Here is a 241,920-nt window from a genome sequence, read left to right as displayed (position 1 = left end):
CGCACGGATGCACGCCAAGACCGTAGGATCCTACGCAGTGCCGTAGGGGACCGCACCGCCACTTCCCAGCAAATTAGGGACACTGTTGCTCCTGGGGTATCGGCGAGGACCATTCGCAACCGTCTCCATGAAGCTGGGCTACGGTCCCGCACACCGTTAGGCCGTCTTCCGCTCACGCCCCAACATCGTGCAGCCCGCCTCCAGTGGTGTCGTGACAGGCGTGAATGGAGGGACGAATGGAGACGTGTCGTCTTCAGCGATGAGAGTCGCTTCTGCCTTGGTGCCAATGATGGTCGTATGCGTGTTTGGCGCCGTGCAGGTGAGCGCCACAATCAGGACTGCATACGACCGAGGCACACAGGGCCAACACCCGGCATCATGGTGTGGGGAGCGATCTCCTACACTGGCCGTACACCTCTGGTGATCGTCGAGGGGACATTGAATAGTGCACGGTACATCCAAACCGTCATCGAACCCATCGTTCTACCATTCCTAGACCGGCAAGGGAACTTGCTGTTCCAACAGGACAATGCACGTCCGCATGTATCCCGTGACACCCAACGTGCTCTAGAAGCTGTAAGTCAACTACCCTGGCCAGCAAGATCTCCGGATCTGTCCCCCATTGAGCATGTTTGGGACTGGATGAAGCGTCGTCTCACGCGGTCTGCACGTCCAGCACGAACGCTGGTCCAACTGAGGCGCCAGGTGGAAATGGCATGGCAAGCCGTTCCACAGGACTACATCCAGCATCTCTACGATCGTCTCCATGGGAGAATAGCAGCCTGCATTGCTGCGAAAGGTGGATATACACTGTACTAGTGCCGACATTGTGCATGCTCTGTTGCCTGTGTCTATGTGCCTGTGGTTCTGTCAGTGTTATCATGTGATGTATCTGACCCCAGGAATGTGTCAATAAAGTTTCCCCTTCCTGGGACAAGGAATTCACGGTGTTCTTATTTCAATTTCCAGGAGTGTATATCCTCCTTTCAAGACACTGTCCATTCCGTTCAGCTGCTCTTCCAAGTCGTTGTCTGTCTCTGACAGAATTACAATGTCATCAGCGAACCTCGAAGTTTTTATTTCTTCTCCATGGATTTTAATACCTACTCACGTGCACATCACGTTTTTTAACGTGCACTGATAGCACACACTGATGCGATCAAGCAGCGATATACATTATGATGGTACTTATGGAACAGGCTGTTCGAGTTTCTCATTCACTTCTGAGGCATACGAAACATAATCTTACAATTTTGCAGAAAAGATGGAAATCTTTGCTTTCGAAGATGGCGATAACTGAGTCCTTTCAAGACACTGTCCATTCCGTTCAGCTGCTCTTCCAAGTCCTTTGCTGTCTCTGACAGAATTAAAATGTTGTCAGAGAACCTCAAAGTTTTTATTTCTTCTCCGTGGATTTTAATACGTACTCCGAATTATTCTTTTGTTTCCACTATTGCTTCCTCAATATACAGACTGAATAACATCGGGGATAGGCCCTGTTTGACTCCCTTCCCAATCACTGCTTCCCTTACATGCCACTTGACTCTTTATAACTGCCATCTGGTTTTTGTACAAATTGTAAATAGCCATTCACTCTCTGTATTTTACCCCTGCCACCTTCAGAATTTGAAAGAGAGTATTCCAGTCAAATAGAAATATTAATCCTTAACGGTGGTCAGAAAATGTCTGAAACGCTTGTAGTGATGTTGTAGGGTAAGTTGTACTGAGACATAAATGCTAAGAAAAAAATTCGATACGTTGCGCCGTTTCCGAGTTATTTAGCATTGAAGTTAGCCAATCAGATCGTCGCGCGCGTAAATTCAAGTTTCAGCTAAGGAGTCAAAGCACTCGTTGGGCAACACCGCCCCTGGCAGGCCGCTTGAATGGGAGTGCGCGACGCCCCGATTGGCTAAATTCTATGCTAAAAAACTCGGAAACGGAGAAACATATCGAATTTCTTTCTTAACATATATGTCTCAGTACAACCTGCCCTGTAACATCCTTGCAAGCATTTCACACATTTTCTGACCACCCTATATATCTCTGTATTTTACCCCTGCCACCTTCAGAATTTGAAAGAGAGTATTCCAGTCAAATAGAAATATTAATCCTAAAAAGGTACGGCCAAACATTCAGGAAACATTCCTCACACACAAGAAAAGAAAATATGTTATGTGGACATGTGTCAGGAAACTCTTACTTTCCATGTTAGAGCTTCTTATTACTTCTCTTCAAATCACATTAATCATGGAATGGAAACACACAGCAACCAAACGTACCAGCGTGACTTCAAACACTTTGTTATAGGAAATGTTCAAAATGTCTTCCGTTAGCGAGGATACACGCAGCCACCCTCCGTCGCATGGAATCCCTGATGCGCTGATGCAGTCCTGGAAAATGGCGTATTGTACCACAGCCGTCCACAATACGAGCACGAAGAGTCTCTACATTTGGTACCGGGGCTGCGTAGACGAGAGCTTTCAAATGCCCCCATAAATGAAAATCAAGAGGGTTTAGGTCAGGAGAGCGTGGAGGCCACGGAATTGGTCCGCCTCTACCAATCCGTCGGTCACCGAATCCGTTGTTGAGAAGCGAACTCGACTGAAATGTGCAGGAGCTCCATCGTGCATGAACCACATGTTGTGTCGTACTTGTAAAGGCACATGTTCTAGCAGCACAGTTAGAGTATCCCGTATGAAATCATGATAACGTGCTCCGTTGAGTGTAGGTGGAAGAACGTGGGGCCCAATCGAGACATCACTAACAATGCCTGCCCAAACGTTCACAGAAAATCTGTGTCGATGACGTGATTGCACAATTGCGTGTAGATGCTCGTCAGCCCACTTATGTTGATTGTGAAAATTTACAGTTTAATCACGTTGGAATGAAGCCTCATCCGTAAAGAGAACATTTGCACTGAAATGAGAATTGACACATTGTTGGATGAACCATTCGCAGAAGTGTACCCGTGGAGGCCAATCAGCTGCTGATAGTTCCTGCACACGCTGTACATGGTACGGAAACAACTGGTTCTCCCGTAGCACTCTCCATACATTGACGTGGTCAATGTTACCTTGTACAGCAGCAACTTCTCTGACGCTGACATTAGGGTTATCGTCAACTGCACGAAGAATTACCTCGTCCATCGCAGGTGTCCTCGTCATTCTAGGTCTTCCCCAGTGGCGAGTCATAGGCTGGAATATTCCGCACTCCCTAAGACGCCCATCAATTGCTTCGAACGTCTTCCTGTAGGGACACTTTCGTTCTGGAAATCTGTCTCGGTACAAACGTACCGCGCCACGGCTATTGCCCCGTGCTAATCCGTACATCAAATGGGCATCTGCCAACTCCGCATTTGTAAACATTGCACTGACTGCAAAACCACGTTCGTGATGAACACTAACCCGTTAATGCTACTTACTGATGTGCTTGATGCTAGTACTGTAGAGCAATGAGTCACATGTCAACACAAGCACCGAAGTCAACATTACCCTCCTTCAATTGGGCCAACTGGCGGTGAGTCGAGGAAGTAAGTACATACTGACGAAACTAAAATGAGCTCTGACATGGAAATTAAGCGTTTCCGGACACATGTCCACATAACATCTTATCATTATTTGTGAGCGAGGAATGTTTCCTGAAAGTTTGGCCGTACCTTTTTGTAACACTCTGTATACAGGGTGAGTCAGCTAACGTTACCGCTGGATATATTTCGTAAACCACATCAAATACTGACGAATCGATTCCAAAGACCGAACGTGAGGAGAGGAGCCAGTGTAATTGATTAATACAAACTATAAAAAAATGCAAGGAAGTATGTTTTTTAACACAAACCTACGTTTATTTAAATGGAACCCCGTTAGTTTTGTTAGCACATCTGAACATATAAACAAATACATAATCAGTGCCTTTTGTTGCATTGTAAAATGTTAATTACATCCGGAGAAATTGTATCCTAAAGTTGACGCTTGAGTACCACTCCTCCGCTGTTCGATCGTGTGTATCGGAGAGCACCGAATTACGTACGGATCCAAAGCGGACGGTGGTGGACCTTAGGTACAGAAGAGACTGGAACAGCACATTACGTCCACATGCGAACTCCTTTTTATTGGTCTTTTCGAATCGATTCGTCAGTATTTGATGTGGTTTACGAAATATATCCAGCAGTAATGTTAGGTGACTCTTGGAACACGCAACTAATTAACTGACTAACTGAGATTAATACAGTCTTCATCACTGTATATCTAATATGCACTGTAAGGCAACCCCATTTGTCCTGGTAGGGTAATGACATATGGCAATAACTGTGGAACTCCAGCAATAATTTCAGCTGAACTTGATGCACAAAGCAATTTCAACTCAACTTGGTAAGTATGTGACTTACTGTACAGATAAAAATTTTGGAAGAAGAGGAACCTAACGCCTTTAGGCGTTATATGCGTGTTTGGTGGCATGACGAGCAAAATGAATGGAAAACGGACAATGTTAGTGTCTAATACATAGTCTTCGTTGTCTTTAGGTAGATTGGTGAGAGTCTTGTCGACATTGAAAACCCAGGGGTGAGGGCGGAGGTAGGAACGATGGACACGTAAGTCATAATTATGGAATGAGCATTATCATCAACCAAAAATCGCAAGGGTAGTCCTTAGACTATTGTGAAGTGATCGGAAGTTGTCATGTTTCACCCACTGTCACATTTTCTTACATAGAGAGGGGAAACTTAAGTTTTGTAACTATCAAGTTTCATGGTACCTTAATACTACAATGAATTTGAAAAAAATTGAATAATATACTGTACTCGTACTTTAAAAAATACATTTTACATTACAGATAGATTTAATTCCTTCTTCTAATAATTTCCGGGTATGCAGCCGGATCCCGTCGACATTCTGCCACGATATTTCGGCCCAGAGACGTCCGGCCATCATCAGGTGAGTACACAACTACTGAAGAGCCCAGGTGCAGTCGCGGTATTTATACCGATTCTCGTGCACGTGTTGACATGCGCGGCACAGCCGAGTTGTACGTGCTGCCCTCGGTGGTGAAAGTAAAAGATCATCTAGTCATTGAGTATCGAATGACGCTGTCTATTCCGCTGTGAATGTATAATTTTAATAACAGGATTCCAAGTTTTATCCAATTGAAAGCCGTTGTCACGATTTATAAGATTATCGGCAAGACGTATTTCCACTGATTCCTTGATTACGGAATCCCAAAATCCGGAAACCGGAGCTAAAATTTTTGTTCCATTGTATTCCATTGAATGTCCCATTGAAATACAGTGCTCTGCTACTGCCGATTTTGACGGTTGCCGCAGACGGGTGTATCTTTCATGTTCTGTACATCGTTCATGGACAGTTCTTGTCGTCTGGCCAATATATGCAGAGCCACATTCACAGGGAATTTTGTAGACGCCTGCTTTCTTCAGTTGTAAATCGTCTTTAACGGATCCAACCAGGGCCCGGTTCTTTGCTGGTGGACGGAAGATAACCTTGATTTTATTCTTCTTCAGTAGTCGGACTATTTTCGACGACACATTCCCGGCGTATGGAAGAAACGCAGTTGATTTAAAGTCGTCATCAGCGTCTTCAGTGTCGCTGTACTTAGAATAAGCTGGGAAGGAAAGTATAGCGAAAATTGGGGAAAGAATTAAAGTTTGCACTTTTTAAAGAAATTGTAAATAGCAGGGAAAAGCCGATTTCAGGACAATTTGTTAGTGTGGGTTACCTACATTCATGGACAAGCATGCATTTAGAGGCCAACCTATTGTTCTCTTTTGATTGACAGGTCTTTAAAATATTGTTCTGGTAAGTGAATTATAATCCCCTGGGGATAATCCTTCCTTTTGATTTATAGGTCCTTATACAATTGTTACCCCAACCCTCCCCCTCCCACCCCCCTCCTTCCCAACTCATCAGGAAACCTCCCAAAACAGGCGTGAAAAAGACTCAGTTGATCGGTGATTTGGAGGGAAATCTATTGCAGTGTGTGGAATATTGTTTACGCAGTTTAGACAGTGTGTGAAATATTGTTTATTTAAACAATTTTTGGGATTCAAGATGGTGTGTGGCATATAGGTTACTTATTTAGTTAAAGAATTTGTCAGGAAATCGATCGCAATACGGAATATATAAACAAGTGCAACGCTTTTTTATTCTGATTGCGCTTGGAAACGCTGAGTAGTCTTAGTTTATATTTGCTGCCAGAGTCAGGTAAATGGTTCAAATGGCTCTGAGCACTATGAGACTTAACATCTGAGGTCATCAGTCCCCTAGAACCTAGAACTACTTAAACCTAACTGACCTAGGGACATCACACACATCCATGCTCAAGGCAAGATTCGAACCTGCGGCCATAGCATTCGTGCAGTTCCGGACTGAAGCGCCTAGAACTGCTCGGCCACCCCGGCTGGCTAGATTCAGGTATTTATGGCTCTTATTATCTATTTTCCTCACTTTTTGAAGTACTCTGGTGTCTAAGCGCAGACGGAAAAATCAGAAACATTACATATCTAAAAGTTCATGACAAATTTCGAAACCCAGCGTCATATTCTGCAGATGCAATCTCGGTGGCAAACTAATTTGTACAGATCGAGAACCATACAGCAGTCATATTGCACTGACGGTTAAACCCTGCAAAAGTGGTCTACAGAGCATGAATGGAATGAAGTGCGGTGTAGTATCCACTGTTTGGGGGCTCCCGTGTCTCTCTCTATCGTCAGGGTACCACAACGAAGGTCAAAATCGCCCAATGCCATAATTACAGACCACATTACTAAATACCACTAACTACGGGCCACATGTCGGCCTCTTTCGATTTCGCAGCCCCCAAACAAAGCATCAAATGGGAAATTCCAGACTCACTTCCTGTCTCTGTCTTTCTCAAGAGACCACTCCCTGATTGTCCGTGTGGACCAACATCTCAAAACATGCAGACAGAGGGTTCATCTCCCCTCAGAAAACAGTGTTCCTATTGGGTAATGCTAGAGGCAAAGAAAGAGCTAATGCGATTCTGATATCAAAAATTGAGTGAAATAAGCCTTTCGCACTACCCTTTCCAATTAATTGTTTAACAATTTACAGGACTCAAATAGATCGCTTGAAACACTCACCTCCACCTTAAAATTGTCCTTCTTTGTAATAATACATATTTTCAACGTTTGAGTATCGCACACAGACATTATGCAAATCAAGTAATGAAATTTCCACCACAAATGTGTCATAGCGCTAAATACATCTGAGGTCTTGTGTGCAACCAACGTTTGAGAGCACGAACACCCTTCTCCTCCACAATGCTCCACTAAACATATCTGGTGAAAAAAGAAAAATCCTAAAGATCACACAGACTAGTGTCCGTGAGGTGCTCACCATTCACTGTTTGCAGCAAAGCCCCCAACTGCACCTGAAGGCATGTGTGCACACAGTACAACTGTCGGAAACAATAAACTGACCAATCGGCAATTTAATGTCGCGACTGGGTTTTTAAAAGTACTGTAGAATTCCTAAACTGGTTCTCTCCACTACATTCGGAGGAAGGAAGGGAGGTGATAGAATAAAAACAGCGAATACCTCTGGAAGACAGAGTCCACTGCGATGTATTGAGAAGTGCTAAACGCGACATACTTGACCACAATCCACTCTGTATCAATAAGCTGTCTTGGTCACATGTCAAAGACATCTGAAAACACTCGCCCATCCCACGCACTCACTTCCCAGACGTCCACACGCACCCTGCCAAACCCTCAAACTCCACCATCACCAACGTTCACAGACCAGAGAAACTACACCAATGGTCGCGGCCGCAGTCGTGCATGCCAGAGTGTACCACCCCCAGCCATGAAGGGCATCCAGGGATGATTGGAGTGGTAGGAATTCGGATGTTACCAAAACGTCTAGTGCAAATGTCCATGTTTTTTAATCTTCTCTCACGCAACACACTCAAGTGTCCATTCATACAGCACACTGGTCACTTCGCGAGCCCTCACCCTCATGGACAAGATCACACAGGCTGGCCCACTCTTTGTACACATCAAAGGCTGAGATAATCTGTTACGTCTGGTTTCTGAGTGCTCATGACCGCCCTTTCAGGCAGCAGCGTTGCACTGCGAAATAAGCAGCAGCTTGGACGTATTCAGTAGTTCTGAACATTTCCACCCCAACGCGAAATGTAGATTCCTCCAGTTTATACGAGAAATCGGACAATGCATGTGCTACCTTCTCACTTCGCTAAGTGCCTTTACTTGTGAGAATACTGTAGAGGACTATGACATAGGGTGTATTCCCCATAAGTATTCTTTCATCAGGTAGAAAAATATCTTTCCTTATCTGTCATGTGGTGCATCACAGGACTAGAATATTAAACTCATTTTTGGCTCATGACGGAGTGCTAAGATCTACCACTGTCACAGGACGCCTCCTCACTTTCGAACTCTCTCTTAAGGTAACGAGATGTTTCGCCACATCCGAAGGACAGTCACATATTCTGAAGACAAATATTGGACTGCAAGGAACATACAGGAGCATACATAGACTCAGACCACAATTTAATGATAATGAAATGTAGGTTGAAGTCCCCCCCCCCCCCCCCCATTGAACCGTGGACCTTGCCGTTGGTGGGGAGACTTGCGTGCCTCAACGATACAGATAGCCGTACCATAGGTGCAACCACAACGGAGGGGTATCTGTTGAGAGGCCAGACAAACGTGTGGTTCCTGAAGAGGGGCAGCAGCCTTTTCAGTAGTTGCAGGGGCAACAGTCTGGATGATTGACTGACCTGGCCCTGTAACACTAACCAAAAAGGCCTTGCTGTTGTGGTACTGCGAACGGCTAAAAGCAAGGGGAAACTACAGCCGTAATTTTTCAAGAGGGCATGCAGCTTTACTGTATGATTAAATGATGATAGCGTCCTCTTGGGTAAAATATTCCGGAGGTAAAATAGTCCCCCATTCGGATCTCCGGGCGGGGACTACTCAAGAGGGCGTCGTTATCAGGAGAAAGGAAACTGGCGTTCTACAGATCGGAGTGTGGAATGTCAGATCCCTTAATCGGGCAGGTAGGTTAGAAAATTTAAAAAGGGAAATGGATAGGTTAAAGATAGATATAGTGGAAATTAGTGAAGTTCGATGGCAGAAAGAACAAGACTTCTGGTCAGGTGAATACAGGGTTATAAATACAAAATCAAATAGAGGTAATGCAGGAGTAGTTTTAATAATGAATAAAAAATTAGGAGTGCAGGTAAGCTACTACAAACAGCATAGTGATCGCATTATTGCGGCCCACGCCTACTACAGTAGTACAAGTCTATATGCCAACTAGCTCTGCAGATGACGAAGAAATTGAAGAAATGTATGATGGAATAAAAGAAAATATTCAGATAGTGAAGGGAGACGAAAATTTAATAGTCATGGGTGACTGGAATTCGGCGGTAGGAAAAGGGAGAGAAGTAAACGTAGTAGGTGAATATGGATTGGGGGTAAGAAACGAAAGAGGAAGCCGCCTGGTAGAATTTTGCACAGAGCACAACTTAATCATAGCTAACACTTGGTTCAAGAGTCGTGAAAGAAAGTTGTATACATGGAAGAACCCTGGAGATACTAGAAGGTTTCGGATAGATTATATAATTGTAAGACAGAGATTGAGTAGCCAGATTTTAAATTGTAAAACATTTCCAGGGGCAGATGTGGACTCTGACCACAATCTATTGGTTACGAACTATAGATTAAAACTGAAGAAACTACAAAAAGGTGGTAATTTAAGGAGATGGGACCTGGATAAACTGACTAAAGCCGAGGTTGTACAGAGTTTCAGGGAGAGCATAAGGGAACAATTGACAAGGAGGGGGAAAGAAATAACAGTAGAGGAAGAATGGGTAGCTTTGAGGACTGAAATAGTGAAGGCAACAGAGGATCAAGTAGGTAAAAAGACGAGGGCTAGCAGAAATCCTTGGGTAACAGAAGAAATATTGAATTTAATTGATGACACGAGAAAATACACTCCTGGAAATTGAAATAAGAACACCGTGAATTCATTGTCCCAGGAAGGGGAAACTTTATTGACACATTCCTGGGGTCAGATACATCACATGATCACACTGACAGAACCACAGGCACATAGACACAGGCAACAGAGCATGCACAATGTCGGCACTAGTACAGTGTATATCCAACTTTCGCAGCAATGCAGGCTGCTATTCTCCCATGGAGACGATCGTAGACATGCTGGATGTAGTCCTGTGGAACGGCTTGCCATGCCATTTCCACCTGGCGCCTCAGTTGGACCAGCGTTCGTGCTGGACGTGCAGACCGCGTGAGACGACGCTTCATCCAGTCCCAAACATGCTCAATGGGGGACAGATCCGGAGATCTTGCTGGCCAGGGTAGTTGATTTACACCTTCTAGAGCACGTTGGGTGGCACGGGATACATGCGGACGTGCATTGTCCTGTTGGAACAGCAAGTTCCCTTGCCGGTCTAGGAATGGTAGAACGATGGGTTCGATGACGGTTTGGATGTACCGTCTCCATTCGTCCCTCCATTCACGCCTGTCGCGACACCACTGGAGGCGGGCTGCACGATGTTGGGGCGTGAGCGGAAGACGGCCTAACGGTGTGCGGGACCGTAGCCCAGCTTCATGAAGACGGTTGCGAATGGTCCTCGCCGATACCCTAGGAGCAACAGTGTCCCTAATTTGCTGTGAAGTGGCGGTGCGGTTCCCTATGGCACTGCGTAGGATCCTATGGTCTTGGCGTGCATCCGTGCGTCGCTGCGGTCCGGTCCCAGGTCGACGGGCACGTCACCTTCCGCCGAACACTGGCGACAACGTCGATGTACTGTGGAGACCTCACGCCCCACGTGTTGAGCAATTCGGCGGTACGTCCACCCGGCCTCCCGCATGCCCGTCAACTGCACATACGGTTCACGTCCACGCTGTCGCGGCATACTACCAGTGTTAAAGACTGCGATGGAGCTCCGTATGCCACGGCAAACTGGCTGTCACTGACGGCGGCGGTGCACAAATGCTGCGCAGCTAGCGCCATTCGACGGCCAACACCGCGGTTCCTGGTGTGACCGCTGTGCTGTGCGTGTGATCATTGCTTGTACAGCCCTCTCGCAGTGTCCGGAGCAAGTATGGTGGGTCTGACACACCGGTGTCAATGTGTTCTTTTTTCCATTTCCAGGAGTGTACAAAAATGCAGTAAATGAAGTAGGCAAAAAGGAATACAAACGTCTCAAAAATGAGATTGACAGGAAGTGCAAAACGGCTAAGCAGGGATGGCCAGAGGACAAATGTAAGGATGTAGAGGCTTACCTCACTAGGGGTAAGATATATACAGCCTACAGGAAAATTAAAGAGACCTTTGGAGATAAGAGAACCACTTGTATGAATATCAAGAGCTCAGATGGAAACACAGTTCTAACCAAAGAAGGAAAAGCAGAAAGATGGAAGAAGTATATAGAGGGTCTATACAAGGGCGATGTACTTCAGGACAATATTATTGAAATTGAAGAGGATGTAGATTAAGATGAAATGGGAGATATGATACTGTGTGAAATTGTTTGACAGAACACTGAAAGACCTGAGTCGAAACAAGGCCCCGGGAGTAGACAACATTCCATTAGAACTACTGACAGCCTTGGGAGAGCCAGTCCTGACAAAACTCTACCATCTGGTGAGCAAGATGTATGAGACAGGCGAAATACCCTCAGACTTCAAGAAGAATATAATAATTCCAATCCCAAAGAAAGCAGGTGTTGACAGATGTGAAAATTACCGAACTATCAGTTTAATAAGCCACGGCTGCAAAATACTAACACGAATTCTTTACAGACGAATGGAAAAACTGGTAGAAGCCGACCTCGGGGAAGATCAGTTTGGATTCCGTAGAAATGTTGGAACATGTGAGGCAATACTGACCCTACGACTTATCTTAGAAGAAAGATTAAGGAAAGGCAAACCTACGTTTCTAGAATTTGTAGACTTAGAGAAAGCTTTTGACAATGTTGACTGGAATAATCTCTTTCAAATTCTGATGGTGGCAGGGGTAAAATATAGGGAGCGAAATGTTATTTACAATTTGTACAGAAACCAGGTGGCAGTTATAAGAGTCGAGGGACATGAAAGAGAAGCAGTGGTTGGGAAGGGAGTGAGACAGGGTTGTAGCCAATCCCCAATGATATTGAATCTGTATGTTGAGCAAGCAGTGAAGTAAACAAAAGAAAAATCCGGAGTAGGTATTAAAATCCATGGAGGAGAAATAAAAACTTTGAGGTTCGCCGATGACATTGTAATTCTGTCAGAGACGGCAAAGGACTTGGAAGAGCAGTTGAGCGGGATGGACAGTGTCTTGAAAGGAGGGTATAAGATGAACATCAACAAAAACAAAACGAGGATAATCGAATGTAGTCGAATTAAGTCGAGTGATGCTGGGGAATTAGATTAGGAAATGAGACACTTAAAGTAATAAAGGAATTTTGCTATTTGGGGAGCAAAATAATTGATGATGGTCGAAGTAGAGAGGATATAAAATGTAGACTGGAAATGGCAAGGAAAGCGTTTCTGAAGAAGAGAAATTTGTTAACATCGAGTGTAGATTTAAGTGTTAGGAAGTCATTTCTGAAAGTATTTGTATGGAGTGTAGCCATGTATGGAAGTGAAACATGGACGATAAATAGTTTAGACAAGAAGATAATAGCAGCCTTCGAAATGTGGTGCTACAGAAGAATGCTGAAGATTTGATGGGAAGATCACATAACTAATGACGAGGTATTGAATAGAACTGAAGAGAAGAGAAGTTTGTGGCACAACTTGACTAGAAGAAGGGATCGGTTCGTAGGACATGTTCTGAGGCATCAAGGGATCACCAATTTAGTACTGGATGGCAATGTGGACGGTAAAAATCGTACAGGGAGACCAAGAGATGAATACACTAAGCAGATTCAGAAGGATGCAGGGTGCAGTAGGTACTAGGAGATGAAGAAGCTTGCACAGGATAGAGTAGCTGCATCAAACCAGTCTCAGGACTGAAGACCACAACAACAACAGCAGGTTGAAGTTCAAGAGAATAGTCAGGAAGAAACAATGTGCAAAGAAGTGGGATACGGAAATACTAAGGAATGAAGAGATACGCTTGAATTTCTCTGACGCTAGAGATACTGGAATAACGAATAGTTCTGTGAGCAGTTCGGTTGAAGAGGAATGGACATTTCTAAAAAGGGCAATAACGGAAGCTAGAAAGAAAAGCATAGGTACAAGTACGGTAACTGTGAAGAAACTATTGGAAGAGAAGAAATAGGCGGGCTACGCCGAAAGTAAGGTCCGATGGGGTGCGAAATGGAAACCACGGTGAAAATCCGATGAAGCTTTGCACAGATGTGTTGGGCAGTGTCTCTAGTACGCCCGTCGACCACGTCAGGTGGCTCTTTTCAGTTATGAGCGCCCAATGAACTGTAAAGATGCTTAGAGCAATAGTATCTCCCATCAAGTATGAGGGCCTGGTCTGAGATTTCGCGTGATGTCATGGAGCCCACATAACGTAACTGTCATACGTTTTCTTTTGCATGATAATTCTCTGCCCACTGTGAAGGAGCAATGAAGATGCCCCTACAGCGTTTTCAGTGGCAAGTGTTTGACAACCCACAATAGAGCCCGTAATTGGCTCTCCCTGAGTTTCATCTCTACTTACAGGAACGGCTAGCTATGAAGACAACGTTCTGGCACAGAGAACGAGCTCCAGACCAGCTTAGAGAATTAGCAGGAAGCACAGGCAGCTTGCTTCTATGACGAGGGTATTGGAAAGTTGGTACAACGTACCGACAAGTGTCTAAATCGGAGCGGCACCTATGTAGAGAAGTATCTAGAAGGTGTAGCTAACTGTTGCAAATAAAAAATTTTTGATTTTCACGGTGGTTTCAATTTTGCGACCCATCGGAGCTGATTTCCGAATAGGCCATGTACTTCAGTTGATCGACATAATAAGGAAGTACAAACATGTTGAGAGAAATTCAGGAATACAGAGACAGAGATCACTTAGGAATGAAGTAGACAGAAAGAACGGGGGAGCTAAGGCGAAAAGGCTGCTTGAAAAATGTGAATAGATCGAAAAAGAAATGATTGTCTGAAGGACTGAGTCAGCCTACAGAAAAGCCAAAACAATCTTCGTCTAAATTAAAAGCAAGGACGGTAACATTAAGAGTGCAGTGGGAATTCCTCTGTTAAATGCAGAAGAGAGAGCAGATAAGTGGGGTTACTGCGTCGAAGGCCTGATGGAGTTATAGAAGAGGAAACAAGAGTCGATAGGTGAGAGATAGGGCAATGCAGTATTAGAATAGAATTTAAAAGAGCTTTCGAAGACTGAAGGTCAAATAACGGAGAAGAGAGAGACAATACCATATTCCATCGGAATTTCTAAAGTCATTGGGAAAGTGGTAACAAAACGACTATACACATTGGTATGTAGAATTTCTGATATACCATCAAACAATACACCGTTAGACTTTGGGAAAAACATCATCCACACGATTCCGAAGACAGGAAAAGTGAATAAGTGCGAGAATTGTCACACTATCAGCTTAACAGCTCATGCACCCAAGTAGCTGATAAGAATAATATACAAAAGAACAAGACCCGTTGATACGATTTGTCGACCTGCAAAAAGATTTCTATAGTATAATATGGTGCAAAAGTTTGAAATTCTGAGGAAAGTAGGGATAAGCTACAGGTTGGTTGGCTGGTTGGTCATCGGTCTCATCGGATTAGGGAAGGATGGGGAAGGAAGTCGGCCGTGCTCTTTCAGAGGAACCATCCCAGGATTTGCCTAGAGTGATTTAGGGAAATCACGGAAAACCTAAGTCAGGATGGCCGGACGCGGGATTGAACCGTCGTCCTTCCGAATGCGAGTCCAGTATCTAACCACTGCGCCACCTCGCTTGGTGCTACAGTGGAAGAGAATTGGTATATAATATGTGCAAGAACCACGAGGGAACAAAAAGAATGAGAGACAAGAACGAAGTGCTCCGATTAAAAATGGTGTGAGACAGGGATGTAGTCTTCCGCTCCTACTGTTCAGTCTATACATCCAAGAAACAATGACAGAAATATAAGAAAGATTTAAGCGCGAGATAAAGGTTCAGGGTGAAAAGATATAAATATAAGACTGGCTGATCGCATTTATATCCTCAGTAAAACTTAAGACTAATTACAGGGTCTGTTGAATGGTATGAACAGTATAATGGTTGCGGAATATGGATTGAGAATAAATCGAAGAAAGAACGAAAGGAATGAAAGTAGCAGCAATGAGAACAGCGAGAAACTTAACATCAGAATTGATAGTGAGGAAGCAGATGAAGTTAAGGAATTCTGCTACCTAGGCAGCAAAATAACCAATGACGGACGGAGCAAGGAGAATATTAGAAGCAGACTAGCACCGGCAAAAAGGGGGTTCTTGGACAACAGACATCTACTGGTGTCAAACGTAGGCTTTAACTTGTGGAAGAACTTTTCGAGAATGTACGTTTGGAGCACAACATTGTAAACTAGTGAATTATCGACTGTAAGGTAAGGAATGATGAGATGCTCCTCGGAATCGGCGGGGAACGAAATATATGGAAAACACTGACAAGGACAGGATGATAGGACATCTGTCAGGACATAAGTGAATGACTTTCATAGTACTAGAGGGAGCTGTAGAGGGTAAAAACAGTAGAGGAAGACAGAGATTACACTACATCCAGCAAATAATTGAGGACGTAGGTTGTGAGTGCTACTCTCAGATGAAAAGGTTGGCACAGGAGAGGAATTCGTGGCCGGCCCTGTCAAACCAATAGGAAGTCTGACGACTCAACAAAAAAAGAAAGAAACTGATATAATCAAAGAGGAATTGAATTAAGGGGAAAAAAATAATCTCACCGAGTAGCTGCAGAGCGTGTGGTCGCTGCATATGCGGCAGTATTCGTCCTGGCTTGCGGTTCTTGAGACCAGCGCCACAAGGAACACTGCCGCAGTAGGAACGGCGCACTTCCTGTAACACGAATGAAGCACACTGATAGTTGCCTCCCACATTCACAGCTTCCGATAGTAAATCTCTCTCGCGTGTTCTTAAATAACAGACGCTCTTTAAAGATATACGAGGAGGAGTTGGAAAGTAAGTTTCCCCTGTCGACTGTGGGCAGAGTAGTGTGATATGGGCGAAAGACGACACGGCAGGTGAACGCGCAGGTGCAAGACACCGATACACCATTGGGTAGAGGTCGACCGCGATCGAGCAGATGGCGCTGTTGCAGTGCCTGCGCGAAGCAGAGGCCAGCCGCTCGGTCCCGGTGATATGGAGAGAGTCGTGGTCAAAGGCAGAAGTGAGAGCTGTTATCCGCTATGAATGGGCACGTGGAGTGTCGGGCACAGAAATTCATAACCGCCTTGTTGAGGTGTGTGTCGAGGCAAATGGTGCGGAGATGGTGCCAGCAATTCAATGATGGACGTCAGCAAGTGCAGGACATGCCGAGACTGGACGGACGCGCACGGCCACTGCAGATGCAAACGTCAGGAAGGTGGATGAAATGATTAATGCGAACCGGCGTATCACCATCGTTGGAGTAGTGGCAGAACTTGGAATCGGACATGAGGGACCTCACAAGATCATCCACGACATTCTACGATACAGGAAGGTGTCAGCACGATGGGTGTCCCGCCAACTGACCCCGACACACATGGAACAACGCATGGCGTTCAGCCTGGAATAGCTAGTGCGTTACCATGAATCTGGCAGTGACCTTCTGTTTCGGATCTTGACGGGGGATGAAATGTGGGTCCACCATTACACGCCCGAATTGTCATCACCTGTCCGAAAGAAGCTCAAAAGCACACCGTCTGCAGGTAAAGTGCTACTCACCGTTTTCTGGGACGCCAAAGGAGTTTTGCTGCTGGACTTTCTGGAGGATGCAACCATAAATGCTGCGCAGTACTGAGCCACTCCATCGAAATTGAAAGAGGTGATTCGGGAAAAGCGGCCCGCCCTTCTCAGATCTGGCGTTCTGCTGTTGGATGACAAGGCGAGACCACACATGGCGACGGCAACGCAAAACCATGTTGCAACTCTTGCTTGGGACCGCCTACACCATCTGTCTTACAGTCCCGATCTCGCACCAAGTGACTTCAATTTGTTTCCTGCTTTGAAGAAGACTCTCGGCGGAAGGCGCTTTGGCAGCAATGTTGACGTCGAGCAAGCCGTTCAACGGTTGTTCCATATGCAGCGCCTTGATTTTTTCCTGGAAGGCTTTTTGAAGCTTATAAATCGGTATGACAAATGTCTCAATGTACCTGGAAATTATGTAGAAAATTAAACACAGGTCTTTTCATTAATGTCTCATTCTCTTTTTTTTTCTACTTTCACACACAACTCTGACCACAGTCGACTGGGGAAACTTATTTTCCAACTCCCCCACGTATATTTGAAAGGTTGATAGTCTTTCAACATGATCTATAGGACCCCTGAGTAAGCACTTTGACGATATCCGGCGATAAGCGAGAGCTTCTTACAAGGGAAACTCCCCACTGTATCCCCCTCAGCTTTAGTGGTAAGACGGCTCAGTGGATAGCTCTTCAAAAACTGAACACAGATGAAGCACTGAAACAGGAAGAAGGTGTACTGAACTGTGAAAAAAAAGAAAAAAATAGAAACAATGGAAGCCCAAGCTCCAAATGTGCAACACCGAGCAAATTGCAAGACACGCGGCGTCGTGGTTGTGTGGTCACGGTGTTGGACTTCAACACCGGGGATCCCTGCTCGAATCTCTCTCCTGCCCCATTTTTTCACGAAATTATGAATTTTCCGTTCAGCCGTTGACGTATTTGTTCTTCTTTTTTAGTTTTAGCAACTGTCATACTATACATTGGTTATAGAATGTGAGTCATATAGTGAGAATATATTACAGTCGTAAGCAAATGTATGAACAGTGAGAGCAGGCCAGACGCCGCATAGACCTCTCACAAAAATGAAAACAACAAAATAAACGGGTGTGAATTATGTTACAACAGAGGAATTCAACGGTCAAAATTTCCAAAACTGATCCCTAGAGTAATAACATGTGGCACTTGCGAAGAACAACTAGGATGTACGTACGTCTGAAGGTGCCTTCCTTAAACCTCATGGCGGTGCGCAACATAACCATGTCGATGCGTGAGAAACAGCGTGCTGTAATCGAGTTTCTAAGTGCAGAGAGCGAGCCACCCGTTTAGATCCATGGAATAATTAAAGCTTTGTACAGAGATGACTGTTTAGACGTCAGTACTATCCGATGCTGGGCTTTTTGTGCTCACTGTGACCGATCATCTTCGACAAAATCCTCATCTGGCGCCATCCGATTTTCATCTGCTTCCAAAACTTAAAGGACTCCTTCGAGGCCTTCGCTTTGACAGTGATGAAGCGGTGCACCGAGGGGTGAGGTTGAGGCTCCCTGAACAAAATCAAACGTTCTACAGTGACGATATTAACAAACCGGTCTCTCGTTGGGAGAAATATGTTAGTCGGCAGGGTGAGTACGTTGAGAAATAAATATGTAGACATGGAGAGTAAAGATGTAGAATGTTAATAAAGTTTGTTTTATCTAAAAAGCTTTAAGAATTTTCACATAAAAATTTTGGAGGCATAACTTTTCAGCACACCGTCATATATATTTTACCGACGTTTTGCGCGTCAGTTCAGTCGTTAGTTTGTATACTGATGTTTGTTGGCTGTTGATTTGGGGGGAGGGGACCAAACAACGAGGCCACCGGTCCCACTGGGTTAGAGAAGGAAGTCGGCTGTGCCCTTCCAAAGGAACCATCCCGGCATTTGCCTGAAGCGATTTAGGGAAATAAGGGAAAGCGTGAATCAGGATGGCCGGACGCGGGTACGAACCGTCTTCCTCCCGAACGCGAGTCTAGTGTGCTAACTACTGCGCCACCTCGCTCGGTATACTGATGAAGTGCAACTCACAGGAATTTCCTTTTTTACTTCCATAATGTGGAAACTGCGCGTCATCAGTCCGGAAGTTGACAGAGACACCGGATGGCTTACTTTTTATTTTAGGAAATATCTTTATTCCAGGATCGTTACCAAATGCAACTATTCCGGCACTAAACTTTTTTACTGCTTGTATTGTAGCTATGAATAACTGTTACTCATCTTTCACATCTGAGTTTTATTTTTGCTTTTAACCAGATACGTGTCACCCAGTTGGGTTAGGCATCTTACAGTGGTCTACAAAGGAAACATAGGAAATAGATTTTTTTAAACTGTAAACATCTTGCTTTGATATATGAAGTGTCTGACACTAGCACTTTTAGTTTAACTTAATACTAAAATTATTTACAAGTAAAGGATGCTGTCTACCCACTTAATATTGTGCCTTAGGTTTCATATATGAAGACCTCAACTGTAAACAGTAGTAAGGAGCAGTCGACGAGAAACAGAGTAACTACGTGGAAAACATAGTAAGTGATGTGTTTTATTCATATTACTTGATAGTCGTACGATAAAGTGAGAAATGGCAGACCTATCTTTAATTTCAAGTTCTCACTAATGGTAACTTTGTCATATTGTGTGTACGTAAACAGTGGAAAGTGCCAAAAACATGACTGTTAATAGTAGCAAAAATGTAAGTCAATGCGGCTGAGTATAAGAAACAGTCCCGTAACTTTCGGATACAGCATTGACAGTGTCCTGCTTGATACAGTCACGCCGTTTAAATATCTGGGCGTAACGTTGCGAAGCGATATGACATGGAATGATCATTTGAGAATTCTAGCGAAAGGGGGAAACTTCAGTCTACAGGGCGAATTTTCGAAATGTGTGGTTCATCTGTAAAGGAGATAGCATACAGAACGCTAGTGCGACATATTCTCGGGTTTGGGACTGAAGGAAGACATCGAACCAATTCAGAAGAGGGCTCCTAGGTTTGTTGCCCGTAGGTTGGAACGACACGCAAATAAACACAAATGGGATCCCATGAGGACTAGCGATGTTCTTTTAGAGGAACTACGAGGCTTACCACAAAAGTAAGGTCTCTTATTTTCTTGTAAGCACATAGACCTGTTTATTTCTGCAATGGATTATATCAGCTTGCACATTTAGCTATTTTTCGACATAATCACCATTTGTGTCGATGCTTTTTTTGTAGACGCTGTGGCAGTTTTTGTATGCCCATGTCATACCAGTTCACCGCCATGCTGTTCAGATAATTATGAATTGGCGTGATTGTTGCTTGGTCTCAGGTGTAAAGTGGAATGCCCAGGTTTCGTCACCCGTGACAATTGAGTCCAGAAAGTTGTCCTGTTCGGTTGCAAGGCGATGAAGAAACGCGCGGGATGCATCAGCTCGTTGCCGCATGAGGTCCTCAGACAGCATTCGTGGCACCCACCTTGCGCACTCCTTCCGGTAGTTCAATGTTTCCGTTAAAATACTGTGAGTGGTGCTTCGGGAAACCTCAGGAACCAACGTGCAGAGATCATCCAGGGTGATCCGCCGATCTTCACGCATGCTTTACTCGACCTTCAACACTGTCTCCTCAGAAATTGACCGTCTCCCGCTCCTTTGTTCGTCGTGAATTTCGGTCCGACCAGCTGCAAACTCTCTACAAAACTTACGAATATTTTTGACATCCATGCACGACTCACCATGCACTTCCATCAATTGGCGATGGATTTCAATCGGCGCAGTTCTCTTTGCGTTCAAAAACCGAATACCTGCGCGCAATTCGCACTTGGCGGTAACATCTAACGGGAGCTTCGCTCTCAGTGGCTGCCAAGCCAAGACAGCGCCTCAGCACGGCGTGCGTGTGTTTACACACAGCGCGTGAACCACTCTTCATAACAGTGTGACCAACTGCCACACAAACAGAGTTCTGTACTAATAAAAAAATAGTTGACCTTGCTTTTGGTGTTACCCTCGTATACTGAGAAAATTTAGAGAACACGCAATTGAAGGTGACTGGAGAACGGTCCTGCTGCTGCCAACATACCTTTCCCGCATGGGCCACGAACCTACTATATGAAACATACTAGCACATACGGGTGCCTATAGATAGTACTTTCCCCTCGCCCTGTTTGTGAGGGGAATACGAAAGGAAATGACTAGTAGTGAGTGATACAGGGTACCCCCCAGCGCGCACTCCGTCACGCACTCTGCGCCTTGTGGAGTGTGTTTGTTGTCGTAGCTGTAGATGTAGATGTACGCTATGTGATCAGAATTATCCGGACACCCCCAAAAACACGTTTTTCATATTACGTGCATTGTACTGCTACCTACTGCTAGGTACTCCATATCAGCAACCTCAGTAGTCTTTAGACATCGTAAAAGAGCGGAATGTGGTGCTCCGCGGAACTCACGGACTTCAAACATGGTCAGGTGACTGAGTGTCACTTGTGTCATACCTCTGTACGCGAGATTTCCACACTCTTAAACATCCGTAGGTCCACTGTTTCCGATGTGATAGTGAAGTGGAAACGTGAAGGGACACGTATAGTTCAAAAGCGTACAGGCTAACCTCGTCTGTTGTCTGACAGAGACCACCGACAGTTGAAGCGGGTCGTAATGTGTAATATACAGACATCTATCCATACCGTCACACAGGAACTCCAAACTGCATTAGGATCCACTGCAAATACTGTGACAGTTAGGCGGGAGGAGAGAAAACTTGGGTTTCATGGTCGAGCGTCTGCTCTTAAGCTACGCATCACGCCGGTAAATTCCAAACGACGCCTCGCTTGGCATAAGGAGCGTAAACATTGGACGATTGAACATTGGAAAACCGTTGTGTGGAGTGACGAATCACGGTACATAATGTGGCGATCTGATGCCAGGGTGTGGGTATGGCGAGTGCCCGATGAACGTCATCTGACAGGGTGTATAGTGACAACAGTAAAATTTGGAGGCGGTGATGTTATGGTGTGGTCACGTTTTTCATGGAGGGAGCTTGCACCCCTTGTTGTTTTGCCTCCATTGCCATTTTAAGCACCTTCTTGCTTCCCACTGATGAAGAGCAATTCGGGGATGGTGATTGCGTCTTTCAACAAGATCGAACACCTGTCCGTAATGAACGGCCTGTGGCGAAGTGTTTATACGACAATAACATCCCTGTAATGACTGACCTGCACAGAGTCCTGACCTGAACCTATAGAACACCTTTGGGATGTTTTGGAACGCCTACTTCGTGCCAGGCCTCACCGACCGACATTGATACCTCTCCTCAGTGCATCACTCCGTGAAGAATGGGCTGCCATTCCTCAAGAAAAACCTTCCAGCACTTCATTGAACGTATGCCTGCGAGAATGGAAGCTGCCATAAAGACTAACAGTGGACCAATACCATACTGAAATCTAGCATTACCGATGGAGGGCGCCACGAACTTTTAAGTCATTTTCAGCCAGCTGTCCGGATACTTTTGATCACATAGTCTAGTAATGCGTGCTCTGGTCGTCCAGGAAAATGCTTCAGAAATAATTGTTAGTCAGGTAAACTTGAATATTTATTTATTTATCAAGTAAACATTTTTATGTCTCTTTCCATGCTTTACGCGAATTTACCTGAGGGAGTAGTGATAGGAACGTTAAGGGCAATCGTTGAAATTGTTAACATGTCTTAGTAAGATGCTTGCTAAAACTGATTTTACATTGTGCTGAATCATGGATAAACTTTTGAGGTTGTTATATTTTATCATCACAAACACTGTTCGTGCAAATCTTGGTATTAAAAACTGAACAATTAGGAAGCATTAATTTGTATTTTTTAACGGTTTCGCAGTAATTTCGCTAATTCGTACAGCAAGTAAACAGTGATAAGAATGCTAAAGCATATTAAGTGCACTCAGTTTGCAAGTAAACAATGTTAAGCACCCACTGTCGAATTATTAAGAATGAAATGCGGGATAGAATATACAGTTTAAAAAATATATCGCTACCGGAAACGTATTAGAAAAGAATGATTTATCTGAATTAAAAAAATCACATAGGATGTACTTGAAATATCTTATTTATTAGATTGTTTTGAAATTTTACCGCAAAATTTCTCAAAAACTCTTATTTATCTCTTACCATTGTCTACAGATCAGGATTTCATATGTCCATTGGCTCTTCCGTAAGCACTCAAACTTCTTCGATGAAGGTTTTCACTTAACTGCATGTCACTTGACCGCACTGCTAGATAAGCTGAAGAGACATGAGAAATGAGACAGGAAAAAAGAGAGGTGGGGGGGGGGGGAGGGATCGTTAGCTTAAGATGCTGCAGTGAGAGGTTTTATAATATGTGTACTCTTGTAATGTGTGTGTGTTTAATTTTTTTTAGTTATATGTTTCTCTTGCGATGTGTGTGTGTGTTTTTATTTCTTTTTGGATATATGTTTTTATTTCAAAGTGAATATTAAGAGCCGGCCGCCGTGGCCGAGCGGTTCTAGGCGCAACAGTCCAGAACCGCATTGCTGCTTCGGTCGCAGGTTCGAATACTGCCTCGGGTATGGATGTGTGTGATGTCCTTAGGTTAGTTAGGTTTAAGTCTAGGGGACTGATGACCTCAGATGTTAAGTCCCATAATGCTTAGAGCCATTTGAATACTAAGAAATATGTTACAGTGAAACGCTATGTATGACAAAACACAATATATTTAGTTCAACGATCAGTTTTTTAATTTACTCTGTAGGCAGAATATGTTTGGTTGAAAACAAAAATAAAATTCAGATGCAAAAGACAAATATTCTTATCTAAACATAAAAACTATTTAAGGAAGAATGGCTGCAAATTATAACAACTAAAAAACTTTTTCTTTGTTGAAAATGAAATATCATTTGTTCTTGTGACAGGTGCACGTGAAAACTGCGTCACGTCACTGCCAGTAGTTTTCGAACTGTTAACTTTTCATCGTACCTGCTACTCTTGCACCGCCTTGTTTTTATTGTTGATTAAGAATTTCGATAAAATTACCCATATGGCAGTCTCTAGTAAGCTCGCAGACCTGCATTTGACACACAATTTGATTCAAGGCTAAACCGAAGCCATTGTATGATATAAAGAAAGGTATATCGGACGAAAAACAGTTTTTGGAGAGTTGTGTGCTATATGCATCCACGGCCAGCCAGTGTTTTCACTCACATGGTTATCCGGACGTCGTCAGCGACAGCGACGGCGGAGAACTTCTTCTGATGACGGGCATAGGTTTCTCTTCGTCACCGCGACGCTGTCGTTTTATATACTTCGCATCCGAAGTCCCTGACAGAAGCCAGCGGTTTTTGCTTTCGGAATGGTAGAAATGTTTGTACCTTCAGCAGGTAAGGTAAACGCATGGCAACAGTCTGTGCGTCTCTATTTACAAATGTGACACTTGTTTGCGCATAGTCGCACACAACAGTGTCCTGCTGCAGTTCAGCACGTTCCGAGTGAATGGGCTAGCAGCACTATATGACAGTTAGTTGCAACTTTTTATTGCCTGTTACCCAATTGTCAGCGTCGCTGGACGCTACATCGGAGGTCTCAGATTCGATTCCCAGAGAGGGTCTCACAATTTTCTGTGATGAATAGGTCCGGAAGAGGTGGAAATTGAGAAGGTGGCCGAAGAAGTGGCGTCAAATGGGAAGACTTTTTTCATCAGGCTGGTAGATACATGATAATTATTTTGTTAACGATGGGCAGAATAGTAAAGCGCTTCAAGACTCTTCAGGTTATTTGTTATCCTTCTACCTTCAGCTTTTTTTTTGCCGTCGTTGTAATGCATTCCAAAATGCTCGGCGGAGGCTTCTCTTTAGCGTACCTAAGTTTTGTTGAATTACAGTCGCGGATGGAAGGCACAGAGATTAACATGAATTTCCTTAAATTTTTGTCATCAGACTATCGATTTTGGTCTATAATGACCGTCTTCAGACCTGTTTTATAAAAATACTGGAGTCACAGTGACATCGTCAACTTATGAAACAGAGAATAACTGCTTAAACACCTACGTGCGAGTCTAAATCTACATACATCTACATTCCCCATTGCCTGGCAGAGGGTATTTTGTACAAAAATGTTAGCAATTTTCTGTCATATTTCTCTCCTCTTCTTTTTAGTTTGTTTTGGGCAGCTGAGGACCACGTTAATTCACATTAACTCCTGGTATTTCTCCTCGTTCATTATTCTTTCATTCTCATGTTTTGCAATCTTCTTTACTCTTCTGTCCATGATGGTTCTGTCCCGCGCCTAATTCAGTCCTCGAAATCTATGACAGACGGAAAGTCATCCTGTGCAAATCTGTGTTTCTTGTATTCCTATTTCTTCCAAATCTTTTTCTCCTATTTCATTCGCAATTTGAGCGATGAGAAAATGACAGTCGGTGCGTTTACTGTACGTGTCCTAATTTCTCTTACCTATTCCCACGATTCCTACGGGGAAGTACGGTGGTTGTAGCAGAGTGGTCTCACGACCATTCTCGAGGACTTGATCCCTAAATTTGCACAACAGCGTTTCACGAGAACAGTGTTTCCAAAGATTCCAATTTAAGTCCCCCGAGCATCTCGTTACATTTTCGTACGCACTGCAATGATCTGTCACCATCCTAACAGCGCTCCTCTGTATTCATTCGATGGTTGTTGTCACGCTTAATTGATTATGAGTCCAAACAATGGAACAATGTCATAGAATTATGAGCAATAGCATGTCGCATTCCATTTCGTTTAAAAATGCACCACAATTACCCAGAATTCTTCCAAAAAATCAAAGTCTTCGATTCACCTCTGTTACTTCTGATGTAACGCCTTTCGATAAAGCTTCTTAGTGCTACGCCTACATAATTATGCAATGTGACATGATAAGATGTTCAGGACTAATCTTGTAGTCGGATACTACTGGCTTCTTTCTCTTTGTTATGGACATTACAGTTAAAAGGGAGATACGATTTAGTGCACCAAGTAGAAATTTCATCTAAGACTTTCTTCATTTTCTTCGTTTAGAGTCGAAAAATTACCGTTGACAACAGCATCGTAAGCGAACAAAGTAACGGTGTTTTTGAACTTATTTGCTGAACCGGTTATGTAGGGGAAGGTGAGGTAAAGTGCCCATGAAGGAAAAACTGTCAGTCCATTGCAGATTTTATGCCCTGTGCAGTGCAGCTGCCTGCTGAGAGGTAGTGAATCTGACAGAGGAAGGTTGTTCTGTTATTTTTAAGTCAACACTTTTCCAGTTTACAGTGCTCTGGTGTAAGGTAAGTGATTTACATTATACTTATTATCTTACTAATCTGTAGAGTAACACTTTTAACAATACCAGTATTTAAATAACGTTCTTTGGCGTAAACATATAGCTGCTTGTTGTTTATTGCGGTTTGATACACCCACTTGTAAGTCACTATTGCTAAGATGGAAAAGCGACCGAAATTTTTATCCGAATAAGAGTTAGCTACTTCCATGTACCAGGCATAACACTACATATTTGTTTGAATTTTAAACATTTTTATATCCAAAGCTATCACCTGCCATTTTTTTAAAACTGACTCTGTTCTGTTATATGTGACAATAGAAAAATCCCATTGGAACCATCTGCTACATCTACATCTACGTGATTACTCTGCTAGTCACAATAAAGTACCTGGCAGAGGGTTCAATGAACAACCTTCATGCTGTCTCTTTACCGTTGCACTCTCGAACGGCACGTGGGTAAAACGAGCACTTAAATTTTTCCGTGCGAGCCCTGATTTCTCTTGTTTTATCGTGATGATAATTTCTCCCTATGTAGGTGGATGCCAACACAATATTTACGCAATTGGAGGAGAAAACTGGTGATTGAAATTTCACGAGAAGACCCCGTTGCAACGAAAAACGCCTTTGTTTTAATGATTGCCACTCCAACTCACGTATCATGTCTGTGACACTATCTCCCCTATTTCGCGGTAATACAAAACGGGATGCCCTTCTTTGTACTTTTTCGATGTCATCCGTCAGTCCCACCTGATGCGGATCCCACACCGCACAGCAGTACTCCAGAATAGGGCGCACAAGTGTAGTGTAAGCAGTCCCTTTGGTAGACCTGTTGCACCTTCTAAGTGTCCTACCAATGAATCGCAGTCTTTGGTTTTCCCTACCACAGTATTATCTACGTGATCGTTCCAATTTAGGTTATTTGTAATTGTAATCCCTAAGTATTTAGTTGAATTTACAGCACTCAGATTTGTGTGACTTATCGCGTAATCGAAATTTGGCTGATTTCATGTGAATAACTTCGCACTTTTCTTTATACAGGGTCAATTGCCACTTTTCGCACCATACAGATATCTCATCTAAACCATTTTGCAATTCGTGTTTGTCATCTGATGACTTTACAAGACGGTAAATGACAGTATCATCTGCAAACAATCTAAGACTGCTACTCAATTGTCTCCTATGTCGTTAATATAGATCAGGAACAACAGAGGGCCGATAACACTTCCTTGGGGTTCAAATGGTTCAAATGGCTCTGAGCACTATGGGACTCAACTTCTGAGGTCATCAGTCCCCTAGAACTTAGAACTACTTAAATCTAACTAACCTAAGGACATCACACACATCCATGCCCGAGGCAGGATTCGAACCTTGCGACCGTAGCGGTCTCGCGGTTCCAGAGTGTAGCGCCTAGAACCGCACGGCCACTTACTTGGGGAACGCCGGATAATACTTCTGTTTTACTCGATGACTTTCCGTCTATTACTACGAACTGTGACTTTTCTGACAGGAAATCACTAATCCAGTCTCACAACCGTGGCGATACTCCGTAGGCACGCAGTTTGATTAGAAGACGCTTGTGAGGAACGGTGTCGAAAGCCTTATGGAAATCTAAAAATACGGAATCAATTTGACATCCCCTGTCGATAGCACTTATTTCTTCATGAGTATAAAGAGCTAATTGTGTTTCACAAGAACGATATTTTCTGAATCCGTGCTGACTGTATGTCAATAAATCGTATTCTTCGAGGTACTTCATAATGCCCAAATACAGCATATGTTCTAAAACCCTACTGCAAATCGACGTCAGTGATATAGGCCTGTAATTCAGCGGATTACTCCTACTTCCCTTTTTGGGTATTGGTGTAACTTGAACAATTTTCCAGTCTTTAGGTACAAATCTTTCGGTGAGCGAGTGGTTGTTTGTAATTGCGAAATATGGAGCTATTTTATCAGCGTACTCTGAGAGGAAACTGACTGGTATGCAATCTGGACCGGAGGCCTTGCCTTTGTTAAGTGATTTAAGCTGCTTTGTTACACCGAGGATATCTACTTCTATGCTACAGCCGGTTGCTATTGCTTAGATACTAGGGCATCAAGATGCGTAGAAAGTATGTCCGGAAATCAGAACAGCAAACATGCGATGCCGTTCCGATGGCACTGGCTACATTATCACCTTATATGAGGAAAAGTGGGAGCCTTTATAAAAATGCATGTAGTTCCTATGCACACAGTCCAGTCACATTAATGTAACCGCCAATGTTCGACGTCGACGTGCAACAATCAGACATAGACGGCCAGTGGCATTACTAGCAATGGAGGATATATTAAAAAGTGTCAAGGGGACGCGAAAACAGCGCTATCGTTGTCGTAATGCGGAAACTGAGCGCTTTATCAGACGTCCAAAAGGGCACGATTGCTGGCTTTGTGGCCAAGGGCGGAAGCATTCCCGAAACGCCTAAGTTTCTAAACCGTTCGCGTGCCGCCGTGGTTAAAGTATATCGTGCATCGCAAAATGCTGCTATCTGCAATCGGCGCCGAGGCAACTCTGTTCCACCACGGGCCATAGATGTAGTGGAATGATCGTATGGCATTTATTGGCCGGGAAATCCGCTTCGGGTTCAGCCGCCGTATTGCAAGTCTTCTTAGTTGATGCCACTTAGGTCGTGCGACTGCTACGGTCGCAGGTTCGAATCCTGCCTCGGGCATAGATGTGTGTGATGTCCTTAGGTTAGTTAGGTTTAAGTAGTTATAAGTTATAGGTGACTGATGACCTCAGATGATAAGTCCCATAGTGCTCGGAGCCATTTGAACTATTTGGCACTTCGATGTCTTGCGTGTCAGTGATGATGGACACACAATACCCAGTCCCCTGCCGGGAATCGAACCCGGGCCCCGTTGCTTGGCAGGCGGTAGCACTACCGCTGGCTACTGAGGCGGACGGGTCATAGATGACAGCGATGAACGATGACAGCGGAGGCAGGTACGGGCAAATAGACGAACAATTGCTGAGAAACTGACCGCCCAGATGACACAAGGGTCTAACAACAGGTTCTACTCAACCATCGTGCAGCGAACGTTGCTGTGTATTGGCCTCTGCAGCATGCATCCCGTTCGTGTAGCCACGCTCACTGCTGCTCATCAGCGACGAAGGCTGGAATTTGCACGCTGGGCTTCCACTGAGTGGTGACAGGAGTCCTACTCAGATGAATCACGTTTCACGCTCCATCGGACAGATGGCCGTTGGCGTATACTGCGTGAAACGTCTGAAAGCAAACACCCTGCACCTATCGTAGGAAAAGTCAAGGTGGAGGAGAGAGCGTTGTGGTCTGGGGATCGTTTTCGTGGCATTCCCTGAGTGATTTCGTCAATCTGGAAGGCACAATGGATCAACAGAAGTATGTATCTATCCTTGGGGACAATGGCCACCTCTACATGCAGTTTAATTCTCCTCGGCACGATGGCTTCTACCAGCAGGACAATGCAACGCGTCACACAGTTCGCAGTGCACGTGCGTGGTTCAAAGAGCAACACGATGAGTTTGCCGCACTCCCCTGGCCACCAAACTCCCCGTACTAAAACCCAGTCGAGAATCTGTGGGAGAACCTCGAGATGCTCAACCTCGAGATGAGAACCATAACGCAGCAGCCGGCCGCTGTGGCCACGCGGTTCTAGGCGCTTCAGTCCGGAACCGCACGACTGCTACGATCGCAGGTTCGAATCCTGCCTCGGGCATGGAAGTGTGTGATGTCCTTAGGTTAGTTAGGTTTAAGTAGTTATAAGTCTAGGGGACTGATGACCTCAGATATTAAGTCCCATGTGCTCAGAGCCATTTGAACCTAGCGCAGCTGGCCACGGCAAGGTTCCGCATCCCTGTCGGTACTTTCCAGAATCTCACTGACTCTCTTCCTGCACATCCCGCAGAGGTCCGTGCAAAAGGCGGTTATTCTGGCTTCTGACAGTTGGTAGCATTAATGTGACTGGACAGTGTAACAATGTGTAAGCGGCAAACATCTACCAATAGTCGTGGTTTGCTGAAAATTCAATTTCCCTTAGAGTGGCCATTATGCCCCATGTTCCCCCTTGGGAACATTAGATGTTCTATTTCACTTCTTTGCGTCACACTCGATCATTCATTAGTTTCTGCCGTCCCGTACACGTACTGCATCCGACTGGTCGAACTTCATCGAACCAATCACATATTTGCGGAGACACTCTAGTCGACTTCATCTTGATTAGCAGTCTATGGTATGGTACAATGTTAGAAATCTAGGAAGCGAGAATCTACCCGTTCACCTGCATCTAGTGTTTGTGAGATGCCATACATGAATAAAGCAAGCTGTTTTTCCACATGAGTGGTTTCTGTTAAAATGTTTGAGCGGAGTGCAAACTATACTCTCTGGAAATTACACAATGGGTTTTTATCCAAAATTTCATAGTTATGTGAAGAGTGGGAAACAGACAAATGAGGAAATGAGGTATCAAATTGTCAAATTGACCAGCGTGAGGAGGTATAGTTAAAAAAATAAAAATAAATAAAATACAAAGAGGTGCTGGAAAGTAATCACGATAAATGAGAAAAACTTAATTAGTGATTCAAGGGAAATTTTGGAAATATTTCACGAAGAACTAGCTAAATAAATATCTGTCATCTCTTCAGTGCCTTGCTATTCTGTGCACTAAAAAGATACACTAACAATACCAGAGAAGGAAAGTTGCTACTCACCATACAGCGGAGATGCTGGGTCGCGATAGGCGCAATAAAAAGATTCACACACTCGTAGCTTTCGACCATTAAGCCTTTGTCAGCAGTAGGCACACATACACACACGCACACACACACTCACGCAAACGCAACTTGCACACTCGTCTGCAGTCTCAGAGAGCTGAAACTACACTCAGCTCTCTGAGACTGCAGACGTGTGTACAAATTGCGTTTGCGTGAGTGTGTGTGTGCTTGTGTGTCTATTGCTGACAAAGACTTAATGACCGAGAGCTATGAGAGTGTACATCTTTTTATTGTGCCTATCGCGACTCAGCGACTGAGCATCTGCGCTGTATGGTGAGTAGCAACTTCTCTGATATTGTTACATTCCATCCTGGATTTTCCATTGTTTGAAAAAGTTACACCAGTGCGACACTTCGTTAACTGTTCACAAATATTTGAAGGAAGCGAAAACATGAGTCTCCAAATGGTTCAAATGGCTCTAAGCACTATGGGACAACATCTGAGGTCATCAGTCCCCTAGACTTATACCAAATTTACCTAAGGACATCACTCACATCCATGATCGAGGCAGGATTCGAGCCTGCGACCAAGGCAGCATCGCGGTTCCGGACTGAAGCGCCTAGAACCGCTCGGCCACAGCAGCCGGCATGAGTCTCCAGATATCACACACTACAGCTATATATTCTTAATAATAATAGAATACTGATCGATGTTTAAATATATTATATTTCATGTTTTCTGAACAAAACATAAAAATAAATAAAAAAATGATGAAAAGATCAGATGTTAGTCAGATACTATCTGAAATGATTTTTCTAAAGGTAAGGAACAAAATAGATTACAGAAATATTTGACGCGTCTTTTAATGATGCTAGAGATCATTTACAGCAAATGAGTGGCGAATTGAGTATTTAAAGTTCCATTTTTAACTTAGAATTTTAAAGAGAACTAGAGGTTATTTGTCTAGTCAACATAAGCCACCAGACAAATCTATTTTTTGAAATTCGAAGATTCTAAGTTAAATACTGAACTTTAAATTCTCAATTGGCACCACATTTGCTGCAAATTGTTTTGAGCATCAATAACAGCCATCTGAAATGTTTCCCTAACCAGTTTGTTTCTTAATTCTAGACAAATCATTTCATAGAACATTGTACCGCTTTTTTTCAATTGTTTTCCTGAATTCGTGCTGATAGGCCTACGTTGAGATATGCTATGCTGTCACATCGACCAAATATCTAGGCGTAACAGTGCGATATGACTCGAAGTGGAACCAGCACTAATACCAATTGTAGGGAAAGTAAGGGGCCAACTATGATTTTCTGCAATAATTCTGGGAAGGTGCAGACCACTTATAAATGCAAACACATATACGACACTTGTGCGATCATCAGTTATTTAATATGCAGCGTCAGTTTTCCAGGTAGAGCATATCATCTACAGGGAATGTCCTCTTCAAGAGACTTCAACACACTTATTCTCGTTACTTATATCATTGTGACCTCATAGATCTACTTATATCATTGTGACCTTATAGATCTGTCTGGCTGTTTGGATTCCAGAATGTTGTCAGGGCGTGTACTGTACGATAGTGAGTGAACAGTGGAGAAACCAGGCTATTACATAAAATATAGTATTTTTTATTTATCTATACACTGTCGTGAATGAAATACATGGTGACTGTTGAGTAGTTCTCACATGATCGGCACAGAAATCTTGATGATTTATGTAAAGTCTACTCGTGACAGACAGTTAACGCTTGCGACATTGTGCAAAATGTAATTTCCCAGGGCACTTCAGTGTACAATGACGATCTGGAGGTTCAAACTCTGTCCCTTACTTTGAAAATTTTACAGTAATCTAATGTCATCTTATTTTAATTTGTAGTCGGATGCTAATACTGAAATAAATACAACATAATATACAGAGTTCCATTATTCCTTTCTCAGAGCGTGCCAAACAATTTCTTGCTAAATCAAGTGACACTTTGCTCACCATTTTTTCACAGAAGTTACTTTCGAATACAAATTTCTCTACAAACGAGGTAATTCATGGCTTTTTTTTTAAATGAATATTATGTTACAGTTTGGTCGTCTGAGTTTCTACGTGATACAGCACATAGTTAACTAGTTAGCTGTTGACATATGCATCCATCTATTAATGAGTAAAGTGTTACATACAAGCGAAATTCGTATCCCACAGTCTTGGCATTTCCTGGGGCCTGCAGTTCGTCGCCATTGCTTTAATCATCACCGTCATTGACCATAAGTCCTCCATTGCAAGATAAAACCTCTCCTACACGTTTACAGGCATCGTACACTTCAGTTATACGCATTTCTGGTAGTCCCTGCGTCTTTAAATGCCATATGCTCATCTTAGCTCACTCCGTCATCTCTGTCTTTTCTTGTATCTTACTATCCAGTTAAGAAATTTCTAGGACCATCTGCTGTCATTCACCCGAATACACGTCGCTTCCGTATCCTTTTTATTACAGTCACAATTCTGTCTTCCTCTGCAATCTGTTCCCTGCTCTACGTCTCTGCTTTCCTCTATCTCTGAGTAGGTACCGACATGTATTTTTTTGTTACTCACTGATCGACCTTTACTTTTTTTGATGGTTTTCGCATTAAAACTCCATGTTTCAGTGCCACAAATAAAAACTTATAATGCAGAATGATTTTTAACTTCCCGCTTCAGATGCGTCGGAAGCTTTGTTCTGAAAACAGTATACATCAATATTAACTCTTCTGTTCATTTCTTCTGCTTTCCATCAATTTCGTTGTCTTCTATTGTCCTAAATACAAAATCTCGTTAACCGGAGCTATGACGACGTTGATAAACTGTAAAATTTTGTTTTGCTATGTGTTGATCATTCGTTATCTCTGTTTTGCCGTAAATGCTTTTCGGTCACACTAATGAGTCTCTATATTCATTGTTGCACTATGGGCAAATTAGTACAATGTCATTAGCAAAATGAAGGCGATTCAGATATGCTCCGTTAACACATACCCTTCGATTTCCCACTTTAACAATCTCAACACTTTATCTACGTCTTTTGAGAATAGCTTACATGATACAGAGTTTTTGCCTGACACCTCTTTCAGTTCTGAACATCTCACTACTTTGATGCGATCTAATGGGAGCTTTAGCATTGCAGTACATTGTCAAATTATATCCATCTGCCTGTGGCCTAAATCAATTCCATTAGTTTAGCGATATACAGAGGCATTTGAATTCTTCGACAAGGCATATTTTATATTCGATTAGGAGCATCCTTCAACCGTTATGTCTCTGCTGTCGTCTCAGTTCCGTTTGCCCTAAAAGGACAGAGAGGAAGACAATGGAAATCGATGAGTTTATTACGATTAGCACCGTTGTCGGTACTGACGATAATTTGCGAGGAAATTACAAAGAGCACATAGCAACATCATTAAATGACGAAATATCACCATTTGGGACCTTATATGACTTATTGCTGGCATTTGATTGTGGCAGTCATTTTATTAGAGATGGTTAAGTTTTAATAGAAAACATAGCTCAGAACACGCCTGATTTAGTTCTTATTTAATATACAGAATGCAAAAAGTTACCTTACGTTGCTCGAATAATACAAACTCATAACGTCGCATCGTCTGCATAGGGAGAAATTACAATGGAAGGCCAATAGGTTTCGAGCATTGGCTCACTGCTGTCGACTTCCCTATTCAAGGGAGACGAAAGCGCTCCATAAGGCACACGTCTGTACCACATTGTTGCCATCCGCCACCAGCGTGACGAAACTCAGACATTCCGTTTTTTCCGCTCTGCAGTCGGTGAAACATGATGATGTCAGTTGACAAGAGGATGAACGAAAGGGTTAAACTGAAAGATCTGTACAGCAGACCTGCTAAAACGTTTAGGCTCGGCTGTTTTTTGCAAGGAGAATAATTGCAAACTTTGGGGGTGTAGAAGTATGTAAACGAATATGTTTTCCATAGGTTTCATTTCATTCATTGACGTCTCATGAGGTGATATTGTCGGGCAACTCCTAGTTTAGGTGAAAAGTAGTCTGTGCACAGAAGAAAGTAATTAGAATCATATACGGGGTTCATGCATCAGGTGGTTATAATTAAAATGCAGCTACTCACATAGGTTGGGGCTGCAATTATCGTATGGCAGCGAAACTTTATACATATTCTAATGCGTTAATGCGGAACCGACTTATGCTCAAGAAAAATTAGTTCAAATTTTGGCCACCAGGTACAAATCTGGCACTGTGAAAGGGAGAAAGACGTATAGAAATGTTTCCATGTGTAATGGATTAGGAACAGGACTGGCACTGTGAAAGGGAGAAAGACGTATAGAAATGTTTCCATGTGTAATGGATTAGGAACAGGACTTGGGCGAAAAAGTCAAACGTAATTACACAATTTGTTTAACATGAGAACCAAAGACGACAAAGAGATGCTGTACAGGGCCAGATTTGCTCCTTGTGGCCAGAATTGGAACAATTTTTTTTCCGAGAGTAAATCGGTGTCGCATTAACGCATTACAGTGTCTAACAAGTTTCGTTGCCATATGATAATTACAGCCCACAGCGGATCTCCATGAGTAGCTGCACTTCAATTGTAACCAACCTTCACATATATCTTGCAGGCGTCTCTTTAAGCAGCTGGGAACATTAACCACAGCCTCGCAGTACATTTATTCACTTCTGAAATTTCTATCAACAATCCATCTGAGTATGAGAAAAAGAGATATTCACAAGTACTAATATGAAGAAAAAAATCTGCATTATCCTTCACGTATCTAACTTTGGCAGATAAAGGGCTGAGAAATGGAGTTACTAAACTTTTTGATAATGTACCCATGGTAATAAAATATCTGACAACACGGCGAACATGTTTTCAAATGCAGATAAAAGGTGTTTCTCTCTAACAAGTCAGTCTATACCAAGAAAAACTCTTGAATAGAAAAAAAATATTTATTTTTACAGAAAAACCTATAAGTGGCTACCATGTAACGAAAAAATATTTTTTCGCCCTTTTTGATGTAAATATGTGTTCTATGTTTGTTACATTGACACGTTCCACATCACGACATTTATTGCGGATATGATCCACGGGACACGGAACTAAGTGAGAAGTCAATAAATGTGGGTTAATGCAAAAGTTTGGAATCGTCTACGTTATTTAGCATAGCTATTTAACCATTATCTGTACGTACTAATAAAGAAATCAGATTGCAATGCAATGACAAATGATGTGTTATGTGTCGTCTCGTAAATAAACACCGATTAGTATTCGCACAGAAAGGCAAACTAAAAAGACAAGCAGCCAGCTGAAAAGTCAGCAAAATAAGAATATATTACGAAACTTTTTTTCTTTCGATTGGGCCCGCGGCATAGTACGTGTCATAAACATTACATTTTAAAAAGGGAAGATCCAGACTAGCTTCAATATGTTTAACATTCTTTACGACAACTGTTTAGACTTTGTTGCCGGTCTCAAGAAATTTGTGCAAATACAACATTGGTGAGACTATTTACATTTATGGTAGTTGCCCATGTGAATAATTATGCACTGGAATGATATATTGGCACATAGTCTAGTTTGATTTGACGCAAATTCCAATATATAACTATTCACATGCGCAACCACTGTAAATGTAGATGGTCTCACCAATGTTTGTATACGCAGGATACCTGAGAATGACAATAAAACCGAAACTGCTGTCGTAAAGAATATTAAACTTACTTCAGCTAGTCTGGACCTTCCCTTTTCAAAACATAAGGAAAAAGTGAGATTTTTGAGAATATGATTTCGGGTCAGATCAACGTTTTATTTGTCACCCGCTACTAGAGTTCAAATTATTTTGAATGTGTACCAAAACAGAACTCAGTGTACGAGTCCCAGACAAAATGATAATTCATATTCACTCCTCTGTCCCAAGATTTCATTCCCGATTCTCAAGTGTTCCGTAGTGGTTTATTTACTTCTATAGCCAGCTTCATTGAAATCTTTTTTTCTGTGCTGCTGGTGGTAATTGTAGAGAATAATCTTCACGTTTTCGAGGGGACACTAATAGTTGTATGCTTTCCAATTTCTTGTGTGTCTGCTTTCTTGCCAATTAGTCACTGCAGCAACCTCCCAGTTGCAGGGATTTATCTTCATTCACGAACACACTTTAAATAATTAAGAAAATTCATTTCCCTTTAGTTTGCCTCCAGCTTCGATCATTTCTGTTGAAATCGTCTCCAGACGCCTCTCCTACTTTCATACTTCGAATGACTTTGTGTACCTCTTCTGTACTTTCTTGAGGCATCCTAGCTATTTCCTTTCTGCTTTCCTAATCCATTTCTTGTACAAACATTTAAAGTATTCATATACATTTTTTCTCTTTGTTCTAATGAAAAGTGGAATCTACATGATATATGTTTCTGGTATTTGTTTCCTATACTCGTTGTTTTGAATTGTTTCTCTGATCAAAATTTCAATGTATCTTCGCAAATCATCTCAGAGAGGTTTCCGAATAGTTTTAACATGTTCAGTTATGTTCCCGTTTGCTTAAAACTATCGCCTACTCTTTGATAGTTGCCTTGCTCCATTTGAACTTTTCTTTTTGCCTTCTTGTTACGTGCAACATCTGTTGCTGCACCCTTCTAAGGCGCAGAAATTGTTGCTGAATTTAATGTAATATTCCTCATTATTCGTAAATAAATTCATGCAATTTACGTGTCTGACTCCCTGCATGACGATTCCGGTTCTTTTTTCCTAGCTGCAGTCATACACGAAATAGTTCTATCTCGTGCTACTAATGTAAGATTATCACAAACAGGTTCGTAAGGAGAGAGACAATAATTCGATCATTCAGCTTACTGGGGCTGCGGTAGGTATCTCGCAAGCATAACACTGCGCAAAAAAATTCATTAGCGCGCGGTTTGCGAAATCTTGTTTTTGATACGTACAGCAGCGAAGCTGTCCATTTGGCAAAAAAAGTCACGCCTCTTCAGAAGGTGCCGACTCTAGCAACCTTCGAGCCGGCTGCTTTCTCTGACGTCACAAAGTAGACGTTCTTCGTTAAAAGAGCAGCCTCTTTACAGTGGGACGTGTTTCGTATATCTCCGTCATTACCTCCGGAATCATAAAAAATAAACAAAACGAAATCATCACCATACAGAAATATATTCTACTTTTTTTTTACCTTCTGTGTAATTGTAGCATCTGGATAATATCGACCGTAATTCATTGCATCGCTTTGAACTGCAGATACACAATCAGAATTAAACTGATGCTGTGCGAATTGTCTGAGATTGTTTAGAATTGTGTCCTGAGAAAAAAAATAGTGCAGTTTTGAAGCACTATTGCAAATATGAAAGTCAATCGTGGAAAAGGCCGTATTTACACAATAATAGTGCAAATTTAGATTAAAGACTTCGATTTACTAAAATTAAAAAAAAAAAAACTTCTTGAAGAAAGGAAAGAACACTGAATGAAACGCTCTTTGTGGATAATAGACGAGAATTGTTTACGTACGTCTAAACGATAAGATTGACCAAAAAGCACATCAATACAGTTATTAACGAGTGAAAGAAAAAAAGAGGATGCTATTATGCTATTTATAGAACTGTAGATAGCGTTGCCAATTTGAAGCGACAAACGATATTCTAAATCAGTAGTCGTCAAACTTTCTTGCTTAAGAGACAGTACTGGTACTGTGGGGGCAACACGTCGGGCGGCTTACCTTACGACTTTATTACTAATTGGTAACCTACGTAATTCAGTTTGTTATGAGCCTCCAATATACTATAGTAAGGGCGCCATAAGTTGGCCGCCAGCCCCCAGGTACTGATCGTTGAAAGTCGGCACCATTCGGACCACTTCTTGTCGACTTGTCACCCTCCGCCACACACCGTCAGGTGGCTTGTGGAGTATGGATGTAGATGTAGACTGTTCTCTGTTTCACATTGCTGCCACCCTAAGCAACTACATAGCTGTGACACTGCTGTCTGCGTGAACAGATTATTAATTGATTAATAATAGTAATTGTACTTGTATCTAAAAAATGGTTCAAATGGCTCGTAGCACTGTGAGACGTAACATCTGAGGTCATCAGTCCCCTAGAACTTAGAACTACTTAAACCTGACTAACCTAAGGATATCACACACATCCATGCCCGAAGCAGTTCGAACCTACGACTGTAGCGGTTCCAGACTGTAGCGCACAGAACCGCTCGGCCACGCGGCCGGCGTTGCCTAACAACAGCTGTAATATACACTGAAGAGCCAAAGAAAATAGTAGACCTGGCTAGTTTCGTGCAGGCCGCCGCGAGCACGCAGAAGTGCCGCAACACGACGTGGCATGGACTCGACTAATGTCTGAAGTAGTGCTGGACCTATAAACGTGTCCACTCATCAACAGTCCAATGTCGGTGTTGACGAGCCCAGGCGAGGCGCGTAGCTTTGTTTCGTGCACTCATACAGTCACGCACGAAACACGAGTGTGTCTTCGGCTCCAAAATCCCACATCGATCATGTTTCGTTGAATGGTTCGCACGCTGACACTTGTTCATAGACCAGCACTGAAACTGGCAGCGATCTGAGGAAGGGTTGCACTTCTGTCACGCTGAACTATTCTCTTCAGTCGTCGTTGCTCCCGTTCTTGAAGGACCTTTTTCCGGCCTAGCGATGTTTGAGATTTGATGTTTTACCAGATTCCTGATATTCATGGTACACTCCTGAAATGATCGTACAGGATAATCCGCACTTCATCGCAACCTCGGAGATGCTGTGTCCCATCGCTCGTGCGCCGACTGTAACACCATCTTCAAACTCACTTAAATCTTGGCAACCTGCCGTTGTAGCAGCAGATCCAAGAACTGCGGCAGACACTTGTCTTACATAGACGTTGCCGACCGCAGCGCCTTATTCTGCCTGTTGACATATCTCTGTATTTGAATATGCATGCCTACACCAATTTCTTTGGCGATTCAGTGTAAATGTGATGAATAGTGAAAGCAGGCGAGATAACACATAGACGTCTAACAGAAATGAATACAACAAAGAAACGGATGTAAACTATGTTACAGCAAAGGAATTCTAGAGTCAAAACTTCCAAAGCGGAATGCAACTTCAAAAACGTTAAAAACATATGTTTCAGCAGAGAACTTGCGTGATTGCGAAATTGTTGCATTCATTTTTTGCTGCTTATGTACAAACCGTTGTGTGTTCATCATTTCCGTGAGAGTGATCACATTCACATATGCACGAATCCTTAAATCGGACGAAGAGGGACATCTCACTCACTTACCAGGCTTACAAATTAGGAGCGTAGATAAGATTCTCCTATCATATGACACACGTGCTGTCACTAAAGCCGTGTGTCACACACGACTTTTCCGTCATAGAATCCAAACACTTTGGAAAATTTTAAGAGTGACTCATAAGGTACTCGTATATCTAATTTTTGGATAGCTGGGAAATGTACAGTTTCATGCTTAATGTGTGTCTGATAATATATTACATTAGGAAGGATGCAGCAAAGGCAAAATAAAGTAACTTTGTCAGACAGCTTATTATATTGTAGCTTGTACCAACAGCAATCCAGTACATTCAATTAATGTTCATTACAAAGATGTCACAGGCCAACAAAAAATGATTTTTGAATGTTTCCTGCATTTCATGAGTCAGTTGTTACTCATTCTGGGCTGAGAAAAACAACGGAAAATTTCCCGTGGCTCTAGATTCTATGATACACACAATGTGGAAGTATTTGATATTAATGGATGAAGAAAAAAAGATACATTTTTAATTACATATGCTAATAACATTGAAAGTGTATTTGAATTTCTTAAAATGGTAGTTACATTTTAAGAGTTCTAAATTGCTGGAAGAATGCTTCACAAATGGATGGGTCTGAAGAGACTCATGTGGTGGCTTCATGATATGTTCATCTTTTAGCTTCCCTCTTGTAACAGAGTTCCAGAGAATCCCTACACAAAGACCAAAAGTAAACTGCAAGCATTGCTTCATTCCAGTGGCTCTGATATCTCTGTTCAGTAACAGAAATGTCCTGATGGAATCTTTCTCCACATTTATCAGTGACAGTTCTGCAATTAGGAGGGATAAAGTCTAGATGGGAGTGGAGAAAATGGATTTTAAGGGACACGTTGCAGCCAAGGTTACCGTATTTTTGCAGGAGTACTGTCACCAAATAACTGTAGTTATCATCACTTTTGCTGCCTAAAAATCCACGAACAACTCCCTTGAAGGCTTCTCAAGCTTCCTTTTCTTTTCACTCCAGAACTTGTAGTAGCCTTTACAAGTTCTTGAATTTGTGGCCCGATAAAAATATCTTCCTTAACTTTTGCTTCACTAAATTTTGGAAATTTCTCTCTTATTTACTTAAAGGCCCACCCTTCTTGGTTTATACCTGTGACAGAATTTTTCATCAAATCCAGGGGTGGCATAAGAACATCTTTTGGGTCCATGAGAGGTTTGCCAATATTTTTCTTGCTATGGTTGAGATTTCTTGCAGGCCGATCTGCTTTAATATAATGCAATTTCCTATCCCTGCTCTCCCACATTCATAAGAAGTAGGAATTTTTTGTGTAACCCAGTTGCATTCCTAAGAGTAAGGTGATGATTTTGAAATCACCACAGATTTTCCAGTTGTGTTCACGATATTTGATTGAATCCCAGAGGGTTCCTTCATGTCTCCTTCATGTGAACTGATGACCAACAGGAATAGAAGGAAGACATTTGCCACTCTGAAGCAACACAGCTTTCAAACTAAGTTTGAAGCAGTCTATGAATAGCCTCCATTCAGTTCTATCACAGTTCAAATTCAAAAATTCTATCAAGCCATTAATGTCATAGCGAACAACAAGATTGTTTTTCTTCTCCAAAAAGGAAGCAGTGCAAATGTGACATTTTCTATACTGTGAGACTAACATTATTTTTGAGAAGATTCCATTGCTGTAGTTGAGACCCAAGAATTTCTGCCTTCTCTTTTGACAGGTGAAAGTCTCTAATGAGATCACTCAATTCTGCTTGACTCAGTCTGTGTAGTTTGTCATCTTTTCCCTCAAAATCTGAGTCACAGGATGTGGAAAGATTGTTTGGTTCTTCTTCTTCTGCCTGTTCTTCTTTTCCACACTGTTCTCATTTTCTACTTCAAACACACAATTCTCATGTGCATTAGGAACTGGTATTCTATCTGAACACAGAATAGGTCAATTATCAGATTGAAGATTTGGGTGCTGAACTGTTTTTCTTTTCTTCATAGACAATCCTGCCTTTATAGGTGGAGTCAAGCAGAAATAGCAATCATCTGTATGGTTTGTAGGGTCCCACCAAACCATAGGCACAGAAGAATCCATAGATCATTTCTTATTTTTCAACCTTTCTCGTAGTGTAACTTAACATATATGGGGCCCAAGAGTTATCCTGGTGCCCTACTCTCATGCCGAAAGAATGATGATACATAGTCTTCATAAGAAGCATCAGATTGCATTTCTGTGGGGCAAATGTTATGTTATAAAATTGTTCATGTTATTTACAAATTTTTGGGGCATTTTTATGAATTTTACACTACAAAAGCTCTCTCAAACCAGAAATTCTGCTTTAATTACAACAGAAACTATATGAAACTCAGTCACAGCAACAGTATATATGTTTACGACTTCCAAACAACTGAAGAGCATTTGTGTTTTGTTATTGTACAGGTGTGTTCCAACTCAAAACAATATTTCCCCCAAACTGAAAATATTGACTATAAAAGTGAACTTCACTTTATATCTAAAGCAAGAGCTAATCTGTCATTTGTATGATGATTTTTTAATTCAGCAGTTGGAAATACATAAGAATTAATTATTTTTGAGCCCAAAACATTTTCATTGTTGGCCAGTGTATTTTGAAAATGGAAATTTTATAAAGAAAGCTGCAATTTTAGAGTTAAAATTGCAGGATCAATTTTTGCAAGTTTTTTAATGCCAGGTGCCGTATTCCCAAATTTGTTACCAAGACAGTTTCATTTTCCACATGAGAACAAAATTGGGAAATGGAATTGTGTTTTAATTGATTTCTACACCAATTATTTTATCTTAGTGGTGTTTTAAGTGAAATAGTCTTTCCACTAAAGGATTTGTAGTTACAAGCCAATCTTTTCAAGTTGAAAAGGCATTTTGCTACAGGTGTTATCATCTTGGGTTCCTATTGATATAAACCTAGTTAGTCCTGTATGCCAAGCACGTCCCTCCCTTCCTCTGTCAATGCATTTCTGTAGAATGTTCTGTGTTTCAGCATCTCTCTCTCTCTCTCTCTCTCTCTCTCTCTCTCTCTCTCTCTCACACACACACACACATACACTAACTTGCATTGATATTTCCAAAGGATGTCTGTATCTCTCTAACAATGAGACATGTTTGTTGCATTATCTGTGTTGTAAGATAAGTTTTCTCCATTTTGAGGTTAGAATTGTCAATGAATAAACTCATTTCATCTTTGTCCCTCACCTTCAATATTTTAAATGTTTACTGCAAAATTTTGCAAATGAATTACATTTCTGAAATAGGAGTTAAGCATAAGAACACTAAAAGAGAATTAACAATAAAGTTATCAACACACTGCATTTAGCAAGAAACTAATGAACAAAACTATAAATGCATAGTTAAAGGTTCTAAGAACAAATTAGGGGAAATTAAAAGATATTAATTTAAAATAAATTAGAAACTCTGACTGTTGATTAATAACTGTCACTTTTCTCCTAACTCACAGTAATAAAATCATGTAATTAATCCTGTTTCTTATGACAACAGCAACTATTTTCTTGTTTCAACTTTTGTATGCCTTTTGGACCATATGACTCCTATAATAATTTCTTTTTGAATTGTTTCAGCATGATTTTCTGCTGTAGGCTAAAATGCATATCTGTCTTCAACAGCAGAATCAATAGAAGAACCTAAGTGTATCAATGCCACATGCTCATGGCACATTGAAGTTACAGACTTTAACAAAGTTGTGTAACAGTTACGTATAATGGTGTTAATTCATGCTGTTTCATTATTTATTAAAAACAAAGATTCCAAGACTTACCAAGCGGGAAAGCGCCGGCAGATAGGCACAATAAATAAAACACACAAACTCACACACACAGAATTTCTAGCTATCGCAACCGGCGGTTGCTTCTTCAGGAAAGAGGGAAGGAGAGGGAAAGACGAAAGGATAAGAGTTTTAAGGGAGAGGGTAAGGAGTCATTCCAATCCCGGGAGCAGAAAGACTTCCCTTAGGGGGAAAAAAGGACAGGTGTACACTCGCACACACACACACATATCCATCCGCACATACACAGACACAAGTGGGCCTCTTAACAACAATTATCATTATGAACACAGGTCTTTTCTTACTGGATTTTTGTAACTGTTAGAATGATAGTTATGAATACAGTCTTGTAAATATTAGCAGATGAACATCAGCTGCTTAGTGTAACCATAAAGTCATATACTTCTTTTAAATGACTGGCACTCTTACTAATTTTATAAAGATAATTAACAGCCAGTGTAAGTACAAAATGAAATGGGAAGATAAGTCTCCCACGTAAGCATGAAGAAATTCCTAAGTGAACTTCAGGAAATAATTATGACAAATGTGCAATAAATTATTAAATGTCTGCTTGTGTCTGTGTATGTGCGGATGGATATGTGTGTGTGTGCGAGTGTACACCTGTCCTTTTTTCCCCCTAAGGGCAGTCTTTCTGCTCCCGGGATTGGAATGACTCCTTACCCTCTCCCTTAAAACCCTTATCCTTTCGTCTTTCCCTCTTTCCTGAAGAAGCAACCGCCGGTTGTGAAAGCTAGAAATTCTGTGTGTGTGTTTGTGTGTTTTATTTATTGTGCCTATCTGCCAGCGCTTTCCCGCTTGGTAAGTCTTGGAATCTTTGTTTTTAATATATTTTTCCTATGTGGAAGTTTCTTTCTATTTTATTTGTTTCATTATTTAGTTTGATAAGATGTGTTTGCCATATATATTTCTTATAGGATCATTGACACTGAGATCAGAAGAATAAAATCAGCAAGAATTCAAAAGCTGATTAGCACAGTCCTTGTCTTGTTCTTGAAGGTTCATTCTATTTCCTGCTGACGTTAATGTAGGTTTACATGAAAGCTCTCAATATTTTGTTGTTTCACATTAACTAATCCTAATTGTGAACATTTACCACATTCACTTTTTGCAGTGATAGAACTATGACTATCCAGGAAAGCTGTTGTGCTCTGATTATACTCAGAACTGAGAGTTGGATGAAACCCAAAGTGGGAAGCCCCAAAATATTTAATGAGGCATGGAATATATTTAAAAAAGTCAGGTTACTCAACATAGGAAAGGAGGATTTTCATTACAACTGACAAAAATATTGTGTCTGCTGTGGTTGAAATTGAGTCTGACTGCAAAGTTATCTGGATATGAGTAAATGACCTCACCTTGACTCAAGTTAATCATTGGATGTTTTGACCAACCACCCAATTCTGCCATAACAGTTCTAGAATCATTTAAAGAAAATCTGAACTCAATAGTGTGGAAGTACCTCAACAACGCAATATTAGTTGGAGGTGACTTCAATGTGTCTAGTATGGATTCATTGCAGGTGGTACAGACAGACAGTCTTGTGAAGCAGTTCTGAACATATTTTCTGAAAACATCTTGAGCAACTAATTCAACAACCCACACACAGTGGAATTATTTTAGACCTTGCACCTGCAGATAGCCCTGACAATAGTGATAGTGTCAGCATAGAAAGTGTCATAGCAATGACAGTCACTAGAGTTAATAAATCCATCAAAAAGGGTAGAAGAGTTTTAATGCTGGAAAGGGCTTATTCGTAGCTGTTAGCATCCTACTTAGGTAATGATATCATTTAGTTCCAAAACGCTGGACACAGATGGACTACGGACTAAGTTTAAAATCTAAATCACACTCTAGAGAAGTGTGTAAGGAGCAAGTAGATTAAGGATGAAAAAGACTAACGGTAGTTTAATAATGAAATTCAGAAAATGCTGAGGAAAAAGAGAATCCTGTATTCTTGTTACAAAAAGAATGCAGGAATATTGACTGGCAAAAGTTGTAGAAATTTGTGTGTCTATAAAATGATCAATACATGGAGCATGTAAGAACTTCCACTGTCACCCCTCAGCAAAAGCTCTTGCTGAGAACTCAAGAAAATACTGGTCCTACATAAAATCACTGAGGGGGTCAAAGGCTTCTATCCAGGCACTTGTCGACCAGTTTGGTGCAGCAATAGAAGACAGAAAAAGAAAGCTGAAGTTTTTAATTTTGCACTAAAAAAAGTCATTCACAAGGAGGATCATACAGCTGTTACAGACATACCACAATTTGATCATTGCACAGACTCCTGTATGGAAAAAATGGAGATAGGCATCCCTGGTGGTGACAAGCAAGTGAAATATTTGAGAACAAATAAGTCCTCAGGCCTGCATGGAATCCCATTTTAGTTTTATAGAAATTACTCTTCAGCATTGCCCTCTTACTTAGCTTGCATTTATCATGAATCTGTCACCGAATGCAAAGTACAAAGTGACTTGAAAAAGTGCAGGTGATTTCTGTGTATAAGAAGCATAAAAGAACTGTTCTAAAAAATTACATCTCAATATCCTTAACATTGGTTTGCTGCAGAATTCGTGAACACATGGTATGTTCAAAAGTAATAAATTCCCTTGGAACATAAAAGTTTCTGTCAGTAAGAATTTAGACAGCACCACTCAAGTGAAACTTAACTTGGCCTTTTCTCACATCATATTATGCAAACCATGGATGAAGGACAACAGGCAGATTACATATTCCTATATTTATTAAGTGTTTGACACAATGCCCTACTGCAGAACTCAACAAAGGTCTAAGCATATGTAATGGATTCCCAGATATGTGAGTAGTTACAAGAGTTCTTAAGCAACGGAACTCAATATTTTGACCTGGACAACAAGTGTTCATCAGACATAAGGGTAACATAAGGGAAGTATGAAGTGTAATGACCTTATCACTCTCTTACCTATAAATATATGCTTCTGCAATAGTCTTAGGTTACTAGTTTTTACTGATAGCTGCAAAACATTGCTGCTACGTCTTACTTTCATCTTTTAGTTTTCCATTAAAGCACAGTGACAGCATACACCACTAGGTCAGAATCACTACTGTCTCACCTTGTGAACTCTCCTTCTGAAAAATAACTTACCAATTGTTATAAATGATCATCAAGTCCTGAAGGAACAAATTTTGGAAAAGTCATCTTGTTTGTTCATCTTAGAAAACCTACAGGATTTGTTGTTTCACGGATGTGATTGATGTTTGTTAAATGAGAATGACATCTACAGACTTTGAATTGAAGCAATAGAAGAAAGGACAATGGGAGAATATGGGCTTGGTACCAGGAATGAGAGAGGAGAAAGACTAATTAAATTCTGGAACAAATTTCAGTTTTTAAGAGGGAATACTCTATTCAATAATCCCAAGATGAGGGGTTGAACTTGGAATAGCCCTGGCGATACAGGAAGATATCGGTTAGGTTGCAATAACTCAGACAGAGATTCTGAAATCAGATACTTGAGTACAAAGTGTACCCAGCAGCAGATATAGACTAGATGTAGACTCAGAGCACAAGGTATTAGTGATGAAGAGTAAGCTGAATGTTAACAGATTGGTTGGGAAGAACCAGTGCACAAAGAAGTGGGATACAGAAGTACTAAGGAATGAAGTGGTTCACTGAAGTTCTCAAAGACTATATATACTACAGTAAGGAATAGCTCAGTAGGCAGAACATTTATAGAGGAATGGACATCTGTCAAAACAGCAATAACAGAACCTGGAAAGAAAAACATAAGTACAAAGAAGGTAAATGTGAAGAAACCATGGGTAACAGAAGAACTACTTCAGTTGATCAATGAAACAAGGCAGTACAAAGACGTTCAGGAATACAGAAATACAAATCACTGAAGAATAGAATAATAAAGAAGGCAAAATTTCTGCATGAGAAATGTGAAGAAATCAAAAAAGAAATGATTGTTGGATGGACTGAATCAGCATATAGAAAAGCCAAAACAATATTCAGGGAAATCAAAAGCAAGAGTGGTAACATTAAGAGTTTAATAATAATAATAATAAATAATAATAATAATATTTATTCAACATTGAATAATCAAATACAATCCCTAGAAATAATACAGTTTCAGGACATCATACAGATTATTCTTCTGAATATGTCAGTTTATAAATTACAAACTAAAGATTTGTTTGTATTAATAAATTTTACATTTTGATGGATTTTACGTCTGGTAGTATACAATCACGATATTACAAATATTTTTTTTATCAACATTATACTAGTTGTAGGTTACTTAAAACTATGAGCTTGACATACTTATGAAACACTTTTCATACAGATATAATACTCATCTAGGGAATAAAAAAGGTTTTCAATTAGAATTCTTTTTAGCTGATCTTTTAATTTGTTAGTAGGAAGGGTTGTGAGACTTTTTGGTAGGGCATTAGCTAGCTTCATCCCAGTATGAAGTGCAGTTTTTTCATATAAAGCTGTTCTGTGGCTATGTACATGCTATCTGAACTTTTGCCTTGTATCATATTGGTGCAGGTCACAGTTGAAATATGGAATTCCACTGTTAAATGCAGAGGAGAGAATGGATAGTTGGAAAGAATACTTTGAAGGCCTCTATGAGAGGGGAGATTTGTCTGATGTGATATAAGAAGGAGTCCATTTAGAAGAGATAGGGGATCCAATGTTAAAATCAAACAGCTGTGGAGGAATTAAGATCCCATAAGGGAGAAGGGATAGATAATATTCTATCAGAACTTCTAAAATGATTGGGGGGAGTGGCAACAAAACAATTATTCATGTTGGTGTGTAGGATGATTAATACTGGTGATGTACTATTTGACTTTCCAAAAATATCATCCACACAATGCCGAAGATTGCAAAAGCTGTTAAGTGTGAGAATTATTGCACAGTCAGCTTAACAGCTCATTCAGCCAAGTTATTGACAAGAATAGTAACAGAAGAATGGGATAGAAAATTGGGGATATATTAGATGTTGATCAGTTTGGCTTTTGGAAAGATAAAGACACCAGAGAGGCAATTATAAAGTTGCATTTGATAATGGGAGCAAGGCTAAAGAAAAATGAAGATATATTGTTGACCTGGAAAAAACAAACTGACATTGTCAAATGGTGCAAAAGTTTGAAATTCTAAGCAAAACAGGTGCATGCTATAGAGAGAGATGGATAATATACAACACGTACTAGAGCCAAGAGGGAATAATAAGAGTAGGAGGCCAAGAATGAAGGTGTAAGACAGGGATGTAGTCTTTTGCCCCTACTGTTCAATCTATACATTAAAGAAGTAATGATAGAAATAAAAGAAAGATTGAAGAGGGGAATTAAAATTCTAAGTGAAAGGATATCAATGATAAGAGTCACTGTTGACATTACTATCCTGAGTGAAAGTGAAGAAGAATTACAGGATGTGCTGAATGGAACGGACAGTCTAATGTGTACAGAATATAGAGTGAATGTAAATTAAAGAAAGATGAAAGTAATGAAAAGTAACAGAAATGAGAACAGTGAGAAACTTAACATCAAGATTGATTGTCATCAAATAGATGAAATTAAGGAATTCTACTAACTAGGCAGCAAAATAACCCATGATAGACAGAGCAAGGAGGACATCAAAAACAGACTAGCAGTGGCGAAAAGTGGAGTCTGTTAGCATTAAACATAGACCTTCATTTGGGACAAAAATTTTTGAGAATGTATGTTAGGAGCCCTCATTGTATGGTAGCAGAACATGGACTGTGGGAAAACCAGAACAGAAGAGAAACAAAGTATTTGAGATGCGGTGCTACAGAAGAATGTTGAAAATTAGGTGTAAGAAAAAGGAATCGGAGTCAGAGAGGGAAGGAATATATGCAGAACACTGACAAGAAAAAGGGACAGGATGATTGGAGTTCTATTAAAATGTTAGGGAACTTCCTTGGTACTAGAGGGAGTTGTAAAGGATAAAAACTGTAGAGGGAGACAGAGGCTGTAATACATTTTGCAAATAATTGAGGATGTTAAGTTCCAAGTGTTACTATGAGATGAAGAGGTTAGCACACAAGAGGAATTCGTGGCTTGCTGCAACAAACCAGTCAGAAGTCTGATGACTTAAAAAAGAAAAAAAGGGGCAATATTAAGGGTAGTCTGACAGTTCTTGCCAGAGAGGCAGTTATCTATAATGCAGCACTATCTGAGAAAAGCATTTCAAACATTAATTTGTACCAAAATACGATTTTGAAGTTGTGCAATGATTGGCAAGTTGCATTTTACAAAACTCAGAAAAATTGTATCCTATGATCATAATAAGACACAACTGGAATCAGTCAAGTTATTCAAATATACCAGGGTGTAATAAGTTTGGGTATAAGAGATGATATAATCACATAGTCTAATAGTGGGTAAAGTGAGAACAAATTTTGGTTAATTATTGGGATACTGGATACTGCAGGCAGTCTACTAAGGATATTGTATACAAAAGATTCATGCAACTCATCCTAGAATATTGTCCATGCATGTGGAAGCAATACTGAGTAGGATAAACAGGGGAATATATGAAGGACATCAAAAAATGAGAAAATCAGAAAAACATTTATTTATTTAGCCATCCATGGACATTTTAAAGGGAACTGGCAATTGCTTGGAGATACATATATACTACCCCATGAAAGCCTACTTGAAAAGTTTCAAGAATCAGTTTCAAGGGCTCAAGGAATATGATACAGTTAACTATGTATCACTCTCACAAGGACTACCAATGCTGGATTAAACTAACTGTATTCTATTGTATTCACCCAGAGATGCATTTAAACAGTCTTTCTTTATGTGCTCCAAATGCAAACTGAATGAGAAGAAACCCAAATATGCAGTACAATAGAAGATAGGCTGTACATATGGATGTAAATATTCTCAGGCAATGTAGTCAAAGTGAACCAAGTATTAATTAATTAAAAGTAATCATCAAGAGCACTAAGTGAAGCAGGTTACTGTGTGTCTTAAAGATAATTAGTTGTTAACAATGAGATTATCTTTCAATGCCCTTTGATTTACAGAACCAAATGGTAGATGTAAAAAATAATGACTTTTCAGATTTTGCATCTTTACTTGGGTTTCTGAATGATATTCTTTATTCTGGAGTAAAGACCTTTAAGACAGTCCTGGCAGATATGAAGCTGTAAGGTATGGATCATTATAATGTAAGGGAGAGTCAAAAGCACACTTCATTTGCTACTACGAACTGAATACAAAGGTTCAATACTTCCTTTAGAAAGATGGAAGCAAGCTTAGGATTCAACGTTCGAGTAATTCAGAGGTAAATGTAAATATCGTGTGACTAGGACCTCCCGTCGGGTACACTTTTCACCAGGTGCAAGTCTTTCGATTTGACACCACTTTGGCAACTTGAGTGGCGATGGGGATGAAATGATGAAGATTAGGACAACACAACACCCAGTCCCTGAGCGGAGAAAATCTCCAACCCAGCTGGGAATCGAACCTGGCCCCCAAGGATTGACATTCTGTCTCACTGACCACTCAGCTACTGGGGACGGGCATTCATAGATCATGGCATAGGAATGTGGCAAACCCTTCACCCAGAGGGAAACCACTGCAGCCAGCTGCAATGGAACTGGCAAGAAAATAATTTCTGAATCAGTAAGGAGAAATGCCATGCCCAAACACTGAATATCAACAGGGTATTAATGGGCCATGGGAAAGGCACCCAAAAACCACTGCACTTTGGGCTAATCACTCATGTGAAGGTAAAAGTGATTCAAAGAAATAATAGTAGCCTTAGCCTGGAGTGAGGTTACCCCAACACCTGAAAACATAGGGGAACTGAAGAAGAAGAAGAACATTATGAGGTCACTGCAGCACAAGATCAGACGTCCTTTTGCTAACAAATCATCCAAGTATTTGCATTATCTGTTTAAGGAAACCAAAGATGCATTGATTTGAATGACCAGATGGAATTTGAATCAGCATCCTTCCAAATTCAAAATCAGAATCTTGTCATTGCCCTACCTTTTAAAATAAGAAGTGGGCCTCTTAACAACAATTATCATGATGAACGCAGTTCTTTTCTTACTGGATTTTTGTAACTGTTAGAATGATAGTTATGAATACAGTCTTGTAAATATTAGCAGATGAACATCAGCTGCTTAGTTTAACCATAAAGTCATATACTTCTTTTAAATTACTGGCTCTCTTACTAATTTTATAAAGATAATTAACAGCCAGTGTAAGTACAAAATGGAATGGGAAGATAAGTCTCCCACATAAGCATGAAGAAATTCCTAATTGAACTTCAGGAAATAATTATGACAAATGTGCAATAAATTATTAAATGAGCAACAAACAAAAATAAATATGTAAATGAAACTGATTTTCCGTACTATAACTAGGTGGATATGAAGAAACTTTCAAATCACTGGTTACCAAATTCTATAATTACTTTCTTACAGTGACAAAAAATATTGCATCCACTAATCAACAACCAAATATAGATGAGATTTACTTGTCAGATAAGGCAATGCACCTTCGGTGTACATGACTTCAAAAAATATTAACTCTCAGTAGATTAAAAAATTCAACAAGTCATTGAAATAATAATTCTGCTGGCTATGTTGGTGTTTCTAGCAGAATATTAAAATCTTCTGCTGATTTGATGGAACTCCCACTAAGCTGTTTTTGGAAGCACTCTGTTATAGACTCACCCAAATGCAACTCATACACATGACTGCACATGTTTGTATGTGTGTGTGTGTGTGTCATCTAGTGTTGATGAAGGCCTTAATGGCCAAAAGCTTTATTTGTGACAGTCTTTTTGTTGTGATTATCTGCGACTCAGCACTTCCACTATCCACTATATGGAGAGTGGCATCTTTCCTTTTCACATATTGTTACATTCCATCTTGGATTTTCTATTGCTTGATTTTTGACTGACTAGGTACATAGTAACTTCCAGCTGCCTCAATAAACCGTTCAGTGTAAAAACTGGAGATATGGAGCAGTGGAAGAACAAAACATGACACTGTGAAAGAGACACACTCTGGTTTAGTGACACGTCGAAACAGCTGGGGTCAGGGTTTATGGTGCACAGTCTAGGTTAGAGAGATCAATTTCTCTAGGGAAGCTGGCCATGGTATTCCAGACGGAAATATTCGCTGTCATGGAGTATGTGGAGAAGTATTTGTGTAGGTGCTACAAAACAGTGAAGCATATCATTAATCACTATCAGCCCCTGCAGTGAGATCAATGACTGTAGCAGATGCCATAAAGCCCTTGTGAGTCTAGAGTAAAGCAACAGTATAAACCTGCTGTGGGTCCCTGGTAATTCAGGGATCAGGAGCACTGGCAATTAAAGGCAAATGAAGATAAATAAAACTGTTTAACTTTTACATCATTAGTATTGATGTGTTTGCAATAATAAGGACCGTGTTGTAAGTCAACAAGTTTCCAAAATTGTCAGGATTGTGGTAAGAAATAAGTTAATGGACGAAACCGGGTTTTAACTAATATTTGCAGCGTTATTATTGAAAAGAAATCAAAGGATAAACTGACAATTTACGATCACGCAAAATTAATGACCATGAAAATTTACTCTTCCTTATGCATATTGAGTATTTACATCTCTGATTAGGACAATATAATTCGTGGTGTTTCTTAGTCAGTGTTCCTTCAAAACAGTTTCTACTTAGGTGATGCAGTCGGCGTCCGAGTCGTTAGTCATGATTATTGAGCGTGTAATCCAATGCCTTGCTGAGTTGCTTCATCGTGGCCGCCTGTTGCAGACATAACAGGAACGCTCGGTTTCCAGAATTAACTCCAGTTTTCATACCTGTATGCAACGACGAATGTAAGAGATGTCTCTTTCCATTAACGCGTGACGTAACCTGGCGTCATAATGTTTGTTACACAGCTTATGCTTTACTATCAGTCCGCACTACGAAGGTAAATCAAGTTAATTTTAAGTATTAGCCCGCGGTTTATACGGAACAATTCGTCCCGCGCACAGTTGTCTGTGTAATAACCTCAATTATGCTGCGATCAGCACACCGTACACTCGAAGTGAAAGGTATTAGTGTTAATAAACGACATGAAAATGCATTACCGTCTTTTCCGTTTCATTTCACAGTTCGTGGTACGGACTAAATAGTTTGTGCTGTTTACAATCGAGAGCGGCATCTTTACTGTTGCACTCAGCGGTCTCCACGGATCAAAGTTTCAAGCTTAATGAATCAAACTGCAGATCCGGCTGACGGGCAACGCAGCACGTAAAGTTACCAATTCTTCAATCGCGGTGTACGTCGAAATTATAACTGTAGGGCTGTTCAAACACTGATACACTGAAGAGCCGAGGATACTGGTACACCTGCCGATTTTCATGTAGGGCCCCTGCGAGCAAAGTGAAGTGCAGCAACACGACGTGGCATGGACTCGATTAATGTCTGAAGTGCTGGAGGAAATTGACACTATGAAGCCTGCAGGGCTGTCCATAAATTCGCAAGAGTACGAGTGGATGAAGATCTCTTCTGAACAGCACGTTGCAAGGCATCCCAGATATGTTCAATAATGTTCATGTCTGGGGTGTTTGGTGGCCAGCGGAAGTGTTTAAACTCAGAAGAGTGTTCCTGGAGCCACTCGAGGAATTATGAATCTGTGGGGTGTCGCAATGTCCTGCTGAAATTGCCCAAGGCCGTCGGAATGCACAATGGACATGAATGGTTGCATGTGATCACACAGGATGCTTACGTACGTGTCAACTATCAAAGTTGTGTCTAGACGTATCAAGGGTGCCATATCACTCCAACTTCACACACCCCACACCATTACGGAGTCCTCATCAGCTTGTACAGTCCCCTGCTGACATGCAGGGTCCATGGATTCATGAGGTTGATTCCATATCTGTACAGGTTCATCTGATCGATAGAATCTGAAACGAGACTCATCCACAGGCAACATGTTTCCAGTCATCAACAGTCAAAATTCGGTGCTGACATGCCCAGGCGAGGCATAAAGCTTTGTGTCGTGCAGTCATCAAAGGTACACAGGTAAACGAGTGAGCCTTCGGCCCAGAAAGCCCATATTGATTGTTTCGTTGAATGGTTCGCACAGTCAGACTGGTTGATGGCCCAGCACTGAAATCTGCAGCAGTTTGCGGAAGGATTGCACTTACGTCACGTTTAACGATTCTCTTCTATCGTCGTTGGTTCTGTTCTTGCAGGATCTTTTTACGTCCACAGCGGTATCAGACATTTGATGTTTTACCAGGTTCGTGATATTCACAGTACACTCGTGAAATAGTCGTACGGGAAAATCCCCACTTCAGTGCTACCTTAGAGATGCTGTGTCCCATCGCTCGTGCGCCGACTGTAATCCCACGTTCAAACTCATTTAAATCTTGATAAACTGCAATTGTAGCAGCAGTAACCTACCTAACTGCGCTAGTCTTAACAGCCATTGCTGACTTCAGCGCCGTATTCTGACTGTTTACACACATCTGTATTTCAATACACATATCTACACCAGTTTCTTTGACGCTCCAGTGTGTTTCCCCACTGGCCACAAAGATTACCATCATCTGACTGGTTTGATGCGGCCCACCACGTATTCTTCTCCTGTGCCAACCTCATCTCAGAGTGGCACTGGCGTGTCAAGTCCTCAATTATGCGCTGAATGTATTCCAATCTCTGTCATCCTCTACAGTTTTCGCTCTCAACAGGTCCATCTAGTATCACGGAGATTATTCTCTGATGTCTTGACAGACGTCCTATCATCCTGTCCTTTCTTCTTGTCAGTGTTTTCCGTACCTCTCCGATTCTACGCTGAACCTCCTAATTTTTTGCCTTTTCAGTCCACTTACCTTCAACATTAGTCTGTAGCACCAAATCTCAAATGCTTCGATTCTCTTCCGTTTCGGTTTTTCCACAGAACATGGTTCACCACCATACCTTGCTGTGTTCCTGATGTAGATCCTCAGAAATTTCTTCCTCAAATTAAGGCCTATGTTTTATGCTACTTGGCTTCTTTTGGCCAGGAATACCCTTTTCGCCAGTGCTAGTCTGCTATTGGTATCCCCCTTGCCCCATCCGTCAAGGGTTATTTTGCGGCCTAGGTAGTAGAATTCGTTAACTTCATTTACTTCGTTACCATTAGTCCTGATGTAAATTTCCTTGCTCTTCTCATTTCTGCTACTTTTCATTACTTTCGTCTTTCTTCAATTTTCTCTCAAACCATGTCCTGTACTCATTAGATTGTTCATTCTATTCAGTAGGTCCCGTAATTTTTCTTCACTTTCACTGAGTAAAGCAATGTCATCAGCAAATATTATTATTATTATTATTCTTTAACGTCGAGTTTTAATTCCACTCTTGAGTAATAGCTTCTTCGAAGTAAAAATTGAACATTAGGGGTGAAAGAGAACTTCTTTCTTGATCTTTCACTCTTATTATTCCCTCTTGCCTCTTGCAAATGGTGTATATTACCCGTCTCTTCCTATAGTTTACCCCTATTTTCCTCAAAATTTCGAATATATTGCACCATTTTACATTGTCGAACGCTTTTTCCAGGCCGACGAATACTATGAACGTGTCTTGATTTTTTTTATTTTTAGAATCGGTTCCATTATCAACTACAACGTCACAACTGCCTCTCTGGCGCCTTTCCCTTTCCTAATACCAAAGTGATAGTCATCTAACGCATCTTCAGGTTTATTTTTCATTCTTTTATGTATTATTCTTGTTAGCAACTTGGATTCATGAGCTGTTAAATTGATAGTGCTACAATTCTCGCACTTGTGGGCTTTACCTATCTTTGGATTTGTGTGGTTGATGTTTTTCCTAAAATTTGGTGAAATGGAAATTTCGTGTGGCTAGGGCCTACCGTCAGGTAGATCGTTTGCCTGGTACAAGTCTTCATCGTCACTCAATTCGCTGAAGTGGGATCAACTTTCGAGTTGATCCCACTTCGGCGAATTGAATGACGATGAGGTTGAAATGATGATGATAAGGACAACACAACACCCAGTCCCTGAGAGAAGAAAATCTCTGATGCAGCCAGGAATCGAACACAGGCCGTTAGGTATGACATTCCATCGCACTGACCACTCAGCTACCAGGGTCGGACAAAATCCGGTGGTGTATCGTTTGATGGCATTCCACACACCATTTCAACTGAGAATCCATTTTCATTCCTACAAATTTGTATTTGTTACACAGATTATAGAGGTGCCATCTACATTTAATTTAACATTGTCATTTTCCCTCTTCAAACTGAAATTCATGGCACTAGTTTTATTTATGTTCAATGTCACTTTATTTCTTATTGACCAATGATAAACTTCCTTGAGAGTTTCATTTGCTTTCTCTGCAAGGAGTTATCCTGTTTTCTCAGTGACTATAACACTGCTGTCACCACCGAAGAGAATTTTTTCACTGTGAGTAACACTACAGGGAAAGTTATCTTCCCCATTTCTCTGTTCGAATCAAATCATATCAGTCAAATTTGGGCTGCACAAACACTTCACAGCGGGATTCTCTGTGGTCTCTCCCATTTGTAAGCCATATTGCTTGTTTCTGTGTCAGCAATATTCTTTTAAGCGGGACACCAGCTGTACAACGCATATTTGATGCCATAGTTGGGAAAGGGGTAAATTGTTACACAGTAAACCGTTTTTAGTGCTTGTCTAGGAACTATCTTTGTGAGCTAACTAAGAAGATATAGGCCACTAATTACTTTTCCACGTTAAAAGTTAATGTGATTTTTCCACCATAGATCTTCATCAACACACATACCTAGAAATTTACAGCTACCTGTTTTTGTTGCTGAGATGTTACACGCATTATTTACTTTGGTATGGTGAGAACTGACTTTTTTAAATGGCAATAACTGAGATTTTGTGATATTAACCTTGGGGCCCTGATCGTTGGACAATTTCTTTGAATCGGTTACCCTAGTAGTAGAAAAAGATTATATTTCTTTATATTATCTAGCACAGAGCAAGACTTTGGTGTGATCAGCACAGCTTATAATGTGGAAGTTAATGGGCTATGCAACATCGTCAATATACAGGGTGAACATTAATGAAACTGACAAACTACAGGGACGGATTCCTGACTGGAAATGAAGCAAAAAAGATCCAATGAACATGTGTACAGAAATGCATCATTGCCACGATAGATGGCAATGACGAGTGACAGTTCCTCTGACCACATGCTGTGTGTTTCTTGTCTGTTGCAGTCTGTGTAACAGACGCAGCGTACTGTAAGCAGCAGAAGGTCGGCTATTCATGTTGGGTACAAGCCGAGATGATGTTGTGTATGGCCCAGCAGATGGAAACGATCGAGAGGCGGCACGGCTGTACCAAAACGAGTAAAACATCACACAATACTTCAAGGCCTTTTTGGGCATTTGTACCATCATGAGTCCTTTCAGCCAGATGAATGTGCAGTGAGGCATCGGACGGTGCATACACCAGATTTGTAGTACAAATTTCCTACTGGTTGTCAGCAAACATGGTGTAAGCCAAAATACGATTATGTATATACTGCATGACAACGGCTACTACCCCTATCATCTGCAGCGAGCGCAAGGATTATCAGCAGCGGTTTTTCCTCTACAGGAAGGATTTTGTCGATGGTTGTTGCACCAGACCATCATAGTTATGGAATATTTGTCATCAGCAATACATGAAGCAACGTGTAACAGCATACATTGCAGTCCACAGAGGCTAGTTTGAACATCCGTTGTGACATGGATGCGATTCAGTTATGTACTGTGCTCCAGCACAAATTGTTGCCATTGCACACACTGTCCATTTTCAGACATATGTTCACAGGATCTTTTTCACCCATTTACAGTCAGGGATCCGCCCCTGCAGTTTGTCGGTTTTATTAATGTTCATCCTATACGTGAGGAACAAAAGGGACCAATAATTGAGCCCTGAGGGACATCTTGAGTTACTATTTCACTAGTGGACTGAAAGTTTACAGTTTTTTATCTAATTTGTATGTCAGTTTAGTGCGTGGCTTACGATTCAGGGATAACATGGTATAAGACACATGGATGGATCCCCTACATCACATGACTTTAGTTTTTCCGGAAGTAATCTACCGATTCATTTACTGTGTCAAACGTTTTTGTCAGGTCTAAAAATATACCTTCAATTTGCTTTCCACTGATCCAACACAGTACTTTTATGGAGGACCTGTGTAACAGCTGCAGTTATGCTTAGTCCATTTTTGAAGTCATGCTGAGAATCTGTGATCGTTTGCATTTTACAAAAAAGGCACAAAGCTATGAAGATGGGAATTATTGATATTAGACTACAGTTATCGACAGTTAATTCTCTGTTTATACACTAATTTCACAACACTCGCTTTTAGAACAGGTGGCTACATGTTATCTGCAATGCCACAGTTAATGATGCAGCTAAGAGGTTCCGAGATTTATTTTAAGTTCATCTCAGTAATTGCAAACTTTTTTTCCTTTTGTATATTATTACTTTGCATACACCCTGCTCATCCACTCCCATAAATTGAAAGTTAGTACATTGCCTGCCTCTATAATATGAGTAGCAGTAGCAGTAGCAGTAGCGACACAGTTATTAAAAATATTACATATAAAATTTGTTTTTTTTTTATATTTTGGAATGTTATCATTATGTTTTCTGCTGGGTGATTCGATGTTCACGTTGGAACCTTTACGACATTTGTTAATTAACCCTCAGAATGCTTTACTTGTATCAGACGGTTCTATTGCTATGCTGTTAATGTGTTTCTTAAGGCTATCAGTGTCAGTTCTGGAAATTTTCTTTTCCTGGTTGTAGTTTTCCTTAGAAGTTTGTAGAAAAGTAACTCTAGAAAACAGGTTTAGATCATGTACACTCTGCCTTAGTCCAGTCGGACTGGGTGGGAGTTTCAGTCTGAGATTATTTCCATTTGAGGCTATATTCAACTATCTTCTGAGTTTCGCTGGCAAGGCAGCAATAGTCATAATGTCTCAACAGGTTGAATAGAACTTGTCATCAAGCCCTTTTACCTGGTGTACAGAATCTCATTTCTTCTCTTCCGATAGTTTATATTTAAAGGCATTAAAATGTGGTCTACTCTGAGTCCATTACAGAAAATAACCTCTGTCACAGCTGGCACAGCTAAATTCATGTACTCTTTCACAAAATAAAGATGCCCACAATAATTAAAATCTAGGCTATAATAACATTTCTGGAAATTATATCATAATCTATACTAGTAGAGACAGTGTCTGTGATATTGTCTGAGCTTACTAAATTTACTATATTTTTTTAAAGAAATTGTTGGAACCTTGACTGTGTGTCTATACGTTTTCCTAATCAACCAATGCCAATAGGGTATGGTCCCAGTACTGCCACAAACTGGTAACAGACTCTAGTTTTGTGGCAGTTCTGTGGCAGTACTGACAGTGGCTGATTAGGGAAAAGGATAGACACAAATCTAAGGTTTCATCAACTTATAAAGGAAAATAAAAGTTTTTGCTCTGTCCTTGGAGTCCAACACTTACAGAATTTACCACATTACTTTAACAGTATTTATTCACTGCTTCTTTAGCTTGACCAGATTAGGGCCTTAAAGCCCTCTATTACACCTAACCAGGAAGAACACACACAAAACACAATGAAATCAACTTGCATTATTAATAAAAATAGTAACTGAAATAATAGTAATAACAGTAACACTTATAATGATGATAATATAATGGAGGAATTAAGAATTTTACTAAATTTATGGATGTCCATCTTATTGCATGGACGAGGGACTTCAGATGGTGATATGTATGAGAAAAAGTGCTATTACAGTTATATTTTGAGAATGTCTTTTTTTGTAGAAACACAGCTAGTTTCAGTGGCACATTTCCTCCAATGTCATGCATGACCACTGCCAAAAGAGTATTTGATTTCCTTGATGCACTTACTGTGGGCTCATTGTTACTAGCGCATGTGGGCTAGCTTTCACCAGGAGCCTATACTTGACACCATGTTGGGTACAGACTCCTCATGAAAGCTAAGCCACGTCTGCCAGTAACAAGGACCCCACAGTAAATGAGGAAAGGCAATTAAATAATCTTTTGGCAATGATGGTAGTAATGTGCTGCCGAAACTAGTTGTGTGATAAAATAAAGACATTCTTAAGATACAGCTGTGGTGGTACTTTTTGTCATATAAGAATTGTGCTAATTAGTTATTACATAAAAAACTCAACAAGAATAACTTGCAGTATTAATAAAAAGTAATATTTGCAATAATACTAAAAGTAAGACTAATACTAATAACAAAATACTGGAGACATTAGGAAAGATATTGATTAGTTTAACACTTGTGAAGCCTTGTTTGGTATTAGAAGAACTGAAAGGATGGTGAAAGAGGATGAAAGTGTCAATGGCTGCTAGGAAAGAAGAGAATTTCAATAGGGAACTCTGTAGAGATGGGGAAGAAAAATGGTGGCAGACATAGGGTTGATGAGACTGAGCTGCAAGAAGAGATAGCTTTTGAGATAAAAGGTGGGCCATTGTGCTCTTCTGGAGTTTGAAAGGATATGGATTTCTTTAACTTTTTGAGGCAGATTGTTTCAAAGTCAGTTTCCCTACACAGAAACTGATTTAGAGCTCCGCAGTGTGACCCAGAGAGGACTTTAAATTATTGAGAACAAATAGGAAGCAGGTTTGTGAAGATGATGCAGTAAAGATAACTTTTGATAATCACTGTACTTATCAGCACTTATCCATGATAATTGTTTATAGGCAGGAGTGACATGGTTGAGATAGCACACATCACAAATGTATAGCACACAAGCACTCATCGCCAGTTCCAGCCAACATGAGCTCTCATATTAAAGTCCTTGGAGAATAAGATCGCCATAATCAAGGAAGGAGAGTGTTAGTGACTCTATGAGTTTCTTTTCAGGCTCAAGTGGAAATCCTTTTTTTATATTTCTGTAATGAATGAAGTGATGCTGACACCTTCTAAGAGTCTGCAGGTGTGTGTTCAGTCTAGTCTAGGTGATGGTCCACAATTACCCCCAAATTGTTTGCAGAAGAAGAACAGGTAGTTTCTATGCTGTTTAGGATTAATGGTGGAAGACATTCTAAGAGACTGCAGGTGTGTGTTCAGTCTACTCCAGGTGATGGTCCAGAATTACCCCCAAATTGTTTGCAGAAGAAGAACATCTAATTTCTATGCTGTTTAGAATTAATGGTGGAAGACATTCTATGAATCGAGGCGTTAAAAAGTCTTGTGTCCACCCAAGATTGCTTGTGTTTTAGATGGATTAAGTTTCAGACCTGTGATTTGTGCCCATTCCGATAAAACAAGTACATCAGCATTTACATTCTGAATGGCTTTGTGCAGATTGGTTGGACTTGCTCTTATGTATAACTGAAAGTCACCAGCATGTAATTGATATTTGTAATTTGAGTTAATATCGACACATCATAAATATATAATTAGAAACATAATGGGCCCATTACTGATCCTTGTTGGACCTTGATACTGAATTCCTCAGTTGTGACCTCTTTGTTCCGATCATTAAATATTGTTGGCGGTATGTAAGGTACGATTGGAGCCATTGTACAGAATTTGAAGAAAAGTTTTGACTTTTGAGTTTAGCAAGTAGAATATCAAAGTTTACTGTGTTGAAAGGTTTGCTGAAAGCTAAAAACCACATAATAGTTGCCTCTTGTTGTCGTGAGTCAGTTTCATAAGATAAGGAATTGTGTTGTGATTTTTCAACAAGCTAGATTGGTATTCATCCAGAAGGTTACCTGATGTTAAGTAACTCATAACCTGATTATGAACTATGTATTATGTAGCGTTAGTATTGGCAGCAGAATGGAAATGGGCCTGTAGTCAAAGACTACTTTGGCAGATTTCTTTTTGGCTAGAGGTCTCGTGAGTCACTTTTTCCAAGCCACTGGGAAGACTCTGGTAGTCAGTGAATGGTCAAAAATATCCATTATTATAGGCATTAATGGATCGATGAGGAAACTGATGATTTGTATTGTAATACTGTCGTGTCCTGCAAATTTAAGTAAAGCATATACAGTTTACAATCGAGATATCTGTGCTCATCGACAACTTTTAAATTAAACCTTTGAATTATAGCCCAAGCCTCCAAAAAAATTTTAAATTGTGATATTTAAAGCACAGTACATAAAGAAATAAACCAGTCCGTAGTTGCTGCCTCTTACTGAAGTTATTCCGAATTTGGTTTGGGAGATGAACAGGTTGGAGTGTATTACTTTTGTCATCCATACAAAGAAGAATTTGGGTTCATGGAATGCCCCTGATACATACAATCAAGATTAGTTTCTTACTTAAGCGCAGAGTGTTCCCTGAAACACAAATACTTTAAAAACAATTCAAATGATTGATTATACACAACCACAACACAGCATTCACAGTACATACTTTCAACAAATATCATATCCCACTAACTGCTCGCCATTGTGAGAACAAAACCAGAAATGTCGTAAAAAATCACAGTTAAGAAAACGATCATAATGCTAGTCTTGCAAGGGGGCGCCAATGTAGGACGAATCCACAAGTCCAACTGCCCTACATACTCGTGCACTCATAAAATAATACTAATGTTTAACATACAAAACGAACCGTGAAAATACGGATTTATGTTACGTACACTTATAATGTGCTCCTGTTGCCTGGACAACCCATAGCTGTCACACGACATCCAACACATGCTTTATCGTCGACGGTGCCTCAAAACTCCGCTCAATGGAAAATATGCATAGCACTCACGCCATTATGTATGGCTGTCATACTTCTTCAACCTGAAGAACTTGCACTTTGTACCACAACCGCTCTGAAATATAAGTAATTCACGTAAAGAACTGCACAGCTGCCACAGGAGAGTGTGTCCTCCATACCGCCCAACGGCCAACAGTAACTCCTTTCAGCACTAAGAATTGTCACCCTGTTCCATCCCAATGCTTCCGAACATAGGTGCCTCATATACCGCTAGTCAACTGCTACAGTAGGGTGAGACAACTGTACCATGCGATTGCCCTGAAGTAACTAAATCTACTCAACGTTCCACACACACACATACACACACACAGACACACAAACTCCAGTCACATGAACCGCTCTACTTATCTGCTTCAGCGATACTCTTGCACAATGGTGTCATCTTTGTAACATTTTACACTGAGCTGACAAAAGTCATGTCACAGCGACATGCACATATACAGATTTCGTTACTATGAGGTACACAAGGTATAATAGCGCAATGCATTAGCAGAACTGTCATTTGTAGCCAGGTGATTCATGTGAAAATGTTTCTGACGTGATTATGGCTGCACGACAGGAACAACAGACTCTAAATACAGAAGGGTAATTGGTGATAGGTATATGACACATTCCATTTCGGAAATCGTTATGGAATTCAGTACTCGAGAATCACAGTGTCAAGTGCCTAGGATACCATATTTCATCCACTATATCTCATTATAGACTATGCAGTACATAAAAATTGAGAGCAGTGGTGTTTGCATTGAGTAGTAATTGCTAACAGACAGGCAACAAAACGTGAAATAACAGCTGAAATCAGTGTTGGATGTTTGACAAATATATCCATTAAGACAGAAGAGTGAAATTGGCATTCATGGGCTATGGTAACAGATGACCAACATGAGCGCCATTGCTAATAGAACGACATTGCCTCCAGTGCCTCTCCTGGGCCCATGACCTGATACAACTCGAAACCAGGCCTGGTCACATGAGTCCTGACTGCAGTTAGTAAGAGCTGATGGTAGTCTTCGAGTGCGATGCAGACCCAGTGAAGCATTGTGCTAGCTGATGGTGGCTCCGTAATGACATGGACTGTGTTTACATGGAATGGACTGGGTCCTCTGTGTGGACAGCTGAGACTATTCAGGAAATTAAATATGAATGCCTGTGCCTACAATCACATGTGAATCACTTTGGGTTTTTCATAGACAAGCTATATTCAGTCTACCACCAGCCACTGCAGAATGCTCGAGAGTTTAAGCAGCATGCAGAGCTACTTGAAATTGAAGTTCTGAAAATAGGCAGGATCCTGGCCACCAGATGGATAGTATGGAGCTTCATAAGTGTGTCAGCAGTCTATAAAACTTTAAAGTTTTGGTTGCGCACTTTACAACTGCAAAAGATGACCTGAGTGGGGAATCAAATGACAGAGGTATGTATGAAGATCTATTGAAGTCCATCACTAAAATCGATTTCGTTCTCGACTTGGCTCTAATACGTGATGTGACTTAAGAATTATCAGAATTAAGTGTGTTACAAATACCTTACAAGTACCTTCAGCTGTAACATTATTTAGCTTATCTATACCAATGAAAATATTTGCAAGCTCTCTCATGCTAGGGAGTTTGTACATAAACAAATTATTAAAGATAATAATTAGCTAACTGTTGTGTTTTCATCAATAATTAATGGTATGTTTGACCTTGTTGAAATATTGTTTCAATCGCTGTGTTTTTTATTTCTAATGCAGAGTGATTAATAACGCTAGTTCATGCATCTCCAGAATGTAAAATGTGGTTCATGTCAACTCTCTTAACATCTTGCAGGTAGGTTTCGTTCTCAAAATCTTTGTTAGATTGATACTTTTTCAGGGCTTATGAAAGCAGAGAAATGTATTTGTTGCCATCTCCTGCATTTTCCAAAGTTTTCTCTTTAGTAAAAAAGTAGAATTTTGGCAGCAGCTTGATGACTGGAACTTTCTTTATACTTGTTTTTTTCGTAAAGAAACGTCCCTTCTTTCCTTGGATCACCTGACGATGACACACATACAGTTTTCCAGCAGGGACACTGACCAATTGTTAGATGGCTTAGAAAATAAATTTATTAAAGAACAACCACTACTTGTGAAAATTTAGTATACTACAGGAGTTACATATACTATAACACTCATGAATGGCAATATGAATGAAATTAATGATCTTCATAAAACTTTTAATAATTTGCATGAACTTAAAGTGTATCTCTGACAGTGAAGAAAATCACAGAATTAACATTTTAGATATGAGACTGTTGAATGATAATAAGATCTATGAATTCAGTGTTTACATTCCAGAAAGTAATGACCACTGATGGCATCATAACCAATCTTCTAGCCATCCACAGAGATAAACACATATTTTTAATGCACTGATTGAACAATTAATTAAGCATCGTCTTTCTGACGAAAACACCATGGTATAAACCAGTGTGTAATGGGGGTAAGTCTTACATTGTACATTGATTACATAACAAAAAATGAATGCTAATGAAAACACAAGACAAAAGCAAATTACCTTAGGAAACATTGAAAGATACTGATGTAAAAAAGACTAGTATTATCGATAACATCAAAGACATAATCGAAACAGTATAATAGTTCCAATGGAGATATCTGTACTAATGCTTCTAATTTTAAATTAGTAACCATTATCTGGTCTATTGCATCCACATAGTATACAAATTCAATGATCTGTTAATAATTTGAACTGTCTATTTTATTCAGTTTTAAACGTTTGTTAAAGTGACTGCCATTTGCATATCTCCTTGTTACTTTACATTTAAATACATTTCGCATCTAGGATTGCACAACACTGGTCTGCATTCAAAAAATTTTTTTGGCTGATTTGTTGGAAGCAGATGTCCTTGAATCAACTTTTTATGCTGATTCCAGAAATAAATACTCTTTTTGTCTGTCACATCAGGTATTTACACGAAAGAAGAAGTAATATTTTGACGATTTTCACTTCTGAGCCCACAAATATGTTCTAACCAAGGTGAGTTTTTAATCAAAACACATTTAAAAAATGAAATACATTTAAATAACACTCCTCAAAACTCCCGTAATTTGTTTTGTGACTGCCTTCTCAATAAGAAGTTACAGTGTTCCATAAATTTTTTGAACTTCTCATCTTTGACTGCCTTTTAGATCCTTCTACAAGATGGTTGTCCCTCTTGGTCATCCAACAATAGTCGGCCATCATAGCTGCTGTCCAGTGCCGCTGACACCTCCTCTCCATCTCCTTAATATCTCCGTGAAAAAGTTCACTCTGATCTTCAATTTTATGTCCCAAATTTTCCGGAAAGTAGCCGATATGTGAGTATAGAATGTGGACTTTCACGCTCAAGCTACAACCCATATTCTTGAATTTTGCACCTTTTTCCAACAGTTGCCTTGTAAATAGGATCTCTGTTATTCCACAGAAAATTCTTAGCAACCGATGCAAAGGCAGTCATACATCTTTTCCTCTTTCCTTCACTGTCATCTCAGAATCTCCATCCTTCATCAATTCTTTGAGAACTGAAAAGAAATTGCAGCTTTCAGTTTGTTGTGCGGTAAAGGGAAAATTCTTGGAAAGGGACCTGTTGCAGGGTCTATCCTTTGGTATAGCCTTTAAATGTTACTTCATCAAGCCCAGTTTTACCTATAGAGGTGGAAGCAATGCTTTTTTTCTTCTACAAGCGGTTCATCTATGATATTTTTAGTTACGCGCACAAAATTTCCCCACTCTGACCAAATTCCACACTCCAATGTCTTTGCTTTAACTGACTGTCCCATTCGCTAAGATATCAAGGCATTTTTGTGAACACAGCTTGTTGTCTCCTATTATATTCTGATAACTTTGAAGCAACCGCTGGTAAGCCAAGTGTGTTACTCATAATGGATACTTGTTAACAGTATCTTTATGTTCTCCTATGTCGCTTTCATTTGAACTGAATGAACCTTAAAAACGGACCCATACACGTTTCCATTATGCACCTAACACGCCTTTCAGGCTCTTCGTTGAGGAGTCTAGAAAAGTCTCCACCGTGAAGGATCATGTTCAGTGCCAAAAAAGTGCATTAACTCGTTAATGTTATTGCAGTAAACCAAGAACTCATTCTGTGGGAATAAATGAACTAATTCTTTATGTCTGTAGCGTGAGAAATGTGTTCCTGGTTCCAGAAGATTCCTCATTTTTAACTGAGAACCAAGTAGTTCCACAGATTCCTTGCGTAACTACAAATCTCGGACGAGAGCATTAAGTTCACTCGGAGAGAACGGTTATGGAGTAAAGTCGCATTCGGACTGGTGGACATCGCTATCGTCTTCGGTAATTGCATCAACTACATTTTCTTCATCTACTTCTGCCAAGTTCTCTACAACAAAAGGAGGAAGCCTTTAATAGGTTCAGCAACGAAACACTGTGTCGAAATTTGGTAGAAAATCTGAAGAAATCCTGTTTTATGTAAAGTACACAGGCGGCAAGCGGCTGCGCATTGCCGATGGTACTGTTACCGACTGTGCCGCTAAAGCGGAGTTACTGAACGCAGTTTTCCGAAATTCCTTCACCAGGGAAGACGAATGGAATATTCCAGAATTTGAAACACGAACAGCTGCTAGCATGAGTTTCTTAGAAGTAGATATCTTAGGGGTTGCGAGGCAACTCAAATCGCTTTATACGGGCAAGTCTTCAGGCCCAGATTGTATACCGATTAGGTTCCTTTCAGATTACGTTGATACAATAGTTAACTACTTAGCAATCATATACAACCGCTCGCTCACCGTAGATCTGTACCTACAGATTGGAAAATTGCGCAGGTCGCACCGGTGTTTAAGAAGGGTAGTAGTAGTAATCCATCGAACTACAGACCTATATCATTGACGTCGGTTTGCAGTAGGGTTTTGGAGCATATACTGTATTCAAACATTGTGAATCACCTCGAAGGGAAAGGTCTATTGATACGTAATCAGCATGGTTTCAGAAAAAATCGTTCTTGTGCAACGCAGCTAGCTCTTTATTCGCACTAAGTAATGGCCGCTATCGACAGGGGATCTTAAGTTGATTCCGTATTTCTAGATTTCCGGAAAGCTTTTGACACCGTTCCTCACATGCGACTTCTAATCAAGCTGCGGGCCTATGGGGTTTCGTCTCAGTTGTGCGACTGGATTCGTGATTTCCTGTCAGGAAGCTCGCAGTTCGTAGTAACAGACGGAAAATCGTCGAGTAAACCTCAAGTGATATCAGGTGTTCCCCATGAAAGCGTCCTGGGACCTCTGCTGTTCCTGATCTATATAAATGACCTGGGTGACAATCTGAGTAATTCTCTTAGGTTGTTCGCAGATGATGCTGTAATTTACCGTCTAGTAAAGTCATTCGAAGACCACTGTCAGTTGCAAAGCGATTTAGAAAAGATTGCTGTATGGTGTGGCAGGTGGCAGTTGACGCTAAATAACGAAAAGTCTGAGGTGATCCACATGAGTTCCAAAAGAAATCCGATATAATCCGATTACTCGATAAATAGTACAATTTTCAAGGCTGTGAATTCAACTAAGTACCTGGGTGTTAAAATTACGAACAACTTCAGTTGGAAAGACCACATAGATAATATTGTGGGGAAGGCGAGTCAAAGGTTGCGTTTCATTGGCAGAACACTTAAAAGATGCAACAAGTCCACTAAAGAGACAGCTTACACTACACTCGTTCGTCCTCTGTTAGAATATTGCTGCGCGGTGTGGGATCCTTACCAGGTGGGATTGACGGAGTACATCGAAAGGGTGCAAAAAAGTGCAGCTCGTTTTGTATTATCACGTAATAGGGGAGATGGAAGCCATTAAAGCAAAGACGTTTTTCGTCGCGGCGAGATCTATTTACGAAATTTCAGTCACCAACTTTCTCTTCCGAATGCGAAAATATTTTGTTGAGCCCAACCTACATAGGTAGGAATGATCATCAAAATAAAATAAGAGAAATCAGAGCTTGAACAGAAAGGTTTAGGTGTTCGTTTTTCCCGCTCGCTGTTCGGGAGTGGAATAGTAGAGAGATAGTATGATTGTGGTACGATGAACCCTCTGCCAAGCACTTAAATGTGAATTGCAGAGTAATCATGTAGATGTAGAAGACGAGCAGTCAGATCTTCTCCATGTGCAAACTGACCTAATGGCTGAATCAATGCTTGGATACACAGTTTATCTCTTATTTTTTGAACTGCATGCCTGAACATTAACTAAGCAGAAGTAACTGTCATTAATGTGGTTTTTAGGCTCCCTCCACACCGTTGTAATCACACATGGCATGCATGTTTTCTTTCCATTTGCCCACAATCTTAACCTTTCCACACAATAACAGCAAACTATCTCTGGCGCCCTTGTCCTTTTTTCACTTTAAAATAAACACGGTAAGCTTTTTACACAAAGTCTGCTTAGCCACTGCATAATTCCCAAAAATGTAACAGAAAATACTTAGATTTCTCACACACTTGCGTGTTGACATTGTTGTAACCATCAACAGTAGGCGAAGTTTTCTATTAATTCTTTCTTAAACATACCAAATAATCACAATATAGCGATGGTGATCCAAGCCTGTGAGATAATAACGCTTTCAGCGTCACGCAATAACAACAGGTGCAACAGCCTAAAGTTCACAGCGCCGTATTGAGAAATTTCCCTCCAAAAATATGTATGACACAGCAATATATCTCTGAAGTCAAACACGCGATAGCAAAAAACTGAAAACAGATTTGGAATCAGCGTAAAAATTTAAGGTAGTATCACATATTAGTTTTCAGTCATCTGATACCATGCAGACTAGGGTAATCTTTGAATCTGATTTTCTATTGATACAGTTCATTTTAGTACTCTGTCTATATGAACAAGCAAATTACATCTGTTATTGTGTAAAATATTCAGTGAATTCACATTAGTCATACACTGTACAGTGACTTTGTTTGCTGTTTTACAGCCCAAGTTGGAAACATTAGTTTCCTCCAGCAAATGATCTTTATTACTGATCTTACAAATGGATTTGGTCTGCTGAAAACCATGAACAACTCTGAATCGATACCATACAGGACATGGAAGATGTAGTGCCTGTTTGTATGACTGAGTTTCAAGGATGCCATGGCTGCGATTGTGGGGCTGCAAAATACAAAGCACCTGACTGAAGAGCGTTTATTATGAAAATTTCCTGGTTGATGCAATGAACTGCATTTGGTGACACCAATATCTGTGGACTAGTTAAGAGAGCTACAGTTATAAAATTTTCGAATGTAAATTTTTTGTGTTACGTATATAAAAAACTAAAATGGGTATGTAAGCCATAAGAACAATAATATTGACACACTGTACACAACACTGCTTTTAATCAGCGAGCGTTTCTGTTACATTTTAAAATTGTTGATTTAATACTCATTAGTCCTGACCAGGTATGTAACAGATGATCTTAGCTATCCATTCACGAAAGTAAGCATTTAGCATCTGCTGCATCGCAATACATTCAGGCAATTCATATGAAGTGTACTTCGTATGTAACTGTTGTTTAAATCAGTGAGTGTATCTGTCATACTGTTAAATATTCTGCCAACTCACATTAGTTGTACCCTGTATGCAGATGTTACTTTAGTCAGTATGTGATGCCTTTGAGCTACCACTTAGTACAATAGTTTCGCTGGTTGTGCCTTTTATCATTAATAACATACTTGAATGTAACTACATCCATAACTACTGTCCAGTTTCATATTTTGGATTTGCCATTCTATTATTTACCTTAGAACCTATATTAGTCGTAGTTTCATAAGGTATGGAGCCAAGGACGTAAATTTCCTTTCATGTTGCCCACTTATTTTGAACTGAAGTTTATTATTTCCCTCCAGGGTCGATGTGAAACAAAATCAAAGCGTATAATAAACGTAGGCGTAGCTTATTACACACAGACGTAAATGTATTGATGTAAGTCAGTACTCATTTGCATTTTTTAAATATCATGTACTTTTAATAAACATAATGTGCTGTTGCATATAACGTATATGACGTTGAACTCTTATGACTGTCCGTTTGCTCCCACTAACATATAACACACAACATGTACAATTATAAAAATACTTGTCACTGGCATTGTACTGTAGTTATCGACGTATGCAGAACTCTGAGTCACTTTTGGTTCAACTTGCGAACAGTAGTCAGCTGGGCAATTGGCATTATGTAGAGTGCCTCGTCTCGTACCGTTATATGCTGACTGTTAATTTTACATGGAGGGGAGATATGTCTGGTACATTTTTAAAATTGACTATGTAATCTATATTACTATTTGACAGTAGGTAACGCTGTATAAATGAAATCTATCTAATTATTTGGTGATATGTATTGACACAGTCTATTGCATTGCTTTCTGTGCCGCACTTTTATTTCCAGTGACAAATCACGGGTTTCATAGAATTTATAGTTCCTTGTAAGATGCAATATTTTGTGTAAGTATGTGACATTTTATTACGAGAATTTTTCGTCAACAAGTGCAACAGTCTGTGGTCTACTAACAGTTAAATTTGTAACACTATTCACGTGTTCCTTACATTGGTGTACAGGATACCAGATGATGGTCTATGTACCGAAACTGGTTGTATGGTGAAGACGTTTTATCAGCAGCTCTCGGCGGTGAATCATTTCGCATTTAAGTTTTCTCATGTTTCTTCATAGTCCCTACGGGAACGACATGTAGTGTGTTGTAGTGTACTCCTAGATTCTTCGCTTAATACTGCTTCTTGAGGCTTTGTAAGAAGGCTTTGAAGGAATAGTTGGCGATTATCTTCAGTCGTCTGCCAGTAAACCTTTTTCATCATCTCTGTGACGCTCTCCCATGGGCGAAACAAAGCTATGAGGACATTTGCTATTCTTATTTGTTTGCGTTCAATATCGCCTGTTAATACTGTTTGGTGTATGTCGTACATACTTGAGTAGAGTCCTGTGAACAAAATGCTTCACAAACTACTTCATTTTCACACTATCCCAACGATACGAAGTCTTTCTCCTATTTTACCTAGCATTAAACGTATGTGATCTTTCTATTCACACCCCTACAAACTCCTACACCCAGGTGTAATCAGAAAGACTCTCTAATGAATGATTGCAAAACTGCAGAAGAAACACTGGAAGCAGTTACTTCCATTAAATAAAAGGAGAAATGCACATGATAAACGGGTATTCATTGGATAAATATATTATACTAGAACTGACATGTGATTACATTTTCACGCAATTTGGGTGCATAGATCCTGAGAAATCAGTACCCAGAACAACCACCTCTGGCTGTAATAACGGCCTTGATAGGCCTGGGCATTGAGTCAAACACACCTTGGATGGTGTGTACAGGTACAGCTGCCCATGCAGCTTCAACATGATGCTACAGCTCATCAAGAGTAGTGACTGGCATATTGTGACGAGCCAGTTGCTCAGTCACCATTGACCAGACGTTGTCAACTGGTGAGAGATCTGGAGAATGTGCTGGCCAGGACAGCAGTCGAACATTTTCTGTATCCAGACAGGCCCGTACAGGACCTGCAACATGCGGTCGTGCGTTAGCCGGCTGAAATGTAGGGTTTCGCAGGGACCGAGTGAAGGGTAGAGCCACAGGTCGTAACACATCTGAAATGTAACGTCTACTGTTCAAAGTGCCATCTATGCGAACAAGAGGTGACCGAGACGTGTAACCAATGGCACCCCATACCACCACGTCGGGTGATACGCCAGTTTGGCGATGACGAATACACGCTTCCAATGTGCGTTCACCGTGATGTCGCCAAACACAGATGTGACCATCATGATGCTGTAAAGAGAACCTGGATTCATCGGAAAAAATGACGTTTTGCCATTCGAGCACCCAGGTTCGTCGTTGAGTACACCATCGCAGGCGCTCCGGTGTGTGATGCAGCATCAAGGGTAACCGCAGCCATGGTCTCCGAGCTAATAGCCCATGCTGCTACAAACGTCGTCGAACTGTTCGTGCAGTTGGTTGCTGTCTTGCAAACGTCTGTTGACTGAGGGCTGCACGAGCCGTTACAGCCATGACGATAAGATGCCTATCATCTCGACTGCTAGTGATACGAGGCCCTTGGGATCGAGCACGGCGTTCCGTATTACCCTCCTGAACCCACCGATTCCATATTCTGCTAACAGTCATTGGATCTCGACCATCGCGAGCAGCAATGTCGCGAAACGATAAGCCGCAATCGCGATAGGCTACAATCCGACCTTTATCAAAGTCGTAAACGTGATGGTACTCATTTCTCCTCCTTACAGGAGGAGTCACAACAACGTTTCACGAGGCAACGCCGGTCAACTGCTGTTTGTGTATGAGAAATCGGTTGGAAACTTTCCTTTTGTCAGCACGTTGTAGGTGTCGCCACCGGCTCGAACATTGTGTGAATGCTCTGAAAAGCTAATCATTTGCATATCACAGCATCTCCTTCCTGTCGGTTAAATTTCGCGTCTGTAGTACGTCATCTTCGTGGTGTAACAATTTTAGTGGCCAGCAGTGTATCTAGGAGTATATGTACAGTGCGATTTGATGTGGAATGACAACATAAAATTAATCGCGCGTAAGGCAGATGCCAGACAGATTCACTGGAAGAATCCTCAAGGAATGTGGGACATCAACAAAGGCAGTACCTTACAAAACACTTGTTGCATCCATACTTGAATATCGCTTATCAGTACAGGATTTGTATCAGTTCATTTCGGTAAGCGCGAAAGACGGAGATGTTCAGCCAACTCCAGTGGCAGACACTGTAAGGGCGGCGTTCTGCATCACATTTTGGTCTACTATTAAAGTGATTAGAGCGTATATTCCTCGAAGAGTCAACCAGTATATTACATTCTCCTACATAAATCTTGCGGAAAGATAGTTAAGATAAAATCAGAGAGATTCGAACCCACACTGAGGCTTATCAGCAATCGCTCTATCTGTGAACCATTCGCGACTGGAACAGGAGAAAGGAAAAGTGACATTGGTACACAAAATATCCTCCGCCACACAACGCGAGGTTGCTTGCGGAGTATAGATGAGATGTAGACGTATTTGGATGAGCTGACTGATTCGATGAGGAGGGTATGGAGGACGAAGCACAAGCTCGGGCTGGCGTAGGACATCGGCCATGTCCTTCTGAAGGGATCGATACCGGCATTTGTAATGTAGGGAAACCGCAGAAAACGTATATACCGATGACCGGGCTAGGGTCTGAAAATCCAGAATGCGAGACGCTGTGTATGAGGGTACGGACGCAGACACAAGATGCGGCGGAGAAAGTACAGTGCCGGCCGACATTTATGGAAAGCAGAGGTGGCCTCATTTATGGGTGCTCTCGAGTGCCCATAGGCGATAAGGATTAACTCGGCGAAAGGTTCTGGCCGTTAAGTACCATCGGCTTCCACAACGCGTCGGCAGCCAATGGCACGCCGGGCCACTCTGTTAGTCGACAGTTCTAGCGCAGCGGGACTCCCGCCACCAATGTCGGCTCAATGGCCAACGGGAACGACATCGCCTGCTGGCAGCTGGTGAGTAAACGAACAGCACTTCAATCGCGCGACAGCCAAGCACCTGCAGTCATGTACAGCTGCATCTACATTTGCGTCTATGTCTATACTCCATAAGATGTGTTACAATGTATGTTGGGGGGTGCTTAAATGGTAGCACCGTGATTCCTTCCATCTAAATCTACATCTATATCTACATCTACATACATACTCCGCAAGCCACCTGACGGTGTGTGGCGGAGGGTACTTTGAGTACCTCTACCGGTTCTACCTTCTATTCCAGTCTCGTATTGTTCGTGGAAAGAAGGATTGTCGGTATGCCTCTGTGTGGGCTCTAATCACTCTGATTTTATCCTCATGGTCTCTTCGCGAGATATACGTTAGAGGGAGCAATATACTGCTTGACTACTCGTTGAAGGCATGTTCTTGAAACTTCAAGAAAAGCCCGTATCGAGCTACTGAGCGTCTTTCCTACAGAGTCTTCCGCTGGAGTTCATCTGTCATCTCCGTAACGCTTTCGCGATTACTAAATGATCCTGTAACAAAGCGCGCTGCTCTCCGTTGGATCTTCTCTATCTCATCTATCAACCCTATCTGGTACGGATTCCACACCGGTGAGTAGTATTCAAACAGTGGGCGAACAAGTGTACTGTAGCCTACTTCCTTTGCTTTCGGATTGCATTTCCTTAGGATTCTTCGAATGAATCGCAGTCTGGCATCTCCTTTACCGCCGATCAACTTTATGTGATCATTCCATTTTAAAGCACTCCTAATTTCTACTCTCAGATAATTTATAGAATTAACGGCTTCCAGTTGCTGACCTGCTATATTGTAGCTAAATGATAAAGGATCTTTCTTTCTATGTGTTCGCAGCACATTACACTTGTCTACATTGAGATTCAATTGCCATTCCTTGCACCATGCGTCAATTCGCTGCAGATCCTCCTGCATTTCAGTACAATTTTCCATTGTTACAACCTCTCGATACACCACAGAATCATCCGCAAAAAGCCTCAGTGAACTTCCGATGTCATCCATAAGGTCATTTGTGTATATTGTGAATAGCAACGGTCCTACGACACTCCCCTGAGGCACACCTGAAATCGCTCTTACTTCGGAAGACTTCTCTCCTTTGTGAATGACATGCTGCGTTCTGTTATCTAGGAACTCTTCAATCCAATCACACAATTGGTCTGATAGTCCATATGCTCTTACTTTGTTCATTAAACGACTGTGGGGAACCGTATCGAACGCCTTACGGAAGTCAAGAAACACGGCATCCACCTGGGAACCCGTGTCTATAGCCCTCTGACTCTCGTGGACGAATAGCGTGAGCTGGGTTTCACACGATCGTCTTTTTCGAAACCCATGCTGATTGCTACAGAGTAGATTTCTAGTCTCCAGAAAAGTCATTATACTCGAATATAATACGTGTTCCAAAATTCTGTCTCATTCGAGAATGATGTATGACACGAACGGCTGGCGATAAACCTTGGTAAGAGCTCCGATTTTAGTGGTCATTTCGCGACTCGTACGTGGTAGAAAGTAATATTGTGAAGCTATTTTGACTATTTTGGTCGACTGACTCAAGAAATATGTGAAGTTTTTTTTTAAAAAAATTATCTCTACCAGTCACAGGCTTAGTTAACTATTGTATTACTTTTTTTAGCGACATGTTTCGAGGGAATACCTCATCTTCGAGCTAAATGACATTACAAAAACATTTTTATAATAAGGTCATACTGACGTTACATAGTCTTTTCATAAATGCTCTGGATATCCTGTATAAGAAGAGAAAACGTAGTAAGAGGCAATGTCACTTTGGCAACTGGACTGATGTTTTCATGAAAATGGTTTGTAACGGTCACTCACTTTGTTCTTCTGGCGTGAAGTCTCGTTGTGATGCGCTGAGGTATATGGACACCCCTGTCTAACGTGGAATAGAGATGGCGGCTATCTCTGGAACAACCGGTATATGGTTAAATCGTTTTTTTCCACGCCAGGTTAACCTAATTGTTAAAATTGCTCAAGATAATCAGTTCCTAAAATAATCGATTTTCGGTTTTATGTTCCTCTTATTTTCTGTAATAAAGGTAGAAATCGAGCAAAGATTGAAAAATTTTGAGTCTCTCAATTTCAACATACATGGAATCAAAATATTAAATTAAACAGACAAATTAAAAGAAATTACGTATTGAATAGCCAAGGAAACTGGTACACCTGCCTAATATTGTATAGGGCCCCCGCCAGCACGTAAAAGTGGTTGGCTCTGAGCACTATGGGACTTAGCTTCTGAGATCATCAGTCCCCTAGAACTTAGAACTACTAAAACCTAACTAACCTAAGGACATCACACACGCACAAGTGCCGCAACACAACAAGGCATGGATTCGAGTACTGTTTGAAGTAGTGCTCAAGGGAACTGCCACCATGAGTCCTGCAGGGCTCTCCATAAATCCGTAAGAGTACTATGAGCTGGAGATCTCTTCTGAAAAGCATGTTGTAAGGCATCCCAGATATGCTCAATAATGTTCATGTCTGGGGAGTTTGGTGACCAGCGGAAGTGTTTAAATTCGGAAGTGTTCCTGGAGCCACTCTGTAGCAATTCTGGACCCGTGGGTGTCCTCCTGGAATTGCCCTAGTCCTTCGGAATACACTACGGTCGCAGGTTCGAATCGTGCCTCGTGCATGAATGTGTGTGATGTTCTTGGGGTAGTTAGGTTTAAGTAGTTCTAAGTTCTAGGGGACTGATGCCCTCATAAGTTAAGTCCCATAGTGCTCAGAGCCATTTTTGAACCTTTGGAATACACAATGTACATGAATGGATGCAGGTGATCAGACGGAATGCTTACGTACGTATCACCTGTCAAGTCGTATCTAGACATATCAAGGGTCTCATATCACTAACTGCACACGGCCCACGCCATTACAGAACCTCCACCAGCTTGAACAGTCCGCTGCTGACATGCAGGGTCCACGGATTCATGAGGCTGTGTCCATATTCGTAAATGTCCATCCCCTCAATTCAACTTGAAACGAGACACGTTCCACCAGGCAACATGTTTCCAGTCATTAACAGACAAATGGCGGTGTTGACAGGCCCAGCCGATGCGTAAAGCCTTGTGTCGTGCAGTTATCAAATTTACGCGAGCCTTCGGCTCTGAAAGCCCATATTGATGATGTTTTGTTGAATGGTTCACATACTGACACTTGTTGATGGCCCGGCATTGAAATATGAAGCAATTTGTAGAAGTGTCGCACTTCTGTCACCTTAAACGATTCTTTTCAGTCGTCTTTGGTTCTGTTCTTCCAGGATGTTTTTCCGGCCGCAGTGATGTCGGACATTTGATGTTTTACCGGATTCGTGATATCCACGGTAAACTAATGAATGGTCGTACGGGAAAATCCCTACTTCATCGCTACCATGTCCCATTGCTCGTGCGGTGACTATAACACCATGTCCAAACTCACTTAAGTCATAATTTGCCATTGTAGCAGCAGTAACCTATCTATCAACGGCGTCAGACACTTGTCTTCTACAGACGTTGCCAACCGCAGTGCCGTAAGCTGCCATTTTACATATCACTGTATTTGAATACGCATGTCTATACTACTTCCATCATTCGCTGCTTTCCCGAAAAGTGATAAGTGGTTAAATACCACAAAAGATAACCTCTCCTACAGATCCTAAGTTTTGAAACTCTGGTCAAAAATCGTGTTGCAATCGGAGATCATATCACTATTGGTGCATTATGAATAGTGAGTGCTAAAGTGTGAAAACTGAGCTTGAAGAGCTCTGTTTTCTTTTATGTTAATTTGTCCATTTTCGAGGGCTACAAGCAGATAACGGCATATCATGTAAATACAGGCGGCAGATGAGCTACTTTGTATTTTTGTTGTATACTATGAATTAATAGTGTTAAGTGTTTGAAGTGTTACTGTTACCATGATTTTTTCCTCTTTTATTGTTTCATAACAGTGGGAAACAAATATTTCATCTTTTAAAGCAAATGAAGCGTTGTACTTCGTTACTACGTAGCTTCCTAAAAATATTTCCAGATTATGGCTAGTTCCATTCATCAGTATAACGGATGTCTGGTGACGACAGCGAGAAACTACGGTATTGATCAGGTTGGAGCAAGTCTTGCACACTGCACGTGCACATGTACCTTAAGCCACGACACATGGCAACGAAAACATTATTGTCTCAGCAATGCTGTACCAATTCTGTGTTTATTGTCGTTTCTGTCGGTATTGTTATTCAGATAGCACCGATCGCTTTCTCGATTTTCGATATTTCGACCCGATGCTAATTCTACGAACACAAATTACTACTTTTTAAAAAGAGGCTTATTTAAAAACGAAAAATTTTAGCAATGCTGTTATGACAAATACATATTTCGGTATTTTACTCGATTATGGGAAAAATTAAAGAGAAAAAAAACACCTCCTCCTACAACCGGGACCAAATAAATACCGAAAAATACCGGTTATTCAGAACATTTACCGGTATCTCCCTTAACCGGTCAGTATTTCCCATCCCTAACATGGAACTGGCCAATTACAAACTGGCATGATAAGTATCTATCATGCTGAAAACACTGAGATTAATAGCTCAAAATATTATGGAAGTTTTTCGTTACCTTCTCATTATACATCTACAACCAATGTGTAGATGATGGTGAAGCAGAGGAGCTGCTAAAAATAGTTCAATAGTCTAAGAAGTATTATATAATTATAAATAATGGTTGGAATGAGCGCAAAGCGCGTTAAAATTAGTGAAAATAATTTTGAATGGCTTTGTATAGATTCTGCCTTTAACAGTCGAATGTCTATTGGTGTAATAGCCAATCATGATGGGTATAAGTGCCCTAAATACTTTCTTAACGTGCGTTTTCCAATTTTCTCCAACACAATACGCTACTTCAATTGGTCGCTTAAGGTAAGTGTCTCATTTCTTTGTAAATTCCTGTTTCCCAAGTCCGATGAGGTTAGAGAGATGAATATGGATAACAACAACGCTCTCTGCCGCCATCTGATGATATCAGTGAATGGTGTTACATGAATGTTTCAATAATAACTGGAAGCCGTCCAAGTTTGTGTTTCTGGTTAGGTGTTAAATGAAATTTTCAATCGTTTCGTCAACGTGAAAAAAAAGAATGTTATGCACGAACAAACAAAAAATTACGGACAGTGATTGCAGACAAACATGCCATTATAAATATTAATTCAAAGAACAATAATTATTACTTGAAGTGGACAATTATAGCAGAGGACAAAGAGCGCTACATCTCTAATTAGATTCCTCATACAAATACACTAAACTTTAAAAAAATTCATTTCTTCATTCACAAGCACTAAACTTAAAAAAAACTTTTCATTTCCTTGTAGTCTCAAGAACATGGAAATGTATGCCTAGAAACATCAAATGGTGAGAAATTTGTGAATGTAGTAGTACACTTGTATCCATGACGAACTTGGAACACAGTTCAAGGACTCATGACTAGTTGACCTTATAGTCACAGCTCTACAGTTGCAGGTGGTAGTGGTGGTGGTGGTGGTGGTGGTAGTGGTGGTGGTTGGAAATCAACAGAACCAAGACAGTATGAGGTGTGCAGTTCAAAAAATGCTGGCAGCGAAATTCAAAAATACAAGATTGTACTGGCAGGAACTTAAAGAAAATAGAAGGTGGATGAAAATTCTAAAAAAAACATAAAATGAAAAAAAGCCAGATACTAGCAATAGCTTGCTTGTGGTATCAGCCCTTACGATGCCATAATCAGTAGTATCCGAATAATCTGAAATTTGCATAATGTTAAAAAATGTAAAGATATTCACAGTACTGCAGTATTTCCATGCCAAAAATTCATAAGCTCCACTCGAATTTTCCATAAATTGGCACCAGGTTCAAAAGCATTTGATTATTTATCAGAGGAACATAAGTACAATACTGGTGCAACTTCATGCTAGAGGTATATATAGTTTATAGGTTAAGTAGCACCTTTGAAAGACCTCAGTTGATATTATGTATGACGAAATATCGAAAAGTAATGCCTCTGAATCTGCTATGTGACAACTCTTCAGCCTTCTTAGATTGTTTTGTCAATGTTCTACATATGTATACATATTTATTTTGTAACATAGTCAATCTGGGATGGACACATTTCTCCCTAGGTGAGATCAGTTTGTTGGCACCATCACTGTATAACGTTTGACTTCGTTAATGGAGTGATAAGCTTATCTATGCTTGCAGGGCCTCAACACTATCAAAGTGAAGTCCTTGTTTAGCTTTTGGAGACAAATGAAAATAAGTTGGTCCTAGTTGGGACTGTATGGAGGATGATGAAAGACAGTGAACCCAAGGGGTTGGATTGTTGTAAGTGTCACAGTGCTTGTCTGTCATCTGGCATTGTCATGTTGAAGGGGAGAGATTTCAGTTGGAGGCACATTTTCAGCAGTTAGGAACTCGATTCATGATCTTTCTCATGTACTGCCAGAGTTCCATAGCATACCGCAATGTTACACACTACAGTTCAGAGCCCTCAGTGATAGAGGGTTGCAGTTTGCATCAGAGAATTGTGAAAGTTGATCAAGTAATATGCATGACATGTAATACTAGAAATGATATTGAGAACAGAATAAGATATGTGGCGTAACGCACAATGGCCCCTCAAATTAAATACTTCCAAATGTAAGCCGTTCTATGATGCTTGTAACGTGTAACAATGTTAATTCAGCATCTAAAATGTCCAGAAGGCACAAGAAATGCAATTTTTGTGGCAAGTGTCACACTTTTATTTCCACACACACACACACACACACACACACACACACACACACACACACACACACACACATTCACGCACAAATCCATTAATAGTACTGACATCCTCATATGCACATCAATGCAATCTCCAAATATGTCATCTTTTTTCATGTTGACACAAATGCATGTTCACTCTCTCAGACAAGTAAAGACTTATTGCTATCTGCATGTGCACATTCAAGGTGTTACAATTTAGATGAGGCTAACTTTTGAATTTTTGCTGTAAGCTACCAATGTGTTAGGCAGTTTGTTACAGTTCTGCTGCAGCAGGACCACATTTTGTTACAATTTTGCTTGAACAAAGGTGATCCATGGGGCAATTTGTTACAATTTTGCTGTACCATGATGATGCATAGTTTTTTTTCATTTTTGCTGTAACAGAGACAATTCGTTAAATTAATGTTGTAACATGTGAGTTATCAGAACTATTCAGTACTATATGGAACTAGTCTTAAATATACAGATCTTGTTGAATGATTTAAGGTAGGCTGTGCTAGATTTGTGTATATGCTTGTCTGGTGTGATGGTAATCACCCTGTAAAATGACCATCATTGTCCCCACTCTGGAAAATGACCTCATTCCTCACAATAAAATCAACCAAACCTTTAGGGTGATAGCAGTTACCCACTACACATAAAAGCTGTCAAGTAGTGGTCAGAATACAGTTTTAAGAATCAGTAACTGACACCCACAGTAGTTGACAGTAGCTGACACCCACTCCATATGTACAATGTCAGCTACGTGTATTACAATACTGTTTGACATTCGGTAGCTGACACCCTCTGTCAGGTTACGGTGTTAGAATATTATTCCAGTTCTGAACACTTATTTTTTGTGTCAGCTGCCACTGATTTGCATGCTTAGTATGCTACTTTGTTACAGCTTTCTGATTGTAACTGGAGATGGGGAAATAAAATGGAATGAAGATTCTCAAGTAGAATGAATATCAAATGCTTCATGCTTTGGAAGCTGTAAAAATTGGGATGCCCATAGAAATTGCTAAAAATTGTACTAAGTTTTCAGAATAACTCTTACGTAAAAAACATGCAGTTCAACGACAGACTGGAGCCTTATGTGTATACTCGTTAAGGAATGTGAAGCTTGTTAGATAAGCAAATCTTGACGTGTCAAAAGAATCGATTTATTGGTAGTAGAAGTCAACTAATAGAAGGTGTCCACAGACTAGTTGTGGAATGGAAAATTGATACTCCACTCATAGATGGGAAACCTGGTAAGAAGTGGATAGAATTATTTTTGAAAATGCACCCAGACTTGACGAAAATATTTCCAGAGGAAGTGACCCCATAAACATGCAGTGTTACTGATAAAAAGCCACATAAGGAGCATGCATCTTATGTTATGACTTCAAGAGCTTACAAAGGGTATCATGAAAAAACAAAGATATATTACTACTACTGCTATTCTGTTTCTTAAAAAATACAGAATGTACGAAAAATGCTAAAAATAATATTGTGGTTCTTTTATTTGTGCACTCGTATATCCATAAATCAGTAACCCATTTTTACAACAAAGTATGTATTTTTATTCGTTTTTGATCTCACCTGTTGGGAAAAGAATAAACCAGACTTACAAATTACTTAAAATACAATGTATGAAACTCACATGTTTTTGCAAACATAGTGATGTATGAAGTATTTTCTTACGCTTTTGCTGTAAAATGGTGATGTTGGGGGATTTGTAGTAGTCGTTACCTTTTTGCTGTAACATGGAATAAATGGTTTCCGTAAAAATAAATCAAGTGAAACAGCTATCTTCAATTTTTTTCAACTTGTTCTAAATTCCATAAACAGAAAGGAATTAAATTGTGGATTGTTTTTAGACTTATCAAAGGCTTTTGATGTCATCAACCATAAGTTACTGCTTAGGAAGTAATATGCCTATGGGATTCATGGAGTTGCCCACAAATGGTTTGAATGATATGTGTCGGACAGGTATCAGAAGGTGGAGATAAGCCATGCAGATAGGACATATTCATAATGATTCGAGAGAGTTTTGTACGGAGTACCCCAGGGATCTGTATTAGGGCCATTACTATTTTTAATATTTATCAACGACCTACCAAGTCAACTATCTGAAGCACAGGCAGTACTGTTTGCTGATGATACAAGTTTGTTTGTTAAAGCAAATAGTGAAGCTGACTTACAAGAAAAAGTCACATTAGCAACTGACGCAGCAGACAGATGGTTTAATGAAAACAGACTCATTGTGAATGCCAAAAAAACAATCTACATCAACTTCAGACTTATTACAAATAAAATAAAAACTAACCTTACAGTAAAACGGGGTAAGTGTAAGATTGAACAAGCATCATACACTAAATTCTTGGGAGTATGGATGGATGAACACTTAAGATGGGAAAAGCATGTATATCGTTGAACAATAAATTAAGTCAAACATGATATATACTTAGAATGCTTAAAAGCTCATGTAATATTAAAACAGAGTTATGTGTGTATTTCTCATTCATGCACAGTTGATTAAGATATGGTGTACAACTTGGGGGGAACATCAGTCTAACAAAACATTCATTTAGACTACTAAAGAAGGAAGTGACAAAAATAAAAGGTATAGGATATAGAGACTCTTGTAGACATACTTTCAAGGAATTAAAAATCATGACACTACCATCCTTATACATATATGAAAGCATATGTTTCTTACAAGAACACAAGTAATTTTCTACATTACACGGAGAGTTTCACAACTACGAAACAAGAAATAGGAATGATTTCCACAGAGAAATTCATACAACAGATATGTATCACAAAAGTGTACTACACCAACCCAAAATCCTCTACAGTGCTCTCCCCAAAGAACTAAAAATAATACAAAAACTGCACATATTTAAAAGAGAATTAAAAAATGCTATTGAGCGATATTTTTTACAGTATTGAAGAGTTTATGAATCGTGGACAATAAAAGCGCAGTTAATATTTCCCTGACATAATAGATATGTGTAATTACTCACATTTAAATACTTGCTGTTTCTATGAAAATGTGAAACAGTGTTAATGCAAGAATAGAAATAATCTTTGATGTGAGAATCACTAGCTTTTTTTTTGTACGTTGTTATCCTACTTTTGTATTTTTATGTTAATGTTTTTATAGTTCTATTAGAAATGTAATGTCTAAGTGACAAGTAAATTCAATTATAAATTTTCATGTACATGTATTTTAAATTGTAATGTTTATTGACAAGTCCTGTCATTTTGATGATGTACTACAAGGACACTAACAAATTAAATTCAATTAAAAATTAATCTGTTACAATTTGGCTACAAAATGGCGATGAATAGGGCAAAGTGTCCCGTAGCTTTCACTCTGAGGTACCAGAAGATGACGAAATTTTTGTATTGCAGGATAAATTTAATACTCTGGCATGAGATGACTACAGTATCTGACTGACTTCAAAAGTGAGTAATTAAAAGAATGGCAACCCTCTTTTCTTACCTTTATAATTGTGTTCAACTACTCTTCAGTATTCCTATTTCATATAAATATCATGTAGTTTCCAATGTGTTATAGCGAGATTTAACATTACCAACAGAACATGACAAATGTTTTGGGCTACAAAGTGAAGTTAATACACTAACTTGGGGGTCACAATAATGTTTGAGTGACTTTGATATCGACTTTGGAACCGGGTTTTTGACAAATTTAGATCTAGTAATAATTAATTTACTTTCATAATTCCAACTGATAAGAGCACTTCAAGCTGTAAGTAACATCAGCAATAGTGTTCATGTGTGTCGGTTTGTTTAGCATGTGGTACAAAGGTCGAATTATACTTATCAACTGATGAAAAATTTGTTTCAGTAGTGGCAGTAAGTAAACCATGTGTGTTTCCATAAGTGATAGAAACAATATAGACTTGGAATTATTTAACCTGAGAGTCCATAGTGCCTGCACAATGTAGTACACATATATTTTTTGTCAGCAACAAGTTCTAATTAAGTTTTTTCAGTAGTGCTAGTGTACACATGATGCATATTTTTTAAAAATGTTATTGAACTGTTAAGTTACTACAGCAGTTGTACTCAAAATCTTCATTGATAATTTTATGTTGGTGCAAGATCGTCTTCCTTCTCTGTCTTGTTCCACGATCATATTTCATTTCTGTCTTGTTCCACCATTATCTTAAGTCCATGTTTTATGTAAACGTTTTATATGCTATACATCATGAAGGTCTCCCTGTGTAGAAATACATCGTTTAAGTCATACAATACAATAAAGATCTCATCAGAACATTTCCTATGTATCTTAAGATTGTGCTCGATTAGTGTGTTTGCTTTTGGTTACTTTGTATTATTTTAAATTGCATATTTAGAAGGATTACGATTAAATTTGGGGATTATTTATTAACTGATTTATTACCGATCGGTGAATGTTGCCGTTTTCCTCGAAAGTTTGTTTTTTACACAACCTCCAGTAGACCTAGATGAAATGTAGCAATAACTAAAACTAGTATGTCAGTAACATAAATTAAATTTTTCTAGTGTTGATGCTTGGTGAGTTGGCAACACACTGAAAAACGTGTAAGAGAGTTGGAGCTCATAGTTCAATCTTTGAACTGTGAGCTACAAAGCTTCAGATCTAAATTCTAGAGCATGTGTTGTATTTTGACATACGTTTTACACGTGAAGATTCCTTTTAACACTGGACTTCAAGATTGCAATTGAGTTACAGATGCATTGTTTCACAAGAAGTGGAAAGTAGCATTCACATGAACATTGTGTTGTGGATGAAGTTGAAGTATTTTTGTAGACGTTTTAAACATTAAAGAAACATTGAGATGCTTGAGATGGATCATAGAACAATTTAGACGTGACAATATTTAATATGAGAGTCCATTCTGTGTTACACAAAGTATAGGCCTAAAACTTTGAGACTGGTTTCTTGAAGACAGTCACGATAATAGCATTATTCAAGTCATTATTTACTTCTCGAGTTTACCAAATTATGAGGATCAGAGTAAAAAGTCTAGTCTTAGGGTACACCTCCATTTTGTATCAATTCCAGAAGAATGTCGTCAGGATCTGGACCCTTTCTTGGTCTTTCGCGTTTGACAACTCCAGGCAAAAAGGAGAGGTCAACAGAAGCCTTTATATGTAGTTTTCTATGACCTGGAAAAAACCTATGACTCAGTGCGTAGATCTGTCATGTGGAAGATCCATGAAACTGGTTCGAGCTCTTCATGACAGCATGTTGGGCAGGTTCGTCACGGTAACTCTACATCGCATTCGTTTCCAATCACTCGGGATTTAAAACAAGGGTGTGTCCTTGCTCCAGCACTGTTCACACTGTACATAAGAGCCTTGCTTTATCAATTATCTGTAAACATCCCAGACATGAAAATTAAATTTCGTTTTGATGGACGTCGCTTCAATCAGACAAGACTTCGTTCGTAAAGACGTAGCCAGGTTGTCTGGGTGACAGAACTGCAGTACGCTAATGACACAGGATCTCCTGCTCTAATGCCGACAGATTTACTACAGTCAGTCAACTTCTTTAAAACTGCAGGTGGTCGTTTTGATATTACCATAAATCCGGGAAAAACAAAGGTTCTACCCGGGAAAAACTCTCCCTAAGTTCAATATCTCTATCCTAGACACAGTAGTGGAGCAGGGTGAACACTTTTCATATCTTGTCTAAACGGTGTACCTGCGAAAAACATGTCGTTAAAAGAACTGGGGCTGCCTATGCAGCATTTGGACTGTTAATACACAGAGTCTTCATGAATAAGGACCTAAAGCTGCCCACTAAACTCGTGGTGTACAAAGCTGTTGTCATTTCAATGCTCACGTGTGGCTGTGAATCTTGGACGCTCTCTCACCGTAAGATGAACAAACTTGAGTGCTTCCACCAACAAATATAGAGATACATTTTGAACATTAAGTGAGAGGACCATTAGAATTACACTGTGGTTCTCGAGAAAGCAGATCTGAACAACATTCAAGCAACCATCATCGTTCATCAACTGAGATGGTTAGGCCTTGTTAATCACTTGAGTGATGCAAGGTTTCCCCGCCAAATCCTTTATGGTGAACTCTGCTCTGACAGTAGACCTCATTAAGCCCCTCTCAGCAGTCTAAGGACCAGAAAAAAGTATCATGAATATGAGTGGCATAAACATACTAACATTTTATAAATGTGTTGCAGACCACTTACTGTTGAGGAGCACTACATCCAGCACTGTCAAGTTGTTTGAAGGAGAACGCTGCAGACACAAAGAGGCCAAGTGACAAGCAAGAAAGCTTCATCAGTTACAGCCCGCCTTCCTCCAAGCACCGAGTGCGATTTGTGTGGGCACATGTGTTATGGCAGGTTTGGTCTGTTCAGCCATCGGATACATATCCATAAGTTGAGTTGGAATACTCATTCTGTGCAGGAAGAAGCAGTCAACGACGAGGACAGGACCTAAAACGTAAATACCATTTACCTGCATATGATGTGATTTTCAACCACATGTTTGTCGCTTTTAGGAATTAAAATATCACTGCAGCACTTAATTTGAGAATCTACAGCCATGTTTTACCGTTTATGCACCTATATATATATATATATATATATATATATATATATATATATATATATATATATACGGAAGTGACAATAGTGATAAAGTGATAGGATAGCAATATGCACATGTTCAGATGGCGGTAGTATCGTGCACACAAAGTATACAGGGATAGTGCATTGGAAGAGCTGTCATTAGTACTCAGAGATGCATGAAAAAAGGTGTCCAACGTGATTACAGCAACAATACAGGAATTAACAGACTCTGAATGGGAAATGGTTGTTGGGACATTCCATTTCGGAATACGTTAGGGAATTCAATTTTCTGAATTCCACAGTGTCAAGGTTGTGTCAAGGCTACCACATTTTAAGCATATGCTGTCCCCACAGACACTGCTGTGACTGATAGCCTTCACTTAACAACTGACAGCAACGGAGCTTGCACAGAGTTGTCAGTACTAACAGACAAGCAGCACTGTGTGCAATAACTACAGAAATCGATATGGAACATACAACGAATGTATCCATTATCACAGTACAGCGTTAATGGGCTATGGCAGCAGACAACTGATGTGAGTGCCCTTGCTAACAGCACAACATGGCCAGCAGTGCCTCTTCTAGGCTCCTGTCTATAACAGTTGGACCCTAAACGACAGGAAAACCGTGACCTGGTCAGGAGAGCACCGATTTCAGTTGATAAGAACTGATGGTAGGGTTCGAGTATGGCACAGACCCCATAAAGCCATGGATCTAAGTTGTCAACAAGGCAATGTGCAAGTTGGTGGTGGCTCCAGAACAGTGTGGACTGTGTTTACATGGAATGGAGTAGGCGCTCTGTTCAAAGTTAGCAAGGCATTGACTGGAAATTGTTATGTTCAGCTACCTGGAGACCATTTGCTGTCATTTCATGGACTTCACGTTTCTGAAGAATGATGAAAATTTTATGGATGACAATGCACTATGTCACCAGGCCACAATTGTTCATGACTGGTTTGAAGAACATTCTGGACAGTTAGATCACATCGTTGAAGACCCATCGAACATTTATGGGACATAATAAAGAGATCAGTTCGTGCACAAAATCTTGCACCTGCAACACTTTCGCAATTGTGGATGGCTGTAGATGTGGCCTGTCTCAATGTTTCTACGGTGGACTTCCAACAACTTGTGGAGACTACGTTATGTTGAGTTGTTGCACTACACCAGGCAAAAGTAGGTCTGACGTGTATGTGTGTGTGTTGGTTCTGCAGACATTTTAGACACTGCATGAACGTTGGGACATTTGTAAAGCATCATAGAACGATTTAGATATGGAAGGTCTTTAATTTGAGAGTCCGTTGTGCCTTAAAGCAAGTGTGGTACAGAGACCGAATTATGGTCATTTAAAAGTGTTCCTTAGCATATAAATCAGGTCACTAATGCCAGTTTAATTTATTATTGGTATATCAATATGCAAGTTTTATAAATAACTGTATTCTTTTAAATGTTACAGCAATGTACACATAATTCAGGTGAGGCTTATGTATTCTTGGCATGGAAGTACAGCATTATTATAAATATCTTTATATATTTTGAGCATAATACAAATTTCAGATCATCTGGATACTTTTGATCATGGCATCATAATGACTGCTAGCATAAGTGAGCTAGTTCCACTATCTTAGATGTTTTTTTGAAAACTTCAGTACTTTTAACTTCTTTAAATTGCTGTCATCTAGCTTCTTTGAATTTCCTGCCATTGCAGTCTTGGTTTGCTAAATTTCTACACAGCGCCATTTTGGATTTATAATTTTTGTGCCATCCACCATAATGGATTTTTAATTTTTTTTGCCACTGTGAGTGCTTGCAGCATTTGTGACTGCAGTGCCAACTATCAGCAGGTGCTTGATCTGTGCTCCAGGCTTGGCATTGTTATACTACTAAATCTGGTAATTCTGCCAGCTGGAAACATGGTAATTTACAATTTATGTTATATAAAAAATCTTTTGAGGGGTTCACTTAGTAGCATTATTGCTTACCATCATTCAGTCATAGTATGTGCACAGTGTCAGTGCTATTTTCATTCTAAACAAATGTTGGCTGCATATTTAGTCGACTGTTCACAATTCATATCAGTCATCAGCGTCATGCTCAATGTAGCAAAACAGAATACAAACTTTGATGAGCGAAACAAACAATTAAAGCTGTCTTTTGGTGTACACACAAATGGTGAACGTTTGGTACAACCAGATTAAAGTGAAAAAAATTCTGTGTGTCAGCTGTACAGAAGTGCTGGTTGTACTGAATAGTTTAGCAATCTACTATATCTCATTGATGACTTCACTTCTTGTTTCCTTTTCAGTAATCAGTCTTTTTACTAGTTTGATGTAGCCCACCATGAATTCCTCTCCTGTGCCAACCTCTTCATCTCAGAGTGGCATTTGCAAACTACATCCAGATTTACTTGATGGATGTCTTCCAATCATTGTCTTCCTCTACAGTTTTTATTTCCATCCTCTACACTTCCCTCTATTACCATGGAAGTTATCTCCTGCCGTCTTAACAGATGTCCTATCATCATGTCTCTTCTCCTTATCAGTGTTTTCCATATATTTCTTTCCTTTCCGATTCTACAAGAACCTTCTAATTCCTTACTATTCAATCCACCTAATTTTCAGCATTCAACTGTAGCACCACATCTCAAATGCTTCGATTCTCACCTGTTACCGTTTACCCACAGTTCAATTACTTGTAGCAAACTTTTTGCAATTACTTGTTGCTAAACAAGCAGATTAATATTAGCCTCAGGAAAGAAGAAGCATTCGTTAGAAATTTGCCAGATGTGCAAGGAGCGCTTCGAGCAAACTGATCTGAAAAAAGGCGTCACTGTAATTTTATTGGCAGATTTTGATGACCTGGGTATAATTTAAATTATTGATCTAATAATGCAGTGGCAATAGTGTTTCACAGTATTACGAATACAACGCCTATTTCACAGTTTGGGGCCTATGTGATCAAGTAAAAATATGAGCAAACAAAATGGTGCACATAAATCGATGCCTTGTTTCTGTGATGGCAACAAACGTGGGCAAGTATAAAACATTTACTAAAACTTCCGCTGTGAAATATCATTGCAACACAAGAATTCGGTTTATAGTTTCCTTCACCTTTCTGGCGTGATGTATAGAAAAAAAAGATGTATCTCATGTTTGAAACCTGATGAGTTGAAAAAACAAGGAAATATTTTACCAATATCGAAAACGTTAATTTGTTTAATAAGAATGGTGTGTTTCCATATGAGTGTGCATCTGAGGAATCCTTTTTCATGGATGCGCAGTTGCTGTCAATTGAAACATACAAAAGCTTGATGAATGGTGAAAGAAGTGGCAAAGACTATGTACTCCCCACAACTTTCAAGGTGTGCTGTTTATTTGAATGCAAGGCTGACTTATACTTGCAAACCGGTATCTTACTACTGGCTGATCTCTTGTGAAATTTTCGCGCATTTTGAAAACATATGAACTGGATCCAGCCTGTTATGTGAATTCATCTGATTTAATGTTGGATGCTTTGCTGAGGTCTAAAAATTTAAAATGGTAGCATACTAGTGCATACAACAATCACAATTTGTTGAGCATGGTATCAGCAGTGATACTGTCCACAGCATTGACAAGTTGTTGTCCTGATTATAATAGACATAGCGATTAATCTTATGTACACTGGTGTTAACGGTCTATATGGCGAGGCAGTGGTGCAATGCTGGCCCATCTCTGACTCTGCAATGCTGCCTGTAGACAGTTACGATGTAATAAGCACACCAGATGATTGAGACAAAGCTTACATTTAAAACTAGATCTTGAGTATCAAAAAAAAATCTGTGATCTTCACTCAGATCTACCATTATGCTCGGTGAAAGTGGTTTTGCTACCAAGTATCAACAAGCCAGTAGTTCAAAGAAACTGATTTCGAAATTATACGAAAAAATTATGTAATTCACTACAAAAATTTAAAGCAGTATGTGAACAAGAATCGCATTCTATACAAAACTCACCTGGTGTTATCATTCTATAAAACTCCCTGGGTCAAAGTGTATATCAATATTAACGCTGAGAAACGTATGAACAGAGAAAACAAATTCTAAGAAACATTTTAAAACTCATGGATAATACTGTTTTAGCAAAAACTACACACAATGCGCTGAAAGTTTGTGATGTGAAGCTGGTACAAGTCGAGAATGTAGATATAGAGCTGCTGTTCAGATTGCAACACTGAATTTCAAGTGCAGTACCGAAGTTAAGAAGATGTGGTTGCAGTTGAATTAAGAAGGCTCAACATTATTTTTGATAAACCTATAGTTATAGGAATGGCTATTTTAGATATTTATAACACTCTTCTTATAGGTTTTCATCACGGGTATATGCTGAATAAATGTGAGACGGAAAGTTGCATGGAAAGTTACTTGGGCACCAATATCTTAAAATATCGTATATTTGTGATGTTATTAAAGCTGATGAACGTAGATGGTTTGGCACATAGAGTAGTTGCCTCAATAGTAACTTTTATAACATCACGTGCATCAATAAAAAGAACGTGGGTATGATGAAAGATGAATTACGAGGGGAGAGAATTCATTGGACCAAGAGCGAAAATGTACACTGCCCAAACTCAAAGGTATAAAACACTCATCAGTTAAGTAATTAAGTATTAATGATTACTGAGAATGTATTAAAGAATGTCGATGAACCAAGTTTCAGTATACATTTCGAAACCAGTTACATATAGTTTCTTCTATAAAACGATGTAAATTGGCGTTACTAGCGAAAGAAGATAAGCGCTCCGCACTCAGTGATATAGTGAGCATTATAGTGTAGTGTCACATAGCTAGTCATAAGTTATGTGCTCAACAGAAGGTGTTTTAAAACTGATTTAGCGATCAAATTCTCTTTATGAAAGTACTATACTAAAACAGTATCCTGCTGATGTAATGTACTGAATTTGTAATCTAAAGTTATAGATATAGAAAGACTGTAAACTTAGAAAATAACCTGTATGTCGCAGATGTGTTATGGCACTCAAACTATGACCTACATTTGTGGATGTATTGCGAAACTGAAATTCTGATGCACTTTTTGAGAAGTTTCATCACTATGTAACAAAATATTCCCATAAAATATGAAGCAACATAATATTTTCCACTTTATCTGTGCCTGTCATGCCTGTCTGAAGATGACTGAGAGACAAAATATTCCATCTATTTCATAAACATATACAGAACACCAGTGTCTGATTTTGTAAAAAATAAGGTTCCTGTACTGTGACCTTTTGGGGGTGTTTTTGAATTTTACACTTCTTACAATCATATTTTTCTGAGTATTTTAAAAGTGTGAATACAACATCTGTACTGATAAAGAATATAGTTTTTCTCAAAATAGTTTTCTTCGTCAGAGGTACTGGTATGCGATATTCGTGTGTACTGTCACAAATAAGCACAGCAGATGAGTAAATTATATCATGGGATAGTTTTCAGAGAGTACATATGTAATGTCTTGGCTGTGTGGAGACAACCAATGTATTTGCCCGGCAGACAATCACATGCAGATGCTACACAATGGCCATCACAAGTGGATGATAATGAAATCCTGCCTTGCCTGTCCTACAGGCAGGAAGTTCTCTGATTAGCTTCTTTCCACGAAATAGAATAGTAAAGGGTGAAAGTAACATGATTTATGAAGGAGATAAGAAATGTGAGTGGACAAACTGAGACAGAAGTAAAATACTGTGCTGTGACTGGGCTAAACCTGTGTAGTGCAGTTGGCTTGAGAGCTCTCTAACTAACGTATTTCGAAGAAATTAAACACAACATGTGGAGAGGAGTAATATGAGGCGATAGAAGAGAGGGGAGAAGAGGGTAGCGAAGAGCACAGCTTAGGAAGGAACCATAGCTTGGGATGAGGGTGGAATATAATGACATCATGTTTCTTTTTTCCTGCCTCAACATTTAAGCAACAGCATGGTCAGAGATCAAATTTTGTCCTGAATGCCTGTTGCTCTTATCCCATCGTCCAGAACGCCTGTTGCCTTCCTACTCCACAGATACAAAATCTGCTTCACTTACTCCTTCCATATCACTGGGGATACCATGTGCGAAGAGTTCGAGTTGAGTTTCAAGTAATGTTATCTGCTATTCACACTACAGCTGCCTGCGTATGCGAGCCAAAGATGCTCCTACTTCGTTTCGTGCCTAACAACAGCAAGGCAGCATGAAGTTCATTAACTTCCTATTGAGTGCCCACATGACTCTATTATATCGGATATTCTACTTTTCTCGGAATAACAAAATGAACTATTTCCAAACGTGTGCAGAAAACGGCAACAGTTCTGCTCTATTATTTAGAAACTGAGGCCGTTTTAAACTCAACAGACTACAAAATTTGTAGAGACGAGTTGTATGTGTATTCGTGAGCTTCTAAATGAGACGAAACCTTTGCAGTACAAGGGCTTTATGAAAACTTACCATTTGCCTGTTTAGTCTTGTTCACAAAACTATGTAATTTTTCTGAACTCGACATCTACAAAAACCGAGTTGTGCCAAATGTGAACATCTGCTGCTGTTGGTAAGGATTTACTGTTACTTTTCGTTAAAGTGGCTCACTACTTCTCACGCAGGGGTCACTGTTATGTGTCCCCTGATAGGGTCTTGATGCCATTAAAAGAACTCGAGAGCACTTGACATCATATCCTCACAATCACACTTTCATGTACCTATATGTTCTGTCTATGACTGACATGTGTACAATTTTAAGACCATTGATAAGAGGTGGTAGAATTAAAAACTGCGAGGATGGGTCGTGGGTCGTGCTCGGGAAGCTCAGTCGGTAGAGCACTTGCCCGCGAACGGTAAAGGTCCCAAGTTAGAGTCTCGGTGCGGCACACTGATTTAAGCTTCCAGGAAGTTTTCACTTCAGCGCACAATTCGCTACACAGTGAACATTTCATTCTGTATGTTAGTGTCATCTGAGAAGTCGAAAGAACGAACCTTTATTCTCCAATAATTGTTGAAGTGAAAGAAACTAACATAGATAATTTCAAAGACATTAATCAATCAGCTGTAATAAAACCTAGAAGCCACATGAAAGTCATAAAAAGCTGACGATGCAAAGAAAAGAAAGCTGTTTTTTGACACTACATCCGAAGAGGACCGAGAGTTCTATGAGAAAGCACCAGAATATTGCGATGAATATGACAATAAAAATAATGAAGTACAGTACCTTGATGAACAAATTAATTAAATTATTATTTATTCAGTAGCTTAAAATAAACTTGAATATTACTGCTATAAACAATCTGCACACCAGTTTTGAAAAAAATTCATGATTTTTACATATTTTTTATTTCCAGCTGAAAACTGATAATGTTTTTCCACCATTGTGGTGTGTACCTAGAGATTACTTGTGAAATAAAATTTCGTAAGACCTTAGCAGTATATGCTTTTGAAGTAATTCAATGATGTGTGTTGCTGAAAATTTTGTTTTTTGAGGATATTGACTTTTGTGAAAGTGATCCTCAATTTTAGTACGATCCGGACATTGACAGACTGATCAGAAAGTTGATTTCAGGTTATTTCACTCATGCTTTACCTACACATACGTTTTCATGCAAAACCACGTAGTTTTAAGTAGGTGTAATGCAGAAAGTAAATGTTATAATCAATGTAGATACGTCTAGAAGCAAAGGTAACATCATTTGATCAGATATGGCACATCTTATGACAGATAAAAATTAGGAATAAACTAAAGAAAGTACTCACTATGTACAAAGTGACATTAAAATGTCCTAGTGCACCTAGTGTACAATATAATTACTGTTCTCCACGAAATCCGTCTCTTTGATTAACCATAATCTCCAGCTAACAGTTCCACACTCTGATAAGACGACTTTTTCTACCGATTAAGTACAAGTTCACTGAAACACAGCTTACAGGATAATGATATAGTAGGACTCCACCCCCATACATTGGAGTGCGCTTTGGTATTCTTGAAGGCTTCCATATTGTAAAAGTGCGATGCCATTGCTAAAAGTAATACCTCCAAATGTTTTATGTGAAGACTCTCAGAGCATTTGAAACAAAACGATTGTTATTAAATTTGTACGTCTTTATTGTTGATGTGTACATATCTGCAGCCCTGTGCCTCCAGAGGGCTCAGAATTGTAGTGTGTAACATAGCGGTTTGTGACACAACTACATCGGTGCGTGAGAAATAATGTGCTGTAGTCCCAATTCGAATTCTAAGAATTCGTGCACACATGGAGCACCCTCTGATTCAGCGTGACAAAACTGACAGACCACTCATGAGCACTGTGGCCTCTGTGACAATCGGATCCCTTGGGTTCACTGTGATCATCCTCCTTCATACACCCTTGAATTCGCACCAGCCGATCTTTATGTGTTACCAAAACATAAAGAACACCTTCGAGGACTTCAGTTTGATGGTGATGGAGCAGTACAAGCTGAGGTAAAATTGTGGCTCCGACAACGTACTCAAGCACCGTAAAGCGACGATATTAACAAACTGTTCTTTCATTGGGAGAAATGTGCTCGTTGCCAAGGTGACTATGTTGGAAAATAATTGGGTAGACATGAAGGATAAAGCTGTAGGAGATTAAAGTTTATTTTATTTTAAAAGCTTGAACAGCTTTTGCGTGAAAAACTCAGAGGCATAGCTCTGTTGATCGAGTGGATAATTGATTACCGACAGCAAAACTGTGAAATATTGCAACACACCAGTTCACCCCAAACAGCACATGCCTTGCTTGCTACACCCAAGAGGATTGCAGGTCGACTCCCACTTTCACGAGTTCTCAGACACTCCATAAAATTATTTTAAGATTCGAGCCTCAAGAACAAAGTGCAGACATTCTTGAAGTCCATTTCTGCTGCTACCACCAACAGTAATCTTCTGCAAAGTGCTGTTAACAGCCGGAATTTGTTTGAAAAATGCTGTCTTCACGGGAAAGCTGCTGATATGGTCTAAGGGAACACAAACTATTGTCTTGTACAGCCTGCCATTCCATGCAAATATTACAGGAAAGTGTTTATAAGTAGCTTGATCAGCCATTATACGATTTCTTTCGAAGTTGTTTTGGACAACGACAAAGATAATATGACATCAATTGAAGTTGAATATTTAAATTTTTCGAAAAAAATTCTTAACATTTGTTTTGAAACACACATACAGTGTGTCCGAAATACTGAGGTCGAAAATTATGCAGATGCTAGAGGTTTTACTCATAAAAATGGTTAGGAAACTATTATAGAACTGAGTAATTCTTTTGTAATTGACGATGCATTTCGGTGGAATTCTACATGAGGAGATAGAAGTTCAGCAGATCAGCTCAGGCGCATTGCTTCCGGGAAAACTATCGATGCAGATATTTCTTTTGCAAGAACTCGTAACGAGCAATGCTCCACCAGTCATGCACTGTAAGGAATTGTAACTTCCACCGTTGATGGCCGGCAGTTGTGGTGGAGCGGTTGTAGGCGCTTCAGTCTGGAACAGCGCTGCTGCTATGGTTGCAGGTTCAAATCCTGCCTCGGGCATGGATGTGTGTGATGTCCTCAGGTTAGTTAGGTTTAAATAGTTCTAAGTCTAGGGGACTGATGACCTCAGATGTTAAGTGCCATAGTGCTCAGAGTCATTTTTTTCACTGTTGGTGCATTACAGGCGATTGTGTAATGCTTTTCAACGTGTTGCATCGATATGACAGGCAGTTGTATGGTATGAAACGGAAGCCATATACATATACAAGCCTCTCGCATCTTGCTCCTTCACTACCTCGTAATGCATGAAATATTCATTTCATGCCTTTGTTTTAGTTATCATGAGGTATCCAGTTTGAGATCTGTAACTTATGTATTTTTTGGCTCTAAAGATGTGACACATCCCGCATACTTTTGTTGCCTGCTATCGGGATACTACTGCATACTTATTGTTAAGTAATACACTGTTGCCAGATCTACAATGCTGATTTCGATTTCATCACCGACGTCTAAATATCGATAGCCAGTAGTAATCGACCCCAAAACATGCATGTTAAATGATGAATTTATAGAATTAAGCTGAAGGGAGCGTACAAACACGTCTACTATTAATTAATCGATGAATGCAGCCACAAATAACATGAAATTTCCCATCAGTTTTTATTTACAAACAATAAAATCGTTTCTGAGAGGCGTTGTCCCTTCATTATGTTGAGATATTGATAGAGAGTATCTCATGATATTGAGAACAGTCTTTCAGAAGCTGATGATGTGGCTATACTACTGAAATATTTGAGTGCTGTTGTAATTTTGAGTAGATAGTACCTCAGATATGTGTTCATACTTCTGATGGCCGTTGTTTCAGTTCCAGAAAGCGATCTATCATATAATAACTGAACTGCGGTAGGGTCCATTTCTGTTCTGATTTGAAAATTATTCTTTTCTTGTGCTATTTTATAATATTCACCCCCTAAATCGAATTTGGTGTCTCTGTAAAAGCCTATATCAACAATGTGTTGCCTATCTTCACCGACCGTAGTTTAAACAGCTGCAAGCAAATCTTCAGTGGTTTTGATATCCTTTAAACATGCAAAACCATTTGAAACGTCCCCTTAGAAAAATTATACAAGACTGTGCTTAAACTGACACACAATATCTTTAGCGCAACGCAATCTGACTTCCAAAAATCCCTACGAAAGAATGGCCCTGACTAGCATTAACCTATACGTTTCACAAATCACTTACCTCACAAAAATCTTCGTTACTCAAGCTACTGCAATACAGCGAGCACCACTACTGCCAGCTAAATAAAACATTCAAACTACTGAAGGCACTAACTACTGATAGGCATAGTTAGCAAATGAAAGACTTTAATAGAGAACAAACAGTGTATTTACCTCACTAGTCATAATATATATAGGAGTTCATGACACCAATTCTTACAAATTTCAAAACTCCGCCATCTCTCTCCCCACGTCCACCACTGCTGGCGGCTCACCCCCAACTACGCAACGCTACGCGCTGTTAGCATCCATCTGCCGCTGCCCAACACTACAATGGCGAGTATTACAACAATGCCAACCAGCCACAGACTGCACACGGCACAGCCAGTGATTTTCATACAGAGCGCTATGTGGCGGCGGCGTTACCAATAAAAAAACCTAAGCAGCCTACTTACATAGCCCCCATGCTCCCCACAAAAAAATTTACAAGTTGTTTTGGGCAGTGGCCAATACAGATTTGAAATTTTTTTTCATAATTACAATAACAAAGAAATGAAATGCACACACTTATCGATACAATGTTGGTCAAAAGCTAAAATTTTCTCACAGTCCATAAAGACAGTCATGATCATTCATCAAAGTAAAATTGCAGTGTTTTTCTCAAAGTCTGAGTAGTAAAAGAAAATGCACACAGAAGTAGTGGATTTCCATGCAGTCTTGAAGAAGTAGCGTTGTCCTTCCAACGGAAAGACAGTGCTGACTCTTGACATGCAGACAGGTAATGGGCCACAACAGAGCAAACCCACAGCAGAGTCAGTCGAAGTTTTCAAGAATATTGTTAGGTAGGTCGTGACAGAGTAGACCCATTGTAGTCCTGGTAGAGATTACGGTATTGGTGGGCCACCAGAAGTGCAGACTCACTGCAGTCCTTGTAGAAATAATGGTATTGGTGGGTCATCAAAGGTGTAGACCCACTGTAGTCCTTGTAGAGATGGCCAGCAGCCATCTGTTTGACTGTGCAGGCGCACAATCACCATTGAAGAGTCTTGCGGATAACATAGCAAGTCCATAACCCACCACTTGTCCACTCACAAAGTTTTTGGAATTGTCCTTAGAACCAGCAATGCTGTTAACCAGTCCCTTGCTGAATTATCAATACACTTGCAAACACTATCAATCCCTACTTCGCACATATTGTGCATATACTATGACCAACAGAAACGTGTGCAGTGAAATGTAATTTACAAGTTACTTAATTTGATGAACAGTTGTCAATTACAATTTTATAACATGAGAATACAATAACAAAGGTACAAAAAATATCATTAAAGAAGATAATAGTACAGATAACATTTGCAGTAATACAGGCTTTACAAAAGAATCGAAATAACATATACATCAGTGTTACAGGAATTATGACAGGAGCACATACATAAAAAATCAGAATAAATTTCGAAACATCAAGTTCACGAATGAGCATTAGAACAAAACGGAATAAATAATGTGTAAACATCTTTACAAAGTAAATAACATGTTATTAATGCAAATTATATTTGAGGATAAAGTATTCCTCATCATAGTGAATGTAGCTTAGTATTAGAAAAATTCTGCAACGTAAGTCTTATCAGATAAACATATAAAGACAGGAAGAACATAAATACACAAGGGTACACAAACACACAGTGGGATAACACAAAGAAAGGACAGGGTTTGTTTTACTGCAGTATTTTGCAAACAAAACTTTCTTTACTTCTCGGAGATCTCCCTTCGTTCTTTATTATTTCCAAAAAGTCCTATCTATACCTGATTTCTGTACTTTTTTCGTATAACTTCTCAATGTATTTCTTCAAATCCATCGCAAATCGTTCTCTTATATAGGCTACTCCCTCTTAAGCTAACTTAAATCTACTGAGCTCAGATGCGTAACTAAGGGATGAGGCAATGCAGCAGCACAAAACAATTTACACAAACAGCAATGTTAAAAAATGGAAATTGGCAAAAAAGGCAGCAATATTACAACTAATATAAGGCAATGTGCAGCAAACAAGAAAAATAAATCAGTAATAAAGTTGGCTTAACCTAGTAATACAAAGTGACATTCAGTAGCCCTATGAATGGCAAACAGCCGCAGCAAATGCTATAACTTATACCTAAACATGACAAAGCTCAATCAGAAAAAATGTTACACTAAAGACAACAATGCAGATAAGGACAATGTCTATTCACATCTTAATGTCTATGCAATTAAAGTGGTGCACCACAAAAATTTATTGTAAAAAAATATTACCATGTAGCCTTCCTAAAAGACAATTTCGATTCCTTCCGAACTGACTATGCGAATGTAGACGAGATGTGGCTCAAATTCAAAGATATAGTAGCAACAGCAATTGAGATATTCATACCTCATAAATTGGTAAGAGATGGAACGGATCCCCCGTGGTACACAAAAAAGGTCCGAACGCTGTTGCAGAGGCAACGGAAAAAGCATGCAAAGTTCAGAAGAACGCGAAATCCTGAAGATGGGCTAAAATTTACAGACGCGCGAAATTTGGCACGTACTTCGATGCGAGATGCCTTTAATAGGTTCCACAACGAAACATTGTCTCGAAATTTGGTAGAAAATCCGAAGAAATTCTGGTCGTATGTAAAGTACACAAGTGGCAAGACGCAGTCAATACCTTCGCTGCGCAGTGCCGATGGTACTGTTATCGACGACTGTGCCGCTAAAGCGGAGTTATTGAACGCAGTTTTCCGAAATTCCTTCACCAGGGAAGACGAATGGAATATTCCAGAATTTGAAACACGAACATCTGTTAGCATGAGTTTCTTAGAAGTAGATACCTTAGGGGTTGCGAAGCAACTCAAATCTCTTCATACGGGCAAGTCTTCAGGTCCAGATTGTATACCGATTAGGTTCCTTTCAGATTACGCTGATACTATAGCTCCCTACTTAGCACTCATATACAACCGCTCGCTCACCGATAGATCTGTACCTACAGATTGGAAAATTGCGCAGGTCGCACCAGTGTTCAAGAAGGGTAGTAGGAGTAATCCATTTAACTACAGACCTATATCATTGACGTCGGTTTGCAGTAGGGTTTTGGAGCATATACTGTATTCAAACATTATGAATCACCTCGAAGGGAACGATCTATTGACACGTAATCAGCATGGCTTCAGAAAACATCGCTCTTGTGCAACGCAGCTAGCTCTTTATTCGCACTAAGTAATGGCCGCTATCAACAGGGGATCTCAAGTTGATTCCGTATTTCTAGATTTCCGGAAAGCTTTTGACACCGTTCCTCACAAGCGACTTCTAATCAAGCTGCGGAGCTATGGGGTATCGTCTCAGTTGTGCGACTGGATTCGTGATTTCCTGTCAGGAAGCTCGCAGTTCGTAGTAATAGACGGCAAATCATCGAGTAAAACTGAAGTGATATCAGGTGTTCCCCAGGGAAGCGTCCTGGACCTCTACTGTTCCTGATCTATATAAATGACCTGGGTGACAATCTGAGCAGTTCTCTTAGATTGTTCACAGATGATGCTGTAATTTATCGTCTAGTAAGGTCATCCGAAGACCAGTATCAGTTGCAAAGCGATTTAGAAAAGATTGCTGTATGGTGTGGCAGGTGGCAATTGACGCTAAATAACGAAAAGTGTGAGATGATCCACATGAGTTCCAAAAGAAATCCGTTGGAATTCGATTACTCGATAAATAGTACAATTCTCAAGGCTGTCAATTCAACTAAGTACCTGGGTGTTAAAATTACGAACAACTTCAGTTGGAAGGACCACATAGATAATATTGTCGGGAAGGCGAGCCAAAGGTTGCGTTTCATTGGCAGGACACTTAGAAGATGCAACAAGTCCACTAAAGAGACAGCTTACACTACACTCGTTCGTCCTCTGTTAGAATATTGCTGTGCGCTGTGGGATCCTTACCAGGTGGGATTGACGGAGGACATCGAAAGGGTGCAAAAAAGGGCAGCTCGTTTTGTATTATCGCGTTATAGGGGAGAGAGTGTGGCAGATATGATACACGAGTTGGGATGGAAGTCATTACAGCATAGACGTTTTTCGTCGCGGCGAGACCTTTTTACGAAATTTCAGTCACCAACTTTCTCTTCCGAATGCGAAAATATTTTGTTGAGCCCAACCTACATAGGTAGGAATGATCATCAAAATAAAATAAGAGAAATCAGAGCTCGAACAGAAAGGTTTAGGTGTTCGTTTTTCCCGCTCGCTGTTCGGGAGTGGAATAGTAGAGAGATAGTATGATTGTGGTTCGATGAACCCTCTGCCAAGCACTTAAATGTGAATTGCAGAGTAGTCATGTAGATGTACTTGAAAAGACAATTCTGTATGCAATTTCTGTGAAGGGAAATGTATTGTGCTACTTCGTTTTTTTAAGTACATCATAAAGTTATTATTTACTGGATCTGTAGGCATAAAATATTTATATTAGTACATCCATAAAATTTATTTTAACCAATGCTTCAGTGCAGTTAGAAACTAGATATTAAACAAAATGAGTAAATAAATGCATAAAGCAAGCCACATGGCATTTCTCTCAACTAGCAGGACAATAGCCATGAAATGTTTCTCGTCGTTTCATTAGGCATTTTAGTAAATATCATAAATTAAGAGCTCCACAGTGTAATCATATGTTTTCAAGTTTGGGCGTGTAGTATTTGCGATGCTTTCTACAAAGGAATCTCAATAGCGAGGATAATGGCCTCTTTTTTTTCTCCACCTGTGCCTCTGACAGGCACACTGTAATGGCTTTCTTTTGTCAGGTGGTTGTCGCGCAGCTGGGTGCCCACGACGCATTACATGCAGGTGGTCACTTAACTGTCTTATCGAAATATTTATGACACCAGTTTCCGCTACAGTGGCAGTCTCATATAAAAAAAAATCACAGGTCAAGAATTTGCGTTACAAATCTGTAGAAATAAAATCATTTAAATATAATTGTGTCCAAAAAATTTTCGCCAGCATAGTGATACATTCACGCATATACACTCACTTCATAACTTTTAAAGTACGATTCTCGGTTTCCAACATCCTTTTTCACAAATCGGAGTCCCTAACCACTACTCATTATTTCTTACCTTATAACACATATATATATTCGTCGACACTTCTTCAATATTTCATCATAAAAGATACGTAGCATAACCAAATAACTCATATAGCATCAGCTTAAACATACCTCAGCAGCATAATTCACATCGTCGTCGTAATAATAACATCATAACACCACAGTCAAATTCTCAAAATCTCCGTAGCTTCCTCCAATAATTTCAAAACCTAAAAAAAAATTCTCTGCTCATGTCAAAAGTGTCATCTGCCTCAAACGTACTTTAAAAATCGTGATCCCATACCAAATATGTCATTCAAAGCTCTCATAGTATCACAATGGTTCCGAAAAAATATGAACAGTTCACAAAGTACAGACAAAATACAACTTCGTAAGTGTGAAGTTATCCAATGGTGTAATTATGTAAACATCTGTCACTGATGTAGTAAAGTAAATGTTTGTCTCTCTCAGTTAAATGATCAGATAGCTGTGTAATTTATGTGTTAGAGAAATACGGTACCGATGTGTAAAGTTGTATAAACAAATACCATATTAGCTAGGGCTCCTTGTGCTTGCCAAGCACATGGTACACAAAGTAAGCGTGTACCCCCCTGAGGAAAATCACTTACCTCACAAAAATCTTCGTTACTCAAGCTACTGCAATACAGCGAGCACCACTACTGCCAGCTAAATAAAACATTCAAACTACTGAAGGCACTAACTACTGATAGGTATAGTTAGCAAATGAAAGACTTTAATAGAGAACAAACAATGTATTTACCTCACTAGTCATAATATATATAGCAGTTCATGACACCAATTCTTACAAATTTCAAAACTCCGCCATCTCTCTCCCCACGTCCACCACTGCTGGCGGCTCACCTCCAACTGCGCAACGCTACGCGCTGTTAGCATCCAGCTGCCGCTGCCCAACACTACAATGGCGAGTATTACAACAATGCCAACCAGCCACAGACTGCACACGGCACAGCCAGTGATTTTCATACAGAGCGCTACGTGGCGGCGGCGTTACCAATAAAAAAACCTAAGCAGCCTACTTACACATTTTGGAAGTGTTTGTTCTTGAATCTAGAATTGCGCCAAGTTTATATGGCCTTTTATGTTAACATATTCATTTGATAGTAAGAGCTTTTTGATTTCTGTTGTGATAACACTCCTAAAATTCAGTCAAGGGGCCTGTATTGATTGTGTGCTAGATATTTTGATATTCAACATTTTAGTTACTGGCATAAGTTACTGCTTTCGTTGTACTTTCCTGCGCAAATTTCACGTGTAAGCATTTCTATGGGGTATAGAATATCACAAAGATGGGCAATATCTACATTATTTGCGACCGTTAGGATGGGTAATGCACTAGCATGTCAGTGATATCATTGTACACAGGTGCGAAAATCTTTCAGTCATGTTGTTGTTGTTGTGGTCTTCAGTTCTGAGACTGGTTTGATGCAGCTCTTCAGCTACTCTATCCTGTGCAAGCCTCTTCATCTCCCAGTACCTACTGCAACCTACATCCTTCTGAATCTGCGTAGTGTAGTCATCTCTTGGTCTCCCTCTACGATTTTTACCCTCCACGCTGCCCTCCAATACTAAATTGGTGATCCCTTGATGCCTCAGAACATGTCCTACCAACCGATCCCTTCTTCTGGTCAAGTTGTGCCACAAACTTTTCTTCTCCCCAATCCTATTCAATACTTCCTCATTAGTTATGTGATCTACCCATCTAATCTTCAGCATTCTTCTGTAGCACCACATTTCGAAAGCTTCTATTCTCTTCTTGTCCAAACTATTTATCGTCCATGTTACACTTCCATACATGGCTACACTCCATACAAATACTTTCAGAAATGTCTTCCTGACACTTAAATCTATACTCGATGATAACAAATTTCTCTCCTTCAGAAACTCTTTTCTTGCTATTGCCAGTCTACATTTTATATTCTCTCTACGTCGACCAACACCAGTTATTTTGCTCCCCAAATAGCAATTCTCCTTTACTACTTTAAGTGTCTCATTTCCTAATCTAATACCTTCAATATCACCCGACTTAATTCGACTACATTCCATTATCCTCGTTTTGCTTTTGTTGATATTCATCTTATATCCCCCTTTCAAGACACTATCCACTCTGTTCAACTGCTCTTTCAAGTCCTTTGCTGTCTTTGACAGAATTACAGTGTCATCGGCGAACCTCAAAGTTTTTATTTCTTCTCCATGGAGTTTAATACCTACTCCGAACTTTTCTTTGGTTTCCTTCGCTGCTTGCTCAATATACAGATTAAATAACATCGGGGAGAGGCTACAACCCTGTCTCACTCCCTTCCCAACCACTGCTTCCCTTTCATGTCCCTCGACTCTTATAACTGCCATCTGGTTTCTGTACAAATTGTAAATAGCCTTTCGCTCCCTGTATTTTACGACTGCCACCTTCAGAATTTGAAAGAGAGTATTCCAGTCAACATTGTCAAAAGCTTTCTCTAAGTCTATAAATGCTAGAAACGTAGGTTTGCCCTTCCTTAATCTAGCTTCTAAGATAAGTCGTGGGGTCAGTATTGCCTCACGTGTTCCAACATTTCTACGGAATCCAAACTTACCTTCCCTGAGGTCGGATTCTACTAGTTTTTCCATTCGTCTGTAAAGAATTCGTGTTAGTATTTTGCAGCTGTGACTTATTAAACTGAAAGTTCGGTAATTTTCACATCTGTCAACACCTGCTTTCTTGGGATTGGAATTATTATATTCTTCTTGCAGTCTGAGGGTAATTCACCTGTCTCATACATCTTGCTCACCAGATGGTAGAGTTTTGTCAGGTCTGGCTCTCACAAGGCCGTCAGTAGTTCCAATTGAATGTCGTCTACTCTGGGGGCCTTGTTTCGACTCATGTCTTTCAGTGCTCTGTCAAACTCTTCACACAGTATCGTATCTCCCATTTCATCTACATACTCTTCCATTTCCATAACATTGTCCTCAAGTACATGGCCCTTGTATAGACCCTCTATACACTCCTTCCACCTTTCTGCTTTCCCTTCTTTGCTTAGATCTGGGTTTCCATCTGAGCTCTTGATGTTCATACAAGTGGTTCTCCTATCTCCGAAGGTCTCTTTAATTTTCCTGTAGGCAGTATCTATCTTACCCCTAGTGAGATAAGCCTCTACATCCTTACATTTGTCCTCTAGCTATCCCTGCTTAGCCATTTTGCACTTCCTGTCGATCTAATTTTTGAGACGTCTGTATTCCTTTTCGCCTGCTTCATTTACTGCATTTTTATATTTTCTCCTTTCATCAATTAAATTCAATATTTCTTCTGTTACCCAAGGATTTCTAGCAGCCCTCGTCTTTTTACCTACTTTATCCTCTGCTGCCTTCACTACTTCATCCCTCAAAGCTTCCCATTCTTCTTCTACTGTATTTCTTTCCCCCATTCCTGTCAATTACTCCATTATGCTCTCCCTGAAACTCTGTACTACCTCTGGTTCTTTCAGTTTATCCAGATCCCATCTCCTTCAATTTCCACCTTTTTGCAGTTTCTTCAGTTTTAATCTACAGGTCATAACCAATAGATTGTGGTCAGAGTCCACATCTGCCCCTGGAAATGTCTTACAATTTAAAACCTGGTTCCTAAATCTCTGTCTTACCATTATATAATCTATCTGAAACCTGTCAGTATCTCCAGGCTTTTTCCATGTATACAGCCTTCTTTTACGATTCTTGACCCAAGTGTTACCTATGATTAAGTTGTGTTCTGTGCAAAATTCTACCAGGCGGCTTCCTCTTTCATTTCTTTGCCCAGTCCATATTCACCTACTATGTTTCCTTCTCTCCCTTTTCCTACACTCGAATTCCAGTCACCCATTACTATTAAATTTTCGTCTCCCTTCACTATCTGAATAATTTCTTTTATTTCATCGTACATTTCTTCAATTTCTTCGTCATCTGCAGAGCTAGTTGGCATATATACCTGTACTACTGTAGTAGGTGTGGGCTTCGTATCTATCTTGGTCACAATAATGCGTTCACTATGCTGTTTGTAGTAGCTTACCCGCATTCCTATTTTCCTATTCATTATTAAACCTACTCCTGCATTACCCCTATTTGATTTTGTGTTTATAACCCTGTAGTCACCTGACCAAGTCTTGTTCCTCCTGCCACCGAACTTCACTAATTCCCAATATATCTAACTTTAACCTATCCATTTCCCTTTTTAAATTTTCTAACCTACCTGCCCGGTTAAGTGATCTGACATTCCACGCTCCGATCCGTAGAACGCCAGTTTTCTTTCTCCTGATAACGACATCCTCTTGAGTAGTCCCCACCCGGAGATCTGAATGTGGGAGTATTTTACCTCCGGAATATTTTACCCAAGAGGACGCCATCATCATTTAATCATACAGTAAAGCTGCATGCCCTCGGGAAAAATTACTGCCATAGTTTCCCCTTGCTTTCAGCCGTTCGCATTATCAGCACAGCAAGGCCGTATTGGTTATTGTTACAAGGCCACATCAGTCAATCATCGAGACTGTTGCCCCTGCAACTTCTGAAAAAGCTGCTGCCCCTCTTCAGGAACCACACGTTTGTCAGTCATATGAAACGTCAAAGTCCATCTTGTGTACACTTCTTCAATTAGTTAAGGTGTGATTCGTTTTTAAGCTCATCAGTTGCTACTACAAGTTGTTTAAAACTCATTACAATGCTTTCACAACGGTAATCAACTGAGGCAGTTTGTAAGCCATTTCAGTAAATTTTTTGCAACCAAATTCACTATATGAGCAAAACGCGACATATGAGTTTTTCCTAATGCTGTTTATACTTCTTTAACTATGTTTACTCCTGCATCAGTCACCACTACAAGTATTTTGCTGGTATTTATTACCCATTCCTTACAATTCTGCGATAACATGCTTGAAATACAGTGACCTGTGTATGATCGTGATAACTAACAGATACCACCAGTAGCAGTTTCCATTTAATTGTCACTAAAATAATGAACAGCAGTTTCCAGAAAACTTCTGCACAGCACTGTGTCTGTTCGGAAACTGCTACCAGTCATACAATTTATTGACTTACTTGCTGACATCGTCATGAAACACCTTCTGAAAAATTCTTGTAAATGCTTAAAAAATTATTGACTGTAATAACAAATAGCCTTCTTATTCTCTCAAAATCGAAGATCGAAATTTTGTCCTTAACATCGATGTTTCAAAGACTTCAGTATTGATATTAGAACACTTGAGACTTACGCCCTGCATTACTGTGTCTTGAATGCAGCCGTCACAGTGGCGCAGCTGTAAAGCTGGACTATCAACAGTTTTACTGGTCGTTTTATCGCTCGTTATATCGTCGAGTCAGTCAAAAAGTCGGCCTCGATCCGGATTACACAAATGTGCCCAGAAAGTATGGAAGGACAGGTCGATGCAAAAACTCACATTTTTGTTTTCTCTGGTTCTCTGTATCCCGCTTCCATTGGCGTATCTTTTTATTTCAAGAGCTCTTTGCGTATGTGACTCAAAATTTAGTGATGTCAGTCACGAAACCAAACAAGAGAAGTTCAACGATAACAATTTGCAGGAAGATATGAATGTCGATTTCTTAGAATATAGTCAGGAAAAATGATCTAGAATAGTTATTTGGGTGTTTCAGTTTAATTTCAGTGGTCAGTTATCCAGTTACGTGGAGGAAAACAGTAGGGCACTGATTGATAACATTTTTGTAGACAATGCTCAGGCTGAAACAATTAATGTGTACCCAATTGCTAATGGATTGTCTGATAATGATGCACAGTTAACATAAATAAACAGTATGGCACATTACAACCTAGAGGCAGGTTCATACAAGTCAGTCAGGCTTAGGTGAGAACAGAATATAATGTTTTAAGATCAAACTAAAAGGGGTGGCACGGAATGACCTATATGTAGAAAGAGATGTTAGTGTCAAATTAAATTTATTCCACAGTAAGTTTGTGCCAATATTTGGAAGTTGCTTTCCTAAAAAATTATCCAGAAGATCCAAGGAAAACAGCAAGTAAGCTACAGATAACTAAAGAAATTAAAATCTCATGTAAGAGGAAGAGTGAAAGTTATGTAAAGGCCAGAGGAAATCAAGGTCCGACATTACTCGCATACTACAGAAGATACTGTATTATTTTAAGGGAAGTCATTAAAGTGTCCCAAAGTATATCTGCCCTGTCAAAAATAAATAATGCAGATAATAAGATTAAAATCCTATGGGGCTTCTCAAATGGGTGGCATGACAGCTCGTCAATAGACAAGATTCCATAACAGTAGAACTAAAAACAATGTAGTGACTGATAATTCACAGGTTGTATGTACTTTTAACAATTACTTTCTAAACGTAGCAGCATATATAGGATAAAATGGTTCAACTGAAGAAGCAGGAGAATATATTAAAAATGTCTTTCCACAAAACTATAAACAGCTAGAAGTAGCACAAACATTCTCTACTGAAATTAATAGAATTCTAAAAGCACTAAAAAACAAATGTTTTTGTAGGATTGATGGTATTTCAGACAGAATTCGGAAAAAGGTAATCCAACTTAATAAGTAATCTTCTTAGTCATATATGCAATGCATCATTGACTCATGTTATTTTTCCAAACAGGTTAAAATACGCAATTATTAAATCACTTCATGAGAAAGATTACAAGACAGACATAAACAATTAACCTCCAGTTTTCTTACTGACACCTCTTTGCAGGATATTCGAAAAAGTTATGTACTCAAGAGCAGTTGCAGACTTAAGAGAAAACAACTTACTAAGCATATCACAATTCTGAATCCAGAAACGTTGCTTGGCGGAGAATGATATTGACACATTCCCTCATCAAATAGTACAAACTTTAAATAATATTATATTGCCTGTTGGTATTTTTTGTGATATCTCAAAGGGCCTTCCATTGCGTACATCATGATAGTGTCTTAGAAAACTCAAGTTTTAAGGAATTGATGGCTTTACACACAGCTGATTCGAATCACATTTGACAAACGGAATGAAAAGATTGTGCTGAATAATTCAGAGAATGTTGGAAAGGTAGAAAATTTTAGTGGCTGGAGTAATACGATAGAGGAAGACCGACAGAAATCAATTTTGAGTCCACTCCTATTCCCCATAAGCGTGGTTCATGTTACACTTAGCATTCAAGAAGAAATGTTGGTTCATTTTGCAGATGATACTAGTGTCATAAAATACTAATACAGAAAAAGGAACAGAAGATTTAGTAAACGATATTTTCCAGAGAAATATTAAGTGGTTCTCTGAAAATGGACTTTCCCTAAATTTAGAGAAAAAAGCTACATTCAGTTCGCTACAACAGAGTAATACTAGCAATTGATGTAGCACATGGGCAGGAGTCTGTAAGTAGGGTACGATTCTCCACATTTTTGGGGATACATATTGATGAAAATTTGACCTGGGAGACGCATATTAACAGGAGTCTGTTAGTAGGGTACGATTCTCCAAATCTTTGGGGATACACATTGATGAAAATTTGACCTGGAAGACGCATATTACTGAGCTTCTAAAACTGTAAATTTCAGCTACTTTTATGTTTTGTATAATTGCTAATCTTGGAATCAAAAGAAACAATCTTCAGACATATTTTGCGTATTTCCACCCAGTACATACGAAATAATTTTCTGGGGAAATTCATCAGTTAGGAAGAAAGCATTAATTGCAAAAAAGCCAGCAGTAAGTACAATATCTACTGTTCATCCACTGTTTGTATTTCATTGAAGTATTTCTACTTAAAAATTGGTCAAGGAGCTAGGTATTATAACTGCTCCGTCACAATACATATTTACGCTAGTGAAATTCGTCGTAAATAACCCATCACAATCTGAGAACAGTGATATATGTACCTACAACACTAGAGGGAAAAGTAGCTTTTATTAAGGCTGCCAGTGGCTCAGAGAGCAGCCCAACCAGACAATCCTCGGAGACATGTTTGGAGGCAACGCGTTCAGGCTGTGCGTCTTAGACACATTGTCCAGAGACTGCAGCAAGGTAGAGGTTCCCTGCTGTTTTTGGATGGCATTGTGTGGGACCGACGTACGCCGTTGGCGGTAATGGAAGGCGCCGTAATGACTGTACGATACTTGAATGCCATCCTCCGACGGATAGTGCAACCATATCAGCAGCATATTGGCGAGGCATTCGTCTTCATGAGCGGCAATTCGCGCCCCCATCGTAAACGTCTTGTGAATGACTTCCTTCAGAATAACGACATCGCTCGACTAGAGTGGCAATCATTTTCTCCAGACATGCACCCTATCGAACATGCCTGGGATGGATTGAAAAGGGCTGTTTATGGACGATGTTACCCATCAACCACTCTGAGGGATCTACGCCGAATCGCCGTTGAGGGGTGGGACAATCTGGACCAACAGTGCCTTGATGAACCTGTGGATAGTATGCCATGACGAATACAGGCATGCATCAATGCAAGAGGACGTGCTACTGGGTATTAGAGGTACCGCTGTGTACAGCAATCTGGATCACCAGCTCTGAAGGTCTCGCTGTATGGTGGTACAATGTGTGGTTTTCATGAGCAATAAAAAGGGCGGAAATGATTTTTATGTTGATCTCTATTCCAATTATCTGTACAAGTTCTGGAACTCTCGCAACCGAAGTGAGGCAAAAGATTTTAAATGTGTCTATTAACAAGCACTTCGACCATTCTGTGTCGTGTAAAGTAAGACAAGGAGAATGTAAGTTTAGTCTTAGCTGTCTTCTTTATAAAGTAGCTGGAGTTGTACTCTCTTTACTTGCAATCTGTAGAGCTCTTCCTTTTCTGTACGTGGGATGTGTTAGGAATTGGAAAATTGAATTTTGTAGCTTACACGAGGTTTTCGACTTATAATAACCATTTATTATTGCTGTTAGCTTTCTTCCGTACGACAAAACTTTACAATACAGGGTGGTCCATTGATAGTGACCGGATCAAATATCTCACGAAATAAGCACCAAACAAAAAAACTACAAAGAACGAAACTCGTCTAGCTTGAAGGGAGAAACCAGATGGCGCTGCCATAGGTCAAACGTATATCAACTGCGTTTTTTAAAATACGAACCCCCATTTTTAATTACATATTCGTGTAGTACGTAAAGAAATATGAATGTTTTAGTTGGACCACTTTTTTCGCTTTGTGACAGATGTTGCTGTAATAGTCACAAACATTTGGCTCAATTTTAGAAGAACAGTTGGTAACAGGTAGATTTCTTAAATTAAAATACAGAACGTAGGTACGTTTGAACATTTTTATTTCGGTTGTTCCAATGTGATACCTGTCCCTTTGTGAACTTATCATTTCTGAGAACGGATGCTGTTACAGCGTGATTACCTGTAAATACCACATTAATGTAATAAATGCTCAAAATGATGTCCGTCAACCTCAATGCATTTAGCAACACATGTAACGACATTCCTCTCAACAGCGAGTAGTTCGCCTTCTGTAATGCACGGAAGTGCACGGATTCTCTTAAGAGGCAGTTTCAGCCGCTGTGAGATGTCAAAACCTGCCAACCTAGCGCCTCTGAGCAGCCTTCCCAAAGTTGTGAAAACGAACTCAGTTAGGTTGGTAGTAAAAGGTAGTACGTCTCTGGACAGTGTTTGTAGTGTCGAAGTCCGAAACAGTATGTAAAACTAGCGGTCGATCTAAGTTTGCTGGTTTGTTGTGTTACATGCAAACCTTCTTCTGCATTTATGGCGTGGAGAAGTCTCAGAAGATCCCTGGCAGTTCACAGCACTGTTACCAGCTTTCCATTGCGAAGCGCCAACGGCAGCATGTGAAACCTGTAGTCGTCTACTACTCAACCACAATATTATTATACTTGACCGTTACCTGGAACAGGCGGTGACGTTATAGTAAACAACTACGGCGGTGTTTAAGGAACTCGTATCACGCTGTCATGCATCCTTGTCAGATGTGCATGTACTGTCAACTCCGACTTCGAGCCCGCTCAGAATAAGTAGACCTAAGTGCCCACATTACCAGGTGGAATAATATTGTGATAGACTAATATGGACTCTGACAACACTGAAGCATTTTCATAGATCCGGTTTCAAAATCGCGCTACATTATTGGTTGAGGGAGTCCTGTGAAGCTGCCGCGCCCTGCCCACTGCAACTGTCAGGGATCAACTTAAGCAAGCTCAACTAACTTGACGTAAAAGCTGTGTGTGTGTGTGTGTTGCCGACATGTTTTTGAGAAAATATGGAAATAACACAGACATGAACATTGTGCTACAAAAGAAGTTTACAGATTTTTGCTATCATTTTAGACAATGAGTTAACAGTGTGACACTTTACAAACATCATAGAACAATTTAGATGAAGAAATATTTAATTTGAGGGTACGTTGTGCCTGAAAATTAAATGCTGTCTACCTGCTTGGAACTTTATTTTGTAGCCACATGTGTTTTGTAGCTTACATTTTGAAGAATATGGACCTATTTCCGGAAATAACATTGTTACACTTGGTATAGACATTGTATTTTGTGTTGCTGACCAAATGTTGCAGATATTTTATGTGTTGGATGAACATTGTGACTCTTGAGAAGTGTTTCTGAACAGTAATTTAGACACATAAAATATTTGATTAAGTGTTCATTGTGCGTTACACCAAGTGTTGTAAATGTAGAGATCTAACTACGGCAGTCTACAAGTGACATAAGCTTATCATTCATTTTGTGTGTGTGTGTGTGTGTGTTGGTTGACGAAGTTTGCTTTCCTAGGTGTGTAATTACTGCAAGTTACAACCTTTACTTAATTATTTGTGTAAATACTTTCATTCATTACGGTAAAATTCCGGATCATTGAGATACTTCTGAATATGATTCAAGATGGCGACTCTGTGGCTGCATTTTGAATTAATGTCTCATTTTCATGGCCTGTAAAATACTGGAATGTGATTGGCTGTTTCGGTTTAACTGCTAGTAAAAATGCTGGGTTGAGATTGGCTGTTTCGATTCACTGACTGGTAATATACTTGGATGTGATTGGCTGTTTCACTTTAATGGCACGCAAAACAGTGGGCTGTCATTAGAAGCGAACAGCGTGACTTACTGCTGTCATTGTCTGTGATGCCAGATAGAGAGAGAGAGAGAGAGAGAGAGAGAGAGAGAGATGGCCCCCACCCACCATTGTCTGAGCCTCCATCTGACACAGTCTGAGGAACAGTCAAGAGTGCGCATTCTCTCCAGAAACTTTGTTGCCTTCCTAGGTCGCTTTTGTCAAACAAAGCAGTTTGCAGTACTACTTCTCGCTATTCCCGACAAACAGATACGCCGGACTTACGATGACAACTGATAACTACAACTGCATACGGAACAATGACGCTTCTCTGCCGCTGATAAGGTAATTTTCTGCGTTCTATTATCGTGTAACGTCACTAGATAGAATCTCTCTTCCTCATCCTCGGCTTTTGGCAACGGCCTTGCCGCAGTGGATACACCGGTTCCTGTGGGATCACCGAAGTTAAGCGCTGTCGGGGGTGGTCGGCACTTGGATGGGTAACCATTCAGGCCGCCACGCGCTGTTGCCATTTGCCGGGGTGCACTCAGCCTCGTGATGCCAATTGAGGAGCTACTCGACCGATTAGTAGCGGCTTCGGTCAAGAATACCATCATAACGACCGGGAGAGCGGTGTGCTGACCCCAAGCCCCTCCTACCCGCGTCCTCCACTGAGGATGGTCCCGGTAGGCCAGTCGTGGCCTGAAGGCGGACTGCATCCTCAGCTTTTCATGTTAGATTTTCATAGTCGTGTATATTCCATATCTTCTTGAGTGTAGTTTTTCTTTATCCACCAAGTACCATCTCCTGCTTTCTCAATGATTCATCACAGTGACAGCACATTTACACTTATTTCAGTGTTTTATACGTAATTTCTGAAGTGGGTGACCCTCCATGTAATATAACCATAGGTCTCTGTCAAACAATATATTTCTTTAAATTCAGTCTGTCGCCGCCCCTTATTTATGTAGAGCTGTGCTGTTTCCTCCTGTATATTTTAATCACATTTGACCACAAGCGTGAAAGCAAGGCGAATTGAGCCTGCAGTGGGGAAAAAATATCATGGTATAGGCAACTGTCAGGACAGTAAAGTGTGATATTGGGGAACTCCTTTCAAGCTCTGCATACAAGTCCCGTTTCCAGAACGTCAGTGAGGAACGTAACGATAATTAAGTAAATGATGTGAACTTGCTGTTCTAGGCTGATGTATTAAGATGCGTTTAATGCCTATCCTTCCATTAGAGAAGGTATTAGACATTCATGTTACTTGGCAAGTATTTTCCACCAAATATCTTGTTTATATAATATTTGCATGCAAACTTAGAAGATAGTACCCAGAAATGAAATTAACTTTATGAATGCACAAAAGACACTTGGGAAAATCGACCGCGAAGCATTGATCTCCATACTGCATGGATGGAGAACTCTAGAGTTTGGAAGTTTCACAGGTCTGCTTTTTCCTATCGTCTGCCCGTCATATTACAGGTGAAAACTTTTCGATAAACTTTGTGTCACTGACTTCAGCATGGTCTGAAAACTATCAGATCAGCGCTAGAGTGGAGTACTGTTTCAGGTGACCGCAAGACAACCACAATAATAGCTTACTTCATACAAGCTAAGAATTTTAGAATCTCTCTTGGAGGTTTATTTCTACAAATTGTCTTCTACGTCAGAATGTACATAATTACTCTACGATTCAGTATTAAGTGCCTGGCAAAGGTTTCATCGAACAACCTTATAACTATTTCTCTACCGTTTCACTCTCGAACGGTGCGTGGGAGAAACAAACACTTAAACCTTTCTGTGTGACCTGTGGTTTCTCTTATGTTCTTATGATGATCATTCCTCCCTATCTAGGTGGCGCCAACAAAATATTTTGACATACTGAGGAGAAAGGTGGTGATTCCAATGTTTTGAGAAGAACCTTCCGCAACGAGAATGCATCGTATCCTTGGCTCTCATTTCCCTATTTCGCGATAATACTAAACTATCTGTCCCCCCTTTGAACTTCTTCGCTGTCCCTCGTCAATCCTATCTGATGCGGATCCCACACCGCACAGCAATACTCCACAAGAGGACGTACAAACGTAGTCTAGGACAGTATCTTTAGTGCACCTGATGCATTTTATCAGTGTTCGTCCAATATGTGATAGCTCCAACTTAAATTATTCGTAGCTGTAATCCCAAAGTATTTAGTTGAATTTACAGCCTTTAGGTTTGTCGTGTACATTTGGATGACTTCACACTTTTCATTATTTGTAGCCAAATACCAATTTTCGCACCGTACGGAGATCTTATCGTTAAAATACTATGAAGGGAGCATTTACTACGTATACCACAAATTCCAGTATCTGTCCCCTTAAACATGTCGCTCTGTGATTAAATCAGAACACATGTAGCATTCAGAAGGAGGACTACCAAATTGATTATTCAAAATTTAATGTGTGATTGAAGAGCCAAATGGTCTGACTACTGCTCACCACGAGATTGGCTGTCTGGTAGTTTCGTGGGCATGTGCCACGCCAAGAGAAATATGTAAGAGGAACAAGGAGGAATGAGGAGTTATTCTAGTAACGAAAAGAACTGCAAGTGGGATATCCATTGAATGAAGCGACTTTGACAAATGGCCGATTCTTGTGGTCCAATACCTGAGAACGAGCATTTCAGAAACGGCAAAGCTGGTTGGCCGGTAGCGTGCTGCTTTCATGATCATCTACGGACGATGGCCGAAGGACGGTGAAACCGCGAGTAGACGACAAGATGTTGGACGTCCACGCCTCGTTACAGAACTACAGAAAGTGGAGGTCAGAGGATTGCCCATACTGTAAAGCTGGGACGGGCTGTGATCTATGGCGGATCTGATGACAGAGTGCAAACGGTGGTGCAAGAACAAGTGTTTCAGAGCAGAAATTTATTACACATTGTTGAACAGGGGCTCCACAGCAGACGATCCACGCACCTACCCACGTTCACTCACCGACATAATCTTTTACGATTGCAATGGGCTCAGGTTCTAGGAGACTGGATCATGCTTCAGTGGAAACTCATTGCCTAGTCTGTTGAATCATGTTTCTTGTTGCACCCAAGTGATGGTCATGTCCGGTTATGCTACCATCCAGGTGGAAGGTGTGGTGTCACCGCTAGACACCACACTTGCTAGGTGGTAGCCTTTAAATCGGCCGCGGTCCGGTAGTTTACATCGGACCCGCGTGTCGCCACTATCAGTGATTGCAGACCGAGCGCCGCCACACGGCGGGTCAAGAGAGACTTCCTAGCACTCGCCCCAGTTGTACAGCCAACTTTGCTAGCGATGGTTCACTGACTTCTACGCTCTTATTTGCCAAGACGATAGTTAGCATAGCCTTCAACTACGTTATTTGCTACGACCTAGCAAGGCGCCAGTATCCGTACTATTGATATTGTGAATCATGTACCATAAAGAGTGACGTTCTCCGTTAACGGATTAAAGTTAAGTATTCCACCAGCTACGTCCGTTTATCTCAATTCTAATTCCCTTGTCACGTTCCAGACCTCACGCCAGCCTGCGTGAGCTAAAACGCGTGCATTTCGGCCTCCTTTAGCAATACGCTGTTGGCTCTCCTGCCAACGACAACAAAAGGCTGCTACATACGTCAAGGGCACAAGCTGGTGAAGGCAGCATAATCCCATTTTTAGATTTGCCCGGGCTTCCATGGGACCAGTGATAGTAATCGGTGGCACTATGACTGTTGTGGATTACATTAAGATCATTATGGACCACCGGCAACCCCTCATGTTTGATTTCTTCTTAGACAGCACTGGAATTTTCTAGCAGAATAACTGTCGGTGCTTGGTACTCGTGGTCTAGGGGTAGCGCCTTTGACTAGTTATCAAAACGACATGAGTCCCGGGTTCGACCATTGTCACTGCTTAACTTTTGAATAAAAATCACAGGCAATGGTGGCCGAAGACATCTGGCATAGAGGGTGTTTCAAAAATGAGCGGTATATTTGAAACGGCAATAAAAACTAAACGAGCAGCGATAGAAATACACAGTTTGTTGCAACATGCTTGGGACAACAGTACATTTTCAGGCGGACAAACTTTCGAAATTACAGTAGTTACAATTTTCAACAAAAGATGGCGCTCCAAGTGATGTGAAAGATATAGAAGACAACGCAGTCTGTGGATGCAGCATTCTGTACGTCGTCTGTCTGCTGTAAGCGTGTGCTGTTCACAACGTGCAAGTGTGCTGTGGACAACATGGTTTATTCCTTAGAACAGAGGATTTTTCTGGTGTTGGAATTCCACCGCCAAGAACACAGTATTGTTGCAACAAGACGAAGTTTTCAACGGAGGTTTAATGTAACCAAAGGACCAAAAAGCGATACAATAAAGGATCTGTTTGAAAAATTTCAACGGACTGGGAACGTGACGGATGAACGTGCTGGAAAGGTAGGGTGACCGTGTACGGCAACCAAAGAGCGCAACACGCAGCTAGTGCAGCAGGTGATCCAACAGCGGCCTCGGGTTTCCGTTCGACATGTTGCAGCTGCGGTCTAAATGACGCCAACGTCCACGTATCGTCTCATGCGCCAGAGTTTACACCTCTATCCATACAAAATTCAAACGCGGCAACCCCTCAGCGCCACTACCATTGCTGCACGAGAGACATTCGCTAACGATATAGTGCACAGGATTGATGACGGCGATATGCATGTGGGCAGTATTTGGTTTACTGACGAAGCTTATTTTTACCTGGACGGCTTCGTCAATAAACAGAACTGGCGCATATGGGGAACCGAAAAGCCCCATGTTGCAGTCCCATCGTCCCTGCATTCTCAAAAAGTACTGGTCTGGGCCGCCATTTTTTCCAAAGGAATCATTGGCCCATTTTTCAGATCCGAATCGATTACTGCATCAATCTATCTGGACATTCTTCGTGAATTTGTGGCGGTACAAACTGCCTTAGACGACACTGCGAACACCTCGTGGTTTATGCAAGATGGTGCCCGGCCACATCGCACGGCCGACGTCTTTAATTTCCTGAATGAATATTTCGATGATCGTGTGATTGCTTTGGGCTATCCGAAACATACAGGAGGCGGCGTGGATTGGCCTCCCTATTCGCCAGACATGAACCCCTGTGACTTCTTTCTTTGGGGACACTTGAAAGACCAGGTGTACCGCCAGAATCCAGAAACAATTGAACAGCTGAAGCAGTACATCTCATCTGCATGTGAAGCCATTCCGCCAGACACGTTGTCAAAGGTTTCGGATAATTTCATTCAGAGACTAGGCCATATTATTGCTACACATGGTGGATATGTGGAAAATATCGTACTATAGAGTTTCCCAGACTACTGTAATTTCGAAAGTTTGTCTGCCTGAAAATGTACTGTTGTCCCAAGCATATTGCAACAAACGGTGTATTTCTATCGCTGCTCGTTTAGTTTGTATTGCCGTTTCAAATATACCGGTCAATTTTGAAACACCCTGTAAATTGTATAAAGATAGTATCTGCTCTTTCGGACATGTCCGAAAAAACAGATACCCTTGGTGATCTTGCAGCTCTCGAATAATGAAGTTACGATGAAATCCAGACCATTAGCTGCTTCCAGTTGTTGATAAATATCAGCGGGGCAATTGAAAATGTGTGCCCAGACCGGGACTCGAACACGGGATCTCCTGCCCTAAAGAACAGATAACATCTTCATATAGGTAAGACTTACTGGCCAATGATCTTCTTCAGTGTGGATGCACTCACATTGCTCAAACTCTTACAGGAATCGGTAGATCATGAAACGTCCCCTTAGAAAAATTATACAAGACTGTGCTTAAACTGAAACACAATATTTTTGGCGCAACGCAATCTGACTTCCAAAAATCCCTACGAAAGTATGGCCCTGACTAATATTAACCTATATCTTTCACAAATCACTTACCTCACCAAAAATCTTCGTCACTCGAACTACTGCAATACAGCGAGCGCCACTACTGCATGCTAAATAAAAGATCCAAACTACGGAAGGCACTAACTACTGATAGGCATGGTTAGCAAATGAAAGATTTTGATAGAGAACAAACAATGTATTTACCTTAATAGTCATAATATATATAGCAGTTCATGACATCCATTCTCACAAATTTCAAAACTCCGCCATCTTTCTCCCCACATCCACCACCGCTGGCGGCTCACCTCCTACTGCACAACGCTACGCGCTGTTAGCATCCAGCTGCCGCTGCCCAACACTACAATGGCAGACAACAATGCAAACCAGCGACAGACTGCACACGGCACAGCCAGTGATTTTTATACAGAGCGCTACGTGGCGGCGTCTTTACTAATAAAAAAACCTAAACAGCCTACTTACAATTGACTGCCGCGAGTAATGAGTATAGTGGCCAGGGGAACTACAAATGTAGTGTGTGGACATTAAGTTGGGAATGTGGGTCTCACGGGAACCGTGCAAGGGATGAGCCCCTGCAGTCGCACTAACCTTTGTGCCGTCGGTGCTCAGATGGATGGAGCGTCTGCCATGTAAGCAGGAGATCCCGGGTTCGAGTCCCGGTCGGGGCACACATTTTCAACTGTCCCCATTGATCTATATCAACGCCTGTCGACAGCGTAGGGTCTTGATTTAATTATCATTTCATTCTAGAGAGCTGCATGTCCGAAAGAACGGATACTATCTTTGTGTAATGTGGCTGATGGTGTACAGAGCTACTTAGCGAAAGCTAAAACTCTTTTCTAGCTTTCACTACGACTCTGAAATCTGTAATGCAAGACCTGTAACGAATTGTTTTCACAAGGTAATTTTTTTTAACATCCCAATGATAGCCGAGATATGAACTAAACAAAGGCAAGATAATTAGTTTCATTTGTTTTTTACTGAAAATAATCTGTACACAACAAAATCATAAGCAGCAATATTTTTTCTAAATCTGTCAGTACGAGTTAGAATATTGTGAATATTTTGAAACAAACTGTCAATAAAAAGTGTAATCTGGTGGATAGTTTTTCGTGCTAAGTTAAACCTACTATTTATAAATAAAATATAGATGCACTAACAGCAGACAAAATTTTAATCTATGATTTACGTTACTCTTCATAGAAAAACAGCTACATTGACTTCTATTGCTTACATGATGGTAGGCTAGGCTTATGACTTTCATGTACTGATGACCGCCTTACTGACTGACGTGCAGTTGTGATTTTGTCAGTTTTTTTTCTTGGAGAAAGGCAGAGTAACGATATGAATAAAAGCTTTTCTTTCACGTCTTTTGTCGCAACCAGATTTCGTCTAATCCACTAGCTTATGTTGTTTTTATGTATAAAGTTACTGAAGATTAGATGGGTAGATCACATAACTAATGAGGAAGTATTGAATAGGATTGGGGAGAAGAGAAGTTTGTGGCACAACTTGACCAGAAGAAGGGATCGGTTGGTAGGACATGTTCTGAGGCATCAAGGGATCACCAATTTAGTATTGGAGGGCAGCGTGGAGGGTAAAAATCGTAGAGGGAGACCAAGAGATGACTACACTAAGCAGATTCAGAAGGATGTAGGTTGCAGTATGTACTGGGAGATGAAGAAGCTTGCATTAGATAGAGGAGTATGGAGAGCTGCATCAAAATAATAGGTTTGATCTGTTGCCTCAGTTGAAAACTGATGAGCCTCTCACAGAAGTAGATGTAGACAGGGCTCAACAAGCTTTCAGCAGCAAATTGAATAAGAAGGTAGGGAAGTGTGCAAAGAGAAAGAAAGTCTTGTTGCTAGGTAGTTCGCATGCTAGGGGTGTGGGCCAACTTCTGCAGGATTAATTAGGGTCAGAATACCAGGTCACAAGTTTTTTCAAACCTAGTGCTGGACTGGGGCAGGTTACAGAGGATTTAGGTTCACTATGTAGAGACTTTACTAAGGAAGATACCATGGTTATTGTGGGTGGGCCGTGCAACAGTATTGACAGAGATCCGGGGTACAGCATAGAGTGTGGCCTGGCAAATATTGCATCGGCATCGAGTAATACCAGTGTTGGGTTTGTGTCGGTTCTGGAGCGCCACGACCGGCCTCATTTGAGCTCTTCTGTCAGGAGAGTTAATTTGGAGTTGGAACGGCTACTTGGATCTGATGCGGGGTCACACATTGGTGTGGTTCCTGTTGATTCACTCTGTAGGTGGGACAATACTAGACATGGCCTACACCTCAACAAGAAGGGGAAGGGTAAACTGGCTGGGCTGATAGCAGGAAATTTAAAGGGGGGAGGAACTACATCTCATGGTGGTAACTCTTTTTTAGTGTAAGATCAGTGTCCAATGGGAAACTCAGCCAGCAAAGCACTAAAGATGTTAAAAAAGTTCAAGATACTCACAAAAGTAAAATGAAAAATGTTAGTATATTTCATCAAAATATCGGGGGATTGAAGAATAAAATTGATGAGCTTCTGCTTTGTTTAGAAGATATAGAAACTGAGAATGTAATAGATGTACTATGCCTGTCCGAGCATCACATTGTCACTGATATGCAAAAGGTTAGCATCAATGGGTACAAATTAGCTGCACATGTAAGTAGAGATAATATGATGAGAGGAGGAGTTGCCATATATGTCAAAAGCTTCCACAGCGCAAAACATTTAGAAACTAAAAAATTTTGTGTAGAGCAAAATATGGAAGCATGTGCCACTGAACTAAAACTAAATGATGGCACTTTCATAATTGTAACAGTGTATAGGTCCCCCTCAGGGAAGTTCCAGCTATTTCTAGAAAACTTGGATGCTTTGTTGTGCTATCTGTCAGACAGGGGGAAGCAAATTATCATTTGTGGGGATTGCAATGTTGATTCCCTGAAAGAGTGTGACAGGAAGAATGACCTTGTAGTATTACTCAGTTCTTTCAATTTGAGCTCCGTCATTGATTTTCCTATTCGAATAACAAAGAACAGCAGGACATTGATAGATAACTTTTTTGTAGACCAAGATAAGTTTAAGGACATAAATGCTTATCCTGTTGAGAATGGTCTTTCAGATCATGGTGCACAGCTGGTTACAGTACATGGCATAGCTCCATGCAGTATATCAAATCAGAATTTCAAAGCAGTGCGTTCAATTTACAATATAAATACTGCAAACTTTAGGGAAAGCCTAAAGGAGCTAGACTGGGATGAAGTGTATATGGAACCCGATGCAAACTTGAAATATAAATTATTTCACGATACATTTTTAAGGGTATTTGAAAATTGTTTTCCCAAGAAAACAGTGAAACATAATTCCAAGAAAACATATAAAAAACCTTGGCTAACTAAAGGAATAAGAATATCTTGCAACCGTAAAAGAGAACTGTATCTATCAGCAAGAGGGAGTACTGACCCCAAAATTGTTCAATATTATAAAAACTATTGTGCAGTACTAAGAAAAGTTATTAAAAAGTCCAGAAGCATGTGTATCATGTCTGAGATCAGTAACTCTGATAATAAAATTAAAGCAATTTGGAATATTATTGAAAGGGAAACAGGGCAACCAAGAGCACAGGAAGACTTTAGTGCCATAAAACTGAATGACAAGTGTACTAACAAACAATCTGAAATTGGAAATATTTTCAATAATCATTTTTTAAATGTTCTGGAGAAAGTAGGATCTAGATCTTCACTAGAAGAGGCAAGGCTTCTAATAGAAGAGGCCATACCTGTGCAGTTTGAAACAACTGTATTTCCACGAACCTCTCCCTCTGAAATCAGTAAAATAATAAACTCACTGAAAAATAAAACCTCTTACGGAATTGATGGCATTTCCAGCAAGATACTTAAAGCTTGTTCCCCACAGATAAGTAGGATTCTCAGCCACGTATGTAATACCTCTTTGGAGCAGGGTGTTTTCCCCGATAGACTGAAATATGCCATTGTAAAACCATTGCATAAAAAGGGGGATGCGTCGGATGTCAACAACTATCGCCCAATCTCTCTTCTGACAGCTCTATCAAAAAATTTTGAGAAAGTAATGTATTCAAGAGTAGCCTCCCATATATGTAAAAATAAAGTATTAACAAAATGCCAGTTTGGTTTTCAGAAAGGCTTTTCAACAGAAAATGCTATATACGCTTTCACTGATCAAATATTAAATGCTCTGAATAACCGGACATCACCCATTGGTATTTTTTGTGATCTCTCAAAGGCCTTTGACTGTGTAAATCATGGAATTCTTTTAGATAAGCTAAATCATTATGGTTTGAGGGGGGCAGTGCACAAATGGTTTAATTCATACTTAATTGGAAGAATGCAGAAAGTTGAAATAAGTGGTTCATGTAATGTTAATACAACAGCTGATACCTCAAACTGGGGGGCTATCAAGCACGGGGTCCCCCAGGGTTCGGTCTTAGGTCCTTAACTGTTCTTGATATACATTAATGACTTACCATTCCATATTGATGAGGATGCAAAGTTAGTTCTTTTTGCTGATGATACAAGTATAGTAATAACATCCAAAAACCAAGAACTAAGTGATGTAATGGTAAATGATGTTTTTCACAAAATTATTAAGTGGTTCTCAGCAAACGGACTCTCTTTAAATTTTGATAAAACACAGTATATACAGTTCCGTACAGTAAATGGCACAACTCCAGTAATAAATATAGACTTTGAACAGAAGTTTGTAGCTAAGGCAGAATTTTCAAAATTTTTAGGTGTGTCCATTGATGAGAGGTTAAACTGGAAGCAACACATTGATGGTCTGCTGAAACGTCTGAGTTCGGCTATGTATGCTATTAGGGTTATTGCAAAGTTGGTGATAAGAATCTCAGTAAATTAGCTTACTATGCCTACTTTCATTCACTGCTTTCGTATGGTACCATATTCTGGGGTAATTCATCGTTGAGTAGAAAAGTATTCATTTGCTCAAAAACGTGTAATCAGAATAATTGCTGGAGTCAATCCACAGTCATCTTGCAGACATCTATTTAAGGATCTAGGGATCCTCACAGTAACCTCACAGTATATATATTCACTTATGAAATTTGTTGTTAATAATCCAGCCCAGTTCAAAAGTAATAGCAGTGTGCATACCTATAACACCAGGAGAAAGGATGATCTTCACTATGCAGGGTTAAATCTGACTTTGGCACAGAAAGGGGTAAATTATGCTGCCACAAAAGTCTTTGGTCACCTACCAAACAGCATCAAAAGCCTGACAGATAGTCAACCAACATTTAAAAATAAATTAAAAGAATTTCTAGGTGACAACTCCTTCTAATCATTGACTGAATTTTAAGATATAAATTAAGGGAGGGAAAAAACTAACTTAAGCATTAGTGTCATGCAATATTTTGTGTAATGTAATATCTTGTACAGACATCTTTCATTAACCTGACATGTTCCACATCATTACGAAGTGTCGTATTCATGATCTATGGAACAAGTATTAATCTACTCTAATCTAATCTAAACCAGTCTCAGGACTGAAGACCACAACAACAACAACAACAACATGTATAAAGTAAAATATTTTTGGTGTATTATGTAGGCCTAGTGCAAAGTTATAACGTGAAACTACCAAAGCATTAATGCTATTGTTCATTTCAGGATTAGCTGCAGAAGATCTGTCTTATATTAAGGGAAAACGTGGCGGTCCTGGTATCTAAATGACACAATGAATCATCGGAGGGTAAGTTACTCGATACTCTAAGCATGAGAGAAATTTACATAATATATTCAAAAGTAAGAGTAAAGTTGTAGCGTATCTATGTGACCTGGAGTGTCCCAGGGACACAAGGATGGGAACAGGAGGGGGGAGGGGGGGAAGGACATACAGAGTCTGTTAATAATGTATTAAGAAAGCTGTATTAGTATTATCATTTTAATGTTCTGGTTCTTGAGACATTGTCGTTCGCCTTCTTGCTTCCAGTGATGACGCATCGCACTGTGACAGTTATGTATACACTATCAAGTTTGTTTCAGCGTGTCCTCGCGACAATAATTCACGATAAGCCGACCGAAGTGCCTTCACCCTCAAGTGCAATAATATCAAGGTCGACTAATAAATAGTCTTTGTTTGTAATCGAAACTATCTTGGGACACAGAACACATTCTGGAGACAGCCTATGAAGACTTGCAGCCAAACAGTTTTGTCCGTTAGTCAAGCGAAATACGGCTATCGAGTTGTCCTTGAGGTTTTTCAGATCTTCCCCTCACATGAAGTTTTATTAGATCCTTCTAACTCTCCTCGAATCGTATTGTTCATGTACTGAGGTGGCAGAAGACATGGGAACCTAGTGATATCGTGTTGGACCTCCGGCGTAGTGCAGAAACTCTGCTTGCCGTGGACTCCACAAATCGATGGAAGTCGAAATATTGCCGCTACAGCAGTCCATAACTACGAAAATGTAGCCGGTGCTGGATTTTGTGCGCGAGCTGGCTCTCGATTATCCAATAAAAACAATACCAATCGCGGTTATATGGGTTTATTTCTAGGCAACCAGTTTCGATGTTACTCTACGTCATGAATGGTTGCCTAGAAATAAACCTATATAACGGCGATTGGTATTGTTTTTATTGACCATTGAACAGCCGTAGTCCCATACTCCACCAGAAGATGGAGTTACATTCATTCGACTCTCGATTATGGCCCATGTTGGGCGACCTGGCTGGCCATCAAAAAAATGGTTCGAATGGCTCTGTGCGCTATGGGACTTAACTGCTGAGGTCATCAGTCTCCTAGAACTTAGAGCTACTTAAACCTAACTAACCTAAAGACATGACACACATCCATGCCCGAGGTAGGATTCGAACCTGCGACCGTAGCGGTCACGCGGTTCCAGACTAGAGCGCTAGAACAGCTCGGCCACCCCGGCCGGCGGGTGGCCATCATTCGCAAGAGTTGTCCAGAATATTCTTCAAACCAATAACAAATGATTGTGGCTCGGAAACATGGGCCATTGCCATCCATAAAAACTGCATCACTGTTCGGGAGCATGAATGGTTGCAAACTGTCCCCATGTAGTTGAATATAACTATTTCCTGTCGATGATCGGTTCAGTTGGACCACAGGATTCAGTCCATTCCAAGTAAACATAGTCCACACCATTATGGAACAACCACCAGTTTCCATAGAGCCTAGGAGAGGCGCTGTAGGCGATGTCGTGTTCTTAGCAAAGGCACTCGCATCGGTCGTCTTCTGGCATAGCCCATTAACGCCAAATTTCGCCGCGCTGTCCTACGTGGTACGTTCGTCATACATCTCACATTGATTTATGCGGATATTTTGCCCAGAGTTCTTTTCTGTTAGACATTTAATTAATTTTCGGAGTCTTTTAACTTGAACGATTATTGGATATTGCGTATTGCTAACTACCGATATTTCTGCTGTGGAATCACAGAATTTAACTACTTTGTCGAATATGTGTACATTATTGCTTAACCGATCTGTTGCAATTCTGACGACTTCAACTTCACTCTCAGAATTTGAGTGGTGTGGTGCTAAAATTTGATAGAAACAGAAAATTTTGCTGTATATTGTTACTCCGATGTTTCCTTCTTTTTCCAACAGTACACTACCCATGTGTTGCGGAGGCACTGATCTTCATGGTATCTTCGATTTGGTGTTTCCAGAGCTGTAGCTGTCATTATTAATTTGTTTCACCTTTTTAACAATTATCCATAACGTCCAGTTGGTGTTGCAGTTGAGGAAACAGAACTGGAGAGAAATGGGAAAATAAATTTTTCAGCATCAACTTCCGGCAGTTGATACTGTGACGTTCTGTTTCCTACGTTTTGGATGAAGCTAATTTATGTTTTCAGCTGTCTGCTATTATTGTTACACGAATCTTTATATTTTAGCCATTTGATATGACAGGGTAGATAAATCAGCAGGTGCACCCCAGACAAAGCAAAAGGTCTGCAAGAAGCATCTGAATACAAATGTATCCGGAGTTAAAACAAAAAGCTATATTATTAAAAAAATAATAAAAATTCAAGCTCCACACATACTCAGGTCACTTAAGAATTTGCCACAAGCACGTCAGACGAAAAATCAGCCACCCTCCAGTAGATATCACTATAATACCTTGTAACTACTGCATCTATAGCCTTCATAGTGGCCTAAAATTCACTTGGGAGTTTCTTCAGATGTGCCCTGTCCAGCTGAAGGCACTCACTGATCAGATTCTGTAGAGCTACCAAATCGCGGAGTCCTAGATTGATACTTTGACCCACTGTTCCAAATAGTCCCCACATGCATTTTGTTTTTTTTTTTTTGCTCGGAAAGATGGCATCCACCAGCAGGTCAATGCAATAGAATGAGATTTTCACTTTGCAGCGGAGTGTGGCTGATATGAAACTTCCTGGCAGATTAAAACTGTGTGCCCGACTGAGACTCGAACTCGGGACCTTTGCCCTTCGCGGGCAAGTGCTCTACCATCATTTTTTTAAAAAAAATGTTCGCTTTAGTTATCTGCTCGGGGCGGACATCGTAAGACATCCATTTTTAAGTTCGTTCTTGATCTGCTAACTCAGTTTTTTTATTTTTTTTTTTTTTATTTTTTTTTTATTACAGAGGCACCTTACCCTCTGACCGAACACGCTGAGCTAACGTGTCGGCACCACCTGAGCTACCGAAGCACGACTCACGCCCGGTACTCACAGCTTTACTTCTGCCAGTATCTCGTCTCCTACCTTCCAAACTTTACAGAAGCTCTCCTGCGAACCTTGCAGAACTAGCACTCCTGAAAGAAAGGATACTGCGGAGACATGGCTTAGCCACAGCCTGGGGGATGTTTCCAGAATGAGATTTTCACTCTGCAGCGGAGTGTGCGCTGATATGAAACTTCCTGGCAGATTAAAACTGTGTGCCCGACCGAGTCGTGTTTCGGTAGCTCAGATGGTAGAGCACTTGCACGCGAAAGGCAAAGGTCCCGAGTTCGAGTCTCGGTCGGGCACACAGTTTTAATCTGCCAGGAAGTTTCATGTCAATGCAGTGTCTTACACAGTTGAAGGGGAGCAAGATGAGATTAACGTACTCACTTGGCCACCAGACTCCCTTGATCTAAACCCAATCGAGAATATGTGGGACCGTCTCAGTAAGGCCGTTCACGCCATTGATCCTTAACTGAGAAACCCAGCACAGCGGGCCTCGTCAGTTGAGTCGGCATGGCTCCTCATCCCTTTCCGTACCTTTCAGAACCTATTTGGCTCTCTTCCTGCACGTATTGCAGAAGTCCCCACTGCGAAAGGTGGTGATTTAAGCTTGTGACATGTGATCACTGAACCGTGATTTATTTTCGAAGAATATTCTTAAGAATTTATTTTATTTACTAGCGATTCATCAAGAACATTAACACGCTTAATCACACTATGTAAGCATGCAAGTAGTTGCCAGGGAGTAACTGGTGAAATCATAACCAAATTCCCTTTAACAAATGGGAAGTTTATTCACTTTAATAGTGCCTAAAAGCACTTTTCAAAGAAACAGATTTAAAATTGTAATCAGAAAGCACCCTCCAAATATCAAAGTTACAATTTATTCAGAGGCAGAAAGAAACAAGTTTTGACTGTATGAGCTTTCAGGCAGAGAACCTTGCCACTCCCTTTTGACACGTCCGTAGTTACGACCGCTCACAGCAGTCTCTGAAAGACTACACTGGTGCAAATCTGCAACATGCCAGATTACTTTAAACTAAGAGTTTTAACAATTTAAACAAGCACACAAACTATGCACCCCCCGTAGGAGGGATGGAAATGGTACAAAACACTAACGATTAAAATACTAACCTTGCCACCGAAGGTGCAACTTGTTTAACTTCTAAGAAAAGTCTTATAGTGAAAGAGTGGCAACCTTGTATACTAAAATGATCATTTAAATAAAAGCCCATGAAATACAATTCCACAAGGTTGGCCAAACAATAGTTAAGATGCTCTACGGTACACAGATACCGCCTCTCAAGATCATAGGCAACAATATCAAAGATTCCAAAGATCAAAACATATTTCAGGTATTAGGCTGTCACACTCCAAGCAATAAATTCGCTAACACACCAAATCCGACAAACATGAAAGAGGCAGATACTAACGGTAGATTGATAGGAAGATTACCGAACAACCCGAACCGCAGGTTGCTCTAACGCGCCATTACTCCACAAGGGAAAAACGGACCACCCAATTTATAAAGAACCACCTTCCCGTGGGTGGGCAAACGGAGAAGGATGGTGGGACGACCCCAAAGCAAAACGGCTGGTGACCTCACCAGGAAAACAAGTAGAATTTAACAAGAGTAAATCAAAGAACATATCAGCAATCACTTAACTTCTAATAAACTGCGATTTCTCAAGAAGACCTGGCGCAGCACCCCCAAATCGCTCTCCAGAACCGTCCGCTGCCAGCCGCTTCAACGAACGCAGGAAGGCGCGCTGATCTCCCGTCTCACGGCGTCGCAGCTTGCACCGGCCAGACTGATGTCGTGTGTTGACTCCTCTTGCTCTCGTGTCGACGGCGAAGTCACTACCCCTCGCTACACTCCGCGCCCCACTGGACTCTCGTGGTGAACTCACATGCGCCGACGCTCAAGTCGGACAAGTCATCTTGTGTCTAAGTGCGCGACCGACCAACCGATCGGTCCAACCGCCAATGACCATTGCCTGAGCAAACTCGAGCACACTGGTGGCCTAACGCGCAGACTCTGATGGAGGAACTAAGCCCCGAGCCGGCGACCACTCGCTGAGTGCTGTTACTGGCGAAGTGGAAAGACTCTCATTTTGCCGGCTTTAAAGTTTGATCCGAACGACAGACATACTAGCACTCCGAACAACAGGCAGACACTAACTGCCTAACAAATGCGGACGAGAGACAGACTAGCAAGCTGAGGACGAGAGACTGACCCAGACTGACCGACTGGAGAGCTGATGGCGCCCCTTTAATGCACGTGAACAGGCAACCTTTCCCCTTTCCCACCAAAGGGAGACACCAAAGCTGCCATTGCCACAGCGGTGCCACAAACGGAGGGCGCCTGCTTCACACTACGCGCTGCGGTGCGCTCATCAAAACAGTAATTTTTACCACGGCTCAGTCACATTAATGCTACTCGACATTCTAGAAGAATGAGCAACACATGGTCATCAATAGCATTGAAATAAACTTCCGGTACGTGATCACGGTTACTGGAACGAGTGTGTCCAAGATCGTCCAAGACATGGGGCGGAACACCACCAACACACCACAAAACCTCCCTTGGCTGGAACTGCACCCTTCACACACCACGCCTCAAAAGCCTCATTGGACGGTCGTTGTGCTCAGTACTTTGCACCATCTGAAACGAGGCAAGATCGCGATTCGCGGGATAACATTACATGCTTCCAACCAGCTACTGTGCAGTTTTTGTATCGTTTGGCCTACTGGAGATGTGCAGCTTCATGTGTCTCTATGAGCGGTGGTCTTTTACGAGGCAGCCGACTCCAAAAGTCCATTGTATGGAATTCCTTTCGCAGGTTTAGTTCAGAAACTGGCTCATATGCACCGCCACTTGAAACCGATTGCCACTGACGTCGGTTATGATCTTTTTATGAACTACTGCTTTAAATGATATAGCTAGCGAAGACCTGGGAGTGATAAGTTGCCGTATCGCCATAACATAAAACTCCAACCAGAAAAGATAATTTATTAAGAATTTTCAGCAACGATCACGTGAATTTCATTTTTAGAGCTGAAATTGGGCAAATATGATTAGCTAGAAGAAAGTCACCAATGAATCATTAACATTTGAAATTTAAAAAATTTCAAGTTACCGTTCGAAAGCGTTGCGTTGCTTCGAACTTCTGCCGAAATAATTTCAACGAGGTACTGTCCGAAATTTTATCCATTACGATAATACACAGGAAATTTGTAGTTAACACATGATCCAAAGAAAAATATCTCAAGTGAGACCTGCAAGCCCAGAAAACAAACAGTCAATGGACATCCATAGCATGTAGGCCCTAGCTAAACTGGAAAAAATAATACTAGAACTCTTTAGATAATAAAAGTTGACGACATTAAATAACGTATAAATAAAATTTAAACAGCAGTGCTGACAACGGTTCCACTACAACAATTATCAATTACACTAGTCCTGAGTACTAAATTAAATGACACAAAGGCAGCTCAGATATCCGTAAATTAGTAAATTATAAACCAATGTCAAAGCCACTAAATAAGAGTGACTGTCCCATGAACATACAGAAAGATTTAGCGATGTATGACAGCCACAGGTAAAGATCAACCAAACTCAAATCTGAGACATTAGTCCCTAAAGTACAGCGAACAGCAACGAATGTTCGTACATTTAACACACAACTGTCCTTTCCAAGACACTACAACCGGTGTCAATGACTGTTGTTGTTTTTGTAGTCTTCAGTCCTGAGACTGGTTTGATGCAGCTCTCCATGCTACTCTATCCTGTACAAGCTTTTTCATCTCCCAGTACCTACTGCAACCTACATCCTTACGAATTTGCTTGGTGTATTCATCTCTTGGTCTCCCTCTACGATTTTTACCCTCCACGCTGCCCTCCAATTGGTGATCCTTTGATGCCTTAGAACATGTCCTACCAACCGATCCCTTCTTCTGGTCAAGTTGTGCCACAAACTTCTCTTCTCCCCAATTCTATTGAATACCTCCTCCTCAGTTATGAGGTTTACCCATCTGATCTTCAGCATTCTTCTGTAGCACCACATTTCGAAAGCTTCTATTCTCTTCTTGTCCAAACTATTTATCGACCTTGTTTCACTTCGATACATGGCTACACTCCATACAAATATTTTCAGAAATGACTTCCTGACACTTAAACCTATACTCGATGTGAACAAATTTCTCTTCTTCACTAACGATTTCCTTGTAATTGCCAGTCTACATTTTATATCCTCTCTACTTCGACCATCATCAGTTATTTTGCTCCCCAAATAGCAAAACTCTTTTACTACTTTAAGTGTCTCATTTCCTAGTCTAATTCCCTCAGCATCACCTGACTTAATTCGACTACATTCCATTATCCTCGTTTTGCTTTTGTTGATATTCATCTTATATCCTCCTTTCAAGACACTGTCCACTCCGTTCAACTGCTCTTCCAAGTCCTTTATTGTCTCTGACAGAATTACAATGTCATCGGCGAACCTCAAAGTTTTTATTTCTTCTCCATGGATTTTAATACCTACTCCGAATTTTTCTTTTGTTTCTTTTACTGCTTGCTCAATATACAGATTGAACAACATTGGGGAGAGGCTACAACCCTGTCTCACTCCCTTCCCAACCACTGCTTCCCTTTCATGCCCCTCCACTCTTATAACTACTATCTGGTTTCTGTACAAATTGTAAATAGTCTTTCGCTTCCTGTATTTTACCCCTGCCAACATTTCATCTTTATCCACATCCTCTTCCATTTCTATAATATTGTCCTCGAGTACATCGCCCTTGAATAGACCCTCTATACACTCCTTCCACCTTTCTGCTTTCCCTTCTTTGCTTAGAACCGGGATTCCATCTGAGCTCTTGATATTCATACAAGTGGTTCTCTTTTCTCCAAGGTCTCTTTAATTTTCCTGTGGGCAGTACCTATCTTATCCCTAGTGAGATAAGCCTCTACATCCTTACATTTGTCTTCTAGCCGTCCCTGCCTAGCCATTTTGCACTTCCTGTCGTTCTCATTTTTGAGACAATTGTATTACTTTTTGCCTGTTTCATTTACTGCATTTTTATATTTTCTCCTTTCATCAGTTAAATTCAATACTTCTTCTGTTACTCAAGGATTTCTACTAGCCCTCGTCTTTTTACCTACTTGATCCTCAGCTGCCTTCACTACATCATCCCTCAAAGCTACCCATTCTTCTTCTACTGTATTTCTTTCCCCCATTCCTGTCAACTGTTCCCTCATGCTCTCCCTGAAACTCTGTACAACCTCTGGTTCTTTCAGTTTATCCAGGTCCCATCTCCTTAAATTCCCACCTTTTTGCAGTTTCTTCAGTTTCAATCTACAGTTCATGACCAATAGATTGTGATCAGAGTCCACATCTGCCCCTGGAAATGTCTTACAACTTAAAACCTGGTTCCTAAATCTCCGTTATGTAATCTATCTGACACCTTCTAGCATCTCCAGGCTCCTTCCATGTATACAACCTTCTTTCATGATTCTATGATTCAATGACTATGATTCAATAATTTCACCTTGTCTCTGCATTCTGTGGCCATAAATAGCAAATTAAGTTCCAGGGCCGTCATTCACAAAATTTTAGCGACGTTGACAGAATAGCGCCACCTGCTCGCTCGAAACAATATTGAATCAGGCAACTGTTCAGAGCCTCAATGGCCCATAAGACTGCCAGCACCCGTCCTCGGAAGGCCACCCTCCGGCTGTCGATGGTAAACGTGTGAGAGCATTATGATGCGGGCCGCCGATAAGAGGACCTGAACATCAAGTGTCCAAAAGTGGAAACTTTTTATTTAATGAAATTTTGTAATTATTCCTGATTCTGACAATATATACTTCACGTATGGAACCTCGTCATTTTCGTGTGAATACCTAGCTGTCACTACTGTCAAACACAAAACCTTGCTTACAGTCGTTTCTCTTTCACAACTGTTATTCATTGCCAGTGATAAAATCCGCTTATCATTGACTTGCGCACAGTGTCTCGTTATTTAACTTTGGCGCCGCTACTTCCATTGCAGCTCGTTAGTTCAATATCTTTGAAGAATACATCGACTGTACTATGAGCATACTACATCTGGTAGTGTTTGGTAACAACGAGGCGGACTTAGCGCGGTTTATACAGGGTGAAAAGTATTTAAACCGAGAAATTCTGGGAGGCTGTAGGGGATATCAAAACAAACATTTTTCCCTAATGTCATGTTTTCCTATGAGTATTATTTAAACCGATGGAGGCAGTATTACGCCCTTCTTTTGTTAGAGGCCGTATTACGATCTTCAGTTGTTAGAGGGTGTATTACGCTCTTCTGTTGTTAGAGGCCGTATTACGATCTTCAGTTGTTAGAGGGTGTATTACGCTCTTCAGTTGTAGGTAACTGCTGTCCTCGAGTGTAGTAGTGCATTGTCTCTGTTTACTAATGGAGCGATTCACCTGGAGTTTGTACACTGATATGGTTGGTGCGTACTACGTAGCGCGCCACAACAGACGAGTTGCACAGTGGGTTTATCAACAACAATATCCTAATCACCGTATCCTGCATCATACGACCTTTGCTGCTGTGTACCAACGTCTCCGCGAGACCGGGTCATTTAGCAGATTGCCTGGACAGTGACGCCGTCGCACGGTAAGAACGCTGCAATTTGAGGAAGCTGTCTTGCAGCATGTGGAGCGGGATCCTTCAATGAGCACTCGTGCAATTGCACGTAAAATGGGGACGAATCAGACGAATGTAAGAACAGTCCTTAGAGAGCAGTTGTTACGTCCATTTCACTTACAGCATGTCCACAACCTGGAACCAGTTGATTATGCACCCAAAGCACAGTTTTCGCAGTGGTACCTGGAACAGTGTGAAATGCATCCTACATTTACATCCTCTGTGTTGTTTACCTCTGAAGCAACGTTCAGGGGTGATGGAGTCTTCAAAATGCACGATTCGCATGTTTGGAGTGAGGATAACCCACATGCCACAGTTAATAGCGCTCATCAAGTGCGGTTCTTCGCTAATGTGTGGGTCAGTGTTGTTGGGGACTGTTTAATTGGGCCGTATCTGCTACCTAGGTCATTAAATGGCAGGCACTATTACAGTTTTCTCGCCAGAGCATTGCCAGAGTTGGTGGAAGACGTCCCGCTCCCTACAAGACAACGCATGTAGTTCGAACATGACAGGGCGCCGGCAGATTTCAGTCGCCGTGTGCGTCGTTTCCTGGACCGACCGTTCCCAGAAACGTGGATTGGCAGAGGTGATCCTGTACCATGGCCTGCTCGATCCCCAGATATGTCCCCTCTGGACTTTTTTCTGTGGGGAGAGATGCGCAACATTGTTTACACAACTCCTTCTCAAACAAATGTTCAAATGTGTGTGAAAACTTATGGGAGTTAACCGCTAAGGTCATCAGTCCCTAAGCGTACACGCTACTTTACCTAAATCATCCTGAGGACAAACACACACAGCCATGCCCGAGGGAGTACTCGAACCTCCGCCGGGACCAGCGGCACATTCCATGACTGCAGCGCCCTACACCGATCGGCTAATCTCGCGCGGCGCAACTCCTGTTGCATCAGAAGAGGATCTGTTTGCTCGGATAGTAGCAGCAGCAGGAACGATTTAGGATACTCCTGGGGTTTTTGCCCGAGTCAGACAGAACATGATCCGACGATGTAACCTTTGTTTACGTGTCAATGGAGGCATTTTTGAAAATCTACTATAACTGAAATTGGGTCGTGTTAATGTGTTGTCTCTTAGTCATAAAAAATTGTAAAATGGTTTTTGGTTTAATTAATTTGCCGCCAGAGAAATCTTCCTCTACCGGTTTAAATACTCCCCATAGAAAAAAATATGTTAGGGAAAAATATTTGATGTCTCCTACAACGTCCCAGAGTTTGTCGGTTTAAATACTTTCCACCTTGTAGAAAATAATTAATTCTATTTTGTTCCACTGAAAATGTAAGCTTTTTGAAAGCAGATGGATTGCTACAGGGAGGTGAATAGTGGTATAGAAGAAGTGACTATTAAATCTCGTCGCTCAGGTCAAATCAAGGCTCGCGACCATTGTTTAACATGTTGGTATACTGGCTCGTGCAGCACTGCATAGAAATGTGTCGGCGACGCCAAGAAACGTTTCAGAGGAAGTTTAGAGAGCAACACGTCTCGCAACTGGTCTTTGGCGCCGCGCGGCACGGTGGGAGCCTCGTCCGCCTCGCTAGCTGCTCGGTGGATTGGTAACCGCAGGGGTGCGTTTGATTCCCGGCCGCTGCGAAGATTTTCTCTGCTCGGCGACTGTCTTGCGTTACCGTTACGTTAGTATCGCCAGAAATGACATTCCACTACTCATCTACATCTACATCTACATCTACATGATTACTCTGCAATTCACATTTATGTGCTTGGCAGAGGGTTCATCGAACCACAATCATACTGTCTCTCTACCATTCAACTCCCGAACAGCGCGCGGGAAAAATGAACACCTAAACCTTTCTGTTCGAGCTCTGATTTCTCTTATTTTATTTTGATGATCATTCCTACCTATGCAGGGTGGGCTCAACAAAATAATTTCGCATTCGGAAGAGAAAGTTGGTGACTGAAATTTCGTAAATACGTCTCGCTGCGACTAAAAACGTCTTTGCTTTAATGACTTCCATCCGAACTCGCGTATCATATCTGCCACACTCTCTCCCCTATTACGTGATAATACAAAACGAGCTGCCCTTTTTTGCATCTTTTCGATGTCCTCCGTCAATCCCACGTGGTAAGGATCCCACACTGCGTAGCAATATTCTAACAGAAGACGAACGAGTGTAGTGTGAGCTCTCACTTTAGTGGACTTGTTGCGTCTTCTAAGTGTCCTGCGAATGAAACGCAACCTTTGGCTCGCCTTCCCCACAATATTATCTATGTGGTCTTTCCAACTGACGTTGTTCGTAATTTTAACACCCAGGTACTTAGTTGAATTGACAGCCCAGAGAATCGTACTGTTTATCGAGTAATCGAATTCCAACGGATTTCTTTTGGAACTCATGTGGATTACCTCAGACTTTTCGTTATTTAGCGTCAACTGCCACCTGCCACACCATACAGCAATCTTTTCTAAATCGCTTTGCAACTGATACTGGTCTTCGGATGACCTTACTAGACGATAAATTACAGCATCATCTGCGAACAACCTAAGAGAACTGCTCAGATTGTCACCCAGGTCATTTATATAGATCAGGAACAGCAGAGGTCCCAAGACGCTTCCATGGGGAACACCTGATATCACTTCAGTTTTACTCGATGATTTGCCGTCTATTATTACGAACTGCGACCTTTCTGACAGGAAATCACGAATCCAGTCGCACAACTGAGACGATACCCCATAGGGCCGCAGCTTGATTAGAAGTCTCTTGTGATAAATTTAAAAAATACCAAACAAGGAGAGTTGGACTATGGTTGTGGCCACCAGTGGGACTCAGCCCGAAGCTTCGGAACCTCAGAGATGGGGGAAGAGAAGGAGCGTCTGACTTTTTCATAGTGGAGGAGAGCAGTCGCGGAAGGGAGAACCGATAGAGGTACTCAAAGTACCCTCCGCCACACACCGTCAGGTGGCTTGGGGAATATGGATGTAGATGTAGACGTAGATCAAGTTGGTGCCGACTTTTGTGGTATTTAAAATGTCGTGCTAGACGTTAAAAATGGATCCATGATTGATTTTCACTTATTTAACTATCGCCGTGAATCAGATACGTCGGTTTTTGAGCACAAGGTCCTACATTTGTCATACGATTCTCCGTTCTTCTGAGATATTGCCTGCTACTTCGTTATTCCCCATTCAGACCTGTTTACCCACAGCGAAAGCGTCTGTGACACCTGACCACTGAATCATATGATAGAGCATTGTTGCCGTGCACTAGGGACGGGAGAAACCCACCGGTTAAAACCGATGTCGCTATTTTATTTTTGAATAATCGGTGTCTTTCTGTAAGGAAATCGAAATGTTGATTATCTATAGCAGCAGTGCTAAAATTTTGCAAAAAAGGAGTAATTTTTATTCGGAAAATTTACATTGGTTTGAAATATTGCGTCATTATCGAATATGGGAAAAGCGATCAGTGCTATTTTAATAACAATGCCGACAAAAACGAACAACAAACACATGGCTTAAGAATTGTTACAGCGTTGCAGAGGCAATTATATGCCTGTTGCCGTTTGTCATGGTTTAAGATACGCGTGTACGTGTAGTACGCAAGAGGTGCCCCCACCTGATCCACCGAGCGAGGTAGCGTGGCGGTTAGCACACTGGACTTGCATTCGGGAGGTCGACTGCTGAAACCTGCGTCCGACCATCCTGATTTAGGTTTTCCGTGCTTTCCCTAAATCACTTCAGACAAATACGGGTGTGGTTCTTTTGAAAGGGCACGGCCGACTTCCCTCTCTATCCTTCCCTAAACCGATGGACCGATGACCTCGCTGATTGGTCCCCTCACTAAAATCAACCATCAACGAACCGCCAGGTGTATACGATAGTTTCTCGCTGCTGTCGCCGCACATCCATTGTATTGCAGATTGGCGCAAACCATAGTCTAGAATTTTTTTTACGAAGTGCCGTAGCAATCAAGTACAATGCATCGTTTGTTTTAAAAGAGTAAAGATTTGTCTGCCATTTCTGTAAAATAATAAAAGAGAAAGGAAATTACGGTAACAGTAATAAATTAGAAACTTAACAACAGTTCATTCATAGTATACGATAAAAATAGTAAGTAGCTGACCTTCTGCTTGCGTCTATGTAATATGTCTTTATCTGCTTGTAGCCCTTGAAAACGAACAAATCAATACGAAAAATAGAGTTCTGCTTCCTTAGTTTTCACGCTGTAGCACTGACTATGAATTTCGAGCATAGTTTCAAAAAATTAGAAACAGTAGTATACTGGTGATTATTTTGTAGTCTTCGACCACATATCACTTTTCGGAAGAAACTAAGTTTTCTTTTATTTGCCAACTTAATTAAACATCTTGATTCTAGGTATCTTTAAACTAAGACGGTCAAAGTTTTTCAGTATTTTTTAGATTTCTATATTTAGTACAGGAAGTAATAGGAGTAAAAAACCGAAAATCGGTTATTTCAGAAACTCGTTGTTTTGAACGGTTTTAACAGTCAGGTTAACTGGTGTGAGAAACAAAAGAACTAACCGAAAAACAGTTGTTTCAGCGATAACCGCCATTCGTATCATACACTTTCACCAACTTAGCATGGATTGTTGCAGCGTTGTTCTCATTCAAATGCGGAAACCGAGATACCACACAATACTCCACTTATGAATGAGCTGCACCATCTTCTTTAGGGAATTTCCATTTGTTTTAGAACTGCAGTCATGTGCTTACAAACAAACCATAAATTAAGCAACATTTTTCAAAACAATAATGAGGACTTAGTAACTACTCTAATATGTTCTGTAGGATTCAGTACTTTTCAAAATTAAATTCGCTGGATCCTAGTAGTCGTCATGATTAACCTTATAGAGAATGCGGCGAGACACGTTCCATCTAACGCATCATTTATAACAAATCTATGTAACGGAGTTAGTTGTGTAAGGGGCATTCAGAAAATCTGGATACAGATTGAACATCGATTCTTTATGGACATGTGCACACTCCCCCTCCTTGCTACTGGTTGGGACCTGAAGCATTTCTCTCTCTCTCTCTCTCTCTCTCTCTGTCTTTCTATGTTTTAAAAATTGAGATGTTCTAGATAGAAGTTTTCTCATTAAGCCTCGACGTAAAAGGATGTGATTATCAAAGCACCTCGTAATACCGCGACGAGAGAGAGAAACCCTCAATAATGGTAAATCTGGTCCAAATTTTAGACAGAAGCCAGTAATATTGGCTGTTAAAATGGGATAATTTCGCATTAGCGTAATATTTCAGTTCACCATCTGTTTCTATTTGTAAGGCTGGAGACATCAAGAAAACTGAAGCAGCTGTCTACGTCATGGTTCGATGTCACTTAACCGATCAACCAAACAAAATTCTTACGTAAAAAATACACTCAACGAACTGAATGAATAGATCTGCAAATTGATCTCAGGCAGATTCTGTTTAGTGACAGTGTACAAATAATGAAATTAACACGTAATGCGTTCGATTGTTACACCATCGCGCCACCAACGGTTTCCTTATGGTCTATGAAAAACTACAAAATTATTTTTTTCAGAATGAGAGTTAATCAGGCAAACAATTGCAAAATGCATTCCACATAGTTATTACAATCTATTTCTTTTAAGCCAAAACGAATTTGATATAAATATAGATACTCACGTTAGAAGAGCAGGGCGAAACAAGGCGCCTACAGGGTGTTCAGAAAAGGATTCCCTAATTTCAAAATTAAATATCTCGAAAACAAAGATCGATAGAGGAATGCAGTAAACGGTATGTTTATTGTGAAAGCTGTAAAAAGTTTGTACAGCAGTCTGAAATAATAGTTACAAAAGCTGCTAACAGATGTCGCTGTAATCGCCATACGTAATGCCTAGTATAAGTAGTGATCCGAAGCCCAGAGCGATCAGTTCCACTATTGAAACGTGAAAGGAGGTTAGCGTACCGAGGGAAGAGATTAAAACCATGTACTCTATTGAACAACGCGTTTTTCTGGTGCTACAGTACCACAGGTTAGAAGAGAGTCCTACGGCAACAAGGCGAAGTTTTCAAGCACGATTTAATGTTCCAAAAGGACCCGATGCAAAAACCATTCGTACGCTCTTCGCAAAATTTCAACGAACAAGCAGCGTAACTGATGATTTAGTGTGGCACGTTGGCCGCAACAAAACCGCAGTTACGCCTGAAAACATCGCCACAGTTTCTGCAATTATTCAGCGAAATACAGTGTCATCCGTCCGTAGAATTGCATCTGATACTGGTTTGAAGCGTTCCAGCACGCAGAAAATACTGAGAAAGGGCCTACACATGTTTACATTCAAAATTCAAACGCACCAGGTCATACCAGTACGATCTGTGCAACAAAGGGTTGCCTTTGCTAATCAGATGCTCACAATGATTGATAGTGAAGGATTTGATGTTGGCTGCATCTGGTTTACAGATGAAGCACACTTCCACGTGAATAAGCACAACTGGCGATTTTGGGGTTCCGAAAAGCTATATTGGTGTGAAGCAAAACCCCTGTATTCTCCTAAAGTTACTGTGTGGGCTGCAGTATGTAGCAGAGGCATTATTGGCCCTTTTTTCATTCGAGAAACGGCCACTGGCGCACGTTACGTTGCAATTTTGGAACAATTTGTCGCCACACAGCAAGCGTTAGAGGATCGACCAGGTACTGAATGGTTTATTCAAGATGGAGCCCGACCGAACAAGTGTTTCGCTTTCTTGAGGAATACTTCGGGAATCGAGTCATTGCTTTGGAATATCCCAAATTCACTGGTGCAGGCATGGATTGGTCTCCATATACGCCGGATTTGACTCCCTGTGACTTTTTTTGTGGGGCACAGTGAAAGACATGGTCTACCCGAAGCATACCGCCACGCTGGACGAGCTTGAATCGGCGATCTCTGTGGCATGTGAATTCATTTCGGTTGAGACACTACGAAATGTGATGGCGAATTTCATTCTTCGTTCCTCTGTAGTGCCAATGGTGAACATTTTGAAAACATTGTGATGTGATTTTTTGCAAAGATTATGTTCATACGATTATTTCACTTATGTATGCTGATATGAGCTATACAGCGTACAGCGCCATCTGTTAGCACCTTTTGTAATTATTATTTCAAACTGCTGTATAAACTTCTTACAGCCTTCACAATAAACATACCGTTTACTGCATTCCTCTATCGATCTTTGTTTTCCAGATATTTAATTTTGAAATCAGGGAGCCCTTTTCTTGACACCCTATAAGTATGGCGGAAAAAAGTGAAGTACGGTGTTTCACTTGTTTCTAACAAAAAGCTGGTCGGAATTCTTCCCACTTCTATGATTTTGGCCTAGTAGAAGAATTCTTTGGCCACAACGCTTTACTTTTTTTTCATAACATTAAGAGTTTCACTGATAAAGCAAGACAGAAATTCACATATTATTACAACAGCTGCACAGTTTTGTTAGTATGTAGTTAGTTTATTTTTTGTATGTTATGGTATTTTCATGCATGATGCATATGTATATTTCACGGCTCAAAAAAAAGTGTCGAATATTTTGAGAGGTGGTAGTACTCATCGAAACAAGAAAAATAAGTCCAATAAACATGGGTCCGGAAATGCATACTCTTTGAGATAAGTCCAATAAACATGAGGCCAGAAATACGTAATTTAAGCCATAAACACGTTTTTACAGGAAATGTTCAACGTGGCGCCCACTCACGACAATGCAAACCTCTGACCTCCAGTGTAAAAAAAGATGCGACCATGTAGTGTCCCCACATCGATGATTGGCGCGGCGTAGACCGATTCCTGGAAGTGTCTCAAGGTGATCGAGGTCTGGGGAACGAGCAGACCAAGATAAGGGACCACTCCTACCATCCAGTGGTCCTGAAACGTCGCATCGGATGTTCACACACATTGTGGCGTAAGTGTGCTGGTGCACCATCATGTATGAACCACAATGGCACGCCTCCAGCAACATAAGCAATGCATTAATGAGAAAGTCCAGATAATGCACCCCACTTAACCTTTGTGGTACCACATATGACCCTATTAATTTGTCACCAAGTACACCTGCCCAAACGTTAATTGAGAATCGGTGTTGATGCTCCGCTTTCTGAACTGCTTGGGGATTTATATTTGCCATACATGCTGGTTATGAAAATTTGTAACACCATCTCTTGTGAATCCTGCATCGTCGGTAAATAAAAGCTTGGATTCTGCAACAGGTATTTATAGAACCGTCGTCTGCCATAATGATCCTGTGTCCTTACTGCCTGAACGTGCTGTAGATGATATGGTGCAGCAGTTGTTCATGGACTCCCCCCCCCCCCCCCCTCCAGATAAGAGAATGAGTCACGCCTTCTGCTGCTGCTAATAATCGCACACTGATCCCAGAGGTTCCTTCCAGCAAATGTAGCACTCACAGAAGAGCACTGTGAGTAAGCCGTAATAATTCGCTACCAATACATTTGACGGAGCGGCAATGCAACGACTGTGCTAATATTCACTACCAAGGGTCGCGCAACCCTTCCTATAAACGTATTTATTTCGAAAAGTATGCTGTTCTGGACCCATGTTGGTTGGACTTATTTTTTTTCTTTCAATAGTATTGCCGCCTCTCAAATCATTCGTCACTTTTTTTGAGCACCTCTTATGCAGAGGCACGTGACAGTCGAGGCTGTTTCTCTGGCAGCAGAGGAGACCTTGGTGTAGTATTTGTAAAAGGTAGCGCCTCTTGCAAACTCTGCAGTTTGTCCGAGGGTGATAGGTAGTGTCTCATTGAAACGCTACTCCTCGTTTTTTAGCCTGAGAAGATTTAACCATACTCCAAGATGTATTTCGCCTGAAACTTGTCAGCAGTGCCAGAATGACAGCTGTGTCAGTGCCATCTAAAGAACATCCAAGCTACACTTGACGAGGGCTTTTCTGAGGTAGTGTTTCCAGTTGTTGCAGGTGCGCAGGCTGTGGGCGTTGGCGGCCATCCGGACTGCGCTGGTGGCTGCGGCTGTGGGGGTGACACTGGCAAAGACCACAGACTACTGCAGAGTCTGCCAGGACCACACCATGTGCCGCTTTAAGGTACGATGTGCAACACACTCCGTCTGCTAGACACCTTGAGTTGGGGCCAATTAGCTGCCGTGTCACTTGCCATATGAAGTTGTTCACAACTTCCCCATTATACACCTCGTGGTTTGTGCCACTGATAGACTCACTGCATGACACATCCCATTTGGATATTTGGCCACTGACCCAGTGCACTGTGATGTCAGTTGCGGTATGAAGCAATTCAAAATCTCTGTGATGGCGTCAATACGTCAATTCTATCGCTATACACTGAGGTGACCAAAGTAATGGGATAGCTTCTAATATAGTGTCGGCCCTCCTTTTGCCCAGGGTAATGCTGCAGCTCGACGTGGCAGGGACTCAACAAGTTTCCGGCAGAACTATTGAGACATGCTGCCCCTGTAGCTGTCCATAACTGCAAGAGTGTTACCGGGGCAGGATTTTGTGCACAAACCGACCTCTCGATTATGTCTTAAAAATGGTTGATGGGATTCATGTCAGGTGATCTGGGTGGCCAAAGCATTCGCTCGAACTGTCCAGTATGTTCCTGAAACATATCGAGAACAATTTGTGGCCTGGGGACATGGCGCATTGTTATCCACAAAAATTCCATTGCTGTTTGGGAATGTGAAGTCCATGAATGGTCTCCAAAAGCCTGAACATAACCAAAACCCAGTCGACTCCATGTTAACACACCCCACATCATTATGGACCCACCACCAGCTTGTACAGTGCTTTGTTGATAACTTGGATCCATGGTTTCACAGGGTTTGCGCCACACTCTATCCCTACCTTCAGCTCTTACCAACTGAAATCTGGGCCCATCTGACCAGAGCACGATTTTCCAGTCGTCTAAGATCCACCCGATATGTTCATGAACCTAAGAGAGGCACTGCTGGCGATGTCTTGTTGTTAGCAACGGCACTCACGTTAGTCATCTGCTCTCAGAGCCCATTAATACCGTCCACGAACCTCAGAGGGCCATAGACACGGGTTCCCATGTAGATGCTGTGTTTCCTGATTTCCGCAAGGCGTTTGATACAGTTACCCACAGTCATTTAATAAACAAAGTAAGACCATTTGGACTATCAGACCAATTATGTGATTGGATTGAAGAGTTCCTAGATAACAGAACGCAGCATGTCATTCTCAATGGAGAGAAGTCTTCCGAAGAGAGTGATTTCAGGTGTGCCGCAGGGGAGTGTCGTATTCACAATATACATAAACGATCTTGTGAATAACATCGGAAGTTCACTGAGGCTTTTTGCGGATGATGCTGTAGTATATCGAGAGGTTGTAACAATGTAAAATTGTACTGAAATGCAGGAGGATCTGCAACGGATTGACGCATGGTGCAGCGAATGGCAATTGAATCTCAATGTAGACAAGTGTAATGTGGTGTGAATACATAGAAACAAAGATCCTTTATCATTTATCTACAATATAGCAGGTCAGCAACTGGAAGCAGTTAATTCCATAAATTATCTGGGAGTAGGCATTATGAGTGACTTAAAATGGAATGACCATATAAAGTTCATCGTCGGTAAAGCAGATGCCAGACGGATTCATTGGAAGTATCGTAAGGAAATGCAATCCGAAAACAAAGGAAGTAGGTTACAGTACACTTGTTCTCCAGTTACTTGAATAGTGCTCAACGGTGTGGGATCCGTACCAGATAGGGTTGTTAGAAGAGAGAGAAGATCCAACGGAGAACAGCGCGCTTCGTTACAGGATCATTTAGTAATCGCGAAATCGTTACGGAGATGATAGATAAACTCCAGTGGAAGACTTTGCAGGAGAGACGCTTAGGAGCTCGGTATGGGCTTTTCTTAAACATTCGAGAACATACCTTCACCGAGGAGTCAAGCAGTATATTGCTCCCTCCTACGTATATCTCGCGAAGAGACCATGCGGATAAAGTGAGAGAGATTAGAGCCCACACAGAGGCATACCGACAATCTTTCTTTCACGAACAATACGAGACTGGAATAGAAGGTAGAACCGATAGAGGTACTCAAAGTACCCTCCGCTTGCGGACTATGGATGTAGATGTAGATGTAGAATCTACATTGTAGATGTATTTCTCTGCTCTGTGCTAATACAAACGTTTGCCTTACGTCTCGCATTGAGTCATGCAGTTATTTTATACAACGTTGCTTGTCTGTTAGCAATAACTGCAGTTGCAGTTGCGGGGGAATTCTGAAAGAGTGTAATTAAGTTGTGAATTGAGTAGAAATAAGACCAATACCTTGTGAAAAGCCAAATACTCGGTATAAAAAAGGCATGTAATGTCTTCACTTATGTTGTTCTTAAAGCCACAGCATTTCTCATTTCACCAGCTGTCGATGGCCTTTAAAAGTTACGTTCTTTCATCAGAGAAGTTTGTAGTTAGTGGAATAACGCAGGAGATAATGAAGTTTTGCATAGTAACCATACAGCAACAAACTCTCTTCCGTATGCTATCATTTCTCAAATCTCATTTCGATATCTCAAACTGTATGTGAGATTTGATGAATGTTATGGATATTTCATTCCGCCTTTATCGCTGTCGCAAATGCAGGAGCTACATAATATAGATTTTCTCGAGACTGTTCACAAATAGAGACCTCCAACTAAGTCTAAAGAAAAATTCAATATGTTAGCAAAATTTCATACACAGCAACGAGTAATATGCACCAAACGCAAATTCATAGCGAGCCCTATTTCTAATTACAAACTCTTTCGAGTTTCGCGAAGTGTTTTATACAAATGCAAATATCGCAATAACTACAACCATTAACGAGACGACGGGCACTCCATCATGAAACTGACGTATAAGGCTATAAGAAACACAAAACTGAATTCTTTTGCTCAGTTTTTGCTGTGAAATCGTTTGAGAAAGATTTCAGGGCATGCACCTCAATTCTGTCATCGCATCCAGCTGAAGGCAGGCGTCAGCTTCCCCTTCCAAACAAACGTATAAACTTGCCCAGAGCTTTGGATGACAATTGGTCAATGCACACAGGCCACCGTATAACTTCAGCTCAAAGTTGGTAGTGATTGTGAGAACTTGTACAGCGCAATACTACATGATGGACATCCTGTGTTTTGTGTGTTACCTCTCACGTGACAATATTGTGATACCATTCTCTAACAGGAGAGTCCTTGTCTACAAATAGCACATGTCTTTAGGAACTGACTGTGTGATGCTGCGGTCCATTTGTGGCCAGAAAAGTCCCCAGATCTGTCTCCAGTTGGACATGTGTGTGACCAGCTCAGATATACTCAGTCCAAGACCCAGTATCCAGCATATCAAGCCCCAATTACAACCGTTGCGGACCAGCTTTCCTGAGGAAAGGGCACAACAGGTTTATGACACCCTTCCCATCCACATCAGTGCATACATCCACGTCAGAGGGGGTGTAACATCATGTTGATAAATGGGTTCATATGGATAAGTTCTTTATAAATTTTGTAATCACTTAAATAACATCTCATACCACCTAAACTCTTGAAGTTTCATTTCTTTCATTCCTCAGTTTCTGGGAACTTAAGGTTTTATCTGAAACAGAGTACGTTATTTGTTTTTCCGTGCTAGGTGTACTGCAGTTTAAATGTGTTTTAAGCAATATGTGTTGCACTTCTACTTATGGACCATCAGGGGGTCATTTGGTAAATATAGTCAAGACTTTTCTACATTTTGCTATTTTGGTTACAAACAGGTATTCTTTTGGATTTGTCGTCCGCTTTACATAATTTTTTACATGTTGTGAAGATGTTTGGCATTTTCGCACAGTTAGCGAAGGCGAAGTATAAGAAAACTTCATTGAATTTTTATGGTTGGCGATTTTACGGCTTTGAGAAACCCATTTTTTTATTTTTCGAGAAATTTCGCTTACATTAATTAATTTTAGTCCACTTTAAACAAAAGCTGCAAACTTGTTATTTATACATGTGCGTTTTAAAGTAAATCATCTCACAAACAATTTAAGAAACTTTCAGTACTTTGCAAGTTGTAGTTGAAAATGTGATATTCTGGTATAAAGTACGGCACATTAACCAGCCAGTGAAACAGTCTCAGGTAGCACCTGAAGAAGACAGCGAGGTACGCTGTTGAAATATCGTGCGAGAACGACGCGAACATCCGGCTGGATTCCCGAATATCCAAGATGTCAACAGATCGCCGGGAAAGCATGAAGAATTACAACTATTATACAATTTAGAAATTTCACAATCATTTTTTGTTAAGGAATTATCAGAGCTGTACCAAATTTTATAATTGTAGTTATAATATTTTTTAGGATAATGAATTTTAAACAATTTCTATGTACCAGCACCGTCTTTATTTCATATTAGCAATGTTACTGAAGCAGAGGGATTGTATTTCTCCAGATTCATCATAAACAGAGTATGATTATGAACTCTCAAATTAAATGGCCCAATGCTGTTTCAATATCTAAATAGTTATAAAATACATATGGCTGAAAAATAACATTCTATGCAGGTAATTTTTCGGTCTACAGGAGGTGTAAGACACAATGAACCCTCGAATATAATTGTTGTATAATGATTGTCAAGTGTCAGTCTTAATTTCGTATGTAAAATGTCTATAAAAATACTCCAGCGAAAGAATATGCCATAAATGCTTCAATCTTACAATGTTATGTTATTTTATACCCCTACACGCCCCCCCCCCCCCCTTTTCACTCTTCACACACACGCACACACACATATCCGTTAAATTGCTGCCTAAAACATAATTATTAACTCTCAAATTAAGTGCCATAATGATGATTTCACGCCCAAATACTTATAAAACATATATTGTTATGGAATAAAATCATAAACAAGTACTTTTTCGGCCTGCGCGTGATGTATACTCAAATTAGATATTTCCACATCTGAATTTTGATCTTTATGCTTGTCCAGTGTTACAATATTACCTCCACGTCTGAAATATGTAAAGGGTGTTGGCATTTTAACCGGAGGATACGTTACTGGTGGTCAGTGGAATGTACTGACGTCACCTAGTGCTTTTACAAGTTTTTTAGTAATGCTTCAACTTAGCAAGAACTATTTTATGGGGGACGAAAATACTTCATCTTGTTGTACACTAGAAAAATATAATCGAATTTGTTAACAGGCTCCTAGACATTACGTACAAAACGAGAGATTGGGAGGCAAGACAGGTTGTTAGCAGACGTTAGGTACCAATGGATACTAAATAAGCCAACGAACGATCAAAAGCTTGAAGTCGGTAGAATCGCCACCCCTCAACTAGAACTGAATGAAAATGTGGACGCAGTCTGATGCTGCCCGAGCAGAATTCCACTTCAACGCAGGTACGGAACCAGGGTTCGTAGCTGTCGCAGTTTCTGTCTCGCCCCCGGTAAACTTGTTATTATTCCAACTTTATATGTCCCACACACACTAAGAGTAATAACAATAATTATTAAAATTATAACATTAAAATAATAACCACCATACATTATATGGAACTACCAGAGGATCGACGAGAACAGAACTCAAGCGCTGAATTTTGTGAACCTGTCTGGATGAACAACCATCACACAAGGCTAGTCAACATCCAACAGAGTCCTACCATGCTCATAATACCTGGCGCTATCAGATCTACTTCAGTTCATCGGCTTCCGTTGTTAACAGGTATTATGCCACCCGACGTTCGCAGATCTACTGTTCTTAAAGAGAGAATTCAACGAGGTCTCCAGGAATCCGGATCTGCCAATGCATAGCGGTCTGCCACCATTAAATGTTAAAAGGCTATAATTGCGCCGGCCGCGGTGGTCTCGCGGTTCTAGGCGCGCAGTCCGGAACCGTGCGACTGCTACGGTCGCAGGTTCGAATCCTGCCTCGGGCATGGATGTGTGTGATGTCCTTAGGTTAGTTAGGTTTAAGTAGTTCTAAGTTCTAGGGGACTAATGACCACAGCAGTTGAGTCCCATAGTGCTCAGAGCCATTTGAACCATTTTTGAGCTATAATTGCGACATCCTACTCTAACTGATGCTTCTCATATGACTGCCAGAGACTTTAAACATCTTGCAGAATGGAAAGATTGGAGGGAAGAGATGTGAGGCTGCGCAACGTCTACTGGGATGCTAAGCTTCCAAGTGGTTATCATCTACCACAAATGACCTGGACTGCTTTGAATCGAATCCGCATGGGCAATGCCTGGCGCAGATATGCGTTTTACAAATGGAACAAGGGGGTAGCGATATGCACATATGGAAATGGCGGCAGTATCCCGTCCACAGTGTTTAATATCAGACACTACATTGGCGGAGCTGTCATTTGAGATCAGGTGATCCATGTGAAAAGGTTTCTGAGGGGATAATGGCCGCATGGCGGAGAATTAACCGACTCTGAATGCGGAATGGTACTTGGATATAACCTGTTGCGGAAATCGTTAGGGAATTCAGTGCGCCGAGATCCACAGACAACGCAGTGGCAGGAGGCTTTCACTTGACGAATGAGAGCAGCAGTGTTTGTATAGCGTGACAGTGCTAACAGACAAGCAACAGTTCGTGAAATAACCGTAGAAATCAATGTGGAACATACGACGAATGCATCAATTAGGACAGTACGGAGAAATTTGGCGTTAACGGGCTCTGCCAACAGACGACCGATGCGAGTGCCTTTCCCAACAGCATTACGTCACCTGCAGCGCCTCTCCTGGGTCAGTGACCGTACCGGTTGTACCCTAGACGGCTGAGAAACCCTGTGCGGCGAAGCGGGGTCGGTAGTCCGCATTCTCTCTTTCACTTACCGAAAGTCCACCTACCTCGATATGCTTCTTTCCGACGTCCCTTCACTCTGTAGTAGCAGATACGTACTAGGCAGTGTAAAGCAGCGTTGATGAAACCACGTAATACCCACCACACAGAACCGCGTAACTCGAGTTGAAAGTTACTTCCTGAAAGTTCACATTTAAAAAATCGGGCATTGTTGTATTCTACTTCAAGAAAGCATTTAAAATTTGATTGAATTTGCTTTTTATTCATATGGAGACACATGAAATGGCTATCAAGTCCGTATTATTACTATGGTAATACTCTATCATTCAAAGTCCACCGTCTGTACAACATAGTTTCACTCGAAAAGTAGCCAGAATTTTTGCAAGTCCGACCTGACTAATTTTCACGTTCTGGTCAGGTACCGACCCACAACTATTCGCGAGTTAAACATTCGGTCGTTTCAGTGGTCTTCTTCGAAAGAACTGCTCGCCAAAGTATTCCGTACAGAGCACGAAACATGCAACGTGGAACTGTTACTACGACCAGAATGTTCACACGCTCATAATTCTCGAACTATTTAATTTAGAAACACCAAACTTTCATTAAAATGTTCGTAACTCTACTCGTTTAAGTCACGGGGTATTCGAACCGCAATTAACTCACTATTTCTTCATTTTTCAGAATATTTTTACAGAGCTATCTAACATGGTGTTATCATTAGGCCGGTTAGCAAACGACTATCTCGATTTACACTCCTGGAAATTGAAATAAGAACACCGTGAATTCATTGTCCCAGGAAGGGGAAGCTTATTTGACACATTCCTGGGGTCAGATACATCACATGATCACACTGACAGAACAACAGGCACATAGACACAGGCAACAGAGCATGCACAATGTCGGCACTAGTACAGTGTATATCCACCTTTCGCACCAATGCAGGCTGCTGTTCTCTCATGGAGACGATCGTAGAGATGCTGGATGTAGTCCTGTGGAACGGCTTGGCATGCCATTTCCACCTGGCGCCTCAGTTGGACCAGCGTTCGTGCTGGACGTGCAGACCGCATGAGATGACGCTTCATCCAGTCCCAAACATGCTCAATGGGAGACATATCCGGAGATCTTGTTGGCCAGGGTAGTTGACTTACACTTTCTAGAGCACGTTGGGTGGCACGGGATACATGCGGACGTGCATTGTCCTGTTGGAACAGCAAGTTCCCTTACCGGTCTAAGAATGGTAGAACGATGGGTTCGATGACGGTTTGGATGTACCGTGCACTATTCAGTATCCCCTCGACGATCACCAGAAGTGTACGGCCAGTGTAGGAGATCGCTCCCCACACCATGATGCCGGGTGTTGGCCCTGTGTGCCTCGGTCGTATGCAGTCCTGATTGTGGCGCTCACCTGCACGGCGCCAAACACGCATACGACCATCATTGGCACCAAGGCAGAAGCGACTCTCATCGCTGAAGACGACACGTCTCCATTCGTCCCTCCATTCAAGCCTGTCGCGACACCACTGGAGGCGGGCTGCACGATGTTGGGGCGTGAGTGGAAGACGGCCTAACGGTGTGCGGGACCGTAGCCCAGCTTCATGGAGACGGTTGCGAATGGTCCTCGCCGATACCCCAGGAGCAACAGTGTCCCTAATTTGCTGGGAAGTGGCGGTGCGGTCCCCTACGGCACTGCGTAGGATCCTACGGTCTTGGCGTGCATCCGTGTGTCGCTGTAGTCCGGTCCCCGGTCGACGGGCACGTGCACCTTCCGCCGACCACTGGCGACAACATCGATGTACTGTGGAGACCTCACGCCCCACGTGTTGAGCAATTCGGCGGTACGTCCACCCGGCCTGCCGCATGCCCACTATACACCCTCGCTCAAAGTCCGTCAGCTGCACATACGGTTCACGTCCACGCTGTCGCGGCATGCTACCAGTGTTAAAGACTGCGATGGAGGTCCGTATGCCACGGCAAACTGGCTGACACTGACGGCGGCGGTGCACAAATGCTGCGCAGCTAGCGCCATTCGACGGCCAACACCGCGGTTCCTGGTGTGTCCGCTGTGCCGTGCGTGTGATCATTGCTTGTACAGCCCTCTCGCAGTGTCCGGAGCAAGTATGGTGGGTCTGACACACCGGTGTCAATGTGTTCTTTTTTCCATTTCCGGGAGTGTATATCTACTGCCTGCACACTCCACTATATTCGCGCGCGAACTGCTTAATTCTGATTGGCTGTTGATCTAAACGACCAATCAGAATGTTCTTTCCAGATCATTCTCGCGGCAGAGCTTTCATTATCCAATCAATAATTTGATGGTAATTAACGTCATTAAAACTTCAATTTCTAGTATATTCTTTAGTCAAAATAAGCGAAGTACGAATTATTCTCCAAATCGACAAACAAACTTATTCTGTCTCTAACTTTAATTCTAGTTGATTTTATACAAAAGCAAGCTCACACTGACATACGTCACCTGAATCATGGTTCCACCATAACTTTCCCACAGTCTATCTGTACAAGGTTTCATATAAATGATATGTTAAGATTTAACGTACGTCCCACATACACCCTGTCAATCATTCTCACGCACTCACAACAAAATATAATCAAATAATATTTCTGACTGATTTTTGTATTACGTAATGCTCAGTGACTATAATTTTGAAAAGAAAATTCTAATTAATTGATTTTACGCACTGATAAATTTGTAATGGCTACAAGTGATAATGGAAGTAAATCTGTATTTATTCCTGACTTGGTTTTTAAAAACAAGCATTGTTTTTAGGACATTTAGGTAATTTTCTTTATCTTCGGCACTATAATAAATAAAACTCTGGAATTTTGACAGCATAACTCCATTAATAACAAAAGGCTGGTTACCAAATTTGAACAAAATCGGGAAATAACTAATATGGATTAAAACTTTGAACATAGCTGCTAAGGTTCAGTGACCGTGTCAGAATTATGTTGGAACAAATAAGCCGTAGGTCACACATATTAAGTCAAAATTGACCTGGTTTCGACGCTACTATGAGAATTAGACTAACTGTTTTAAAACATATTAGGTATATAGTACATTAATAAAATCAAAGTTTGTACTGATTCGAAAATATGCAGTACCTACAAGTCACATATTAAAAAAGATCTAAGCCGGAAAGGCGACGTCATGAACAGTTGTGAGATGGCGAGCCGCTAAGGGCTGCTCGTACTGTGAACAGTACGAACTTTAATTTTATTAATGTACTATATACCTAATATGTTTTAGAACAGTTAGTCTAATTCTGAAGACGACATTCATAGTAGCGTCGAAACCAGGTCAATTTTGACTTAATATTTGTGACCGAGGGCTTATTTGTTCCAATATAATATGGATTATTTAGATTCGTAGAGAGTATGAATCTTCGTATTGACTGACTGTTACGCTATGCAGTGCTCACGGCAGTCAGCGTCAGCTGCGCTGGGAACAAAGCGAAAAAAAATATAGTCATCCTGCAGCCACTGTACCCAACGGCTGCGTGTCTTACTGCCACAAATGTCATCTCGTAATAACTTGTTACGTTACAAGTGGTCTGCTCAGGTTACTCCCGATTTCAGTTGGTTAGAGTTGATGGTACGGTTCATGTGTGGTGCAGACCCACGAAGCCATGGACCCAAGATAGATTTAGACCCATGAACCCATGGACCCAGGAGGTCAACAAAGTACTTTGCACGCTAGTGATGGCCCCGTAACGGTGTGGGCTGTGTTTACAAGAAACAAATTGGGTCCTCTGGTCCAACTGAACCGATCGTTGACTGGAGATGGTTATTTCCGGTAACTTCGAGACCGTTTGCAGCCATTCATGGACTTCATGTTCCCAAACAGCGATGGCCTTTTTATGGATGACAGTGCGCCGTGTCACCAAGCCACAATTATTGAAGAACATTCTCGGTAATTAAAGCGAATGATTCGGCCTCCCAGACCACCTGACATGTATCCCATCGAACATATATGGGACATAACCGACAGGTCAGTGCGTGTACAGAATCCTGCACTGGCAACAATTTCGCAGTTAGGAGGTATCTCATGAGTTTCGGCATATCATTGTACGTCACGTTGCCAGCGATTGTCGGATTCGAACATATCACAGTAGTGACGAAGATTTCCTCCTAGCAACACCAGAGACTGTGCACTGGATAGAAGAACTGGACTTTCAGTTATGTAAACTTGTCAAGCTCATTATTTCTCATTTATATGTTGGCAATTGTGTGTATCAGTCATGTGCGAAATAATAAATGATAGTACACGCCCCCTACTGCCAGCAGGTTGGCATCAGCCAAGGTGACATTCTACAGCCCCTGGGTTACATAAAGATTCTGGGTTAATAGAAAATTGTTGTGGTTTTGGTCTCTAGCCATAAACCATGTTTGATGCAGCTCTCAACGCTTCTCTGTTCTGCGCAAGCCTCTTCATCTCTGCATAATTACTGCACAAGGCATCCATTCGAACCTGCCTGATATTCTGAATCCATTTCCGCCACACATCATTCCATTACTAAACCGACGATTTCTTTATCTTTGAGGATGTGTTCTGTCAACCGTCATGTTATGCCCCAGATTTCTGTTTCCCCAATTCGATTATGTTCTTAGTCATAGTATTTACATTGGTAATCTTCAGCACTCTTCTACATCACCATATTTTTACAGTTTCTATTCTCTTCTTGTGTGTACTATAATTAATTGTCCAGGTTTCACTTCCGTGTAAAGCTACATTCCTGACAAACACTTTCAAATGAGACTCCATAACACCTAAATTTATGGTAAATGTTAACAGACTTCTCATTTTCAGAAATGCTTTTCTTGCTCTCTATCTTGATCGTTGTTAGTTATTTTATAGCTGAAATAGTAATTTGGCCACATTCTAGTATCCTTGTTTTACTTTTAGTGATGTTCATCTTATAGCGCTTTTCGAGACTAGTCCATTCCAATCAGTTAATTTTCTAAGACCTTGGTCCCCTCTGACACTACTACAGTGCTATCAGAAAACCTCTCAGTTTTAATTTCTTTTCTATGAACTTCAGTCAATTTTTACAAATTTCTCCTTTGTTTCTTTTACTACATGCTCAGTGTACAGGTTGGGTAAAGTTGGGAAGAGGCTACAGTCCTCTCTTACTCTCTTCTCAACCACCATTTCCCTTTCATATCGTTCGATTCTTATAACAATAGTCTGATTTCTGTTTAAGCTGTAAATAACTTCTTAATTTCTATATTTTATCTTTGCTACTTTCAGTATCTCAAAGAGTGATTCCTGTCAACAGCCAAAGTTGTCAGAATCATCAGTAAATCTACCAATATTATAAATGTATGCTTAACTCTCTTCAGTCTGTCTCCTAAGATAAGTCGTTTGGTCAATATCGCCCCACATATCCCTACGTTTCTCCGGCTCTCAAACTGATCTTCACAGTGACCGAATTCTTCTCTCAATACGACGTAGCTTGAAAAAGTAAGTTATACAAGGCATCGCACCCTAAGACCATTACGCAACAAAAGTGGCTCATTGTCATAAAAGAACACATGTTCTGAATATTCTGCGGATACAGTGCTGCTGTGGTACGGATAAGTAGTGAAACAGCGTGACAATTGGAAATGCACTTTGGGATAGTGCAGACGTATGTGGGTAAAACATGTAAACTGCACACAGATTCACTGTCAAATTCTGGTCGTTGACCAAATGAAATGTCGTGTCCAGCTGTAGGATAATGGTACCAACAATTTGACCAAGACCACACGGATTTGCCCCCTTCTCGTGGTCGTGCGGTAGCGTTCTCGCTTCCCACGCCCGGGTTCCCGGGTTCGATTCCCGGCGGGGTCAGGGATTTTCCCTGCCTCGTGATGGCTGGGTGTTGTGTGATGTCCTTAGGTTAGTTAGGTTTAAGTAGTTCTAAGCTCTAGGGGACTGATGACCATAGCTGTAAAGTCCCATAGTGCTCAGAACCATTTGAACCATTTTTGAACCACATGGATTTGAGTGATGCTGATCAGGAAGGAAGGTCATCGACTTCGACGAAAGACGGCAATGACTGCTGATTTGCCGACAATGAAGACGTTCACACTATGGACTCGAATGACTCCATGGCCAAAGAGCGTACTGCTGTCGTGAAAGAAATGAACGACTGGTAGCCCGCTCCGACAGCTGCATGCAAAGACTTAGTGAATGTGCTGAAAAATAATGTATACAGCTGTGTCACTTTTTCAGTGTAGTGTAGCATTCATGAACCGTTACTTGGCCTTCCATGATAATATGTGGCATACTTTTTGAAGGCCACTCGTCATACGACTCAGGATTTTACAACCATGACTTATTACATTGATGGTTCGACAATATACACACCTCTCAACAATTGAAATCTTTAGAATTGCAGTTATTACATTCTTCTTGAAGTAAGACAGTATTTTGCCTGTTTAATATACCTTACGCTTCGTGGAATAGTTTTATAATGGCTAGCTTTCGCAGGGGGTCTGAGTAATTCTGAGAGAATGTGGCGTACTTCAGAAGGTCTTACAGTTCTCTGTCAAATTCTTCTCACAGTATCATATATCCCACCTCATCTTCGTGAAAGTGTTGTTAAAATTCTGTACTATTGTCTTCAAGATTATTTTACTTGTACAGACGCTCTATATATTCCTTTTCTGTATTGCTTGGAAGAGACTTGCCATTTCAACTGATATTAATAGTCATAATGGTGTTTCTCTCTTTTCAAAAGTTTTCTTTAATTTTTCTACAGGAAGCATATATTTTTCCCATAGTCATACATGGTTCTAAAGCTTTGCATATCTCCTCTAGCTATTTTTGCTTTGCTGTTTTACACCTCCTGTCAAGTTAATGTTTGAGTTGTCTGCATTTCCTTTTGTCTGCTTCATTTGCTACATTTTATATTTTCTTCTTTCACCTTGTCCTTTTGCTCATATGATCCTCTGCTACATCCACTATTTTATCTCTCGAAGCTAACCAATCATCTTCTGCTGTACTCCTTTCCGCTGTGTCTGAGAATTGTTACTGAACGCTAGTTTTGAAGTGCGCAACAGCCTCTTGTTCTTTCAATTTATCCAGGTCCCATCTGCATAGTTTCCCAGCTTTCAGCAATTTCTTCAATTTTAATCAGCTGTTCTAACCAGTAAATTGTGATCAGAGTCTGCCCCTAGAAATATTTTACAGTTTAAAATATAGTTTCTAAATCTCTGTTTTACCATGATGTACGTTTATGAAACCTGCCGAACTTGAAAATAGGTGACAATGTTTAGGACAAGAAGTTGCTGATGTAGACATACGAGGTGCGACAATAAAGTAATGAGACTGATTTTCTTTGCAAGATGTGGCAACCCTGCAGGCTTGCATAGGCACACTATCTTCGACCTTGTTCTATAAGCTGCTTCTAGTCCAAGCGGCACATCGATGCAACTGCTCAGTCATGCGTTGTGCTGTAATAAGGTAACATATGTTTGTGTCTCTCGTCATGGAAATGCAACCACATAATATTGCGCAACGGTATGCCATTTCTTTTTTCGTTAAATTGGGTGCAAACCCGACGACAACGTACGGTAAGCTTAAGAAGGATTTGCAAAGGAGGTTATGTCCTGAACTCAAGATTTTCGTTGGCATAATATCTTTAGTGAAGGCAGAATGAATGTTGAAGATGAAGACCGCAGTGGACGACCATCAACCTCATGGATGGATGTCAACTTAGCCAGGGTGCATGAACCTGTACAATCTGATTGAAGATTAACCGTGAAAATGATTGCAGAAGAACTGAACATCAATCGAGAAACGGTTCGTCTAATAATAACTGAAGATCTTGGTGTGAGAAGGATTGGATTCTGCATCACGATAATGCGCCATCCCATACTGCTCTGCCAGTGCAGCAATTTTTAACCTGAAAACAAATTTCAGTACTACCACAGCCACTTTATTCACCAGCTCTGTGCCACTTTTCTCTATTTCCAAGAGTCAAAACGATGGTCAAGGGACACCATTTTGAAACAACACAAGATGTCCAAAAAGCTGTGACAAGGGTCTCGGGGGCTATTACAGAAGATGAGTTCGAGAAATGTCACCATCAAGCGCAGAAATGTCACCATCAACCGCAGAAGCGCTGGAAAAAGTGTGTGCAATCAGAAGGGTACTGCTTTAAAGGAGACAACACTAAACTTGACTGAAACGGCAAGCAACATTTTATTTTTTCAGTTCAGTTTCATTATTTTAGTGTCGCACTTCGTACATGGTCTTTATTATAAGGATGATGTTATGGTACCTCCTGGTAATTGTTGGAAGGGACTGGTCTGTGGAGAGTGATGGAGGGGATGTCAGGCAGAAAATGATATGGAATGTCTACCTGGGAGGGAACTTATTGGAAGTGTTAGGAGATGAGATGATCGGTGTTTCATCTGGGCAAGGCAAGAGCTTGCTGGGACCTTCATTTGGAAGCGAGAGGAATGGGTCGAACAGGTTATGCCATCTACAGTTGGTAAATTAGGACAGGGAAGTGGGTAGGCTACATTAAGGTTGATAAACGTTCGAAGAGAAAGAGAGCTCGGTTGCTAGACACTCACGCAGCGCTTCCTCGGAGATTCCTCAGCTGCCCCTCTTGCCTTGGCCCCAGAGACCGCTCCAGCTGAGCAGGCTGTGCACTGTTGCAGGGCATGAGCCAGTCGTGCAAGTCTCGCATGCTGAGCCGCGGCCTGCGGAAGGGCGACATCCAGCTGATCCTGTACCTGCACAACCAGCTGCGCTCCAGGGTCGCGCTCGGCCGTGAGTTCCGCGGCAACCAGCCGCCCGCCGCCGACATGCGCAAGCTGGTGACGTCACCCCACACCTCTCTCTTGCCACGCTCTCTGACGCTAGTGCTCACATGAACAAGTTGGTGACTTCACCCCGCACCTCTCTCTTGCCACTCTCTCTGACACTAGTGTCCACATGCACAAGCTGATGACGTCATCCCCACCTCTCTCCTCTCACTCTGCCTCACACTAGTGATCACATGCATGTAGACGTCACCCCACACCTCTCTTTTGTCACTCTCTCTGACACTAGAGCTCACATGCACAAGCTGGTGACTTCACCCTCCAGCTCTCTCCCCTCACTCTCTATCACACCAGTGCTCCCCGGTGATGAGAATATGCCAACTGGTTTCAATGCCTAATTCATCAGTGTAAACGAGTAATTCACTAACTTTACTTGTTAGTCCTTGAATATCGTGATGAAACAATTAGAGCTGACATTTGAGACTGAGTTAATTATTATCAGTGGGAAAGAATTCTGTTCTGGAGTTTCCTTTCTGGCTTATGGAAGATGAATCTCAGCTATCTTCTTCCCTAAATTATGATAAAAGCACAATGAAAACGTAACAGTACATTTCCTATGTCCTTTTATAATAATAATAAGTTTATTGCAGCCAAATAGCCATACAAATTCAATGTACAGTGATAATAATAAGATAAATGAGAAACTTCACATATTGTGATTTGCACAGTCACTTATTATTCGTGTCCTTTTGGTACAGAGCTCTATATGGTAACGTTTGCAAATTTGATGACGCAGTTTACACTCACACATTTCGTTTGGTTCATGATATAACGTGTTGTTGCAAATAAGGTGGTGGAAACGATGGACCGCCAATCTGGTGATCACACGCCTCATTTCGAAGTTTTTCTTTGTCCATGTTCGGTCAACCATGGCACCTGTGCTGTAAAATACTGGAGGTATGTCTTCCCATTTTTTCTTCAATGTTTTAAGCAGAATTTCCAAGGCGCTGCTATTGGGTAGCATCAGGATTGTCCGAAGGTCTTCAATAAGGAAGGGTTCCCTCGCCAGCAGGTATACAAGTCTCGATCGTGTTGTTTTCGACACTCCTATTGCTTTCTTTATATAGGTCGCCTTCACTCTTTCTAGTGTTGTTAGGTTGTTCACTGTAAGGTGTGATCCAATAATTTCTATGTCGTACGTCAGTACTGGGATGATTTTGGCTCTGAATAGTGCCATTGCTGTCTCTAGGCTAAGGGATCTGATGTATTTTATGTATTGCCATTATTGTTTGCATTGCTTTCTCTGTTACATGTTTTGTGAAACATTTTGCAGTTGTTTGTATTGTGACCCCTAGGTACTTGTAGTCCGGTACAATCTTCAGTTTTCTCTCTCGTATGAAGATCTCAGCTGATGCAAGTGTTCTTCCTCCATTTCTGAGTACCATCGTTTCAGTTTTCGCTACATTTATTTCCAAGCCGTGTTCGATACACCAATCTTCCATATCGTTTATCGCTTCTTGTAACTTTGCAATATTCTTTGCACCTATTACAGTATCGTCTGCATATGGATATGAGACTACGCCCTCCCTTTGGGATATTCTTACATTTTCTTCCGCTGGAAGGATAAATGACAGAGGACTCAGTGGGTCTCCCTGTAGTACTCCGTTTGATTGGGGTATCGGCTACGATAGGGAGAGATTGATATTCTTACTTCGTTCCACTGCAGTATTGCGCTTATAATTCGTGTCCAGATGTTGTTTCTTCCCATAGTTTCCTCTAGTTTTTTGGTAATTAATTTTCTGTTTATAAAGTCAATGGCTTTTGTAAAATCTATGAATACTATATAGAACTTTTCTCTCTTCAAGGGCTTCCCATACGCTCTTTAGCAGAAGTTCTATTGCTGTCAGAGTTGATCTTCCCTTTATGAATCCCTTTTGGCTTTCGGGGAGATGTTCGTCAATTATTTGCTTTATTCTTTCTGTTATGTCCTTTTATCAAAGGCTATAATGACGTAGCAAGTTAATTTTCAGACGAAACTGACAAACTGTTTTCTTGTAGGTAAGAGCTTCTCTTCTGAGTTCCTTGTAAAAGTTTAGTTTGTTTTTGGGGGTCTTCCCCTCACAAAGCATTTTAATCGCAGGGTGCAGGCTTTTACAACCGGAATTTCAATCCTCAGTGAATAAACAAATTTACGTTTCGAAGTGTAGCAACTAGACTGGTTGTGCAAACTTTAAAGACCAACGTAGTTTGCTTACTTTCAAGTAACCTAATTTGATGGCACTTGGGCCATACATAGAAACAATTGCTGCAATATGGTACTTAAGGTAACTGAAAGAAATGCGTAGTGAGAGGAATGGAAATGAAGATTTTATTCAAAGACGAAAAATACACTGAACTCAACGCAATTCAGGCGGTCTTCAGGAAATAAGAAAGGACAGGGCACGGTTCATAATAAAGTGTGCGATCACCAGGAATGGCAACGCCTGATCTGCAAGGTGCTACCATGGTGACGACAAGGTTGGTAAGGAGTTCTTGTGGTAGAGCGTTCTATTCGTCCACCAGCGAGGTTGGCAATTGCTGGATGATCGTTGGTGCATATGGACGCGCTGCAACCACGTCTTCCCAATGCCTTCCCCACGTGTTCTATGCTATTTAAGCCGGGGGAATGGACAGGCCAGTTCATTTGCCCTCGCACATCGTCACCCACAAAAACGAAGTTAGAGCCGACAACACCCCTTAAGAGACGCACGTGGGGAACTGGTACCGAGTCACAATAATGTGACCGGTGAGTGAGCTGCGTTCAAAGATTTGGAGGTTAGTATACACATGCAACGTTTTGCCTTCCCGCACTTTAACACCTCGACAACCAAAACGATCACAGTTGACAATGTACCTGGATGCAATGAGTATTCCCACGTCTTGACATACAGGATACGTCCAGTATTGTCGAACATGATCGTTTTGTTGGTCTAGATGTTATGGTGTGAGGAGGCATAATTTTACCTGGTAGTGCTGAGGGTAAATCTTTCAACACAGCACCTCTCCACTCAACGCTACTGTGGCTCTGTGCCCCTTCGCCATGTGCATCTTTGCAGGGATGAAATCGGCACCAACTTTATTTTTACAGATGGCAAAGCGCGACCGCACCACATAGTACAGGTGCAGGCGCTCTAAAACCTTGTCGCCACCATGGGAGCACGATGCAGAGCGTGCACTGCCATCTGTGTTGATCACACAGCCTATTAAGAACTTTTTGTAATCTCCAGCAGACAATTACAGGTCACGGTGACTTCAGTGTAATTATTGTTTTCGAATGAAAGTGGCATTTCTGTACGTCTCTTTGCGTATTTATTTCAGTTATCTCCTGCACAGTACCGTAGCAGTTCTTTCTGCGCGTGGTCCAGTTTTCATTGAGCTATTTTACGTGTCAACGACACACTATCCGAAAGTTACTTTTCATGTTAACGTACATCTTTACAGCGTCTGAGAATTTCTCTCACAAGAGGGGACGAAACGTCGCGCACGGGAATGTACACACATGAAAAAAGTTTTGCATCATCTAGGTTCCGAGAGTTCCGGAACCTTTACAGAAAATTGGAATGGAAATCTACATAAACATTATTTAAGCCCTTTTTCTTGCTCATGAAAACTACACATTGCATCTTGTACCACCATAGAGCGATACCTTCAGAGGTGGTGATCCAGATTGCAGTACACATCGGTACCTCTAATACCCAGTAGCACTTACTCATGCATTGATACCTGCCTGTATTCCTCGTGGCTTAGTATATACAAGTACATCAAGGCGCTATTGGTCCAGATTGTCCCACTCCTCAATGGCGATTCTGCGTGGATCCCTATATACTGCCGATATGGTTGCATTATCGGTCGGAGGACGGCATTCACGTATCGTACAGCCGTTACAGTGGTTTCCATGGCCACCACCACGGCGGCCCCACATAATGCCACCCCAAAAAATCAGGGTATCTCCACCTTGCTGCACTCGCTGGACAGTGTGTCTAAGGCGTTCAGCCTGACCAGGTTGCCACCAAACACGTCTCCGACGACTGTCTGGTTGAAGGCATATGCAACATTCATCGGTGAAGAGAACGTGATGCCAATCCTGAGCGGTCCATTCGGCATGTTGTTGGACCCATCCGTGCCGTGCCGTATGGTGTCGTGGTTGCAAAGATGGACCTCGCCATGGACAGGGGGAGTGAAGTTGCGCATCATACAGCCTATTCCGCAGAGTCTGAGTCGTAACACGGCGTCCTGTGGCTGCACAAAAAGCATTATTCAACATTGCGTTGCAAATGGTTCAAATGGCTCTGAGCACTATGGGACTTAACCTCTATGGTCATCAGTCCCCTAGAACTTAGAACTACTTAAACCTAACTAACATAAGGACATCACACAACACCCAGTCATCACGAGGCAGAGAAAATCCCTGACCCCGCCGGGAATCGAACCCGGGAACCAGGGCGCGGGAAGCGACAACGCTATACCGCACGACCACGAGATGTGGAGAGGTTGCGTTGAAGTCAGGGTTCCTCCGAGCCATACATAATCCGTAGATAGCGGTCATCCACTGCCCTTGGGCGGCCTGAGAAGGGCACGTCATCGACATTTCCTGTCTCTCTGTATCTCCTCCATGTCCGAAGAACATCGCTAGGGTTCACTCTGAGACGACTGGAGACTTCTGTTGTTGAGAGCCCTTACTGGCACCAAGTAACAATTCGGACGAGAATGAGATTTTCACTCTGCAGCGGAATGTGCGCTGATATGAAACTTCCTGGCAGATTAAAACTGTGTGCCGGACCGAGACTCGAACTCGGGACCTTTGCCTTTCGCGGGCATGTGCTCTACCAATTGAGCTATCCAAGCACGACTCACGCCCCGTCCTCCACAGGTAGGAGACGAGGTACTGGCAGAAGCAAAGCTGTGAGGACAGGGCGTGAGTCGTGCTTGGGTAGCTCAGTTGGTAGAGCACTTGCCCGCGAAAGGCAAAGGTCCCCAGTTCGAGTCTCGGTCCGGCATACAATTTTACTCTGCCAGGAAGTTTTAATTCGGACGAGATCAAACTGCAGTATTTACTGAATAGGTATAGTTGAACTACAGACAACACGAGCCGTGTACCTCCTTGCTGGTGGAATGACTGGAACTGATCGGCTGTTCATCTAATAGGCGCTGTTCATGCTTGATTGTTTACATCTGTGGGCGGGTTCAGTCAAAGGGACTGTGTCTGTGATACAACATCCACAGTCAGCTTCTATCTGCAGGAGTTCTGGGAACCGGGGTGACGCAAACTTTTTTTGATGTGTGTACTTTAGAGCTTGATTATTGGCCATAGAGCCGATGTAACCACGGATGTACATAGTGTTTGTCAAATCTTGAATTTTTGACACACTGTAACATTCTCAACAATATTGTACCCATCGTAACTCTGTAAAAGAGGAAGATTTAACATCCTGTCGACGGCCATAGAAAACTGAAGGCCAAAGAAACAGGCTGTTACGTCATCGTAAGAACCATTCCCGTTAAGCGATGTCGGCAATCATGAAAAACTAAATCTAGATTGGGATATATAGTTTATCACGCTGTTCACTCACAAAGTCCTTGAAAAACAGGACACTTCATAATCATAAATGAAGTGCCACAGCAACTAGCTCTTTCTACAAACCCTCACAAAAGAGCTTTAGCACAGTTATTTTTCCTTTCAACAAACAAACAGAAGTGCGTTCACTTTGACCAGAAACGTCACCTGGGTCATCTGGCATGCCAAAGTTGTGTGTGAGACACATTTCGACGCTACCTGGCGCCAAATAACAAATGGACAATAGTGTACGAAATCATTTATGGATTCTTTCTACAGTTTAAAGAGTTACACTAATGAGCGTAAGCGTCATTAGTAATAATTCTGCATCCGACCTTCAGATATGATTTACTTTTATCATGTCGGTCAGTGTAGCACTGTTTGTTTCCGAAGAAAGAATAATTGTGCATGTCCGAGTTCAGAAATTCTTTGCAAAAATGGAGGGACACAATAACGTCTGCTTCTTTTGAACTAAATTTTTCCCTCGGAATCTCGTAAGATTTTCCATAGCTGTTTACTGCATTCTTATGAAAACCAGAAGTATTAACGACTGCAGAGCAGTGGCTTGAAGTAATCTATGGGTTTTAAATTGGTTTTTCAGACATATTAAAATTATTGTTTTACTCTTAAATGTTTCTTATCACCTATCACTTCTTAGGTAGTTAAACCTCTTACTTTCAACGACTGATAACTCAAAGATCTTTTATAACACAAAACATACAAATATTCTAGCGAAAATCTAAGACGTCATGAAATTCTGCTGCCAGAGATAACTGTACAGCCATAATTTAGGGAATATCTGCTCTTCAGTTTTGATCTTGGGTTAGCAGTGGTTTAAGAATTATTTTTGCAATAGTAGTAGTAGTAGTAGTAGTAGTAGCAGTAGTAGATACAGTTAAATAATAGACAGTTGATACAATTCAATAAAATTAGGCAAAGGTCCCCAATAAAAATTCATCACATGACCAGTTATTGATTTTAAACACTTAAAAAGTTGTTATTGGATTGGATCCGCCTTTAGTAAACAAAAGTTTTTCTTCTTTTAATCAGGCATATTTAGCTGATGTCACAACATCGTCAGTGTTTTCCTTTACGTTCTCTCTATTAAATAACAGGAAAATTGCTCTTAGCTATCTGTACGTATACAGCAAAAATTTGACTTCTGAAAACAGTATTCACAGATACGAAAAACACATTTTTTTATGTATCTTCCTATCAGATACTGCTGTTTTGTAGTTTTTTATGTTTTGTGGTATAGATGTATACACAATCTTCCACATGGAATAAAATAATGTTTATCGTAACATTTACAGTCGTAAATTTTCGATGTAAATAACTTTCTGAATTAAGTTCTCTATGGTTGCAGATAACGAGCTGTAAAAGGAAAACATCTATAATGCAAAACACAGGAAACCATAAAAAACACAGCATGCGGTAACAAGGTATATATATAAAAAATGTAATCTGTTTCTCAGATTTGTGAATACTTTTTGTAAAAACTTAAACTTATTTATGTACATACAGTAAAGACCAATTTTCTGGGTATTTAAAAGAAAGATAATAAAAACGACAGTGATTATGGTGTAATTTCAGCGAAACTAGTCAGAGAGAAAGGAGAAAAAAACTGTGATAGTTCAAGGCGGATCCCATCCAAAAACAAATTTATTTGTAAGTGAACATTGGTATAAGTGATTCAGCCTCGAGGTTTCAAGGATGTTTCATACACTTTATAAGATTTGCATGACAATGACCTACTACGTTATGCAGATCAAATTGCGCGCGACTTAGATTACAGTAGTCTCAAGAGAAGCAGTGGACGGCTGCATAATTTCAAATAGTGCTTCCATTTGGAAGACGTAAGTTAATGAAATTTCAAACAACGCATCAACTTGACGAAGAACAGCAAATTGCGGAATCGGCTCGAAAATTTGTAGATGATATAAACAAACTTATCCCAGCGTTGAGTGAGGAATCTGTTTTCAACTCCGACCAATCGGTATTTGAAGAGGAAATGCATATGAAAGGAAGCCTGGAAATTAGAGGTACCAAGAGAATTGTATAAAGAGCAAGTAACATCAATGCCTTAACGCATTCATATACCCATATTATGATGCCTCCTGTTAACTTGGATGGTAAATTGTCTGGAAAGTTATTTATTGTGCTGCGAGAAGTTGGAGGCGCTCTGCCACCTATGATTCTTTCTCACGTGGTGACCTTGTACGGACAATAGGGAATATTTAAGTCACAGCAAGCAAGAATAGGAAATGGACGTAAGAGTTCTCCAACTATGGCATGAGTACGGCTTCTGGCCAGTAGATGGTCAAAACAACGTGCTTCCGCTTGATTCCTGGTGCGCGTATAAAAAGCCTAGCCCTTTAGAGCAAATTATTCCTCCAGGAAATGCTGTGCAATTGCAGTTCGTACCATCTGTAACCTCTGGCCAAATTCAGCCACTGGACGTTTGCTTTTCCGTGCCTATAAAACATATTATCGCACTCCCTCCGGCTACGCCTTAAAGGGTAGCCAGTTTCACGATATACTCCACAACAGACTGTTTCGCATTCGGTTGTATGTCATCACATACTATCAGTTCTTATCACCCCGTTACACGAATATGATTCTATATGCGTTACTTAAGAGTGGATGCCTAGCTGTTGATTCTGCACGGTTCGTAACTCCCAAGGAGTTGATCTTCGTTCTTGATGGTGCGAAGCTTTGCGATTACTGTGACACACCATTTTTCATTCGGTATTCATTGTGCAAGTTAATGATTGATTTTGAACATTTCTTGATTGTCGATAACGTCAGTTTTGTTAAGTGTAATACATACATGCTATAGGAGGTTGATCTCCGGTTTTGTATCTGTGACGTTGAGCTTTTGCACTCACCTGATTCCGTCGCTTCATGTCTACAGATTCTTCCTGAGCCACATTCTTAAAACCTTTCAATCCTTCACTATTGTATTCTCCCTGTTTTCCGAGCCGAGCTCCCACAACACAGTCTAATGGTATTTGCTCTTTCACAGTCAAAATTTTTTTTGACAACTGCAAATCAAAGGTACGTAACACAAGGCTCAAATGGTTCAAATGGCTCTGAGCACTATGGCACTTAACATCTGAGGTCATCAGTCCCCTGGACTTAGAACTACTTAAACCTATCTAACCTAAGGACAGAACATGCCCGAGGCAGGATTCGAACCTGCGACCGTAGCAGCAGCGCGGTTTCGGACTGAAGCGCCTAGAACCTCTCGGTCACAACGGCCGGCCGTAACACAAGGCTAACTGTCTTCCTACACACAGATTTCATTACACATCGAATGTTTCGAAAGTTTCAGCTTCAGCAGCAAAGTCAAACTACATGAAATGGGCATTTTTTTGACACTTGTTCTTTACACGACTATTGCTTGCTGTGCAGTGATGTGGTGATAAAACCGAACTGCTTCTATGCTATGTCTCGAATTTCTGCAACTGAAGATGCTGTAGATTTGCGGCTTTCGCACGATATTACGGCGATGGCACACTTCTTTTACCGTTTCTACACGCGGACTCGTGTCTCTGCTGTCCGTAATGGTATCTCATTGTTGCGTTCCAATGTTCACTGTTCTGACTATTCTTTATTGAAACACAGTGTCCTGACGTGTCAGCCAACTGTAACCTCTTTGCCGCTATATTTTGCGGATTCTTAACTGAACAGTTTTCCGTGTGGTGACTGGACTTGTCTATGATGAAAATGTGCCTCTTTTCTTTACCAATATTAAAATTCTTCAAATTTTATTTGAAAAGGTTGTGTCGAAACGGGGATATCAAAAAGTTTCCGTTCGAAGGTCGTACAGTCCAGAATCAGCATGTCGGTCAGGCAATATCACTGTAAGTATTGAGGGAATCGTCCCACCGATACAACAAATTGAAGATATGTTTTTGGTAAAGCACCGTGTCCTGCTGCTTGAAGAAGTCCGTGACTGTCTGCTGCACGTCCTCATCCGATAGGAACCGTCGACCCTTCAAGGCTTTTTTTAAGGAACCGAAGGCATGGTAATCGCATGGGCTGAGAGCAGGACTATAGGGCAGGTGCTCAAGTGTTTCCCTCATGAGTTGGCGTAACTTCTGCGTTACGACATCAGCGATATGGGGACATCTACACCTGCATCTGTATGGATACGCTGCAAATCACATTTAAGTACCTGGAAGTGGCTTCATCGAACCACCTTCACAATTCTCTACTATTCCAATCTCGTATAGCGCGCGGAAAGAACGAACACCTATATCTTTCCGTACGAGATCTGATTTCCCTTATCTTATCGTGGTGATCGTCACTCCCTCTGTAGATCGGTGTCAACAAAATATTTTCGCATTCGGAGGGGAAAGATGGTGATTTGGAATTTCGTGAGAAGGTTCCGTCACAACGAAAAACGCCTTTCTTTTAATGATGCCCATCCCAAATCCTGTATCACTTCTGTGACACTCCCTCCCATATTTCGCGATAATACAAAACGTGCTGCCTTTCTTTGAACTTTTTCGATGTCCTCAGTCAGTCCTATCTGATAAGGATCCTACACCGCGCAACAGTATTCTAAAACATGACGGACAAGCGTAGTGTAGGCAGTCTCCGTAGTAGGTCTGTTACATTTTCGAAGTGTCCTGCCAATAAAACGCAGTCTTTGGTTACCTTTCCCCACAACATTTTCTATATGTTTCTTCCAATTTAAGTTGTTCGTAATTGTAATAAGTAGGTATTTAATTGAATTTACGGCTTTTAGATTAGACTGATTTATCGTCTAAACGAAGTTTAACGAGTTCCTTTTAGCACTCATGTGGATGACCTCACACTCTTCGTTATTCAGGGTAAACTGCCACTTTTCGCACCATTCAGATATTTCTTCTAAATCATTTTGCCGTTTGTTTTGATCTTCTGATGATTTTATTAGTCAATAAACGACAGCGCCATTTTCAAACAACCCAAGACGGCTGCTCAGATTGTCTCCCAAATCGTTTATATAGATAAAGAACAGCAAAGGGCCTATAACACTACCTTGCGGAACGCCTGGAATCACTTCTGTTTTACTCGATGACTTGCAGTCAATTAATACGAACTGTGACCTCTCTGACAGGAAATCACAAATCCAGTAACATAACTGAGAAGATATTCCATAAGCCGCTTGTGTGGTACAGTGTCAAAATCCTTCCGGAAATCCAGAAATACGGAATCGAGCTGCAATTCCTAGTCAATAGCACTCAACACTTCATGTGAATAAAGAGCCAGTTGTGTTTCACAGGAACATTGTTTTCTAAACACATGTTGACTGTGTGTCATTAGACCGTTTTCTTCGAGGTAATTCATAATGCTCGAACACAATATACACTCCTGGAAATTGAAATAAGAACACCGTGAATTCATTGTCCCAGGAAGGGGAAACTTTATTGACACATTCCTGGGGTCAGATACATCACATGATCACACTGACAGAACCACAGGCACATAGACACAGGCAACAGAGCATGCACAATGTCGGCACTAGTACAGTGTATATCCACCTTTCGCAGCAATGCAGGCTGCTATTCTCCCATGGAGACGATCGTAGAGATGCTGGATGTAGTCCTGTGGAACGGCTTGCCATGCCATTTCCACCTGGCGCCTCAGTTGGACCAGCGTTCGTGCTGGACGCGCAGACCGCGTGAGACGACGCTTCATCCAGTCCCAAACATGCTCAATGGGGGACAGATCCGGAGATCTTGCTGGCCAGGGTAGTTGACTTACACCTTCTAGAGCACGTTGGGTGGCACGGGATACATGCGGACGTGCATTGTCCTGTTGGAACAGCAAGTTCCCTTGCCGGTCTAGGAATGGTAGAACGATGGGTTCGATGACGGTTTGGATGTACCGTGCACTATTTAGTGTCCCCTCGACGATCACCAGAGGTGTACGGCCAGTGTAGGAGATCGCTCCCCACACCATGATGCCGGGTGTTGGCCCTGTGTGCCTCGGTCGTATGCAGTCCTGATTGTGGCGCTCACCTGCACGGCGCCAAACACGCATACGACCATCATTGGCACCAAGGCAGAAGCGACTCTCATCGCTGAAGACGACACGTCTCCATTCGTCCCTCCATTCACGTCTGTCGCGACACCACTGGAGGCGGGCTGCACGATGTTGGGACGTGAGTGGAAGACGGCCTAACGGTGTGCGGGACCGTAGCCCAGCTTCATGGAGACGGTAGCGAATGGTCCTCGCCGATACTCCAGGAGCAACAGTGTCCCTAATTTGCTGGGAAGTGGCGGTGCGGTGAACTACGGCACTGTGTAGGATCCTACGGTCTTGGCGTGCATCTGTGCGTCGCTGCGGTCCGGTCCCAGGTCGACGGGCACGTGCACCTTCCGCCGACCACTGGCGACAACATCGATGTACTGTGGAGACCTCACGCCCCACGTGTTGAGCAATTTGGCGGTACGTCCACCCGGCCTCCCGCACGCCCACTATACGCCCTCGCTCAAAGTCCTTCAACTGCACATACGGTTAACGTCCACGCTGTCGCGGCATGCTACTAGTGTTAAAGACTGCGATGGAGCTCCGTATGCCACGGCAAACTGGCTGACACTGACGGCGGCGGTACACAAATGCTACGCAGCTAGCGCCATTCGACGGCCAACACCACGGTTCCTAGTGTGTCCGCTGTGCCGTGCGTGTGATCATTGCTTGTACAGCCCTCTCTCAGTGTCCGGAGCAATTATGGTGGGTCTGACACACCGGTGTCAATGTGTTCTTTTTTCCATTTCCAGGAGTGTATGTTCTAAAATCCTGCTGCATATTGACGTTAAAGATATAGGCCTGTAATTTAGTGGATGACTCCTACAACCTTTCTTGAATATTGCTGTGACCTGTGCAACTTTCCAGTCATTGGGTACGGATCTTTCGTCTAGCGAACGGTTGTATATGATTGTCAAGCATGGAGCTAATGCATCAGCATACTCCGAAAGGAACCTAATTGGTATACAGTCTGGACCAGAAGACTTGCTTTTATTGGGTGATTTTAAGTACGTTAATATGACGCAGCAGTACCGCTTGTCGCAGTTTTCAAGGACATTTAGCATTAACAGGATGCCCTAATTTCTCCAGCTTTGCGGACAACCGTTCCCCAGTGACGGGGACACCAGGTTCCTTGAAATCAATGGGCAATGGTTCCCGGTAATCAAAGAACAGGGTGAGTATCATCTTTCCAGCAGATGGCGGGCTTTTGAATTCCTTAGGAAGATAGGCGATGAATGACACCACTGTATCCTCGCCGCTTTCGACTCCAGTTCCCAGTGGTGACACCAGCTTTCGCTGCGTGCAACAGTGCACTCAAGAAACATGTTGTCTTCAACATTGAAACGCTTCTGCTGTTCCTGGGTAGTAGCTATCCTGTTTGCCTTTCGTTCGGCATTCAGTGCCACCGGCTGCAGACCTTACGATAGCCTAACACCTAGACATAATGTGTGGCACGCTACCAAAGCTGATTTCGAGATCATTTGACAGCGCACGAAAGGTTATGCACTGCTCCACCGTAATCGCACGATCAACCGCTCAATTGTTGTCCGGAATGGCTGAGGCTTCCTCACAGATCGGCAGGCGTCTTGTGTTGAATCGCGACCAGACTGCAACTAGGCGTTGCATTCCACAATGATGGTTTTCTGCAGATAAGCTATCCATATACAGTCTTCATTGGTTCAAATGGCTCTGAGCACTATGGGACTCAACATCTTAGGTCATCAGTCCCCTAGAACTTAGAACTACTTAAACCTAACTAACCTAAGGACATCACACACACCCATGCCCGAGGCAGGATTCGAACCTGCGACCGTAGCAGTCCCTCGGTTCCGGACTGCAGCGCCAGAACCGCACGGCCACCGCGGCCGGCTACGCTCTTCATTCTCCAGTTGATGGCCACCGGTGTTTGTCCTTCGGCAGCCTAGTAAAGAAATACAGAACTCTGGTCGTGTTTGAACGCATTTCGCAACCACCTCGCCATAGCTCGCTTCTCCGCATTTACCAAACCTACGTCGGAAAGACACAAATACCACGGCGAATACGTAGCTGCATCAGAGGCGCAGTGGGTTGCATACACGCCTTCAAATGGAAACTTTTTGGTCGCCTCTTGTACTTGGTTTACTGAGTTTATGAGTAATATATTTCGCAACAATGCCTAAATCCATTCATACTCATACTGACTATTAAATTTAGTCCTATTTTACAGTGACGTTATTCCAAATTAAACTATCACGCCACAACAGTTAACGATAGATTTAACAATTGTTCAGATAGTACTACAAGCCGCCAACGGATGCTACTGACTAAGAGTAACGATAAATTTCAACCATATACTGTACTTTTGTGTAATTACGCGCAGCCTCCGTGAGGAAACAGATTTATCACTCATTGTTGCCCAACAATTAGACGGAAAACTTCTAGACACCTATTTAATCAGCATGAGCAAACTCTTAATATTAGCAGAATGAGATTTTCACTCTGCAGAGGAGTGTGCGCTGATATGAAACTTCCTGGCAGATTAAAACCGTGTGCCGGACCGAGACTCGAACTCGGGACCTCTGCCTTTCGCGGGCAGATGCTCTACCATCTGAGCTATCCAAGCACGACTCACGCCTCGTCTTCAGTGCTTTACTTCCACCAATACCTAGTCTCCTACTTTCCCAACTTCACAGAAGCTCTCCTGCGAACCTTGCAGAACTAGCACTCCTGGAAGAAAGGATATTGCGGAGACATGGCTTAGCCACAGCCTGGGGGATGTTTCCAGAATGAGGACAGGGCGTGAGTCGTGCTTGGGTAGCTCAGATGGTAGAGCACTTGCCCACGAAAGACCGCCGGCCGAAGTGCCCGAACGGTTTTAGGCGCTTCAGTCTGGAACCGCGCGACCGTTACGATCGCAGGTTCGAATCCTGCCTCGGGCATGGATGTGTGTGATGTCCTTAGGTTAGTTAGGTTTAAGTAGTTCTGAAATCTAGGGGACTGATGACCTAAGATTTTAAGTCCCATAGTGCTCAGAGCCATTTGATTTTTGAACGAAAGGCAAAGGTACCGCGTTCGAGTCTACGTCCGGCACACGGTTCTAATCTACCAGGAAGTCTTCATATTAGGCTCGTGCATGACTGCGTAGCGTTTTTGTTTTGTATTTTAGTATTCCGATTGCTATGGGTTTCTTTATCGATTTTCATTTTTTTATTTGTAGCTTACTGTGCTATTTCAGTTTACATGTTTCCATTTTGTCATTCGCAGCTAGTGAATGGAGCTTGTGGACCATAGAAACTGGAGTACCAAGTGAAGAAATCGGAACATTTCCGAGATATTCTTCTGTTTGAGTTCAATACAGGGGTGGCAGTAGCGGTGACTGCCAGTAACGTTTGCCCCATGTATGGCGATAATGTCGTTAGACAGAGCACAGCAAGGAAATGGTTTTCTCGTTTTAAGGAGGATCGTTTTGACTTGAGTCTTTCCACGTTCAGGAAGACCTTCGGGGTTTGATGAAGATCGTTTAAACGCATTAATCCACAGTGATCCACGTACTCGACAACTGGCCATTGTGCTGAACTGCGATCAATCTACCATCGTGCGACATTTGCATGCAATGGGGAAGGTTCGATAATTGGGTACCGAGCGAAGTGGCGCAGTGGTTAGCACACTGGACTCGCATTTGGGAGGACGACGGTTCAATCCCGCGTCTGGCCATCCTGATTTAGGTTTTTTGTGATTTACCTAAATCGCTCCAGGCAAATGCCGAGATGGTTCCTTTGAAAGGGCACGGCCGACTTCCTTCCCCGTCCTTCCCTAAGCCGAGGAGACCGATGACCTCGCTGTCTGGCCTCCTCCCCCCAAATCAACCCTACCCAACCAAAAATCGGGTGTATGAGAATCGCATGCTTTAAGCCAAAAATCAGCAGGTGTCCAAATCTCTACTTGCTCGTCGTTGACTAGCTCGCGAAAAAAACCAACTAAACGTATCTTGTACCGTTACTTGTGACGGGAAATAGTTTCTTTCTGCGAACGTAAGAAAAAGAAACAAATGGTTGAGCCAAAACAAAGCAGGAACTCCCCGTATAAAGACGTGGACGCATGCACAATTGATGTATCTGGCGAAAACTGACGGTGTGGCGTACTACGACATGCTTCCCTGAGGTGTAACCATCACTGCTGACATTTATTGACAACAATTAAGATGTCTTGCAGACGCAGTCCACGAACAACGACCAGCGTGAAGTGGTGCTACTCCACGACAACGCCCACCCGCATTCTGCTGGATTGGCAAGAAACACTACAGGAACTGCGTTGGGAAGTCATTCCGCGCCCATTTTACTCAGCTGATCTCCTGCTCTCTATAGGACAATCTTCAAAGAACTTCTTTTCCGGATGAAAATGTGCTCAGAACACAGCTCGACGAGTTGTTCGCCTGAAAACCACGTGATAACAGTTGCGGAATCGAAAATTTACCCCAGCGTCGACAGACTGTTGTAAATAGTGAAGGGGAAAATATCATTGATGACAAGGTCTTTCTTATGTGTATGTGCATTGTTTATTAAACTTATGGAAAAACACTGCTAACTTATGCAGCAGACCAACATTTAGGATGGGACTTGACTGCATCTGACAGTTCCACCAATAGCTGAAGAACGATTCCTATCGTCTGCTCATAAAGGCGTGTGAGCAGTGCGCTAGGGCATTGTCGAGCAGTGTCTCCTGCCGGAAATGGCACCCGCAGCTCTGAATGTTCCCAAGAATCAGCGACGCGTAGGGGTACGATTTTTAACGTCACACCACTGACGATAGCATTACTCTTTACAGCAGTGGTTTCCAACGTTTCCGACATCGCCCTGGAGTGCAAGCAAATACTAAACTAGTATCCCTCTCCTCCCTCACACCACTTCCGTCATTAGCGCTTAACTACAATTTACGATGGGAATGAACTTTGTTGGAAGACTTTTATTTTTAAAATAACGGAAGATAAATGAAATTTAGTTTTTGTAGTTATCTTACAAAATCACGAACTAATATGTCAGAGAGACTATTGGTTCTTCTTACTTCTAACAACATTTTTTATATAATGATAAAACTATTCTCAGTGCATCGCAACTGCTATCTACAGCTCTTTCTCTGGGAAGAAAGCTAACGATCCACATCGAGCGAAGACCCTTGTTACAAAGCATGCTTCCTATGCACCATTCTTTTTCGTAGCGACACTTTCTTCATTTATATTTTTTGGCCTGGCAGAAATTGTAAGACTCACGCAGCTGACGCTTTGTGTGTGAGCACTCGCACTAATAATAAAAATATAATAATAATAATAATAATAATGTGTAGTCCTTAAAGCAATGTAGTAACAATTACGTAGTTAGTGTTTTGTTGTTCCCTCAGTTAATTATATTACCTATTGCGCAATGAGTAATGAAGCGTTTACTGATCCACTGCGGGAGAAGACATTTTCGTAAGGTATTTAAGAATATGTAAGGTATATGTCTCAAGTTCTCTGCCATAGACGCTTAGCACAATGTAGAAAATGTGTCTGTAGTGGGTGGACTCTATGGGGAAGATGGTCATACATTCATTTCGCAAGCTGTAACTTACACCACAATGTGTCACGTGTTATTTCTCGTATATTTCAAAAATGTAATTTTTCTGTAACTTATAGAATCAGTGTTACTGTGTTACGAAATAGTGATAGAAATAATGATATGTTAAAAACATTTTAGTTTTTTGGTCGAAACAGAATCAAACACTTTTCTTTCTAGGCCTTAGTAAATTCCATCTTACCCCTAGGGAGGGGGGGGGGGGGCGAGGATAAATTACTCCTTGTTGACAACCACTGCGTCACAGGGTGAACTGAGCCGCCTGGCTTCTGGCAATGACTGATTTACATGCACTATCAGTTTTCTGCGCCCTCCAGGCAGATGTCAAAATATCGCTCACCTAAAGCCCCACAGGAAAGTGCCCACGCCAACAAAATATATCTTCCTTAGATTCTATAAAATACGCAGTGGAGATAATTGGCCACTTTGATCTCATCTCACCTATTGAATTATTTATTAATAACTTTCGTTACTGTTGCTGCATGAAAAAAGAACTGCCGAGAACGTTCCTCTCTAAAAGCATTCCTGCATATCCTGGAATGACGTTTAGTTTGCCAATGTCTGCAATATTGCGAGTCCTGTTGAGCAGACCATTTCTTAGGTCTCTTAGACCTGCAATGTATGCTAAGCACGCTGGACAAAAAAGTTCAGAACCTCAGGAGACACCACTCTAATACTGTAAGACATGACCTTTAACCTCAGTTCGCTTAGAAAGAGATCCCACAATTTTCTTCACGTATGCCACATACAGCAGAAGCCATTCAATGGTGATCGGATCCTGTAGAGGTGCCAAACAGTGAGAATGTTTAGTGATATGTTTCACACGCTGACCCAAATAGTCCCTGGCGCGTTATATTGGATTAAGCCTCGCAGTACCAAGGAGGTCGGTAGGAGGTTCTTTATGCCCACCTTTTGAAAATATTGTAAACTAGTCATATAATTTATGTTTTAAAATTATGAAACAATTATTTATTGTTTCTAATGATTTCTTATACTAGATTCCCTGACTGTTTTAAATTTTTCAGTAAAACGCAACCCGAAACTTTATGCCATAGCGGTGAATTTGACTTTTTGCATCAAATGTCATATTTATATTTTTACGTTCAAGCCCATTGTTACACATGAATATATCTTTTAAAAGTATGTTGTGAATAAAAGGCAACGACAGTTAACGAAATCTGCAATTGTTTTTCGGTGGCTGTAAAGTACCCCTCCTTTCAGTGTACATGTTACGGAAAATTCGTTGGTATTGCTCAGATTGTGCTTCTGGACCATGTATAGACCTTGTATAGAAAGGGTTTTGTTAATACCAGTTAACAACAATTTCCGAAATTTAAGTAGTTTTCAAATTTTTCTTTTAGAGGGCATAAAGTATTCCTCCTTGGTAATAAGCGTTTTGGAAAATGCGTTGTTATTGCTAGGGTTAAGTTCTGCTGATTTTGTGGACCAGTCGAGATGTGATAGGTGCCTGAGTTTTCGTTAACAGGTACGTAGGCGTGTAATCTTACGAACACGGCAGTAGTCTTCTTGGAACGTCGGAGTGTGTACTGTGTATTCATGATGAAGATGAAGTCGAAGGGACAATACTTTGTCACCGATGCTTACTTTCATGGTAACCTAAGTTATTCAGCCCAAGACAGGTTACGTAAAACACCGCAACATCTTTATGGAACCACTATCGACCTGAACGTAACCCTGTGAGAGGGTACAGCACGACAAAATTACATGTATTCTGGTCCTGCAGGATACTTGCACACTTTATTCATCCAAATATAAACGTACTGGTATTACTCCAGTTTGCAACAAGCGAGTAACCGACACGTTTTTGCCGTATTTACTTGGACATTTACAACTGAAAGGCTGTCACTTTCTCTCCTAGCCAAAAACGACTTCCATTTTGTTGTTTCAATGTTAAAAGTCTGTGCTTGAAGTATTCCGTGGGACGACGTACGGCGTTGGGCTCTGTCTGCTGCACTTGTGCTGACGTCAGAGCAACTTCCGCGGCGTGTGCAACACCGCACGAACCCCAACGAATACCTCAAACAGAAATCACGAAACACGAGCAGAAACTTGGTCTAGTACATATTACATAAATAAATCACTGATTATCAGAATCGTAACCCTATGTAATGGAAATTCAAAGATACAATCCATAACGTTTACTCATCCATATTCAATGCTGAGAGTGCAGAAACTTAAATCAAACAAGATATTCATTAGAATCTTCTCAAACTAAAATTTCTAAGTTTTTGTACTCTCACACCTTCCCACACTGCAGGTTGAACGCATCGTTAGTGCACCCGCTGCCTTATTAAGAGATAAAAGTGTGCCTAATCGGGCCAAACTATACGTCTCCAGTCCGCTACGTTCACTTCTCGTGCTGTTTGGCCCCTGCAGCTTTATGTTCCGCTGTGAGGAAGACTTTTTGTGGTTTATCCCACTGAAGTTCCCTTCACAACATTCACTCACAGCCAAACTTCCAGATGTCAGACGCTCAGTACGGTACCAAACGTTGTCTATCGATAGTGTATCAATCAAAACTCCGATTTACTTCGTACTATGTGCTGTCGTTCAGCAGAACGAGCGTAAATAATTAAAAAGAACACCACGGAGAACAGAAAAATCATAGCTGTGAGTAAGTAAAATGCATAGCTTCCGAGGGGAAGTTAGTAGCGCGTTAGATCGCTGTGTCAAGGGTCCTGGGTTCACGCCCCAATGATCCAAATATTTAGTCTTTGTCTTATGCGTGAATGTGCTACATGGGACTATTAATATCTCCGTACGGGTGAGGGAACTGTTTCTTTATTCTACTGTTCTGATTGCTTACGTTTATTCAGTGAAAATACAAATGCGATTGGAGTCTGTTCTGTCGCACATGTCCGACACAACACCACACCTATCTATACGAATGTATTCTGTAAGTTTGCTACTTTCAAGTATCGATCGAAAGCGTACTTACAAAAGAACGTTGCTGCAAATTCCGAAAAGTCCTTTTACGTGCTAGGAAAATGTTCTCCCTTATAACAGTCTTACGTGTAAACATTTGAAAAAAAAAAACAGTCATCAGATGAGGTTGAACGCCGAACCTGTGTCATGACAACCACCGCTCTACCAGCTTACCCACGGAAGACCTACAGACAGCCATTTCCTACACTTCGTAGTTCTGGTGTCACTTTTAATTACAGTCTACGCATGTTGTACTGGACGACAGCACACAGTACGAACTACTTCGGTGTTTTGGTTGATAGCTGTCTACATACAACGTTTGGAACCGATCTGAATGTCTGACATCCGAATGTTTGGGTGTCAGTAAGCGGTTGAAATTATATTTTTCAGTGTCTGTGTTTTGCGGTGTACTATGCAACGTCCTCGCACTTGCGAATACGATTAGATTTCATCCCCACAATTAACTAGTGAAGTATGAGAAGTTCTACGGAACCAATCCCCACAATTAACTTATGAAGTATGAAAATTTGTGCAGGACCAATCTCCGCAATTAACTGGTCAAGTACGAAAAGTTTTGCAGCACTAGTGAAGTATGAAAATTTGTACAGGACAAATCTCCACAATGAACTGGTGAAGTATGAATATTTGTACAGGACCAGGACTCGAATCCGAATTTCCCACTTTACGCGAGCAATCGCCGTAACACTTCGGCTATCGGAGCACGCTTCCCAGACAGACCAAACCCCCAGATGTACTACTCTATGTCTCGCCGATGACAGAGTAGCTATGAGGCAAGCAGGCTGACAGCACAGCACAGGGGACAGTATACTGGTGTACAGCGATCAAAGCCGCACCTATTTATACGCCCTAACACATAATCACCTCAACTCTGTCCTCGATGGGAGATTACACCCTAACCTTCTTCCCATTCGTGCTTACAAGGCACGTGCGTGCGCCAAATACGGACTTTTACACCTGTGCGCGGTTGCTCTGTTTGCTGGTTGCAGGTGTGGGACCCCGAGCTGGCGACGATAGCGCAGCGCTGGGTGGACCAGTGCACGTACTCCCACGACGCGTGCCGGGATCTCCGTAAGTGTTTCGCCGCTTCCCATTCCTGTGCCGCTGCTGCCATTCCGTTTTCTGCTCGTAGCGCGTGATCTCAGACGTACCAGTGCGGTCCAGGAAAGACGGTCGAAGAGGAAAAACTGGGTTTTTACTGAGAAAGCATTCAATTTTTTTCAGTATACACAAAAACCAAAAAGCTTATGAAACCAATCTCGTAGCGGAATTTGTTTTCTACTATCATAACTATACTAATTAAACAACAGTCGCCTAGATCTCAGTTTCTTTTATCACCGACGACCGGTTTCAGCCTGTGCTACTGGTCATTTTAAGGTATGGTAGCAAAGTGCAGTTTTTTAATCTTCATTTCAATATCAACAATATGACACACAACAATCCACTACCTCATTCATGAGTGGGTCCTAATTCTACATCTAATGTTCACAATTACTGCAGCTAATTGTTATCTTTTATCCCCGACAACCGGTTTCAGCCTGCGCTGCAGATCATGTTAAGGTATGGTGATGCAAAGTGCAAGTTTTTTTTAAAAAAAATCTTTATTTCAGTATCAACAATACGATATACGAGTACAACACCCCACTTCCTCACCCATTAATGGGTCCTAATTCTACATCTAATTTTCACCATTACTGCAGCTAATTGTTATTACTACAGGATGTGTATTCGTATTTAGACTATGGGCATTTCTTGTTTTAACTATTGTTATTTGCTATACATGTGACGTTAACTGTTAAGTTATCTACTTGGTTACTATGCTAGTAAATATTCTCTAATCCTATGCTAAGTTCTGCATAACATCCTGCAGCGTTCCAGATGTGCCATTGTGACATAAACTTTCATTGGTAGGCGTTCCCGTCGAGCTAATCCCAGTGGACGTCCCCCTGGCACGAGGCAGGCTCAAGATCCTTTCACAATATATATAAATGACCTAGTAGATAGTGTCGGAAGTTCCATGCAGCTTTTCGCGGATGGTGCTGTAGTATACAGAGAAGTTGCAGCATTAGAAAATTGTAGCGAAATGCAGGAAGATCTGCAGCGGATAGGCACTTGGTGTAGGGAGTCGCAACTAACCCTTAACATAGACAAATGTAATGTATTGCGAAAACATAGAAAGAAGGATCCTTTATTGTATGATTATATGATAGCGGAACAAACACTGGTAGCAGTTACTTCTGTTAAATATCTGGGAGTATGCGTGCGGAACGATTTGAAGTGGAATGATCATATAAAATTAATTGTTGGTAAGGCGGGTACCAGGTTGAGATTCATTGGGAGAGTCCTTAGAAAATGTAGTCCATCAACAAAGGAGGTGGCTTACAAAACACTCGTTCGACCTATACTTGAGTATTGGTCATCAGTGTGGGATCCGTGCCAGGTCGGGTTGACGGGAGGAGATAGAGAGGATCCAAAGAAGAGCGGCGCGTTTCGTCACAGGGTTATTTGGTAACCGTGATAGCGTTAGGGAGATGTTTAGCCAACTCAAGTGGCAGACTCTGCAAGAGAGGCGCTCTGCATCGCGGTGTAGCTTGCTGGCCAGGTTTCGAGAGGGTGCGTTTCTGGATGAGGTATCGAATATACTGCTTCCCCCTACTGATATCTCCCCTGGAGATCACGAATGTAAAATTAGAGAGATTCGAGCGCGCACGGGGGCTTTCCGACAGTCGTTCTTCCCGCGAACCATACGCGACTGGAACAGAAAAGGGAGGTAATGACAGGGGCACGTAAAGTGCCCTTCGCCACACACCGTTGGGTGGCTTGCGGAGTATGAATGTAGATGTAGATGTAGAATTCGCAGCAGTTTACCTACTTTTAGTTTATCCTATTTTAAGTCGACATGCCACCTAAAATTCGTAATACTACAGTCATAATCGGTGCGTTTTCCAGTCCGTGATTGATTCACTCTTTCCTAAATCCGAGACGTGGCGGATCTCAGCCGTTAGGCGCCTCACCAAATCCACGCTCCGGCGGAACGGGAAAGGTGCATTGTGTCTTAGCCGGTGTATTATTATAATCGTGATTGTTCCTTAGAAATTATTTTAGAACTTTGGTTGATACCTCGTTGGCAAGTTCATTGAGGATCTCAAATGCATTTTGTTGCCTGAGCTGGTGGTACGTGTCGTGATTGGGTAACTATTGTCTAAGCCGACATGCTACAACGTCGAAAAGGGGCACTCGAGCACCACATGGTCTGGAGTGCCGTGTGCGGCGCCACAGTCACTCTATGGTGTAGCCTGCTTCCCGAACCGGCACAGATATGCCGAATACGGTCCATGTCCGGCGAGAAAGTGATTCAGTCCTCTGGTAGGTTTGAAGTACTTAAGCTACAGGTGCTCCTTGATTTCTGGTAACAACTCATGAGTTCTGCGCCCACTTTCATCCTCATCCCACTGCTCCTGCCGTAGCTCCTCAACCCTTCTTTTGATTTCGACTTTGTCTCCTACATGAGAACTCTTTATTTCAACTGTTTTCTCCCTCTTGTCTTTCTGTAACCAGTAGCATGCTGCTTGATCTCTAATCTTAATGTCTCATTAACACTGATAATGCCGCCCCCCCCCCCCCCCCCAGGAGTAGTTATGTATGCGCCAACTAAGTTCAGGAGCATTTTCCGCTGCACCCTTCTCACGGCCATGGCAAGCATGACACTCGTGAGCCTGTATGTCAGACTCCCGGAACGTACCCTGCAATGGATGTTGAGGTACAGCTGAATCAGGTCTGCTGGTAGGTGGAAACAGTTGTCTCCAATTCCAATCATGTTATTAAGTATATCCAGCGACCTCTGGGTGACGGTGTCGATACGCGTCGTGTAACTCAATTTCTCATCGTCGACTACTCGCAGGTATCGGGCCTCGTGGTGTCGAAGAATTGGTGTGATGGCACCATGCTGTCAGTATTCACGTAGCCCTTTCCACTTTCGGTTCAAGGTTCTCACAGTTACCATGGCCAACCACCAGCAGGAGGTCATCTGCGTAGGCTATGACCTCTAGCATATCCTCACTATTCTTCAAGTTGTCCAGAGGAGGCTTCATATTAACGTCCCAAAATAGTGGCCCAGGACAGATCCCAGTGGCCACCCCTTTGTTACCTCTTCACTGATTTTGTTGCTAGGAATAATAGCGAGACCTCCCTTTCTTGACAATAGCTCCTAATACAGCCACATAGCGACCCTAGGCACTCATTCTCCCATAGTGCGAAGGCCACCACAGTTTATCAAAGGCGCCACTGATGTCCACCATGATGGCATGTACTTGTGCGGGACTGAGCTACAGACCTCAGCCGCCAGGGCGATGGCGTCAGATGCCGATCGCCCCGACCGAAAGGCGAACTGTCTATCGCTCATCCCGCACAGCACATAGTGTGCTGTTAGTCTATCTGCCAGGAGATTCTCACAAAGTTTCCCCAACGGGTCCAATAAACAGGCAGGCCTATACAACTTTACCTCTTTCGGGTCTTCACCTGGAGCTTTCTTTATTATGACCTCGTTTGCTTTCTTCTATACTGAGCCTCAAACACGCGCTGTACAACTTAGTGAGAGGCGCCACCAACTGATGGGAGGGGGGGGGGGGGGAGAGGGGGCTAGGAATTGCACCTCCTCCGCTGGAGCCTGCAGCTGGAAAAATGTATTTTCGAAAGAAAAACATTGTATATACGTAAGTTATAAGGACGCGTTGCTAACGTCTGTTCAACTATATTTTAGCCACTCGTACAACTCTCAGCACAGACTCCCCCTTTTTACACCAATGCTACATGGGAGAGTGAGGGAATCAGTAATCCAGCTTTAAGTGGGGAACGCAAATGTCTGATTAGATTCATCCGAGTTGATTTTGGCCCATTTTGTGTAGTCTAGCTTCGTAGCTGAGTGGTCAGCTTTGATGGCTGACATGCCGGGTCGATTCTGGGCAATAGTAAGGGTTTTTCATTGGTCAGAGGCCTGATATAGGCTGCACTCTGTCTCGTGATGCCAGCTGAGGAGCTACTTGGTCGAGAGGTAGCGGCTCTGGAGTCTGGAAAGTCTGCAAAACGGCCGAGAGAGGGGTGTGCTGAACACATGCCTCTGAATACCGCATCCACATGACGTCGCAAGGTGGGAGACATCCCTGTGGTCTCACGGTCTGGACGAGAAGCTCTTTCTTCTTCTTATAGTGTAGAGGTCGATATCACACCACTGCAAAACAATTCCTAATTTAAAAAATCACGAGTTTGTGAATTCTTGGAAGACTTGGTGACTGCAATAAAATAAACGAACGTAGCTGAAGTTTATTACATCAAATGAGCTACGTTACACAAGGAGTATACCTCGCTCAGGATGTGGTGGCCGATGGGCAGTTTTCGTCCGAAGCGCTGGGCGAGTTCATTCGTTTGTTCAGAATGGAAGCCGGTCAGCGATGACAGAATCGAGGCGCGCACCCTGCAGTCTTATTCAACTGATTTTACAGAAAGAATTCAGTAAAAAACAAAAAAAAAATGTTGCTGTTTTGATAGGTTTATATCTCAGGTTCGTGATGATGCGCCCATCATTTCGTTAAAGGTCCTAGTTATTGTGGTATTTACACGAAAGTAAGACACTGCGCGAAAGTCGGGAAAGTGTGCAATGAAAAATAGAGGTCGCTATGATTTTGCATTTGGTGCTTAATACATAATATGTTGTATTGAATTTTTCTTTAAACTTTGGTAGAGGAATCTATCTGTCACCAATCTCAGGAAAATTGATACGATGTAGGTCATTTGCGATCGTGTGGCGCCAGCGGTAAAGCCAGAGTGACATATCCACAACATTCCTCATATTTCATAAACGGTTTCAGATACTGAAAACGATAGCACGCAAAGAGGAGACTATTTTACCATATCGCTATTATATACAGCTTCTTATATACCGGATTATTCCAGTAACTACAGACTTTTTTGGTGAAAGAATGTAATTTTTAAGGGCCATCGACAGCTGATGAAACGAGAAACATTATGGGTTTTGGAACAACATATTTGGAGACATTGCAGGTTTTTTTTTGTACAGAGGATGTGCTTTTTCATAAGATACAGACTTTACTTTTTCTGAGTTCTTCAGTTAATAAACTTTGTGAACCACTGTTTCAGAATTCTGTCGCAGTTTTGTCTGTACAACGTGTTAACGAGGTGTGACAGTGTAAACTCCACTGTGTTTTGGCAAAGGAAGCAAATTTTTTCATAGAAACCTAGAGAAATGAGTGGGTTTTACTCAAAATTCCCAACTCATGACGCTTCTGTGGAAGTTACAAATGGTTAACAGGCCAGGCGAAAATAAATCGCATCATATTCGGCAGGATTCGTTTAGATACTAACGAAAGCACAGGTGAGAGTAGATCTTTTTGAATGTTCATCATGCAAGTGCGGGTGTGCAGGGGCCCCACTTAATAGTTAAAAAACGGTACTCCCCTCCAGCGACGGCATTTCCCCGCTGAGCTCTGAGCGTCTCCCCACCACTGCCGCCCTCCCCTCGTTTCCCAAGACAATTGCGCATCTAGCGGCCACGGCGTTTTGCGCGCGCCATACCTTCGAATTTCAATTGTTTCTTCATTGAAAAACAATTCAGTCGTGGTGTCACTAGTGACTTCAGCAACTCTAGCAGGCAGTCAAATTCACAAAAAAAAGGCTTAAAGTGTCTCTCATAAGAGACGAATAATTGACAAAAATGTTAATTGCATAAATGTGTATCAGTGCACTGTACTAAGAATATTTTAAATTTCGTCTATGGTCTCACTAACAGAGATATTGTAATTCACGATGTGAACTGGACTCACGAAATAAACGGACGCAAAATTTGCACCACACTGTCACTTGCTGACCGAAAGTCAAATCACATAAACATTACAAACCCGCGTCTGTTCCTCATTCTTTCGAGTCTGCAAGCAAGATCTCTTCCAGTCTCGACGCCCAAGACCAGCTTACTGTGCATTACCTTCACAACCACTTCTTTTAGGTTGCTTCCTATTGGCTGCTGCCTTGCCCCTCTATCCAAGTGACTGGCTTTACATTGCAATTAGAAACAACTTCTGGGTGAATCGGTTATCATTAATGAAAAGAGTTTAGTAATAAATCGTGCTCAGATATCAATTAAACTAGCCTCAAATATAATATATTTAAAATGAATAGCTTCTCATAAAATATTACGATAACGTAAATACTCTGTTACTAACAAAAAACATAAATAATCTGCACATTTTTAATATTAAGCAAGTTTGTGGAAATTTAGAAAATAATGTTATCTAATTTTTTTCATGTGTTGAGGTTCTTGCATTAGGACTGATTATAATACTTGCCCTCTAAGCTGAAGGACTCGACCAACTGTGTGGTGGAGATCCTCAACATTTAGCCACTTTCGTTTCCCCTCAGAATATTTCCGGTGCTTCTGTTTCAGCGGCTTTCCAAGTGGGACAGAACCTGTTCGTTATTTACGGTAGCGAGCGCGACATCAATGCAAACTGGAGCTCAACTGTCTTCAGCTGGTACAACGAGGTGGAAATATTTGACGCTAGCAACGTGAAAAAATTCAGGTGAGTCAGACACAGCTACCCTGTAGTCGCAGATCAAAAGAGGAAACACACTGAGTGGCATCTAACGTTTCTGCTTAAAATATTGTCAGCTAGACGAACAGTGGTCAGGATTTCATTGAAAAATAGCAGCGCTTTCATGCAAACTTAATTAGCTACTAGGATAAATGTATCAACCCTTTTAAAAATCGAGATGTGGTTTCCTTTTGCGCCAGAGCAGTAGATCTTTATGAGGCAAATGCTGTGACACAACTCTGTAATGGGTATCCTAAGGAACTGCAGAGTTAAAAAGAAACACAGAACATGGGTAATGTTGTGGCCGTTATAATGGTGTGTCGAACGGAAGTTAACGCCACTGCCATTGGAAACTACCGACGTCGAGGTAAACGGTAAGTGATGGTTACATCGCTCTGGGCGGAGACTGCAGTGAACTTAAGGGTGACAGTAATAACAGCGCCAACTTCCCCATAGTCGGTGTAGCTTTACTTCGTAATTTCCTGTAACATTTGTCCAAGATTTCAAACATAGCAATGGTGAATAGACGTGAATGATTTGAGAAAATCAGCCAGTCAGTTGCAGGTATAAAGTTTTATTAACAACCACTGACTGTGGTTTCAACAGCTGTAAAATTGTCTTCTTCATAAGTACACGTGCCTATTGAGGAAATATTTCTTACAACAGAGTTAAAAAAGAATTAACAAGGCGTCAAGGATGTGGAAAACCACTGAATAAAATATGATAAACACGCATTACTTACTCGTAAAATCACATGTTGGCGATGACAAATTTTAAAGCACATGTCAAATAACGTGGTACGAGTAACCACCAGTAAAACCGAAATAATAAATCCATAAAAACGCTCCCACTGGAGCTGGGCTAAGCGTAAAAGTCATCGCACTGAAATATGCGTGGAGTTTAAAGGCAGTGATACGACCCGTGTGGCTGGTGCCATGTGGCGACTGACAAACTTGTCGCAGTGCACGAAATACGAAACATCGATAGATGACGTACCTGCTCGAAAAAATTTGCGTATTACAAACAGATAAAGCGTAAACTATCAATCACCACGTTATATTGGAAAGGAACAGAAAATTTTTAGGTAGAAACATGGGGGGGGGGGGGGGGGGGGAAATGGAAGGTAGGGAGAAGGAGGGGAAATTTGAAAAATGATTTATAACAGTAAAAAGAAGGATAAATAGAGATTAAATATTGTACAAGAAATATAGAAATTTCTTGAGAATGATTGACAAGTGGAGGCCACCAACGAAATGTATTATCGGGTCTGAAGTACCAGCTGAAAACCTTCAAGAAACTCTCGACCTGTAAGTTGCAGCTGATGATTTCACTTGTTACCAGCCCTATCAGTGAGTGATTAAAAATTTCCAGTTCTACACGTAAGTCGAATTTCCGCCTTTGAACCTGCTTAGACAAAATTACTGTTTCTCCCATGATTGGTAAGGAGTAAATGTTCAGAAAATGTAAAGAGGTCCACTTTACCATACTTCTTTCCTAGTAAATGTTCTTCATACCTCACTTTGATAGCGGTGCCAGTATGAGCTATACAGCAAAAGGGGCTATTGTTACAAATCGCTTTGACACTGATTCAGCATCGTGGCTGCAGTTATGCATGAGAGGCAACTCTTTCGACACCCTTTACATGCGGGTTGCCTACCTTCAGGTGCTAGGCCAGCCTTGATATTTCTGACAGGTACAGTTTTAAAATGCTCAGCAAAGATGCATAGTTGTCACCGATGATATTGGTGAAATGTGGACGGGGGGACGGGGGGACGGGGGGACGGGGGGGGGGGTCTTAGAGGGAGCGTTTTCTGTTTCATACACATCCTTTTGCTGCTCCAGATCACGTTCAAATTTCGTCGAATGGTTTTGAACGGTCCCTAGTGGTCGCTATATACTCCAAAGTTCACGCTCAGTGGGGCTGGAGCTCCACAATGTCCTTGCACCAGTCTGAACGTTGTTACGAATGTCTTATTGCTGCCGCAGGCCATCCTTTCGGACTGTATGGGAAACAATGCCCCAAGGAAAGGGGTGGTTTTATCGATACCCTTTATGCCACCGCCTTGAGGCGTTGTTGTGTCGATTCTGAGAGGCGGTGTGTCTGTGTGTGCCACCCATAAAAAACCGCACGATTTCAACACCGAGTGTCGTGGTTGTGATCTCCTTTGCAGAGGCGGCAAAAGGAGGAGTGGTACGTGGGGAAAAGAGCGGGTGTGACGATCCTCTCTTCGTGTAACACGTCCACGTTGTCGTTGGGCAGAACTGTGGTGAAATTTGGTGTCAATGTGACATCATTAACCGACATTCAAGCTCATATAATCGCCAGAGCTGTGGCTTCTTTTTCGCATTTGTCGACACATTACTGTCTGACGTCGCAAGGCGCCATGCTTTTGCACCATTACAGAGGAAGCCAAATTTCGAACTTATGCGTCAGAATGGGAGACAATTACGGGTTTCTAAATAGGCATCCTTTAAATTCGTTGCGCAGTCTGCTTCCCTGTTTGGTACTTATGAGAAGAATGTGAATGCCACATTTGTATATGCCACGTACAGACCATGGAAACAAAATGAGTGAGATTATGGCGAGCATAGAGGCGCCGGCCGGAGTGGCCGCACGGTTCTAGGCGCTTCAGTCTGGAACCGAGCGACCGCTAAGGTCGCGGGTTCGAATCCTGCCTTGGGCTTGGATGTGTGTGATGTCCTTAGGTTAGTTATGTTTAAGTATTTCTAAGTTCTAGGTGACTGATGACCTCATATATTAAGTCCCATAGTGCTTAGAGCCATTTTTAGCATGGAGGCGTATACACATTTTTCTTTCAGTCAGTAAGAGAATGGAGTAGGGCGCGAGTTCACTAACACTGACACATTCTAATTGACAGGATTTTCTGCAGGTTTCATTTAATCCTTGCCCTACTGATAAGCCGAGATCCGGAATATTAGTTTTGTGAATATGGCGCTTTTGTATTTGCAGAGGCGTACCAATGCTGCGAAATAATCCTGTCGGAAGAACTATTTTTTCTCGAGTCGACCTCGGATGCTTGATATGGAAGCTAGGCAACCTGACCGCGGAAGAGGTGTTCTAGTGAGTCTACGGGTGAGCAGTGTCCCAACACTGCGTAGTGACTGGCATGGAGGAAAGCACAAATGCAGCCAGGGCGAGTTACCCAAACAACTAGATCGAGCAATCGAGAGCACTGCGCGGTACGAAAGTCAGGTACTTGCCAGCCTATCAGTCGATCTAACGAGGAGATCGCGGCAAGTGTCAATAACCCGATTTCGCTCAGTGGAAGAGGGTTCAAAACAAGCGAACACGTGTTGCTGCTTCCGTATATACACTACCGATTCTGAAGAAAAGATGGTAAAAGTTTCCGAGGTTCTTTAAGTGCCTTTTAGCGAGTAAATATTTCAACCTAAGCGGTGGGTAGCCTCTCAGCTTACATTTTTGCGCCCAGTGTTCGAAACCCGATTATTATTTTTATTTTTGTTTTCCATTTAGTTATCCATGTCCGTATAATATTACTGCATGAATGTTTTCCAATTTATACTTAAATAACGGGTGTCGTTATTCGTCTACTAATTGTACGTCTGGTGAATGAATCAAAATAAAAGTAAAAAAAAAGCAATGCATGAGTGAGAAAATTATTTCAAATTGTTTTCGGTGAAATTACTATAGTATATCTTGATCCATAATCAACCGCAGCGCCAGTTTTGGCTAGTGTTCCGTTATGCGAGCGTTACCGCGAAATTATTGCCAACACATGAGACCTTCAGTAATGTTAACGATGTATCTTTAATTAATTAGTGGTAAGAGCTCAAGGGACCAAACTACTTAGGTCATCAGTCCCTAAGCTTACACACTAGACCTACTTAATCTAAGTTAAACTAACTTACGCTATGGACAACACACACACCCATGCCCGAGGGAGGACTCGAACCTCCGATGAGGGGAGCCCCGCGGGCCGTGACAAGGCACCTGAGACCGGGCGGCTACCCCGCGCGGCGACGTTTCTTTCTCGAGTGAGATATTACTGCGGCAAACCAGTCTTCGGAATTTCTTTGTTTCGAATTTTTCGGCGGCTGGTACCACCCAAAGGAATGCACCAAATCTTCCTCAAGAATAAAATATAAGAAATAATATAAGAACTGCTATAAGAATGAAATATAAGAATATGAGAATATAAAAGCAATGTATTTCCTGAAAATACCATATAACATAGGAACATACAGGCACTGAGAGCACCAATTCGGAAGCATTATCAATCGCTGCAGACAACACAGGAACTGACGGCCGTCACTTAACGAACGAGAGCAGCGGCTTTGCGTAGAGTTGTCAGTGCTAATTGACAAAAACACAGCGTGAAGTGGGACATACGACAAACATATCCCTTACGGCAGTGCGGCGAAATTAGTCGTTAATGGTGCAGGTGGCGACGATTGGGAAGCGTGGCGGATGGATGGCATGTCAGGAGGCTCTCTTCCAGTTCGCCACTTCCCAGTTCCTCAGGGAAGAGGAAGTGGTTGTAACCTGTGTACGCCGGTGGGCGCAGTAAAAGAAGAGTGACTTTTAACCATTTATTTCTGCAAATACATCTCTCCTTTAGCGATGCTACAGCGGTCCTCTGCCACAGCTTGTCCTGGTGTTCCGCGAGCGCCCGGCAGCTACTCGGGAAGTGGATGCTGCGTCTCCACCCTCCGCACTCGAAGAAGGTGGCACGTGCGTATGTGGCCTACACACTCCGGCCTAGGAGGTTCTCTGTCCCTTCACGTAACTGTGGCTCATCTCTGCTCTCTGAACCACGATGACGACTCTAGTGTGGTCGAAAAGTGCGCCGACCCTGGTCTGCCGTGCCGGTAGGCCCCGTGGCTCAGCTGAAGTGTCAGGAACGCTGGAGTCCCGGCCCAAGTCAACAAAGACCCACAGGTCTTTCCACCAGCGTTGGAAGCTGTCAGCAGCGGCGAACTCGTGACTGGTGCTTACCGAGAGGAAGACATCTCTCCATCGGCTGTTGGCAGTGTTGAGGACGAGCAGGAAATCTACAACAGAATTATAGCACCGTTAATACCGGGTCAGGGAATCGAGTACACGGATCCTGTAGGCTCTTTAGGTTTTTATATTGGTAACGCCACGTAGCGCTCAGTATGAAAATCACTGACTGTGCTCTGTGCAGTCTGAGGCTGGTCGGCATTGTTGCAATATACGCCATTGTAGTATTGGGCAGTTGGCTGTTAAAAGCGCGTAGCGTTGCGCAGTTGGAGGTGAGCCGCCAGCAGATGTGGATGTGGGGAAGTGAGATGACGGATTTTTGAGAGCGGGTGATCTGGACGTGTGTCCATCAGAAACAGTACATTTGTAAGAAGGGATGTCATGAACTGCTATATATATTATGACTTTTGAACACTATAATCTAAATACATTGTTTGTTCTCTATCAAAATCTTTCATTTGCTAACTATGCTTATCAGAGTTAGTGCCTTCAGCAGTTTGAATCTTTTATTTAGCTGGCAGTAGTGGCGCTCGCTGTATTGCAGTAGTTCGAGTAACGAAGATTTTTGGTGAGGTAAGTGATTTGTGAAAGGTATAGGTTAATGTTAGTCAGGGTCATTCTTTTGTAGGGATTTTTGAAAGTCAGATTGTGTTGCGCTAAAAATATTGGGTGTCAGTTTAAGCACAGTCATGTACAATTGTTCTAAGGGGACGTTTAACATCGATCCTTCTGACCAATTCCTTTCTGAACTCAAATGATGGAGTATTTATAGTGTGAAATATCGGCTAGTGTTGACCGAACGTCACTTTTAATGACCGCATAGGCTTTCCTAATACGAAAGTGTGGTGTGCGTACTGTAAGACCTTCGGTACACACACCATCAGATTATTTGACTTGTCGCTCTAACGAAGTAGGCGGAGTGTCAACAATATGTGTCGTGGTCTTATCGTGGCGTGTTTATCTTTTGCCGTTAGGTCAGACGATAGAAATGCCATTTGGACGCTTAGAGTGGCAGATTGTCGGTGACCAACTTTAAACAGAACTTGATTAATTTTCACACACATTTATTAAAATAATAAAAATCATAGATATTACGTAACTTGATTCTAGATGCTGTTTACAATTGACAATCTGAAGTCCTTTGGTCTTGGTACGTTAATCTTATTCTCACATATCTCTGATACTTGACAAAGTGTCTATACGTTTCTCTTCACGCATATGTACCGGATTACGATAACCTTGTTAAGCGCAGACTGAAACTTGACTACAGACTAATGCAGACTAATCGGAGGTCTGTACACTCGTTATAATACCTCGCGCGTTCAGGTATCACTGCGCGAGTGTGATCCGCGAGGAGAAATGGTTCTACGTTAGCAGCAATCTCATTGGCTGCGTTACATATTAATACGTTGATCGGCGGAAGCAGAATTTTGTCCGTCTCAAAGACAGCGCCATCTCGTAGTGTGGATACGGTCGAGCGCTGCGCCTGCGCTGTTGTGCTTAGTGGGGCGCGCTCTATTGGGAAAGTTGTGTACGCACTGACTACGCGGAACTATGTACACAACAGAACGTGTCAGTGATTCATATCGCACCCTATTTGCTTAACACATTTTGTACACCAACAGACTGGTCCGCAACAATATTCAGTACGCCTTCTTGCGTTATCGAGGCGGCTTCTTACTTCACGTAACAAGGCTCGAACAGAAAGGTTTAGGTTTAGGTGTTCGTTTTTCCCGCGCACTGTTCGGGAGTGGCACGGTAGAGAGATAGTATGATTGTGGCTCTATGAACCCACTGCCAAGCACTTAAACGTGAATTGCAGAATAATAATGTAGATGTAGATCCCAGAATGAGATTTTCACTCTGCAGAGAAGTGTGCGCTGATATGAAACTTCCTGGCAGATTAAAACTACGTGGCGGACCGAGACTCGAACTCGGAACCTTTGCCTGTCGTGGTCAAGTGCTCTACCATCTGAGCTACCCAAGCACGACTCACGACCCGTCTTCACAGCTTCAATTCTGCCAGAATCTCGTCTTCTACCTTCCAAACTTCACAGAAGGTCTCCTGTGAAACTTGCGGAACTAGAAGTCCTGGAAGAAAGGATATTGTGGAAACATGGCTTAGCCATAGCCTTTGCTAACAGTCTTTGCTAACAGCACAACATCGCCTGCAGGGTGATCTCATCAGCTGGAACCTGGACTACTGGAAAACCATGGCCTGGTACGATGAGTCCCGAGTTTATTTGGTAAGAGCTAATGATATGGTTTGTGTGTGGTGCAGATTCCACTTTGCCACGGATCCAAGGTGTCAACAATGCACTGTGAAAGCTAATGGTGGTTCCACAATGATGACTGCTGTGTTTACATCTGGTCCTACTAAACCGATCATCGGCTGGAAATGATTATGTTCACCTACTTGGAGAGCATTTGCAGCCATTTATGGACTTCGTGTTCCCAAACAACGATGGATTTCTTATGGAAGACAGTGCACCATGTCACTGGGCCACAGTTGTTCGTGATTGATTTGAAAAACATTCGGCACAATTCGAATGAATAATTTAGCCCTTCAGAACACCTGACATGAATCCCATCGAACATTTATGGGCCATAACGGTGTGAGGTAACGGGCGAGTCATAGCGCCCTGAAAATATTCTAAGTTCGGAGTTGGCTTGGCTGCGCAAGTCGCTCGGCAGGCCGACTGCGTGGTGCTGGACAAGGTGGGTAGCCCAGCGAGTGGTCCAGACACCGCGTGGCTGGGAATTCTATGGTGACACTGGGTCGATGAAGGAGACATGCCAGGAGTGCCAAAGATGGCAGACATTTCACAGTTCGTATAGAAATTAATAGTAGCCACAGGAATCAAGATAACTCAAAAAGAAACATGTTCATTACCATTATTTGCACGAGGATTGTGATGGTGTAATCAGATTTTCAATATCTTTATTAGTTTAAAGTTAAGCTCAAAATGATTCTGAGCACTATGGAACTTAACATCTGAGGTCGTCAGCCCCCTAGATCTTAGAACTACTTAAACCTAACTAACCTAAGGACAACACACACATCCATGCCCGAGGCAGGATTCAAACCTGCGATTGTAGCGGTAGAGTGGTTCCAGCTGAAGCGAACAGAACCACTCGGCCACACTGGCTGGCTAAAGTTTAGTATCTGCCTGTAAATTATGCAAGTAACACCCAGCAACGAATTTGCAAAATCTAAACGGTTCATCCAACTTTGTCGACAGATGTGTCTTTAGAAAGCTATTAGTGTAAACCTAAATTGGTATGAATTACAGGCGTGTAACTTGAATAGTGCATGAGTTATTTGAGGTCAAAGTGGCCAATTACTACTAACTGTGTCAGGCCATAAGTACTCGAAAAAATGATAGCAGCGTGCTTATTAATATATTTATTCTTCTATTTATCCGATATATTCTATTCATGAAGAAATTGGTTAAAAATTTACTGTGTTTCAGAAAGCACAGAGACAGTATTCTACTGGCCTACCTTTTGTTTCTATTCCTTTGATATGTGTTTATTTGATTTGTTTATGCATTTAATAACGTGTGTAAGAGCGTGTTTATGGTCCAGCCGTAGGAATATTTATTTAATTTCAAGTTATTTAAACGTAAATCCAGTATTTCGTATGTGTTTCAATATGCTTGTGAGTGTGCGTCGGCTTGAAGACATGGTGGGAGCGCTCTAGCCAATCACAGCGATCGTTACTATAGGAGGCGACTACCGAAGTGGGGGAGGAGCATGGAGTACAGTACGGGAGAGTATGAGAGAGAGTGCTGGACGAGGAGGCGCAACGGGCGGTCGCGGGAAAGACTTGAAAGAGTGGAGCGGCTTGTGCGTGGTCGGCGATCGCGGGAAAGACTCGAAAGAGTGCAGCGGTTTGCGCGTGGTTGCGAGAAATAGAAATATTTCGTAGTGTCGACCTGTGCATTTGTGAGATCTCCGTGGCTTCTGCAGTGAAGATGTAGTATGCGTTTAGAAGTGAAGTGAATACCTCGCGAGCTACGTTGTTGCTCGTAACTAATTGCGTGAAGTAAGAATCTATTGTTTCCCTGTTATTCAACTTATATTTTATTTAATTGCTGGACCATCGACACCAAGAAGGTTTTTGTTGTGATAAACAGCATTCTTATAGGTACGTCTACTATCGTACTCATCATTTAAAGTCGTTAAGAATAGCACCTGCAGATTTTATTTACTTGCAATATTTCATTTATAAATGTCTATTCATTTAAAATTCGCAATTGCCAAGTGATAAGAATCTTCGTAATGGAATGCAGTCGAATTATTCGGGTGATGCCGAGGGAATTAGATTAGGAAATGAGACACTTAAATTAGTAAAGGAGTTTTGCTATTTGGGGAGCAAAATAACTGACGATGGTCGAAGTGGAGACGATATAAAATGTAGACTGGCAATGGCAAGGAAAGCGTTTCTGAAGAAGAAAAAGTTTTTAACATCGAGTATAGAGTTAAATGTTAGGAAGTCGTTTCTGAAAGTATTTGTATGGAGTGTAGCCATGCATGGAAGTGAAACATGGTCGATAAATATTTTATACAAGAAGAGAATAGAAGCTTTCGAAATGTGGTGCTACAGAAGAATGCTGAAGATTAGGTGGGTAGATCACATAACTAATGAGGAGGTATTGAATAGAACTGGGGAGTAAAGAAGTTTGTGGCACAACTTGACTAGAAGAAGGGATCGGTTGGTAGGACATGTTGTGAGGCATCAAGGGATCACCAATTTAGTATTAGAGGGCAGCGTGGAGGGTAAAAATCGTAGAGGGAGGCCAAGAGATGAATACACTAAGCAGATTCAGAAGGATGTAGGTTGCAGTAGGTACTGGGAGATGAAGAAGGTTGCACAGGATAGGGTAGCATTGAGAGCTGGATCAAACCAGTCTCAGGACTGAAGACCACAACAACAACAAGAATCTTTGACCATTCGATTCATGTATATATTCAGCAGTATTTGGCCTGTAATGCTGGAACTACGTATCCCAGCCCCTAGACAAGAAACCAGCCAAAACTTTTAATATTTCAACTTTGACTCTGAGGGTACGTAGTTGAGGGCGACACCACACTCCATCATTCATTATTTTGGAAGCCGGCAATGGGGGGGGGGGGGGGGGGGGGGGGCGAGTTCGTGCACAAAAACCTGCACCGGCAACTTTGTAGCAAACTGTGGACCGCTCCAGAGGCAACGCGGCTCAGTGTTTCTGCAGGATACGTCCAACATTTCAAGTCCATGCCGCGTCAAATTGCTACACTACATCAGACTAAAGGTGGTCCTTCACGCTACTGGGAGGTACCCCATTGTAACATTACGAGTCAAGATAGATCTAACGGAACTTCAATAGCGTATTTGTCTTTGTTGGTTACGGTAGAGAGATCGATATTTCGGTCCTATCTGTATATTTATATATAATATTGCCTGAGCAAAGGCTGGGCGAGTGTAAAGCTATCGTTGAAAACGCAAGCCGCGCGATTTGTTACGATTTGGTCGGTCGTAATAATAATAAAATGCTTTTGAATACAATTAAAATATAACGGCGATACCTGTTTAGTGTTATTGGGAATAATATGTAGTAAATTAATGAGTAAGGTAGCCGATCCTATAAGAAGAGGTAAAATTGGGCATATTGAGGTGTTTTGCTTTATATCGACGAAGCCGATGATACGGCGTCTTTTTCCTATTTATTCTTAGAAATAAACAAGAAAAGAAGTGCTAACTGTGCGTAGTGAAGAAATATAGGGGCTAGTTTTAAATAACTACGGTAAACAATCAGACTAACAAATGGACACCTAATTACACGAAACCGGGAATTCCGAAGTGTGGTCATTAAATTGAGTACACCTACAGGAAGGTCAATTCCGGGATAAATCTATACGCATCTCACGAGGGGCGCGGTATTGAGACGGTTTTTTTTAGTTATGAGGGCTATCCACAAAGTACATTACGTTTTGGAATTAAAAATAAAGTATTAGAATTTTTTTATTATATACAGATGAAAGCCACACTTAAATACTACTTTTCTACATAGTTGCCATTTAAATTAAGGCTCTTATCGTAGCGATGGACGAACTTGGAAATTCCTTCGTCGTAATATTCTGCCGCCTGCGCCTTCAACCACGTGGTTAATCAATAACCCGGTAGAAATACGATTTTTGTGGATTTCCTGGAAAGAGGCACTACAATAAACTCTCAAAGGTATTGCCAAACTCTGCACAACCTCAGAAGAGCAATACAAAACAAGAGCAGGGGAAAGTTGGGCTCAAAGATCTTGCTGATTCACGACAACGCCCGGGCCCACACAGCAAATGCCACTCGTGAAGTTCCCGAATCTTTTAAGTGGGAGTTGTTTCCTCATCCGCCGTACAGTCCCGACCTGGCACCGAGCGACTCCCACTTATTGCCAGCAATGAACAAGTGGTTGGCTATGCATCGTTTTGATGACGACGGACAGCTTCAAGAAGAGGTAACCACATGGTTGAGGGCGCAGGCGGCCGAATTTTACGACGAAGGAATTTCCAAGCTCGTCCATCGCTACGATAAGTGCCTTAATTTAAATGGCAACTATGTAGAAAAGTAGAATTTAAGTGTGGCTTTCATCTGTATATAATAAAAAAATTTCCAATACTTAATTTATTTTTAATTCCAAAACGTAATGTACTTTGTGGATAGCCCTCGTATATCGCGGAGAGCGGGCTTCAATTTATGAAAAGGAGAAAAACTGTATCATTATCATTGACTGTTGGTGTCAAGCAACCAAAACTGTTCATCAAATGATATCGGTGAAGGAGTGGTGAATGCGAAATAAAACTGTGAACAAAATTATGTTAAATAAAACAGAAGAAAGAAGACAGTTTGGTCGTATGTGTTATTATTCCATAAACTGTAACATTTCTTCTCGTTGTACGAAGCCTTTATAGGCGATCGTTATGACAATTTTATTCGAAGGGATATCGTTACGAGGTAAGTTTTGGGGACCTGGTCAAGAGGGGGTAGTTCGTAGATCCTAACTACTGCGGCTATTCTGGAATCAGGTGCTACCGTGACCGTTGTGTGTTGTCAATGGCTTAAGGTTATCATATCCCATGCTCTAAGACCGACGCGCCTTTCCTCTTGATATAACGGTGCCTCACGGCAACGACAACGCCGACGACGAAGGAAGACACGGTAGACCATGACTTTCGTCACTTCAGTGTCTCTCGCAGCCTCATTATGGAGAAACTGTAGGCTGAGGTGTTTGCAGGTCGCTGGGGAAGACGAGCCACTACACGCAGATGGTGGCGGCGGCGACTCGGACGCTGGGCTGCGGATACGCCGCGTGGCGGGAGGGGGAGGCGCTGCCGGTGACGTCAATGTACGCCTGCAACTACGGGCCGTCCGGCAACCGCTTCGGGCGCCCCCTGTACCTGGAGGGCCGGCCTTGCAGCCAGTGCCCGCCGGCGCACAGCTGCGTCGCCTCCCTGGGGCTCTGCCAGAGCGACTGCGGGCCCTCTCGTGGCGGCTAGCGGGCTGAGTCTGCGAGGGTGGCGCCTCAGCCCCTGCCCAACGTCACTTTGGCAGAATACGTCACACTGGCAGAGCGTCGCGTCGCCCTTCTGTCTTCACTACAGCGCCCATCGCTCTTCAGAGTGCCGCAGTTGCACTTTCCCGTTACGCCACAAGTACTCTGAAGTGTCCAAAAAGACACGAAAGACTCTTTTATAGGTTTTTATGAAAGAAAAATACAAAAGAGAAAAGTCCTACTTCAGAACAGTCAAGACAGGTAAATAAAATATCATTAACTACCAGTGTCCAAAGCATGATCATTTATACTATCAGAATTTTTTACATCAGACTACATGGCAACTGTCCTGCTTTGCAGTCATAGAAAATATCCTGCATGACTGCTGTCAACAGTAGCACCGTTGTGAAATGGAGTTACTAAAACAGAAATGGAATGGAATGGCCTAAAGGTGGACGCGAAACTGTAGTGATTTCAAGCAGCTGCTAAAACAGAGAAAGCTTGTAAGAACGTGATTCTTCAGTTTCTCCCGGCGTATTTGGTAATCAAAATATCCACGGGTGTACTGCCGGTCTACAGTGTCCAACGGGCACAATATTTCGGCGATCATACATGTCGCCATCATCATGTGAACTGACGGACTGAGCTCCTGTGAACGTGCCGGCACGGAGATCCGCACGCTATGGCTGCTTAGAGGGAACTGAGCTTTGTCGCGGCGGCGGCTGATTTAAATACCCTCCGCCCGCGGCGCTCACCCTCCGTTCTCCGCGCCCCGCGCCACGGTGGAACAGATTACGACGGCGCCTGAGATGACGTCGCAGTGATTGCTCTGTCCGACGTGGTCGTCACAACTATACGTTTGCTCGATTTACTCGGGAATTGGAGCATCTGAGAACTGTATTTCGAAAAAATGGGTACTCAGAGTGGCAGATTCAACGTGCTCTCAGCTCAACCACTACAGCACAACCTATGGAGATGGATGAAATCAAGAGGGAGGAGGTAGGCACTGCGATTATTCCATATACAGGCGCACTCTCGGGGAAAATCACCCTAATTTTAAAGAAACACCGGGTCGGAACTGTTTTGTCCTCCGAATAAAACACGTGCACTGGTGGGGAGCGCCAAAGATGACCTCGGTTTGAGGAAGGCCGGCGTGTACCACATTCCGTGTCAATGTGGCAAGTCGTATATTGGTCAGACGACGTGTACCGTCGGTGATCGATGCCTTGAACACCAGGGGCACACTCAACTGATGTATCCGAGCAAGTCGGCGGTCGCTGAACATTGTTTGTCGGAAAATCACGCTATGGAGTACGAACGCACGAGGATTCTAGTACAGACGTCGAGATACCGTGACAGCGTTGTTAGAGAGGCCATCGAAATTCGCACAAATGGTGACCTCATAAATCGTGACTGTGGCTATAATCTTAGCAAGGCTTGGAAACCAGCGATTGGGTTAATAAGAGTAAATCGCGCAAACGTATAGCTGTGACGACCACGGCGGACAGAGCCATCACTCCGACATCTTCTCAGACGCCGTCGCAATCTGTTCCACCGCGCGGCCGTGGCGTGGGGTGCGGACAGCGGAGGGACCGCGCCGCAGGCGGAGGGTATTTAAACCGGCCACCGCCGCTACCGAACCCAGTTCCCTCTGAGCAGCCATAACGTACGGATCGCCGTGCCGGCACGTTCACAGGAGCTCAGTCCGTCAGTTCACCTGATGATGGCGACATGCATGATCGCCGGAATATTGTGCCCGTTGGACACTGTAGACCGGCAGTACACCCGTGGATATCTTGTAAGAACGCTTATGTACAATTATTATGATGAATAAATCTTAAGTAATGGGTGGCTGTACTGAAAGTGGGGCTACTCACAAAAGTCCAGCCCCGGTTGTGATTATCGTATGGCAGCAAAATTTGACAGATATTCTAATATATTAATTAAGAGCTGATGTTTGTTGGAAAAAAAATTCGTTCCAATTTTGGCCACTGGGTGTAAATCAGCGGATGAGAACGCCAGAGAGACGAACAGAAATGTTTCCATATGTAATGGATTAGGGACGGAACGTCGGCAGGAAAGGTCAAACCAGTGAGAAAGGTATAATGTTGATTTTATTATTAACCACCACTGACACAATTTGTTCAGTATGAGCAACGGAGACGTCGACGATATGTCGCATCCGTAAAACGACATGATCAACACTTGCTTCGAATGTGATCAACATGTTCGTGTGTAGGAATACTTCAGAACAGTCAAGACACGTAAATAAAATAATTTATCATTATGTACCAGCTTCCAAAGCATGACCACTTATAGTATAAGATTTTTTTTGCATCAGACTACATGGCTACTGTCCTGCTTCGCAGTCATATAAAATAAAATGTATCCTGCATGACTGCTGTCAACAGCAACACCGTTGTGAAATGGAGTTACTGAAACAGAAATGGAATGGAATGGCCTAAAGGTGAACTCCACAATGTATTGTTTCAAGCAGCTATTATAACAGAGAAAGCTTGTAAGAACGCGTTTGTACGTTTATTATTATGAATAAATCTTAAGGGGGGTACGACGTCAAACGGGCCGGCTTGGAGCAGGAGAGGCACCACACGACATTTTAATTTCCATTGTGTATACTTTTACAAATAAATTTATAAAACTTTGTCAGCATGACCAGGAAGGATTCAGGATTCACACTCATTGCAGTGGAAGTTCGAAAACATAAAAAAATATTTTTTTACACGTGAAATTTCATCATTTTTTTCCCTTACAAATGGCTAAATTTGTTGCTATAGGTACACTTTTCGTTATAAGTTAGAGAGAGTCTTCGATGAATTTTGCACAGCATACATACAAGTGTATGAAATTCTAGAATTTATTTTATTCAAGAAAAAACGAATGATCTGTTGTATTTTAAACTTCATGTTTAGAAAAAACACAAATTTATAGTTAATTACCTCAATTTTTCCCACAGTTTTTAATAGATTTGGAAAATTCTAGAGTTTCATACACCTTTATGTATGGTTTGTATGTTGTGCAAAATTCATCGAAGAATCTCTCTTTCTTATGAAGAAAAGTGCACCTATAACAACAAATGCTGCCATAAGTAAGTGAAAAAAATGATGAAATTTCACATGTAAAAAAAAAAAAAAATATTTCGTTATGTTTTCGAACTTCCACCGCTAAGAGTGTGAATTCTGAATTCTTCCTGGTCATGCTGACAAAGGTTTATGAATTTATTTGTAAAAGTGTAGGCAGTGGAAATTAAAATGGCCTGTGGTGGCTCTTCTGCTCCAAGTCGGTCCGTTTGACGTCCAACCCCCCCTTAAGTAATGGGTGACTATACTTGAAGTGCAGCTACTCACTAAAGTCCAGTCCGCGCTTATTTCCCTTTCTGCTGGTAATGTCACAATACGGAACTGCAGAAAGTAATGTGACATTCATTGTATCTACACCACTTGTAGTGTAGTTTTATATTACAGGAGTGTTCGGTACTATTTTTGCAAATATCGTGACTCAGTTTGAGACTGTTGAACCTATTTTCCTGTTTGGCAATTACTTCTACTGCACGCACCGTAAGTGACAGAATATGTCTTGAGGTATATGAAAAGGAGAGATAGATGGTAATAAGAATTGGTTGTAGACATTAAAGTTAGTGAAGGAAATTAATTTATCATTTTTTCTCTGAACCAGGTGCCTGAAAGCATGCAAACACGTATTATCATTCCTCTTTGTATATATGTAAATAGCACTTACGCTAACATGTGAACTACAGTGACAATAAAAGCCTGACGTATATTTGCGCAATCCTCTTACTTGTAACAGTAACTAATAAAAACTATTTTTAAATAAATTATTATAGAAATATTTTGTAATATGTATTTTTTTGGAATTCAGTGTCTTTTGTCGATTTCACACAGCTGGAGATCAGTTTTGCATCCTTTACGGACTGTGGTGCGTTTTTATCACTTCTGTTTTATTCAATTACCTCTTTCCGGTCAAAGTGATATACATACTGATCTACATATCGACGGAATCACCATCTCTCTAAAGGATTCCATGTGTTCTCCAACTAGGAACCACCATTCCGAGAGATGAGGTTTTCTGGCAATCGTGTGTGCTCTGATTTATAAAATCCTACAGCGAACACTGCCCACCTCTACCGATCACTATTTTATTTCTCCTACAACGAATACAAAAATTTAACTGAAGCAGTCACAGTCGTTTTCTGCACATTGATCGCTTTTGCCACAGATTCTCTTTTGTCACAAATTTTCTTAGACATTCTCCACCAACTAGACAGAAACGTAACTGTTTTGCAATATTAGTGAGAGCTTTTAGAGCTTTTATTCCCCTTAAATTACTCTGCAATTAATTCGATTGTCATTCGTTTGAGAATGACATATCACTATCTGGTGAATGGATAGGAATCAGTAAAACGATACCTCCTGATAATGTTACGAGGTTGTGCTGAAAAGTAATATCTCTGATTTTTTATGTGAAGACTCTTCAATTAAAAAAAAAGTGTATTGACATTGTAAATCGTTATTCCTGACGTTTACATATTTATTTTGCAACAGTCACTCTGGCGGCAAAAACATTCCTCCCAACGACGGAGCAGTTAGTTGATACCCTCATGGTAGAATGTTTGACTTTGTGGACTGAGCCACAATTTCACCTCTGCTTGCGTCGCTTTATCGCTGCCAAAGTGAAGTCCTCGAAGGTGTACTTTAAGTTTTGAGAGCAGATGAGAATCGGATGGGGCAAAGTCGGGACTGTAGACTGTATTGAGGGTAGTTGATGACAGCGAGCCCAAGGTGTTGGACTGTTGCAGGTGTCGCAGCTCTCGTGTGTGGTCTGCCGTTGTCGTGCTGAAGTAGAGAGAGCTACACGAGTGGACGAACTCTTCGACTTAGTGCTATCAGTTTTCTGAGGGTCTCTCGCGCACCGACACAGTTACATTACACTCCGCCTCGTTGCAGGCTACTGTTTTGGAGCTCTCTATAGGCAGAGGGTAGCAAACTGCGTCAGCGAAGTGGCAGCTCGACCGTGTAATATGCATGACAAGTAATACCTCAACCGATATTGAGAATAGAATGAAAAATTCGAAGGCATTATTCTTCATTACGCCCCCGTATTTACTCGTAGCTTTTTATACTGTTCTGTGGGAGATGGTACACGAATATGAAAGTATACCGATACGTGAGAGTGTTACAGCGACTGTTGTTAATACTGAAGCTAAATACCATCTGACTGCCCTGCGTCATATTACTTCCCAGTTTTTTCTCCAAAGATTATGTTCTGACTCCTCTGCTACGATCTTCTCGGTAGTATCTTGGTGCGCCTGTACAGCTGAAGACTTTCGAAAACCAGTGTCGTGTTCACTTATAAAAAGAGGTTTTCGCGTGAATTTTCGAACAATTGGAACTACGGGGTAAAATTTCCCAGGTTCCAATTGGTTGGCCATTGTTGTTGTTTGATGCTGAAAGCTGGGTGTGAAAAAGAGCGGAAGCGTTATCAAAATATTATCGTTGTCGTGTCGCCGAAGTTGTATATATTCCTCCTGTGCTTGGCTGCATGCAACAATAACAGCCTTAGTAAATTTACAGAGGAACTATGCTTCTTTCTTGAACCTAACATAAATAAATGTAAGGTACTGAACACAAATAAAAGAAAATTTCGATTGGGTTTATCTATATAATCAGTGATCAGTCAATTAAATCATTCACAACCGTAAAGTGTGAGGGTAATCCCAAACGTAAGGTTTCCTATTTTTTTAAGTACATAGACCTGTTTATTTCTACAATGGTTTACATCAGTTTACAGCTTGAATATTTGGCTATTTTTCGACATAATCACTATTTCTGTCGATGCATTTTTGTAGATTCTGTGGCAGTTTTTGTATGACCATGTCATACCAGCTCGCCGCCATGCTGTTCAGAAAGTTATGAACCTCTTCTTTCACCTCGTCGTCGGAGATGTATCGCTTTCCGGCCGAATGTTCTTTTAACCTTGGGAATAGGTTATAGTCATTGGGCTCCAAGTCAGGACTATAGGGTGGGTGGGTGATTATGTTCCACTGAAACTGTTGCAGGAGAGCAAAGTTTTGCCGAGCGATGTGTGGGCGAGCGTTGCCATAGAAATGTGTACGCCCCGGCTCAACATTCCACTTCTCCGTTTCCGAATTGCCCGTTTCAGTTTTTTCAGTCTCACAGTAGCTGTCAGCGTTAATTGTGGTCACAGCTATTCAGCTCCGACGACGAGGTGAAAGAAGAGATTCATAACTTTCTAAACAGCATGACGGCGAGCTGGTATGACATGGGCATACAGAAACTGCCACAGCGTCTACAGAAATAGTGATTATGTCGAAAAATAGCTAAATGTTCAAGCTATAAACTGATGTAAACCACTGTAGAAATAAAGAGATCTATGTGCTTATAAAAAAGTAGGAGACCTTACTTTTGGGATTACCCTCTAGTATGTATCACAAACAATTTAAAGTGAGAGGACAACATAAATTTAGCTGTGAAAAAGAAAAATATCAGACAGATTCATACAAAGTATCTTAAAGAAATGTAATTCATGATGATCAACAAATTCTCGATGGATCAATAATTGAGTGCTGTTTGACAGTTTGGGATGTTCCGCAAGGAAACGTGACAGGACTGCTACAGTTTCCGTCACCAGGGTTACATCATTAACAGAACAGAAAAGATTCACATAAAAACTGCATGCTGTGTCTCAGGTTTTTCAGTTAACAAAGAAGTGCCGAACAGACTCCATAAGAAGACGAAAGCAAGAAGCAATTTGCAATGTCTTAGTCTCGTAATTTCGACACCTTGTTCCAATATGAGTCAAAAAACAAATTACATCTTCTAACGTACGAGGACTATCAGGAAAGGAACAGGCTATTTGAAATAAAAAATTAACAATACGGAAAAACCAAAATTTATTACTTACATTTCAAAGGTACACTCTTGAGTTCTTTTTCTACGTACTCGCAATTCAGACAGGCACATACCATACCGTGACACAAGTTATTCAGCACGGTCTCTGTAGAAATCGGCTGCCTGCAATTACTGGACATGCGATTGCAGTCACTGGTTTATACCTGCATGCAATTCGGCGTCATTATCAGAGCGTTGTGTAGCGAACCATGTCTTCGTTGCTGGGATGAGGCGCCCAAATCCGGGTTGTATGTTGGGTAATCAAACACCTCCCATCCACAGCCCTATAGGAGCTCTCAGGTACGATTGCCGCGTGTGGACTTTCGTTGTTGCGAAGAACCAAAATTGTTACAGTTATTTTGCGCCCGAGGTTTGTTTTGTATCGCCCGCCATAACTTTTTCAATGTTTAACAATGTCTCTCTTCAGTAACTGTTGTGCTTCGTTCAAGGGAGCAAACCCGAATCACTCCCTCAGAGTCCCAAAACAAAGCAGCCACGACCTTTCGTGCTGATAGTGTTTGAATAAAACGTACTAGGTTTCTTTGTGTGTGTCCCCATTCCATCGACTGCCTTTTTTTTCACAATTGACATGCTTCACCCAAATCTCGTCCCCAGTTACGATACGATCGATAACTCAGACATCATTTTTCTCGTAATCTTTTCAAGGAAGGTCGGTGTTGCAGCCAGTCTCTGTTTTTTGTAGTCTTCCGTTAGGATTTTGGGAACCTACCTACTACAAAATTTGTGGCAACCGAGCTTCTCCACCACAGTTTCATGGGCCAAATTCTGTGAAATGTGGGGAAAATGTTGCGAAGTTCCGTGAGCGTGAACGACGATTTTTCGCGAATTTTGTCGTTGATTTTCGTCACCAGTTCGTGAGACACAAGACTAGCCTTACCACTGCAGTCCTAATCATGAACATTCGTACGGCCTTTTTAAATATCAGTGCATCAGTGGCTCACTCGGCTTTCACTCCTTATTCCTTTTCCGTACACGTCACAAAGGTCGTTTTATTTATTTACATGTCAGTTTCCGTAGGACTAAATTGAGGAGCAAATATCCAAGGTCATGGAACTCGTCAGTACATGAAATTATAACACAAAAGTAATAACAGATAAAACTAAACGTTCACAACCTGAAAGAAGTCAGTCCATATGTTTAAGTAAACGCTATCAGCAATACAATAAGAATCAGCTTAATTTTTCAAGGAATTCCTCGACAGAATAGGAGTGACCCATGAGAAAACTCTTCAGCTTAGATTTGAAAGCGGGTGGATTACTGCTAAGATTTTTGAATTAGAGTGGCAGCTTATTGAAAATGGATGCAGCAGTATACTGCACACCTTATTGCACAAGAGTTAAGGAAGTCCGATCCAAATGCATGTCTGATTACTGCCGAGTATTAACCGAGTGAAAGCAGCATATTGTTGGGAATAAACTTATATTGGCAACAAGAAATGACAATAAATAATATACACATTGAGAATCCAATGTCAAAATACCCAGACTCGTGAACAGAGGTCGACAAGAGGTTCGTGAACTCACACCACTTATTGCCCGAACGGCCCGTTTCTGAGCCAAAACTATCCTTTTAGAATGGGAAGAGTTACCCCAAAATATAATACCATACGACATATAAGAATGAAAAGAAGCAAAGTAGACGAATTTTCTTGTCGAACGATTGTGTGTTAGAAGCTGTAGAAACTAAGTCTTGCTCTGATTTAGCGTTAGTTTATTTTCTACAAGCTAAGAACTTAGGTCATGTACTGGACTATTTTAAACCGAGCCAGTGTTGCACACAACATCCTTTACTACCAAGCTAGTGTCATCAGCAAACAGAAATCTTTTAGAGTTACCCGTAATACTAGAGGGCACATCATTTATATAAATAAGGAACAGGAGTGGCCCCAACACTGGTCCCTGGGGCACCTCCCACTTGACAGTCCCCCACTCAGACCCCACATCACAGCCAACATTGTGAATAATGACCTCTTGCAGCCTGTTGCTAAAGTAAGAGGTGAACCAACTGTGAGCTACTCCCTGTATTCCATAATGGTCCAACTTCTGGAGCAATATTTTGTGATAAACACAGTCAAATGCCTTAGTTAAATCAAAAAATATGCCGAGCGTTCGAAACCTTTTGTTTAGCCCATCCAGTACCTCACAGAGATAAGAGAATATAGCATTTTCAGTTGTTAAACGACTTCTAAAGCCGAACTGTACATTGATAGCAAACCGTGTGGAATAAAATGATAAATTTGAGATTGTTTATAGTTTTTTTGCCACACAAATAGCGTGATTTTCGATTGCAGCTCACATTTTAACACGTCAGAATAGCAGAGACGTAGACTACACTCAACCACCACGGGATCTGTACTGAGTGTAGGAAGGTTATCACACCAAGACGCAAGCTGTAGCCCCATCAACGGCCACGATAGACCAAAATGTATGTTACTTTCTGGAAAGCCCTCGTATATCTCGTGTAATCAGCACGACGGAAAATTTAGAATAATTTGGGCGCTTAAAGAAAGCTACCCACCATCTTACGACCTGTTCATTATCTAGGAATAGTAACTTATACCCACACAGTTAGTAGAACCAAAATACATTAACGTAGGAATTGCTCAAGATATTCTTTAGGACCAATATTGTTCGTGATATACATCAATGACTCTCCAAGTAGTGTTAGTCACAGGAAAAAATTGTCTTTGCTGATGGCAGAAATATTATAGTCACTGAGAAAAAGGAGAACTTCCTGCTGAGAAAGCAAATGGAACCCTCAAGAAAGTTACAATTACTCAATAAGTAAGAAAGTAACATTTATGTGCTTTAGCTCATTCTTCTACTCTTGTTGCTGAGGTTTATTTATTATTTCTTTTTAGTCCAATATTAGAATCTTATAATTGTAAACACATAGAAAAAAATGCCTTGAATTTAGGTTTGAAGAGAGACAACGACACTGTTAAATTAAACATAGATGGCACCTCTGTAGGCTGCGTAACAAATGCAAAGTTGCTAGGAATGAATATTGATTCCCAGTTGAAATTATCTATACAAACAAATACATTTGCAAACAGAATGTCATCAGCATATTATGCCCTTAGAGTCTTGTCATCTGTAGCAGTCTTAGTCTTTTAGTTCACACTATTCTTGTACACTCAATTCTTAGCTATGACATGCTTTACTGGGAAACAAATGCTCGAAATGTGAACACAGTTTTCAAACTGCAGAAAAGGACCATAACAATAATAAGGAAAACTAGTAGTCGAGCTTACTGTAAAAATCTGTTGAAAACAATAGGAACTTTAAATGAATAGCTTGAGTATACTTACCGTTCAGTTGTACACATCAAAAATAACATTGATAATTACTGTACGAACAAGTTTCTCCATGACCATGGAAGAAGGCTAGAATGAACTTTCGTTTAGCAAGAAAGAATATACTTAAAGCTCAAAATGGCATTTTCTAACAAGAAATAGAACTGCATAAAATATAACCAAAGGACAGTGAAGACTGCTAAAGCGAACTTATTTAAAAAGGCAGTAAATAGTACTTGTTAAGCAATATATGGTATACATTGAAGGATTACTTAAGTAACACAGAATAGGTTACTTAGTTGGTTGGTTAGTTACTTACAAGTTCCATGGATCATTTTCTACGATAACTGGTCTTGATGTGGAACAAGTCATTTTACATTCATATTGCAAATTAATTTGTGGAGCTATTTGTACTCTACATCACCATATAATTATTTCTTTTTTCCGAAATGGAAACAAGATATACATATTTGGTAACAAACATAAAACAAATAAATAATAATAATAACGATAATAAAACACATAACATTCCACATAGCAGTTTCATGCTATATTTACATTCAGTTTTCCTCCTCTGGAGAAACTTACTCCCAAGGATGTGAAATGTGTAAAACTACCACAAGCATTTCCTGCTATCATCCTCATAACGTTTTCCACAAAATTAATGTACAAGGCCAATCCTCTCATCTGTCAAATAGCAAAGCTAGTGTCTCCTATCTTGTTCCTTTCTCTTCTTCCTCTTCATATATCTCCATTAGTCACGCAATATTTTTTCCTTTATATTTCCTTAATTATGTTTCATTAGGTCCCTATTCGTCTCTTCCCTTCACCATCAGCCACCCTCATACCCCCTACTGCTAGCACTCCTATCTAAAATCTGTCTCTGTCATAAAGTCTAATTATAACAGTACTTATAATCAACGAATATGAACTGTATATGTATGTATTTTTCATAGTGTGCCTTTGTAATTGTTTATTTCACTTTTTGTACTAGATGTAGTTTAACATACTTACTAAAACATATGAAAGTAAAATAAGTAGAATTCCTGGTTAGATGTAAGAGGGAGCCTGATGGCCCTAATATTACCAGGTTAAATAAATAAATAGGTAAATGAATAAATAAATAAATAAACATCTTATCCTTTTTCTGAGCACAACGTCTAACTAGTTATAAGGGGATGCCGACTCAGTTTTTTAGGCTAGCAAAGGAAGCTGCGGTGCACAAAATTCTCCTGATATAATAAGCTGGTAGTGTGTGTAGCATTATGAAAGAACGTGTGTGTAGTGTGTGCAATTACTGAATGAATGAACAGTGTACCATTCACCTCTTTCGGTATTAAATAACTTACGTTAAATCCAATGTTGTACAGCATGGACAAACCAAACGAGGCAGCACTGTTTTAAACAGGATCGCCTTGTATTCGGAGGATGGAGGCTCCAGTTTTGATCCAGCTATCCTGATTAAAGTTTTGTGTGATTTCCCTAAATTACTTCGAACAAGCGCTTGGATAGTTCCTACTATAAGGCCACAGCTGACTCCCTGTCCGATGCTTATCTTACTAGAACCGTAAGTCTGCAAATGTCTAGATACATGAATTACTTCATTTTTGTTGCTCTTCAATAGTAATAGCAAGCCATGCCCAATATCCTTATAAAAGAGATCTTCAGATGAATAGAACTGTTACTACTACTACTGTTATTACTGCTAGGTACTCCATGGAAGATTAAAACTTTGTGACATACCGGGACAAGAACAAGGGACCTTTGGGTTTTGCGAGAAAGTGCTCTACCGACTGACTTACCCTAGCACTGTTACGATGCTCCCTCAGAACTTCACTTCCGCCAGCTATAAGCATGGGTCGTTTGTCGTGCTTGGGTAGCTCAGTCAGTGGAACACTTGCCTTTGAAAGGAACAGGCTCCAAGTTCGAGTCCTGTTGCTGAACGAAAATTCGTTCTGGAATAGGGGAATTCCTGTGTACAATGTATCCTTTTATTCCACACCTTGCAGTCATTTGTGGTATTCAGTTACCATTACAAAACCTGTCCACAACGTCTCATGCAGTGAAGCCACGTGAAACACTAGACGGTAATTCGTGGTGAAAGCCGCCGTATTTCTTTGGTCTACTAAAATTAGTGTTGAAAGTTGCTTTTGAAATAACAGAAGGTCGTTTACGTGTGCTACCTAATAGATATTTCAGATCGAACACGGATCTAAGGGGTGACCACACACCACTACATTTCACACCTTTCGGTCGACTTGACAGTAGAATCTTTAGATTTTTACTGAGTGTCCTAGCAACTGATCAAAACTATAAAAATACGACAACGTTTGCAAATAAAATTAATGAAGGATAATTAAGTAACTGCAGTCGTCAAGTATATACGACTGAAATTATAATTAAATCGGCACCCTAGATACAAACAGGCGTTGATATGCATCATTTGGTACTTGTTGAAAATATGTGCACCAACCGAGATCTCCTGCTTACATCAGAGACGCTCGATCCATCTGAGCCGCCGAGGGCACAGAGGATAGTGCGCCTGCGGGGACTTATCCCTTGCGCGCTCTCCGTGAGATCCACATTCCCAACATGTCCACACCACTACATTCGTAGTGCGCCTAATAAATGTTTGCGCATCACACTCATTACTCGTCAGCATGTCCCAAGTGATTTACATCATCGCCTGTTTGCAGCCAGGGTGTCGATTTAATTACGATTTCATTATAGAGAAGCTGCACAGTCATCAATGGTATCTGTTCTTTCAGGAACAGATACTACCTTCATATATAGTTAAAATATGGCTACCCGGCCATTGACCTTCTAACGCCAACGCACAGCTATGCCCCAACTCGTACGGGACTTGGTAGATTAATCTGCCACGAGTAATTAAACACCTACTAGGCGCAGTACGAATGTAGTGGTGTGAACGTGTTGGGAATGTGGGTCTCACGGGGACAGTGCAAGGGATAAGTCCCTGGAGGCGCACTGGCCTCTGTGCCCTCGGGGGCTCAGATGGATAGAGCATCTGCCACATAAGCAGGTGATCCTGGGTTCGAGTCCCGGTCGGAGCAAACATTTTTAACATGTCCCCTATGATGTATATCAACACCTATTTTCAACAAGGGTGTTGATTTAATTATTATTTCATTCTAGAGAAGCTGCACGGTCATCAATCGCATCTGTTCTTTCGGGAACAGATTCTTTCTTTATATATATACGACTGAGAGTGTTCGAAGTTTATTTTATAACCTAAAACTGAATTACTCAGGGATGGTGGCCTCACAGTAAAAGAAATAAAAAGTGGTTTTTGTTTAGAACAATTCGGCAGCAAGGTTTATATGTGTGTACAGTAGAGCTAGCAGTACATTGGATGTGAACGAAGCAAACTGTACTCCAAGCATTAGTCATACTTGGAGGCTCACTTTCAGAGTCCGAAAGCGCCTTCACTTTATGAAAATCTGAAATTAACGTTCTTTAATTAATTCCGTAATAGTTGATATTCGGTAAGAAAAGTGCCCAATGGCATATATTATGCTTACCATTAGCGCTAGCAGTTCGCGAAAAATTAATTTAAAACTTATTTAGTTCACTGCTTCATACTGGGGCGGCCCACATGCCGCATACAGTCTGTCTCCAGCGCTGCCTTTTCAGAACTCGACCGCGACTGATCCACGGAAGGTACCTCGGACTCGCGGGCCGTAACAGAGACATTAAATCTCTGACAGTGGTGGAGTTTTCAACAAGTACATGTTTTGCTTCCCATCCGTTCTTTCATGGCAGTGCATTTTGCCTGCGGTTGTCATCTCGGGTATCCTCGAGAGTGCTGTTTATGAGGAGCTGCCTATGGAGCCAATACTAGCGGCCACCTTGCGGCAATGCTACGCTCTATTTCCTGACCCAGCGACCGAAATTTTCTGTTGCGCGACTGCCTCGTTTCCACGTGGAAGGAGCGTGCAGTCAACCGGAAACGAACAATATCATCCAGTGGCCAGTAGAAAAATCTCAAGGTAAGTACGGGGCTAAACGGACCGCACAGTTTTGCACTGTTTGCAACGACTTCAGGTACATTTTTGCTACCTGACCCCAGACAACGGCGGCAGGGTAGAGCAACACATTGCACAGCGTCACACCCAATTGAAGTGTTATGTTGGAAGCAGGCACCAACAAGGGGTACAACGAGCAGAGACGTCCCTTGGCTTTATTATTATCGTCCTGGATATGCTGACACCATGTGAGGTGGGGATTCAAAGTGAAACCGATTTCGCACCATGGGTCGCTATGGGATTGCCGACGGTGACAGGCAGCAGCGCTCCACAGATGACTCGGCGAGTAACCATCAGGAACTGCGTGTCGGAGCCATTGAATCTGTGGCGCCATTTGGCAGCCACGGTATTGAGGGCTACAGAGGCGAACTGAGCCGGCGTTGGAGGTTGCTGGCGTTCATACTTCGGCTAATTTTCGCACTATCGTCAACACAAGTGCAAGTGGTCGACATGCGTGCATGTCCGAAGGAACATTCCATCGAACTACACAGACACTGTAAAATACACACACTGCCCCACTGTATTTCCAGCCCGAGCAAGGCAACCTGACGAGCAAAACAGTTTCTCACCTTGTGCGATAAGCATACGATATGTATGCGAGCACTATAGGACTTAAACTCTAAGGCATTTGGAAATTTGCGTCGGTCCTGGAGGCGTGCTCGGAGGCAGTTAAGACGACCATTCGTGTAAAGCGAGTTCGAGTCCCTGTCGGGCACAAATTTTCGTATATTACTAATAAATCATATACAATTTGCGAATACATTTCGTAATTTAATGCGGCTGTCAATCATCATCAAGTATCCATTTACAGTCGATTAGATTCAAATCAGAATGACACAAAAAATTTGACAAAGGAGAGACTGTTAAATGTAGCAGAAGAGAGGCAGAAATGACACGATGATAGGGTCAAGCGAACCATTTTCAAGCCAGGTGACTTCGTGTCACAAGGTATTTTAAGAAATCAAAACATTTCTACTCATTTATAATGGTTCATTCTGTGGCTTGCTTCTAAAACCAACGTCAAGAATCTTAAGTTTTAAGTTATATGCTTGTGAATATTTTCTGTCATTTTCTGACAACTATTAACTATATATTTGGAGCTATTTGTTACTATGTTTAAAGTAAATCAACTTAACTAAAGCTTAATTTTTAAATAATAAACTTCTAAAATTTTCAACTTCGAAATTAAAGGACTTAAGAGGACATTGGCCTTTTTAATATCATGAACTCTCTTAAATTATTTGACATTGGCCCTTTGGACATCAGGGTCAGGTACACTGAATAACGAAAAACAGGCTATTTTAAGATGAATGTTTCCTTGTACTCATTAATGAAATAACTTTATTAATTCCTCAAGAATTTAATAACTGATAGCAACTGTAACATGTTCCAAAAATCACATTTTATCACCGCAAATCATGATAACACTGTTTGTTAACGTAATCAGGTGGGAAACTGTCTATTCACATTTCTTAATATCAGACACATAATTTGCATACACTATGGTTGAGACTGAAAAACTGGAGAGAAGAAATATATCACTCGTTTCCATCATCATCACCATCACCAACCTCATCCTACCCTTCATAAGATCTCTGTTTATCTCTTTCATCTATGTATTGGCTCTCAGGTGATTGATGAACTGTATGTAGAATGAACGACTGCTTACATTGGTGTATGGAAGAAGATCCCTTAAGTCCTTTAATTTCTTTTCTGAAATTGGTATGATGTGAGACGTCCCCTTAGAACAATTGAACATGACTGTGCGTAAACTGACACACAATAATTTTAGCGCAACGCAATCTGACTTTCAAAAATCCTTACAAGAGAATGGCCCTGACTAACATTAACCTATACGTTTCACAAATCACTTACCTCACAAAAATCTTCGTTACTCGAACTACTGCAATACAGCGAGCACCACTACTGCCAGCTAAATAAGAGATTCAAACTACGGAAGGCACTAACTACTGATAGGGATAGTTAGCAAATGAAAGATTTTGATAGAGAACAAACAATGTATTTACCTTAATAGTGTTCAAAAGTCATAATATATATAGCAGTTCATGACATCCATTCTTACATTCTTACAATCAGCGATTTTTCATACAGAGCGCTACGTGGTGTTACCAATAAGAAAAATAAACAGCCTACTTACAAAGCACCCATGCTCCCCACAAAAAAATTTACAAATTGTTTTGGGCACTCACCAATAAAAATTTGAAAAAAATTTGCATAATTATAATTACAATAACAAAGAAATCTAATGCACACACTTATTGATACAATGTTGGTCAAAAGCTAAAATTTTCTCACAGTCCATAGAGACAGTCCTGATCGTTCATCACAGTAAAATAGCAGTGTTTTTCTCAATGTCTGAGCAGTAAAAGAAAATGCACACAGAAGTAGTGGATTTCCATGCAGTCTTGAAGAAGTAGTGTTGTCCTTTCAACGGAAAGACTGTGCTGACTCTCGACATGCAGACAGAGAATGGGCCAAAACAGAGCAAACCCACCGCAGAGTCAGTCGAAGTTTTGAAGAATATTGGTAGGTAGGTCATCACAGAGCAGACCCACTATAGTCTTGGTAGAGATTACAGTATTGGTGGGCCACCAGAGGTGCACACCCACTGTAGTCCTTGTAGAAATAAGGGTATTTGTGGGCCATCAAAGGTGTAAACCCACTGTCGTCTGTGTAGAGACGGCCAACAGCTATCTGTTGCGACTGTGCAGGTGCACAATCAACATCGAAGAGTCTTGCGGAGAATATAGCAAGTCCATAAACCACAACTTGTGCACTCACAAAGTTTTGAAATTATCCTTAGAACCAGCAATCCTGTTAACCAGTCCCTTGCTGAATTGTCAACACACGTGGAAACACTATCAGTCCCTACTTCTCACATATTGTCCATATACTATGACCATCAGAAACGTGTGCCGTGAATTGTAACTTACAAGTTACTTAATTTGATGAACTGGTGTCAATTACAATTTTATAACATAAGAATACAATAACAAAGGTACAAAATACATCATTAAAGAACATAACAATACAGATAACATTTGTAGTAAAACAGGCATTACAAAAGAATAGAAATAAACATATACATCAGTGTTACATGAATCATGACATAAGTAAATATATAAAATAATGAGAATAGGTTTCGAATCATTAATTTCACACATGAGCATTGAAACAGAACAGAATTAGTAATGTCTAAGCATCTGTACCAAGTAAATAACATATTATTAGAAAAATTCTACAACATAACTCATATCAGCTAACCACATAAAGACAGGAAAAACACAAATATAAAAGAGTACACAAACACATAGCAGAATAACACAAGAGGAAAGGGCAGGGTTTGTTTTCAGTGTAACATTTGGTACTGCAGTCCAACCCAAAACTTCATTCCATAGATCGTTCGTCTTATTTCAACATTTGTTTCCACCAAAAAAATCCTATCCAAGCATGCTTTTTGTATTTATATGTTCACATATTTCTTACCCCATTATTTATTTTCCATTATCTTACCTCATCATTTATTACCAAGAAAATCCTACCTGTACCTGCTTTCTGTACTTTTTTCGTATTACTTCTCAATGCATTTCTTCCAATGCATTGCAACTCATTCTCTTATATAGTCTACTCCCTCTTAAGTTAACTTAAATCTACTGAGCTCAGATGCTAAACTAAGGGATGAGGTAATGCAGCAGCGCAAAACAATTAACACAGACAGCAATGACAAAAAAATGGAAATTGGCAAAGCAAGCTACAGTAAATCTAAATTACCAAGCAATGCAACATTACAACTAATATGAACCAATGTGCAGCAACAAGAAAAATAAATCAGTAGTAAAACTAGCTTAACAGAGTAATACAAAGTGAAATTTAGTAGCACTATGCCTGGCAAACAGCAGCAGCAAATGCAATAACTTATGTCTAAACATGACAAAGGTCAAGCAGAGAAAATATTACACTAAAGACAACAATGCAGATAAGGGAAATGTATATTCACATGTTAATGTCTATATAATTAAAGTGGTGCTCCACAAAAACTTATTCTATGAAATAAATTACCAACTACTTGAAAAGAAAATTATGTATGCAGTTCCTGTGAAGGGAAATGTCTTTTTGTGCACCCTCACTTTTTTGGAAGTATATCACAAAGTTATTCTTTACTGGGTCTGTAGGCATAAAATATTTATATTAGTATATCTATAAAATTTTATTCCAACCAATGCTGCAGGGCAGCTAGAAACTAGATACTAAACAAAATGAGTAAATAAATACGTAAAGCAAATCATATGGCATTTCTCTCAACTAGCAAGCCAATAGCCGTAAAATGTTTCTCATCGTTTCATTAGGCATTTTAGTAAATATCATAAATTAAGAGCTCCACAGTGTAATCGTATGTTTCCAAGTTTGTGTCGTATTTGCGACGCTTTCTACAAAGAAATGTCAATAGCGAGGATAATGGCCTTCTTTTTTTTTTTCACCTGTGCCTCTGAAAGGCACACACTAATGGCTTTTTTCCAGGCGACTGTCGCGCAGCTGGGTGCCCACGACGTATTACGTGAAGGTGGTCACTTAACTTTCTCACCGAAATATTTACGACACCAGTTTGCACTATAGTGACAGTCTCATATAAAAATTTCACATGTCGAGAATTTCCATTTCAAATCTGTAGAAGCAAAATCCTGTAAATATAACAGTGTCTAAACAATTTTCACCAGCATAGTAATACATTCACGCATATACACTCATTTCATAACTCTTAAAGTACAATTCTAGGTTTCCAACATCATTTTCCACAAATCAGAGTCCTTAATCACTACTCATTATTCCATACCTTATTATACATATACATATTCACCAACACGTCTTCAATATTTCATCATAATAAATACATAGCATAATCAGATTCCTCATACAGTATCATCTCATTGATCATAAACATAACTCAACAGCATAATACACATTATCGTTGTAATAATAACATCATAACAGATCAATCACATCTCAAAATCTTCTAAGCTTTCTGAATATTTTACCCTAAAAAAAATTCTTTGCTCATTTCAAAAGTGTCATCTACCTCAAATGTACTTTAAAAATCATGATCCCATACCAAATACATCATTCAAAGCTCTCATAATATCACAAAGGTTCCGAAAAAATATGAACATTTCACAAAGTACAGACAAAATACTATTTCATAAGTGTGAAGTTATCCAGAAGTATAATTGCATAAACATGTGTCACTGACATAGTAAAATAAATGTTTGTCTCTCTCAGTTAAATGATCAGATAGCTGTGTAATTTATGGGTTAGAGAAATATGGTACCGATGTGAAACGTTGTATAAGCAAATACCATATTATCTAGGGCTCCTTGTGCTTGCCAAACACATGGTACACAAAGTAAGCGTGTATCCCCCTTGAGGATGTGTAATTATACTCTCAGGTGTTGCAGAGTACAGCAATGGCATGAAACGTATCACGGAAAACCTTTGTATCATAGTACTTCAAATACCTTTAAAAATAAATGTTTTAAGTACAAAATTAATCACTCAAATACGTGTACTGTAGCGGTAAACTGTGCGTCTTGTTGAAGTCAATGTACTTACCTCATGATAAACAAAAGTGAAATGCTTTGCATATAGACATCTTAGTTATTACGTTTATTGCCGTGATGAAGAAAGTACTGTGCTGTAACGTATTGTTGTGCAACACAAAAGGCTGTCTCATTGTAGCTATACCACAAACGTAACTACTAAAACATGTTTTACTTTCCAGAACAATTCAGAAAACTGTGAAGATATAAAACAGGAACACCGCAAAAGCAACATTGTAAATTGTCACTCATTAGTAGCGTCGTGATAAAATAGTGTAGCTGTCACATACACTAACCACTGTGTCATCTGGTATCTCGCAGAAAGTAATTTAAATCTAGAATGTATCTTCAAGTAAATCAAAATGTTGCATTAAAATCTGATTAGCAGTACCCGTGTATGTCCTAAGTAAGTAAGCCTGATAGTCGTTATGTAATTGTGCAACTAACAAGCAAGAATGTACAAATACAACACTATGTCGCCTGTACACTATAACAATGCGTTCGTAATTTCTGTTTAAAATGTTCCCTAGGTTCTAGACTGGATATTTAACTTCAAACATTGTTGCATGTTAACAATTTCTTATGTCTGACAAAGCATACTAGAAATGTGAAGTGAAAAGTTTTATGGCAAAGACAAAGTTAAAAAGCAGATTATCTTTCAATAAATGGTTTTACATGTGAAATGTGGTGCAGTCATTTACCCTTTCTAGTGAGCAGAGTTTTAACTTCCAAGTAATTATCATGTTGTATATGTTGGTAGTTGCATAACCGAATTGTAGATGCAACTGAGTCAATTTTAGCTTGCAAGGTCTCATGATTTTCATGAACAATAGTTTGCAGTTCTTTAATGGCTGCTTCGTGATTCTGTAATGCATTTTCATTCCGCGAAAAAATAGGTTGAAAATGCTCACAAATCTTTGTTTTTACGTCATTACAGACTTTTTGATATTTCTATTCAATGTTATGTAACTCAGTAGTTAAATCTTCAGGTGTTTATTCAAGTGTGGTGTCTAACTTTTGAAGCTTTAGCTGTGTTTGTCTCTGATTTTGTTCCATTGTGTCTAACTGTTGCTGTGTTTGTCTCTGATTTTGTTCCATTGTGTCTAACTTTTGAAGATTTTGTTCCATTGTGTCTAACTTTTGAAGCTTTTGTCCCATTTGTTGCATTAATCGTAATAACAAAGCACTGGTGACTGAAACATGTTCCTCAGTGCTATTCGGCAATGCATTTGAACCGGCAATATTCGCAGTTTGAAAAGCAGAAAATGTGTTTTCACTTATTTGAGAAAATGGTGAGGACGCAAACCTGAATCTACAGTTTTTGCAAGACTGTGTCCTGTCATTTCGGATTCCTGAGGCAAGCTGTTGACGACCGATCGATCGATAATGCTTCCCTGTTCACTAATTGTTTCACTGCCTACACCATTATTTGCAGCCCACACTATTTCCCTATGCACAATTAACAAATTACTACTTTGAACATTAGTTAATTCATTACTCGGTGGCGCTAACAAACTGCCTTCGTCTTCACTGTCATTTCTCAATTAATTTGGAGCCTAGTATTACGTTTTTCACACGCCATTATTGTCACAATATTTCACACGACAACACAGAAAAACACAATTTGAAGAGCAAAAATAAGAGAACACATTAACGTAGCACTGAAAATAATATCTCGTTAATTGCAAGCACAGCTGCGAAATACTTGCTGCAAATCTACATGCATGCCACAACTGTTTTACTGCACAACAATGAAAAACTATAACTACAAAGGAAATTCTCTCTATAATTACGCGCTAGCAATAAACAAAACTACACTAACTACACAAACTACAAAAAAATCAAAAGATTTCAGTGAGGTATCCTTTGCTAAGGGTCGATATATGAAACGTCCCCTTAGGAAAATTATATAGGACTGTGCTTAAACTGACACACAGTAATTTTAGCGCAACGCAATCTGACTTTCAAAAATCCTTACAAGAGAGTGGCCCTGACTAACATTAACCTATACGTTTCACAAATCACTTACCTCACAAAAATCTCCGTTACTCGAACTACTGCAATACAGCCATCGCCACTACTGCCACCTAAATAAGAGATTCAAACTACGGAAGGCACTAACTACTGATAGAGACAGTTAGCAAATGAAAGATTTTGATAGAGAACAAACAATGTATTTACCTTAATAGTGTTCAAAAGTCATAATATATATAGCAGTTCATGACATCCATTCTTACAAATTTCAAAACTCCGCCATCTCTCTCCCCACATCCACCACTGCTGGCGGCTCACCTCCAACTGCGCAACGCTACGCGCTGTTCACATCCATCTGCCCAACGCTACAACGGCGACTATTACAACAATGCAAACTAGCCACAGACTGCACACAGCGCAAACAGCCTGCTTACATATGGCATCAGAAATAGTTGCAAGTTTGGGCGTAGACAAGCGTCGAGTTATCTTTCTGTTCAGATCTATCATCTTGAATGGTTCTTCTAAGGAGTAACTGTTTTTGTAGGAGACAATTCCTGGCATACCTGAGTGATACTTCATCCATTTTATCTTGTTCCAAGCAATAGGATTCCCTTCTCTGTTAATTTTCTTGTGCAGATAATGGCTTTTCATCCAGTGCTTAAAGTTGTAGAAGTCGTTTTGTTCCAGCTCTATTAAAGTAATGGGTGGCTTTCGGGGAACCATGCGTATTAATTTGGCCCAGTCTCTTGGCAGTTCTATTTCGACAGTTGTTTTCTTTGTCTTCTCAATGACTGTGTGAATTGAGTCAGCTTCCAAGTGAATATGTCCAACTTCAAGAAACTTTTGGTTGTTGTCCAAACGTCTTCCCTGAATCATGAATTCTTCCACTATACTCAGAAACATGATGGCAATAAAAATATTTCTGTTTTGTCCAGTACACAAATTACTGTACAGGTGTACCTCAACAATTTCGTCGACCAGTTTCATCAAATAATCATATAGAAAAGAAGTTATTTCTTGACCACTTCTTCCTGCCACTGTTTCATTCCAAATGTAACATATTGGAGAACATTCTTTACGTCTCTTTACATAGATGCCGGCCGATGTGGCCGAGCGGTTCTAGGCACTACAGTCTGGAACCGCGAGACCGCTACGGTCGCAGGTTCGAATCCTGCCTCGGGCATGGATGTGTATGATGTCCTTAGGTTAGTTAGGTTTAAGTAGTTCTAAGTTCTAGGGGACTGATGACTTTAGAAGTTAAGTCTCATAGGCTCAGAGCCATTTAAACCTTTTTTTTTACATAGATGGGCAAGTTGAAAGTCCAAAGTTGTCTTTTGTAAAATGCCACACCACAGTGTAGAAAAGGAGTGGGTAGACATTTCTGCAAATCAAAGGCCAGGTTACTACACTGGAATTCTGCTCAGCTTTCTTTTTATCACTGTCTGTCTGATCGTAAGCAGCCTATGCTAAATCCAAATGTTGCTGTCGATCCACGTTCAGTATTATCAGTACAATTGTTGAGTAACATGACGTATTTGTTACATTTTGCACAAGTGTCAGTCTTCGGTTTGTGGAAGCTAAGATTGAAGCAGTTCACAAAAACTCTTCGATAACAATTTTCACTTCTTTGTTTCATAACTTTGGTTTCGCAAAATTTTTGATAGAGCTGGTACATTTCTGAAATACTCAAGTGTGGAGATAACATTTTTTAGAAGAATGAGATCGAGAATAATGACTTTCGTAGGAAGGAAACATTTTAATGTGTTCCTTTATTAAATCAATGTCGTCAGTTCGAACTTTCGGATGATTATGATGTTTGCCATGTCCGTCTTCAGAACCACTCCTCCTTCAGAGCCCCGTCTTTTCTCCAAAATTATTCTTACCTTCTTTTGTGTTAAAGAAAATGTACTAAAGATTATATCCTGACATACTTCTATTTTAGTCTGCAAAGAAGGACAGTAAAAAAAGTACTTCCTGGAATACTTTTGACTGCTTGCAGTCATTCAGGTCTGTTCCTTAAACGCTCCATATGTTTCTTTTCCTGAGACAAATTGTAAGTAGGCTGTTTAGGTTTTTTTATTGGTAACGTCGCCGCCATGTAGCGCACTGTATAAAAATCACTGGCTGTGCCGTGTGCAGTCTGTGGCTGGTTTGCATTGTTGTCTGCCATTGTAGTGTTGGGCAGCGGCAGATGGATGCTAACAGCGCGTAGCGTTGCGCAGTTGGAGGTGAGCTGCCAGCAGTGGTGGATGTGGGGAGAGAGATGGCGGAGTTTTGAAATTTGTAAGAATGGATGTCATGAACTGCTATATATATTATGACTATTAAGGTAAATACACTGTTTGTTCTCTATTAAAATCTTTCATTTGCTAACTATACCTATCAGTAGTTAGTGCCTTCCGTAGTTTGAATCTTTTATTTAGCTGGCAGTAGTGGCGCTCGCTGTATTGCAGTAGTTCGAGTAACGAAGATTTTTGGTGAGGTAAGTGATTTGTGAAAGGTATAGGTTAATGTTAGTCAGGGCCATTCTTTTGTAGCGATTATTGAAAGTCAGATTGCATTGCGCTAAAAATATGGTGTGTCAGTTTAAGCGCAGTCGCGTATAATTTTTCTAAGGGGACGTTTCATATAGACCACTTATGTAATAATTTTTCAAAGGGGACGTTTCATATGGCGACCCTGCCAGGATACCTCATTGGAATCTTCTGATTTTTTCTTGTAGTTTGTGTAGTTAGTGTAGCCTTTGTTTATTGCTAGCGCGTAATCATAGAGAGAATTTCCTTTGTAGTTGCAGTCTTTCATTGTTGTACAGTAAAACAGTTGTGGCATGCATGTAGATTTGTACCAAGTATTTCGCAGCTTCGCTTGCAATTAACTAGATAGTATTTTCAGTGCTATGTTAATGTGTTCTCTTATTTTTGCTCTTCAAATTGTGCTTTTATGTGTTATCGTGTGAAATATTGTGACAATAATGGCGTGTGAAAAACGTAACACTAGGCTCCAAAGTAAACTGAGAAATAATAGTGACGACGAGCGACGCTTAACGTAGTGAATTAACAGACATTCGAAGTAGTAATTTGGTAATTGTGCATAGGGAAATGGAGCGGACAGCAAATAATGGTGCAGACAATGAAACAAGTAGTGAACAGGGAACAATTATCGATCGATCAGTCGGCAACAGCTCGCCTCAGGAATCCGAAATGACAGAACACGATATCGCAAATACTGTAGACTTAAGTTATGGGTCCTCACCGTTTTCTCAAATGAGTCAAGACACATTTTCTGCCTGTCAAAATGTAAATGTTGGCGGTGAAAATGCACTGCCAAAAAGCATAGAAAAACAGATTCCAGACACTAATACATTATTATTGCAATTAATGCAACCAATTGAACAAAATCAGAGACAAACACAGCAAAAGCTTCAAAAGTTAGACACAATGGAACAAAAGCTTCAAAAGTTAGACTCAGTGGAACATACACTTGAACAAACACGTGAAGATTTAACTACTGAATTACATAAAATCGAATAGAAATGTCAAAAAGTCTGTAATGACGTAAAAACACAAATTTGTGAGCATTTCCAACCTATTTTTTCGCGGCATGAAAATGCATTACAGAATCATGAAGCAGCCATAAAAGAACTGCAAACTATTGTTCGTGAAAATCACGACACCTTGCAATCTAAAATGGACTCACTTGCATCCACCGATTCGGTTACGCAACTTGCAAGAACTCAGGAAAACTTAAAGGACACAATAGATTCGATTTCAACACAAATGGACACTCTGAAACTTGGTTCAGAAAAACACACTGAGTAAATGTGTTCACTATCGGAGAAACTAGCCGAACTTTCAGATCAGTTCACTAATTTATCTACCAAGGGTGATGATGATCTGAATGATACAGAAGAGTGCGAACAAATTAGGAAATTCAAACACAATCAGAATCAAATTAATACACAACACCAAAGAGAAATCCGGGAAGTGCACGATCAGCTGACACAGGTAATACAAGAATTACGTATTTCAGAGGACACTCGCGCTCCAACAAGGGGAAGAGGGACTTAGAAATACGGAAAAGCCACAAAATAATAACACAGGGCATTTCGGAAATTGTGAAAGAAATTGGCAAGGTGCACCGAATTTTGAGATGGAACCGCCGACACGACGTAACAATGGCCGATATGCTGCTCGCCGACACGATGATTTTGACTATAAGCTGTTCATTACTGCACGTAAATTCAAAACATTTAAGAATTCTGGCAACGACATTCATCCGCAAGCGTGGCTCCATCAATTCTCTCATTGTTTTCCTCCCAACTGGTCATTAGAGCACAGATTAGAATTTATGTGTGGCTACTTGGAGAATGAACCAGCTGTAAGAATGCGATCGGTCATTCACGATTGTCACAGTGAAGGAGAATTTTATCATGCCTTCCTCTCAGCATATTGGTATCAAGCTACACAAGAGCGAGTAAAACACAGCATCATGATGATGAAACACTTTGAACAATCTGAATTTTCCTGTCTTGTCAAATATTTTGAAGACATGTTGCATAAGAATCAATATCTTTCAAACCCATATAGCCCTTCAGAACTCATCCGCATTTGCATAATAAAATTGCCTGAACATTTAAAGAATATTATTTTGGTAGGGCGTTGCAAAGACGACATTGAAGCTTTTCAGGGACTCTTACAAGAATTAGAAATTGACACAGACAGTCGCGGGATGCGAAAACAGGAAAACAATCACTATAGTTCACATCCGTCACAATTCCGTGACGACAGAAACAATAAATGGACACGTCAAGTCTATTCTTACAGCGCAAGTCGTGACCAAAACAGACACCACCCATATGACAACCACTGGCGGTGTAATAATAGTTACAGAGAAAGATCACATTCCGTAGTAATGAATATCACAGAGACAATGAGAGAAACAGACAATACGGGAACCAAAATAATTATTATCACGGGAGACAGAACAATTTCAGACGCAAGCGTCCACCGCGCAGTGATAATTCATGGAGAAATTCTGCACCACTTAACCGACAAGAAAGAAACTACAGGAACCACCGACATGACGACAGACGATATGATCGTAACGACAGGCCTGAATTGCAGCTGAACTGGCGGGATTCAAACAGAGCAGGGCCCTCTCGACAAGGTGAACTTATAGAAGTTAGGTCTCCAAATCTCAATAACGATGCGCGCCAACGAAGAAACCGACAATGACTCGCACCGCAGGCAACCACCTGCGCCTGCTGGCTCAGAGAAAAATAACAGAGACACTAACCTTGAGAAAAATTTTAGCATTCTTTACCGACGTAAACCACATGATAATTGCGTTGAAGTTGAAACTCTGCGTACTAGGAAGAGTAAAGGTTCACACCACGTTTCACATGTAAAACCGTTTATTGAAAGATAATCTGCTTTTTAACTTTGTCTTTGCCATGAAACATTTCACTTCACATTTCTAGTATGCTTTGTCACACTGAGAAACTGTTAACATGCAACAATGTTTGAAGTTTACTATCGAGTCCAGAACCTACGGAACATATTTAGACAGTATTTACGAGTGCATTGTTATAGTGAACAGACATCACAGTGTTATTGCGTGTGTATATTCATGCTTGTTAGTTGCACGATTACGTAACGACTATAAGGCTGACATACTTAGAATATTTACTAGTATTGCTAATGAGATTTTAATGCAACATTTTGGTTTACTTGAAAATACATTCTGGATTTAAAGTACTTCTGTGAGATACCAGATGACACAGTGGTTAGTTTATGTGACAGCCACACGATTTTATCACGACGCTACTAATGAGTGACAATTTACAATGTTGCTTTTGCGGTGTATCTGTTTTATATCTGCACAGTTTTTCTGAATTATTCTGGAAAGTAAAACATGTTTTAGTAGTAACTTTTGTGGTATAGCTACAATGAGACAGCCTTTTCCGTAGCACAACAATACGTTACAGTACAGTACTTACTTCATCATGGCAGTAAGCGTAGTAACTACGATATCTATACGCAAAGCATTTCACTTTTGTTTATCATGAGGTAAGTACATTGACTTCTGTAGAACTTAGCTTTCGCAGGACGGTAACTACGACACTTCCACAGAGATTATCTTACAACATGACGCACAGTTTAGCGCTACAGTACGCGTATTTGAGTGCCTAATTTTGTACTTAAAACATTTATTTTTAAAGATATTTGAAATACAGTGATACAAAGGTTTTCCGTGATACTTTTCATTCCATTGCTGTAATCTGTAACATCTGAGGATATAATTACATTAATCCTCAGGGGGGTACACGCCTAATTTGTGTACCATGTGTTTGGCAAGCACAAGGAGCCCTAGCTAATATGGTATTTGCTTATACAACTCTACACATTGGTACCATATTTCTCTAACACAGAATTACACAGCTCTGTGATCATTTAAATGAGAGACAAACATTTTTTACTTACTACGTCAGTGACATGTTTACGCAATTACACAGTTGGATAATTTCACACTTATGAAATTGTATTTGGTCTGTATTATGTGAACTTCATATTTTTTCGGAACCATTGATACTATGAGAGCTTTGAATGATCTATTTGGTATGGGATCATGATTTTTAAAGTACGTTTGAGGCAGATGACACTATTGAAATGAACAGAGTTTTTTTTAGGTTTTGACATTATTGCAGAAAGCTACGTTGTTTTAGAGATTTGACTGAGATGTTATGATGTTATGATGACAATGTGTATTATGCTGTTGCGGTATGTTTATGATCAATAAGCTGATGCTATATGAGTTATTTGATTATGCTACATATCTCTTATGATCAAATATTGAAGAAGTGTCGACGAATAAGGTAAGGAATAATGAGTAGTGGTTAGAGACTCTGGTTTGTTGGAAACCAAGAATCGTACTGTAAGAGTTATGAAATGTATGTAAATGCGTGAATGTATTACAATGCCGACGAAAATTTTTTGGCCACTTATATTTATAGGATTTTATTTTCTACACATTCGTAACGCAAATTCTCAACCTGTGAAAATATTTTTATATGAGACTGCCACTGTAGCCGAAATTGGTGTCGTAAATATTTCGGTAAGAAACTTAAGAGACCACCTGCACGTAATGCGTCGTGGGCACCTAGCTGCGCGACAGCCACCTGGAAACAAGCCATTAGTGTGTGCCTTTCAGAGGCACAGGAAAAAAAGAGGCCATTATCCTCGCTATTGACATTCCTTTGTAGAAAGCATCGCAAAAACGACACGCTCATTACTTGAAAAGATACTTACTTACTTCTGCACACCTGATAATGACAAGCGTCTTTCTATGAGAGTTGAGAGAATTTGTACTAACTTATGAAATGTCACATGACTATTGAATGATATTTTTATGCTTTGCCTTTCATAGTGGCTTATTTCATTTTATATCTGGCTTCCAGCTGTGTTGCAGCATTGGTTTTATAAAATAAAAGAAAATGCATTTGCTAATGTGAACACTTTCTGTCGACAGATCTATTAAATAATTATTTTATGATCTACATTCTTCGGAAAAGGAACTCTTGGAATGGAAAGAGCAATAAGAAGCGACTAATAACAGTAACTGTATATACAATTTTTCTTTTCAAGTAGTTGGTAATTTGTTGTAGCATTAGTTTTTGTGGTGCACCACTTTAATTACATAGACATTAAGAAGTGATAATAACTTTCCCTTATCTGCATTGTTGTCTTTAGTATACAATTTTTTTCTGCTTGTGGTTTTTTTCATGTCTAGATATAAGTTATTACATTTACTACTGCTTGCTTTGCAAATCTGCGTTTTTTGGGTCATTGCTGTTTGTGTTAATTTGTTTTGTGGTGCTGCATTGCGTCGTCCCTTAGTTTAGCATCTGAGCTCAGTAGGTTTAAGTTAGCTTAAGGGGGGGTAGACTATATAAGAAACTATGATGAATTGGAAGATAAGCATTGAGAAGCTATATGAAAATGATTTGGCCAAAAAAGTAGTGTACAGTGGAGGAAAACTATTTTTGAAAGAGGATGTGAACAAAATACAGAAAGCATGCTTGGATAGGATATTTTGGTGAAAACAAATGTTGAGATAAGACGAAAGATCTACAGAATGACGTTTTGGGTTGGACTGCAGTACCAAATGTTACACTGAAAACAAACCCTGTCCTTTCCTTGTGTTATCCCGCTATGTGTTTGTGTACCCTTGTGTATTTATGTTCTTCTGGTCTTTATATGTTTATCTGATAAGATTTATGTTGTAGAATTTTTCTAATACTCAGTTACATGAACTATGATGAGGAATACTGTTATCCTCAAAAAAAATTTGAATTAATAACATGTTATTTACCTTGTAAAGATGATTACACATTATTTATTCTGTTTTGTTCTAATGCTCATGTGTGAAGTTGATGTTTCAAAAGTTATTCTGATCTTTTATGTATGTACTTATGTCGTAATTTTTGTAACACTGATGTATTTGCTATTTCGATTCTTTTGTAAAGCCTGTACTACTACAAATGTTATCTGTATTGTTATGTTCTTTAATGATATATTTTGTACCTTTGTTATTGTATTCTTATGTTATAAAATTGTAATTGACACCAGTTCATCAAATTAAGTAACTTGTAAATTACATTTCACTCCACACGTTTCTGTTGGTCGTAGTACATGGACAATATGTGAGAAGTAGGGACTGATAGTGTTTGCACGTGTGTTAATAATTCAGTAAGGGACTGGATAACAGCATTGCCGGTTGAAAGAATATTTCAAAAAATTTGTGAGTGCACAAGTGGTGGTTTATGGACTTGCTATATTCTCCACAAGACTCTTTCATGGTGATTTTGCACCTGCACATTCGAAACAGATGGCTGCTAGCCATCTCTACAAGGACTCCAGTGGGTCTGCACCTCTGGTGGCCCACCAATACCATAATCTCTACAAGGACTGAAGTGGGTCTACACCTTTGATGACTCACCAATACCATTATTTCTACAAGGCCTGCAGTGGGTCTGCACCTCTGGTGGCCCACCAATACTGTAATCTCTACCAGGACTACAATGGGTCTACTTTGTGACGACCTACCTACCAATATTCTTTAAAACTTCGACTGACTCTGCTGTGGGTTTGCTCTGTTGTGGCCCATTACCTGTCTGCATGTCGAGAGTCAGCACTGTCTTTCCGTTGAAAGGACAACACTACTTCAAGACTGCATGGAAATCCACTACTTCTGTGTGCATTTTCTTTTACTACTCAGACTTTGAGAAAAACACTGCAATTTTACTTTGATTAATGATCAGGATTGTCTTTATGGACTGTGAGAAAATTTTAGCTTTTGACCAACATTGTATCGATAAGTGTGTGCATTTCATTTCTTTGTCATTGTAATTATGAAAAAATTTTCAAATCTGTATTCGCCACTGCCCAAAACAATTTGTAATTTTTTTGTGGGGAGCATGAGGGCTATGTAAGTAGGCTGTTTAGGTTTTTTATTGGTAACGCCGCCGCCGCGTAGCGCTCTGTATAAAAATCACTGGCTGTGCCGTGTGCAGTCTGTGGCTGGTTTGCATTGTTGTCTGCCATTGTAGTGTTGGGCAGCGGCAGCTGGATTCTAACAGAGCGTAGCGTTGCGCAGTTGGAGGTGAGCCGCCAGCAGTGGTGGATGTGGGGAGAGAGATGGCGGAGTTTTGAAATTTGTAAGACTGGATGTCATGAACTGCTATATATATTATGACTATTAAGGTAAATACACTGTTTGTTCTCTATTAAAATCTTTCATTTGCTAACTATACCTATCAGAAGTTAGTGCCTTCCGTAGTTTGAATCTTATTTAGCTGGCAGTAGTGGCGCTCGCTGTATTGCAGTAGTTCGAGTAACGAAGATTTTTGGTGAGGTAAGCGTTTTGTGAAAGGTATAGGTTAATGTTAGTCAGGGCCATTCTTTTGTAGCGATTATTGAAAGTCAGATTGCGTTGCGCTAAAAATATGGTGTGTCAGTTTAAGCGCAATCGTGTATAATTTTTCTAAGGGGACGTTTCATATAGACCACTTATGTAACAATTTTTCAAAGGGGACGTTTCATAAAATGATTAGCTATGAACTGATTTTGAGCTTCTGGGTACAATTTGAAATGGTCTATGAACATTTTTCTCTCTCATCGTCATTTAATTTTCCTCCGCAATTTTTCCTGCACTTGTACAGTGATTTCAGAACTTTAGCAGGTATAACTTTTACTTTCGGTGTCACATTATGCTTTCCTGCAGTTTGCAATTCTTTCCTCCGATAATTTTTTGTTTTGCTTTCTTTTTCTGGATGAATCCTGTGGATCACATTTCTTCCTCTCCCTTCTACTGATCCTTGTTGTTTTATTGCCAGGCTGCTGTTGAATTGGATCAATTCCTTCAATCCTTGAAGATCTTTTAACGGTCTTTCGCAGAGCTACATTCCCTCCGTCATTGCTTTCATCACTACTTTCACCACCACTTGGAACATATTAATCAGAATCTTCAAACACATCTTCATCAGAACTTGAAAACACGTGTGCCAGTAATGACGAACATGCATTTCCTTCTGTACTGGTACTGGGATAACCTTAAAAAAAATAAAAAATGAAATAAATTTAATAGGCGGTTGATCATATTTTAGATTGCCATTAAATAGAGATACCAGTTAATTTATGGTCTTCTGTTGGAAAAATTAGGCATAAATGCTCCTGATACCAGTTTATTTTAGTAAACTTACCTTCAAGCCAAAGTGACGACTTCAGTGGTGATATTTCAAGTGCAGTTTGTTTCTCAAGCTCTTCCTTATCACCTCCGTGAAACATGTTTGTTCCCACCAAGACCGTCTAGACTCCTCACTAAGAATGCGGTGAATGGTTAGGGGAGTTGTTAAGGGAAAAACTCTTAATTTGTATATTCCCGTCAGATTTCTACATCTACATCTACATGACTACTCTGCAATTCACATTTAAGTGCTTGGCAGAGGCTTCATTGAACCACAATCATACTATCTCTCTACTATTCCACTCCCGAACAGCGAGCGGGAAAAACGAACACCTAAACCTTTCTGTTCGAGTTCTGATTTCTCTTATTTTATTTTGATGATCATTCCTACCTATGTAGGTTGGGCTCAACAAAATATTTTCGCATTCGGAAGAGAAAGTTGGTGACTGAAATTTCGTAAAAAGGTCTCGCCGCGACGAAAAACGTCTATGCTTTAATGACTTCCATCCTAACTCGTGTATCATATCTGCCACACTCTCTCCCCTATAACGTGATAATACAAAACGAGCTGCCCTCTTTTGCACCCTTTCGATGTCCTCCGTCAATCCCACCTGGTAAGGATCCCACACCACGCAGCAATATTCTAACAGAGGACGAACAAGTGTAGTGTAAGCTGTCTCTTTAGTGGACTTGTTGCATCTTCTAAGTGTCCTGCCAATGAAACGCAACCTTTGGCTCGCCTTCCCGACAATATTATCTATGTGGTCCTTCCAACTGAAGTTGTTCGTAATGAATTGACAGCCTTGAGAATTGTACTATTTATCGAGTAATCGAATTCCAACGGATTTCTTTTGGAACTCATGTGGATCATCTCACACTTTTCGTTATTTAGCGTCAACTGCCACCTGCCACACCATACAGCAATCTTTTCTAAATCGCTTTGCAACTTATACTGGTCTTCGGATGACCTTACTAGACGGTAAATTACAGCATCATCTGCGAACAGTCTAAGAGAACTGCTCAGATTGTCACCCAGGTCATTTATATAGATCAGGAGCAGTAGAGGTCCCAGGACGCTTCCCTGGGGAACACCTGATATCACTTCAGTTTCACTCGATTATTTGCCGTCTATTACTACGAACTGCGACCTTCCTGATAGGAAATCACGAATCCAGTCGCACAACTGAGACGATACCCCATAGGTCCGAAACTTGATTAGAAGTCGCTTATGACGAACGGTGTCAAAAGCTTTCCGGAAATCTAGAAATACGGAATCAACTTGAGATCCCCTGTCGATAGCGGCCACTACTTCGTGCGAATAAAGAGCTAGCTGCGTTGCACAAGAGTGATGTTTTCTGAAGCCATGCTGATTACGTGTCAATATATCGTTCCCTTCGAGGTGATTCATAATGTTTGAATACAGTACATGCTCCAAAACCCTACTGCAAACCGACGTCAATGATATAGGTCTGTAGTTGAATGGATTACTCCTACTACCCTTCTTGAACATTGGTGCGACCTGCGCAATTTTCCAATCTGTAGGTACAGATCTATCGGTGAGCGAGCGGTTGTATATGAGTGCTAAGTAGGGAGCTATAGTATCAGCGTAATCTGAAAGGAACCTAATCGGTATACAATCTGGACCTGAAGACTTGCCCGTATCAAGCGATTTGAGTTGCTTCGCAGCCCCTAAGGTATCTACTTCTATGAAACTCATGCTAGCAGATGTTCGTGTTTCAAATTCTGGAATATTCCATTCGTCTTCCCTGGTGAAGGAATTTCGGAAAACTGCGTTCAATAACTCCGCTTTAGCGGCACAGTCGTCGATAACAGTACCATCGGCACTGCGCAGCGAAGGTATTGACTGCGTCTTGCCGCTTGTGTACTTTACATACGACCAGAATTTCTTCGGATTTTCTACCAAATTTCGAGACAATGTTTCGTTGTGGAACCTATTAAAGGCATCTCGCATCGAAATACGTGCCAAATTTCGCGCGTCTGTAAATTTTAGCCCATCTTCGGGATTTTGCGTTCTTCTGAACTTCGCACGCTTTTTCCGTTGCCTCTGCAACAGCGTTCGGACCTTTTTTTGTGTACCACGGGGGATCCGTTCCATCTCTTACCAATTTATGAGGTATGAGTATCTCAACTGCTGTTGCTACTATATCTTTGAATTTGAGCCACATCTCGTCTACATTCGCAAAGTCAGTTCGGAAGGAATGGAAATTGTCTTTTAGGAAGGCTTCTAGTGGCACTTTATCCGCTTTTTTAAATAAAATTATTTTGCGTTTGTTTCTGATGGATTTGGAAGAAATGGTATTGAGCCTAGCTACAATGACCTTGTGATCACTAATCCCTGTATCAGTCATGATGCTCTCTATCAGCTCTTGATTGTTTGTGGCTAAGAGGTCAACTGTGTTTTCGCAACCATTTACAATTCGCGTGGGTTCGTGGACTAACTGCTCGAAATAATTTTCGGAGAAAGCATTTAGGACAATCTCGGAAGACGTTTTCTGCCTACCACCGGTTTTGAACAAGTATTTTTGCCAACATACCGAGGGTAGGTTGAAGTCCCCACCAACTATAATCGTATGAGTGGGGTATTTATTTGTTACGAGGCTCAAACTTTCTCTGAACTGTTCCGCAACTGTATCATCGGAGTCTGGGGGTCGGTAGAAGGAGCCAATTATTAACTTAATTCGGCTGTTAAGTGTAACCTCCACTCACACCAATTCGCACGGAGTATCTACTTCGACTTCACTACAAGATAAACCACTACTGACAGACACAAACACTCCACCACCAATTCTGCCTAATCTATCTTTCCTGAACATCGTCTGAGACTTCGTAAAAATTTCTGCAGAACTTATTTCAGGCTTTAGCCAGCTTTCTGTACCTATAACGATATCAGCTTCTGTGCTTTCTATTAGCGCTTGAAGCTCAGGGACTTTTCCAGCGCAACTACAACAATTTACAACTATAATTCCGACTGTTCCTTGATCCAAGCACGTCCTGTAATTGCCAAGCACCCTTTGACATTGCAGCCCATCCCGCACTTTCCCGAGGCCTTCTAACCTAAAAAACCGCCCAGTCCACGCCACACAGCCTCCGCTACCCGTGTAGCCGCCAGCTGAGTATAGTGAACTCCTGACCTATTCAGCGGAACCCGAAACCCCACCACCCTATGGCGCAAGTCTAGGAATCTGCAGCCAATACGGTCGCAAAACCGTCTGAGCCTCTGATTCAGACCCTCCACCCGGCTCTGCACCAAAGGTCCGCAGTCGGTTCTGTCAACGATGCTGCAGATGGTGAGCTCTGCCTTCATCTCGTAAGCAAGACCGCCAGCCTTCACCAAATCAGATAGCCACTGGAATCCAGAGAGAATTTCCTCAGATCCAAAGCGACACACGTCATTAGTGCCGACATGTGCCACCACCTGCAGCTGGCTGCACCCTGTGCTCTTCATGGCATCAGGGAGGACCCTTTCCACATCAGGAATGACTCCTCCCGGAATGCACACGGAGTGCACACTGGATTTCTTCCCCTCCTTAGCCGCCGTATCCCTAAGGGGCCCCATTACGCGCCTAACATTGGAGCTCCCAACTACCAGTAAGCCCACCCTCTGCGATTGCCCGGACCTTGAAGGCTGAGAATGATCCTCTGAAACAGGGCAGGCAGCTGCATCTGGCTCAGCCAGAGACAGTGCCTGAAACCGGTTTGTCAGACGCACCGGGGAGGCTTTCTGATCAGCCTCCGGGGACGCCTTTCGCTGCCTGCCACGCCTTGGAACGACCTCCCAATCAACCACAGGCGAGGGCTCAGCGCCACTGCGGGCAGCAACCGGGGCAACCACAGCGGCAGTCCGATCTGGGGACAGACGGGACGAGGTTGACATCCCCGTGATACCCAAGTCCGGCTCCCCACAGTGGTGCCCATTGGCAACAGCCTCAAGCTACGCGACCGAAGTCAGCGCCGTTTGCAGCTGTGAGCGAAGGGATGCCAAGTCAGCCCTCATCCGAACACAGCAATCGCAGTCCCTGTCCATTCTAATCGATGTTTAACAACAGTTAACGCAAGCGAAACACGCAAAGAATGTATCAACTGACCTGTACAAATGCCTAACGACTGCGCTACAATCTGCTGAATCTACGATTACAGTAACTAAAACTCGAAATTGCACCTCCTATACGAAACTCACACGCAATTTAAATAATAATCTACGAAGTAAACACTAATGAGCGATGCTACAACCCTCAAATACTATAATACGCCCGAAATATATAAATTAAACAATGCAAGTACCCAAAAACACGCAAAGAAATTAATTAAACTATCTAACAAATAAGTAAGCTAGGGTTATACGACTTGCTGCTGCAGCTGCTTATCCAACGGCGGCAAGGAGCACAATGGCTGTGACCAACCGACACTGGCTGTTCAAAACTGTTAAGTCCAATGTCGCAGCACTGTTTCAATTGTTGAAACTATCTGTCAGCAAAATGGGCCAATGTCGACATTTGCCATTCTTACAACAAACGTAAAATATGAGGGAGGACCAATATCAAGATTGACCCTTTTATGCTGATTGGAAACTTGATAAAACACTTTGGGGCTTACATCCTACAACCCCAATATCTCTCACCCTACGTGGTTTAGCTATTGGCCGTTTTAACAATATGAAGAGCACGTGAAACTATGTGGTGTACACCAATAAAACCAGTTTTGACAAATATTGACATGGGTCCTTTTAGAACCAAGCCACATATAACACCACAAATTTTATTCTGGCATTCGGTAAGCTATTTAACGACCTGTGGCATGAAGGTACTGGTTTTGTGCCATGCAAGTTAATGTTCGGAAGGATACCCGCAAATATTGCTGAAGAGGAGGCGGGATTTTCAGTGAATTAGATTCAAGTCTGGAATGAGACAAAAATTTGACCAAGGACAGAATGTTAACTATAGCCGAAGAGAGGCAGAAATGACATGATAGGGTCATGTGAACCATTTTCAAGTCAGGTGACTTCGTGTCACAAGGTATTTTAAGAAATCAAAAAAATTCTTCTGAGTTATCATGGCTCGTTCATGATGGAAAGCTCACAGCAACCCAATGCATATCTCTTGGTTTATCCCACGTGTAAATCCAAAGAAGTTATTGGGTTACGGAATGGGTTGTATTTGAAGAAATGCGTTCAGTAATGGGCTGATGTAGACAGTAACGATGCAAGAGGATCCTGTATTATTAATAAAGTTGGTAGTTTGTTAATAAAATGGAATCTGTAAAACTTTAAGTTAAAAAGGTTGTATTGGAAATGGAGAATAAACGAATATGGGAAGCGAATTTGAAGTAATGGCCCGGAGTACATATGGTGTATTAGTAATACGAGTCGTCACCATGAAGGTAACTGAGTAATTTACGACTAAAGATGCAGTAATTAGTGCTACTGTAGATAAAAGAGACTGAGAAATCCTGAACGCTAGAGAAGAGTTAATGCTAACGATGTGAGAAGCTTTAAGGTTTTTTTTTAATTTTTTTATATTGTTTGACTGAGCAGAAGAGAGTGCCAGAATAGATAGTAGAAATAGACCAAGCAAAACTGATAGTAAACGGAAAAGTGCGGTATTCAGTAACTAGAAATATGTCAGTACAAAATGCGACTGAATGAACTCAAGAAGACTGATGTTGATGTTTCATTGTCGAGTAAAAACCTGGTAATAATTTTCTGAAGACTATGAACCTAGCCCACAGTTGAGAAAGAAATAAGGGCACTGAACAAAACGCACAGCGGAGGAGACATGAGGGAGGAAGCGGCGTCATCAAAACCAAGACGGTGAGTAGTAGAACCTTCCCCTGCCCCATAGCTGTCAAAGTAATTAATTGCTGAAAGAAGCCTAGCCGGTGGAGAACTCAGAGTCGCTCCACATCCGTCTCTAAATTACAAGCGTGCAAGAGAATGTGTTCTGCGTGTTAAAACAAGCAAAAGAAAAAGTGTAACCAAAAAGACAAAGGAGAAAATGGAAAACAATAAGCCTAGACAGGGTTTATTGAGGGAAGTCAGTGTATTATTGTATCCTGTAGGTGATGTATGAAATTGTACGCCTTTTTAGGATATGTATAATTTTTTTATAATATTGGAATGGGTTGGTGTACTGAAAAAGATAAGGATCCATTTGAAGAATGAGTAAGAAACAGTAAGCTAAGTAGTTGCTAAATGATGAATATAGTAATTAAAAATTGTAGTTAATATCAATGGTATAGAATTTCGTTATGAAAAGGTGAAGAGAGGTCAGAAAAAGAAATTGCTGTTTACAGCTTCTGGAGTTTCGATGTATAAAGTGGGAGGGGGGGGGGGGGGGCAGGGTGAGATGCAGCAGTGATAGGTACAATAACTGACCTCACTCTTTCCCGATTTACTTGTTTCTGTAAGCATAGGAACTCACTAACAAGAGAAAGAGGCTGAAACAGAAGGCGTACGGGTGCGCTCATTTATTTAAAAGTGTTTTATGAAAACCGCATAGTGATCAGAGTTATGGATAATGAGATGTTCTAAATTTAAGTAAGTACTGAAATCAGAATTCACGATAGCACTCGGGAGCCAAAGGCAACCATTGTTACGAGTTCATGTGACAGAGCGCCCAAAGTCGTAAGTCATTATGGTGAGGAGTACAGCGTAGCGACGGAAAGTGTTTGGGAAGCTAGCGTAAGATTACAAAGCGAACAAACTAAATGCTGGGTTCAGTTTGGGAGGGCAGATACCCCTTGGCAACAAGTAGGTTGAGGAGTCGATGGAATGGAGGACTGTGGAAAGAAAAGTAGTCCGTCAGGAAAACGCATTTTATGGAAGAATGAAGGGAGAATTATTTCAGGGAGTGTTTCGATACGAAAATGATTGGTAAAATGACTCGTCCGACGTCACAGAAGTCCCAAAAGCTGTAACCAGCCGTGATAGACCACTGTGTAACGTTCGCGTCGGAGTTTGACTGAGGTCGGCACTATGTCTGGCGGTAATCCGCCTTGGTTACATCATAAGCTTTTAATTTATTCACTTAATATCAAACCTGAATATGTACAGTCATGTAGGCAGTATATTAATTGGGGCTTAAAAGTATATTTTTGATGGTGACAGTATCTGCAGACTTACACGAAGATGGGTAAATTGCACAAAGTTTATGGCAAGTCATACATCATTACTCCACTGGATCTCAGTAAACTGGATGATGCTGATTATCTACACTCAAGCTCATGAATTACGGATAATGCTGATACATGGTGAAACAACGCTCTGGTGGGCGGTTGGCGGGTTTAAATCACCTCGAGGTATGACCATGCGGTGCATTTGATCTGCGGTTGTCGCACGATGGCGCCGGCAGCAGTCTACATATGTGGAGGTGTGTTGGTGCATGTCAGAGTACGTTGCAGCGAGTAAGTGTGCAGACGTTTTCAGACGTGCTAAAGGTGACTGTGTGTTGAAAATGACTCAAAGAAAACATATTGATGACGTTATCAGAGATAGAATACCAGGGCGACTGGAGGCTGGTCAAACACTGCAGGTTGTAGCACGGGCCCTCCGTGTGCCACAAAGTGTGACCTCAAGATTATGGCAACGATTCCAGTAGACAGGAAACGTGTCCGAGCGGTACAGTACCGGACGTC

The 241,920-nt window shown here is 41.1% G+C and overlaps 1 protein-coding gene across 1 annotated transcript; it reads left to right on the top strand.

Annotated features, from left to right (window-relative positions):
• The first annotated feature begins 16,260 nt into the window (after nt 1–16,260).
• Nucleotides 16,261–201,810, top strand: LOC126267817 (venom allergen 5-like). The gene is made up of 6 exons (XM_049973123.1): nt 16,261–16,416; nt 145,741–145,866; nt 161,254–161,412; nt 182,511–182,592; nt 188,975–189,110; nt 201,375–201,810. The coding sequence occupies exons 1-6, from the start codon at nt 16,261–16,263 to the stop codon at nt 201,634–201,636; spliced, it is 921 nt and encodes a 306-aa protein (XP_049829080.1). The 3' UTR covers nt 201,637–201,810.
• Nucleotides 201,811–241,920: the final 40,110 nt, after the last annotated feature.

The sequence above is a fragment of the Schistocerca gregaria genome, chromosome 4 (genome assembly GCF_023897955.1).
Source record: "Schistocerca gregaria isolate iqSchGreg1 chromosome 4, iqSchGreg1.2, whole genome shotgun sequence".
Lineage (NCBI taxonomy): Eukaryota > Metazoa > Arthropoda > Insecta > Orthoptera > Acrididae > Schistocerca > Schistocerca gregaria.
This window is presented reverse-complemented; position numbering and strand designations above follow the sequence as displayed.

What these genes read in the sequence shown, in the direction of transcription:
- LOC126267817 (XM_049973123.1), top strand. Translation starts at nt 16,261, where the DNA reads ATGGCGCTGTTGCAGTGCCTGCGCGAAGCAGAGGCCAGCCGCTCGGTC. An exon ending in CGACGCGTGCCGGGATCTCC is followed by an intron (nt 182,593 to 188,974) that starts GTAAGTGTTTCG and finishes CTTCTGTTTCAG; the next exon opens with CGGCTTTCCAAGTGGGACAG. An exon ending in AGCAACGTGAAAAAATTCAG is followed by an intron (nt 189,111 to 201,374) that starts GTGAGTCAGACA and finishes AGGTGTTTGCAG; the next exon opens with GTCGCTGGGGAAGACGAGCC.